This window comes from Pelobates fuscus, chromosome 4, assembly GCF_036172605.1.
Source record: "Pelobates fuscus isolate aPelFus1 chromosome 4, aPelFus1.pri, whole genome shotgun sequence".
Taxonomy (NCBI): Eukaryota; Metazoa; Chordata; class Amphibia; order Anura; family Pelobatidae; genus Pelobates; species Pelobates fuscus.
In genome coordinates this window covers 79080951-79369308 of record NC_086320.1, presented here as the reverse complement: position 1 = coordinate 79369308, position 288358 = coordinate 79080951, and the positions used below count along the sequence as shown (strand labels likewise).

The 288358-nt window shown below is 40.6% G+C and overlaps 1 protein-coding gene across 1 annotated transcript; it reads left to right on the top strand.

Moving 5' to 3' along the window:
* Positions 1 to 54407: 54407 nt before the first annotated feature.
* Positions 54408 to 267051, top strand: KCNB2 (potassium voltage-gated channel subfamily B member 2). The gene is made up of 3 exons (XM_063451328.1): positions 54408 to 55003; positions 75131 to 75825; positions 264132 to 267051. Exons 2-3 carry the CDS (start codon positions 75247 to 75249, stop codon positions 266256 to 266258), a joined length of 2706 nt encoding a protein of 901 aa, XP_063307398.1. The 5' UTR covers positions 54408 to 55003; positions 75131 to 75246; the 3' UTR covers positions 266259 to 267051.
* The last annotated feature ends 21307 nt before the right edge of the window (positions 267052 to 288358 follow it).

Here is a 288358-nt window from a genome sequence, read left to right as displayed (position 1 = left end):
TGATCCATCAGGCATCTAAGTTGAAACAAAGAAGCTACTTAATTGAAGAAAGGACCAACAAGTGGCTGTCCTAAATACCCGCATTGCTGTTCAGCTTGTTCCAAACAACTTTCCTACAATTCATAACTTGTTTTGTGTTTGTCTCCCAAGTTTGTCTCCACCAATGTTGGTGGCTTTGATATAGTAGTGAGCTTAGCACAACTAGCCGATGTATGCGTCTATTGTTAAGTCAATTTGAAAGATTAAAGACAAACATTGTATGTGCATGTTGCTCCCTGTTTGTGTTGACTGTCTTTTCAGCAGCACCACTATTAATAATGCATATTATTAATCATTATGATTTTGTATTTTTGCAATATGATCAATAAAATATAAATGAAAATACATTTTATATATAAATATGCTGCACGTATAAATGCATAAAGAACAACAAAAGCTAAGCGCTAATTTACAAACAATATGTAGGTAGGCAGCAACTTTGAAGAAGGGAATCCCTCCAACCCTGCTAATAGACAGGAAATAGTACAAAGACAGGTAAGGCTGCGCCAGTAGAGTTGGTAGTTAAAAATAAAGTCTCACTTTAACCAGAAATTTTAGCAAAAAAGACAAATCTAATATTATTCCTTCCTCCTTTTTCCCAAATGCCAGTGGTTTCCATAAATGTAAAAGATGTATCGTCTGTAAAAATACTGACGATCTATCCCACCAAAGACTATTTTATTCAAATCAAACATAACAAATCAAACATATCCTATTAAAGATTTTATCAGCTGTGATAGTAAATACGTAATTTATCTACTGGAGTGCCCCTGTGGCCTTGAGTATGTAGGCATGACGACAAGAAGCCTAAAGACCAGACTGAGTGAACACTGTAGAAATATCAGAAAGGGATACTTAAATAACTCAGTCTCAAAACACTTTTGTATACACAACAATGATACAAGATTACTCAAATTTATTGGTATTAAAAAATGCGTCACCCCCTGGGGAGGCGGTAACATCAAAAATATTTTAGGTAAAACAGAGATGGAATGGGTATTTAACCTAAAAACACTAACCCCCCAGGGTCTAAATGTAGACTTTGACTTTTATATAATTTTATGCATTTTTATTTATACCTTTACTTCTCTTCTTGACGTTACTATGTTTTATTACCACTAGGCTGTTTTTATTCATGTTATTATTGATATTTTTACTGTGTCCTATTGGATGTATTCATATATCTACAAATGAGCTTTATTGTGTGTATCCATACACTTGTATGTACACTGCCAAATGTTCAACCTAATCCCCCTCCCCTCTTTCCCATAACTCCTATTATCTGCAGGTTGTGGCTATATGCCGCCAACCATAATATGGCATCATTCCAGTATGAGGTTGCGGCTATATGCCGCCAACCACAACATGGCGTACTGCCATTTGTCCCCCCGAGCCGGCCGCACTTGCTCAGTATGTGGCCTGCATACATCATCAATTACACGCGATCAGCTTTACAAATACTGATTGCGTGTTCACCTCCCTCTTTCAGCCGACCGCACAGATTCTGTGTGCGGCCGGCTTGTTATAATTATGGGTGAACGTCAATCCGTCATCAAGCACTACATTACCCATAATACCTTGGGACAATTATGACTCACAGGTCACATGTCCCATTGATACTATTGAATTCAAAGTCATCCAATGCTCGTTTTGGATGAAAATTCAAGGATTTTACTATTACCATGACGTAAAGTCATGATTTTATTAATGACACGGAGGCGAGTATTATGCTGCACTCTTTCTTTATTTCCCTCAGCAGCAAAGAAAAAACTTTATAAATATAACAGTAGTAACATTAACAGTCTTAGGTGTATTCTTCCTAGTAACAGGAACAGCCAATCAGGAACAGCCAATCAGGTTCCACTTCTCCAGCATAATAGGCTCTGTCAGCCAATCCTGTTCCTCTTTATTTGCAGTCCCGAAGTAGTAAAGTGTCCAACCGAACATGAAACTGTACAGGAAGGAGTTTTCCCTTTCGATGTAGGGTAGATTAGGCTGTAAAAGAGGAGAAATATGGTAATACCTTAGCATCAAACTGGGTGTATGCATAATCATAGGTATTTGAGCTAGTGTTTGGTCAAAGTTGTCCAAGGGGATATTATTTAATCTGTACCTGCTGGTGAACGTATAGACAAAGACTATCATAGTGAAGACTCACCTGGTTGCAAGTATAACTGTAATTTAATAGTCTGTTAAAATGACTTACCGTAGGTCAACTTACCCAACTCCCGTCTACCTTTCCACCGTCGCCGGGTGGGAGGGAGGGATAATACTCGCCTCCGTGTCATTAATAAAATCATGACTTTACGTCATGGTAATAGTAAAATCCTTGAATTTTATTAAGACACGGAGGCTCCTATTATGCTGGTTTAAAGCTGAGAAACTACCGTTCCTGCGAAGTGTTGTATTGGTTTGAAGTAGAAATCATGGAAGGTGGTTTCTGAGGACCAGTCGGCCGCTTTCAAAATGTCTTCCAGGCGACAACCCATGGAAGAGGCCTTGGAAGCCATTGCTCCTCTTATGGAGTGAGGAGAAAATATGGAGGTGTCAATTCCTGCCGTAGTCATGATCCATTTGACCCAGCGGGCCAGGGTTGTGGTAGACACCGGTAGGTGTGGTCTTTGGAAAGAGATGAAGAGTTCATGTTTATTTGGGTCCCGCAACGTCATGGTGCGCATTTCGTAGAGTTGTAGGCATTTAACCGGGCATAAGAGAGGCTTGTCAGGAAAGGCTGGGTATGTCACTCTCTTTGTCGAGCTTTTTGTTCTCCGTGATATATCAAAAGTGACCCCTTCTGGCGTGTAGGACCGTGTGGTGATGTCTAACGCTCTAACATCTGAGACCCTTTTGCAGGATATGAGGCATAGCATGACCAGTTTTGCCGACAGTTGTTTCAACGATAGTGATGCATTATCCGGCCAAGATTCGAGGAAAAGGAGGATAGTGGAGACGTCCCATAGCACTGAATAGCGTGGTAGCGGGGGTCGTGCAAATCTGATGCCGCGTATGAGACGGCATACCAATGGGTGGCGTCCTATCGGTGCGCCATTGATGCCTTGGTGTGCGGCCGAAATGGCCGATCTGTAGAGGTTCACTGTACGGTATGCTTTGCCGTTTTCAAATAATGAAGTTAAGAACTGCAGGATCGAATTCAGAGGAGCCGATATGGGATCCAGGTTCCGTTCCATGCTCCAATTGTGCCATTTGCTCCAAGCAGATTTGTAAGCTTGTCTCGTGCCGGGTGCCCATGCGCTCTCGAGAAGTTGGAGAGTTGATTCCGAAACCCCTTCGATTGAGTAGGGTTCCCGGAAACCAGCCATGCCGTGAGATGCAGTAATTCCTGTTGAATCAGGGGGTGAGGGGACCCGTCCGGGTCTTGGAGAAGATAGTTGAAGTGTGGGAGCGTGCGGGGTATGTCTACCGCCATTTCCAACAGAGAAGGAAACCATGGTTGAGACGGCCATAATGGTGCCACGAGCACTGTCGTTCCCATCTGTTGCCGTAGGTGTATTAGGCATCGGGGGATCAACGCAAAGGGAGGAAACGCGTAGTTCCTTGTGTAGGACCAGTCTTGGGTAAATGCATCTGTTGCCAGTGCTTCTGGGTCTGGTTTCCAGCTGAAAAATCTGGGGAGTTGTTTGTTCAAACGGGAGGCGAACAAGTCCTTGTCCAGAGCGCCCCATAGGGATTGGATGTCTTGAAAGACCCTGGGATCCAATTGCCAGTCGCTGGAATCCCTGAGGTGTCTTGAGTACCAATCCGCCGTTGTATTGCAGAGGCCCGGGATGTACTCCGCTGTGACCGAGATGCCCTGTGCCAGGCAGAACTGCCAAAAGTCTCGTGCCAGATTCGCCAGGACCTTGGATTTCGTCCCGCCCAAGTGATTTATATAGCGAACTGCCGATATGTTGTCCATTTTCAATAAGATGGCACATCGGGCTTGAGTCGTTGAGAAACTGCGGATTGCAAAAGAACCGGCCAGGAGTTCTAGGCAATTGATGTGAAGCGTAGATTCCATTTCGGACCATCTGCCACCTGTAGAGATATTGCCACAGCGCGCACCCCAACCGTGCAAGCTCGCATCGGATTCTATTACTATGTCTGGTGTGGTGCCGAAAATGGCCCGGCCATTCCATGCTTCCATATGGGAGAGCCACCATCTGAGTTCTGTTTTTGCCTCTGTGTCCAGAGAGATCATGTCCGCGTATGAGGACCCGTCTCTCAGATGAGAGGCTTGTAGGCGCTGTAGCGCTCGATAGTGTAGAGGGCCCGGGAAGATGGCCTGGATGGAGGCCGCCAAGAGGCCAATCACTCTCGCCAATTGTTTTAGGGAGATCAGGGGAATCTTCAGAGTGCGTCTGATTTCCTTCTTTATGGTGGCCAATTTCGCAGTCGGCAAGTGTAGTGTCTGTAGAGTAGAGTCCACTACGAGGCCCAAGAACTCTATGCGTTGTGTAGGGGTCAGGATGGACTTTTTCCCATTGATAAGGAAGCCCAGGTTCTGCAAGAGATTCTGAGTCCACGTCAGATGGGTCTTGATAATGTGTTTGGATTGACCCATGATGAGGATGTCGTCTAAGTAGATTATTAGACGAACCCCTCGACTTCGAAGTAGAGCCACCACGGGTTTCAGGAGCTTTGTGAAACACCATGGGGCTGAGGATAGTCCGAATGGGAGGCAGGCGAATCTCCATTTTCTTCCTTGCCATATGAATTGGAGGAAGTTTTGGTGTTGACGTGCGATTGGTATAGTGAGGTAGGCGTCCTGTAGGTCTAACTTGACCATCCAGTCTGACGGTTGGAGGAGATCTCGGAGGCAGTGTATGCCTTCCATTTTGAAATGGTTGTAGGCAATAAAAGTGTTGAGCTGTTTCAAGTTTATCACTGGGCGGACGCCGCCGCCTTTCTTGGCAACTAAGAATAGGTTGCTCACATAGCCTGGGGTAGTCATAGGGATCTCTAAGATGGCTTGTTTGTGTGCCAATTCTGAGACCTCCTTGGAAACAAGGGAGGCGTCTTGTTGGGAGAATAACATTCCCCGTGGCGGGGAGATTTGTACTGAGAGTGACAGGAACTCTAAGGAATACCCTCGTACCGTGTTCAATACCCAGGCATCTGATGAAATGTGTGACCATACATGGAAAAAATGTCGGAGTCTGCCCCCCACTGCCCCTAGGGAAGAAGGAAGTAGGAGATGACTTACCATAAGGTCGTCTGCTTGGTCTGGTGCCACGTGATCCACGAGCAACCCATGGCCGCCCACGTTGTGGGAAGAAGGCCGGGGTGTTGCGGTGCTCCGTGAAGGAGGTTTGTCCAGTGTAGGAGCCTCGGTTCTGTCGGAATGAACCCCTGTTAACACGGCCGGACAGACGGCTCCTGGCTCTTCCGGCCCCACCAAAAACCTTAGGGTGGAAAACTCTGCGCATGTTTGATTGCGCCTTGTCTAGGGCAGTAAAAGTATGTACAAAGGAGCCAAGCTCCTTGACAAAATTGTCTCCGAACAGGAGACCACGGGCCTGGGTGCCCGGCTCGGTAATAGCCATATTTACCAATTTTGGCTCTATCTTTAATAAGATCGCCTTGCGACGCTCTGTGGCTATCGCACAGTTGGCATTGCCGATCAGGCAAATTACTCTTTGAATCCAACCACTTATGGCGGTACGATCTAAGTCTTGGTCGTTTTCGACCATATCAAAAATTTTGGTTGCTGGGCCCAATATATCCAGTAATTTATCCTGGCAATTGCGCAGGGAGAAATCAAGGCCCTTATTAGGCTTCCAGCCGGTCTTGCCCAGGAATTGGACGATTTTTGGGTCTACTGCAGGTGTTCTGCAGGCCTCGTCCGGGACGGTAGGGCGTGGGCATTCTGCCCGTAGCTTATTGCGTGTTGCCTTATTTAAAGGCTTGCGAGTCCTTGATGCAACGTATTTGGCCACATGGGCCGAAGGGGACCAGTCTGCTGACCTTGGATGACGTAGGTCATCGGGGTCGAACAGGGGTTCCCCATAGGGGTCAACTAATTTGTTTGCATCGTCTGGGACCTTAAGCTCCATGTCAAACGATTCAGATGGAGGTGTATTATGCTCTCTGAGGCCATGGTCCTCGACCATATCATCGGATTCGGGATCTGATGGATCCTCAGTATCCAAGCAGTTTTCCTCTTCAATCTCGCTGAGATCTGACTCAGAATCTAGTTGGGCTTTTGCCCGTTTCCATAACCTAGCCGATTTTGCCCGGCTAGTGGCTCTTTTGCGCGGTGGTATATTAGGCGCGCCATCTGTGACAGGTTTGTAGCTGTCCATCTGTGAGATTGAAGAGTGTTTGGTTTTTGCAGTGGCCTTACGGCCAGTGTGAGGTTGTGAAGGGACCACTACTGGCAAGGCCTGGGTAACGGTCGGCTGAGCCGATTTCTGTGCCTCAAGCAGAGCCTGTGTAAGAGTCTGCGAGAAAGATTCAGACATCAATCCCATGGCCGATGTGAGGGCCTTAGTCATAACATGAGACATAGTGTCGTCAATCAGAGACTGCATATCAGCAGTGGGAGCAAAATCAGCGGGGTTAGCCGCTCCAATCTCAGATACCCCTGTGGGTGTTGTAACACTCCCTGGTTTGGTGACAAGGGACCCAGAAGGGGTGGGTAAATCTTTCTCACCAGGCATGCTTAGTATGACACTGGTAGTACTAATAATATCTGAGCTTGAAACTAAAATGGGTTGATTAACCCAAAGGAAACAATATACCTTTAACAAAAAATGAATTACTCACATAAACTTTAAGTAATTGTCTGACCAAATTGAAGATTCACAGGTAATAAGTAGGAATAGCAAGGAGGGAGCAAAGAGCCGTCCGACCGCCACTACAGCTTTAACCCAACTCCGAGGTCCGGACGTTGGGGGTGGAGCTGTGTGTGAGCGCGGGAAGGCAAAGAAAATGGCCGCCGCAGGCGGCAGAAATGGAAAGAATAGGGAGATTTAGCCGGTAAGTTGTACTCGCGGCGAATGTGTTTTAAGTGTACACATTCCAGCGCCACGAGCAGGAAACCGTCATTTGAGCTCTTTGAGCTCCACGGATGGCGGCCGCTCACGGCGCCAGTAATGAAAGGGGGGCGCGAAGCGCCGAATGCGGTTCCAGCCGGCGTCCCCGAGCCGCTCGTTAAATTAGGCTCTGGGGACAGGCTGGACCGCGGAAAGGATTAGAGGCAAGAAAATATAGCAAAATTAGAATGAATCAATAAATGAATTCAAGTAACAGTAAAATACAATAACGGTATAATACTAATAGTAGTAATAATAATGAATAGTAATAATTAATAATAATTAATAATAGTAAAATGATAATAATAATGATATAACAATCCCACAGTTAAGGAGCTGAGGGATCAGGTATACTTAACTGAGGGAGCAGCAAAGAAAGAGGAACAGGATTGGCTGACAGAGCCTATTATGCTGGAGAAGTGGAACCTGATTGGCTGTTCCTGATTGGCTGTTCCTGTTACTAGGAAGAATACACCTAAGACTGTTAATGTTACTACTGTTATATTTATAAAGTTTTTTCTTTGCTGCTGAGGGAAATAAAGAAAGAGTGCAGCATAATAGGAGCCTCCATGTCTTAATAAAATTAGAGTTATATTACTATTTATTCCTGTACTATTTTAACTGTATGATTTTTATTCATGTTTGGCATTATTCTTAAATTCGATTTTTTTCATTGTCTAATTGAATTTTAGGCGCCAATTTTAATCACATTGTACTCTGATATAAACAATGTTTGCCAGGTTGTTATTTTTACTCCTTTTGAAGAAGCCACCTATGGTGAAAAGCCTGATGATTGCCCCCCTATTTTATCCTGCTATATTAGTGAGACTTTCTTTTTCACTACCAACTCTACTGGCGCAGCCTTACCTGTCTCTGTACATATAAATGCATGCCAACGTGTATAGAGTTATTTAAATCATGTGCTTTATATTTATCAGAATGTTAATTGCCCCTATGGTGTAACTTGATTCTAATTTGAATGAAGGCTAAGGACAGCCAACGTTCAACTTTACCATAGTAAAGGCTAAGAATTTTTTTTCCGAATAGTAGCCAATTAATATTCTGTTTGAGCGTTATCAGTTGTGTGGGCTACAATGCACACAAAAGCAATACAATGACCAATATATCTTAGATAAAACTCTATTTACATTTGCATATGTTATAAATAATAAAATGTAGAACTGATGTGTGTATCATTTTTTTTCCATTAATTATTATTTATCTTATCTCTTCCTTTTCGCTGGGTATTGGTACTCTTACATCCCTATCACTGCTCCTTAAATATTAAATTGTGTTAAATAATTGATATTATCGTAATAATAAATTCTTCAGTATTAGGATATTGGAGCATGTGATCTGTTCATTTCCTTTCATGGACTCGAATTCCTGTCCACACTCAATTACTGTCACACATGTGAAAGTCTTGTGAAGTATTATTGACTTCATAAAATATTGGGAATTCAAAGTAGAAAAGTCTGCACCAGTTTTGACAATAAAGCCAGACATGTTGAATTTTGCAATGTTCCATTTCAAGAATCACTGGATGCCCAAGTTGATTTAATAATTTCAGCCAACATGACCTGTTTTATAAAACCACTATACCCACTGCAGATTCTATTACCCCCTACACACACTACAGCCCCTCAATATGTATATGTGATGTGTGTCCCTGAAAACATGGTGGATATAGTTATCCTACCTATGACCCCTGGCTTGAACACACTACAGCCACTATCCCCCCCCTGCACCAACTACAGCCGCTGCCGCACCCATTACAGCCCGATCACTCCCCTGCACTCATAAAGCCTCTATCAATCCATGCAACCACTACAGCCTCTAACCCTCCCTTACACCCACTACAACCCCCATCCCTAACTTGCACCCATTACAGCCCCATCCCTAACTTGCACCCATTACAGCCCACATCCCTAACTTGCACCTGTGGCGGGACACTAAGCACCATGTCCACTGAATATTCATATGTTTGACCCTTGTATTTTGTGTTCCCAATGCTTATTCCCATGATTTTCCCTTATATTCAGTGTTTCCTCATGTAATTGTAATGAATTTGTGTGTTTTACCTGCTCCCCGTTCAGGAGAGCTCATATGTACGGGTTCCATTCGCTTCACAATCAGGGACCACCCGATACCTTATTTAGAATGTCTATTTAGAACGTTCACACCTCATAATGAGGTGTCAAAACAACAAACTGCTTCGTATAGCCGAACGCCCACCAGGGGAATCATTTGTTTTGTGAATGGGCCTGCTCGCATGTTCTCAGTTTCCCGTGTTGGGGATCGCCCTACCTGCTCCTTACAGAGCTATAATCACTGGTTACCCCCCTGCCTGAGAGCTACGAGGCTAGGCTCGTAGCTGCCCAAGAGAGCGCTCTCTCCGGTGCTACCTGAGTGGAGTCAGCCCCTGGAGAAGGGCTCCAGCGGCATCCCTGGAGCTGTGAGTCGGTTACACAGCCACAGGGGTCCCGCTGACCGCATGGAAGTCCGTGTCGACCAATGGGATAGGGCACGGCGATTCAAACTGGGTTCGCGCCATTCTCCGCACGAACGGGCGCTGATTGGTCGCTGTGGGGTGCAGGCAACCAATCAGAGAAGGAGCGCTCTTTCAAACGGGGTTTTGCACCCTTCCTCCTGATTTGGCGTCGAAACCCCTCTCCTCCCCGAGCACAGATTTGTGTAACTAAGTTTTGCGCCCTTTCGCCTGATTGGAAGGCAAAGCTCTTCTCCTACCTTCAAGCTGATTGGCGCAATTTGGTTTCACACCTTGCAGCTGATTGGTTGTAGCTTGGTTTAGGCGTGAAGTTTGAATTTGCCACTAAACCAAGCAACTTCATGGAACTTATTACGGGGATGTACAGAGCCTCGAGTCCCAGACTTAAGACAATGATTTCTCGGGCTCTGTACATCCGATCACCCCACTTTTTGCAGGGATCCCAGCTGGTTGGGGGTCTCACAGATCCCTTCCCTGGGCGCTGAGCCCCAAAGGTTATCCACCCTGTATGTAATTTGTTTAATGTGTGTGGCTGTCTACTGTAGGTATTTTCCAGAGCGGAAGATTGTGTTGTATGAAATGGAGACCCGCTGCGGGGGTCTGTACATAACAGCTGTGTGTTCCAAATAAAGTTCAGTGTTTTAATCTCCATAACTGTGTCTCGCCTGGTTACTGGAGGGAAGGAAAATTTAACCTCTGTTTCTGCTGTTCCAGCTTGCAGGGGATGCAATGGAGAAAGTCCTTGTAAGGACTAAAAGAGATAGTTCCTTCCATACGTTTCCCCTGGTCCAGCTATGAAGCAGCCCCACTGGTACCCAGCTGGGGTACAGAGAGCTCTGCTACAGCAACCATTACAGCCCCATCCCTAACTTGCACCCATTACAGCCCCATCCCTAACTTGCACCCATTACAGCCCCCATCCCTAACTTGCACCCATTACAGCCTCTATCCATCCCTTGCATTCACAACAACCCCTATCCCTCTCTTACACCCACAACAGCCCCTATATCTCCCTTGCACCCACTACAGCCCTTATCCTTCCCCTGCGACCATTACATACATGGTGTAAATTATTAGTGCACCCCAGTTTGTGAATTGGGTATCTTTTGTGACACCCACCCCCTTGTACTGTTTCTAGATTTGCCACTGCATGGGTGGTATGCAAGAGGTACAGGAAAGGTGCAGGGAACTCATGGGCATACCAGCAAAGGCAAAGGTCAGACACTCCTGGAAAAACATGCCCACATGCATATCAGGCTAACAGACATTTATGTCCTTTTATACTCCTCAGTGATGACTGAGCATTTCTAATGTGCTCAGTATGGGTTGGAAAATCCCGATATTGTTTGCCACAGTAAATGCTAATTTAATGACATGCTTCGGGACATAGAGTATTTGGTATTCCAGAAAACCGACTAAGGATTTTTATGGCAAGTGCCTTATTTTAGCAGTACCCTAATGGTAATTACCGCTACAAAGATATACAGCCCAGGGCATTTCAGATGGAGATCTTGTGCGTATTAAAAGATTAATAACTATTTCTGTTATTACATATTACATTACATTTTCACTATGCCATTTATAACCCTGTAGTATAAAGCAGAAAGAATTAAATCTTTTATTTAGGCACATCTCTCAAATTATGTACACATTTGAATGTAGTTCAGTTATTCGGGACTTTGTAAGGTAACTGGATACATAGATCTCAGATGCTTCCCTTGTATTGATACAAATAAAATACCAAACAAAATTAACAGATACTGCACTCACAAAAAAACAATCCCTACCAAAATCACTCAGAAAAAAAAGGTTTACTCTTTCATTTATTTTCTTTGTAAAATATATTTTACAAATTTGATTAAGAATTGAGGGGGGAGGGGCAAGCTTCTGAAATTTAAATTTGTATTGTTAAATTGCAATAAACCAAAAAAAAAAGTGTAGACTCTCAACAAAAGGAATTGCTATTGAAATGTAATACAAGTTACATCAGAAAGTCAGAAAAAAAGATTCCTTTCTGCAACTATTATAGTCATTTTCTATAATACAATAATAAAAAATATATTTTTCTCTCTTTGCATATTGTGATGAAAAAATTACACTCTAAATCATGTTCAATAAGTGTTACAAAAATCAAACAAAATTATATAAATTGCAATGCCACACCAATATTTTCTCCAAGCCAAGAGTCTTGCAAGAAAAGGCACATGTTTCCAAAAACTTTTCATTGTCTTAAAATACATTATTGGGTAATTTGATCAATTGAAATTCGCTGTTGCATATCCGTACTAGTATATAACATGTGCAGCACCTCTTATGTATATGAAGCAAGGCTGTAAAATAGCCAGTCCAGTCTTCAAACTGGAGAAAACGTTGTGATGTTTATTACACGATTTATATGTGCTCCTTAGTGAGCACTAAAGTATCCCTGAAGTTAGGCTCACCTATATAAATAATAAAAGAATAATACCCTGTATTCAAAAAAAGAGTAAAAAAAAAAAATCTAAGTGAAAAATAAACATTAAAACTGTCCCAATCCTTGAATATAATCATCAAAACAGTAATTGCAATGGAACACTCATCAAATGTTGTGTCTTTAAAGATTCTTCTCATATTTGACCATGGAGAGAATCCAAAGGAAATGATATCCTTGTGACATTTTAGTACATTGAATGTCTGCGTTCTGGCATCTCCTCACAGCTCTGTATTTGTGCTATCCTCACCCTTTTAACGACCCTGTACTGAGGAATATGCATTTCTGTGCATTGCATTTGATTTTTTAATTGGAGAGCCTAGTCCTCTTTACTTCAGGGATGCTATATGGCTCACTAAGTAGCATAAACAACTCTTTTGTAAAATGAACACTATAGGGTCAGGGACACACACCTATTCCTGACTCTACTGTGTGTAAGGATTACAGTTGATCCAGCACGCAGAAATGTGTCACACCTAGGACTAAGGGTAACGTATAACCGCTCCTTAGAATGACCGGACTTAACGTACCTAAGAATAGTCAATATACTAGCCGAGGTCAGGGACACAGAATGGGACACAGCGATAAGGGAAAGCCAATAATCAAGGATACCAGAAGTCAGGGAAGTAAAAATGAAGCCAAAGTCAATAACCAGAAACACACGATCAGGAACGCACTCTCGGATAACCATCTAAGGGGAACCACGACAGGGCAATGAGGAAAAGTAAAAATGTGTTTAAATAAGCCTCCTTCAGATCCGATTGGCCTTAACCGACCTTTGACCCCAGAACGTTTGTGCGCATCTTTTGCGTGATGTCACACGCACGTTGACGTCGTCATTACCCCGGGTGGATGTGGGGTATTTAAATTAGCGTGGATCCACAGCGGCCGGCGTCCATCAACATGTTGCAGGAGTCAGGTATACTGGCGCCGGGCTGCTGAGCGGCACTTCCGTTATTGTCAGGGAGGCAATTAATATCGCAGATATCACAAGGTGAGGAGGAATATGTGACACAGCGTTAAAAACACTACCTAGTCCCCTTGCTCCCCTAAATATAGTAAAATCTTACCTTTATTCCAGTCTGCAGGTGCTGGCTCTGAACTTAATTTACCTGCTTGGCTGACATCACCAGAAGTGGTTATCTCAGCCAATCACAATGCTTTCCCAAGCCACAAGCCAAACACAGCCCTGGCCAATAAGCATCTCCTTATAGAGATGCATAATCAATGCATCTCTATGAGGAAAGTCCAGTGTCTGCATGGAGAGGGTGGAGACACTGAATGGCATGCTGCACAGTGTGCAGCACTGCCCCAGGAAGCACCTCTAGTAGCTTTAACGTACTTGTAGTATACAGCGGCGGCCATAAGAAATAGGCCCATGACCGGCGTAGAGCCACCGCTCAATGTTGCGCTGTGACTCACATTTAAAAATTTCCTTATAACTGTTTTTTTTTCTCTTTCTCTTTTTTTACTGTTATTGCCACTGACATATAAGATAACCATTGATTATTGTAACCTACATCTCACTGCCACCAAACCCCGCGCAAGGCTTACAGAGTAGGCCACCATATATCCATCTGCATACCTTTGCATAAGGCCCTAAAGGCTAACGGATTTTTGTACATAGTTCTTCCCTTTCCTCACCCGCACCAACCTGCCCAGACTGGGCTGACTTCCCGCAACACTGATAACCACCACAATTACCCAAACTCCTCCAACCTAGACTACAACCAGAACGGTTGATATACACTGTATTGCAGCTATTTAAATATCATGCCCCTTAATCATGACCCAACAAGCGCAGGCTGGCACTCCAAGAGGCCAAGAAGCATGGAGCCCACGTGGCTTTCTTTCAAGAAACCCACTTTAAATGGGGTGCACAACCCAGGTTCGACTCCTCTTGGTTCCCAATAGCCTATCATACGTGCTTTCACAAAAAGAAGAGAGGTGTCTCAATACTGATCAATAGGAATGTTGTCTTTGAATTAATCCGTAAGATAGGTGACAAAAAAGGAAGATACCTTTTATTACAATGTCGCATCAATAATCAACCGTTTACCCTAATGAATGTTTATGGCCCTAATGAAAACCAACCAGTGTTTATGGCTAATGTTTTTTCTCTTCTGTCACTGTATAGCTTTGGGGAGGTAATTCTTGGAGGCGACACGAATTTCCTTCTTGATATCCACAAGGACTCATCCGCCGCAAAAACGGTAACCACAACAACGGTGAAAAAGAGGCACACTCAAACATCCGCCATTTGTCGCACACTACAGGCACATAACTTTGTAGATCCCTGGAGGATACACCACCCAGCTGAAATAGACTACACATGCTATACTGCCGCACATAATAGCTACTCTAGAATTGACAGATTTCTACTTAAGTCTGTGTCCCTGGAGAAAGTGGTCGATACGGAAATAGGTATCATTTCCTGGTCAGACCACGCCCCCATTATGATGACTATATCTGAACAATCCCCCATGGGTAGTAAAACCTCTTGGAGATTAAACAAATCTCTACTGAATGACCCTGACATAGTGTCCCACATTACAACGGACCTCCAAAATTACTTCGCTGACAATGTACGCCCTGACACATCCCCAGACTATCTCTGGCTTGCACACAAAGCGGTAATAAGGGGCAGCTTTATAAAGCATTCCAGTCAAGCCAAGAAAGCATGCCAGGCCACATACACAGAAATTATTACGGAAATAACTGCCTTAACCCACAGGAACAAACAATCACCATCACCTACAACACAGACTGCTCTACTACAAGCCCACACCAAACTACGAAACTTTGAATTGGCTAAAACCACATATCTACTACAAAAACATAAACACAAATATTTCGCCTCATAAAGACATTGCTGTTACATTTTGAAGCCGAATTCCCAAAAAGCACAGCCAGTTCTTTACAAATACCTATTAACAAGGTGATTTACTAATTCTGTTTACCTAATTTTGTTATTGTGGCGGAACCCACCTCGCCACTGGACATTGGAGGGGCCTGGCTGCCTGCCTCTTACCTGCTGACTATGGCCCCTGGAAAATTGGTACACTTAAAGATTTATATTTGGGCATATTGTACTGTATATTGCTGCTACTGGCCCTTTTAACAGCATCTATGGACACATTGGGACTTTTGGGACTACTGTCCCTTTAAGACTGTGAAGCATGTTCTAGTGTGCTGCCTGTAATATTGTATATGTATTCATGTGTTAAGTTTAGCCTGGGTGATATGTATGCAGCATTCAACTGATTGTTCGGTAGAATCACTCCATTCATTATATTGAGTGAAACTACCGAACAACCAGACCACCCAGGAATAAGTGTGCCTCCAATTACAGTTTGCAACAATGTTGCAAACGGGTAATTGGCAATCAGTGTAATGTAGTCTTTGTCCTCTGGGTGGCCGCCATTCGGGAAACAAACACGTGGCGGCGGCCATCTTAAACTACCGAACAGCGGTGTTTTGCCGTCGAGTGTCTGGAACTAAAATCGGACACTTGACTAGGCAAACACCGCTGAGACCTCCATACTTCCAGAAATTCGTATGGAAACTACCGAATGACCCACCGTTCGGTAGAAAGAACCCCACAAACAAGGGAATTCATTCAAACCCTCTCCAGGCTCTATAACACAGGCAATTCGTCTGTTTTCATTCCCTTGTTTGTGACCGACCGCAGGGCCAAAATGCATGGAACTGTTTTCGGATACTTTACCCATGCGGTCGGTCAAATCTTTGGAACCCCATATCTCACGAACCATTCATCCGAATTACTTGAATTTTGAGTATGTTGTCCCCCTGAATAAGGGCTATCCAGCGATGCTGGATTTAAAGGTGTACCTCCTGTTTTTGGGGTACATCCAGGAATTGGGGAAAAGTGTGTACTGTATAATTGGGTTAAGTGGTAATCTAAGGGGAGGAAATGTGTGGGAGGTGCATCCATGTGATTGGTCAATATCATCCTCCCCCTGGGAGTGTCCTGTATGTACCTGTTTGTGAATAAAAGCCAGGCTGGATGAGCCAGTCCAGAGTTCCTGTTTTACCCTCAAAGTGATGTGTCGTCTCATTATTGGGGGAAGGATTTATTGCATGCTGTTCCAGTTGACTGCTAGGAGTACAAGCCTATTCGTATGGTTCCTATTCAATGGTCTACAGCATTCATATGCTTGGGAGAATTTAAAAGGTTTCTCGGATTCGGTGATTGTGGTGTCTGCCAGAGTGCTTGGAGTCCTCAGGAAGCACTAGGAGCATCCATTAACGGAGGTACCAAGTCGGGGTGCCAGGCGATCCGTTACATTGGTGGCAGCGGTGGGATGGCGTCCTAGTGTGAGGTAAAGCAGCTCGGAGACACAGTTCATTTGGATTTACAAATTGAGGGCAACGCTAGCAGTCGTGCAGCGCCCCTGGGAGCAGACAAGTATGGAAGGTTCTGGCTCTGGAGATGATTGGCTGGCCGAGGTGAGGCAGCGAGTGGCCGAGTATGGGGATGATATACCCATGGAGACACGCCGGGTGATCTGGAACCAGGTCATGGCCGAGCGAAACACAAGGCTGGACCGAGAATTCCGGTTGGCAAAAGAGAGGAAGTATGCTCAGCAGCAGGAGCGTTACAGCAGCCGGGTAGAGGCTGCATCCGAGGAGGTTAGCCGTCTTTCCCTGAGGCGGCGGGAGGAACCCGAAGTGGGGGTCCTCATAGACTGGTCCTGTGAGGAACCACAACAGGCAGGTAGAGATGGGACCAAGGTCACTCCACCGGGATGCTGGGCAGCCGGCCCAGATCCCCAGCAGCAGCCAGAGTTGCCAGGTGGGGAAGCAGGTGGCCCTTACTCACAAATGTTGAGGGGCCTCACGGATTGGTCCTGGGAAGACCCACAGATGGCAGGTGGAGATGGGACTGCGGTCTCTCTACCGGCCCTACAGGGATGCTGGGCAGTCGGCCCAGATCCCCAGCGGCAGTGTGCGTTACAGGGAGCTGAAGGTGCCGTTCTTGCTCCCCAGCGGCAGTCTACGGTGCAGGGAGAGGAGCCTGTTATCCCCTCTCCCCAGCGGTTGAAGGTGTGTAAGGGAGAGGAGTTTGTTATTCCCTCTCCCCAGCGGCAGCACAGCTCACCAAGGGGAGACAGTAAGCCCCTCACCAGGGCAGATGGGACCGTGGTCTCTGCGCCCTGCCTACAGGGAGTACAGAGGGTCAGCCCTGCTCCCCAGCGGCTGAAAGTGTGTAAGGGAGAGGAGTTTGTTACCCCCTCTCCCCAGCGGCAGCTTAGCACACCAAGGGGAGACAGTAAGCCCCACACCAGCGCAGATGGGACCGTGGTCTCTGCGCCCAAGCTACAGGGAGCTGAGGGGGCCGTCCTCCCTCCCCAGCGGCAGTGTGATTTGTTGGGAATTGGGAGCCCAGTCTCCATTCCCCGGCAGCAGAGTGTCCAGCAGGGAAGAGAGAGCCCAGTCTCCTTTCCCCAGCAGCAGGACACTGTATTGGGAGTAGAGACAGTCGGTCTCCCTCCACAGAGTATAGAAGTATGTAGGGGAGAGGAGCTTGCTACCACCTCTCCCCAGCGGCGGATCAGTAAAGTGCAGGGAGAGGAGAGCAGCGTCCTCCCTCCCCAGCGGCAGCCTAACACACCAAGGGGAGACAGTAAGCCCCACACCAGCACAGATGGGACCGTGGTCTCTGTGCCCAAGCTACAGGGAACTGAAGGAGATGTCCTTGCTCCCCAGCGGCAGTCTACGGTTCAGGGAGAGGAGGTTGTTATTCCCTCTCCCCAGCGGCAGCACAGCTCACCAAGGGGAGACAGTAAGCCCCACAACAGCACAGATGGGACCGTGGTCTCTGTGCCCAAGTTACAGGGAGCTGAAGGAGCCGTCCTTGCTCCCCAGCGGCAGTCTACGGTTCAGGGAGAGGAGTTTGTCATCCCCTCTCCCCAGCGGCAGCTTAGCACACCAAGGGGAGACAGTAAACCCCACAACCGTGCAGATGGGACCGTAGTCTCTGCACCTACACCACTGGGGATAGGGACAGTCGGTCCTAGTCCACAACAGCCAGACAAAATATCGGAAGGGGAGACAGTCGTTTTTCCCCAACAACAGCTGTGTTCAACCAGGGGAGAGGACACCCTGGTTACTTTTTCCCCAAGCCTTGGACTTACAACTGGACACGAGTGGCAGGGGGCCATCTGGACAACTACCCCCTGTAAGGACAGCCAGCCGACTATCAGAGCCCCAGACCGACTGGAGGTCTGGAGTCTGGATAGTCTAAATGGGAAAGGGGAGAAATGTGGCGGAACCCACCTCGCCACTGGACATTGGAGGGGCCTGGCTGCCTGCCTCTTACCTGCTGACTATGGCCCCTGGAAAATTGGTACACTTAAAGATTTATATTTGGGCATATTGTACTGTATATTGCTGCTACTGGCCCTTTTAACAGCATCTATGGACACATTGGGACTTTTGGGACTACTGTCCCTTTAAGACTGTGAAGCATGTTCTAGTGTGCTGCCTGTAATATTGTATATGTATTCATGTGTTAAGTTTAGCCTGGGTGATATGTATGCAGCATTCAACTGATTGTTCGGTAGAATCACTCCATTCATTATATTGAGTGAAACTACCGAACAACCAGACCACCCAGGAATAAGTGTGCCTCCAATTACAGTTTGCAACAATGTTGCAAACGGGTAATTGGCAATCAGTGTAATGTAGTCTTTGTCCTCTGGGTGGCCGCCATTCGGGAAACAAACACGTGGCGGCGGCCATCTTAAACTACCGAACAGCGGTGTTTTGCCGTCGAGTGTCTGGAACTAAAATCGGACACTTGACTAGGCAAACACCGCTGAGACCTCCATACTTCCAGAAATTCGTATGGAAACTACCGAATGACCCACCGTTCGGTAGAAAGAACCCCACAAACAAGGGAATTCATTCAAACCCTCTCCAGGCTCTATAACACAGGCAATTCGTCTGTTTTCATTCCCTTGTTTGTGACCGACCGCAGGGCCAAAATGCATGGAACTGTTTTCGGATACTTTACCCATGCGGTCGGTCAAATCTTTGGAACCCCATATCTCACGAACCATTCATCCGAATTACTTGAATTTTGAGTATGTTGTCCCCCTGAATAAGGGCTATCCAGCGATGCTGGATTTAAAGGTGTACCTCCTGTTTTTGGGGTACATCCAGGAATTGGGGAAAAGTGTGTACTGTATAATTGGGTTAAGTGGTAATCTAAGGGGAGGAAATGTGTGGGAGGTGCATCCATGTGATTGGTCAATATCATCCTCCCCCTGGGAGTGTCCTGTATGTACCTGTTTGTGAATAAAAGCCAGGCTGGATGAGCCAGTCCAGAGTTCCTGTTTTACCCTCAAAGTGATGTGTCGTCTCATTATTGGGGGAAGGATTTATTGCATGCTGTTCCAGTTGACTGCTAGGAGTACAAGCCTATTCGTATGGTTCCTATTCAATGGTCTACAGCATTCATATGCTTGGGAGAATTTAAAAGGTTTCTCGGATTCGGTGATTGTGGTGTCTGCCAGAGTGCTTGGAGTCCTCAGGAAGCACTAGGAGCATCCATTAACGGAGGTACCAAGTCGGGGTGCCAGGCGATCCGTTACAGTTATATCTATGGTATGTAACAAATCTATGCTTTTTGCCCTCAATATTCCTCTTTGAGAAGCATTGGATTGAACTTTTAGAAGAGTCAGCCATGGGACAAATATAGAGCGGTTGCAGGGACTCAACCGTTTAGCACTGGAAAAATACGTAAGTAAAGTTTTTTACAATTTAGTGGGGGTCCGAAGCGTTCGCAATACAGACTTTAAACAAAAGGAATTACTATTAAATATAGTATAATTTACATCAGTAAGTAAAAAGAGATTCCTTTCAGTAATTATTATAGTCATTTTCTGTACTGTACTAACTGACATTCAGACCATTGACATCTGGTAACAATGAGCAGGCTGCTGCCGAACTGGTGATTAGCTGTGAAAAGAAAGCAGATGTGGTGACAGCTCAGTGCCAAATCAGGATTACATTGGTTACACTTATCTCCCCCTCCTTCCCAGTCTCACAGTTCTATTCAATGTAAGGAAGAGGTCTTATTATATTGTATTCATACTGACTCAACACCCTGCCGTCACACACACACAATTCAGATACAATGTGTTGAAATATATTTAAATCTGGATTTTAAATAAAGTTGTCTTTCAATCACAACTGATTGAAATCTTTTTTGTTGCTCTTTGTACGAGACGCACCAGTCACTGCCCTCGATGGTGTTTAAAATGGTAACCTTATGGCCTTTGTGCCGCTCCCTTCTCTTTTGGGAGATATTTTTAATTATTGTCGTAATGTGAAAAGCTGAATGAAAATCTGTGTAGATATTTTGTAAAGACAACATGGTTTAATTTCATAAGGACATCTACATGAAAATGACATTTTCTTTGGATGCAGTTTTGACCGAGAAAGAATTAAAGAACTCACTTGTGAGATATTTGTGAAGGTGGAATGTCTAAATAAAACTCTGATAAATGTTGTATGTTTCCCATATGATAATAATACTAGTAAATAGCAAAAGAAAACCTTTTCAGTCTTAATGTGTGGACAAATTTTTGATTTTCTAAATCGTATAATACAAGCAGTGCCGTAAGACCTTTACCAATCTATGACTCACCAAAGCAAAATCAATTCATAAGAACTAAATAACACTATGACCTAGAACAGGGGTAGAGAACATTCAGCACTCCAGATTTTGTAGACTACATCTTCCATAATGCTCTTACAGCCATAATGCTGGTTAAGCATCAAGGAAGGTGTAGACTACAAATCTGAAGTGTTGAAGATTCTGCCTACCCTTGACCTAGAACAACGTGCAAGATAGTGTGCTAGAGGCTCTACCATGAATAGACATAGCTTAATAGACACACTAGAACATCTCAACCATGACTGGAGCTGTGACAGATAACCCAGGCACATCGCTATCCATGTTGTTTTCCTTTATGTTTCCCCCAAAAGACTATTCTCAGTGCCCCTGGCTCCCATCACCTTTCCCTCCTGGCCAACCAACCAGAAGCTCCCCTTCCTTTGGCCATAACCAGAGTCCAGAAAGCCGCGAGGTCTATAGAGGGACTTAGCAACTCCTCTAAAACGCCATCCAGCCGTGGCTAACCCCATCTCGTCTTTAACTTTCCCCCACTACCCGAACAGCTAGAAGAGCGCTTTTTGGAGGTAAGGTGCCGTGAACTATTTGAAACAATTGCTTCCTTAGAGTCAGGGGAAGCACACCCTATTTCATCCACAGGAACTCCCGACATTTGACCGGCCAAAGCCCCATTTGTCCTGGAACTTTTTTGGGCATGGACTTTGGGCATGGCGGTTTGTCAATTCTTCATGGATCCTAATGCTATTTTGCCAACATGGGCACTCGGATAAGAGCTATCTGGGGATATATCAGGTGTTATGGTTCCTGTTGATTTTGTTATGTTTTTGGGGTGAATTTGTGTTGTTTTTTTCTTACATTGCATAGTGGACCAAAGCAGCACCCAGACCACTTAATCTTAAATAAGTGGTCTGAGTTTAGTTAATAATTAGTAGTGTTAGCTTAGTATATATACCATTTTTACAAAATTATATTTTCACTGCTCAGATAGTGCAGCCAATCAGGGAGCACTATCAGCATGCAAAACTTCTGCACACGATATAATCCCACCCCTGTGACACCATCTTTGTGGAGAGTTTAGGAGCAGAGAGTGAGCATAGTGTGAGAGCAGAGTGTGAGAGCAGAGAGTGAGCAGAGTGTGAGAGCAGAGAGAAAGCAACTGTGTGTGAACAAGCAAGTAAGATTGTTTGAGAGAGGAGAATGTGAGAAGGTTGTGGATTATTCGTTAGGGTTTCTTTTGTTTTATAAAATTCTTATTTAAATTAAATCACAGAAAACTAAAAAAAACACAAAATTAATCACTGTAGCAAAGTCATAGTGCAGCAGAGAGACACCCTGGCAATCAGGCTACCTGGCAACAGCTAAAAACACAAAATAAATCACTGCAGTAAAGTCACAGTGCAGCAGAGAGACACCCTGGCAATCAGGCTACCTGGCGTGCACAGTCACAAACGCTCTCACTCCACACCACCCCCTCTTCAAAAAAAGAAACAAAATGCAGAAAAAAAAAGGAAACTCTATATCTCTCCCTGGAACACACACTTAAAAGCAATGTGGCTCTCCAAATTTGCAACAAGGAAAGTACAATAAATATAATGTAATTTATCTCTCTCAGTCCCTTGTGCTTTCACAACTGGTCTGGTCACATGAATGCAAGTCAACACCCTAACATCCTGATTTATATACTATTCCACCTCAATGACTCTGTGTGCCTTTATTGGTCAAGTGTCAGTGACAAAATCCCCATTAATTGGCTGTTCTCTAACATCAATCACAAAAATTAGCTAATTTCATTGGACAGGGAATAGTGAAACCGGATTGGGAGCAAGCGTTACATTGCACAAAAGGAATTAGCTTATTGGTCAAGATTTCTGTCATCATTCACGTAATTTTCCCTTCCTCTCTCTTGTTTTCCCACTTTTCAGAAATCCGAATCACTTTGGCACTTCAGAGCTTCGGAATTTCAAAACTGCCTAACTTTGTCACTTCGGTGCTTCAGAACCTCAGCACTTTGGACATTCGTAAGCATCCAAATGTCCGAATGGCATGAAATTCGTCCGAATGTACATTCAGAATGAAATGAATTCACATGTGTAATTCCTAAACTACACTTCTTAAAGGGACTCTCCAGTACCAGAAAAACAATCAGTTTTCCTGGCACCGCAGGTCCCCTCTCACCTCCGACCACCCATCCCCCGGTAGCTGGGGGGGGTGAAAACCCCTTCAGGTCACTTACCTGAGACCCCGCCGATGTCCCTCGGCGGTGGTTTCTGCTCGCCACCGCTCCTCCCAGTGATTACATCGGCCGGTGGGCGAGACTGATCCTGCACGCCGGCTGAGGAAACCTAATGCACATGCGCGGCAATGCCACGCACATGCATTAGAGCTCTCCATAGGAAAGCATTGAAAATGCTTTTCAATACTTTCCTATGGGGAATTAAGCGACGCTGGAGTTCCTCACACAACATGAGGATGTCCAGCGGTGCTCTAGCACAGGTTTCCTGTGCTATGGACACGGAAGTGCCTTCTAGTGGCTGTCTAGTAGACAGCCACTAGAGGTGGAGTTAACCCTGCAAGGTAATTTATGAAAACTGCAATATTTACAGTTGCAGGGTTAAGGGTAGTGGGAGTTGGTACCCAGACCACTCCAATGGGCAGAAGTGGTCTGGGTGCCTGGAGTGTCCCTTTAATCTGTGTAAAGTCACCCAGAATCAAATATTGAGTTAAATGTTCTTCCATTTCACACATCTGAAATAACTTTGGACTGATACCCTTCGTATTGGTTTTCTCACCGTAAACTTACAGTGTTATCAAATATTTTCCCTTTAGACTGCAAGGTCACATGGAAGAGGCTTTAAATAGCACCCTGTATAAAAATGCTACAAATGTTAGACTGAAGTCCATGGACAAAGTTCTCTTCTCAGAATGTCTCATAATTTTTCCTGCCTCTGTGCTTTATAAAAAAAAGTTACATAAATTAGCACAATGAAGTTGTCATGGAATGCTAGCTTTATAGTATCATGGGAAATTAAGTCCACAGCAGCAGAAATGGTGGGGCCTCTGTTTTGTAAACCTTTGGAACCAGAGAGATCTTTTTCGCAATGAATCATGACCATATCTCCTGTAGTGCTGAATATAATAGAGGGAAACAGATCAAAAGAACAATGGACACTTCAATAATAGAATAAGACATAAACACATGGTCTGTGCATTTCAGCTCTACAGCAGACACCTAGCAGCACAAATGGTGAATTTACACTTGGCAAGACACATTTAATGGTAACGCTAATGTTTCTGCTTTAGAATTTAATTCTTGCAGATACTTAATGCATTTTTGGTCTAAATAGAGTATTTCATGGATATTTTTGCTGGAGTTTCTAAGAATTGTTGTTGAAATCGTTATCTGTACTTTTCCACTTAATATTCGTTTATCGATTTTCTTGGTTTTACTAATGGGTACAGAAGGATTTTCAACACATTGTTCCTCTATTTTAGGATCCTTAAAAGTTTTTGTCTCTACCACAAGAATGTTTATATTGCATAAGCTGTTAAAACATTCCTCACAAATATCGTTTGTACAAATATTTCACATCCACACAAATAACACTTTTACATTTCCAGAACTCTGATTACAGAAGATTTTTGCATTGAATAAATGCTAATAAATTGTTCAACTGGAGTTTTGCGTGTGACAATACAGAACTGGACGACAGATAACGTCAAACACATCAAGTCTGCTTAGTTTCATAATTATTTAAATATATTAGGCTAATGTGACACTGTGCACTTGACTACTAATAAAACGTGTCCAAAACTTATCATAGGTATCTATTACCTTTATCAGTAAAAAAAAATATAGTGTTTATACACCTTATGTGTTGTCTTCCCTCTAACGTTTGTTTGTAGTTTCTGAACATTTCCAAAGTTCCACCTACAAGGTAAATAAGGTGTATTATAAGGTATATGACATAGTTTTCTCCATCCATAGTCATAATACTTCCATTGGTGTTTTGCTTGTAATTAGGTTTGAAAGATAAGCTAAAGAAAAAAAGGAGAAAAACACCGTGCAACCATGAACCATGACAAGACATCCAGTAGTGTATATTCATATCCGTAGTATAACTTTACAATCTAGCAATATTCCATCCAAAGACAATACAGTATGCAAATATACCCGAGATTTACGTGATATTTTCACCTTCCATTAAATATTGCAATAGCGTTATTATATTTTTGGGTTCAAAAGTCTGAAAGTCTGTAACACTGCTGACATCATTATAAACCACAACAGGTCATGAGAAGTTCAGAAGAACCTAGAAACCCAAACCCAAACAAAACACAAAACCATTGCTCTTCAATCAAAAGCTCATTAAACACCTTTACAACTGTATGTGACTTATGCAGTAATTTTCCCTATTCTCATGTTACTCTTGTTCCCCAACTGAATGCTTAATATGTATCTCCCAAGTGTCCCTATGTAGCTGGGACAGTCCCTATTTTAGACCCAAATCCCTCTGCCCCTCTTTTCTCTCCTCTTTTCAAGGAGTTCCACATTGTTGGTGTGTATGAGTGTATGACAGAGCATAAGAAAAAAATGTTCTTTGTATTTGTTCTGCACTGTGCAAACAAATTTAATAACATGTTTCCTTTCAACTTGTCTCTCGTGTCTCTATAAATGGGATACCAGGAGACAAAAGGGCCAGGAAAGAGTATTGTGCATGTGTTTGAAGCCTGCTTGTGGAAATGCCTGTGTGTATAGTGAGCTGATTGGTGTGTGGTATTGTGTAATAAGGTCGGTTTTAGTCGTGTTGTGTCTGTGGTGTAACGTAATGCATGTGCGGCTAGGGGCTGTGGATAGTAAGTGTACAGGGGATGCAGTATGTGTGTGAGCGGTGCAGTGTTTGTGTGAGGGGTGCTGTAATGTATATATATATATATATATATATATATATATATATATATATGTGTGTGTGTGTGTTTGGAAGTATTGTGTGTGTATGTGTGTGTGTGTGTGAGTGGTGCAGTGTGTTGGGGGGGTTCTGTGTGCATGTGTGAGGGGTGCAGTGTGTGTGTGTGAGGGGTGCAGTGTGTATGTATGTGACGGGTGCAGTGTGTGTGAGAGTGAGCTGTGTGTGAGAGTGCTGTGGATGTGAGAGTGCTGTGTGTGTCAGGGTAATGTGTGTGAGGCATTGCATCCCCCCTCCCTTCTTACCTTTAGCCTAGGAGGGGGGCCATGCTGCTGCCATCCCTGGTGGTCCAAGTGGTGAGTGAACTCTAGCCTGTGGGGGTAGAGTTCACTCTCGCAAGATCAGGGGCGTTGCCATGGCAACACTCTGGATCTCGCAAGAGGACCCCGGCAGAGCTGCAAGATAGAACTCCTTCCCCAGCTGCATGCCTATGCAAGTGGGCCGGTGAGGGAGATCTTTGATCTACCCACCGGCCCGTCATGGACTACTGCAGGGCCAGTACTCAGATAGCGCGGGCCCTGCATGGACTGACCGGGGAGATGCTGTGACCTCCCCTTCTGGCCTCGGCCCATGGCCATCACGGCTCTCCGGTATGCTTAATATAGAGAATTTGTTGCGGTCACCGGCCCGCCGAGCCTCACGGTCGTGCCCGACTGGCACGACCGCACCGACTACACGAGCTTACCTGCTCGTCGGCGAGCCGGGAACCGCGCACGTAGTTCTTCCGGGCATCACGCCCGAATCCAATATGGCGCCGATCACGTGGTTGCGTCTATGGATAGCCCCGCCCCCGAGAATTATACTAACGTGTGCGTGACGTCACGACGTCAACGCACACGCACGTTCTGGGGTCAGAGGTCGCCCTCTGACCAATCATAGCTTAGTGAGGGGTATTTAAACCCCTAATTCACCCCAGTACTTTGCCATGTCGTGGTTTCAGTTTCCTGGTTTCCTGAAAGTGCTAATTCCGTGTTTCTGATTTCCTGGTATCCTGATCCTTGGCGTTTCCCTGGTTATTCTGATCCCTGGTTTCCCTGACTTGGCTTGTTTAATCGGTATTGAGTATTTTCTGGCTTCCTTGACCTCGGCTTTCCTTTTGACCATTCTCTGTCTCTAGCGTATTAGTCCGGCCATTCTAAGGTCCGGTTTACGCTCTATCCTGTTATTTTCCTTTTCTTACTTATGTATATGTTTACATAGTTTCTGCGTGCTGGACCACATTACGTGTCGTGACATTACGACATGGCCATGGATCCTGCAGAACTATGCAAACATATGATCGCCTGTGAAAATAGGGTGGAGGATATGGACCACAGGTTAGACCAATTTGCCCAGGCATTTCAGACCTTGCTCCAGAGGACTGCCTATTTAGAGGTCCCTCCTGTACCACCTGTGGTTCCGCCACCTGTAGTGGTTCCCGTACCACATAAACCACCGTCCATAACCTTGTCACCGCCCCCTCGTTATGGAGGTGATTCTAAGGAATTCAGAGGTTTTTTAAACCAAATTGAATACCACTTTGAGGCCTCCCCAGGTTCATTCCCAACAGATAGATCTAAAATAGGCTATCTGATGAACCAATTAACTGGAAAAGCCTTGACTTGGGCTAACCCCTTATGGGAAAGTGGTGACGCAGTAGCCCGTGATTACAGTACCTTTCTTACGGCCTTTAAGGCTACATTTGAACCTAAAGGCAGGGAGAAGAACGCTGCCAAAGCCCTTATGAGAATCAAGCAAGGCAGTCGTTCTGTAGCCGATTATGCAATAGAGTTCAGGACATTAGCGTCTGAGGTTGATTGGACCAATAGCGGTCTGGTGGCTGCTTTCTCTGAAGGTCTAGCTGAGAATATACAAGATGAGACTGCAGCTAGAGACCTTCCGGTTAATCTTAATGAGTTTATTGCCTACATGATAGACATTGATAACTGGCTCAGAGAGAGAGAGAAAAACAAACAACGTAACAGACGTTCTAATTTGTCCATAGCTCCTCGTTTCTCTAACCCAGTGGTGAGTAGCCAAACGCCTCTTCCAGAACCTGAACCCATGCAATTGGGTAGTGCTAAACTCACTGAGGCAGAGAGACAACACAGACGTAACGAGGGGTTATGTATGTATTGTGGCAAGAAGGGACATCTAAGATCGTCATGCCCGGTTCGGCCGGAAAACTTGCTCACCTAAGGCACGTACGGGGACCGACCTTAGGTGTGATGTATATGTCCCCTAAATTGACTAAGAACCGTTTCCTTGTCAAAGTAACCTTATCTTTCGAGAACACTACTGTTCAGTGTGAGGCTATGATTGACTCTGGGGCAGCAGAGAATTTCCTAGACAAAGAATTCTCTGCAAAACATCTCCTGCCCTTAAGACATAAAGAGAAACCTATAGCAGTCGAGGCCATTGATGGAAGGCCTCTTACCCAGCCTTTCATCACACACGAAACTCTGCCAATCACTGTTTCAGTGGGTATTCTCCACTCTGAAGAAATGACCTTTCAAATCATATCTTCACCTACAGTTCCGATAATACTCGGTTTCCCTTGGCTCCTGAAACACAATCCACGTTTGGATTGGATTGAAGGAGAGATTGTGAGTTGGGGTGAGAGATGCAAAGGTGTTTGCTTTAAGCAAATCCCACAACCTATTGGCACCATTAATGTTCCTGTTACACCTCCCTTGACCACACAAATTCCACAGCAGTATATGGATTTGAAAGATGTATTTAACCCCTTAAGGACCAAACTTCTGGATTAAAAGGGAATTATGACATGTCACACACGTCATGTGTCCTTAAGGGGTTAACAAGGTCCAGTCAGAAGGGTTACATCCTCATAGACCTTATGACTGTACTATAAACTTATTACCAGGGACTATGCCTCCCAAGGGAGGAGTCTATGCCTTGTCCCCCCAGGAAAATCTTTGTTTGGAGGAATATATTAAGGATGCTCTCAGAAAGGGTCATATCCGTAGGTCCTCCTCACCAGCCGGGGCTGGATTCTTCTTTGTCTCTAAAAAAGAAGGAGACCTACGCCCTTGTATTGATTATAGGGGTTTGAATAGGATTACCATAAAAAATGCCTACCCTATTCCCCTTATATCAGAGCTATTTGACAGATTGAAGGGAGCTCGAGTCTTTACCAAGCTCGATCTCTGAAGTGCATACAATCTAGTCAGGATTAAGGACGGTCACGAATGGAAGACCGCATTTAACACCAGAATGGGACATTACGAATACCTGGTTATGCCGTTTGGATTATGTAACGCTCCAGCGGTATTCCAGGATTTTATTAACGATGTCCTAAGAGAGTACCTTCACATGTTCGTTCTAGTGTATTTGGACGACATTCTCATCTATTCCCCAGACCTAGAGACACATCACGAACATGTGAGAATTGTACTGAAAACCCTGTTACAGAACGGCCTTTACTGTAAACTGGAGAAATGCCAGTTTGACCAAACGGAGATACAATTCCTTGGATACGTTATATCTCCGTCTGGTTTCCAGATGGATCCTCGCAAACTGGAGGCAGTCTTACAGTGGCCATTACCCAAGGGCCTTAAAGCTACTCAACGCTTTATAGGTTTTGCGAATTACTACCGCAAATTCATAAGGGGATTTTCCTCCGTGATTTCCCCTATAACCAATTTAACAAAAAAAGGAGCAAATTGTATATCTTGGCCCAAAGAAGCAAGAGAGGCATTTGAACGATTAAAATCTTTATTTTCCTCAGCACCTGTCCTGACCCATCCTGATCCATCCAAACCATTTATCCTAGAGGTGGATGCATCAGAGACAGGAGTTGGAGCCATTCTGTCTCAAAGAGAAAGTCCTGATACGCCTTTACATCCCTGTGGATTTTACTCTCGCAAACTCACACCTGCAGAGAAGAATTACGACATAGGGAATAGGGAACTTTTGGCCATTGTACTTGCCCTTAAGGAATGGAGGCATCTCTTGGAAGGTTCCAAAGAGCCACTTTTGATCTTTACTGATCATAAGAATTTGGCTTATATTGGGGACGCTAAGAGACTGTCCTCTCGTCAGGCTAGGTGGTCATTGTTCCTCTCCCGATTCAATTTCGTAATTACATACAGACCTGGTACTAAAAACACCAAGGCAGATGCACTTTCTCGGCAGTTTGAGACAGATGAAGTTCCGGAACAGGTGATATATCCTATTGTACCTCCTGAATGCCTCATTGCCACTACAGTTTCCGAAGTGTCTTCTCCACTCTTCTGTGCCATAATAGCAGATCAAACTCAGGCACCTGTGGGAAAACCTCCGGACAAACTGTATGTGTCACCTCAGTTTCGAAAGAAGGTACTAGATTTGTTCCATGACAACCTCACAGCGGGCCATCCTGGAGTCCATAAAACTCTCTCTGCCATCTCCAGGAGATTTTGGTGGCCTGCTCTTAGAAACGATATCAAAGATTATGTTGGGGCATGTCAAATATGTGCCGTTTCTAAAGTTCCTCCTAGGTCACCTCCTGGACTGTTACAACCACTGCCCATACCTAGTGCTCCATGGACCCACTTGGCCATGGATTTCATTGTGGATCTACCCAGTTCAAACGGGTTTAATACAGTCCTTATGTTTATTGATAGATTCACGAAGATGGCACATTTCGTCCCACTTAAAAAATTACCATCTGCTCAAGATCTAGTTCAAATATTCTTGAGAGAGATCTTTCGGTTGCACGGTGTACCCAAAAGCATAGTATCTGACAGAGGTACCCAGTTTGTTTCTAGGTTTTGGCGTTCCTTTTGCAAACAATTGGGCGTCGAACTCTCCTTTTCGTCAGCATATCACCCTCAAAGAAATGGAGCAGCAGAGAGGGCGAATCAGTCTTTAGAAGCCTATTTACGTTGCTTTATAAATGCCAATTAATCTAACTGGTATGAGCTCTTACCCATGGCTGAGTTCGCCAGAAACAACGCCACTCATGAATCTTCTAATCACAGTCCATTCTTTGTTAATCAGGGTTATCACCCCACTGTTTTTCCTTCTGCATTCTCAGACACAGAAATCCCCGCTTTGAACACCCGTTTAGAATCGATTCATGATACCTGGGATTCCGTCCATTCAGCTCTGCAAAAAGCCTCATTACGAGCAAAGGTCCAAGCTGACAAAAAACGGGGCGCTAATCCTGTCTATCTTCCAGGTGACAGGGTGTGGCTCTCCACAAGACATATCAAGCTTAAGGTCCCGTCCATGAAATTTGCCCCTCGGTACATTGGTCCCTTTCGAGTTACCCAACGTATTAATCCAGTGACCTATTCTTTGGCACTACCGGCTCATATGAGAATAGCGAATACTTTCCATGTGTCTCTGCTCAAGCCCCTTACTTGCAATCGCTACACCAGGGTATCCACTCCTCCTCCGCCCTTGGTAGTGGGTGATCAAGAAGAATACGAAGTCCGTTCTATCATGGACTCCAAATTATCCAGAGGTGTCTTGTCCTATCTCGTTGACTGGAAGGGTTATGGTCCCGAGGAACGTTGTTGGGTTCCTGCTGACCGGGTCCATGCGCCCCGTCTTATCCGGTCATTTCACAACCGCTTTCCTCTTAAGCCGGGTCCTTCCCGCCCGGTGCGCGGTCTTCGAGTGGGGGGTACTGTTGCGGTCACCGGCCCGCCGAGCCTCACGGTCGTGCCCGACCGGCACGACCGCACCGACTACACGAGCTTACCTGCTCGTCGGCGAGCCGGGAACCGCGCACGTAGTTCTTCCGGGCATCACGCCCGAATCCAATATGGCGCCGACCACGTGGTCGCGTCTATGGATAGCCCCGCCCCCGAGAATTATACTAACGTGTGCGTGACGTCACGACGTCAACGCACACGCACGTTCTGGGGTCAGAGGTCGCCCTCTGACCAATCATAGCTTAGAGAGGGGTATTTAAACCCCTAATTCACCCCAGTACTTTGCCATGTCGTGGTTTCAGTTTCCTGGTTTCCTGAAAGTGCTAATTCCGTGTTTCTGATTTCCTGGTATCCTGATCCTTGGCGTTTCCCTGGTTATTCTGATCTCTGGTTTCCCTGACTTGGCTTGTTTAATCGGTATTGAGTATTTTCTGGCTTCCTTGACCTCGGCTTTCCTTTTGACCATTCTCTGTCTCTAGCGTATTAGTCCGGCCATTCTAAGGTCCGGTTTACGCTCTATCCTGTTATTTTCCTTTTCTTACTTATGTATATGTTTACATAGTTTCTGCGTGCTGGACCACATTACTAGTCGTGACAGAATTATATAGACCATCTCTTGATTATACACAGTATAGCAGACATAAGGTACACTGTCAATATGTAGATAAAGTGACCCAATTCCTGCATGCATTTTATACAGTTAAATCAATTATTCAAGGAGGAAATATCTGTCCGAGTGTCCTCTACTTGGTCTCTAATGAAGAAAAACAGCACATAATTCAATCAGTAGGTTTTTATTGCAACCCCAAGCAATACGTGACCTGGCAACAATTTAACCATTCTGGGTCTTTTTCACACCTCACAATCAGGTTTATCTATAGTGTTAAAAATCACAAGTGTTGCAATCATTAACTATGATCTCATGTGTCCACTAGGGATCTTTTCGAACACTGTTCATAACTGTAACACTTGTGGTTTGTAATGTTATATATGTGTGTATAGGTGACTTAAGATTGACAAACACTTAAAGGGGTTCAAAGGTTGCAAGGTCACCATCTGGTGGTGCATCTAATAAAGACTTGAAATCATATTATAGGCTATCGACATTTTCGTTTTCCTTCTTTCTACAATGTATACAGAAATTAACCTTTGTACATTAAGGAAATCTGCCTCACAACTAACAGGAATAGAATTAACATATTCTGATAAAAAATATCCAACTACATCAACCACTACAGAGCATATTGGTGAAACCAATTAAGAGAAAGTTGGGAGATTCTCATGCTTTCTTCCTAATTCTATTGTCAATTAGCTGAAGCACACAGCTAGAACATTGTTACTGAAGATGGGATAGGACAATGAAAGTTCTATTATTCCATGCTTCTCATTTATTACAATGGTTGGTAAAATGTGCATAAAAAGCTCTGCACATAGATTGATACCGCGTAACATAAAATGATTAAATAATTGCATGAGATCATACAGAACACACCTTGTTTCGTAATTCTGATTTTAACCCCTTAAGGACACATGACATGTGTGACATGTCAGGATTCCCTTTTATTCCAGAAGTTTGGTCCTTAAGGGGTTAAAGAAACTGCCATAAGGCTGGAGAAAGACAATAATTTTAGATATTGTGTCCCCTATCAATAAGTTCTGAAAATGTAGATATATTGGATAGCGTTTTGGCAAAACAAATGATTAAATAAACCATGGTCCAGTTTTTTTTTTTTTTATTCTATTTGCACCAAGGGTACCACCATGCTAACATGAAAGTCAGACCCAAGTCTAACTATATATTTAAATCAATTTGAGTTTGTATGATCAGTAGCAAGCAGACGTGCAGATAAAATCACTCTCTCAATGTATTGTATCGAAACTGAAAACTTCTCTGTTTTTATGCAACTATCCGGATCAGGATCTCTGAGCAAAATCAGCAAGCATTATCTTTCATTACTTAATCTGATGTGTGACACGCAAGTCTAAAACACAATATTCTGATTTATACAGCATGCATAATTTGCATTATAACAGAGACTATGGTGTGAGTTCAGAGGGTTATTTAACTATTTGTCCGCTGGCTGCAAGCGCTGCAGACAGGAAAAAAGTTCAGATTTTCTTTACATGTGGGCCAAATATGAAGCATTTGGGATGATGATTTGAAACTTTGGGTCTGGATTTCAACAGTGTTTGGGCTGAAATCCTGACTAAATTCAGGGCCTGAATTGCAAACTCTGGACATTGTTGATTAGAGTGAACAAAGTCTGTATTTTGCAGTTCAAATAGCGCTGCATGCAATCAATCGGATGGTGTTGCCCAGTTTAGTACGACACCAATTGGATTCTAGTGAATAACCCTGCCAGTCTTTAACGACACACTTTCTCAATGGAGACTTTGCAAGGACTGACTGTGTGTAAAAGTAGGTAAAGATTCATCTTGCAGAAACCCTAATTTAGACCATGATAGTAGATTAAAAGCTAACAGGTCACGGTCAAAGTTTGCATGCAGCCGGATGAGCAAGATTAAAACAGCAGTACAACTCTATCTCTATGATGCAATTATCGAAGCCGCCAGCAGTCACATAGACTGTTAGAAAGAGACCTCCACTAGGTTCCAAATTGTAAGCAAGCAGAACGATACATCCCCAGTCCAAATGGCATAGGAAAAGTGGAATGTATTCTGCCAAAACGCTGACTTGGCAATTTTAACCAGATCACGTTAATCTCTAAGCTGTATGTAGTTTTCTTTTGTTCTTGGCTGTTTTCGTTATAATCAAAAAAATTTAATATTTTTATTGACATGGATTAATTTATATATATATATGTGTGATAGGTAGACAGACGGGCGGTCTGATAGAGAGATAGATACACAGACAGACAGACAGACATCAGAGATAGATATATAGATAGACAGACAGACAGAGTTAGATAGATAAATAGACAGACAGACAAATATATACATAAATAAAGTTGCATACTTTTAACTCACCCATTTTATCACAAGATATTTTCACTTCTACACTAAAAACAAACATACTGCCGTACTGTGACCCTCGAGTGATGTTTTCATTCAATTGGGAAAGCAGATCAGTACAGGCAGGGATGACAGGCTACTTATTATTTTATCAGCTCCAGGAAGAGCAATGCATCACTAGTGAGTCTGTGGAATTCTCTCTCGCTGAATACAGGGTTTTTCCCAATTCTCCCGTGTCGCAGAGTCTTGTCATTGTCCATTACATTAAAGACTTTTTGTGACCTACTGTGAAATAACTATCCTATTGCTCTGTATTTTGCATTGCAGTAGTATTAATACCGTATAAAAAGCCAGCCACTGCCGACAATCAGAGATTACGATTGAAAAAAATGGTGTGTAATTGGTGCACAAACAGCTAAATACAATCGTTAATATGTTGCAAACATTTCAAAGTGTCACATTCTGTACACACAGGATAAAGCACACGATTTGTGCACATTAAATCAAATCTAAAATAAACCCAACCTAAAATAAACGCAAATAAATTCACATAGGGTAAACCCTTAAAGGAAGCGTGATGTCAATGCTTGCCCCCCATCAGGAGGGAGTTTTACATCTTACTTAAAGGTACGCTCCAGACCCCTAAAGTACTTCAGCTTAATTAATGCTTTATGTGTGAATATATGAAACCAAGAGAGATACACTCTCCTGAACATGCACACATTGTAAGGGCGCTGCTGGGGCCAATTCACACAACATACAATACGAAACACCAGGGATTTTATATATAAATATACGGTATATGGTTTTGCAACCCTCACTGTTACTGGTGCTTTAAAAAAAAACAACAAAAAAAACTATTACATTCTGTCAGCATTGAAAGTGTTGTGGATCTTGTATGCTCTTTTTTTATTTTACACAAAGTACAGGTTTTAATAGAAATGGATACATTAATAAAGTAAGCTTCTTACACCCATGGCTGTCATTTGGCCATCCGGTCCTGTTACTTGCTGGTTTGTTTAACTCGGTGGAGCAAAACTCAAGAGACAGTCAACTGCCCAGAGAACCTGACATGCAAAGTCTTTTCATTGAGCTGCATTGGGAAGCCTGTGATTGGACACCCACAGAAAGTCTGGTCTGGGGGAGAAGAGGAGTGAATGCAAAGGCTTCGGACAAGAAGAATGAAAAAAATGCATGCATGTTTTGTTGTGGATCAGAATGTTGATCTTTGTTATATTCAGAGGAAACCCAAATTGTTGTTACAAGTGCACTCGGAGAAGCAAGAATTAGACACCAGACACCTGTTGGTATTCAAAATAAGCCTCTGACGTTTTTTATTCATCAGCTGGGTTTTATACATTAAAAAGTAAGTGCTTACGTGCAAATACTCTTAGAACAAAAATAGCAAGGGAATACAGATAAGACATAGGCATGAGCGCCATGTATACATAACAAATAAGTTTCTGGGTAAGAGAGAACAACAAGATTAGAGTAGAGACATCTTGGGTGGGGGCTCTCTGCTCCCGGGACTTAGACATATATGGTCTTAAGTGTTGTTCAAGCATCAAGCAATCAATCCTGATTCCAAGTTAGCCAATTTTAATATAGGATATCATTATATGACACCTATAAGCTTGAGCCTTGGAATCAAGATAAATTCTATCACAATCCCCTCTTTTGATCCAAGGGTCACCCAAATGTCCAAGGTATATCCAGGCCTGCTAGCCAAAGCCTGTGGGACTTTCATTTATTGCTTCACCACGGTTCCCTTGGACTGAGCGACCACCAGAATCAGCGGAGGAGAATTCCTTCATTTGTTAGGCGAGGTAACATCATAAAACCTTTCCGAGGTCGGAGCTGGAATGTAAGTTAAGGTACGACCAACAGTAGGTTTGCTTTTACATAGAGAGGTTAGTAGACATGAAAAAAATCTAAAGGTTAGAAAAATAGCCATAATGACAAATATAGCTAATAGCAAAAAATACAAAATTTTCTTAATTAGTAAAGTCAACCATGTTCCTAGCCCAAATGTCCAATCCCAATCCTCAAAGAAGCCGTTATCTTGTTTGATATCCTGTACTAAGTCATGTAAATCTTTTATATGTTTATGGATCATAGTGCCATGGTCAGATAGGTTAAAACAGCACATACCTTCAATAGCTTCACATCCTAAGTCACGTTTCATTAGTAAGTAGTCAATGGCTGCTCTATTCTCAAGGATTGCCTTCTTATTTGCCTGGTTGTCCATAAGTAGCTCTTCTAGGGCCTGTGAAGTGGCATTTAAACCTTTTGAAAGGGAACAGGCTACAGCATTAACTACTCGGGTATTATACAGTGCTAAGCCTGGGACTCCTACTCCTATTTCAAGTATATTTACTAAACAGTGATGTAATAGTTAAATGTATTTTTGTATATGCGTAGTGGTGTCACTTTAACATCCTACCTGCCACTTAGTAGCTTTTTGTTTCCTGTTTTCTACTAGTAGCCTATCCGTAGATCCAGCCTCGTAAAGATGTACGTTCCGTGGCCCTATGAATCAGTATGCACTATTTCTAGCACATAGTAGCACTCTAGAACTGCTTTGTTTTGTTTACATCTGACTATATCCATCTCCTGGTGGAATGACTAAATCTGAAACCAGGGGGAGATATGACTGAGTTTGGCACATCATCCTCTGGATTGTGTAGTTTTCTGTCAGTGTTGCATTTGCAAGTATTTGTCAGGTTGTTTGTATATTTTTGTTGTTTTTATTTTGTGTTTTTTGTATTCTCAGTCAGCACATTTTTATGTTTGCTCGATCAAGCATTTTCAATCCCCATACATGAATAATTCTAATGCTAGCACTCTCGAACTACTCTCTGAGACATCACAGTATGTCCCAAGTGCATGTCTTCACGTGTGAAACTAACCAAAAATAGAAGCAGTGTCTGGAGAGAAGTTTATGTAGCGTATTGCAGAGTGTATCAATAAAGAGAAGTCATAGATATACACAAAGACAAGCAATACGAGATGAAAAATATATCCTAACTACAAATGCTGGGTCTGTAAAGATAGTAAAAAAGTACATATGAGCTAGGATTCAACTCAACTACCCTAGCATTCATTATACTAAGGGTATTTTATTTCTACAAAATATAATCTAAATTACAATAAACCAAGAGAGTAAAGTGTAAAAGAAAATACAATAGACAGGAATGTCAGAAGGAAATAATATATAGTATCCTTAGGAGTTGAAGTGACTTGACATTTCAAAAAGAAGCAAGATAAATTAGAACTAGATTTAAGGCACAAGGGTATCCAAACAAAGTCCTTAAAAAGGCCTATTAAAGAGTACACAGCCATGGATAGACCGACATGCCTCCGTACCTCAAGACCCAAGTCCACCCATAATGTGATCAAATGTATAGCAACATATGTTCAATATAAGGACACAGTGAGACAAATATTTTCCATAAATTGGGCAATTCTTTTGCACGATAAAGATCTTGAGGACAACCTCATGGTAGACAGCCACTAGAATTTAACTTAGTGCTGCAATGTAAACGTTGCAGTTTCTCTGGAACTGCAATGATGAACATTGCAGCACTAAAGGCAATAGGGACGCTGTACCCAGGGCCGGCCTTAAGGGTGTGCGAGCTGTGCGGCCGCACAGGGCGCCATGGAGCAGGGGGCGCCGTGGATTTTAAAAAAAAAATAAAAAAAAATTTTTTTTTTTTTTTTTTTTTTTTACATTTGCAGCGGGGGCGGAGCTTACCGTGCGGCGGGGGCGGAGCTAAAAGCGCCGGAAAACTGCTGCAGGGGAAGCAGGAAGGAGTCCCTGCTTCCCCACCAAACAGTCACCAGGAGCTGCACTGCCTCCACAATGAACTCCACAGGTAACTGTGGGATTGTCAGGTGAGTGTGACTCTTTGCCTGTGTTTATTACTGTCTGTGTGTGTATGACTGTCTGCCTCTGTGTGTGTGTCTGTGTATGACTGTCTGCCTGTGTGTGTGTGTCTGTGTATGACTGTCTGCCTGTGTGTGTGTGTCTGTGTATGACTGTCTGCCTGTGTGTGTCTGTGTGTGTGTGTATGACTGTCTGCCTCTGTGTGTGTCTGTGTGTATTACTGTCTGCCTCTGTGTGTGTCTGTGTGTATTACTGTCTGTGTCTGTGTGTATGACTGACTGTCTGCCTGTGTGTGTCTGTGTGTGTGAGACTGTCTGCCTGTGTGTGTGTGTGTGTGTATCTGACTGTCTGCCACTGTGTGTGTGTGTCTGTGTGTATTACTGTCTGCCTCTGTGTGTGTGTGTCTGTGTGTATTACTGTCTGCCTCTGTGTGTGTGTGTCTGTGTGTATGACTGTCTGCCTCTGTGTGTATGACTGTCTACCTCTGTGTGTGTGATTGTGTGTATGACTGCCTCTGTGTGTATGGCTGTCTGCCTCTGTGTGTATGGCTGTCTGCCTCTGTGTGTATGGCTGTCTGCCTCTGTGTGTATGGCTGTCTGCCTCTGTGTGTATGGCTGTCTGCCTCTGTGTGTCTGTGTGTATGGCTGTCTGCCTGTGTGTGTCTGTGTGTATGACTGTCTGCGTGTTTGTCTGTGTGTATTACTGTCTGCCTCTGTGTGTGTCTGTGTGTATTACTGTCTGTGTCTGTGTGTATGACTGACTGTCTGCCTGTGTGTGTCTGTGTGTGTGTGTGTGAGACTGTCTGCCTTTGTGTGTCTGTGTGTGTGTGTGTATGACTGTCTGCCTGTGTGTGTGTGTGGATGTCTTCCTGTGTGTGTGTATGGCCGTCTGACTCTGTGTGTGTGTGTGTGTGTGTCACATACAACCAATACACGCATATCACACACTGTTAATACACCCATTACAAACATCACACATAGCATACATATCACACACAGTCATCACACCTACTATCACATACACAGACAACACAAACATTACAGCATACATGGATGACGGGGGGGAGAGGGGGGCGCTGTGAAGATTTTTCGCACAGGGCGTCAAAATGCCTAAGGCCGGCCCTGGCTGTACCCAGACCATTTCAATGAGCTGAAGTGGTCTGGGTGCCTACAGTGTCCCTTTAAGTATAGATGTCCCAATAAGGGAGTCACAGAGGACCAAGAGTGCATCTAAAATGTTGTTACTAAGTTACAGGTAACATTGGGTGCTAATAGTACATAGCATGTGTAAGTATTTAAAGCAAATTTTTAGGTATGTGAAATATAAGTTGAAGATCCTGGAATTACCAAATTTATCAAAAAAGTTCATCCAGTCAAAACATTCACATATATTGTTCCCGGTCTTGAATTAAGAGAAAACAAAACACACAATAGAAGATTACTTAGGTCTCAATTTAATAAGTTTTCCAAATGATTTAGTACTATTAGAAAAACGTTCCAACTTATTTACTCACAAGCATTCCCATAGATTTTAATTTGACTTCTGAAGATCACCTGGAAAGTGTTTCTAACAGTATGGGATCGTTTGGAAAACGTATTAAATTGAGGCTGTCGACATGCGCACAATGTCATTTGGCCAATCAAATGCTTCAAATGAGGGCTCTACGGCACATGGTGATGAGGAGTGTTCTGGCGACTGTGAAGAAATTGCCACTGCTATAGGTGAAATTTCATTTATTTTACTTTGAGCAGTTCTGTTAATAAATGAGACCCCAGAGAATAGCTTGCATTGGCCCTGTATACACAAATTGCTTAATTACATGCTTGCTATGGCAAACAGGCAAGCCTTACTTCATGCAGCTGCAACCCAATCAATAGCATATTTAGAGATGGTTAGTTATTGTTGTTCGAGAAAACATTTAAATTGGACATGTGACATGTGATCTAAGTGACTTTGACAGTGGTATAATTGTAAGTACCAGATGTACAGTTCCCAGCGTCTTAGTAACAGCTGACTTTCCCAGACTGTTAAATACTACAGTCTCTAGAGTGCATAAAGAATATGAAGATAGACAGCAATATATCCAGTGAGGAACTCTGCGGGAAAATCCACCTTATTTATGGAGACAATGGCCATACATGTTTCAGTTAGTAAAAATGGCCACAAACAAAATACTGTGGACATATACTGTAACTTTACTCAGAATATAAGTTCCAAGTTATTATTTTATATTAAAATGAATAGCACAAATCACTGGAAATTAAAAGTGCAATATAAGCGCCCTTTCTAAAGCCATCTCTGAAATAAACATAGATATTATAGATTTTCGCCCCTCTTCATTTGCATGCAAGAGAACCTAGGTTAACCAATTCCAAAGGAAAATAATATCCCTATGTAATATATATATACATTGTCTAGTATTGTCACATGACAAGGCAGCAATTTTGTCAATCATGGGTAAGAAATATTAAAATATTCCATTGCATGTGCAGTGGTGATGGTAATAACAAAAACAGTATAAATTTGTGCTGGATATAAAACTGGATTATAAACTTCATATAATTCTATAGCTGATGCTAGAAGACAGCAGTTGTTCAGAAAGCACCTCATGTGTAAAACATATCCAACAGACTAATCCCCTGCTTCCGCCATTAAGTATATTATTTGGTTTACTTAATTTTTTTGTGTATTTTTCTATATATATGATTTTTGTAACTATTCATTGGTGTTCATCATATTTGGATATACATTTTATTAATTTTGGGAATAATGGATTTTTTTTTTAATTCTTTATTTATTGGCAAGTGATAATATTACATATGCAGTCATCAGTTGAGCTACATATTGCCTGTTTCAATTACCAATAGAACATTTACAATCCACTTTTCCATATTGTATGTAATGTACAGTACATAGTGTTCTCCGTACCCTTCCATTAACAGTTTTATGTGCATTAAGATCATCATTGAAGTACTGTTTTTCTGAAATACACCATGCTAGTATAAGGTGTTTTATAAAATAAAAATTAACATGACTGATACAGTAAAAGAACTAAACCTGTGGCACCGGAAAATGTGCTGATATGACATCTCTGTGCTGTGCCCATTTTTAGTGCAAGTTGTTAAGTATGTGTTGGTCACACCAAGAAATTTTCCCATTGGTCCCATACTTTGTAGAAGGTTTTCAGGGAATTTCTCACTTGGGCCGTCAGTTTATCCATAAGGTGATTGTCCCTAATTTTGGCAATTACTAGCTCGAGTGGGGGCACTTCTGTATTAATCCACTTCTGTGCTAGTGCCCTACGAGCCACAAAGTAGATCATGTTTATGAGTTTCTGTTCTGCGTTGGTAAGGCCCTCTGTAGGCTTAGAGAGGAGACACGCCCAGGGATCCAAAGTGAAGCGCCTCTGCAATACCCAAGAGCATAGGTCCACCACCTTCCCCCAGAATTCATTTACCTTGGGGCAGGTCCACCACATGTAAAAATAGCTTCCCTTGTCTCCACACATACGCCAGCACGTGTCCGTGCGGCTCAGTCTCATGTGTTGTTGGCGGTTAAAATTTTAGCAAATTTTTTAATTTTTTAATTTTATTTATTTTTCAATTAAATGAAAATAAAGTAAACAACAATGACATACAATTGTCACAAGTAATCACATATATGGTATTAAAGTATGAGAACATCACCAAAAAAAGGATAATCGATATTTAGAGCATTACAAGACTAATGATGTTTGTTTATTTATATAAAAAAAGAACGGGGGGGGGGGGGAGGGAAGATGAACAATTGGAGAGTATAATGTATCCATATTTGGTTAGCAGATATTTTTAAGTACGAATTGATCAAGGAGATAGGTCTATAATTCAAAGCTATTGTCTGGTATCTGGTTTGGGGAGTAGGATGACATTCGCTAGGGCCATATCTGAGTCCAGTGTGCCCCCTTATAGGAAATTATTATAAAGGCTAGTTAGGTGTGGAACGAGGTCCTTCCTAAATTTCTTGTAGTGGCCTACGTCATACCCGTCTGGGCCTGGGGCCTTGTTGCTTTTCAGGACAGCAACCCCAGTACCTCAGCCTCATCCACCTTTACGGTTGGCAATGGCAAGGGTGTGTTAGCAAAGAAGGATCATAACTCCTCCGCATATGTAGGGTTTGTTCTGTCTTGCTGGAGAGTATGATTGTACAATTTTACTAGAAGCCTGTGAAAAGGCTTGAGGCTGGGGAGGATGAGCCCGCAGGGCTTAACTGGCGGCCCTCTTGTGGGACTTGAGGTGTGCACGAGGCGGCAAACAGGTCCGCAACAGTTAGTGCTGCTTCATCTCTCTCCCCCTGTTTTTTTCCGCTAGGATTTGGTGCTGGAACTTGAGGGGTACATAATTGTGGTATGCGAGCTTGGTTTTAGGTGTGGATGCTGCTGGCAAGAGCTCGATTGTATGCGGATTCTCGGGAGCTCTCAGATCATGCGGCCATTGAGGTCGACGGACAGATCACGCCCCTATAATGGATTTTTCTTTATTATGTAGGAATCCTTACATAAGTACTGGTTATATTTCTTTTATTCTCTATTTTTGTATTTTTTTTTGCCAGATAAAATTATATAGAGTCAGTTTTCACTGACTCACTTGTACTCAGCCTTTTTGTACTATTTGAGAATCTCAACCAGTGCTTCGTATCCATCATCTGGTAAAGACTCGGCTGCAGCAACAATCATCTACCTGTGTTTGAATATCAAGCTTCCATGGTTATACTGCATATTTATTGTTCTATAGATCAATATCATATTTAATACGCAAATACCTATGGATACATATTATGTGTTACTAGCATTATATGTAATAAAAATAAATAAACGTCCTAACAAAATCTCATTCTCACTTTGAACCACGCTGAGATAAAGTATGTAAATGAAAAATTTTAAATAAAATGTTCTCTCCTGCAGAGACAATTAAAGCTCCTGCTATGAAAGAAAAGGAAAAATGACATTTCCAAAATGACAGTGTCTCTATTAAGAAACAAAGAAAAAATGTTTAGATTTAGTTTTCATATATAAGACTCTACTCTTCTAGATTTTTCAGCTCCTTTCTTAACCCCTCAAAGAAGGAGGCAATTGTCCAATGTTTAACCAAAACAGAGAATTTGTCTTTCAGACAAATTTACTAATACTAAGTAAAAATTACTTAGTATTAGTAAATTTTGCCCTTACTCGCTATACCGCGAGTAGGGGTATGTCTATTAAACAGTGAGTAGCCTGTGGTCCACCCTCCTGAGCCCCCACCCGCATCCTAAAGTAAAAAAAAGTTCCTCCCCACCGGCCCCACCCCTGAGCATGGGGTGGGGGCCCTAAATAAAAATTGGGGGGGGACCTAATGTCCTCCCCCTGGCCCCCATCCCTGAGCAGTGGGTGGGGTCCCTAAGTACAAATTGGGGGGGGGACCTAATGTCCTCCCCCTGGCCCCCATTCCTGAGCGGTAGGTGGGGGCCCTAAACTAGAATAAGGGGGGGGGGACCTATTGTCCTCCTCCCTTGCCCCGACCCCTGAGCGGTGGGTGGGGGCCCTAAATACAAATTGGGGGGAGACCTAATGTCCTCCCCTCTGGCCCCCACCCCTGAGCGGTGGGTGGGGGCCCTATATACAAAAGTAACCAACCCTACCCACCAGATGTCTAGGGGTCTCCAAACCCTTAGTAACCCCCTCCCCCCAAAAATTAACCCCTACCTACCACCCTCACCCTAAAAATATTGGGGGGGGGGGACCTTTATTTGTAATATTAAAAATAAACTTACCATTTGATGTTTTCTTTCTTCTAAAATCTTTTTTTCAGCCCCAAAAAAGGGCAATAAAAATCCATAATAACCGCCGCAATAAAAACAAAAAAAACCTGAGCGCAAAAAAATAATAATCCATCTGATAAAGCCTTTACCCGCCCTGCAATTAGGCTCAGAGCACTCTGATTGGTGGGTTTAAGGCATCCAATCAGAGTGCTCTGACAGGTAAATGAAGAGACTGACAGGTTGGTTTGAAATCCACCAATCAGAGTGCACTGTGTCATTTTACACAGCGTGGGAAAGTTCTTTGGAATTTTCCCACGCTGTGTAATTTGACTCATAACTCTCTGATTGGTTACTTAATTCACCAATCAGAGAGTTATGAGTCAAATTATATATATAAAATTAGAACAAATATGAAAATAAAATGTTTAAAATGTTACAAAAAAATTTAAAATAAATTAATTTATCAGTTCTGCTTGTTAAATGCCAAGTTTTTTTTAAATTTCACTTGAAGAAGCCTAATAGGGCAAAACACTTTTATTATTTGATTTATATGATTTTATTATTTGTTTAAATAAAAGTAAGATTTTTAGACTAACTATTTGCTTTGGGGCAGTCTTTTATACTTTTATTTAGTTTTTATTTTACTTTATTTGTACCTGGCGCAACCTATTTCCCATACACATCAGGTCCATCGTCAAAAGTATCCTAGGTGGGGATTGTTCCACCTACGCTGTTACCATAGAGTGGTTTGTCTGCTCTCAAAATTATAAGTACATTTCATTTTACTATTACATTTTTGCAAATATGTCAAACACTATGGACCTTCTTTCTCTTTAATTGCATATAATCTACACTACAACTACCGTCTGAAGGATATCCTACAAGTGGGGAGTTTAAATACCACTGTAAGCTATTTTACTGGTATTATAGCTCTGAAAAATGTGAGTTGGAAATTTTTAGTTCTATGTTGTCTGTAGTCCATAGACTTACAATACTGCACTATTGGTCTCCTATTTTCTCTTTTGCATATGCCGTTGATGTGTGATACCATTCCGTAGACATCTTAGTCAACATTGGAAGACTTTTAAAACCTCAAAAGGACATTTTTATCTTTTATTTGGTACCTCTTTTTGATTACTTACTACAATCTTGAGTTTATTTTGGCGCTACCTGTATCCTTTGTTCTGTTTGTTCAATGCATCCTTTGACTTTAGCTGGTTATGTCGTTTATTCGTATCTCTCCTGTTTTTGACCTCTGCTTTCCTTCTATTCTACCGTTTACCCAACCATTCTAAGGCTTGGGTTACAGCTTGTCTATTTGTTGTGTTATAGGTTTGTAGGTATTGGTTTCCACACTGAGCTTGACAATTATGGCTTTAAGAATATTATGGGACATTTAGTCTAAAACATCTGGAGTGCTGAAGGTTCCTCACCCCTGGCCTATAAGGAGAAATAGTCCCTAATTTGTCTTATGATATTTATTTATTGCATTGGAACTTTAATAAAATTTCACCAGAGTCAGCATGAATATTTCATCAAGATTGTATTTTATGACAGACCTGCTTTAACATTATTCTTGCTACGCGTAATTACTTATACTAGATCACAAACAAATTGATTTTCGATGATTATTTCTTGCTTCTTCTTAAAGTGTAGAAAGGTTGGGAAACCCTTGAGGACTTTTGCACTAAACCGGATAATCTGGGATTAGCGGTAGGGGGAGACAGGTTGGGGGATTGTGGGGCGATTCACGGGGGCGGGGGCGGTATGTGAGACTACACTGGAACAACCTCACAATGTATTTCTGGGTGCTTTAGAGTGTTTCGTCAGTTTTCCCTTTTTTGTTTCCCTCTTCTTTCTCTTTCTCCTCTTGCTGCTAGCTGTTCCTGCTTTCTTTTACCTTCTCACAGTTTTCGTACATATTTGGGCACATGCCTCTCTACTGAACAACATTGGTTAATGAGGGAAATCTTCCCTAACATAATTATACCGCTGTGCTTACAGGAGTGTTACCTGGAACATTCATTTTTGAAAACCTATCTGCAGTTGCCAATGTCGGTGATCATCTCTACCTCCCTTAATATTGTTCTTTTTTTCTTATTATTTTTATCTACACAGTGTTCTCTGTAGTGTAATGTGATTACGAGTTCAGTAACTCCTTCTTTCATACGTATCCACTTGTCAATGTTGGAAGTTTTTCTTGAAAACCTCAAGATATACTTGCTATTGGAAAAATAAAATAAAGTATAGAAAGGATTATGAATGTTGTTTGAAAGGCAACAGACACCGACAATGATACAGTTCCCCTGTTCTAGGCTCTCTCCTGGGCCAAAGATGTCTGACACTGAACGTCTTAACTAAGAGGATATATTCTCGATCATGGGCTATAGCGGTAAAGGTTTAGGGAATATCTTTTCAATTTCAGGTTAGAAATGTGATTATGTCTTGCTTTACCTATACAAGTAAACAATACCAAAAATGGAGATAAATGTGAGCCTGCATCAGGCATACAAATAATGAAAGGGAGATGACAACCTGTCAGATCCCCGTCTCTGCTCAAGGGATGTTGGAAACAGAGGTTTGACAGTGAAGAGTCTTTGGATATAAAACTGTGGGTTGAAAAAGATAGAAGTGACCCCAGGCTGGCTGACTGCCTGCTGTGTCCTTAAGACATACAATAGCTGCAGAAGGGACGGTTTTCACTTTTAACAATTTTCAACACTGTTTTTTAATGCCGTGCCTCAAGTGCTATTTCTGTGTACAAAGAAGTTTACTTGAAATCTGAATATGAAATATTTAGCAGTGAAAAAGAACAGAAAATATATACCCATAGAATTGTTGCGTGTTCTTAGCTGATGAACAATCCTTGATTGTAAGCAATTACCAAATCATATAACATAAAGTGGACTGAAGCACCCTGAATGTTAAAATCAGTAAAACAAAAAAATGTAAATAAAAAAAATAAAAAGCAATACATAAATAAAAAATATTATAATAAAATTACCATAATTTTGAGCAAATAAAATATAGGTTCCCAAATTATTCACAAGAATAGATAAAAGCACTTATTACATTTTCCTGTGTGTTCTCCCGGATAACCATTGCCCTCTCAATAACTTACATTTTGCATTGTCATGTTTTAAAAAAATAAAACTTGGCTTAGAAATCCCCACTTATTATTTATTTTTTCGGTTTGTTCCCTTGATTTTTTTTTTTTACCTCTGCTAGGTTTGCAGTGTGACTTTCAGCATTCCAGCAGAACTGTAAATGGTGTCCCCATGCTATTGCATGTTGCATTTGTAATTCAATCTTTATGGATGCATTCTAGCAGTCTGTTGGAGGGGAAGACTCTGTGAAACAGTGTATACACTGCAGGCATTATTTGCAAGTACTCATCACTATCCCGCACAGCATAGATATTAGTACCATATAAGGACATTATGCTTAAATGCCAGCATTATTTGTATTTTCTGGTAGCATATTAAGAAAGGAATTTTAGCAATTTCATCAGATTGGGCAGCCCTGATGTAGATGGTTTGCAAAAGCAGGGTATTCAAGCATTTGTATTCCTCTTCTTTTATCATGCCTACTGTACGTTTCTCAGCTAATTTCTGATATGCTCATACTCTATATATTCTCAATATTGCAACAAGTAGGATACCATATAATCTCTAAAAAAAAAAAAAAAAAAAAAAGGTTTATTACTAAAGTGAGAATTTAAAATGAATTCAAAGTGAATTTCAAATTTAGGTCAAAATTGATGAGCTGTCAGCAATGTTTCCATTTGAGCGACTCTGTGAGCGGCGGCCGAGCGGACAGGAAGTGCTCACTGAGAGAGCACTTTCTGTCAGATGGGTACCACGTCCAACAGGTACAGGGGGATTGGTGGAAGAGAAATAGAGGGGCAGCAGGGGAAGAAGGGGGGAGAGAAATTGAGGGGTGGGGGAGAGAAAGATTGAGGGGCTGCAGTGGAGAGGGGAGAGGGAAATGGAGGGGGAGAGAAAAATCGAAGGGCTGCAGGGGTGAGGGGAGTGAGAAATGGAGGACTGCAGGGTAGGGGGGAGAGAGAAATGGAGGGGTAGCAGGGGAGGCGGGATAGAGAAATGGAGACGAAGGGATGAGAAATATTGAGGGGCTGCAGGGGAAGGCAGAGGTGGGGAGAGAGAAATTGAGGACTGCAGGGGAAGGCAGGGGGGTGATGAGACACATGGAGGGGCTGGGGAGGCCCCAGGGCAATTTTTGCACAGGGGCCCCGTGGTTTCTAGTTACGCCTCTGCCACCAGCATTACCTCTAGTTGTAAACACTCACCATAACGTATCATTAAACTCTTAAATATTTATGGTGCTGGCATGTGTATATAGTATGCTGGTTGATCCACTAAAGGTAAAAAATTATATTGGCATTTTTAAAACTGAGGGTAGAAACACCTCCCTGGCTGTCAATCAGACAGCCAGGGATGTTGCTTCCTCCTCTGTTAGCTCCACAAATCTAACAAAAGTGGTTGTGCTTTTTTTTTCTAAATTCACTACAGCTAATAGGAAAACCGCTTGCTTCTCAATGAGATGTATCTGATTTGAGTATTACCCAGGGGGAAATTGAAAGAATTAAAGAAAAAACATGCAGCAAACCTCCTATTTTGGGAGGGGTGTTAGGGGATATTTGCCCTATAGATCCCAAGTGTTTCTCTATAATAAGCATTTGATTGGACAAAGACCAACAAAGATGATCATTTGACAAAAGGCATAGAGTATTCTTTGAGGAAACAGTCCAGATGCTTTATTACAGGTACATTTAAAAAAAATGTTTTTTTTTACTTTTTCATTGTAGAAGGGAGGCCTAGTAATCAAACATAGTAAAGGAACACGATAAAGGGGGAAATAAATATATATTTTTTTAGCCTTAACCCTTTAACCCCTTAAGGACCAAACTTCTGGCATAAAAGGGAATAATGACATGTCACACATGTCATGTGTCCTTAAGGGGTTAAACCTCATTTAATGTAAGATGTGAGTTAATACATTCTATTCTATACTATAGTATAATTCTAGAAAAATAGCGGTTATGTCAATTTGTAGAGTTAATTTCTAAGTGTTTCATTTTAGTACCCTTTCTGGAAACTTTGCTAATTTAAACTATTTGTGTATTTTCCATTTATGGTAAGATAATACCATGACTTAATACCCTAATACACCTTACTAATGTTTATTCTTTAGTGGTATATATATATATATATATATATATTCTGTTTTAGGTGGAGAAACATTTTATGAGCATGCAGCTTTTTACAAAGTGTTACTTTATATACTGCACTTATAACAAAATAGGTCATTTTTAGAATTATTTTAAATTACACCTCTCCTAATGAATCAGAAAAGCCTACATTTGACATAAATAGATAACTCCCTTATAAAATTGTTCTCCTCATGCACAATTGACAACATAGTGACGCCTATGTCTCTAAATAAAATAAAATTACCAATTCTCCTGGTTTATTTAGATGTATTTTCCCCAATTGGATTTAACAATTTTCTGTTTTGAAATGATGAATTTATAGAATATCTCTCGCCTTTATGTTATGAAATATTCAAATATACTATATTGATATATTCTTATTAAATGCTATCTCTTTTTATTTCCCATGAGAAGTCACATATGTGCATTCCCTGTGGCAATCAGATGGTTAATAGCAATTCCACCTTCTTGTGAACCAATAAAATTTCACTATAAACAGCATCATCCAATATTAATACACGCAGCAGCTACAATAACAAATATAATCTAAAGAGATTGTGAGCGGGGTGCAGCTGATGTATTATGATGTGAGAACGGCTTTGGCAGCAATACATTTGGTGTAATTTAATTCTGTAAACTGAAAGAGATGTGTGCTGCTGTGTCTGATAAATGACTTCTGTACACATATATACTCCAGCTAGCCCTAAATCACTTCTGTACACATATACACGCTAGCTAGCACTGAATCACTTCTGTACCCATATACATGCCAGCTAGCACGGAATCACTTCTGTACACACATACACGCTAGCTAGCCCTGAATAGCTTCTGTACACATATACATGATAGCTAGCACTGAATCGCTTCTATACACACATACACGCTAGCTAGTACAGAATCACTTCTGTACACATATACACGCTAGCTAGCACTGAATCACTTCTGTATGCATATACACGCTAGCTAGCCCTGAATAGCTTCTGTACACATATACATGCTAGATAGCACGGAATCACTTCTGCACACATATACATGCTAGCTAGCACTGAATCACTTCTGTACATACATACACGCTAGCTAGCACGGAATATATATATATAAAACTCACCCAATAGACATCTTTGCGGCCCGTGCATGTTTAGTGTTCCAGTGTACTCTAGTGTAGAGTACATGCTTAGTGTTCCAAGCAGAGTAGAAACCTGATCTCCCCACATTGCAGGTGCCTACTCTGCTAAAATTTACCTGGCCGGAGGAGAGGAAGGGGATGCAGCGAGGGAGCTCAGCCTTCCTGCTCCTAACTGCTCCCTCACGTGTGCCGTCTGTAGTGGTGCCGGGCGCCGGAATATGACATCAATTTCTGGCACCCAGCATCACTAAACTGTGTGCGAGGGAGCAAGGAGGAGCAGGATGGCTGAGCTCCAGATAGAAGATCACAACTGGACCCCAGGGATATATACAATAATGTGTGTGTGTGCAAGAATGTGCAAATGTGTGAGTGTGTGTATATCAGAGTGTGTGTGTGTGTGCGTCTGTCAGAGTGAGTGTGTGTCTGTCTGTGTGTGTCTGTGAGTGTCTGTGTGTGTGTGTGTGTGTGTATGTCTGTCAGAGTGTGTGTGTGTCTGTCTGTCAGAGTGAGTGTGTGTCAGAGAGTGTGTGTGTCTGTCTGTCTGTGTGTCAGTGAGTGAGTGTGTGTCCGTCTGTCAGTGTGTGTGTCTGTATGTGTCAGTGAGTGTGTATGTCTGTGTCTGTGTCAGTGGGTGTGTGTGTGTGTGTGTCAGCGAGTGTGTCAGCGTGTGTGTGTGTGCCGGTCAGTGTTGCAATGGCCGCGTCTGGACAGTGGAGGACCTGGAGGTGAACGGAGGCACTCAACGCTACATCACATTCCAACGTGACGTTGATGTGCTCAACCTTCACAGGGTTTCAAGAAGTAGCGGGAGGATCAGATTTGACACAGGGTGCGGACTGCGCCATTTGGGGTATACCAGAGGCCAGACTCCGGAGTCGCATACTGGCAGTGGCAATGTGAGTAGAGTCTACTTGTTGGCTAGAGGGGGTGCTGGGATTTAGTATATAGGGAAGGGGACTGGCATTTAGTAGACGGGGGACTGGGATTTTGTACAGGGGGGACCTGTGGTTTAGGAGAGGAGGGGACTGGGATTTAGTAGAGGGGGGGGCTGGGATTTAGTAGAGGGGGGTGACTGGGATTTAGTATATGGGGGGACTGGGATTTAGAAGAGGGGGGCTGGGGTTTATAAGAGGGGGGAGCTGTGGTTTAGTAGAGGGGGGACTGGGATTTAGTAGAGGGGGGAGCTGTGGTTTAGTAGAGGGGGATGCTGGGATTTTTTTTATACTGTACTTTTCAAAATAAACATAACATTGGGTTTAAACCTGTAATTGGTTATTTTTTTTGCGGCCCACATAAACTAAAACATTGTTTATTTGGCCCTTGCTAGACTTTGAGTTTGACGTGCTTGGTGTACACTCAAATTTAAAGTGTTTCACCTCTGTACAGGTTTACTTTTTTCAATGGGGTATTAATCCACAGTTATTGAATAGCCAAAACCCAACTGTAATTAACATGGGCTATCTTTCAGAAGGTCATTTTGTATCCAACATGATCAGGCAATACATTACATGGATATTTTCCCTTCAAAATGGCAATTTCCACAGTCATCATCTACGTGGTCTACAAAGTCAGTGCAATGCGAACCTTAGCTGATCAGCCCCTAAGTGAAGTCCATTCCTGTGATTTTCCAGCCTGTGTTCACACTGATTATCACCACTGAGGCATCACTGAATCTCTTCCACTGACATCATCAAAGGGACCTGCAAATACACTGCCATTTTTATTTTCTTGAAAATCATTGGCAATCTCTCTCTCACAAACACACACACTTGGCTTGCTTTCTGAAAAGGAAGCTGTATCATCCAATGCAACTGACCTCTTTAGCCATATAAACATAGATATATAGATAGATAGATAGACAGACAGACAGACATAGATAGATAGATAGATAGATAGATAGATAGACAGCGATATATAGATAAATAGATAGATAGACAGACAGACATAGATAGATAGATAGATAGATAGATAGATAGATAGCTAGATAGATAGATAGATAGACAGACAGACAGACAGACAGACATAGATAGATAGATAGATAGATAGACAGACAGACATAGATAGATAGATAGATAGACAGCGATATATAGATAAATAGATAGATAGACAGACAGACATAGATAGATAGATAGATAGACAGACAGACATAGATAGATAGATAGACAGACAGACAAACAGACATAGATAGATAGATAGATAGATAGATAGATAGATAGATAGATAGACAGCGATATATAGATAAATAGATAGATAGACAGACAGACATAGATAGATAGATAGATAGATAGATAGATAGATAGACAGGCAGGCAGACAGACAGACAGACAGACATAGATAGATAGATAGACAGACATAGATAGATAGATAGATAGATAGATAGATAGATAGATAGACAGACATAGATAGATAGATAGATAGATAGATAGACAGACAGACAGATAGATAGATAGATAGATAGATAGATAGATAGATAGACAGACATACATAGATAAACAGACAGCCATATATAGATAGATAGATAGATAGAGATAGACAGACAGACAGACAGTCAGACAGACATAGATAGATAGATAGATAGATAGATAGATAGATAGATAGAGATAGACAGACAGACAGACAGTCAGACAGACATTGATAGATAGATAGAGATAGATAGACAGACAGTCAGACAGACATAGATAGATAGATAGAAAGATAGATAGATAGACAGACAGACAGACAGATAGGTAGATAGACAGGTAGATAGATAGATAGACAGAGAGATAGATAGATAGATAGGTAGATAGATAGATAGAAAGATAGATAGACAGACATATATAGATAGATGGATGGATGGATGGATAGATAGATAGACAGACTGACAGATAGGTAGATAGACAGGTAGATAGATAGAGATACAGATAGATAGATAGATAGATAGACAGACAGACAGACAGACAGACAGACAGACAGACAGACAGATAGATAGATAGATTGTCCTATTTATAGTTAAATCCCCCTCTCATAATATTGTAAAGCGCAACGGAATCTGTTGGCGCTATATAAATGGCAATAATAATAAATAGATAGATAGATAGATAGATAGAATCCTTAAAGGCTGTTTAATATTTTGCTATTATGTAGCACCTCACCCAGGCAGCTAGGTCACAGGGTTATTGAATTTCCTGGGGTAGTTGGAGAGTCTGTAAAATCAGAAGTCTGGGGCAATAGAGGCAGTGAATTGTTTGTCCATAGATGTTAAACATTGAGCTCTGTATTTTAGACAGCCCGGGGGCGGCTGCTGTGTTACTCTCCTTTTACATAAGTAAAGTGACAGCTCACAGGGGAATGTTCCTCTTATTCCTACCAGAAGCAGTCATCCTCCATGCCAGTATATGCTATCACTGAGCACTAACACGTCCTACACTGGGAACCATAACAACCAAGGCAGAGCAGGAAGCTATAAAAAGGCAAATATACCTTAACCCTTTCTGTGTCAGACAGAGCTCTCTGATTCTGCAGCACTGATGTTGTATAATGCTCTGCAGCTCACAGGGATTAGAGAGAACACAGATAGTGCTTTGTAAGTTACTGGACATGTTTTATTCTGGTACCTAGAAAGGGTAGAATCCTGCTGGCACCCTAGTTAAATCAATCCCCAGGAAGGATGCTGGAAAGGTGCAGGTGACAGAGTTGCAGGTGTGTAGTTCAGGTGTCACTCAGGAGCGTAGAACGTTCAGAGAGATACATTCATTCCAACTCAACTGCAACATTACTGCACTTACGCAATCTTACACAATCTAACCCTTGTCGTTTTGAATAATAAGAAGCTGTGAGAGACCCAGAATCCCTGATTTCTGCACTGAATGACTACCTGGACCTATTCACATACTAATGAATGCCCCCTGTGATTTTACCAGCATGATGGCTCATAATGTGTTAATATAAAATCTGTTTATAATCATGTCACAAGGAGCTGGCTGACAGCAGAGGGCTGCCCTTAGCACAGACAGCTGGGGAGTGAGTTGGGAGAGCTAAAAAAGCTGAAAGGGTTAAAGCTGTTCTCAGAATAGGATTCCCCTGACCCCCCTCCTCTTCCTCCCCTCCCTCTGCTTGTTCTCCTCGGGATTTCTCGGCTGGGGTGAAGAGCCCTTGCCGATCTGTTGCTGCTGTCCTTGGTGATGCAGAGCTCAATCCAATTAGCTTTCACCTCTAGAGCCTCTCTGAGCCAGCTTGTGGGAGATCCAGGCCGGTCTATCCCTTGTGCTTGGGAAGACAGAGAGAGTGTGTGTATGTGTGTGTGTGCATGTGTGATTGTGTGAATGTGTGACTGGAGAGAGCTGCAGATCACTGTCTCCAAGCGGTGCTGAAAACCTGCACAGTCCATTCACAGCAGCGGCACAGAAGACCCATCGCATGGCCAGGATCATGCACTCTGCACACAGAGCAACCTTCCCAGTGTAACTACTGCCAGTCCTATCACTGCTTCCTTCCATGGCCATCCAGACTCTTCCATATGTCAGCCCTAAGTCACAGCCCATTGCTCTCTAGTCTCTCTAGACTTGGACCTGTCCAGCATGGGACAGGACAGGGGCATGTGAAGTGTCTTCTGCATCTGACCATCTAGCAGGCAACATCCAACATCTGGGAACAAGATGAGCCTATCTACCCCCTGGATACAAGGCTTCTCTTTCACATCACTTTAAACCAGGTAAGTAGATCTTTCTTCTTCTTCTTCTTCTTCTGTTCTCCTGCCTGAGAGGTGATTCATAGCTGCTTATACTGGAATTAGTTCTTAAGGAGGTTGCTCACAATGGCCATATGGCTTGAGGTGGATTTATTTAAAGGGTATCAAATATTAACTAAGATACTGTACTCTCCTGTTGTTGGCGTGGGCACACCAACATGGTCTAAAAAAGTAAACAGAGGGTCGGGGGATGATGCTTCCTTCTAGTGTTCTATGGACTGTTTGCCTTCAGGGTACAGATGTGTCGGTTTGTATAAACACACACCCAACATAGATACACATGTACTTACCATGCTCTTACGCCACAGAAAAAAAAATAATGTTGTGATTTCGATGTATACGTATAGAATTGTACATATTATACACATGTATCTGTACATTGTGTACAAGTTTAATACATATATTGTATGTGTGTGTGTGTGTCTGTGTGTGTCACAGTATGCATAGGAAGGTTTTACAAATGAATTTATAATACATTTTATAAAGAGTTCTATATATATATATATATATATATATATATATATATATATATATATATATGATACTGATGTGATATAATTCTATAAATATTTATGTGTTGGTCTACAATTGTCACTTTAACTCTTCCAGAAGTACAGTAATTATTTGGCTATAACTATATCATATATATATCTAAATAAGAATATATATATATATATATATATATATATATATAAGAAAGACAAGGTGCTAGCATATGCTGTATGATTCATAGAAGGTTAAGATGTAACATATATGGGGAGATTTCATTTTAACATTCAGCACTTTTAATAACTGCATTCACATGTGTAAAATAATATATACAAGGACAGTTTCGATCAATGTTGTCACAGTGTAACCACAATCTACTATTTTATTATTGATGTGTATGTATTTGCTTGAATGTATGTATATCCATGTGTACAGATTTTAGTTGTTATAGTCGTAATCCAGGCAAATCAAGTTATGTAACGTTTAAGCTTCAAGAATCTTTTCCTGTGGTTATACAATAAAAGGTAATTTTTTTTCTCTCTCTATTCTCTGGTATGTTTAGCAGTAAATGGAGGGGTGGATCATATTCCATAGCTAATAATCAGTAATGAAGATCCAATACTAAATAGCAAGACATTAAAAAAGACTAAATGATAAAGGACGATTTCAAATCAATAATAATGCGATCTGGTACTGTTAAGGACCTGGCACGACTTGAAAGGAGAAAAAGATGCCAGCACAAAATGTACCGATCTATAAAAAGTTTTTACAACCTTGTTTCTTTATATAAGTTACTGTTACAGAGGTCATGGCTTATTGTTGAATAATAGCCCTATATTACTTAATCTATTGAAGGCCCATGATGTATATGGCAAAGCATCATATGTTTCAATGAGAATGTTGATGGTGTTGTGGTCATGTGCAGGTTGTGACCTTCACCCCAAGGTGGTTAATACAGTTGTATTGTTTTACCCATCATTTGCTTACTGTGATTGGCAGACATTCGCTGCATCAGGGAAAGGCAAAGTATTGCCCTATACATGCTCGCTTCCACCATTCCCACCGTAATCTTCCAACATTTAACTGTCAAAGCGTGGTGGTTGCTATGCTCCAAACAGCTGGAGGTCCAGAGGTTGCCCAGCATTGAACTGTACGGTGCTTTTATTTGTTATGTGGCTTAGAACCCTTAATAGAACATGTGTATGTAGATACATGTGTGGTAACAACTGTACAACCAATCTACGCAGATATGTTGTATTATATGTGTTCATGTCATGATATTTATTCTGGAACGGTATCTATATGATTGTCTGTGTTCCAGATTAGAACACTGGTAAACAGATAAGATATTTGCCATTGATTGCTAACAGTGTTTTTGTTTTCAGTTAGTGACATCAGTACTGTACACGTTGTCGCACTGTCTAAAGATGTATTGTTAATTTGATATGTTTTATTTTTTTGGAGGTGGAGTATTGTAAATTTCAATATCCACAGAGACGAAATGATCTTTGTGATTTTATAGGTATTGCATTATTTCAGTATTTTGATTACTTTTTAAATAGTGTATGTACAGTGGGGGGGGAGTATTTGATCCCCTGAGGATTTTAAATGTTTGCACACTGACAAAGAAGTTATCTGTCTATAATTTTAATGGTAGGTGTATTTTAACAGTGAGAGACAGAATAACAAAAAAACTAAACAAAAAAAAATCCAGAAATATGCATGTCAAAAAAGTTATAAATTGATTTGCATGTCAATGATTGAAATAAGTATTTGACCCTTCGACTAAGTACTTGGTGGCAAAACCCTTGTTGGCAATCACAGAGGTCTGACGTTTCTTGTAGTTGGCCACCAGGTTTGTGCACATCTCAGGAGGAATTTTGTCCCACTCCTATTTGCAGATCCTCTCCAAGTCATTAAGGTTTCGAGGCTGACGTTTGGCAACTCAAACCTTCAGCTTCCTCCACAGATTTTCTATAGGATTTAGATTTGGAAACTGGCTAGGCTGCTCCAGGACCTTAATGTGCTTCTTCTTGAGCCACTCCTTTGTTGCCTTGGTTGTGTGTTTTGGATCATTGGGTCATGCTGGAATAACCATCCACAACGCATCTTCAATGCCTGGCTGAGGGAAGAAGGTTCTCACCCAAGATTTGACAGTACATGGCCCGGTACATGCGGTACAGTTATCCTGTCCCTTTAGCAGAAAAACACCTCCAAAGCATAATGTTTCCAACTCCATGTTTTATGGTGGGGATGGTGTTCTTGGGGTCATAGGCAGCATTCCTCCTCCTCCAAACACGGCGAGTTGAGTTGATGCCAAAGAGCTTGATTTTTGTGTTATCTGAATACAACACTTTCACCCAGTACTCCTCTGAATAATTCAGATGTTCATTGGCAAACTTCAGACGGGCCTGTACATGTGCTTTCTTGAGCAGGTGACCTTGCGGGCGCTGCAGGATTTCAGTCCTTCACGGCGTAGTGTGTTACCAATTGTTTTCTTGGTGACTATGGTCCCAGCTGAGATCATTAACAACATCCTCCTGTGTAGTTCTGGGCTGATTCCTCACTGTTCTCATGATCATTGAAACTTCACGAGATGAGATCTTGCATGGAGCACCAGACCAAGGGAGACTGACAGTTATTTTGTGTTTCATCCATTTGCGAATAATCGCACCAACTGTTGTCACCTTCTCACCAATCTGCTTGGCAATGGTCTTGTAGCCCATTCCAGCCTTGTGTAGGTCTACAATCTTGTCCCTGACATCCTTGGACAGCTCTTTGGTCTTGGCCATGGTGGAGAGTTTGGAATCTGATTTATTGCTTCTCTGGACAGGTGTCTTTTATACAGGTAACGAGCTGAGATCAGGAGCACTCCCTTTAAGAGAGTGCTCCTAATCTCAACTCGTAACCTGTATAGAAGATACCTAGGAGCCAGAAATCTTGCTGATAGGGGATCAAATACTTATTTCACTCATTGACATGCAAATCAATGTATAATGTTTTTGACATGCTTTTTTTTGGATTGTACTTCTAAATAATTGATTGAATGTTCATTGTGAATATATTCGTCAGCTATTGGCGTCAAATGTGAGGTCAAACTATTTGACCGGCAAAAAATAGCTGAATATTTATAGATTTTCTGAAATCGTGAAATTTCTAGGTCAATTTTTCACAATTCTCAGTTTGGTGAATGAATAGGGTCATTGATGAGGAATTCTCATCTTTTAGGTTTAAAATAGCCCCGCTGGAAAATAGCTGAAGAATTTTCTCAGATCAGGTGTTTTTGGTAAATCTTTTTAAAAATCACCAATTTCTGGCAATTCAGTTTGTGAATAACTCTGACAGGTTTAAAAACGCAGAACTGTTGTTAATGTAAAACAGAATTTGCAAAACTCATATAAATCTAGCTGGATTAAAATAAGTATTTCGATTTTGCTGTTTCATCTTTAGCTTTGCAATCATTTTTTAAATGTATTACAGTTTACAGTATAGTGAATACACCTTTAACAAAGGTTACTCATATATTGACACCTTTATGCTATAAGGCATCTATTAGTCCATATGTACGTGCATATATAATTACAATTACATAATATGTGTTTTCTGGGGAAAAAAATGCCTGTATTGTTTCTCTTGATGATGCCAGTGGATTTTTATATAATCTTGAAATCAAAGCTGGACAAGTTGGAACCCGTTTGGCTACTATTTCTAGAAAAGGGTTAGATTTATGATAGGATGCTCATATTTTTGCTGTAATAGAGCCACATATTTGAATATTTATCAAAACAAGACTAGGACTTCAAAATAAAAATTATTTGAACACATTGATAGGAAAGTATTAAATGGTGCTATTAATAAAAGCACACTAAGCAACTCTGTAGCACCTTTTAGTGGACCTGTCCTACTCAAAAGAAGTGGGTAGGTATGTTTACCTTTAAAGTAAAAAACTTACTCTGTGCTGGTGAAACTATCTGCAAATGTATAGCTCAAAAAGTACACTTGGCCGAGAAACAATCGCTCCACTTCCAAGATTGTGGCTAGGTTTGGATGGGTTTCTCCAACCCCAAATTGCATCCAGAGCATCCTACAATTTTTTAACTTCATGCGCACACATGGATGGAGTTGTCGAATGCTGCTGTGTAAATTAAATGTAAATGTATTTCATATGCATTAACAGATTAAATAAAATTGTAGGAGAAGATGCTTCCATATAAAGAAGTACTATAACGTGGGAGGGTGGAAGACGCGTGGGTGCGACTTTACAAGGGTAATACCTAACCTGAAAGCGTCCTCTAGGGTAATTAGTAAAGACTAACATTAAGAGAAATTCAAGGAAGCTTGACACGTGTATGACACTGTCCTGAACAAGCAATAACTAAAAACATAACTATGAATTAATAAGAGATTACAAAGTGTCATATTGAGCTGATTAGGCTGAGCTTATCTGGTACCACAGTGTCACTATATTTCTGTATGTTGAACAAAACAAATATAATGTAAAGAGCATAGTCTTCTGAAAATGTTATTTTCGAACTACATTGTACACTACTAGGTAGAGGACAATGCCCTTATATCCTATCGGCATGTCTCTCGTATGCACAGTATTTTTAATGCAATGCGCATTATAAAAATAGTCAAAATGATGCAGTTATAAGAATCATTTATATCCTACATCTAATAGAAAAGTTATACTTGTTTTCCATTGGTTTATTTCTCTAGTGTCCTACTTATACAGTTACCAAAGAAAAAGGGTCCAGTAAGCTTAAGGAGACCAGAGATCGCTGTGATACGTGGGTGAGCAAGTATTTTGGACATTTAGAACTCTTAATCAGTTCTCTGCGTAGGGGTCACCTTGATTGACTAGCATATGCTGGGTTTACCAGCAAGAGTCAAGTTTGTTGCACTTCAGAAGAGATGGGTGTCCAAAACACAAATAAGCTGTCCTGTTCTGACTAAATATTATATTTTTCAATTTGTTTGGAAGCTGAATTCATGAGAAAGCTTGTGGACTCAGCTATAGCTGACAAATACAACTATAAATAATGGTCCTATTAATGGCCATGTTCTAACATCACAAAACCAGTAGCTGTCAGTGTGGTCAAATCAACATGCTTTAACAGAGGAAGAGCTACTCAATTTCCCCAGATTCATGTGGTGGTGTTGGAAAGATTAGATCCCGGGGGCCATAATGAAAGAATGTGGAACCTGGGTTACAATGAAGGGATGAGTTGCTGGGTGGGGCTTGGTTCTCAGGCTTATTAATTAAGCAATGGAATTGGGAGCTAAGAATAATATAAGGAGAATGCATGCTTGGAGAGATATGGATCGAAGGGTACTAGGAGCAAGAGGTACTAAGAAGGAGAGAATTTACAGAGAGGGAAAAGTGTGCTGAGATAAAAGGAGTGGATGCTGGGATCGATTACAAAGATGGTAAAATTATGAATGGAGTGGATGATGGGATCTGAGAGACCCCAGGATAAAAAATATATGGGATGAAACCAGCTCCTAATTTGATTACTATGTGTGTTTGGGAGGGAAGTGTGTCCTATTATGAAAGCAGGTGGTGATAAGAGGGAAGAGGTCCAAAGATGAAGTATGTACCCACAGATGCTCCAAAAATAGGTGGTTAATGATAGGAGTCATAAGGAAGGAAAAATAAGGAAACTTAGATGCACTAGGGATAAACCAAGGCTGACACATATTAACAGCTAATTATTATCAGAGGTTCTTATTATTAAAGAAACATAAGGCTGGAGATGCCACAATTTAGAATCACTCTAATAATTCATGAACTAAAACAGAAAATGTATTTTTCAACGCAATCCGGAATAGACATGTCTATGTCTATTTAGCTTGTCTCAATTTCAGATATCCATGGTGGTGTCTTGTTCAAGAAGGAGTCATTTTCTGTACTGCCCTACAGGCCTAATGCACACAATGGCCAAGTGCTAAAGAGACACAACCTTTTTTATGCATTTTATAGATAGTGCACTAAAAATACGGATGTTTCATTTAATTTAGAAACTGACAGAGATCTCCAGTGTTCTAAGACAGAATTATTAAACAAGTCTGTGTGTGGCGTCTCACGCAAATATACTGACTAGTTTCTATAAGGAATTTATCAGGGTTATTAACTAAACTGTCCCCTTCAAACTACGAATTGTTGAGAATTCACCACGAAATTGCAAATTTTACACCAATATTGTTGAAATTGAACATTGAAGTAAGCAATTACTCCATCGCAGCTATTTTTCCTTAAATGTGTTACTCCCTGGAGAAGAGTTTAAAGTGGTCTGACAGGAGAGATTTGAAAGGTGAAAGAATGAATAGTTGACCTTCAATTTAATATTTTTGGATACATTTTTAAAATTATTTAATATTTAAATATTGATAAAATATATAAATTAAATATATAAATATATATATATATATATATTTTATTTTAGATATATTCTTGATATTTTATTATTTAGAAAAAATCTTTTTAAAAATGCATCCAAAAATATTACATCATTTTAAAAGCTTATCCAAGAATATTGAATAGGGGGCCCTAGTTGGATAATGTTGATATATAAGAGGAGCTTTATTGAAAAACACTAATTGGGTAATTGGTTGTGTAAATGTCTGATTCTAGGAACAGTCAACGGGAAACTGCCAACAATACAGGGGTTTGTTAAAAAAGGGTTGCAGGAGACTTAATCAGATTATATAAAGCTGTTTTAAAATATAAATAGATATCATTTAATGACAGGTTACCGTTAATGTGACATTCTTTAATACTGCTTCTTGTGTATTTCTGCAAGGATGAAACCCTTGCCAAAAATTGATCTAGTGATAAAAATCCAGAAAGCTATATAAAGGAAGCTATTTTTCTTATCATAATACCTTCTTCTGGCAGCTCTGTTACACAATCGTACATTATGTGCTATAACCTTCAGACAGCATGTGGGATATAGGTGTGATTTTAGAGTCCTCCAGAGGAGTAATGTATTTTACCTGAATATAACCAGATATGCATTAATATAATTGGCACTAAATTTATTGATGGTATTATAATTATTCTCTTTAATCATTATCAGTGGCATCGACTGAATTGACCTCTTAAGTGTACCTCTTTTGATTAGACAGTCCCTCTTTGGTACCCAAATCCCTCAGCAAGTGCCACATGCACATTTACGCTTCCCTACAGGAAAGTATTGAATCAATGATTTTTCTAGGTCAGTTCACGGAAGCACCTGTAGTGGCTGTCATATATTGAAAAAAAAAATATCTTCTAGTATTTGTTAAGTGTTTACTGTGGTTAATTATGCAAAAAAAAAAAAAATAGGTAGAAACAAATGTACCTCCGCTGCAAGTGAATGCAAGTGAATGCTGCCATTTATAGACTCTAGAGGCGGATGTAACCCAAAAAATCTATTTTCTAATAAACTGCCATGTTTTATATTGGACAGGGCCACTGCACCCAGACCATTTCATTGAGATGAAGTGGTCTGGGCGACTATAGTGTCCCTTTAAATTCATGTAATTAGATCATGGAATGACCTAAAATGTCACAGATCAGCACTAATTCTATCCACTCATACCAAAATGAAATATTTCTTTTTTGGGATTTAAAACATTGGAAGGGCCATTTCTCCAAACTTGGAGTATTTGCACTTTAGATCCATCATTTCAGCGTACAATTCACTCCACCTCCACCAAAGATTACACAGCCTGGTATTCAGTGAAGATGTTGGCGGGGCGAATAACCCTACAGCTTTCTGAAGCACTACAATAATATCCCCTTTCTTGCCTACACATACTGTTTAACATTCTTCACAGATTCTTTTGAGTGGAGAGACATGTTTGGTTATGGTTGGATAAATTACTTAATACTGTTATATAGAAACATAGAATGTGACGGCAGATAAGAACCATTCGGCCCATCTAGTTGGCCAATTTTCTAAATATTTCAGTAGTCCCTGGCCTTATCTTATAGTTAGGATAGCCTTATGCCTACCTCACGCATGCTTAAACTGCCTCACTGTGTTAACCTCTACCACTTCAGCTGGAAGGCTACTCCATGCATCCACTACCCTCTCAGTAAAGAAATACTTCCTGATATTATTTATTTATTTTTAATTCTTTATTTTGTTTGTGCAAGTGAATAACAAGCATGTTTGCTCCGCCACAATAGCTGAAGCAAACTAGGTGGTACACAGAAAAAAAACTTTAAAAAAAAAACGTTGTTTAACGGCACATCCTAGCTAACGACTATGATGTTTGCATATAACTGTGGTGATGGCTAGATCAGTATGGTACCGTGTGTGGTAGTAAATACAAGATAAAAGAATAACGTTTTTAGAGATTTACAATACATGTGTGCTATTAGTATGGCTGACAACTAGTGCTACTCTTATAGATAAAAAAATAAACTTTTTAAGGACCAACTATACACGTGTGCTATAAGTATGGCTGACAGCAAGTGTAACTCTTATATGGTAGTGTCACAGAGTAAGCCATGGGTGTGTAAAAGGTGAGGTGTCTTAGCAATAGGGTGGCAGATTGCGAGATAAATGTTAGAAGGTTAGTAGACATTTGCTTAGTACTCCGTTGTGTAGCCTGGTGTTAGCTACCACTGGTGGGGGGGGGGGGGGGGGTGAACTGCCTTGTCCGTGTGATGTGTTCTACGTGTCCCCCAGGTGATGGTGTTGAGTGGGGGCCACTGTCCTGGCATCGTGGGAGGTCATGGGTGCAGGAGGGCTATGTGTGGCTAAGTGCTGTATGGCTGCAGGGGTGTCTCTGAGGGTGTGTGGGTACCTCAGTGGAAAAGGTGCGAACAAAAACAGATTAACAGTGAAATATGTTCAGTTCTCTGGCAACCCCAGGGTTGCAGTTGGAGTGGTTGGCATGGCTCTGCTGGCCCGCAAGGGGTATTCAGGCAGGGGCCGTCGTCTGTGTTGCGTAATTGGACCCCCTTGGAACAAATGTCTCTGAGGTTGCCGGGTTCCACTGGTGAGGGTTAGAAGTTGAGCTGGGTTGCTGCATCGGGTCTGCTTGAAGGCCCAGTGTTGAGAGGTGTGTCTTCGCTTCTTGCAGGTCTGCTATCAAGATTGTAGCTGCTCCATGGGTCACCTGGAGCTTGTGGGACGAGCGCCAACGGTAAGTGATGTTATGCGTGCGGAGCAGGGAAGTAAAAGGTCTAAGGGTTGCTCGCCAGGCCATGGTTCCCTTGGACAAGTCCGCATAAAAAGTGAGGGCCATGCCCTCAAAAGCATATGGTGTGTTGTCCTTAATGGCGGCCATGACAGCCATTTTATCTTGTCACTTCTGGAACCTGACAATTAGGTCCCTTGGTGCCGGTGCTGGGGCCGTTGCCGGTTTGGGGATTCTGAATACCCCTCTAAGCACAGTCCTTTAGCCTGCCTCGGTGGGAGTGTGGCAGTTCAGTGTCTGGTATTGAGTCTGCTATGCCCCTTATTTTAATATTTTGAGCACGGCGTGTGTCCTCCATTGCCGCCATCTTTTGGTCTAAGACCATGTGCTATTGTCGCAGTGACCTTATTTCTTGCTGCAACCCGGTTATTTGCTGCGTGTAGTTTCGGGTGTCCTGATCCAGGGAGACCATGCGGCCTGTCAGGCCCTGTATGTCCCTTCGTATGTCTGCCACGTCTGTCTGTATGTGTCGACGAAGTTCCACCAGCAGTTCTTGCATTACTGCCTTCGTGACCGGGGTTGAGTCCAGCTGCTGTTTGGGCTGCGGTGGCATCTGCTTAGTGGGTGAGCATGTTTCCTCGGGGTCCAATAGTTGTTCATCGGACTCCTCGAAGTAGTCAGTGTATGTGGCCATGTCAGGCTCCGGGGCACCATGTGCGCACCGCCACAGATCCCCAATGCTTTTTGTTTTTCCTGCCCATCTCTGCCAATCGTACCCAGTGAGTACGGCTTGGTTAAGTGAGTTGGGCTTGAATATTGTCGTTTTTATCAGTAGTTTGTGCTGGAAACTAACGGAGGTCGCAGTGAGTGCGACCAGTCGGTTCGGCTGTCAGCTACGCCACCCCTGATATTATTTTTAAACATTTGCCCCTCTAATTTAAGACTATGTCCTCTTGTTGTGGTAGTTTTTCTTCTTTTAAATATAGTCTCCTCCTTTACTGTTGATTCCCTTTATGTATTTAAATGTTTCTATCATATCCCCCCTGTCTCGTCTTTCCTCCAAGCTATACATGTTACGATCCTTTAACCTTTCCTTGTAATATATATATATATATATATAGTATTATAGTTTTACTGGTAGAGTTACCCTTTCCTCCCTCTGGTAGGTTATCTCTTCATACAACTTCCCCCAACTTGTTCAAAATATCGAAATGAGCATGTTTATCTGTGACCTTTTTGTACTGTGGTCCCGAATGGTTTTATTTATCTCCATATTAATCACAGATTTTGTTCTCAATAAAATGTTTGAGAAAAAAAAATATTGGAAGGTAGGCAAGAGATGGCAGATATCGCTTTCAAAATGGAGGACAGGGTAGGCTTTCAATGTTGGGAAGGCCAACATCTAAAGTCTACCCAAAATCTCAAGTCTACCCTGTCCTCCATTTCGGAAGCGATATCTGCCATCTCTTGCCTACCTACCAATTTTTTTTTCTCAAACATTTTATTGAGAACGAAATCAGTGAGGTCATTAAATTCTTGAAAAGTATTAGTTGAGATTTTTTTTTTGATTTTTTTTTTTTAAAACGAGAGTAAAAATTAACTGGTATTTTTAAATAACAGACATTTGTACAAATTCTATCTTTGTCTGCTATGCATCTTATTGCAGCCGAATCATAAAATGATAGAGAAAGTCAGCAATGACAAGTGCAGGGAGATAAAGAAAAAAACTGCGTACTTATCGGGTGCTTTGTGATTTCAATCAATCATAAAACACATGGGATTCCAGATATGTCATCGACAAGAAAATGGTCAAAATATTAAATATTTGCAGTAAAAGGCATACCAAAAAAGAGGAAGTAAGTATGCAGTAACTTTTACATAAATGCTCAAATTAATTTTTTTAAATTAAATTATGTATCATATGTTTTATTATTACTTTCCTTAGAAAGGTTTTCTAAAAAGCAAAGCATTTCCCCCCATGTCTTAAATGCAAGAATGCACTGGTTAACTCTTAATGTCTTTCTTGTCTATATATATAACACATCCCACAATCCCCAATGTGTTGCATACCTCCCAACATCAGCAGTTTTGAAATAAGGACACCTGTGGGAGGGGAGTATAGGGACAGGCCAGTGACGCTATTGTGTCACTGAATCTGCTCAAAAGAAGGCTGACCTTAATAGAAAGGGGTTAGACCAACCTAGAAAGGGGGCATGTCCATCCACATTACTGGCAGGTCAGCCTGGTTTGAATAAACACCAACTCCATCATTTTATCCAGCCCACTGACGGCAGGACATGCAGGGAGCCCTATTTCAGTGATCCCTGCAAAGTTCTATTGCCTTAAACATAGCATGGGTGCTTCTAATAAGGCGCTCCTGCTATGACTGTAGGGGAAAGTCCCTTGGTGTCCCCAAAAGCAAGACATGATGGGATTAAGGCTGGATGGGATGGGACCTGAAAATCATGGACTGTTCCCTTGAAATCGGGACAGTTGGGAGGCATGATGATGCCCATGAATGCACATATGCACTTTGAAAACATCATTCGAAAATTATGCTGGGAGCATGTTTCCACGCATGGCTGCATGGCTGTAAGATGGCGGCACTCACTTGTAGCAGAGGTAAATGTGTTTCTACCTATTTTCTTTGCACAACTAACCACAGCAAACACTTAAAAAAAGTACTAGAAGATATTTTATTTTTAATTACAAATAGTGAGTACATCCGAACAAGTAATTGTTTCTATGTGAAATAGTAGTCTCATACAGATATTAGTACAAATTATATAGTTTCTTTGTTATGTGTATTACTGCATAGAATGATAAAGAAAGTTAGTAATGACAACTGCATGGAGATAAAGAAAAAAACTGTATTCTAATCAAGAGCTCTGTGATTTCAATCAGACTAAAGATGGCATTCCAGATAGTTTAGCTACCAGAAAAAGTTTAAATGTATAAGAATTAACACGAAGTCCGTGTCTGCAGTTAAAGAGCAAAAAGAGGTGGCACGTTTACGATAACTTTTACATACATCGTCAAATGTGTTTCTTTAAATCAGACCATATATCTTCAGTTGTAATATTTCCGTGCTCCCCCCAACAGTCCCGATTTTGGCAGCACAGTTCCGATTTTCGGGTCCTGGGCCAGTATCCCAACTTTGTTCCCTGTGGTCCTGCATTTAAGGACACCGGAGAACTGTTCCCAAAAAGTGTAGCGCAAGCACCTAATTAGGCGTGATCGCACTACACTCAGTGCTCTAGGACCCTGAAGAGAGCACTGGAACAGTTCTCCCTTCAAGTTATCCCTCAGTGGACTAGTCATGCATTAACGCCAGGCAACCCTGCCAGTTAATTTACAGATCCACCCTCTTTGGCCGGAGCCAGTGACATGATCACACTACTGCCCTGCCCCTTTTATCCTCTCCCACCGGTGGTTCTCAGGATACCAGTGTTGGGGGGGTATATAACAAATAGGCAATGTGCACACTCGAATAATAGAAACATTAGAACTTACAGGGAACCATGGGAAAATTATGCAGGGAGTATGTTTCCACATGTGGATGCAGGCCTGTAAGATGGCGACACTCACTTGCAGCAGAGGTAACTTTGTTCTACCTATCTTCTTTGCACAACGAACCACAGTAAACACTTAAGAACAGTTTCATGAGATGCAAAATAAAATAAGAACTGCGACAAACAAAGTGGGAGTAGTTCATCTTCAAAGAATATCTGATTCATGGTCAGTGACGTTACAGGCAGTGCTATGGCGATTTCAATTGTAAGTAAACAAACCATGCTTTTATTAAACTGGATTGGATATTTCAATCTTCACTTTCTCCTGCCCACTCTTTATCTCTCTCCTTTTTTTCAATTTGCCTTTCGATAGTAAATTACAATGTTACCAAGGCCTGAGATATGCAATCTTGTGTGGGGAAAAACAGACACATGCATTTGTAGAGTAATTAATTCCATCATAGAAACATAATATGCCATCTATGGTTCTGCAGTTACTGGAAATAAAAAGACTGTCCCTTGTAAAATATCTCGAAATAGTTTCAGAACCTGTTTTTGTAAAAAAATTTAGTACTCCCATTGCTGGATGTTTTTGCAGCTGTATTAAGCGTTTGTTGTTTATTTCTGTCCATTCAAGAGCAGTTCAGCAGTCCAGTTTCAATCTGATCCTGATTTTATCTATATATTGTGTTTCCTGGGTAGAATTGGAAGTAGAAGTACAGTGGACGCTGTGATAAAAATATAAAATGAGAAGCAGAGAAACAATCAATGAGTTTTTGTGTCTTGTCAAGTGACAAAAAAAACTAAAGACATAAAAAACATTAGTATCTGCTGTAACCACCTCGTTATGGGGCATTAAGCTAAAGTGATTAGGGAGACAGGCGACTAATCCCTGTCCATTTGAAAAAGAACACATCATAAAATAAGCAAAATAAGAAGACCAATGGAACAAATACATTTGCTATTCCTCTATAGAAGGACATTGATAAGGCCGAGTCCCAGACGCATCAGGTCCTTGCTGATACCAGAGAAGCCTTCTGATGTTCAGCTGAATCCAATAGAACTGTGGATGGGCCTAAACCCACTGTAAAGGAATGTGAGGGTTGGAAAGGCACAACCTCAGAAAGGTTCCAAGTATAAGGAGCAGTTGGTCCAGGAGTGGCAGCCACAGGGTCTCTATGTAATTGCCGTCCCAGCCGAAGGACAATGTTCATCAAGTACAGTGTTCATCTCAGAGACATCTGAAATTTTGACAATGACCAGACACCAGGTGTTAGAAATGGAGTGTGTAGAGAATGCAGTAGTAGTAAGTGGTCTAAACAGAGGTCTCCCAAGTAAAGTCTACCTAGACAAATCTTGAAAGAAGGTCAGAATATTAATTACAAATATATGTCTGAGGTTGTGAAGGAGCTCATTAACCCCTTCTGGACGTTAGGGCGTAAAATGCCGTCCTTCCAAAGTTATTAGGGCAGCATAGCACAACCCTGTTGCCACTACAATCACTGTTACAATGTTATCCAATAAATTGTTATTTTGGCTGATACATTGCTCCCTGCCCCTCTCTTTTCTCACTTTGATCTGAAGCGAGACAGGTAGATAGATCACTGTTACAGTGTCCATTGCTGCACAACACACGTCTGTAAAAAAAATAAATAAAAAAAAGTAGATTTTTTAAAACTCTTTCAATGCTGATCACAGTGGGAATCCTGTGATCAATCTGATTAGAGTGATCAGGAGCTTGTTACTACTGATATATATTTTTGATGGTCTGCAAATTTTCGTAAAATAAATACATATACATTATAAATACATTTTCATATAACCTGCACATGGGGGTTACTGTTGTACTCTAGATACATTGCGGAACACAAATATGAGTGTTTTAGAGAAAAAAACATACAACGACAAAGATATCATCTGTGAAAGTGTGTTTTTTGTGTGAAAAATGCAAATTTCAAATATGAACACTGACTTTGGCCAGATTTTGTGACTACTAAAAAAGACTGGACATACCCCATTTTAAATAACCTGGGTTGTATACTTTTGCAAATGGTATGTCATGATGAGAGTAATTCTCATTCCTGGGCTGCCATACAGTCTTAAAGGCAACATGTTCACAGCAAACCAATCTAGCAAATTTCAATGTTAAAAACTAAAATGGGCAAGCCCTATATTTGACCATAACATTTTCCAAAACACCATAACACCTGTACATGGTTGCATCATTGTACTCATGGGACATCAGAGCAAATATGTGTGTTTTATTGCAGTAAAAGCTAACAGTATCATGACATTCACAGTTACATTGCCATGCAGAACTTGGTAAATAACAAAGTTTCTTAATTTCTAACACTTTTTTAGATCTTACTCATATTAAATTACATTTCATATTTAAATAATGGATGCGAAACAAAAGCTGTGTTTCTCCTGAAGAAAATGATATATAATAAGTGTGGGTGCATTGCATTTTATATGAAACTGCAAATTATAGTTGAACGGATATATAGTCAAATTCCAGGTTTTGTTTTGGTCTAGAACTTGAATATTTGCCTATATCCCTTGGTACATTGTAGTTCTTTATCCTTTTCCGATGACAAGTTGTTAAGGCCTCTTTAGTTCGGGATATCTTCCAATGTATCCAATGCTGGTTCCTTGGAAAAGACTTAAAGCGTGTTACCATGTTCTCTTGGCAAGTAAGCTCTGGGTGCTTTTGCAGCCCAGAGGAATAGATTACCAAAACCATGGAAACATGATGTTTTAGCAGTACCATGGCATCTTCCCCATGCCAGCAAGACTATGTTCCTCCAATTAACGGGGATAATTAACAATAAAAGTAGCAAGTACAGACTTACTTTCTTGGCTGTCACCTCCTCCCCTCGACATGACTTTTTTTACACTTATTTCAACTTCGCTTCTCCTCTGAGTAAACTCAATATCATTTGCTGGTTTGAGGAGATGTGTGTAATGCTAGAGGTTCACTTTATAGTCCTTGGCAGAAAAAAACATATTTGTAAGTATTTTTGTTTTATTTAGGGTAATAAGTATGTTTTTAATATTTTCTTTTTCCTATAATTTTGCTGTAATCTTTGTCAGGTTTGTAGTATTATCCAGGCCCTCCATGTCCTATCCAGCAAAAGAAATAGTGTCTTCCACACCGCTGAAATGAACCAGTCTAATTATTTCACGAATATAAATAAATGAATAGAACACAATGTCATATTACAAGCATGCAGTTAAAATTGCATTCATCTATTCCCACATGAGGATCTCCCACCAAAGGTTTATAGGATTTATTATGTTAGAAACCCACTTAGCCATTTTAGGACATGGTTTGGAAATGTCATCACAAGAAAGTTCAGAAGTAAACACAGTCTTCAAAAGACCATGATATGTGTTCTAGGCTGTAAAAAATAAAAGTTGTTTTTAGATTTTGTATAAGAGGCTGTCTGAGGTTGATCATGGACCACGGAAAAAGATAGCACATCATCGCTCAAAAAGAGTAATGGAATAACCAAGTACTTGTGAACAATAGATAAATAACCAAATGAAGGTTTGTTTCACTGCCCATTCAAGACGATGGAAAACTGTCAACTTTACAAATATCTTTTGCCGTTAGTTTGCAGTGTGTTTGGTATATTTTTAAACAACGAATAAGTGCCATTTATTTAATTTTGGGCAGCATGGGCAGACTTCTGGCACCAGTGAATTTTTGGATTACTTTCTCTTTCTTTGTTTTATTATCATAATGTTGTTCTAAGAACAAAAAAATATATATATGTTTATACATGCAAAACAAAACATCTAAAAATAAATAATATTTTAGAGATTAACTCAGGGAGAAAAAAGCTCTGTGTTGGAATAATTAGGGTGTTCTGTTTATTCTCCTTTAAACACCCTCCCTCCCAGCTTTATCTTTTTTTTAAATGTTTACTGGTATGTGTGAACCACTGACCGGTAAAGTGAATAACATTGATTACATTGTTACAATGGCCGTTGTCCAGGGGTGGGATATATAAGGCAGCATGTGAACATCTGGTTCTTGAATTTCATGTGTTGGAAGCAGGAAAAATGTCAAGCGAGAAGATCTGAGTGACTTTGACAAGGGCTAAATAGTGATAGATATACAACTGGGTAAGAGCATCTCCAAAATGGTAAGTAGGGTGTTCCTGGTATGCAGTGGTTATTACCTACCAAAAATGGTGCAAGGAAGGGCAACCGGTAAACCGATGTCAGGGTTATGGGTGCCCAAGACTCATTAGAGCATGTGGGGAGTGAAGGCGAGCCTGTCTGATCCGAACACACAGAAGAGCTTCTATGGCTCTAATTGCTGAAAAGCATAATGCTGGCCATGATAGTGCATCACAATGTGCTGCGTATGAGGCTGCTTATTCGCAGACCAGTCAGAGCACCCATGATGACCACTGTCCAACTCCCAAAAAATCATAACACATTGGAAAAAATGTTTGTAGCAAAAATCATAAATAATAAACTGCAAAAACTGCACTATTAATTTATCCCACAATAATAACGTACGCATTTGAAGAAATTATAACACATACCGAGGTCAATTTACTAGACCAGACACGAATTTCAATTGATGAAAATAATACTGCTTTAAAAACAATTGTAACCTAGCGTGATAAAGTAAAATATAATTACTTATTGCAGAAAAAAAAAACTTCCAGAAAAAATAATTACAGTGCAGACCCAGGCAAGTCTCACTCCTACAAAGCTTTTCTGGTCATTATGCACCTTGCTGGGCAAGACACACAGGGTGCATTGAGATGTACTGTGATTGATTAATAGTGAATAAATATAAATTTCTTTGCAAACTAAAGAACTCTTTATTTTATAATGTTCCATTCAATAGGCTGGAGGGTCTGGATTTTAGTTGTTTGTTTGTTTGTTTTTTTGTTGTTTTTTTAGGGATCACTTTTGAGATTTTAATTTTGTTATAGTTGCCTCAGATTGCGATGGGCTTTGTGACCATATTTTATTTGGCTAAATAGATGATTAAGAAAGATTTTAACAGATCAGTATGAAATGCATTCTCGTAACAGTATTTGTTTATTTATCAGCTTATATTACTTCGTCCCTAATACTATTTGTTTTGTTTTCACAGCATTGTGATGCACTCATGCACTACAATATTATAGCAAATAGGCCTAATTGGATTTTGGTCATAGAGAAGGACCGTTCTTTCTAGAGATGAACAGAGATGTTGAATTGTTGTTTATTTTTAGTCAATCTGCACTGTGCATTTATGCATGCCCGGAACTCAGTTTGTCTATACAAGCAGTAAATTAAGAAATTTATATGGAAACAGAATTAAAGCATGTAGACGTGGTTGTTGATTTATATGGCATTCGACTGGCTGCAATGCTTTTTGCTTTTTAGCTCTTGTTGGTTGTCCTATGTTGAAAGGAAAGTAGAAATGTGCTGGAATGTCAGATGTCGGTGTTTGACATATATTAGAAAAGAACATGGGCAACTACTATACATCATGCAAATACAATATATCCCCGTCAACAGAAACATTTTAGCACTTTTCTCAAGGTCACCACATGTGTGTCAGGTAACACAAAATATCTTTAATAGACTACCTTTAATAGACCTCTTTTGACATATACCCCTGACTGCACAGAAACATATTTAAAAATAACCATGTGATCCATTGACAAACAAAAATGGTTTGTTGTTAAATACATTTAATACGCACAGATCACATGGGCAGGTCTCCTACACAAACATACACATACATTACATAGACTGACAGTTTGAGACAATGAACGTGTCTGTGAGATCTATGGTGTGTGTATGTTCACATGAACTCAGCTGAGGTCAGTAAAAATATCTGTAATTATATGCTGAGTACAGCGTAACTGGGTAGGAAATTACAGCTGCTGCATTAACTGCCAACTCTACTCCCCATTGAAGTCCAATCAGCAGGGCTCCCAGCCACTTGGCGATCAGTGAAATTGTTGAATTGGAGTGCCACTGTCAAATGTTCGGAAGCAATGAACATTATTTTGGAACCCTGTAACACTCTCATACACTATGCACTTTTCTGTCAGGTTGACTTCTTCACTCATAGACATTGCGCATGAATGTGGATTTCTGTTATGCCCTCACTGTACATAGGACAGTTCCCCTAGTCTATCTTATCCCATCCAATAATATTGTTTCTTTTATTATTAAATGTTTAAGAAAGCAACAGACAAGTATTATAGAGTCATGACATTAAAAGAATGCTATAGGTTCAGGAATACAAATGTGTATTCCTGACCCTATAGTGTTAAAATCAACATTTAGGTTGTTGGCCACCTCTTTGCCCCCACCCAAAAGGTAATAAACTCACCTTTATTCCAGCGCCGTGCAGGTCTGCTGGCACTGGCCTGCACCCGATCCGCCTCCTTGGCTGAGATCAGCAGAATTCACAATCTCAGCCAATGCAATGTTTCCCATTGGATTGGCTGAGATATTGTCAATTCTGATGATCTCAGGAAAGGAGGTGGGGCAGCGTCAAATAAAATCTCAATAAATAAATAATATTAAAATAATATTAAATAATAATAATATTAAAAAATTTGTATTAGTTTGAGAAAAGTATGCTCATGACTTAAAAGTGTTTAAATTCCTTTTGACCAGAGATCTTCCATGAGGGAACAAGAAGGAAAAATGAATTAACTGGGCATGGTGTTTGAGTAGACATGTTTAGGGTGAGAATATTTATAATTGGTAGTGACAGACAGATACTAAAGTATCAGTGTGTAATTTTGTTGATAGTTGTTATCCACATGACTAGTAAAATACTGTCCTGACATGGAGGATAAAGCATGTTAAATGTACCTGTTCCAATATGTTTAATTCACTACTGGTCTATAATTTAGGACATGATTACAATTATAGTTTTGTGGGTAATGGCTAAATTCATATGTTATTTTTCTTGTTGCAGACTGAAGATTGGGCAGTGCCATACGGGAAGCTACTAGGATATCGTGACCTCCCATCTTTGCGTCTCATGCTCATTCTTTAAAAAAATTATTTGTAGGCAACTTTGTGTCAGACATCATGGCAGAAAAGGCTCTGCCTGGGCTCAATAGGAAGACCTCTAGGTCTACATTGTCCCTTCCACCGGAGCCTGTGGAAATAATTAGAAGCAAGGCGTGTTCAAGGAGAGTGAAAATCAACGTTGGAGGTTTAAATCATGAAGTTTTATGGAGGACTTTAGACAGGCTGCCAAGGACTCGATTAGGCAAACTCAGAGACTGCAATACTCACGACACTCTCCTTGAAGTATGTGATGACTATAATCTAAACGAGAATGAGTATTTTTTCGACAGGCACCCTGGTGCCTTCACCTCTATTTTAAATTTCTATAGGACAGGCAAGCTACACATGATGGAAGAGATGTGTGCTCTGTCATTTGGTCAGGAGCTTGAATACTGGGGGATTGATGAGATATATTTGGAGTCATGTTGCCAGGCCAGATATCATCAAAAGAAGGAACAAATGAACGAGGAACTGAGGAGAGAAGCTGAGACTCTAAGAGAAAGGGAAGGAGAAGAATTTGATAATACGTGCTGTCCTGAAAAAAGGAAAAAGCTCTGGGACTTACTGGAGAAACCAAATTCATCAGTAGCTGCAAAGGTAATGTGTACGATGATAATCTGTAACTATATCAAGTTCTTAATGACTATAAATTATCTTACTTTTCAAACATTTTGTAAAAATCACATGAAAATACTGCATTCTTTAAATGCATGTAAAAAAAAAAAAAGAAAAACAACCATAATGCAAATGGTAAATACCAAAGTGACTATTTATTTTCTCAATGATGTTATTGTATTTAAGGCCATGTGCATCATGTTCCTGAACGTTTTAATGAAAATGTCCTTTGCACAAAGAGCACTTCCTGCTTTACTTTACAAATATCACTAACATTGTTCTTACAGATATGCGCAAATATTTGCAATATTTAAATGCTATTTAAATACATTTAAACTGCATTAATAGATAAGTAAATTTAAAAATTAGGGTTTAACAACACCTTTTCAGTAGTATACAATAGGACCACTCACACAGGCAGTAATAAAAAAAAGGCAATTTATTGCCACATGAACACATGTTCTTATGCGTATGTGCCATTAAATTGCCCTTTTTGACTATTGCCAGTATGCTCAGTCCTATCTGGATACAACTGCGGAACAATGTGGCTATTTCTGGATTGTGGAGCACCAAAAAAGTAATGTTTCAATATGGAATGTGCTTTCATTTCCTGCTTGTTTCACAACATCTCCTTAGTTAATTTTGAACTTGTACTCTTTCTACTCAATGTATATCTCTCTGCATCTTGACAGCTCTCTACCATAGCCTGCTTGTTTTTTCAATAGTTTGAAAGATTCGTATTAAAGCCATTTGGAAAAGTTTATTTAAATGACCAGTCAAAAGCATTTCTATTTCCACTTTTTTTCAAGTTTTGTTTTAACACAAGCTCTAATGCATTGTCAGCAGGGCTCGAGTCCTGCAGGAACGCGTGGGAACAGCGTTCCTGCACTTTTTTCACAGGAGGAACGCCGTTCCCCCTGCAGGCACTCAGGGGGCGGCAAAAAATGCCGCCCCCAAATGCCCTGTGTTCCCCCTGTCATGGGGGGGGGCACCTGATTGCCCCCGGCGGGCGGCTCTCTCCCTGTCACACGCGGCGAGGGAGCTGTGTCCTCTCTGCTCCCTCTCGCCGCGCGCCGTTTTCTGATGCAGGGAGCCGGAATATGACGTCATATTCCGGCTCCCTGCATCAGAAGACGACCCACGCGGCGAGAGGGAGCAGAGAGGACACAGCTCCCTTGCCGCGTGTGACAGGGAGAGAGCCGCCCGCCGGGGGGGGGAATCAGGTGCCCCCCCCCCCCATGACAGGGAGAGAGCAGCCCGCCTCACTGCAGCCACTGGACCCCAGGGACCCATCCATGCCAGCTTTCCTAAAAGGTAGGGAGGCTGGGTGGGTGGGCAATGTTAATTTTAATAATTTGTATATGTATGTCTGTTAGTGTATGTCTGTTAGTCTATGTATGTGTGTGTCTGTTAGTGTATGTGTATGTATGTGTGTGTATGTCTGTTAGTGTATGTGTGTATGTCTGTTAGTGTATGTATGTGTGTGTGTGTATGTCAGTCTATGTATGTGTGTGTATGTCTGTTAGTTTATGTGTGTATGTATGTTAGTGTATGTATGTGTGTGTGTATGTCTGTTAGTCTATGTGTGTGTGTATGTTAGTTTATGTCTGTTAGTGTATGTGTGTGTTTGTGTCAGAGTGTGTGTGTATGAGTGTATTTACGTGTGTTAGCATATGTACGTGTGTGTGTATGAGTGTATGTGCTTCTGTTACTGTATGCATGTTTGCGTGTATGTGCTTCTGTTAGTGTATGCACGTGTGTGTGCGTATGAGTGTATGTGCTTCTGTTAGTGTATGTTTGTAAGTGTCTGTCAAATCGGTGAGAGTCTGTTTGTCATTTAGTGTGTGTGTGACTATTAGTGTGTGTCTGTCAGTGTGTTTGTGTGTGTCTCTCTGTCAATGAATGAGTGTGTGTCAGTGAATGTGTGTGCGTGTGTCAAATCAGGGACGTCTGTGTGTTTGTCACTGAGTGTGTGTGTTACTGTCAGTGTGTATGTGCCAGTGTGGGTGTCTGTCAGAGAGTGTGCTTAGAGGGACACTATAGGCACCCAGACAACTTCAGCTCATTGAAATGGTCTGGGTGCAGTGTCCCAGTCCCCTTAAACCTGCAAGTGTAATTATTGCAGTTTCTCAGAAACTGCAATAATTACCTTGAGGGGTAATTCCACCTCTAGTGGCTGTCTACCAGACAGCAACTAGAGGGACTTTCGGGTGGTTAGGTGACCAAAAGTCGCCTAACTGATGCTGGACGTCCTCAACCTGTGCATGAGGACATCCAGCATCTGCTAAATACCCATAGGATTTTAACCCCATCAGTGTCGAGTGGGGGAGGGGGGGCACTATAGGGAATTATAGTGCCAGGAAAACAGCTTTGTTTTCCTGGCACTATAGTATTTCTTTAAAAGGAGCAGGAAAAGGTGGAGTCTAAAGAGGATGGGGTGGGTTCTTAATCAGGAAGCGGTGCGCCCTTGACAGGAAGGGGTGGTAAATTTAGATTAGGGGGTGCTCAGGTATAGTCATGCCTAGGGCAGCACAAAATTAAAATACACCACTGTGTGAGTGTCTGAGTATGTGTGTCTGTGAGTGTCTGAGTGCATGTGTGTGTCTGTGAGTGTACGTGTGTGCACGCGTTTATATATGCATACGAGTGGGGGTTTTTTTTTTGGGGGGGGGGAGTTCCCACACTTTTTTCCCCAGGACTTGACCCCTGATTGTCAGACATGCATATTGATACACATTGCCGAGTACACACAAACTAACACACAAATGGACACTGCCAGACAAAGACATCTCAAAATACATAGTAAACATGTTCTTATTCATTCAGTTTGTTGTCCATTTTGTGCAGTCTAATAGTGAGCCGGCTCTGATTGAATCCCTATGTGGCATCCTGTGCACTGGGAATAAATGATAGTACATAACATCCGGCCAGTGCTGCAGCACAAGTGCAAATGGAGCCATCAGTGCTGTCAGGTTAAAGGGCCCACTGTAGGGAGAGCTTCAGTTAGGTCTATTTGAGGTGATATTTCTGTCACTCTAAGTGGGCCACTCACTGCAGCACTGCCTGCACCCTCCCTATTTGCAGCCCTCTAAGTATGCTAACCAACGTTGGCAAAACGGGGAGGGGGTGCGGCATATATGTGGAATTCACTACACTGGTTGCAAAAGTAATATGTCATCAAAGCAGGCATGCGCACAACAATGACTGTCAGCTCTGCAGGACAGCCAACAAGAAACATAGAATATGACGGCAGATAAAAACCATTCGGCCCATCTAGTCTGCCCAATTTTCTAAATACTTTCATTAGTCCCTGGCCTTATCTTATAGTTAGGATAGCCTTATGCCTATCCCACGCATGCTTAAACTCCTTCACTGTGTTAACCTCTACCACTTCAGCTGGAAGGCTATTCCATGCATCCACTACCCTCTCAGTAAAGTAATACTTCCTGATATTATTTTTAAACCTTTGTCCCTCTAATTTAAGACTATGTCCTCTTGTTGTGCTGTTTACAGAGCACTACTAAAGCACTATTGTATAGACGTTGTATTGTAGCGTCACACAACATTAGCACACTTAAAGGGAGACTGTCACGTCCAAGGATTATTAATATTATATTTATTTATTACTTCTATCTAACAAATATGTGTTTGTGTGATATATACAATAACATTACAGTAAACATAGAAATCAACGCAACTGTATTTATCTCTATGCTGGAGCCGACCCCCTCCATTTTGGCTCCATGTCAATCATTGTTACAAGTTCTGCACTGTAAATCAACATAAACTCAGCCATGATGACAGAACAAGGATACAAATTCAGGACTTTCCAGTCGAATTTAGGTCTGTAGGCAAATATGCTCCCATTTTTTACACGTGAAAAATAATCACCGTAGATTCAGACTAATCGATTTTTTTTTTTTTAAATGACCTTCTTAATATTTATTACAGGAACTAAATATAATACCAACTGGAAATAGATATAACACCAATTCGAATACCCTTTGGAATTAAAATACCCTTTGGTAACTGATATCGTGATCTAGCAAAAAAGCCATTTCACCAATGATACGTAGATACGATTAAACCAGCATGATACAACAAGATTTCTCATTTGCATGAATATATCATATTTAGACATATCGCATATGCCAGTTGCAGGTTTAATATGCTGTTTTTTATGACATTAAAATGGAGAACATGTAATATAAAAAAATAAGGCTTTGCTATTACCTCAAACATCCGTTTTTACCACCTGGCATTCTCTCAGATTTTGAATTTTATATCTCTATTATTTGGGTACGGAAGGAGCTGGACCTTAGTCATAAGGTCACTTAATACAATATCACTAAAATTCTACTGCATCACAATGCATAATAATGTATAAAGGTCAAGGTAGAATAGTATAATCATCACTATATAATATCCATAAAAATGGTAATTAAGCCATTAAACTGCCACATAGACTTAGACAATCCGGGGCGGGTGTCCACTGTGTGTGTGTTCGTCAGAAAAGACCCGATTTTAGGGTCCTTTCCCACTATCCTTTGTTTGTTCACTGGCTTCCTGCTAAACCTGTGCTACCTGCATTGTCTGCCCTCCATGGACTCGTCTGTATGATTGGCAGGTAGCCTGGCATACATTTATATGAGGCTGATCGACCAGTTCTTAGGGCAAACCTGGACCTATTCTGGTTGGTCCTGCTCCTTTAATAATATGACATGGGGAACTGAGACACCTCCTTTTAACCCTCCCACTGGCTTCCCAATTCATGGTACACCGATGCTGGGTTTAAAATGAATTGAAATTGCATTAAAAATTTAAGGCACAGTAGAAGAACTAAAAAAAAAATAGTTGACAGAATTTTTCCAGTTCAACTATTCAGTGAGAATTCAAAGTGAATTTACATTTTTTTCCCCAAACATAATTTTTATTGGAATTATGCAGCCCTGGAGAGGTCTTGGAAAAAAGGTGCAGCCCTGGAGAGGTCTTGGAGGCGAGGATCAGATGTAGGAGTACGGACAGAGGATATGCGTAGGTCTTTGGCAGAATGCAGGGGCCTCAACGGGACATACTTGTCTATTAGGGAGGATAGGTAGGTTAGAGCAGTATTATGTAAGGACTTGTGAGCAAGCACCAGAATTTTAAATTGAGCCTTATATCTAACTGGAAGCCAATGTGGGGCCTGCAGAGTGGGTTGTGGCAGGTGCGCTTAGACAGGAAAGTTTGCCTTGCCACCGCATTCATTATAGATTGCAGTGGTGCAATCTGGGAACGCGTGAGACCACTGAGAAGAGGATTGCAGTAGTCAAGGCGAAAAAGAACAATGGCATGGACCAGCACCTTAGTCGCGTCTGGTGTTAAATAGGGGCGGATGCGAGCTATATATATATTTTTTTTTTTTTTAATTCTTTAGAAGAGTTTGACAAACAAGCTTGCCATGCCACGACGGCAAATACACATATTTCAAAAGGCATACGACTGTGGCATGTAATGGTACTGCACATTTTTTTTTTAAAGTAATAAACAGGCTGATACATGTAATGTCAGATAATGAAAAGGCAATACGATTGACTGAAACATTCTATATAGGTTGACATTAACATAGTCAAGTAAAATAAATCAAGATAGGGTAACACGCTAAACTGTAGTTAATTCCTTCGCTGAGTAGCCGCTGGGTACTATTTTTGGTGCATGTGTATGCTAGATTAACAGATTGTACGTTAGTGGCTGGACCAGCACGCCCACAACCGCCGGGGCAGATCCACAGCAAGAGGGAGAATGGTAGCTAAATAGGCTGGTGTGACCATGGAAACGTGCGCGAGCTATATTTTTGAGATGGAAGTGGCAGGATTTGGTGATCGACTGGACATTAGGGGTGAAGGAGAGGTCAGAGTCAAAAAGAACACCTAGGCAGCGAGCCTGCGAGGTTGAGGTGATGGTGGCGCCGTTGACTTGGAGGTAGACAGACACGGGAGTAGCAACACTTGAGGGAGGAAACACCAGAAGTTCTGTTTTGGACAGGTTGAGTTTAATGAAGTGAGCAGTCATCCAGTGGCAAATCACGGAGAGGCAGTCAGAGACACGAGTCAAGATGGGCGGAGAGAGATCAGGAGAGGACAGGTAGATTTGCATGTCATCTGCATATACATGATAATGGAAGCCAAAGGAACTGATGAGTTTACCAAGGGAGGCAGTATAGATGGAGAACAGTAGGGGACCAAGGACAGAACCTTGGGGAACACCAAGAGAGAGGGGTTGGGGACAAGAGGTAGAGCCAGAGAAAGAAACAGTAAATACGCACTTTGTAGAGGTAGGAGTAGCATCAGGAGAGAGCAGTATCTCATAGACCGAGATGACAGAGAATGAGAAGAAGCTCTTTATGATCAACAGTGTCAAAGACAGCAAAAAGATCAAGGAGAATTAGGATAGAGTAATGACCGCAAGATTTAGCAGCGATTAAATCATTGGATACTTTGGTTACAGCTGTTTCAACAGAGTTACAAGCTCGGAATCCAGACTGAAGCGGGTCAAGCAGAGAGTTGGATTCGAGGAAGTTTGTAAATCTCGCATACACAACTCTTTTAAGGATCTTGGAGGCAAATGGCAGTAGCAATGTAGGGCAGCAGATGGATGGGGAGTTGGGGTCAAGGTTGGGCTTTTTCAGAATTGGCGTTATGGTTGCATGCTTGAAGGGTGAAGGAAATGTAAAGGGAGAGATTGAAAATGTTTGTGAGAGGAAGAGCAAGAGAGGGAGACAAAGTATGAATGAAATATGAGGGAATAGGATCGAGGGAACAGGTGGTGGGGCGGGAGGACCGGAGCAGAGCAGAAACCTCTTCCGTTGTAGTAGGTGCGAATGAGCATAGAACAGTGGAGTGAGTGTGGTTGGGTGATTGGAGAGATTAGAGGTAGTACAGAGATTGGTGAAGATGAGGTCAAGAGTGTTTCCTGCTGTATGAGTTGCTGAAGTAGACCACTGTGTGAGGCCAAAAGAGGAGGTTAAAGAGAGCAGATGGGAGGCATCAGGGCAGATGAGGCTGTTGATTTCGATGTTAAAGTCCCCAAGTATGAGGAAAGGAGTGCTAGAGGAGAGAAAGTGGGGTAGCCAGAATAAAAAAAAAAAAAAAATATATATATATATATATATATATATATATATTAATAATTGCACCTAATCTCGAACAGTCTGATATGCACAGTTTAGTTTAGCAAATTAAAAACGTCATTCAAAAGAAAAATCAGAAACTTAAATAAATCATTCAGGTCTCATCTCTCAAATACACAGCAGGAAATTATTAAAGGAAAAAGAACACAGCTCTATTGTACCAGTGTTCAAGAATGAAGTGGATTAAGGCCATCCATTATTTCAGCTGAGTACAATGCATGCAGTTTATGCTATGGTGTTTCATTACAGCTTGTAAAGTTGTGTCTAACAGAAATATTTGCACACTATGATTTTTTTATTTTTATTTTTATTTGATTTATTTTTTGTTTGTTTTTTAACCATGTGTTCCTTATTTTGTAAAGTATATATCCAATCCATTTTAAACAAATGCAGCTTATTCTCAAAAAGGAAGAAGCAATGGCTATCTGGTTGATTCAGTTGATGTAAAATCATCTCACTTTTCACTGCTGTTATGATAAGGATAAAAAATTTATGAGTCATCAAATTAGAAGGAAAAGGGGCCAAAGATAGCGAGGTCTTGAGTAAATGGAAAAGTGGCCATGTTTTAGGTCTGGAGATATTGCTGTACTTTGTTCTAAAACATTTTACAATGGAACAATCCCAGAGGCAAAGACACATATCTGCTTTCTCATAGTGGCATTTAACGCAAGTCGATTATCCCCTCCTCCCCATTTTAAATAACCTAAGGGGCATGTAATATACTTGATGTAGTATTTATAATGTCATCTCCTGATATGTCACATGGGGCAGCAGTTTAGTTAAATATGCGTGAAGTTTGAAAAAGATCATCAATGGTCAAGTCAAGAAAAATATGTAATCATCGAGACAGACCAGATTTATCTTTTCCCAAATGTGCAACATACCCGAATAAGAAATTAAGTCGAGAAATGTAGTATGAGGGAGAATAATAGATCATCTATAGGGTTTTGCTAATCATCTTCTACAAAATCCTAAATAACTGTTATCATGGGAATTTTAAATTTTAGATCAAAGTGAAAGCCTAGCTGACCCTGATAATGTTTGGCTATTTTGACCTTAAATTTGAAATTCACTTTGAATTCACATTTTAATAAATAACCCTGTTAGTATGTCTTTAATTTTATTTCTTTAATTTTCAATAATAAAAGCATTAACATCACATATTGATTAGGTTCCAAGAAATTCAAAAACACTAATTGCAGGAATTAGAGGTGATTTGGTGGCCTCTCTGTCTCTGCAAGCCTTGCCAAATTAGCAATTGGAAGGATACCAAATTTCCTCTTTTGATTTAACATGTAAAATGAAGGAGTTTATTCACTAAACAGAGTGTTTTGGTGTGTTGACTATCGACTTGTAAAAAAAAAAATAGTTGGCGATTTTTTATTTTATTTTAACTTAGAACAGAGTGCAGATTTATATAATGGAAATTCCTAGCTAAATAAAAAAAAAAAAAAAATATATATATATATATATATATATATATGTGCTTTTATTTGAAATTCCTGCCACTTTAAATCAGTGCGTGGGTAAATTTTGACCCTTAAAATTGGTAATTCACCCATTTCTAATCTCACTCTGTGACTGTCAAAGGAAATCAGCAGTGTGCTGTATATCTGATGATTCCACATTAGCAGCTGTTAGCTGTTCTGTGGAGATACAGTCCGCAGAAACTATGCTGTATAAATAAAAATAGCCTGTTTGCAAATACCACAATGAAGCTTTATTAGCTGGGCATTACGTGAAATCAAACGCAGTTGAAATGTATCCAGTAGACCTAAATGTAATGTGAGCATGACAGGATCACACACATGGCGTGGCCGTCCGTAAATTATATACATGTAGTGTCTGCAAACACATGATGCTTATGCAGTCTTTGACAATTATGAAATAGGAAAATATATTATAACATTGCAAAATAAAAATGCAAAACTTGGTATGGCAAGCGTAAATTAATCAAGAAAATATAACTTTTTAAAACTACCAAGGGGAAACTTTGTGGAGACAGAAGTATATGATTGGTACTAGAAAATAATGTATTAGAAAATGTAAAGAAGGGGTTAGAAATTAGGATTGGGACATAGAGGGTCAGGGTTAAAGTTAGGGAATTGGGAAAAGGATTGCTTTTAGGAGTTATGGCTAAGAAATCGGGAAATAGATTATGACCAGGAATTAGTGTTGGGTAGTAGAGAGGGAAAATAGGAAATCAGGAAATAGAGCACTGTTGTTTCACTGGAGGAAGGATCCAGTCTTTAAACAATTCATCAATGGGTTGCTATTATTATGTTATTATTTATATAGCTCCAACAAATTCCGCAGCGATTTTCCGTGGGTGGACGAACAGACATGTAGTTGTAACCAGACAAGTTGGACACACAGGAACAGAGGGGTTGAAGGCCCTGCTCAATGAGCTTACATGCTAAAGGGAGTGGGGCAAAGTGATACAAAAGGTAAGGATAGCATTAAACTAATGACAGTTGCAAGAGAGGAATCAGTTGGGAGTTAGATAGGTGGGAGCAGCATTATGTAGAGATTTGAAAGCAAGAACCAGAATTTTAAATTGAGCTCTATATCTTATAGGAAGCCAATGTAGGGACTGAAAGAAGGGTGAGGCGTGGGAGGTGCGGGCAAACAGGAAGATGAGCCTCGCTGCCGCATTCATTATGGACTGTAACAGTGCAAGTTAGGAGCATGTGGGATGGCACCTATAACATGATCTGTGTCTTGTGCCATGTCTCGGAATGACACTGGATCAACACAAATCCAAGCGAATGACGCAACACCTAAATTTGGCTAAATTAAGTATAACTAATCTCAATTTGATTTATTTCTGTAATAAGTACTCTCTTAAGTTGTCATCAGTTGTTGTAAAAAGAGACTAGAGAATAAAAATTAGAAAGTTTAGCAAACTATTTATCTTATTGCCAAACTCCCCACTGGTCAATATCATTAGTATTTATATATCATCAACATTTTTACTCTATAATTATATAACTGGGTTATGTAAAACAATTAATAAACAGACAAAGACAATGTTGACAGACAGAAGAGGTGAAGAAGGTCAGCCATTCTGAAACAAGCTCAAAGTCTAGAAAGCAAAGGTAAAGATGAAGAATAGCATGTCAGAGAGGAGGAGAGGCTGGTAGATATGATATCTCTGTCTAGTTCAGCTTGGGAAAAGTGGTGTGTGTGGAGAGATATGGGGGCCAAGGTTGTGAAAGGTTTGAAGAATGAGCAAGTGGTCAACGGTGTCAAAAGCAGCAGAGGTGTAGAGGAAAATTAAAAATGAGTAATGGACTTCATTCTACTGTGCCATTTTAGTAGAATGAAAGGAGTGTTAGAAAACATTAGAGAGAGATAGTACTGAGCAAGTTAGAAGAGTTTATAAAGGGTGCTCTAGAAGTGTAGAAGTAAAGGGGAGTTGGGATATTGGGATGACAGGATATTATATACAACAAAACGATAGCACTATGCACTAAAGACTAGTATGGTGGACAGTTGGACATTGCCACCAAATATAAAGATTCCATTTGTTTCCATGTTTACAACTGCATGACTTGGCTGGTTACTAGGAGTACATTTTCTAACAGTTTGTGGGGTCACATACCTGGACCAAACAGTTTTAAATATTCAAGTCAATTCACTTACGGTATGTAATGATTCATAGCTATAAAGAATATTTATTTTTATTTCCCGACCAGATGGCTCTTTGGTTCATTAGTCATTAATAAATATAAAGGCTGAATTTACTTTTCTATTAAGCTGTAATTAATAGAGTCTTGTGTTTAAACTAGTTGGATCAGAGTTGTATTTCTCAGCCAGGAGCTTGATAGATTATACTTGGTATCTGATTTTCTGTTCCTACCTTATTTTTCTAATGGATGTTTTCTGTTGCACGCTTTTCAAAAATATAGTCTGAACAGTGTTAAGCAAATATATATTTATATATCAGATTCAGAAAGAGGGACTGTGTGTTCTGGAACACGAACCATTTAAAGTCTGTTCTCACTGACAATGATTCCGATTTCTGGAGACACGAGAGAAAGGCCAATAAAAAGTTATATGCTTGTGACCTGCTTACACTGCTTGTAATTTTTTTCTCAATGCTATTTTGCCTAAACATGAGAGTTTTAACAGCGATCCGAGTATGGGAAGTCCTCGGTGCCAGCCTGGCATCTTGGGGCACATGTTTGTGGTGTGATACACTTCTTTTATTGTTATAAATATTAACCAATGACATGAATTGTGTAACAAAGGCACCTTTACTGGCACCTGCTTAACCACCCCCTCCCGTTCCAGGTAGATACATGTTAATGCTAAGAAAGACGAGTTTGAGATACAGGTTTCTGTACAGGAATTTTTTTTTTTATGAAGGCTATAACCTATCTTAACAAAATATAGCAATATTGGAATTGGGCCACCAAATCTAGCACAGAGGCTTTTATGACTACTAATGTTGTTCAAATGACTAATCCTGTTTTTGCTGCATAATGAGGTTTCAGAGCCAGTGCTGCTCTTTTGATCAACCTTTGCTAGTAGCAATTATTGTATAATTGCAATTTAACCAAAAGGACGAGAGATGCATAGCATTGACTTCCAAGAGAAGTGGCAGGGACATTTAAAAGTCAAGGTTGTTTGGGATATTTGATTAGGCATAGGACTATAGGATGTAAGGCTACGGTGCATGGTAATTAAGAGGGTATAAAATAAATAATATTATAAAAATTCAGGATGTAAATAGGCCACAGGCATGCTGGACAAACCAGTTGGGTCTCATCAACATTTCAATTCTGATGTAGTTCTTTTTTTAAAAAAGAATTCTGGGATAAAGCTCTAAAAAAAACATCATATTTATGTTTATTTGAGTACATTCCTAAACATAATAATGGAATATGTAAGATCATAATCCTAATCACCACGCTTCTAGATGGATAATGCAGCTCAAATTGACCTTCATTATTTTAACCCCTTAATGACCAAACTTCTGGAATAAAAGTGAATTCATGACATGTCACACATGTCATGTGTCCTTAAGGGGTCAAAGCATTATGTTGATCTAATGCTCAAAAATATTCAAAAGCTAATTTGAAAAATGCTCATACCGTAAGTTCCTGTATTTGATGTAAAAACCCTGAATTTACAGCTTCCTACAGTGAGCTCTGCCCAGACAAGGAAGTAGATTTCACCAGTTATCCTATCCTAGCCATCAGATTATTTTCAATGAAAAAAAATAAAATCTATTATAACAAAATGTGAATGAAACATCCAAGCTGATAGCAACTGTGACTTAGCGCTACCAACATTTCCGGTTCTGTGAATGTAGGGACCATAGACTGCTTTAAAAAGCTGTGGAGTCACTCAGAGTGGTGGGCACACACCATACAAGTGCCCTGTACAGCCGAAAAACAAAATAACTTCCTCGTGTCATATTTGTTATAGAGTGGGTGGGATTATAACTGAAGAATGTTTGCAAATCAGATTTTGCAAACAAAAGTACGGCAAGGAGATAGGAACACAGAACCATTTTTTTACCATTACCAAAATAAAAAAAGCAGCACATATAAGTTTGTAGTTTTGATATTAGGGTGTTCTGTTTATTTATTTTTGTTCACTTTTTTACTCCTCATCATTCTTCTTTCCCCATTATATTCTAGTTATTTGCTTATCCTATTTTTCTTCTTTATTTGCTCTTTTTGTTTGTTGATGCTTCCATGCATATATCCTCCCCTTTCCCACGCTGTTTCTACGTATACTTCCATTCTCATTCCTCTATTACCTATGGTTACATTTTAGGCTCGCCCCTTAACGTCTGCTCTCCTTTTTCCCTCTCCCTTTTATGTTTGTATCACTTCTCTTTTTCCTTTTCCTCTTTATATGCTCTCTTTAATCATGTGCTTCCTCTTCATGTTTGTCCTCCCTCAAGAGAGGTGTGAGATCCACCAGCACGAAGGTGAGACATAGACACACAAGAAAGTAGGGAAATGGGGAACGACACACAATGGGAGAATGGATAGAAAATAACACTTACGAGAGGGTGGAGATAGGGGGAGAGCGCACACAAACAAGGGTTGAAAAGGTGACATACAGCAAGAGAGGGTGAAGAAGTGAAGAGAGACCCTGCATTGACACATACAAACTTGCATCACCCAAAGATAGTCATTTTTGGTGGGTTGATCTTAATGGATTTCCACTGATATATTGACCCGTGTATTCTCCTAGATACGCAGATTTGGTTATGTAGTTATTTTGTACATAAATTAGATGATTCCTGTACACAATAATTTTTTAGAGCAACCTTTCCCATCGTTTAAGAGGCAGGCTCGTAACACAGTTCCTTTGCTACACCCACAATCATTTCATTCAAACACGGACACGCGGATCTAGCAAAACCTTATTTAAAAAATTCAGACCAATATTTCTTATCATCTCTGGAGGCCATGTTTATTGCCTTTAAACCATGTCTGGCAGGTATACATTTGTTAAATTTAGTCAATTTAATAGGTTACTTTGGGAGTTCTGGCACTGTCAGGGAAAGGAATGTATAATGTGTTGGCGTTCATAATAACAGGGATTCCTTCCTGTACTTGTGCAGGTAGCATTCCCAATGCTTGTGTAAAATACCTTCGCATTTATTATTGCAATGTAAATCGTTCTTTCTTGTTTGGAATCCTAGTGATATGAAATGGGTTTGCCAGTATTGTAATGAGGATGAAGATGTTGGTCTACTGTGCTTCCCTTCCACCCACATAAACCCTGCTCAAAGCAAATTCATTTTTTGGATCGCATACTGTTTCTGTAAAATGTCTGCATACTCCACTGCGCAGTCAAACAGATGACAGGAACGTATTATCAGTACTGACTTACTAAGTGGCTGTTGACTATTTTTCAAGTACCGACTTTTCAGTAGCATAAGAGAATGTTAACAGTTATGTATGAGGACCGGCAATCTCCTCCAATTTGTGTTAAGATTACAACTCACATCAACATCAGATCACTACTGCAACCTACAGTACATTGTTACTAATATGACAAGTGAATAAATGATGCAGGTTTAAAGTAGAATAGCCAAAGCAGGCACAGTAGCCACAATCTGGGTAAAATGACAACATTATAATGAATAATGTTTAAAGGAACACTTTAACATACTGGGCATGTTTAGAATTCACTACCTTCCGCCAGTCAGTGCTTCTCATTGAAAAACACTGAATCCACTCAGAGCATGAAGACTTTGAATTATTGAAATTCTTCACGAGGAAGTGCCTCAATTGGCTGTCAGATTGACCTCAAGTAGAGGTATTCTGACTGACAAATATAAACATTGCCATTTCTCCCAAACAGTAATGCTTACATATGTTTGACTGCAGATCAGCATCTATGCACCACAAGCACTGCATTAAAATGTAATTCAATTGTTGAGTTTTTTATGATTTTGGCTAGTGCTTCTAGAATTGGATATAATATATGAGCTTTTGCTGCAACCTCCCACTGACAAACCTACAGGAAACACAAGACCTTCAGAATAACAAAGTCATTCTTGGCGTTCCAGGCGATGAGCAGAATTTCTTTATATATGTTTCATTTTTTTAATGAGTAAAGTAGATCATTTTTTCATTTTATTTTGACCAATAAAATATCCTACTTTTCATGAGACAATGCCCGAACTATGTTTATTTTTTTTTGCCTAAGTCATTCCATTAGTGTGGCTGACGTTGACTGCAATTCTCTTGGTACCCAGCCAGCTGCTAAGGTTTGTAGAACATCATCGGAGTCAGCGTGCAGCAGGTGGAATGTTCGTTGGGATTCCCAATATTATTTTTAAATGTAGAAAGAGTGCTTTACATATATTTGGATTGTAAATGGACTAAAGAATAAACATCGTACCGTGTTGTTCTTACTCCCAATGAAAATGGATTGGCAACAGAACAGATTCTTAGCATAGACATCATCTTTTATTTGTCGGGAAAGCGAAAACATCATTCAGATAAATGATAGCAGTAATGATCAGTGTATACTTTAAACAAGTGCATTGTATAAAATCAGATAATGGGGAGGGTTTATCAATTTGTCATTAGTGCTAATATATACACTATTATACAAACAGAAAGACATATGAGCAGCACCTGGTAATGATCAAATTTATTACTATTATGTGATTCTAATAAAGAATGTCTCTTTGCTGTTTAATAGCAAGGATGCCATGGGATGGTAGCTTACATATTATTGTTAAGGATGTAAACTGAAATCTTGACTTTTTTAGTTGTACAAATCTTAATAAGCTTTACAAAATAGACTTGAGGTAACAGGGGCAATAAGTAGGCAAAGAGCCAAAAATCTTAAGCATTTTGTGTGCTTGCAAGTTGTCAAACACAAATTCAATGCATTAAATAGAATGGTTCTGCTCCCACCCGAATTGCCCTTTTAACAACTGTTTCATGTGCTAGTGTTTGCCTACACATGTTACTTAATAACATCATATCACATTCATTACATTTTACTAGAAAAAAAAAATCCCCAACAAATATATTTATTTGTTTCCTTATCCTTCATTGATACATGGTGATTTGCAAAGGTATCACAAAAAGTACAAATTTGGGGCGAACCTGCCTGTACGCAGTTCTGTCGTTTTCTTTCTGGATGCTATGTTACAGTTAACAATAGCATCTATGGTTCTTCTTAGAACATGACTTGTACCAAGCCCAAGTATCATGTAACTATTGATTTAGTTATTTTAAAATTCTTGAAATATCCTGACACAGTATCCTCCAAGAATCGTTGATCTTCCTGGCTCTGGAAACCTGCCACTATAGCTGCCCTAATGTTGAGTCATCATTTGATCTTGTCTACATGACACCAGTCACATAGATGTGGATATGTCTGTGCGCAGTTAAACATAGAAAGTCCTTTTACAGAAGCTATAGCTAGATCATTAGATATTGTTCTGCTTTTGAAAACTAGAGCATATTTTGTTATCAAGTGAAAATGAATGGTGGAATAAAAAAAAACGACATTTAAACTAAAGCATTGTGGGCATTATAACAACTAGATTACATTACAAATGCACACATTAGAATATTTTAATATATGCAACACTATATCAAAAGTACGTTTCATATTTACAATATCTCCAAGGTCTTCAATGATGAACAAAGGGGATACATATGCACACGCAGTTTGTATTGTACATGTATACCATACAGCAGACTGTCAGTGAAAAATGTACATCTTTAAAGGGACACTATAGGCACCCAGACCACTTCAGCTCACTGAAGTGATCTAGGTACACTGTCCCAGGTCTCTTAAACCTGAAAAGAAACTGCAATAATGACCTTTCAGGGTTGACTCCAGGGACATCGGTGCTGGACCCAGGTAAATGACAGAAGGGGTTTTAAATCCCTTTTGCACCACGGGTGGGGCGCAAAGGAAGGGGGAAGCTATAGTGCCAGCAAATCAAGTTTGTTTTCCTGGCACTGTTTCCCTTAAGGTCTCTTGGATTATGAGGAAAGGGTAGGTTCATGGGCCTAAGAACAGACAAAAATCTGGGGTGAACAGAAAACGTGAGCTACCCCCATATTCTCCCACTAAAAATTACCACCTGTACGATATATGATATATTTGCTAAATCCAAAATAAATTATAAAAGAAAAAAAAATTAAAAAAATGTCAGCCAAATTGACTGATTTGTAAATATTCTTCAATTACGTTCTTTTTCAATTTTGACAATTTAAGTCTCTTTTTGCCATTTGGCTTCCACTGCACCACAGTTCATTGTTTAGTAAACACATGTTTCCTGTTAGAATGAGTGCATGTGCTTGTGTATTCTGTAGTGTAATTACTTGTGAGAGCAGGGGTGTGTCAATATAGTGATATATTTGTGTTCTGAGCTAGTAAGTGAATTCATGTCTACATCATTGTATATGAGGTTTTTGTATGTTGTTGTGTTTCAGCAGTGTATAGCGTGAGTGAGAATGCATGTGTATATTTTTGGGTAGTAACATTGGCTGCTCCCTCGTGGTCTGTGTGTGGCACCCATTCATTTGTTGAGGAGGAGTTTCTGTCTCAGGGCTGCCATGCAATGGCTGGTGGCCATAGGTTGTTGCCGCCTACTGAAAAATCTCCTGATAAGGCAAGGGAACTCAGAGATCAATGTGTGTACAGTTGTGGCTACTTGTGAAGTAAAGGTAGCTAGTTATATTCCCCGGCAGTCTGCATGTTACTGCATGTATGCCGTGGCTGTCAAACTTAACTAAGGTATAGTTATACCTGACAAGTCTCTTCCCCCACGAGATTTTCTAGGGGTGATATGTTACCCCTTATCCCACTTCTTACTCTCACCGGTAGGTGAAAAGTCCATCAATATTTTCATTTTGTATGTGTTTGTATAACTAACTCTTTCAGTCCTAGACGATTGAGGGTTGGCATTGGCTTGTGTTGCCCTGGTACTCCCTATAAGTGCCAGGATATAAGGAATCAAACAATTCCAGAAATATTTAACATTTTACCTGTAGTTCCCTGGGTGTCAGCTAAGAAGTTAAACTGGCAAACTGTAGTGGTTATGGTGTTTTAAAAAAAGTATTCATTTATTATAAGCCAGACAGCAAACAGCTCTGACATCACTCTAAATCAAAGGTTTAATAATTATGGCTGAAGTAGCTCTTTAAACTTAATGGGCCTTAGCAACATGAGAAAATGGTAAAATGGAAACCTTGTAGATCCTGCCTTTGGATTATATTTTTATAAGAGCTGGAGGGAGATCTAATTCGTAAACAAATTTTAAAACAAGAGCCCCTTAGCCATTATGTGTTCTGTCTTTGGGCAATAACCACTTTTTGCTCACTGTACAAGTTGTCCCCTGAGAAATAAAATGGTCAGGATTGTCTGTACTGGTACAGTTTTTATGAACAGATTATTATTTTCATTCTATAATTGTTAATATTACGTGGATTATTCTTGCCTCTATATTCTAGAGTGAGTGAATGGTTATAGTTTGTTTTGTTTTGCAGTATTATTTACCCTTCCTTTAAAACCAAAATATCTATCTGCAGAACATTATGTATTGTCTCCTTCACAACATACATATTGATCGCACGACTCATATTGAATCTTTATGAAATCATAAGTCATGGTGCTAAAAATAACCCTGCTATAAGCATGCCGGTCACGTAGAGCCCATACAGCTAAGAATTTTATACAGTACTGAAGATGACCCGTGTCATTTTATGAAAGAGTCTACAGATGTGTTTAGAGAAATAGAAATATATATATACATATATATTTAAATTGCATTTAATTTAATAGTATAATTGCTGTTTTGTATTTACAATAAATGTCAAATGTGTGTAGTGATGTACATGTATCTAACTCTACATATCTGCAAGTTACAATAGATATTGTATCTGCAAATTGTATCTGCAAGTTACAATAATAATAATAATTATTATTATTATTAATATTATTATTATTATTATTGTACATATAGTACCAACATTGGTACCATAAAATTGGTATAGATACAAAATGATAAATTATAACATTCAAAGTAAGGAAATAATAAGAGACTGTCCCTCACTTCCAATCTAAAGGATACACTTTCAATTAGGAGAATGCAAATGTGTTTCTTTTATATTTATGATATTTATGAAAATGAATCATGTTTTATGGCTGGATTTGCATCACTTTTACCATTGAAAGTTGAGCTTACCTCAGGGAAAGCACAAAGCTTGCAGGACTAGACAAATATGATACCTGGGTCCTGATATACTGAGGGCTCTGGGAAATCCCAAACACCGGGCACATTCAAGAGTGTTATAGAACAGGGTTGCCCAGTATTTCTAAATTGCTTTGCTCCCCCAATTTCGGAGTCCTGAGGTGATGTGAGTCTGTATAGGGCTTATTGGCTATGAGGTTATGTTTGTTAGTGTAGCCCAGTCATGTCCCTCTGCGTTTTGTCCTACCTGATTTGAAAGGGATGTAGAGGCTTAAAGCGGCACTGTCATGCCGAATCCCGTTTTTTTTTTAACCCCCCTCCCGCCTCCACTACATCCAATCGACCCCCTAGTCACCCCCAAATGCCCCTAAGCCAGACAGACGAATGAATGAATAGAAAAAATCAGATGAACAAACTAACACTGTGTATCAGTGTTAGTTTGTTCGTTCAGTTTATTACAAGGAGGGAGCTACCGGCGTGCAGCTCCCTCCTTGTAATATGTAAAGACAGAAGCGGCAGGGAGCAGTGCTCCTCGCCACTTCCTAAGCCCCCCATGTCCCCCCTCACTCTATGGGGGTCAATATGACCCCCATAATAGGACAAGGGAGATTAAAATCTCCCCAATACCCCTACTCGCTATACCGCGAGTAGGGGCATGTCCACTAAACAGTGAGCAGCCTGTGGTAATAAGGGGGGGACCTACTGTCCCCCCCCCCGGCCCCCACCCCTGCGCGGTGGGTGGGGGCCCTAATAAAACAATAAGGGGGGGGACCTACTGTCCCCCCCCCCCGGCCCCAACCCCTGCGCGGTGGGTGGGGGCCCTAATAAAACAATAAGGGGGGGGGACCTACTGTCCTCCCCCCCGGCCCCCACCCCTGCGCGGTGGGTGGGGGCCCTAATAAAAACAATAAGGGGGGGGACCTATTGTCCTCCCCCCCTGGCCCCCACCCCTGCGCGGTGGGTGGGGGCCTTAATAAAACAATAAGGGGGGGGACCTATTGTCCTCCCCCCCTGGCCCCCACCCCTGCGCGGTGGGTGTGGGCCCTAATAAAACAATAAGGGGGGGGGACCTATTGTCCTCCCCCCCTGGCCCCCACCCCTGCGCGGTGGGTGGGGGCCCTAATAAAACAATAAGGGGGGGGACCTACTGTCCTCCCCCCGGCCCCCACCCCTGAGCGGTGGGTGGGGGCCCTAATAAAACAATAAGGGGGGGGACCTACTGTCCTCCCCCCCGGCCCCCACCCCTGAGCGGTGGGTGGGGGCCCTAATAAAACAATAAGGGGGGGGGACCTATTGTCCTCCCCCCCTGGCCCCCACCCCTGCGCGGTGGGTGGGGGCCCTAATAAAACAATAAGGGGGGGGACCTACTGTCCTCCCCCCGGCCCCCACCCCTGAGCGGTGGGTGGGGGCCCTAATAAAACAATAAGGGGGGGGACCTACTGTCCTCCCCCCCGGCCCCCACCCCTGAGCGGTGGGTGGGGGCCCTAATAAAACAATAAGGGGGGGGGACCTACTGTCCTCCCCCCCTGGCCCCCACCCTTGCGCGGTGGGTGGGGGCCCTAAATGACCCCCCCCCATCAAGGTGACTAGGGGTCCCAAGCCCCTAGTCACCCCCCACCCAAAACATTCTATCCCCTACCTACCCCCCTCACCCTAAAAATAGTGAGGGGGGAATAAAATAACTAACCTGTAAAAAAAAAAAAAATTAAACTTACCATTTGACGTCTTCTTTTTTCTAAATTCTTCTTACTTCAGCCCCCCAAAAGGCCAAATAAAAATCCATAAACCCGTCGCACTTTAAAAAAAAAAAAAAAAAAAAACGAGCGCAAACAAAAATTAATCCATCTTCACCCATGGAGGGCACGCCGCGTACTGAGCTCCGCAGGGCGGGTCAAGGCTTATAAAGCCTTGCCCCGCCCTGCAATTAGGCTTAGAACACAATGATTGGTTGGTTTAAGCCAATCAGAGTGCTCTGTGTCATTTTACACAGCGTGGGAAAATTCAAAAGAACTTTCCCACCTGTGTAAAATGACAGATCACTGTGATTGGATGGTTTTCAAGCCATCCAATCACAGTGCTCTGTGTCATTTTACAAGCGTGGGAAAATTCCAAAGAACTTTCCCACGCTTGTAAAATGACACAGAGCAGTGTGATTGGATGGATTTCAAGCCATCCAATCACAGTGCTCTGTGTCATTTTACACAGCGTGGGAAAATTGAACTTTCCCACGCTGTGTAAAATGACACAGAGCACTGTGATTGGATGGTTTGAAATCCATCCAATCACAGTGCTCTGTGTCATTTTACAAGCCTTGACCCTTTATAAGCCTTGACCCGCCCTGCGGAGCTCAGTACGCGGCGTGCCCTCCATGGGTGAAGATGGATTAATTTTTGTTTGCGCTCGGTTTTTTTTTTTTTTTTTTTTTTAAAGTGCGACGGGTTTATGGATTTTTATTTGGCCTTTTGGGGGGCTGAAGTAAGAAGAATTTAGAAAAAAGAAGACGTCAAATGGCAAGTTTAATTTTTTTTTTTTTACAGGTTAGTTATTTTATTCCCCCCTCACTATTTTTAGGGTGAGGGGGGTAGGTAGGGGATAGAATGTTTTGGGTGGGGGGTGACTAGGGGCTTGGGACCCCTAGTCACCTTGATGGGGGGGGGGTTCATTTAGGGCCCCCACCCACCGCGCAGGGGTGGGGGCTAGGGGGGGAGGACTGTAGGTCCCCCCCCTTATTGTTTTATTAGGGCCCCCACCCACCGCTCAGGGGTGGGGGCCGGGGGGGAGGACAGTAGGTCCCCCCCCCCCTTATTGTTTTTATTAGGGCCCCCACCCACCACGCAGGGGTGGGGGCCAGGGGGGGGAGGACAATAGGTCCCCCCCCTTATTGTTTTATTAGGGCCCCCACCCACCGCTCAGGGGTGGGGGCCGGGGGGGAGGACAGTAGGTCCCCCCCCTTATTGTTTTTATTAGGGCCCCCACCCACCGCGCAGGGGTGGGGGCCGGGGGGGAGGACAGTAGGTCCCCCCCCCTTATTGTTTTATTAGGGCCCCCACCCACCGCGCAGGGGTTGGGGCCGGGGGGGGGACAGTAGGTCCCCCCCCTTATTGTTTTTATTAGGGCCCCCACCCACCACGCAGGGGTGGGGGCCAGGGGGGGGAGGACAATAGGTCCCCCCCCCTTATTGTTTTATTAGGGCCCCCACCCACCGCTCAGGGGTGGGGGCCGGGGGGGAGGACAGTAGGTCCCCCCCCTTATTGTTTTTATTAGGGCCCCCACCCACCACGCAGGGGTGGGGGCCAGGGGGGGGAGGACAATAGGTCCCCCCCCCTTATTGTTTTATTAGGGCCCCCACCCACCGCTCAGGGGTGGGGGCCGGGGGGGAGGACAGTAGGTCCCCCCCCTTATTGTTTTTATTAGGGCCCCCACCCACCGCGCAGGGGTGGGGGCCGGGGGGGAGGACAGTAGGTCCCCCCCCCTTATTGTTTTATTAGGGCCCCCACCCACCACGCAGGGGTTGGGGCCGGGGGGGGGGACAGTAGGTCCCCCCCCTTATTGTTTTTATTAGGGCCCCCACCCACCACGCAGGGGTGGGGGCCAGGGGGGGGAGGACAATAGGTCCCCCCCCCTTATTGTTTTATTAGGGCCCCCACCCACCGCTCAGGGGTGGGGGCCGGGGGGAGGACAGTAGGTCCCCCCCCCTTATTGTTTTTATTAGGGCCCCCACCCACCGCGCAGGGGTGGGGGCCGGGGGGGAGGACAGTAGGTCCCCCCCCCTTATTGTTTTATTAGGGCCCCCACCCACCGCGCAGGGGTGGGGGCTGGGGGGGGGGACAGTAGGTCCCCCCCCCAATCTTTAACCCCCGCGCAGGGGAGGGGGGGTGTTTATTGTTTTTTTTTGTTTGTTTTTTGTTTTTTACAGTGAGCAGCCACAGGCTGCTCACTGCTTACTAGACATGCCCCTACTCGCGGTATAGCGAGTAGGGGCATATTATTTACTAATACTAAGTAATCTTTACTTAGTATTAGTAGATTTGGCTGAAAGACCAATTTAGGTCTTTCAGCCTTTTAGTAGATAGCTCCCTGATACCGTGGGAATTAGGGAGTTATCTACTAAGCGGCTGCAAGATGCAGCCACAGCAATGAATAGGATCGGAGTTTCATTCATTAGAATGAAATTCCGATCCGAACAAAGTACCGAATTGCATCCTAACACCAATGGAGAAACTCTTCTCATTCTGTTAGGATGCAATTCGGCAGTTTTGCCGGCGTTCTGTCTAAGTGACAGGACGTTTGGCAATACTGACAGGAAGCATTGTGGGAACAGGGAGGAAAGCTAGGGATCATGGGAAAATTGCTCTGACCAGCGGAAATGAAGCACACTTTGCTCCTCCGCTGGTCAGAGCTGGTCAAGCGGAGGAATCCCATAAGACAAAGAGTCCCTACTTTGTCTTATGGTTTTAAAGAAAACTAAAGGAGACAGGAAGAAAAGAAGAACAGATCCTGAGAGAGGGGTAGAAGAGGAAGAGATTGAGGAAAGGTAAGTTCGGCATGACAGTGCCGCTTTAACAATGACATGTCATGTCAGGAATCTCTGTGAAAATCCAAGAAGTTCTCTAGTGTTATGTAACAACTGGAACAGCTATCATATCATTGAGAAAAAAATATTGCCTTCCAGATTAGTAAAAAAAAAAAAAGGTTTTAATTAGTATGTGTTCTATAGGTATTGAAGAGGAGCAGTTGCCTCACTGGTAACTTAAGACCACGGGTGGAGTAGTGTCAAACGATGCCAAACGATGAATAAGCCTTACTTATAACAGAAACCCCAGGCACTTCCTCAAGTTCTTCAGAAGTAACATGACCGTCTGCTTAGGGAGTGCATTATGAATGTGTTTGCTCTTGAGCATTCCTTACGCCAACAGAATGCTTTTCATAGAGAAGCATTTAATCCAGTACTCAGTGAGAGGACCACTAAGGGGGGAGAAGGGGAAATGAGAGGACCACCAAGGGGGGAATGGAGAGGACCACTAGGAGTCGGGGAGAGCACTAAGGCACAGGAAGGGGAGTGGAACACTGAGGGACAGGAAGGAGAGGGGAGAGGCCACCAAGGGTTAGGGGTAGGGGCAGGGGAGAACTCTAAGGATGGAGGGGTAGAAGATATCACTAAGGAACAGGGGAGATCATTAAGGGTGGACGGGTGGGGAGAGCACTAATGGACTGGAGGGGAGGGAGTATCACTAAGGGACAGGGGGCCAAGGGAGAGCACTAAGGATCAAGAGGGGAGGAGAGAGCACTAAGGGACAGGAGGGGAGAACACTGAGGGACAGGAGGGGAGGTGAGATCACTAATTGATAGGAAGGGAGAGCACTATAAAAAAAAGAGAGCTGCTCCCCTCTCAGCCCCAATCATACCCCACAAACCCTCTCTTTTACACTACACACATACACAATGCATCCTTACACATACACAGAAACACACAATGCATCCCTACACACACATAAACATACAATGCATCCCTACTCACACACAGACACACCGAAACACACAATGCATCCCTTACCCACACACACACACACTGCTTCTCTTACACACACAGAAACAAAATGCATATCTTACATACACTCAATGCACCCCTTACAGACACACTGCATTAAATTACATACACAGAAACACACCTTGCATTCCTTACACACACACACCCAGAAACACACAATGCATTCCTTACACACAAACACACACTGCATCCCCTATACACACTCTACATCCCTTACACAAATTGGTATCCCTATACACTACATTCCATAAGAACACACACACATCACATCCTCTACAATAACCCATAAAACATCCCCTAAACACATACACTCCACTCCCTGTGAGCAATGTCATGGGTGGGCCATGTAGGTGGACTTATGGGTCAGCCTTGTAGGCATACTCACGGTCAGACCCTGGGGGCCCAGGCCTTGAGCTGTGTAAGGGGCCTCAAAAAATTGAGCTGCTTCCTGTTTTTAATTGTTGTGAGCACTATTACAAACAGTCTCCAGAGAGCCTCTTCTACACCAGACCTGAGGAGCCAGACTGCAGCCTGAGCCCATCATCATCATCTTATCCTCATCTGGTGATAAGTAGGCAATCCAATATATTATTAGTGGCACTAAAATCTAATTTACCTCACATTAAAGGGCAACTATAGTCACCGGAACCACTACAACTTAATGTAGTGCTTCTGGTGTCTATAGGCTGTCCCTGCAGGTTTTTTAATGTAAACACACTGCCTTTTTTAGATAAAATACACTTTGTGCAGAACTGGCGTTGGCCCATATGGCAGATGATATGTGTGGGGCATTGTGATGTCACATGGTGGGCAGAGCATATGAGAGGGCGGCAAAAATCCTTGCACCGGCCCTGTTTCTACATGTATTTTAGTATTTGTTATGTGAACATTGAAGAATGGGTCACTGTTCTATTTTTACAACTGAAGAATTGGTCACCTTGCTAGTGACATTTACATTATTTGGTTCTTTTTTTTTTTTTTTTTGAAGAATTAGAAACACTGAGCTAGAGGAAGATTATATAGCATTTGTCTTTTGACTGTTGACTAAAGTGTCACATTTGCCCTGGGAGTCTATTCAGTAGACATTGAGGTGTGTTGAGTTGACAACTGACTTGCAAAAAGAATGCCGAAGTAGCTTAGTTGAAACAACTGCACAACGTATATGGAGGTTGATACTTTTTCTTAGAGTCATTTGGTCCTAAATTTTGCAGGTCACTTGTCAGCTCATTTCAATTTGCAGTTCAGTGAGCAGACCCCTGGTAAAATTTGGTTTGCAAAAATTATACTACTCAATAGTACAAACTGTTTTTAGAAATGTTCTAATGCTTCTACAGTTCACATCAATGTTAAATACAAAATACTTTCTTCTCGTGCTACTATTTGCATATTATTTTACTTACAGCACATACATCAGCCTTTATATAGGCAAAAAACCCTGTTCACTATTTCAGTTAAAATAGATCGTTCTTATAATTGGTAATTGTAAGTTATTTTAATGAACCCAATAATTAGAGGATATGTTATGGCCATTCAGCCAAAAAGAGCTAATTATTTTTGCCCAACGAACTTTAAAAATTGTTTGGATCACAATGTTATAAAATAGCACAACAGATCAGCTTCTTATGGACAAAGAGGGTGTTACTTACAAAGCAGAGAGTTGTTCTAAGTTGACAAAAAAAAATACAAATTTAAAGGGACACTATAGGCACCCAGACCACTTCAGCTCATTGGAGTGGTCTCAGTGCAGTGACCCTGTCCCCCTAACCCTGCAGTGTTAATTATTGCAGCTTCTGAAAAACATTGCAGGGTTAAGACTGCCTCTAGTGGCTGTCAATCAGACAGCTACTATAGGCACTTCCTGCTTGCTAGGTGACTGTTGGTCGCCTAACTTTCGCTGGACGTCCTCACTCTCTGCATGAGGACATCAAGCGTTAGTAAAATCCCCATAGGAAAGCATTGAAACAATGGGTGGCAGGCGAAGAGCTGAAGGAGATTGTTGTGTAATTACAGTAAGGGTTTTTTATCCCTTACAGTCCAGGGGTGGGTGCGAGCGAGGGGGAAACCAGAGGGAGCTATAATGTTTTCAAGCTGGAGAAAAAGATCTTTAATAAGTTGTGCGAGATTTCTTTTGACGGTATTTACAGCTTTATATTTTGCAAGTAGTTGTCAAAACTGTAACTCTATGTTTAGCTAATACTCTTATATAGTAAAATTATTTCCAAATGCCATTTTTGGACGTTAATACATTTAAATTTAATAAATGTATCCAAATATGAGCCCCAGAGCTATTTTGAATGATTCTGACCAAACATTCTACTGCAAATTTAGCCTTTAGTAAAAATCGTTTTTGTTGGTGTATGATTTACACAAAATAAAGATTGGTGCTTGATGTAATTTAGTTTCATTGCTGCAAGCAAAGATCTTGGGAATAGACAATTCAGATGTTTCTTATATAATGGGAAAAAATAAGCATTCTTTATTATTTTCATGTCGTTATGTTAGTTGCTTTATGTTCCACCAATGAATCCAGACTCATGCTTTTCTAGAACTTTGTTGGATTTATCCTGTGGGGTAACATGTAACTCTTTAAACATATTAACTCTTTTGATATCTGTTTGAAGCAAACTGAAATAGGCCTGTAATGTAGCCAAACTACTATAGCTCATTGCAGTGGTTTTAGTGCAAAAATTCTGTATCCAACTGTTTTGAGCTGTTATTCAGGTAATGAGCAGGTGGATTTCAACTGTTAACTTCCAGCTTTTAGTTGCAATGATGTAGAGGGATAGTACAGATGCATGTATGTCTATTAGGGGGAGTTTGTGAGCTTCTTCCTTATGTACATACCTGGGAATTGTGTAACTGCTCATACCTAGGTCTTCCCATGGAGGAAGGAAGAAAATGGTCTTAAGCAAAAAGAACACATATTTACTGTGAACATGGCAAAGGCAAATAATGAGAGGTCAAAACATGCCATAAAGTGTTTCTTATATAGGCAATTTGCGGGTGCTACAGGATAGAGTGAATGGAGGTAAGTCCCATTTCCCCATTTGGAGATTATGCTGTCCAGAAATGCTCTAAATTATATATTAATTTTGGCCCCTTAAAGTGGCACTAAAAGCACCCAGACCACTTTGTCTTAAGAAATTTGGTCTGGATGCATCAGCCCTGTCCTTTTAACCTTCAATGCAAAACATTTTGTAGAAATAGCTATATTTACATTGAAGGGTTGAAACAGTCAGACTAGGCTAATCAATCAAATGCTGCTCATAGAGAACATTTGATTGAAGATCTGCAGCATTTTGCAGCGCATGCACACCTTGTCCCCAGGGTTAATCTATAAGAACCGTTGGCTTGGAGAAGATCATGGAAAATGTTAGCAGGCATGCTGACAAAGATGTAGGCAAAGCAGATGGCTGCAGCAGAGGTGAAGTAAGAAAAATATTATTAAACGTAACTTTTTCTCAGAAAATTGTGATGGACAGTAGTCGCAACAATAGTAGGGAACTTATAGTCCAGAAAAAAATATTTTTAGGGGGACTATACAGTAGGTTCCCTGTAAGAGCAAAATGTATGCTGAGATAAATATTCAGGACAAGCATTTTAGCTTGTAAAATAGGTTTGAAACCCGAGGCTGTATAATTCATAACACATATTATATTAACTAAGCACTATGTTTATTTGTCAGCACAAGTCTAAAATAGACCTCCGTGTCTTCCTACTCTCATTCATATATGGTTGATAGCTATCCTTGTTTTCGTGTGTGTATAATATATGTTTTATAGTTGTCTCATGGGATAATTATTTGAAGCTACCCTAAAACACAACAATATTTACTGATTTCATGTGTTTTCCTACTAAATATATCAGAATGTGGCATGAAAAACAATAACCTCTTGTATTGCATTTCTTTTTTGTAGAAGTCTTTTTTTTTGTTGTTGTTGAGTAGATGATTCAAAAGAGCTTTTTGACTTTGTTGTATCATCATTAATCTGACTGGATGGATTCAGTAGATGTTGCCACTCATTAACCCAGGGCTATGTTCATTATAAGGCCATTATTTTGTCAGGAGTACTATTTTGGCTGCCGGACTTGGCAGTTGAGCGCACGTATATGTCTTAAAGTGCTGCCTTTTCTTTCATTAAAATTTATGTTGAAATAATTTGGTACCGGTGGGAATTTATGTTTCATAGCTCTTACTTGACTAGAGCTATACTAAAATTGCGGAAGACAAAAGAAAATGTATTTGATAATAGAAAGTTTAACATGCGTATGCAATAAACAAAAACACACACATTTTGTTTTCCGCATTGCCAAAAGCATAATGCCGTGAAAACATTTTGTAGACACTGTATCATTGCCTCCATCACAGTTAGTGATAAGCAGGGTTGGGGTAGACGGATGTTCCCATTTATCTAGAGAGGACCATTGATCTTTCTATGGTTCCTGTTGCAGAGTAGGGTAAGAGATTGCAAATATTTTTTAGTAATGTAAACCTCAATCCCAGTGTAGCTTAAAATGTATGCACCTCTTTACTCAGATTAATTGTTGGGCACTCAAGACCAGAGTGGCTGCCCTTCTAATTACATGGCTCTGTGAATGCGTAAATTGTGTTACTCCATCCTTCATTTTTGCTTGGTGTCAACCATTTTATTTTAGGTAAATGAGATTTAGTGTTCCATATTTTCAGATTGTGTTATTTGCTTAATTTCCACATTTATTAATAAAGGATATTTTAAGCCAGTAGACAGTAGGTGAAAATTTAAGATTCCGAAGATAGCATTATAATGCATCATTTACATTGTAACCACAACCATATTGTACTTAAGGCAAAACCTGGTGCACATTGATGACAGCCAAAGAATCAATCATCACTTTAAATTTTCTCTATAGTGAATCCAACGTGAGAAAACTGTTCAGGTACACCCACTCGGACCACGTAGTTCAGATTAAAAATACCACAGTCAGCTCAGGTTTAGCAATGGTACTGTGATTGGAATTTCCTTGACTTCTTATTGAGTAAAAATACATCACAGCCCAATGGATGGAACCCATGGTAATAAGTACTTTTTGGCAGCTGAAGAATTAGAAGTCCAGAGTTTTGTTTGTGAGTGCCTGGTGTGGGATGTTACCCCTTAAGGATTAATAGTCTGAAATATCCCAGGTTCAGCTCATTTTGAAAGTTTGCATATTTGCTAATTGTTTCTAAACAACGTCTTGCTCAAGAACATACTTGAACCATCAGTTGTTTATTTTGTGACAAATTGAAAACATAGTTTTGCAGTTGAGTGACGTCTGGTGTTGTCTGGTGGACGCATGAAATAGCCTTACAGCTGAGGTAGTCGAGGTTAACACAGTGAGGGATTAAGCATGCGTGGGATAGGAATAAGGCTATCCTACACTTAAGATAAGGCCAGGGACTAATTAAAAGTATTTAGAAAAATTGGGCAGGTTAGATGAGCCGAATGGTTCTTAAATGCCGTCACATTCTATGTTTCTATGTTTCTATGTCTATAGCCATAGTCTTAGAGTATGAATATTGAGATCATGAATTTTGTGATAATGTAATTATATTATATTGCATAAAATGATGTTTGTTTTAAGTGCGTGACCACAGGTAATTCTGACTTGCATAATGCACTGTTTGTTTTGCATTGTATTTTTTTCCGTTCCTTTCTTTCAAATAGGGTTATTCACTGAACAAGGAATTGTGTATCTTGTTTAGCCTAACATTTTAAATCTTATGGTCAGCTGCCAGTTTAGTAAATGATAACGTACGTTAAGCCTTTTTATATTGGATTGGAGAGACACAGCCAGTGGCACACAGGGACTACAACCAATTCAATGAAGTGGTTAGAGTGCCCCAGTGGGACTTTAGATATCTGCTAGTGCAAGCCGACTGGTGATTGCAGGTGGTGAGGGGCAATCCTCAATGTACGCATTACAGCAATTAGAGGGAGTGATCTTAGATCAATTCCTCCCAGCACTTGTGAACAGGAATCCCCACTGGAGTAGAGCAGCCAGCAGCAACTATCACAGCTCCTGCCCTTGATCTCTACCTTGCCAGCTCAGTCCCCACTGGACCCCAGGCAAGACCCCTACACTACTAGATATTTACAGAGCTGCAGAAGAAGCCTGCCCTAAATACAAATGATTAAAATAGCCCACACTCAGTTCCCACAAACACAACACCACTGACAGTCCACATACAGGCACACAGCCTAACAAGCAGCCTCTCACATGCAATACCAAAAGCAGCCCCACACATACACACACCACCAAACACACAATGTGACGTATCATCGACACACACCTTTACATAAGCAGCCACCATACACAGCCCGCATTCATAGGTATCATACACACCACTAACTACTCATTAACATATACTGTACAGCCCACATATGCACTAATGCTACAAAGCAACTGCAGCAGCCATAAATAACACAAGCAGAATAAGGCAGCATAACACCTCAATTTAAATAAATAGGACCAGAATGCCAAGAGACATCAAAATCTTCTTTTGACATAGTACTGAAAGTTTGCCTACCCCTGGCCTACAGTATCCATTAAATTGTGTGTTGTTATCCCTTAGTAAACAACCACACAACAACAGATAGACTATTTGGAGACAATAGCTAAAATAAAGTGAGAAACACAGCCACCTCTGTATCTCCTCCAAAAAACGTACCCTGAAAAATATATAACACAAAGCAGTGGCACTGAATCTACTAGTAACTAGTGACTAAAACTTGATGCTGGTGATACAATAAGATATTACCATAATTTGCCATATATAAGACATTCTATTTTTTTGTGTCTAAAATTGGGGGTCGTCTTACACATGGAATGTCACTGCAGTGGTTAAAAATAAACACTTGTGCACAGGGTCTAAGTTAAGATGGCACTGCCGTACTTCAGTGTGCCACGGCCCACACACATACCTGGCCTCCCTCCCACCGATCCAGTTCTGAATGCTGTGGCTAGGAGGAAGAGGTCCCTATATGCGTGGGAGCTGCAGCAGACATCAGCACTTACCACCAATTGAGCTCCAGAGACATGCCACACCATAAATGGAACAGCCATATTAAGGCTTGCTCCACCTCAGGCAGGTCTTGCATTCTGATTTATAGGGGAGGAAATGAGGATCAGGGAGCAGAGGGATTACTACTGTGATGTCCCAGCATGCCCTCACACCACCTGCTGTATTGTGGGAGCTGTGGTCTCCCAGCATGAACTATGGAGCTATTAACTTCACAGAGTACTGTAGCTCAGGGGAGGCATGAGAATTAGAAGTGCATTGTTCTCCTCAGAAGTCACCTCCAAAATATCAAAGTATAAACATATTTGATGTTTAAAATTTTTATTTCTTAATTTTGGGCTAAAAAAATAGGGGTTGTCTTATACACGGAAAGATACGGTATATAAAAACTAAAAATGTGAAAATGATTCAGAAATTTGTTAAAAGATGTTACTTTATTACTAATATAATCTTTTAGGTACCTTTGTGTTCTATATTATCCCCAAGCATACCGCTAATTGATGAAAATAAAGATTATGACTCCAAGATTGTACAGACCAACAGGTTACTCTACTGACAGCCAGCAATCCCAAATTGTACACATTATGTGTTTTGGGATACAGCTGTACATAACATCTGGAACACACTGTGTACCTGGCGTTGCATACATTTCATGTATCTATAAAGTCTTCATGGAACCATTAGTTCCCCACACCTGCTGGGCAAATATTTGTTTTCAGTGACCGATGCATACAGGTAAAATAGTAGATTTGTGTTCTGCCAGTGCATTTGTTACTCTTTATTGTGCTCTATGACCAAGACTGAACCATACAAAAGCCTTTTAATTGGGGATTTGATGTTCTCAGCACATAGTCGTTCAGTGCACAGACAAGCATAATAACTCAGCAAAGTGTGTTTTTGTGGAGACAGTAATCAGACCTTTGTTATCATTAGCTAGAATGAGGAGCCCTTTAAAGTGTTATGTTTATTCTACAAATTGCCTTCATTAGTGAAAGGATCTCTGTGTAGAGAAATATTATTTGTTTACTTCAGCTGTGCCAATGCCAGAGATGTCCACTTTACCAGGAGACAGCCCTGGATAGAATCCACATATATTATCCTTCAGTGTCCTCCTACTGCAAGTTAGATGTGGGAAATAAACGAAATATCTGCTTATAGCTATTACATGCATGCGCAGGTAATTAACATGATGCATAATCGGTGCTCGACTCACCAAAGTCTCTAATTGGGATAATCTAAATACATATTTATAGTGTGTGATTAAATGTTGGTTTTAACTATGAGGAAGTGTTGGTTCTCTTCGTGTAAGTGACAAAAATATATATTTTCGTTTGTTTTTGGTGTTTTCAAGCAGCTAAAATTTGCACTGCAGCCCTTAAATTAAAGCATTGGGGAGAAGGAACAGATAATGACGGAGAGGGCCTTATCCATTATCAACTGTCTTTTATACTATCTACTAGATCTTACACGAAACGATGTACTATATCTGGCAAGAAAAAAAAAAGATATAGCGTGTTTCATTGCATTTTCATCATAAAAATAGAATGTCACTTACATAGAAATTATAACCAATATATAAATTAGATGTCATTGCCTGCCTAATCTAAAACATCTAGCACTACCTGTATTTAGAAATATGTGTGCATTAAATAAATGGTTTATCAATATAGCTGTATGCAATACACATCATTAATTTTTAAATAACATAATGTAAGTGAAAATCCCTTTAAATGTATTAACTGTGTTCTGAAAACTATAGGCATATATTTGTGTATATGTAGAAAACACACAGTGGTCACTTGAGACTTTCAGTTCCTGTGTTATTCAGTAGGTAATGGCAGTTCGATTATTATAAAAGGCTTTTTTACTTCATAATTCGTTTTAAAGAAAAGCACAGAGGATCTGCTAATGGGGCACGTTACAACAGTTTTATTATTTCTGCTGTTTGTAGTATTTTTCTTAAAAGAAGGAGTGATGGGACTCTTAATCACTGGGATTTATTCCGAGGTCTCATATTAAAAGCTATTTTACCGTTCTAACAGTGTATAGGAAATGCAGAAACTGCTGCTGTTTAAATGTTTAAACCTCAGGGTTAATGCAATATTTAATTTTTCCGAGGATGGTAAAATGGAAATCGTTCGTTTGGGTAATACTTACAGCATGTGTGTGAAGATGAGAAACAATCTTCATGTATATTACTGGAAAAGGACTTTGAAATGATTTACGTACACATAGATACATGTGAATGCCTATATGTGCATGTACAATGGCATTAATGCTACTCTGTAACCAAAAATAAAATATATCTAATATCTACTACTTTATAGCTCCATGTGTCTGAATCTCTCTTTTTTTCCCCTGAGCAGTCTAGTTTTCATGAAGTAGATACGAAAGAGTAGGAACTACTTTTTCTTATGTATATCAGTCAAGTTGACAAAACTTGCCAATGGGCAGAGCTATAAAGCAAGGTTCTGTTTCAGTTGCCAATCAGATTTACTCACAATCCATCAGTCAGTACACTGAATCCTACACAAGGGAAAACAGCAGACATCACAATATGGCGTCCTCCAGATATTGAGATCTGGCACAAGGAAGGAAATATATAAATAGGGCATGTGGCATGTGGCAAGTGGCAGAGTATACTCATTAGATACAGGGAGCATGAGGAAATAAAAAAAAACTAATGGAAACATAGATGGCAGAGCCACTTTAAGTTTAATAAAAATCGCCACACTCCAACCTCTTATGATGTGGAGCCAATGGTTGAAGATGGTTAGCGAGGAGGACTGTGGGAAAACACTTTTACAACTAAATATTGCCAGAGTGTATTGAATCCTTCCTAATGCAATTTCCGTGGCTGCTGGAGTCGGCATTAAGCATGTTGTTGGCTTGAATGTCTTTCTTACAAATGAGGTAAAGGAGCAAAGCTAGAGAATATATAACAACATGGAAATAATGAATATTAAATAAAATGCATTTATTTTATTTTTTTATGTATTGATTAAAAAATGGGGAGTTTGTGTCACCTTGGGTGTTGAGCTAACAAATTCCTGCCCTTGATATGATTAAGCAAAACTCAATGTTTAATTAAAACAATGTATTGTCAGGCTACCAAATCAATATGACCTTTGTTAAATACTTTCTAAGCGGTAATTTACGTTGTATCAAAATCTTTGGAGAGCAACAAACATCTTACATAAATAGAACAATTAGTGTTCTAGGTTTGTACAGACATCATCGCTCCGGAACTTTATGCTTGCCCTAGAATATTTAGTTCAAATTTGATGCACAGCCAGCCAATATCTTAATACAATAAGTACAAGCTTACAAATCAATAGGGCGTCCTGAGTATGAATGCCTTGTAGGTTAGAAAAAGTATCTTTTTTCCAAATGTCTGAATATGACATTGACTTTAAGATGCAATGGTAAATTTACTAGATTTACAATTATGTTGTTGAAAATGGACAAGGGGAAACGGAGTAATTAGTTTTATATATATATATATTTGTGTACGGCACATTCCGAGGACGTAAGGAAAACAGGGTTTAAAAATAAGTAGTTCCTTAATAGCAAGTCAGTTGAGGTGTGCCGAAACTGACGTAAGGTTAGGCCTGTAAAAGAGGGCCCACCTAGGAATATGATAAAATTGAGGGTGCGGTGGGAGGGGCACTTCCGAGATCGTCGAAGACAGGTAAGCAGGGGCTCACTGAGTTTAAATAGGGAATTTAAGTGCCTCCCACAATTACAGGCCAAGCCTTCTATATATCTTCCACAAGAGAAATAAAGGAAGACTCCGAAAATATATAGCACTCCAATTAACGTGCATAGAGTGTGTCCACTTTTATTTTAAATGCAAGCAGATTTCAATAGAACTCAACTATTTTATAAATGAACCCTGATTCACCTCTCTGGCAGTCAATTAGACAGCCAGGAGGAGTTTCGTCATGCTAGTCCTGCTAAACTCAAAAGCAGGTACATGGGCAGAGCACCTGTGTTTGAAGGACTTACAACTCATTGAGAAGTCTGTGATTGGACACTTGATGGAATGCTCCATAAGGCTTTTCAATGAGAAGTCTGTGATTGGCTAAGAAGGGGGAATGGTTTGTAGTTGCTGCAGGCACTAGATCTGCAGCAATTGTGAGTCAATCATTCATATAGCTAGCCCCAAAGAAAATGTACAAAAAAAATTACATGCCTGTTTTCTTTGAGGTATAGAGGTATAGGAAGTACATTTTTTTAATGGAGTGTTCATTTAACAGGACTCCCCAACAATAATATTCAATATGACAGGATTTCAATGAGCTCAAGTGGTCTTGGTGCCTATAGTGGTCCTTTAAAGCTTGAGGGAGTCCCACCATTTCTTATTATATTGTTACTGTCTCCACTAATTAATACTATATTACCACCTCTGAAGGACAGGATACTTGTAACACTTTTTTATACTGTACATAGGGACATTTGATATAGATTATCTTGACAGGAGGAGATTAATTAATTACCAGGTACACTTTTCTGTAACTAATTTTTTTCTTCATGTTTTTTTGACAAATGAAAAATAAAAAAAAATACCCTTTTTGAAATTATGGGAATTATGCAACCAATTCAGATACTTTAGTGTGATTAGTTATTATCTGATCTTTTTTTATGAAGTCTGTTTGACAGCTATCAGCTTTCGAAAAACATGGTCATACTGTAGGCTTCGTGGGCATCACCAGAACGCTAGTTCCACTCCAGCCACATATGCCATTACTAAAATATTGGGTAATAAAGCTTCTATATTAGAACACAAACTGGAGTGAGATTGCTTTTATCTGAGTTATGTTGTAGTAAATTGTCACATAAAGTCAAGTAACTCCCAGTCTGGAAAAAGTAGAACGGATATACGAGCAGATGGTGTAAAACAAAACAAACAAAATAAATAAATAAAAATGTGGCGATAAATGTAAAAAGTTGTTTTCATTTTCATTGTATTCATTTGTTTTAATAGGATACAATTACAGAGTTCTATTCGTATTCAGCCATACAGAAAGTGGAGAGAAAATTACAGATCTTTCTGGGGTGCAATGACTGAAAGGAAAGCCCATTTATTTCTTTTTTAGTTAGGCAATTAATCTAGTAAATGTGCACATAACCAAAAAGGTGGCAAATAGCCCAACTTCAATGTTTATTAAAGTCATATAATGCACTTGCTTTCAAAGGAAATTGTTTTTTTTGTTTGTTTTTTTTTAAAGTACACAATTTATAAATGCGTGTCTTTATGGAAACAATTCCAAGCTAAGCAAACAATGGTACAGTACTTTAATGGATGACCTATGCATGTTTTCATGCATACCTCCAAAACATTCCTGTTTAGAAGTGGGTGTCCCTATTTTAACTCCAATCCATCTTTCTAAATGTTCTTTCTATCACAATGTGTTCCATTTGTAAGACACAAAAATACATTAATGTGTTTGAAACTACAATTAAAGTGTGGGGTTTATTCTAAATTACCTCTTCCTTTTTGTACATAGTTCTCAGTTGGTCATGAAATCACCTAAATGTTTTATAATACACTATAAGCGTGTGTCCACACCTCTAAAGCTAAGGTGCCCTCTAGACATACACAATTCTGCTTTCAAAACTATGCTGCTCCATCACCCACTATGGCAGGAATTACCGTGTGTCTCCTTTTCTATTACTGAAAAAAGCACTGCGGAGGTCTGGGAGGCTACAAGAAGGATCAGTGCTAAAAGATCAAAAACAGACATACCAAAGGCAGGAAAAACTGAAGGGGGTGGGTGAGGGTTGGGGGCCCTCCCTCTAAACACCTGAGACAATAATCAAGAAAAATATAAACTACGCAGAGGGTCAATAACAGGCAGTGCCTAATAAAGAAAGAAATATCACACTTATGAAGATGTCTGGATTAAAAATATACAGTCCACTTTTTTATCAGATGGTCAGTGCACAAATGCTCACTCACATGTGAAGGAGCTTCAAACAAGCTCTAGTAATAATGAAGTGTGTCAATATAATTCCAACGTGTGGATATGTGTGTCAGTTGGGTATGTCCAATGATTCCAGTGACTATGCAAAATAGAAGGATATACATTTCAATAGTGCAATATTGTAATTATTGGTAAACACTGTGCAAACGGTAACAAAAAACAGACTCACAAGTGCGGAGCTGTCACTTGGAGCTCACAGTAACAAAGCATAAGGCATATATATATAGGTTCTATATTTTTGGAATGACTGTGACACCTATATCCCAGGGCGGGATTGAATGATAAAAAAATGGACTTTTTTTTTTTAATCCACTTTGTTAGACAGCTCCCCAAGTGTGATATTTCTTTCTTTATTAGGCGCAACCTTTTTTTTAGTGTCTTTTTTTCCTGATTCTTCTGTATTAAAATAAGTCCTACCCTTAATCATACATATCTCATAGTTTAACTGGTGAGTGAGTTAGCTTAGTTTGTCAATATGTTTGTCTTCATTGATAGTGGAATTATAAGAGCACTATTAGGAGTGCCCCTTAGGATTAATAACTTCCACTCACTAGCCAGGGATATTGAATAGATATCACTATTTCTGGGTACACTCAGGTTTCCACTTTGATCAGAACAAGCCATCAGAAGGAAATGTCTTCAAAATCTCTTGCACACATTCCTGCATGTCCATGTATATGCATAAGAAGCAACCTTTTCCAATGCATACTCAATGTTTTTGATCTTTTGTCAACACTATTCCACAGCTGTCTCAGTTTTACAAAAGGCAGGGCTATGCATTAAATGGTATTTGTGTGAAGATGAAAAAAACTCAAACTACGCAGTTGAAGAAAAGCAAAAACATATTTATTGATTCATGATAGAAAAGAAGCTACAAGCAACTGGAGTATCTGGAGGAAGCTATATCAACATCTGATGCCTGTCATGCTTAACAACAAAAGAAAACGTCTGATTTTGATTCCCTTCCCTCCTTGCTTCCCCTGTTATTCACAGGTCTTTTTCTATGACAAATCAATAAAAGAATGTCACTTCTCGTCTGCCGGCCTCGACCCATGGCCATCTTGGCCTGGCCAGTCCGAGCCTGCTCACTGTTAAAACTTCAGCACATTAAACACAGGATCTAATTTTTGTCCTTCTTCTCAGAAAACCTGCACTCCTGGCAAGACGTGCAAATTCTCCCAAGCATACTAGTTTGTAGCTGCTCATAGAGATCCATTGTGAAAATGTGGAATAGTTGTCTCATTTATTGTTAAATTCCCCCATTTATACCATTGTAAAGCACTGCAAAATAAATTGGTGCTACAGAAATGTCAATAATAATAATAATATCAATGCATCTTTATGAGGAGCATTTGGAATCTTAAAGTTGAGAAGGAGGACGCTGAAGATCAGTCCTGCAAATATTGAAGGTACCATAATAGGAAGCATATCTAGTGCTTGTATGAGTGACAGCCATTAGAGGTGTTTTGGGGGGAAAAGCAAGCACTGCCATTTCATAGTAAAGTCAGTGATTACAGAAGAGAGGGAGCTCTTTGCACTAAAACCACCAAGTTAAGCTCAATAGTCCTGGTCCTTGGAGGGTCCAATTAAATCACATCCATTGTTATTCCTGGCCCTGGGCATGATGGGACCATAATGTTAAAATGACCCATGTAGCATGCATGTTTTATTATAATCTTCTTCTGACAAAGTAACAGTTATAAAAAAATGAACATATTTCTAGTTTACTTCAGTTGCTTGGGTTAAGGCTTTTGTTAAGACACTCACCGCTTAAATAGATGAAACCGCCGTTTAGCCGATAATCCCCCTTCACAGAAATCCAGGCTCTGCACCGCCGACCGCCAAACTCCCGAACCGAGTGTAAGGGAATGCGGTAACTCACGAACATAAAATCAGCCGAACTCCTTTCACGGCTAAAACAGACAAAACAAATCCTTCCAAGTAGCAATCCCCCCAAACACGAGACCAAGCTCCGTCTTGAGGGTAAAACAGGAATCTGTTTAATGAGGGCTACCTGCCCGGTATTTATACAGGTCTCCCACCTGGTGGACACTCCCCTAGGGGACCAGATGGAAGACTGGGACAAATATTGGACAGTAGCCAATCGCAGTGGCTCAGGTTTAAGCACTCCCCTTTACATGCATAAATCCCTCCTCTCTATCCTGGAGATAATTGGGAAGAAACCTAATTATCTCCAGGGATAGAGGCAAATCGCCATTTTAAATTACAACTGTAAGAACACATAAAAATATATAAGTATACAAATACCGAATGCATGTGCTTCGTGTAACGTATCCCCAGATAGCCTGGATCTGAGTGCATATTTCTACCGAATAGCGCTTAGATCCAATGCGCATAGTTCAATCGCCATGGAGTCAAAGTCTTTCATATGTCTTTCGGTATACGATTGACTCCATGGGATGGCTATCTGGGCTAAGTCCATGCGTACGTTCCAAACTCCCGAACGGACCGGTGTTCGTATGCCTCGACGAAAACGAAGGACGATCGGTAGTTTCAGTGGTGTTCGGCAGATAAAGTGTCCGTTTATAGTTGCATAGAATCCTTGCCGAACACCGCTGGTCTTTCACGTGTTTAAAATGGCCGCCGCCTCGTGGTCTGCATACGAACGACGACCACCCGGTATACGGATAGAATGGAGAGGTCTCTTCGGTTAACCACAACGTTCTAATTGGGGCCAAGAGGTTAACCAGCAGCACACTTCTCTCCTGGGTGCCCGTCCGTTCGGTAGTTTCAATCGGTATTTCCTGGAACAAACGAACAGGGGCATACGGACAGGCAAATAAACGAAAAAGGGGCAAACAGACGAACCAGCAATCTCAGTCTATACAGATGGATCTGTCACAGCTTTTTTAGAACTCCACTCATGGCGTGGAATCTATTTATCTCATTATGCAAATATATTTTGGAGCAGACTTCAGACCAGCCTCCTCAAGACAACAAACACCCACCTTCTGAGGTAGGGTACATTTATTTTAGTTTATATTTCTGTCCGGAGCTTATTCATTCAAATTATCGCTGTTTTTGTTTGGAATCATCATTTTGCTCAATTCTCCACAGATATGAATGAATGCACTAATAAAATAGTTTTCTAATCTACAGAAGCTCCACCTAGGTGTAGCCTCCCAAATAAACAATCACCTGGTTTAGAATTATGATTAACATTCCAAATCCCAACTGAAATTGGGCCAGAAGTGTTCATCCATCATTCTGTCTATATTTCACATTAACTCCAGCTTATGAATTGAGTCTTATAACCAAGATCAATATTTCATTCATTAAAAAAAAAGTTACATTCTCCATTTTAATACCCTCACAATCCATAATATTATAATTATGTTGTAAGATTATAATTATAGCTGCTGGTAGTATTCTTTTATTTATAACATGCTAAGATATTATACAGCACTATACAGTAGGTAAGGTATTACTTATGGTATAACATCTATTCAGCTATAGTCTTAGAAGGTAGAACATGTAGTGCACCCTGACTATAATATTGATAGTGTAATTGTGCTCTACTTATACATGATCATGTACACACAGCGGGGGGGAGGGGGGGGGGGACACATTCTCAGCAGAATGTATGTAATTGTTTAGTACAAATAACCTTTAGTTTACCTGTAATCTGCACAATTGGAGACAGCATATCAAAGCCCCGTAGGTGAGAATGTGCTTTGCAAAAGATAGGAGGTGTGTAGTAGTTGCTGTGATAACAGCAGGAGGATTATTTGGATTGGATTTTGGGAGGGAACATCTGTCCTGTGGTTAGTAATTAAATTGGCAGCATAAGGAGTCTAATGCCTTTAGAATGTGTTGATATTTTAGCTGCTGTATGAATTACATTAACTAGCTTTGCATCTCTGCTCAAATTTTTTAAACTTTACTTGATATTTTTACAGCTTAAGGAGACCATAATCTTCTAGTTTAAGGAGCAACAGGAAAGAACGTTGTTCAGACAAGAAAACATGACCCTGCACATTAAGGATATAAAACAAAAATAAAAAGTGACACTTGTAATTAAACACATTTTTAATCCTAACCAAAACTACCTCAAAGGAACAACATAGGCATTAAAACACCTTCACGTTAATGAAGCAGTTTTCTGTATAGGTCATGACCCTGCAGTCTAACTGCTCAATTATCTGCCATTTAAGAGTTTAATCACTTTTTTTATGCAGCCATAGTCACACCTCCTAGAATGTGACTTACACTGCCTTCCTAAACACTTCCTGTAAAAAGAGATCTAATGTTTAAACTTCCTTTATTGCACAGTCTTTTTAACCCCTTTGTGACCAGACCTGTTTTCCATTATCTTACTGTTAAAGGGAATCTCCAGTGCCAGGAAAACAATCCGTTTTCCTGGCACTGCAGGATTCCTCTCCCTCCCACCCCCCAATCCCCAGTTGCTGAAGGGGTAAAAAACCCTTCAGTGACTTACCTGAGGCAGCGACATGTCCCACGTCGCTGCCTGCTCCTCCCCCGCCGCTCCACCTTCTGCCTACGTCGGCCGGTGGGTGAGACTGATTCCGCCCACCGGCCGAGGAGACCTAATGCGCATGCGCGGCAATGCCACGCATGCGCATTAGCGCACCCCATAGGAAAGCATTGAAAGCGATTTTCAATGCTTTCCTATGGGGAATTGAGCGACGCTGGAGGTCCTCACACAGCGTGAGGACGTCCAGCGACGCTCTAGCACAGAAAACCTGTGCTATAGAGCAGGAAGTTCCCTCTAGTGGCTGTCTAATAGACAGCCACTAGGGGAGGACTTAACCCTGCAAGGTAATTATTGCAGTTTTAAAAAAAATGCAATCATTACACTTGCAGGGTTAAAGGTAGTGGGAGTTGGCACCCAGACCACTCCAATGGGCAGAAGTGGTATGGGTGCCTACAGTGTCCCTTTAAGGACCAGGGCTCTTTTTAAATTTCTGCGGTGTTTGTGTTTAGCTGTAACTTTTCTCTTACTCATTTACTGTACCCACACATATTATATACCGTTTTTCTCACCATTAAATGATCTTTCTAAAGATATCATTATTATCATCATCATATGATATAATTTACTATAGATTAAAATAACACTATTTTTCGAACTTCGACCCCAAAATCTGTTACGCATCTACAACCACCAAAAAACACCCATGCTAAATTTCTACATTTTGTCCTGAGTTTAGAAATACGCAATGTTAACATGTTCTTAGTTTTTTTGGAAAGTTATAGGGCAATAAATACAAGTAGCACTTTGCTATTTACAAACCATTATTTTTTCAAAATTAGCACAAGTTACGTTGTAACAGTGATATCTGTCAGGAATCCCTGCATAACCCTTCACATGTACATATTTTTTAAAAGAAGACAACCTAAGGTATTAAACTTGGGGTATTTTGACTCTTTTCATGCAACCATTTTACCACCAATCTATGCCAAATTAAAAAATAAAAATAATAATTGGTGATTTTTTTGACACACATAGCAATTTAAAAATATATATACGGAGAACTGTAAGGGTTACTGCCAAAGGACACCCCAATATGTGTTCAGCAACATCTCCTAAGTACAGTGATAACCCCCCATGTATAGTTGTGTCGGGTTCTCTGGGGGCTAAAAGACCAACTTTGAATTTTCACAGCTGGTCATCATGCACCCATGTCCTATTTAGGACATTTTTGAAGCCGGTCAATGTAATTTAACCCCATCAAACCATATATTATTGAAATGTAGACACCCTAGGGTATTTCAAAGGGTGGTATTTTAACACTTTCCATGCACTAATTCTACCCCCAGTCTTTGTCAAACTTTTTGGTAGTCATTTTTTTGTGTTATTTTTCTCTCACATTGTACTTTAGGCATTGATTCTCAGTTCCTGTTATGTGTTACTGACAAAGAACACCTCGATATGTGTTCAGCAATATCTCCCGAGTACAACAGTGCTCCCAATGTACAGGTGTTATGAGCTTTTGCAAACTTACAGGGGTCAAATATAGGGCTTTCCCCTTTTCCATGTTTGCACATTGAAATTTGCCAGATTGGTTTGCTGGGCCTATGTTGCCTTTGAGACTGTATAGCAGCCCAGGAATTAAAATTAACCCCATCATACCATTTGTAAAAGTAGACAACCCAAGGTATTCAAAATGGGGTATGTCCAGTCTTTTGTAGTAGCCACTTAGTCAAAACTGCACTTTTACTGTTGATTTCATTGTTGTGATAAGTTTTTCTGTTTCAAACACGTATATGTGTGTTCAGCGAAGTCTCACGAGTATAACAATACCCTCCATGCACAGTTTTTGAATAGACTTGTATGTCTTGTGAACCCATTGAACAGCATTGCAGAAAATGGTGGCACTCTATAAATAATAGTAATGATATATAAATAGATTCATTCCCCTCCTGTCTCTAACTGAATGTCTGCCTACTTCTTTAAATGCAATAATTTTAAAACTAAACCTATTTATAGTACAACCATCCATTTACCCCTCCAGTTTACTCATTTGCCCCCCCCACCCCCTTCCACTCCTCACATCCTGTCTGACTCCAAATTAGGCTTACTGCATATTAACCCCTTCACTACCAAGCCATTTGATAGAACACAAATACCTAAAGATTCTGAACGCTATAAGACAGTTTTACTTTATACAGATAGACCATCACTATGTGCTTAGTGCCGTCACTGTTTTATCAGCTTTTTTTTTTTTCTTTTATTTGTTGGCCCCGGAGCATAAATACATTACTGAGTTGTTTGTAGAATGATGTCAGATTGCTAATTAGAGTATTAGATTCATTGCTACTCATTAGAACTAATTTTATAGCTTGTCAAAGCAGAGATTCTCACAAATCCATGATATTTAACTTTTCAGATCTAGCAATGTGTCTTATATGCTCACAATACTACAGTGTTTTAATAACCAATGAAAACAGAAAATCGATACGTGAAATAATCTTTATTATTACATCAACTATTGATCTGTCTTAGAATAAAACACTTGTCTAGTAAAGCACAAGGTATAGTGTCTTCAATCACCTGGTAACTACCTGAATGCATTTTTGTAAAATTTACTGAAGGTCAAGTGATTTATGGAAGTCTTCAGAATGTCTACATTATTTCCCCCAATACATGCTTCAGTGTTATGTATATTGTACATTACATGATTTAAAACATGAAAACCTTTTTTATTGAATTGTGTTCCTGTTTTGATGTCAGATTTTGTATCTTGCTGTTTCAGCTAGTGTGGAATAAAACCCATAGACAAGCAGACATTAACAAATGCACATTGGCACACACAGACACACATGCATGGTCACATATAGACAAACTCTAACACACACTTACAATGCGTTTGTTTGTGTTCTTGTGCAGTAGTCAATGCTGTTTGTTAGAATAGCGCTTTGGTATTTTAACCCTCTGCGGTGTCAGGGTTGAAATGTAAGGACAAGTTTGTTTGTTATACTGTCCCCTCTGAAACTAATCTCGCTCATGCCCATGACTGCTGTCTAGATGTAACCACCAACCCGTTGCCCGCGTTCCCAATGACACACCAGAGACCGAATTAAGTTGGGTAAGGGCAACGGCCACAGCTTTATTTATCTTTACATGCCAGCAACAAAACCATACTGTCAGCTGTTAGGGTGATTGCCCAACAGACAGATCTATCCCACACAAACCATCAGTCCAATGCAGCCTGCCTCCACCATCAGCTCCCAGCAGGCTGCGACTCCCCAAGCCTCCTCGGCAACTTCTTCACTTCTGCCTGCGCTGGCCAGGACTCCCGTGTGCTGTGACAAAACAAGAGAAAGAGAAACCAACAACAAGCACCGGAAACAAAACCCAAAATTCCTTCAGTAACCACATGTCCTAGGGGCGGGAAAGTCAGGATCCCTGCACTTTCAAGAGCTGACTGGTAAGTCCCCTCCCCTAACTGTCCTTATAACTGTCTTACCCTTTGGCCACTTTGTATCCATCTACACCCCTCCCCTCTGCTTCTCCTTCAAGACTTCTTAGCCTAGCATCAGTCATGTCCCCCCTTCCTTGTCAGTCCAGGGAGGTGTCTTTCCCTATTTAGCGTGAATCAGTGCTCTAGGTTAGCTCACGAGATTACAGAGGATTGATTCCATAGAAAGGTGAGTATTGTGAAAAAATTATACGTGACAAAAGAAGCGGAGCTCCGCCTTTTATCATGATTTGTCAAGGGTAGAAAAATACATAAGACAAAGTAGTCCCAACGTTGTCTTTTGTTTTCAAAGAGAATTAGATCAGAAATAAAGCAAAGAAGAAGTGATTCAGAAAGTGGAAGAGAAGAGGAAACAATTGGAGAAAGGTACGTTTGGGGTGACAGAAATAGGTAACTTGGGGATTTTTCACTGGGACTTTGCACCATTCAAAGTTTCACTGGTAATCAGAGGATGTTCCTGGCAGTTAGAGAAGATGGTAAGCCATAAAATAGTATAGGATGTTAGACTTTGCATGCATTGTTAAGGAGCATAGCTCTATTACCTTGCATTAAGTGGTTACTGTGTTAAGATTGCTTTGAATGGTAATAACAAAGCAGAATTATAAAATGTATTCGCCCCGGCCAGTGTTTCACACATCGCTTCCAGTCATACAGAGATCATTCCTGATCCACAATGACTTGGCCTACAGGTTCATAGAAGAGCTCTTCATCTGAGCTGCAGAACCAATACTCATTTTTTCTAGCAGGTATAACAAATACAAAACGTTTTACTGTAGTTAGAAAACAAAACTAGTCTAGGCACATACTATTAATTGACTGACAAACAAATGCATTTAGAGTTATTAAATTTTAATGATACGTTACTGTGCTAAATGCAACCCCCCTCCCGCCCCCCTATTCTTGTAATATATTTGTATACAAACTCTATGATGTCACCTGCAGCAATTAATTTCATCATGCACAACATCTGTGGCTCGTACAATAAATTACCACTTGGCTGTCAATGTATAGTATAGATCCTTATATGACCTTGAAGAGCCTGCCCCTGTCAGTTTTAAGGTGCAATTTTACTTTTAAAACAACACTTAAAAATATCGTTTATCAAATAGAATGAGTAATTCCTTAAGTGTTTAAGTGAAACAGACAAAATGGCTTAAATGTATTCTAGGTCTAAGGTTCAATGTAATATTCCTTAGAACAAAATGGTACGGTATATGAAAAATAGCTATCAGCAATAAAAAAAAAATTTCTATTAGCAAACACAGCATTATCCAATGAGATTTTCGGATCGGTGCTTATTGTGATTGCACATGTTGTTTTTTTTTTTTTTCTAGACAGAGTTGATATAGTAGACACGTGGCAAGCCTAATATGTTAAGTAAATTCTGGCAGTTTACACTCTTAAATTGGAACTATACCTGATGAAATTCTCGTGCAAGCCAATATCGCAATAAAGCGTTATAAAACCCTTCGATCACTTACCTGGGTCCAGCGCTGATGTCTCTCGGCGCTAGCTTGGGTCTGCCTTTGCTCCTTCCCCACTGAAGTCAGCCTCCAGAGGTGGAGTTAACCCTGAAAGGTAATTATTGCAGTTTCTTAAAAACTGCAATAATTACCTTTACAGGGTTAAGGGACCGGGGACAATGCACCCAGACCACTTCAATAAGCTGACTATAGTGTTACTTTAAATTAACTCCAGGAGTGCACAGTACAGATGGCAATACAGAATGAATGCACATACAGTATTTCTGAGCAAATGCCTGAATGAGCAAGAGAGTGCCTGTAGGGTCATGGAATGTCAGCCTCACCTTCACCCTGGCCAGTAAAGTGCCCCAGAGGTAAGTAGGATTTTTATTTCAATGTATCTGCTCACATTAATACACCTTTCGCAGCTAAAAAAAAGTTTAAAGTTTGGCGTTAAGACTAAATGAATGCAAACCCAAGATCACATGGCTGAGTTTGACTGTTCTCATCTGCATAGATGATAAGCGAAAGGAATGAATGTTACATTTTTACATTTATACAAGATACTAGCTAAACAAAAATGTCCTTTCCATAGATGGCCTATTATGCCTCAGTATGTCTGCCTTGAATACTGTGCAACTACATTAGATGCTTAGGAAGCTGCAGTAGTTGAGACAGGGGAGAATAAGGACATTCATTAGAATCTTCCGAAAATGTAACTAGAAGAAGGCCTGGTAGCTTTAGGCCTTAAACAAAAAAATAATAATGAAAAAAACAAAACAAAATAAAATAAATATATATATATATATATGTATTATGTGTCATGTAAAACATTAAACATGTTTTAATGAGTGCCTTTCTCTATTATCAAATGCCCAGAAGAAATTCTAAATTAATTTAACCGTTAGAATTAACCATAACAGCGCAACATATTGAATTTCCTATAGCCATCTGAGCTTTATTATTGGAAAATGACCTTGGTGGTCAAGTGATTAGCAATATTAAAATACGTGCACTGTAACTGAAGGTCGCTCTGTCGCTATCATAATAAATTATTTGCCCGTTTTAAAATTCACATCCTCTGTGTATTTTTTTTTTCTCCATTCAGGTATTGTAAAAAAACAAAACTAAATAACCTGGAGAAACATTAGTATATAAAACATTAATTATAGATGACATGCCAAGCACAGTGTAACCTACATCTGTGATAATTGCAAGTCATTTATATAATGCACCTAAGCCATTGTTTAATCGGTATATAGTCTCGTAAAACCTTCCTGTGCAACAATAAAATGTTTGCTGAGCATTTAAAAGAATATGTTGTTGTAAACCCTAACTACGAGATGGAACTCTGGATGAAATTGCAGGTTCCTCAGTCATCCCAATGTCCCGTGATGCTAGAAGCCATACCCTAAAAGAATATTTGTCATGAGGTTTGGTTTTTTTTCCAAGCATTGGAATGTTTCAGTAATGTTTTAACATGTTTAGATTTTTTAATAGGGTATTTTGGCCTATTTTAATAAGCCATTTGCTTATCTGACAATCTCACTTCCTACTCCATATTTCTCCTATTTTTGTTGGATAAACCAGCCATCTAACCGTTGAATGTCTATGTCAACGCCCTCTGCTGGATATATTGCAGACTATTTGAAGCATCTCTTCCTCCTGAACAGTTCTTTTCCTCTCTCGCTTCCCATTTTATAGGTTGCCTTTCTCTCCTCACAACATGGTTTTTGCCAGCCACAGGTTTTTGCCAGCCTGGTAGCTGATCAGTGTTAATCTGGCATCTCCCCGTGATCCATGGCAACAAAAAGTGCTAATAAAGAGAATGTTCTCATCTCGTCATTGCGGCTGTTTTATTGCTCATTGTTTACTAGTTGTATAGCCTAACTGCAATCTAGTAAGGTAATTTATGTTTGTTTTTCATATTTTCCATGATTTTATAAATTATTTAGAATATGAAAAAGTAATAGAAGCTAATCAGCTTCCGCACAGTTATGGTGCAATGTGTAGATTAGGTTCACTAGATGGGGTTCAAAACTTTTTTGCCTGGTTAAAAGTTAAAAAACTTACCAACGGCCAAACCTTAAGTCCCCTCAGGGACCAAAACTCGCTAGCCTTAACGGGACACTATAGGCACCAAAACAACTTTAGCTTCATAAAAGAGGTTTTGGTGTGTAGCTCATGCACCTGTAGTCTCACTGATCAATATCCCTACAATACACTTTACCACTACCCCAATCCTGATCCCTAGCACTTACATATTGTTACTACTGCAATGATAACCATGACACCTAACCCAAACTGTAATACTTATACTTACACCTACATACCTCCCAACTCTCCCAAATCCAGTAGAACCTTTCCAGGTTTGGGGCTCTTGTCTTGCTATCCCTATTTTCTTTACTGGTGTACCCAAAACTGACCCCAACCAGCACAGTGGAAAGCATACATCGAAATGTTTACCCTGTATAAACTTTTAGCAAAGTCTGTTCATTGTTCTGTTCTGAACTATTTTTCACAGCATTGTATGACATACAGCATTAATATATATTTTGCTTCAACCATTTTTTCTAAATCGAATTAGGTTCTCAGCTATCTCTTTTATAAATGACGAACTATTCATCAAAATAGTGCAAAATATATTGCTCAGATAAAAGGAACACTACCAAACATGCATTCCTGACCCTTTAGTGTTAAAACCACCATCTGATGTGCATGTTTCAAAACAACTTTAAATCTACACAAGTATGTTAGCTCCACCATTTGCATGTTTCAAAACGAGACCGCACTTTAAATCTACACAAGTATGTTAGCTCCACCATTTGCATGTTTCAAAACGAGACCGCACTTTAAATCTACACAAGTATGTTAGCTCCTCCCCTCATGACTCACTAAGCTTCTTAGGGCATCTTAAAAGCATTTAAATTTGCAGCACTCTCAATGTAATTAATTGTATTTATATGCATTTATTCTTTTAGATTTGTCAACATGATTGGTTATTTTCATGTGTTTGTTGTAAAATTACTTGTGTTTCCTCTGCACAGAATAATCCCTTTCCCCCCAGCTAAAAATATGACATGTAATTACTTCAATACAACCTTTTCCAGTTCCTATAATAATATGCTAGCAAAATTGTTCCTTTTTCTTATCTGCATCGTGGACTAGAGGGGTGAAAACGTCTTTGTGACGTCAACTAAAAAATATGATTCACATGTCTGAATTGCCCATTCAGATTCGTAATAAACATACTGTTTTTTGGATTCCATTTCTAACACAGATGGAATAAAGTCAAATGTAATTGTTCATTGAATATTAGCCAGAAAATATATATTTAGTTCTCATCAAAACCTTATTTCATTTATTCAATTTGCTACGAAAGGCGGTATTTAGGACTAACCTTCACGCCCTATTCACCAATATCCCTTTTTTTGTTATATTTCTCTGTAGTGAGGACAGCAATACCCTGGTATAGTTTTAGCATTGTTCTTATTCAAGCTAAATATACCTGCTCTACTTCCATAGAAAGAAAATATAATTTAGAGAAGCACTGAACTTGTCTCCGGTCGTCCACGGAACAATACATTATTTGTAATAAATAGAGCAAAGTGACAGTAGCCTATAAGGATGAAACGCCTTATACTATTCAGCCTCTGTTGGGCCAGGATTCCGTCACTTTGAGGGATTGACCAACTTTGTGACCTAGCTTCCATATTCTTTATTCTATTGTAAATATTATATGATTGAAAATGGAGCAATGCCCAAAAAAAGTAAAGTGGCAATCATGCATACTTAATCTTTGTATAAAACACTTTGGAGGTTATCTCTAAACTGGTGACCTTACTGATTTGCCAATGAAACTGCAAATTTTAAGTTACACAAGTCAAATATGGACTAGTCTATTTAATACGCAACGCCCATTTCTTCTTAACACAATTTTATTCTCTATAATAGCACTTGATCATAGTAAACACAAGGGACACATTTGCCTTGCATAGAGGAAAACACAGATTATTTCTATATGAGATCATTACACTGTAGTAAGTACCGGGGAATGTAAGAATGATTTAATGTGTTTTTACTAATCCAGTTCTTTTTTTGCCTTGTAAACTTTTGAAAGGTAAATTCTCGGCTGATTTCAAATGTTGAAAGATGTAAAATATACAAGTGACTTGCTCCCACGCAGCAGTATAATGGGTACTTAGGCTAGAAGATGCAGGACTGCATCACTGATGCTGATTTCAAGATGTCCTTGAGGTTGCTAGGTGATAGGTAATAATGAATAGGGATACCTTACATAAACCTAGAAAATGTTGCTACCTGCCAGAGATCTATTCTAGATAATAGCCATTGAGCACACAGAATTGACTTTTGTGATATTGGATGGAAATAAATCAGTGGCTTGTTTATTTTTAGGAAATAGCAACTTATGTGCATGTGACCAAAATGAATGTATATAAAAGTATAAGTCGTTTGTGAAAACGCGCCTTTTATTTAAAAATGTGTGCTCAATTCTGCTGTTTGCCAAGACTTTCCTACATTCCATGTGCCAATAAAACTGAGTGGTTTCTGTATCACAAGAAGGCAGAATTCTACGCAATGAAATAAGCATTAAACTCCACTTGTTTGTAGGGATTTGCGTCATCTAGGGTTCTAAGGCATGTATACCTGTTCTGAATGGATTTTTCCAGACTGCAGAATTGAGACTTAGCTTTACATCAGAACTTACAGTACAACACATAGAATTGTAATATATTTTAATCTTTATATAGTAAGAGCCACAAAAGAAAAAGACACCAACCTATGTTATACATCAGTAACATAATTATACCAAAATACCAATAAACAAATATAATCATACCTGCTATCTTTGGGAGGTATGAAATCATTATGGGTGGGTGGGACTTAAATCACTGGCACAACCTATAATAGGTAGGACCACCAAGGAAGGGGGCATGCCTGCCCACTGAAGAGGCATGTCAGCCTGGGGTCAAGCACTCCAAGTTGGATGACAGCCTCTTTGGGTGGTGAAGCACTCTCTCATGATCCAAGTACCCCCCTACACAGTCTAATGATGCGCTCTTATTGTACTACCCGAGAACTATTCCCTGGTGTCCCGAGATGTAGAACACTAGGGAACAAAATTGGGATAGCGGAACAGGACCCCAAAATCGGGACTTTCAAGCAGAAAGCAGGACATTTTGTAGCCCTGAATATAATTGTAAATCTCTTATGGTAATTTAAAGTATAGTAAACCATTCTTGCTTCATGCTATTTAAAGAAAATAATAATAAAAAAATAAAAAAGAAAGAAAATTGTTATAAGCATGCATCCTATATTTTCATCTTAAACTCAGCCAGGTAAACAACAGCTAGCAGACAGCGCCATATGCCAGTGAAGCTAATGTTTGCTGTGTTTAGGAAATTCGGCACTTTTAAATCACACCATCCTTGTATATCATCCTGTGTTGTCATGGTCCAAAAAAAATATATAACAGCAACTTGAGAACCTTTATTCTGAGCTGCAGTGTTACAAAAACCTATGATGTAGAAAAGTTCTACCTAAGATCAGAAAATATGTTGTCATGATGTCATAATCATGGAGTGAGCAAAGCCATCAATGTTTCTGTTTACCAAGGAAAACTGCTAAATAAACAGATTGTCTAAAGATAAAGCTTAATAAACAAACAAGCAAACATTGCTTACCTTGCCACTGAACAGTGGCATTGTGTAATTTTTAATAAGGTATCATATTTTGCAGTCTGAACAGTATTGCTCTGCACAGCATGCTAATACAGAAATCTGTAACACCTTTAAATTGTAAATGTTTATAGCTGTAAACATGGATAAGTAGAATGTTTCCAAATTATAGGACCCCCTCCCAGCCAAGCACAGCAGCAGCACAAGGGCGCATCATTTACTCACTTCCGCCCCTTGCCCTGTAAGTGGGGACAAGTGGGCGGGAGAATAAGAGGAAATGGGGCTGGAAAAAAGCGTTGGCTGCCGGGCGCAGTAAAGGTGATAGGATCGAAGAGCAAAGTGCAATGAAGGTAAGAGAGAATGCACAGTGTGTTTCATATAATGTGTGTCAGTATGTTTCAGTCAGTATGTTTGTGTGTGTGTGTGTGTGCGCATGTATAGGTCTGTGTGTGTGTGTGTGTATGTGTGTGTGTGTGTATGTATAGGTCTCTGTGTGTGTATGTATGGGTCTGTGTGTGTGTGTGTATGTGTGTATGGGCCTATGTGTGTCTGCATGGGTCAGTGTGTGTGTGTATGGGTCAGCATGTGTCTGCATGGGTCAGTGTCTGTGTGTGTGTGTGTATGGGTCAGTGTGTGTCTTTATGAGTCAGTGTGTGTATGTGTGTATGTATCGATCTGTGTATGTATGGGTCAGCGTGTGTGTGTGTGTATGGGTCAGTGTAGGTAAGTCTGCATGAGTGGGTGGAACAAATGGGGCGGCAAAACATTTTTCACGTAGGGCGGGAAAAATACCTGCACTGGCCCTGCCTCTAAGTCTCCCATAGTTTGACATGTTGGAGTACCTGTTGTCCTGACCTCACTGCTCCTGTCCCTGATCTAAGCTTGTTTGAACAGGGCCTACGTTCTGTGCTTTTAGGTCCAACTTGTTTTATTGAAAATGGTTGTTAGTCCACCTATTGTTCCATGGCTGGAGGCTACACATATCTTCCTCGGAGATCCCAGTCTTACACTAAGTTTCTTAATGCTCTATTTCTCAGTAAGATAGCAAGCAAGTGGGGCAGTCCATTTGAGATAGTCTCCGTGATGTCTTATTTTCCACTATGTCCTGCCTATGTTTAAGGCCACAAAAAAAAAACACTTGACCGACTTAAAAACCTGACTTCCTACATGGTTAAGAAAATAAAGCAGGCAAGAAGAATCACAAGTTTAAATAGAGAAAGTTAATTTATGTGGTTTCATTTTTTTGAACCACAATAAACAGCAAAAAATAAGATGATGGCAAGTCACTGATGGCTGACATTTTTCATGCTTATCACAATTTACTCTTTAGAGAATAAGGTTTTTAACCCATTGAGAAAAAATCTTGTCCGTCTGCTGCCATAATTTTTAATATCATTTTAAAAAAACAACATTATAAAAATGTATATAAATATATGAACAGCGAAGCACTAAATTATTATCACATTGCACGGATTGTTGAGTTTAAGATTAAGCAGTAGTTAATTCCCATTTCATACAACTCTTTTCATTCCCAAAATCTAAATTAATAGACTTGCAAAATTAGCCCGAGGCTACTTTCTAATAACTTATCAAAATTCTCATTAAATTTTAAAGCAAAAAATGCAAGCTGTTCATAGCATCACAGTAGATTAACTCCAGGCTACTGTCTTGTCATGCAATTCCAAAGCATCTCGGTTAGATAGTTGGTATAAACCTCACTAGCACTTAGTCTAGCGTACATCGGATGTGGAATAAGAAGACATAGTGGGTATAAATCAACAACTTTGGAGTTAAGTGATTTTTATTCTAAGAAGAAAAAAGTAATTTGTTACATTTTACATAATCAAATCTCCATAGTTTCAGGTTGTTACATTTAATTAGCTAGTAATTATGCATTGCGTTTAAAGTGTGAAGTTACACCTATGAGGTGCTTTCTGTACTAGATTAAGGGCATGTAAGGACTTTTCAAAGCATCTCTTCGTAACATTGTCAACATATATGGGAGGGCTTGCGGGGTGGCACCACAAGCATAGAAGGGCTGGCAAAGGAGTTTGTGAGCTGCAGCCTCAAACTGCTCTTTTGAAATTTAATATAGCAGAAGCTATGTTGGGATGTCTGTTTGCACAGTTCTACGGTACTGGCCAATGAGCAAACCAGGCAAATGCCTGGTGACCAGTGATAGCTATGGACTGAAGCTGGCAGGGTAGATCAAAATGGCTCTCTCTGAATGTCAACCCAGAAGGGAAGCCAGCTCGTTTTAATGTAGAGCGGCCTATGAAGCTTGTGGCCTGCACCTGTGGGTGCAGTCTGTATGACTTGAATTAGAGCGTTGCCGTGGGCTACCAGAGCAATGCTTTGATACTATGTTATGCACCATCTTGAGTAAGCAGTCTACCTCTTTAAGGCAGCCACCATCTTGAGACAGTCTACTTCCTCTAGGTGCAGAGCACATTCCTTGTCCACTGGACCACCAAGGATCAGGATTACTTTCCCGCCTAGCTCAATGTAAGGCAGAGGAAGGAGGGATTAAGCAATTTTGTTAAATTTAATATACATATATATTTTCCACTTCCTGCACAGACTTCAGCCTCTACACCCCTTTTAATTATTCACATACAACAGCCCTTATGACCACCATGCATACACTACAGATCTTATCCCACCAACACACACTGCAGCCCCAGTCCTTCCCACATACTACTGCCCATATACTGCCCACAACAGTCCCATGTCCCCGTGCACTCACACAACAGCCCCCAACACTACGATCCATATCACATGGGCGCATACATGCAGACTACAGCCCTTATTCCCCACACACTACAGACATTATCTCACATATGCACAGACGCTACAGGCCCTACCCCCATGCACACACACATTACAGCCTCTACACCCTCCCTCACACTACAATCCCTGTCTCCCCACGCAAACCTTACATTCCCTATCTCCCCACACACATACTACAGGCACTCTGCCCCCACATACTATGGCATTTATCTCCCCCCACACACACATTGCATTTACAATCTCACACATCACTATACAAGCAGTGTCCCCCATACACGCAAGTCCACAAGCAGCATCCCCCTGCACGCCTCTCCACACATACAACACACCTGTAACCTAGCCTACATTTAACACCAGAAGCAGCCTCCCTCCCACACACATAACCACTTAAGAAACCTTCTAAGTGCTTCCTATATTCAAAAATGGTTCATAATCTTTGCCTGGAAATTACAGACCTGTGAGCTTAACTTCTGTAGCTATGAAAGTATAGAAAGAGATATTAATGGATAATTTTCAGGAATTCATTGGGAAGAACAGTCTGTGAGAAACAAAGTCTCTGTCTCTTAGGCATGCAAAGATTTCAGTGAATGTTTGTGTAGGACATATTGATGGAGGTAACAAGAAATCTATGATGACACACCTTGAAGCCCCAACAGGCTCGATCTGTCAAATATATAGATAGATAGATAGATAGACAGATAGATAGATAAACTCCAGTGTCCCGCACTTAATGTTCCGGTCTTGTACTTGTCTTGGTGCTACCTCAGCCGTTAGGTATATGTTCAAGAAGAGTGCATTTGAAGAACTTTGTAAGAATCAAAAATGTGCTTTTTATTTTGCAATCACAATAAGTGTCGACTTTTCAATCCCCCGGGGACCTGATAAGGGGGGGGGGGGGGGGGGGGATGAAACGTTGACACTGTTATTTTGATTGCAAAATAAAAGCACATTTTTGATTCTTACAAAGTCCTTCGAGTATACTCTTCTTGACCATTTATATATATATATATATACAAAGGCTACTTTTTTGTACTTGCCACCTGGGCAAGGTTGACTATTTTGATAAAAATTTAAAAAAAAAAATACTTTGAATTCTTCAAACTTTTTTGAATAACACTGCAGTGGTTCTCCAGCAAAACGTAAAAATTATTTATATACCCACCGAAGGGAACTTTGTAATTCATATGTTTACTGAATGACAGAGTCCCTTTAACTCTAAAAGCGTATTAATGGGAACACACTATCTATAGTTGTATCTCTTCTCTACTACAACATGCTTTCTTTTACTTTAAATCTTCTCAAGAACGGGGAAAATGTTGATTTTCCCATCGGAAACACCATTCTTTGCGTGACTGTCAGATGAATTAGATCTCTCAAAGGATAAGGGCTTTGGCAGTCGTTGCTTACAACTGTTAGAGAAATGCAAAAAGGAATATGGTATCTTCACAAATAAATACACAGTTCTGTTGTCGTTTTTAACATAGGAAACAGACAGGAGCCAAACATATCATAGACGTAAATGTTTTGCAGTGCACAAGAATAGACATAGCCACTTCTATAAATAGCAGGCAGTGACAGTGCAGAGTTGCAATTGTTAGACATGTGAATGACAGTAAATGAATGAAGTCTGCAAAAAGCATTTTTTTCCCCATAATGTCCCAACTGCTGACATTTCAGATGACTTAATGTTATGCCTTCCAGTTTTATTGATGCTTTCAATCAGCCGCATCACTACTCAACATCATATTTTAATTATATTTTGTTTACATAGCACCATTCAATTCAGCACTTGATTTTTTTATTTTTTTTTTAGTAAAGGGAATAGCGATGCTTAGTTTGATAGACAGAAGCTGACACAGTAGGCTATGAGAGCATTGTCAGCAGGCTAATCATTTAAAGAGGGCAGACAAGACACAAGGTGCACATAGGAATATATAAGTAACTTAACGGGTCATGAAATGCACCCAGACCACGTTATATCAATTAAAGGGACATTATAGGCACCAAGACCACTTTATCTCATTGAAGTGGTCTGGTGCAGTGTCCCTGTTCCTTTAACCCTGCAGCTGTAATATGGCCGTTTTAGAGAAATTGCTGTTTCCCTTGCAGGGTTAAGACTGCTTCTAGTGGCTGTCTGCCAGAGTTTCACTCCAGCATCTTCTAAATGCCCATTTGAGGCAAATCTTACCTGTCTGGTTAACTGAAGGAGTAACATGTGTGGTTAGACATGGTAAAAGTAGAGAACAGTAAGGTGTACAGACAGCTCAAGTAGCAAGTCAGAGAAATCCCAACCAAGTAACAGCCCATAATTAATGCCTACACCTGGGGAATGCCAATGCAGGTAGCTGATAGTAAGAATTAATAAGTATAGAAATGATAACCAAAGAAAACCAAATGAGAGCATATCACTGCAACATCAGCTGAGATATATCATGTAGCTTATCCTGGCGGTCAGCCTATCCCCTTCATAGAGAATTTACAGTCCCACACAACATGTATCATGGGGCACTGAACTGGAGATGTCAGCTGCTTATCTAGTACTCGCAGTAGCTTCCCTGCCGACACACCTTCTCTCTGCTTATCTCCCATGCTTAACTTGGAGCTGCACATCTGTAGAGTACACCGGCTCTCCGCTTGTCTTGTGGAGCATCGACACAGCCTCCGCAGCTTCCACCTCCTCTGCCACCTCAGGACATTAGGTAAGGCCACAGGGCAGCTCTTAGTATGACTGGAAAACGTAGGGGTCTTCACTGATTCAGGTAGTGATTGCGTGGTCTGTAGCTTCCTCCAGAATGTGGCAAATAGCACATCCAGACGCTAGAGAGTGGTTGATGATTCACCACCATGTGGAAGGATGGAATCAGCGTCCGCCATTTTAGCGGTATCTTGGTCGGTAGTGGCAGCATCCACAATACTGTGACAACTCTTTGTGAGATTATGGGAGCCATCAAGGTGGGAACAGGGATAACCCCCACCTGTCCAAAGGGGGGGTCAGCTTGGAGCCATGAACATGCTCAGAGATTCGTTGGCGCTGGTTCGGGAGAGCGGCCGCCTCTCCTTCCCATAGCCCAGCTATGCCTTGATTACGCTCTGCGTCTAGACTGGTTTAGAAGACTGCGGATCATGTTCCCAGACTGGTCTGTCAGTTTGGAAGTCAAATAGTAAGTGATATGCTTGTAGATTATTGTAGATTATTACTGATTCAGCCCAAGAGTTCAGATTATACAGCGTGTCTCGGGGAGCTCTCTAAAGACAAGTCTAGACGCCATGATGGCCAGGCCCCGCCCCCCATCATTTTGTTTTTGATCAGGTGGGTGACCTGGTGTATGTGTGTCGTTTACTTGGGGAAGAGATGGCAGCAGGATGCACCATGGGAAGAGGGCAGGCCAGCGACGGGCAAAGTTTTGCTGGGAAACCCTGGGTCCTGGCATTCATGGGGATGTTACTTTGACAAGTACCACCTACCTAGAGATTTTTGCAGACCACATACATCTATGTAGGCCCCACCTCACAACATGCAGGACTTTTAGGATCTGCTGCTGATGCTTGGTGCCAGATTCAGAGGTCTTGTAGAGTCCATGCCTGGATGCATCAAAGCTGTTCTGCAATATTAGGCAGGTGGTTTTAATGTTGTGGATGATCAGTGTAAATGTAAACTTTCTCTCTAAAAAAAAAATGCACTTATATATATATATATATATATATATAGACGAGAAAGGAGACAGGAGCACTCACTTGGATTTTCAAAAAAATGTATTTCAATAAATCACCTCCACATCAACGTTTCGACCCTTCAGGGTCTTTATCAAGATAAAAAAACGTTTTATCTTGATAAAGACCCTGAAGGGTCGAAACGTTGATGTGGAGGTGATTTATTGAAATACATTTTTTTGAAAATCCAAGTGAGTGCTCCTGTCTCCTTTCTCGTCTATATATTGCTGGGAAGCACCCGGGTTAAGTCGCATTGTAAATATTGGAGGTTGAGTGCCAGAGTCTGGACAGTTTTGTATATATATATATATATATATATATATACCCTCCAATTTTTAGATAGGGGACAGAGGCAAGGTTGGCCAGGGATCCTCAATCAGTCACTCAATCAAAATACAACTATATTATAATCAATATATTCAATATATTATAATCAAAATACAACTATTATGTGCTAATAAGTAGTGGTATAATTTGCAAGTAAATACAGCAGCTGTGTAACACTCAGTGGACCTCACAAACAAATCCACAAACAGAATAAGCCCCAAAAAAAGAAATAACTTAAAGTTTAGGTGATCTACCACACCACCTAAAACGGATAAGTGATAGTGCAGCACTTAGATAATTGACAGACTTACCCCTTATAGATACAGGGGGTTGAATTCCATGTACATGAAATAAAATAAAAATAAAAACAAAATAGTGAAGTATTGTAGATGTATAGATAGTTGTCTTCACAGTAAATGTATGTAACATTAATAGAGACAGAATAGAAATCTGGGTGCAATCAATATTTTCAGGTGAGAAACCACAAAACACAGAAAATTGCTCACCTGGTTGAGAGCCTATTATATAATGGGCTCAACATTTCAAGTTTGGTGTCATTTTGGAGGGTGACACTCCCTCCTTACGAACCAGGAAAACCAGGATGATTCAAAGAATGGACAGCAAGGTGACATAAAAGGGTTTATTTCTCCAATATAAAACTAATAAAAAACAATATAATCACAAAGATTAAAATCAAATAAAAGTTTATTCCTTTTCCTTGTCCTCTCCTCTCCAAGACGCATTTCGCCGATAGGGCTTTTTCACTCAATCAACCCACACAAATTTTTTAAACTATTTAACTAAATTTTTAACTAATTTTTAACTATTTAACACAGACAGGATGGGCCAGGGAACTCGAAGCACCGCTTGGTGAGATAGTTCAGTATCACTTTAAATGGTATATCTCTTTAAATGCATGAATCATAATGGATGCTAGAGCAATCAGTTTTTCAGGTTAGTTCTGTAAGATTTGGATCTAAAAATATATTAAGTAATTGAAACTATGACCTGTATAACAAAAGTAAGGAAACATATAATCATATGCCCTTCATTGTTTAAGAAATCCTTAATCACAACCCTACTTTATTTAAAAGGCAATTCAGCTTTGCTTGTACATTAGAATCTAGTAAAGTTGACTGATGTGGATACTTCCAAAGTCAATGTCTTTACCAGCAGTGCGACTCTCATCTCATAAGGATGTGACATAAAGTACTTTTATGATTTCTTTAAATATGCCAAGCTTAAAAAATATCTATTCCATCTCAGTGACTGTTGCGCTGTCACTTTTAATACATTTTTAGCTTACATCTTCCTCCTCCACAGATAAATCTTGAATAATATTTTGCAGACATACAACTAATAATTCTTTTTGACAGGACATCTGTGCCTCGCATTTGTTAGCAAGCATCTCCGTGAGACTAAGTTTTCTATTCTTTGTTAACCGAAATAAAATTTAAAAAAATGAATATTCTAGAACACATTATGTAACCTATAATTACAGTTAATGTGATGTGAGATTAGGAATATGACAAGTATTAGATTGTAGAAGGTACAGACAATTAAATTGGAAAAAAAAAAAAAACACTCTGGATTAACCCCTTAAGGACCAAACTTCTGGAATAAAAGGGAATCATGACATGTCACACATGTCATGTGTCCTTAAGGGGTTAAATTAATTTCATTTTTCTTTTAATCGAAACTAACATCAAAGTATCTACCACTCATATAGTGAATATTTCCTTAATACATATTTCAATTAATAGTTAATTCTGTTTGGTATATTAATAACATACCACATATATTTCAGTCCAGTGGCAGAACTAATTTAGGCAGGGCCCTGTTGCAAGAAAGGTTTTTGCCCCCATCGCAAAAATATTGGGTAGATTCCCATCTCTGATACATCTCCCACGATGCTTTGCCAGCTGCGGATCTACTATTTGCCCATCTTTGCATTAGTGCACTTGTGCGTACTGTGTTTGAATGCCGGCTGTGTTTGTATGTAGTGTTGCTGTTTGAATGAAGGTGTGTATTTGTGTGGTTTTGGTGTTTTAATGCAGGATTGTGTTTGTGTACAATGTTGGCATTTTAATACAGAGTGTGTTTGTATGTAGTGTTGGTGTTTGTTTGAAACAGTGTGTTTTTGTATGTAGTGTTGGCGTTTTGTTATTGGGTATGTTTGTATGTACTGGTGGTGTTTGATTGGATTTAGTGTTGGCGTTTGATTGGAGGGGTGTGTTTGTATGTAGTATTGATGTTTGAAAGTGAATAATAGAATGTATGCCCATATACACATTTGCGGCCACACACACAGTGACACAAATACACATTAACGCACAGAAATACACACTGACACATCCCTATACCCACAATGAAATAAAGACTGCCAATGAAAGAAACCACCAGGTGTGTCCAGATTTTTCCATTCACTACTATTTCATTGGACATTGGTCCACCCTGATTGAAGCAACTGAAGTGTGCAATATTCTCTTAAACATCAGTACAAACATATACCCACACTGACACACAAGTTGGAATTTACATATTCTTAGTCATCCCCCTGCTACCATTTGTTTTGGGTGCAGAAGGGTGACTTCCTAGGCTGCCTGAGGATGATGGTAATCTGAGGCTGTCTGCAGTGCTTTCCCTCCATTCATCTCTGTGCAGTCTGTAAGTTAGGAGGACATGACAGCATTGGCTACAACAGAAGTAGTTCTGCCACTGTATCAGTCTGTTGTAGGTTTATTTTTTTTAACAGAAATGGGAAATTTCTGAGTATTTATGTTAACATTTTAATATTGTGGGCTTATAAATTACATAATTATAGTGCAATTGCACTGTCAAAAATATTTTAAGAAAATAAAATAAATTGAAAAAATCTTATATTGATGTCAAACTGTCTCTTAAAAAAAATAGGACAAAACGTAAAAATGATCTTAGCTAGCTATAAAGAATTTATTTGGAATTACAAGCCCTATATTTAAGTAATGGCTTCTTTTGTAAAACTTTTATTGTACGTCCCTGTCAGTAGTAGTGGAGACGGCAAATTGCAATCATCTAAAATGATTTGGCTTCTTGCACTCCTTGCACCTTAGCAAATAGGAGATTTCATCTAAGGCAAAGAAAAGGTGTTTTTTACAGTAAGAGCAATACGGATATGGAATTCTCTGCCTGAAGAGGTGGTTTTGTCAGAGTCTATACAGATGTTTAAACTGCAATTGAATAAATACTTCCAAAAACCTAACATACAGGGATATAATTTCTAATTAGTGGGGTAATAGCTTCTTGATCCAAGGAGACATCTGACTGCTATTTTGGGGTCAAGAAGAAATTTTTTCCTAGTTTGTTGCAAAATTGGAAGCACTTCAGACTGGGTTTTTTTGCCTTCTTTTGGATCAACAGCAACAACATATGTGAGGAAGGCTGAACTTGATGGACTAAAGTCTCCTTTCAGCTATGTAACTATGTAACTACATCACACTGCAGTAATTATGGTGTTGGGAGTGTTCCTAAAATGAAAATAAAGAAAATAACATATTTTGTTTTGTTTTGTTTTCTGGTAGTTTGTATGAACTTTGGAGAATAACTGTAAATATATGACAGTTAGATTTATATTTGCTGTGTCAAATAAAACGAACAAACAAAAAAACCTATATTTGTGCTATTTCTTTAACAGCTTGTTCCATAAAATAATAAATTGAAAGGAATAAAAACAGTAATAAAATAGATCAGGCTAGGTCTGTTTGCTTGTAATTTCCCCCAAGGAACAATAAACGGGCTTCAATCTTACTTTTAGACTTTAACACAGGGTGAAAACAAATACTACTTATCTCTTATACCTTTTATTTTAAGCATTTGCTGAACTTTGCTATGTATATCCCTAACTAGAACCGGCACCTGTTACTAGTTTTTCTTTAGTGCACTGTGAAACATATATATCAGAAATAAACATAATCATGGATTTGTTTTTAGTGGAGATTTGCTCAAGGCAAATGAAGTCTGTTTTAAATATGAATCCCAGGTGTTGGCCCACCTGCTCACATAATGAATTCTCTTGAAGCCACGTATTATCAACATCATTCTTCTAACGTCACATAGCTTCACTTGCACAGCTGAGTATGAATGACCTATATTCAATAACTTTAGTTTCTAAACGAGTCTTGTAAAATGTATACTAAGAGGGACTCTCCAGACCCTTTAAGAATTTTGGATTGCTGAAGATATTTCCATTTGAAGAGTGTGTCTTCCTTTTATAAATTAAATGTATAAATTAAATTCACAAATTTTATAAATTAATCTTTTTACATCCCCTGCTGTCAGACATGTTCTGTTCTTCCCTGGTTTCTTAGCTCAGTGGAGCTAAACTTAAGAGGAAGCAATTGCCCAGAGCACCTGCCCAGCAAAGACCTCCTATTGAGCTGCAATGAGAAGTCTGTGATTGGACAGGCGCATAAAGTCTGGGCTGGGTTAGAAGGGGAGAGCTTGCAAAGTCTTCAGATAAGAGATCTGCAGATTTTCACGTTGTTTTTTTTTCACAAATGCATAACTAAATTCATGTATGCTTCCGTTGGAGGTATATCTACTAAAAATGTATTTTTATTTTTTATTTGGAGTATCCCTTTAAAGTATCTCCCTACAAGATGCATAGGTAACACAGCACAACACAGCAATGTTTTTGTCTGTAGAGAATATGATCCAGGGTTACCTAAATATTTTTATCAATGTAAATTAACAGCAATATTATAAGGTTACATACACAGCATGCACACTGGGAAAAGTATTAGTTTTGTTCCGTATGCAGTTATTGTAGTGTTACAGTAACACAGGGTATACAATTAATACATTACTGTCAAAAAGGTAAGTGTGAAATGTTAAGCTCCATTTAAGGGAAGCTGAAATGGCCCAGCATAAACAGCTCAACATCATTACAGAGGCAGTCATCATGGTCATCATGGTGCCATTTCAAATAATGCTCTTAAGATTAGGCTTATTGTACAAAGGTATGTTTGGGGCCCAATGTTTTGGAAATAAAGCAGAAAGACTGACCTTTGTATGGACAAACTCAGACATGGGCCCTCAGCCTCTCCATATACATTTTCACTGAAATCTTCTCGTGTGCGTTGTTTTAGTTTTCATCATTTGTGATTCGGGTGCACCTACATACTCATGCACTTACCTTGAGAAGAGGGTTTTATCTGTAGCCCAAACAAAAAGCTATTAAACCTGCAAACGTCATGCAAAACCTGGCAAGTCCCCCATTTATTGCATCAAATATATCCATTCCACTAACCATTGATGGCTCTTTGAGCCACCAATAAGCCTTATCTTTCCATTTTGTCTGAATATCTGAACTCACTATTAGTATGCAACAACGGATAAGTGAAGTATACCTCAGCTTTACTCAATATCTGTAACATTTACTTATAACGTATATGTATGATATACGTGTGTTAAGATATATATATATATATATAGAACAAACACAAACTTAAAATGTACTACAAATCTTTTTGTTATATATATATATATGTATATATAATGATTTTATAGTACATTTTAAGCTTGCGTTTTCTTGCGTGCTTGTTAAACATTTAATGGACGTGTTTTTAAAACTCTCCAACTGCATATCAATTAAAAAAAACATGAAACTTTAGAAAGGAAAAACAGGGCAACCATGGATGCCTGTATTCTGTCTGTGTACAATTTCAAATTAGCGCAGTCCAAATGTTGACATTGAGATGACCACATGTTTACAGGACCAACCCAGCACGAGTTTGTGTTTATAGACAGCACACCTACTGTACACTGTGTGCTCTGCATGTCACTATACCCTGAAATCCATGGCTACAGCATGAATATGATATTGTGAGTGGCACTCAAATGACTGCTCAGAAATGCTAGTAAATTGTTTTCCCATGCACAGTATCCCTTGAAAACTGAGATATTCTCCGGCAAGACTAGCTTGTGTTCCATGTTCCAGTTTTACTGTCTCTTAAGCATGCAGCACGATGTAACAATTTTAAAACTCTCATACTTTGCATCTCATGAACTTAGATCACAGGTGCTGTCTCGGGTGAATTAAGTCAGTTCCTGGGAAGTGATAAATAAAGACAAGAACAGAGCAATTAGGTCAGGCGGATCTATAAATCATTTACAGCATGTATTTCTTATTTAACAAATGATTAGGGCTATATAACTATCTCTTCCCCTTAAACAGTGGCTTAACAAATGTGAAGAGGGCCCCGGTTCAAGAACTTGTTTGGGCCACCATTATTTGTTTGGCCCCCCCATCGCAAGAATGGCCAATAGGTAAATCCCCGTCTGTCATACAAACCCCACAATGCTTTGCCAGTTGGGGATCTAGCATTTGCCCATCCTTGCAGGTTTGTATTTTTCACTGAGCAGTGTTTGTGTATTTGAATGTGATAATTTTTTTATGGAATATGTGTGTGAATGTTGGGGGGTTGTTTGTATGTAGTGTTGACATTTGAATGCTGGCATTTGTGTGTAGTGTTGTTGTTTTTTTTAATGCAGGGCTGTGTTTATGCATAATGTTGCTGTTTTAATAGAGAGGCATGTTTGGACGCAGTGTTGATGTTTGAATGCAGGGGTGTATTTGCATGGAGTGTTAGGGGAGGCTGAGATGTATGCACATGTAAATACATGTGTATAAGTTTAATTTGTTAGAAATTTAAGATATTTTTCGTTTTCTACAAGCAGGGAAAGCAATTTTCAGTCACCCTTTGTAATCTATACTATAGCTTTCACAGCAGCCTACTACTCAGATGTGACTTAGGAAAGTGAAAACAAGATTGTACAATATTCAATAACTACATGTTTGTGGAGTTGGTGAAAATGCTGTGTATGTTCAGGGATGAGTGTAAAACAAAACAGAGGAATCTCTATATCTTCTCTATTACCATGCCAACAAAGGGTTTACAAAGAAAATAATGGGCTACTTTGACACCCAAAATCCTTTCTTTGTTAATTTAGTGACTTCATAATTGCATACGGTCAGACTATTTGAGATGTGAATGGTGTATCACAGCAAGGCTGGTGCAAGGATTTTTTCCGTCCTAGGCAAAAAAAATGTTGCTGTCCCATTTGCTCCACCCAGTCATGCAGACTGACATACACTGACCCAAGCACACTGACGCACACACACTGACCCATGCAGACTGACGCAAATGCACTGACCCACGCAGACTGACGCACACTCACTGACACACACAGACTGATCAACTGAGTGCCTGGTAACATGGCCGGCAGCACGATTTGTAGAATTCTTAAAACATAGAGGGGTGGCCAAACGAGTAGAGCAGGAAAGCTCCTGCCGATGCCCCCCTTTAAGCAGCGCCCTAGGCAGCCGCCTAGTTGGCCTATAGGACACGCCGGCCCTGTATCACAGACCTCCAGGACATTTTGATGATTATTGGACAATATGGCATTGGCCAGCCTGAATCAACAGTCTTAAATCAATATGAAACACAATTTAAAAAAAACTAAATAAAATGTTTTCCTGTTTTTTTTTTTTTTTTATATATAAACAGAATCAAGTCTAGTGCAGTTGCATATCTCGGGGGAAACCTTGGATTTTAAAATATTGTAATTTTTCAAGGCTGAGGCTCTGCCATAAGTATCTTTGGTCTAATGCAATAGATGACTGCTAAAGCTTAAATAAAATGTATTCTCCCGAAAATGTATTTCCCAGAAACTATACTCAGGAGTAAATGCCCTTTTATTCTATGCTCATAAGCATTCAATCAGCAATCATAATTCAGAATAGATGCATGCACAGATTAATATTTTCTAAGGCAATCATGGTTAAACACAGACACTGTGACTAAAGCGGATTGCAATTCCCAAAAATCATAGTCATCAAAACATTATATTGATAGGTAATTTGTTATACAATATTCTATTATAGACTTATTTTTCAACTTGGAAGTTTCTATCATTATTTGGCATGTGCCCCAGATTAGCATGCCCCTTTTAGGCTACCATGCATTATCAGACATGCACATTGTAACACTGGAAAGCACCTACATTGTCAATTTCATATCTTATAAAATACTGAAAGCTATGTTGCAATTTCAGCTACACTTTGACTGTGTTTTCCTGAATTTTAGCACAGCTGCTAAAACTTGAGGATTTGCTAATATAACTGCAGTATTTTTTTCTGAATAGATGAAGACATTATATTGTTCACAGCACTGCAGTAACAAAAGACATGATATGCATATTGTACACTTTTCTAAATATCTCCCAACTGCCATCGATCCAGCATAACAATTTTTGGTCATGGTTATGAGTGTTTATAACTGTAGTGATTTGTAAACATGACTCTAGCTGTAGGCCAGCCCCCTGGCTAAATACAGCAGAGAAGGAATGCACACTTCCTGCTTTGCTTTGTTAGTTTTTTCTAACTTGAGAATGCAGCATCCAGATGCTTCTGGTACAAGTACCAGATCTCAAGTAATGATCTCTCTCTCCTTCCTGAATAGTTTGAGTCACAGCTGCAAGCGAGAGTGGTTAGTGGCTCCGCCAATCACTTCACACAAAGTATGAACGTTGAAGCATATTTTTATGGTTATTTTTGTATTAATATTTGCTATAATGTTTTTTTTCTATGTATTATCGGAATAATGCATTAAGAATGAAGAGGCAATTTGTTTGGACAATAGTTTCTCTTAACGGGTGATAAACAAAATACGGCAGTGTATGCTTACTCTTTAGTGATGTCTTATATTTCTGCACCTTTCTTCAATCTGAACAGTGCTCAGAACAGTGCTTCCTTTGTCTGACCACCATCTGCTAACATTTAACATCTGCATACCCCATACCAAAATTTTACCACCATCAACTCTCCAACCTTGCAGAAACCTCAAGTCCCTCGATCTCCAGCACTTCTCCACCAAACTCCAAACACTCCTTTTACCCATCTCAAATCTCAACTGCCCTAACTCTGCAACCACACTCTACAACTCCACTCTCTCCTCTCAACTTGACATCATGGCACCTCCTACAGTTAAACGCAGCAAGCACCCCCAATTACAACCCTGGCACACCAAGCTGACCCGTTACCTCCAAAAATGTTCCAGAACTGCTGAATGCTGCTGGAGAAAGTCTCACTTTGCATCTGACTTTGTCCACTATAAATTTATGCTGCGCTCCTACACTCTGGCTCTTTCCTCTGCAAAAGTAAACTACTTCAACACCCTCATAAGCACACTGTCCCATCAACCCAAACACCTGTTTCACACTTTTGATGCCCTTCTTCGCCCTGTGACTCCCCCTCCTTCCACCACCTTGTCCGCCACAAACTTTGCATCTCATTTCACTGATAAGATCTCTACAATCAGGAACGAGATCTCTAATCTCTCTCCTATCCCTATCAATACAACACCCAACCCCACTCCCCCTGCCATCCTATGCTCATTTGCACCTGCTACAGCACAAGAGGTTTCTGCTCTGCTCCTGTCCTCCCGCCCCACCATCTGCTCCCTCAATCCTATTCCCTTGCATCTCATCCGCACTTTGTCTCCCTCTCTTGCTCTACCTCTCGCTAACATCTTCAATCTCTCCCTTTCCTCTGGCACATTTCCCTCACCCTTCAAGCATGCAACTGTAACCCCGATTCTGAAAAAGCCCAACCTTGATCCCAACTCCCCATCCAACTACCGCCCTATCTTGCTACTGCCATTTGCCTCCAAGATCCTCGAGAGAGTTGTGTACACCAGATTGACAGACTTTCTCGAATCCAACTCTCTGCTTGACCCCCTTCAGTCTGGATTCCGCGCTGGTCACTCTGTTGAAACTGCTGTGACCAAAGTATCCAACGACTTAATTGCTGCTAAATCTCGCGGCCAATACTCTATCCTAATCCTCCTTGATCTTTCTGCCGCCTTTGACACTGTTGATCATCAACAGCTTCTTCACATTCTCCGTAACTTTGGTCTACGGGATACTGCTTTATCCTGGTGCTCCTCCTATCTCTCTCAGCACTCTTTCAGTGTTTCTTTCTCTGACACTGCCTCTTCTCCCCAACCCCTCTCTGTCGGCGTCCCCCAAGGTTCTGTCCTCGGCCCCCTACTGTTCTCTATCTATACTGCCTCCCTTGGTAAACTCATCAGCTCCTTTGGCTTCCAATATCATTTATATGCAGATGACACACAAATCTACCTGTCCTCCCCTGATCTCTCTCCACCCACCTTGACTCGTGTTTCTGACTGCCTCTCTGCTATTTCCAACTGGATGGCTGCTCACTTCCTTAAACTCAACCTGTCCAAAACAGAACTTCTAGTTTTTCCTCCCTCAAGTGCTGCTACTCCTGTGTCTGTCTCCATCCAAGTCAACGGCGCTACTATCACTTCTACCTCGCAAGCTCGCTGCCTAGGGGTTCTTCTTGATTCTGACCTCTCTTTTACTCGCTTCCAACTCAAGAACATAGCGCGCATCCGCCCATATCTAACGCCGGACGCAGCGAAGGTACTGGTTCATGCTGTTGTTCTCTCTCGCCTTGACTATTGCAATCCCCTTCTCACCGGTCTTACATGTTCCCAGCTTGCACTGCTGCAATTTATAATGAATGCGGCTGCAAGGCTTATTTTCCTGTCTGGTCGCACCTCCCACGCCTCCACGCTCTGTCAGTCCCTGCATTGGCTTCCAGTTAGATATAGGGCCCAATTCAAAATTCTGGCGCTTGCTTACAAATCCCTACATAATGCTGCTCCAATATACCTATCCTCCCTCATACACAAGTGTGTCCCGTCGAGACCCCTGCGCTCAGCCCAAGACCTACGCCTATCCTCTGCCCGGATCCCCACCTCTGATGCTCGCCTTCAAGACTTCTCCAGGGCTGCACCTCTTCTGTGGAACTCCCTTCTGGTGCATTGGGCCAGAAGTAAAGATCTGTAATGTATTCCAGGGTTATACTGCTGTAATACGCTAATTTTCATACGATACATGTATATTTTAATTCATATGAAATTCACCAGTTATGTTTGAGCTTATTTGACAGCTCATATAATAGGCGTATAGATTATAAATTAGATTTCTCTAGTAAAAGCCGTGTCTTGTCTTCATTGCATTTTTCATTGGTTTTTACTATTTTATGAGCTCCCTAGGAGGTTCCAACAAGTTCAATCTTGTTTATTCTTTGGAAAATGAGTTCCTCTGAAAATGTCTGAGAACAAGTTACTGTGAATACTGCAAGAGTGTTTAGGGAATACATTGTATATATTGTGTAATAATTGAGGGAAAACAGTCATCATATGTTTGTATTATTATTTAAAATAAAATATTGCACGTATCGTATGCTAATTTGTATTATTTTGTAATGAATAAATGCATAAATAAATATCATGAATAATCCTTGATAGATAGGAGTTGCTATCTCTATCTCTCTGGATCGAAGTACCACTTATCTGCTAAGACTAGGTCTGTAACTATCCCAGAGTGCATTCAAGATATCTGTGCCAGAGTGCATTCAAGATACCTGTCCCAAAGGGCATTCAAGATACCTGGGCCACAGTGCATTTCAGATACCTGAGCCAGAGTGCATTTCAGATACCTGTGCCTTGAACTTGAAAAGGCATGCTTGTGATTAAATAGAATTTAACCCCCCTCTCTCCCCCTCCCCCCATTAAGCTGGATTCACTGGAAAGAGGTATTTATAGGCTGTAATATATTTTTATTTAAATAATATTAATTAAAAAAGGAGACAGTTTTCCTTTCAATGACACAATGGTTCTTATTTGCTTGTGAAAAATTATATAATAAAATCTCTAGTTATCAATTAAACATTAGCTATGTGTACTTTTTTTTTGTAACTTGCAGTAAATTTTATTTTGGAATTCACATTGCATTGTTCACAGCCAGACCATCCCATTCAAGTTTGTATGTAAGTAATACCCGGGTGCACATGGCAGGGTACAGCATTCTTTGTAGATGACTGAGTGTGAGCACACTGAGGATCTTGGGCCATTAATGTTGCCCTAAACACGGACATACAGTAGAGATAAGTGTGTGTTTTCAGGGGCAGTGTGTGTATGGGAGTACATTGTGTGTATTGTGGGCTGTGTGTGTATGGGGTAGTGGGTGTAAGGGAGGCAGTGTGTTTTTTGGGGCTGTGTGTGTAAGGGGTGGAGTGTGTGTATTGGGGCTGTGTGTGTATTGGGGGCAGTGTGTAGGTGAGGCAGTATGTGTAAGAGGGGCAGTGTGTGTATTGGGGGCAGTGTGTAGGTGAGGCAGTATGTGTAAGGGGTGCAGTGTGTGTATTGGGGGCAGTGTGTGTATAGGAGGCAATTGAATGAATGCATCTCGATGAGGAACGTTCAGCGTCTGAACGCAGAGGGTGGAGATCCTAAATGTCGTCAATCTGGTGAATACAGCCAAGGAGGTGGAGTGGGGGCGGGGCCATGATGAGACGCATGCGGTGCTGGAATAAAGGTGAGTAACTCATCTTTTACTCCTCTAACAGGGGGGTCGGTCACCTAAACATTGCTTTATAACTAGAGTGTTTGTATGCCTGACACTATAGCGTTCCTTTAAAGTTGAAGAGAGATAGGGTAAAAAAAGAAAATGTGTGTAAACTTTGTTGATAAACATAGATGTGGGAAATATTTGGAAGTAAAAAAATACAGACTAGAGATTGTAAGGAAATAGTGGTAAGACTTGGGAAGGAACAGTTGTATATATTTCCATGGGGTGGATGGGTAAAGCATTGGCCAATTGTACATAGCGAAAACAAGAATAAACAGGAATATGTTGGGATCCAGTGGAAATAGTTACTGGGAAAGGAAATTTTAGGAAAGGAGAAAAGATGAAAGATACAAAGTTTAAAATATAGTCAGGAAAACAGAAAAAAAATCTAATTTTACATCATACAAATATAGAAACAGACGGGGAAAAGAGAATGAAAAGTCTGCAAGAAATAAAAGGAAAAGGGAAACTGGGATCTGTGTCAAATCACAAGTAGAAACAAACATGTTACACAGCAGAAAACTGAATTAAAAACACCAAACGACACTGCTACCACTTTAAATCAAAACTCCAATAACCGTTAATCAAATAAAATCACAAGCGCCATCTTGATGAGATCTAATGTAAAGAAATTACATTTCAAAAACAGTAGGAAAACAGCCCTGAATGAAAAAATGTTTTATGTTAGCAAGTAACTGTTCTGGTTGTAAAATTGACTATATATTTTCTGTTTGTTTGTTTGTTTTACGGGGATAGATTTGTTGATTCGATGGATCCAATGCACACTCCACATGGTATTCGTAAATTGCATGCCAAGTTTGGGCATTTTTACTGTACTATCAGCCTTGAGAAAGTCACAATAGACAAAAGCAGATGGTTTCAGGGGAGGATGGCTGGCCCCTAAAATAAAGCAAAAAAAGAATGTTATACATCGTGTAAAGAATTGCAATGTTAAGAGTTTTTCGAAAATGGTAGTGGTTTATCTTTGAAAATAAATTGACCATATCTCTGCCAAGTAGTTCACAAACACAATGACTCATATCTGAATCTCCTTTCAGCACCTCTCGTGGCACCACTGATAATGCTCTACTTTATTTTCGGCTGCAAACAGTACGTGCGCACAAACAAGAGCCTTCCACGTTACACTTATAGCATTCATTATTTCAGGTTGTCATGGTATTTGCTTTGTTCTCTCCCTCTAACCCCCTCCTATTGTGTTGCCTGTTTCAATAGGACGTTTTATTTTGTGGGTTACAGTGAGGATGACATTCAGTACGATTCACCCTAGAAAGAAAGGCATTTAGAAATGTCATCTTTTGCTATTTTTAGCAACCAAGTATCATGATGAACAATGGCTCGCCACATTTAAATACAACAAATATGTTGTTGCCTCTGGAGGTATTGCTGGACATCTTATACTGATACTTTCTTTATTTGTATGTAAAGAATACCCAAGCCACATGTTACTGAACAGTGAAAATAACAATTGTGCAGCTTAACCTTTGAAGGAAAGAGGGGAATTTATGACCCCTGTGAGCTTCAGTGGATTAAAAAAAATAGCAATTTAGGCTATAATAACAACAACAACAAATAATTCTGATTTTTGTTATTGTATGTTCTATTAGAATCAGCCAAGCTTTTTTCCTGTCAACTATTTTGTTTATACCAAAAATCATAGTTAAAGGGACACTCCACTGCCCAAATACAAAATAAAAAAATCAAAAAAAAATCACTGTTTGTAGATATACCTTCAATGAAAACATGCACGCATTTAATTGTGCATTTTAACGCTGGAGTTATATCTAAAAACAGCTTGCATAACATGCATTTCTCTTGTCTGCTGCCTTTGCAAGCCCCCTACTAACCTCACCCAGACTTTTCGTGGCTGTCCAATTACATGCTTTCCAATGCAGCTCAATAAGAAATCTTTGCAAGGAATGTGCTCTGGGCATTGCTGACTCTTGAGTTTAGTTCCACTGAGCTGAACAAATCAGGAAGTAACAGGATCTGTTGTCTGCTTGCCAGCAAGGGTGTTGTGTCCAGGATAGTCAATAAAAGTGTTAATTTCTATTGAAATCTGAACTTGTTGCAAAAGGAAAAAATAAGAACATATTCCTCACAAAAAAACAACAACAATATATTTATATATATATTTAAACTGTGGATATTGAATTGTCTAATATCCTAGATACTTGTATTAGATACTAGATATATGACAGTATGACAAACAAAACCTCCACTTAAGTATGCTGCTAATATAAAACACATGCTTATTAAGGCAAGGAATGTATTGTACTTATAGTAGACAGAGCGGGCAGGTATACCTTGGATGTTAGCAGCAGTTGCTAACAGCTAACACAACCACCTCTCTCTCCCTTTTAACAGACGATATGAAAGCAGGATACAAGAAAAGAAAGATGGGAGGTGTGGGGACCTTCGATTCTTTTTTTTTTTATTCTTTTTTTTTTTTGTCGTGCAAGAAATAACATCGCTGAGCTTGCAATGCCCCAACAGCACGTGCAAGTACAAGAAATAACATAGCATAACAGTTGGTCAGCATTGTGAGGAAACTGCACATTTTAGAGGTACATGGGTAGAGTGTGAAGACATTTTGCAGGAATATATTTGAGTAAATGACATAAGTTTAGCTTATAATGTCGTGGGTTAACAGGCTAGACATGCATGTGAGCGCTAATCCTCTAGCATAGGTGTTAACAGATTTGCCTCACAGGCCCCCAGGACAGCGATCCATCAATCGGCATCAGGGGTATAATATATCTCAAGGGAGCTGTATTTATCCATAACTCTAAATCATAGGGAAAAATTATATCGAACTTAGTTATCGGTTAAAGAGCATAAAAGGGAGAGACTTTGTGAAAGTGTCAGGGGGATAGTGAGCATGTCAGCCAGGCTCACAGTTCCAGGTCATCCCATTCCCCTCCGAGGAAGATCTTGGTTGAGTTTCTGTGGTGCTGTCGTCCGATAGCAGGGCCCAGTTGATGGCTGTGGGAGCCTCAGAGTGGTGCAGAGATGTGGATGCTGCTCCAATGTTTGAGCTGCTCTGGATATTGCAGGGTGGGGTCTCCACTTCTCGTGCTGGGCCTTTATCAAGTTACTCCTTGTACCCTGGATCTTGCGGCGGTTCCAGCGCCTCCGCAGCCGTCGGGTCCGCCCCAGTCTCGGCATGGGATGCTTTCGCGTTGGCGTTTTCAAGTGCCGCGGGGAAGCCTGGGTTGGTTGGGCTTGTGGCTCCCATGTGGCTTCAGCTTGCTGGCGCTCCCTGATCTTTCGCTCCAGCCGTCTCCAGAAAGAAGAGAAAATTGCATCTTGTTTCTCCTCCAGCTCACGATGGATGTCGCTGGGGTCCAGGAGCCACGTGCTTGCCGCCATGTTAGGTGAGTCACCAGAGGTTTTAACATCACTGCTGGCCTCCGCTCCCCTGGTAGCCTCCGAGGCATGGTCCGGGATCACCCCCGCCGGTCCAAGGGGGGGTAACGGGGCTCTTGCGTGGGTATTGTTGCTTTGGTGCACTGCCAGCTCGGGAGATCGGCCGCCTCTCCCGTCTTGAGTACACCAGGCCGCATGTGCCACATCGAGGTGGGTAAGTGCCCAAGAAGTCGCTGATTGTGGCACTATATGACGTTTAGGTCAGTGGGCAATACCCTTCAATCTGTGTGTACCAGCTGAGCCAAATTGAGTTGCAGAGAGGCAATTACTACAAGATAGTTGCGGAGCTTGTGCAAAAAGCGTCTCTCCGCCATGATAGTCAGGCCCCGCCCCGGGACCTTCTATTCTATGTTATCATATGTAGCACTATTAGATGACCAATTGGGAGCTTCCATGTGTATAAATGAACGCCCCTAAAGAAGTGGTAAGGGGCAAAGTAACAACCTCTTCCAATGCACCGTGTTCTGTCTCCTAGCTCCTCGATTCCTAATTACATCTATCTTTGTAAGTGTAACTATTAGCAGGCAGTACTAAATTGGGAGGAACCCGCACTTCCATGGTGTGCTCTCTCAAAGTGTAATACTGCCGGAGGAACGATATACCAAAGACACAATGATAAAACTGTTAAAATTGTTGCATTACATTTGGAATTTCCTGTTAAATCCTATTACCTTCACATTAAAATTGCAAAGTATTAATTGTTCTGCTGGGTTGCTTGTGATTATTATTATTATTATTATTATTATTATCATTTAGTGCCAACTTATTCTGCAGAGCTTTACAATATTATAAAGGGGGAAATTGAACAATAAATTAGAAAGGAACAATAGGTTGATGAGGAACATGCTCAAACAAGATTACAATGTAGAGAAGGTGGGGTATAAAAACACAGTAGGAAGAGCATCAAGGGGGAAAAATCCAAGTGACGTGGTGGGAAAGAAGCAGAACTGGAGGGTGAGAGTGGTGTGTGGCCCTTCAAGAGAGAGCAAGGGACAGGTTTGTGAAATAGAAGTTACTCTGGGAAGTCACAAGCTTTTGATTAAGAGATGAGTTTTGAGGAACTTCTTAAATGATTGAAGACTAGGGAAGAGTCTGATGGGGGTAGGAAGGCTGTTCCAGAGAAAAGGAACCATCTGCGAGAAGTCTTTATCAGTAAGGTTGTGAGCCACAGACAGGAGAAAATCACCAGCAGAGCCTTGAGACCTAGAAGTGACATACCTACAATTTAGTGAAGAAATGTAACAGGGGACAGAATTGTTTAGAGCTTTATAGGTAAGGGTTAGTATTTTGCATTGACTCCTATAGTGTACAGGAAGCCAATGTAAGGATTGAAAGAGAGGCAAGATGTAAGATGAGCAACAGGAGAGAAAGATCAACCTAGCAGCAGCGTTCATTACAGACTGAGGTGAAGCAGTGCGATTTCTTGGGAGACCAATTAGGAGAGAATTACAGTAATCAATGCGGGATATGACTAGAGGATGAACAAGCTCCTTGGCAGCATCTTGCGTAAGTAAGGGGCAAGCTTACGAGGACAGACTGATACCAGAGAGCAAAAGAGGAAGATCAGTATTATGAGGAGGAAAAATAAGAAGCTCAGTTTTTTTGAGAGGTAGAGTTCAGAAAGCAGGGAGACACCTAATCAGAGATGGAAAAAAGGCAACCAGTGATGCGTTCTAGGATAGTTTGGGAGAGAACAAGGGAGAAGAGATATATATGGGTGTCATTGGCGTGCAGGTGGTAGTGGAATCCAAAGGAATTAATACGATTGCCACGGGAGGCAGTATCAAGAGAAATCAAATGAGTACCAAGAACAGAGCCTTGTGGGGACTCCAACTAAGACAAAATGAGGGGTGGAGGTGTTATTAGAAAAGGAGACACTGAATGAACATTGGGAGAGATTGGAAGAGAACCACGAGAGGACAGTGTCACAGAGACTGAGAGATTAAAGAGTTTGGAGAAGAAGAACATGATCAAGTGTCAAAGACAGCAGAGAGGTCAAGAAGAATTAGTATAGAGTAGTGGCCTTTGGATTAAGCCACAATTAGATCATTAGCTACACCAAAGGTCCACACCAATCATCCTAGTAACAGATTCCAAGATGTGAGCATAATAGAGATAAAAAAAATCTTATATCTTACTCCTCTATTATAATATAAAATATAAACGTGGCTCCAGAGAATGGAGAACCAGCCCCAAGATAGTGTTACCGGATCTTTAATGCAGTTCTAGATTCTGTTATAATGCTAACGTATCCATGATACCGTTCTGGGTCCTGAGTGTAGGATAGATTTTCCCGATCCTTGATGCAGTTCCAAGTCCTCAGTGCAGTATAGTGTTACATGATCCTTAATGCGGTTCTGAGTCAGGATGAAGGAGCATAAGATACAAAACATTGGGAGTCCTTGTTGGCATTTCATACCTTATGTCACTGTCTAGTATAATATATGTAAGTAATAACCAAAATGTGATCACAAAATACCAAATTTTTTCCATCCTATAAAACTACAATTATTTCATGTAATGTTCATGTTAAAAAATAAGACACTGTTTATTTGTGAATTCCCCACACAATCAACATTTACTAGTGTTCATTGGAATACTGAAACAGATAGACCTCATTATTCAGATCAGGTTTCTAAATTTAATTCTTGCATAGTCCAAAAGGTCAGGTAAATATTTTCTGGTAGAAACACTCTGGCTGTCCTAGTCTTCTCTTTAGATACTTTGCTATGCAGAGTCTACATTATAAATACTATTTATTTGATGTTACCTATTGTAATTCATTGTGTCCTGAGAAAAGCTGTACTTCTCACTTAATTGGCATTATTGAAAAGTTTGTATTTTTTTTTAATCTGTTCAATTCATTAATGGATGCTGCGTTTAGAATCTGCTGCGCTGATTGTGACCTATGTCACACGTACGTCAGATTGATTGAGGGCATATAATTTGGCTGAGCGCTCTGTGAGCTTTTGTAGATATTAAGTTAATTTCATTATCCATTATACTGAATACAATGCCTGCTATCATACAGTATGTACCATGTTTACTAATTGACAATCCCTTTTATACATTTGAAGTTCTTAAAAAAAATTTTAAAAAAAATGTGCTGTACGTATTTATTATTCATTTAAAGCCAGTTCTGGATGGGATGCTTTTTTTATAATTAACTTTTTTTTTATCAGATTTTGGATATTTGAAATTGTTATCCTGGAAAATTAACTCTTTCCTGTCTCATCTGACAGTTACTTGGCTATCCGAAACCTCTGAACAGAATTAACAACCAGTGTTTAAAATGACTTAAATTGTATTGTCCTTTGTGTTACTGTTCAACTCCACACACTCAAATGAGAAAGTAATCTCATCAGAAGTGTGGTAATTTCATAAGTTCTAACAATTTACTGAGTAAATTGTTCTATAGATACAGGAATTACAGATAAGTAAACATTTAACTATAATGCATGACATTACTCCAATTTGACTTTACAATCTTTAAATTCTGGGGGCAAAGATCCTTCCTAAACTGCATATCCTGTTTATTTAACCCCTTTAATGTTGAAGGGTTTTTTTTCTATACCAAATGAACAATTCTCATATGTTTTGCAATTTCTGTGTTCATACTATTCCTCTGTCTCAAGTAGTGCACCTTGAAAATGATATACTGCTTTAAAGACTTTCGTGTCATACCATATGTACATCATAGCAAATGATAGGCTGCTTTAATTAATTCCATGTCCTACGATATTGACAGCATAGCATATCCATCAGGACACTATAACCACCAAGGAACCTCCATAATTGCAGTGTCCTGTTGCAGTTGCTATGGCAGTGAATTGGAAATTGAGCAATAGAGTAAAATACTAAGCGGTGGTCGGTATTAGTGGCAACAGATGTGAGTAACATACAGACATTAAAAAAAGGAAACTAAAGAAACCTGGTGGTATTTTAGTCACAAAGATTCAGTGGCTTTTGACATTAATGATACTTAAAGGGACACTATAGTCACCAGAGTAAATACAGCTTATTGAATTTGTTCTGGTGAGTAGAATCATTACCTTCAGACTTTTTGCTGTAAACACTGTCTTTTCAGAGAAAATGCAGTGTTTACATTACAGCCTAGTGATAACTCCACTGGCCACTCCTTAGATGGATGTTAGAGATCCTTCCTGGGTCATGGCTGCCTAAAATGCATCCAAACATTCAGTATCTCCTCCCTCTGCATGCAGACACTGAACTTTCCTCATAGAGATTCGTTGATTCAATTCATCTATATGAGGAGATGCTGATTGGCCAGGGTTGTGTTTGAATTGTGCTGGCTCTGCCCCTGATCTACCTCCTTGTCAGTCTCAGCCAATCCTATGGAGAAGCATTGTGATTGGATCAGGCCACCACTTCTGATGATGTCAGCAGACAGCTTGTTTTTCTGAGGCAAACAGCATACAGAGCTACAGCTTCAGGCTTAAATTACAAGTAAGATTTTGCTATATTTTTAGAGGCATGAGGGGCCCAGGGGGGCTAGATGGTGGTTTTAACACTATAGGGTCAGGAATACATGTTTGTTTTCCTGACCCTATAATGCTCCTTTAACAGTTGCTTTCTAGTGACAAGTATGGATATGAGCTCAATGTTAGGCAACATAAAATTAAACATTTTAATATAAAATTCTTACCATGTGGCATGGTCCTTTTTATATGGTAATAGCTGCATCGTTAAAACTCATATGAACCACATGAGTGCATTGCGTTTAACATGTAGCTTGCTTGTTACATGACTCTCATAGCTAACACTCTGCCTCTAAATAGATTACATTAGAATTGAATATAGTATGTATGAAGTAGCACCTAAGGCAATAATTTGTTAGTAACGGTTATTTTTCTTTAGTAGCTTGAAGGGCAAACAAATCTGTAACATTTTCATTTCAAAGGAGATAACATTGCTCCTTGCTACCCTATTAGATAGATTCATCAACTTGTTTAAAATAATCCAGGCACTAGAGTAACATAGAGGCTTATTGCAATAAAGGTACACTTTCCAAACATTTTTTGCTAAAGTCAATCTACATTAGAAAAGTGTTTTTGTGTTTCGTTCTGATAGATGTGCAAATTCTGCTATTAAGGCAATGCTTTTGCATTGAACAAAATACATCTAAAAGCTTACAGTCATTATCTTTAAAAGGAAAACAAACAATGTGTTGTACACCATTAAGGTTCAAAGAAATTCACTATTATTATTATTAACAGCATCTTTAACCCATATTATTGTGTGATACTTAAAACATAAGTGCATGTTTCATATAAAGTATACGATGAATCATAAACTATATAGGTGACTTTTTCTGGTAGGTAAAACTATTAAATCAAGCATGTATGTGGCTGCATGATCACATACAGTTAATACAGCTCCTTGACTCAAAACAGGCATATATATTACAAAAGGCATTGCAAGTGTAAAACATGTTGCAAGCCCCTTCCCCCACCTCTCACATCTTTCATTTGATGATATACACCCCTGTACTTTTAAATATACTGATGTTTTAAGAAGTCAATGGAAATTGTCTCAATTTATTAAACATTGTATATAAATATACACTTTATAAATTAATTGTTGCTAAACACTTATTTGAACATTACCTGATAACATAAAGGGGTAATCAAAACACCATAACAACTATGCTCTTTGCATAAGACTTAGTGTCCAGTTTACATCTTCCTAGTTATTTATATTGGAATCCAAAAATATTATAATCCCACGCTATTTCCTAAATAAATCATATAGTTGTTAGTAACTGCTAAGAATTGAACTGCTGTCAAGTAATGAAATAAATATCCCAGAAACCCCTGCTTTGGGAAGATTGTGCTGGTAAGAACTGACTGGCCAGTGCTACTTTGTAATAAGGACCGAACTCACTTCAGGTAACAGCAAATCCTGAGAATTTCATGCAAAAGCAGTTATTCTAAAAGTATATTTTTATTTTATGTTGCTTATTTAAAATTTTCATGTATTATCTAAACAATACATTTAAGTTGAGCTTTCAACCTATCGCCGTACTTTAAAAAATAAGGCTATCAAAAAAAAATTAGTTTGAGTTGTCGTCTTAAATCAATGTCGAGAAAAGAGTTGATTGAAATATTGATTTACTCATAATTCTTTGTATCTTCACTATAGCAATTCATTTTACTGACCTTTGTAAATTGGTTTGTTCCTGTGAGGCAAATGCTATAACTTCCATATCGTGTATGGATAGCAGTAGAAGACGATTCCATTTAATAAACAATGCAATCATTTCCCATTATTTATCTCAGTATTGTATATCTCTAAATCACTTGTTTTTGTTTCTGTGTTTTTTACTCATTAAATCTCATTTTATTTGTAACAAAAATAATCTCAAGTAAAATAGCAATTGAATTTTACAGTTAAAGGGAGCCTAAAGTCCTGAAAACAACTATTGTTTTTTGGGGGACTATAAATTCCCATTGATTGGTCTGATCACTGCCCACCCCCTTTAATGTAAGAAAGTGAAGTTAATTAAATATTACTTACCTTGTCTTCAGTGATGAGATACCTCTGCCCCACCTGTGTCGTCATCAGCATGCCTGCTGAAACATCCATGTTCTCGCCCAATCCAATGCTTCTCACAGAGAAGCATTGGGGATGAGTTACATGTGCGTGGAAAAACCCAGCGCTCCTCCAGTCTATAAGCAGCATTTATCTACAAGCAGCATTTGATTGAAGAACCGTTGTAATAGTTTCTGGAGTTATAAACACCTCTAGTGGCTGTGAGTAGACAACCACTAGAAATGTCTTTAACCTTTCAAGGTAAACAAAATGACAAAGCTTTACATTGAAGGGTTCAAACAAGGGTTCAAATGGCCAATGCACCCAGACCGATTAAGCAAGTGTTGTAGGTGCATTTAGTGGTCCTTTAATAAAAGGGGCATTCTAAGAACCAAAACAGCTTCAGATTAAGGAAGTGGATTGGTGTATAGATCATGACCCTACAGTCTCACTGCTCAATTCCTTACCATTTTGGAGTTAAATCACATTCTGTTGTTCACACTGCCTGCATTAAAAAATATATATATATTTCATTTTCAATGAACAATGTAACATGTCCTTTATTTGAGATTACCCAAATCCAAAAAAGGAAAAGGGAGGAGTTAATAGAAAAGGTGCCATAATGCAAAAAAAAAAAAAAAATCTTGAACAATATAGGTGAAACAAGGTTATAGAAAAGGGAATCACTCTGAAATGTGATATTGGAGAGAGGGGATTAGGATATAATGAATAGATGAGCATGGAAATTAATCAAAGGTAGACATTATAATGGGACTGGAGAGGGGTAAATAAATCTGGAAGTCTTGTAAACCTCAGACGAATACAGTGGCTGATCCATAGTCTGTCGATGAGTGACACAGTATGATAAAGTGGTGGAACCAAATGTATGTTAGGAATTATTAGGCTGGATAAAGTAATATGGACAAATTAGGGACAAAATCCAGATATAAGGGTTTAAGTTGTGCAGTAGGGTGACATTTAGTTAAGGGTGTGGTGTAGGTATGCCTGGAGAAACGCTTGTTGGAGTAAAATTGGGAGAGAAAATATAATAGTGGTTGGATACAAATTCAGGACTGGAGTAGTACTTGGGAGATGAAGGGAGGGAAGACCTGTGTGAAATAAGGAGAAATATGTCTGGTGTAATACATAAGGATAGGGAGACAAAGGAAAATACTACTCTATGTCTTTGGATCGTTGACAGAGTTTGGATTTGGCTGTGAAATATAATATGAGTAGAGTTGGGTAAAGAATATGCCTCTAGTAAGAATGTGAAGAGGAAACTAAATTAGAGCAGTGTTTGAAGAAATAGAATAGTTGAAATAGCTACTATAACATAGATTTTGATATTGCATGATTGTGTCCAGTGCATGGTTTAACATCAGTAATTCTAGTGTACTTTCTCCACAATCCAAATTTATTTAGATTTTTTTTTACTAAAAATAGTAAATCCTAAGTTTTAAACAAAAAATCAGTAATGCTTGCATGCAAATCCTGTATAAAATGTAGGATTTGCATATTTATGTAACACCAAATTTTAGTAAGATTAAATCTGAACAAAACTGGTCAGAGGCAAATCTTCTAAATAATTTCATTATTTTTTGTAGGGGAACCGACATAAGCCTGTGGGTAGCAAAAACAGCCATCAATAAAAAAAAATGTAAAACATTTTTAATATAAAATAAGTAAATAAATAATATTAATGCAGTAATCTAAATATGTATATTTTATTTGTTTTGGAGTATATCAGACACCTCTGTCAATTAGCCTTTTCTCCTATATGGTTAGCTGTTTAAATTGATACAAATGACAGCATTTTGTAAAGACAGCTTCCATTTAAATTGACAATTGTGTTCTCCCAAATTAGAAACATAGAAACATAGAAACATAGAATGTGACGGCAGATAAGAACCATTCGGCCCATCTAGTCTGCCCATTTTTCTAAATACTTTCATTAGTCCCTGGCCTTATCTTATAATTAGGATAGCCTTATGCCTATCCCACGCATGCTTAAACTAAACTTAAACAAATTTGGTCCAAATGTATTGTACAATTTTGTTTGATCAGTATTTGCAGACAGATAGCTGATAGGTATGATGGTGTCCTTGTTACTATGGCAACACATTGCTCACATACCCCAAAGGCCAGCCCTGAGTAAGTGACATCACTATGTGGTGATTAAAGTTGAGTTTCATGGTAAGACTGCCTATGTGATATTAGCAATAATAATGTGACGTCTTAGCGTAAAGAATACATATTGCATCTGCATAGGGAGTGCAATTGTGAAGAAATTAATGGAATACATGCCAACGTACAAAGATTAATTCTTTGATTTCTGATTCTCTACTGTCTTTTGAGAATAGTAACCCAGAGTCTGGGGGGAAAAAAAGATTTATGGGTGCGGTTTGTGAGGAGAGTCAGACGTGTCTGTAAGTAGATGTAATGTCGCACATATATTGGAAAAAAAATCACTTGTGATTTGTGTTAGAATTGTGTATCTGCAGCATTCAGTCAAAGGAAGATAAATCTGTCTGCATTGATAGAGGAGAGAACATTGAGAGAGTGCATCTACAATTCTATTTCGCAAAGTGCAGATGTGGAGATATACCTGTGAGAGGCATCCATAGTTTTGCCATAAGCAGGGTAACAACCACCACTACAGCAGAAGTAGAGAAGTGTCCAGCCAGTAAGCAAGTAAGGAAATTCAACTGCTAGCAATAAGCCAAATACTTACATTTCTGCATTTTACTGCAAGTGACAAGTTACCTCTAGGAGTTTAATTATGCTATGGATTATTAACTGGTGAACATTTTGAAGAAGTACACTGCCAACTCATTTTGGACGTTTCTAGGTATATATATATATATATGAAAATGGTCTGCATTTAGAATGTACATATTAAAACACATTTATCAGTTAACATGCTATAAGTTGTATATTCCCATGGCAATGAATTCTTCTTGTTCAAAACTTACACATGCAGTGTGATACATCTTCAACGTTAACAGGAAGCATTTGGTCTATTTAATGTTGGTTTAAATAATGGAGAGGCTCCAACGAGAATGCATTAGAATGTACTCGTATTCTAATTTGGCATGGCATTAATGTGTTTTTATAGAGTACGTAAAAATTCAATTTTACCCAGCATTGCATATCCTGCAAATTATGTTTGTTTGTTTTTTTAAATATGGAATTAGGACAATCTCTGACAGTTCCATAGTATGTAAGGAAAGCAGGATATTTGTCTAATGAGATATGGACTGCTAGGAATGTGCACCTAATGGGGATTTCTTACTAATGGCTGCAATACTTCTTTTTTAATTGCTACATTTATTATGTTTTCCTGTAAAGAGTATGATTCATGGGTGGTCTCTCTTGTCAGAGACTCACGTAATCGACCCCTTAAACGCTGAGCAGGTCCAAATTTCTGGCAGTTCTAGCTGTGTGTGAGATAAATGTTGCAGCACATATAATAATATTTCAGAATTTTAACCCTTTTGTGAAAAGTGTTATACAGATACATGTACTTCTTGACCAGTCTCTTGCTGCAACTCATCTCTACTCCTGAGACGACAGTCTCCCACGTTGCATGTGCAGGCACACCCAGGAGGATGGACTGAGGGGAAGACTTGTACAGCACAGAGAGGGAGTCTTGCCGCCATTGGTCGTCTGCTGCCAGCATTCTGTGTGTGCTGATGGCGGATACAATCTTTGCACAGATTTAACATTAGCCAGTTTGATAATCCTGCTGCCGGATGTGGAGTTACTCCTCCAGGAGCAAATTTAATAATCATATTCCTAATGCTACAGGGTTCCTTTAATGTTGCGACAATGAGTATAATTCCCACAATGCCTTGCTCTTTTTATTTATATATATATACAGTGGCGGCTCTAGACTTGGCGAGGCCTTAGGCGAGACTCATACATGAGGCCCCCCACTAACACCATTATTGAAAAAAATAGCAGTTGATTTGTGTGTATAAGAAGCTGTAGATATATTGAAGAGGGAGCTTGCAGCACTGGATATAGAGAGCTAGTCTATGTATACATTGTTGCATTGTCTACCTCTGTGTGCCTGAGAATGTGTGTCTGGCAGGGAGTATCCTTGTATATGTATGTATGTTTCTCTGAGCATGTGTATGTTTGTGTACTGCCTGTGGCCTTTGGCACTGAGTTTATGGCGGAGCTATTTTATGACAGTGTGTATAATTATTGCCTTCAGGGGGAGACGGGGTGAGTAAAGGGGTAACTGTGGCAGGGTGAGTGTAAAAGAGCAGGAGGGTGCCAAAGTGTATGGAGGTGGGTGCCAGAGTGTTGAGGGTTGACAGTGAGAATGAAGGGAGGTGCCCGTGTGTGCGGAGGGAGAGACCGTGTGTATGGAGGGGTGTCAGTGTGCCTAGAGAGTGGTGGCAGAGTATGTGGGGGAAATGACATAGTGTGAGGGGTGGTGACAGTGTGAGAGGGTTACATTAGTAAAGGGGTGTGACAGAGTGAGAGGGGTTGACAGAGTGAGAGGGAGGGTGACATAGTGAAGGTGGGTAACAGAGTAAGAGGGGGGTGTCAGAGTAAGAGGGTGGGTGACAGAATAAGAGGGTGGGTGACTTAGTGTGAGGGGGTGAAAGTGTGAGGTGGGGTGACAGTGTGTGGGGAGCGACAGGGTGAGGTGACAGAGTACGGGTGGGTGACAGTGTGGGGGGGTCACAGGGAGACCTAGTGTGAGAGGGAGGGTGACATTGTGTAGGGGGGTGAGAGTGGGAAGGGGTGGCATTATGTGAGAGGTGAGAGACCTAGTGTGTGAGAGGGAGACCTACTGTGAGAGGGGGGAGACCTAGTGTGAGAGGGTGGGTGACATTGTGTAGGGGGTAACAGAGTAAGAGGGGGTGATATTACTGTGAGAGGGGGGTGACAGAGTGTGATGGGGTGACAGAGTGTGAGAGGGTGACAGAGTGTGAGGGGCTGACAGAATGTGAGGTGGGGTGACATAGTGTTAAGGGCTGACAGTGTGAGGTGGGGTGACTGTGTGGTGGGGTGACAGTGTGTGGTGGGGTGACATAATGTGAGGTGGGGTGACATAATGTGAGGTGGGGTGACATAATGTGAGGTGGGGTGACATAATGTGAGGTGGGGTGACAGTGTTAGGGGCTGACAATTTGAGGTGGAGTGACATGGTGAGAGGGGATGACATAGTGTTAGGGGCTGACAATGTGAGGTGGGGTGACAGGCTGAGAGGGGGTGACATATTGTTTGGGGAGTGGCAGGGTGAGGTGACAGAGTAAAGGGGGTGATATAGGGTGGGGGGGTCACAGGGTGGGTGACAGAGTAAGAGGTGGGGTGACAGGGTGAGGGGGGTGACAGGTGGGGTGAGAAGGGGTGACAGGGAGGTAACAGGGTGAGGGGGTGACAAGGTGAGAGCGGGTGAGAGGGAGGTGACAGGTGGGGTGGCATGTTGAGAATGGGTGAGGAAGGTGACAGGTGGGGTGGCAGGGTGAGAGGGTGTGACAGGTGGGGTGACAGATGGGTTTGCTGGGTGATAGGTGGGGTGGCAGGGTGAGAGGGGTGACAGGTGGGGTGACAGAGTGAGGGAGGCGACAGGGTGAGGGGGGTGACAGGTGGGGTGGTTGCAGGGTGAGGGGTGTGACAGGGTGAGGGGGGTGACAGGTGGGGTGGTTGCAGGGTGAGGGGTGTGACAGGGTGAGGGGGGTGACAGGTGGGGTGGTAGGGTGAGGTGGGGTGACAGGATGAGGTGACAGCATAAGGGGGGTGACAGTGGGGGGTCACAGGGTGGGTGACAGAGTAAGAGAGGGTGACATGGTGAGAGGAGGTGACAGTGGGGTGGCATGGTGAGAGGGGGTGACAGGGGGTGGCAGGGTGAGGGGGTGACAAAGTGAGGGGGTGGCAGGGTGAGGGGGGTGACAAAGTGAGGGGGTGACAGGTGGGGTGGCAGGGGGAGGGAGGTGACAGTGTGAGGTGGTGTGACTGGGTTAGGAGGGTGGCAGGTAGGGTGGCTGGGTGGGGAGAGTGACAGGTGGGGTGGCTGAGTGAGGGGGGTGACAGGTGGGGTGGCTGGGTGACAGATGGGGTGACTGGGTGAGGGGGGTGGCAGATGTTGCAACAGGGTGAGGGGGTGGCAGGGTGGGGTGACAGGGTGAGGGGGTGATAGGTGGGGTGGCTGAGTGAGGGGGTGGCAGGGTTACAGATGGGGTGACTGGGTGAGGGGGTCGCAGATGGGGTGACAGGGTGAGGGGGTGGCAGATGGGGCGACAGGTGGGGTGGTTGCAGGGTCAGTGGTGTGACAGGGTTAGGAGGGTGGCAGGTAGGGTGGCTGGGTGGGGAGAGTGACAGGTGGGGTGGCTGAGTGAGGGGGGTGACAGGTGGGGTGGCTGGGTGACAGATGGGGTGACTGGGTGAGGGGGGTGGCAGATGTTGCAACAGGGTGAGGGGGTGGCAGGGTGGGGTGACAGGGTGAGGGGGTGATAGGTGGGGTGGCTGAGTGAGGGGGTGGCAGGGTTACAGATGGGGTGACTGGGTGAGGGGGTGGCAGATGGGGTGACAGGTGGGGTGGTTGCAGGGTGAGTGGTGTGACAGGGTGAGGGGGGGTGACAGGTGGGGTGGTAGGGTGAGGGGGGGTGACCGGGTGAGGTGACAGCGGGGGGGTCACAGGGTGGGTGACAGAGTAAGAGGGGGTGACATGGTGAGAGGAGGTAACAGGGGTTTGGCATGGTGAGAGGAGGTAACAGGTGGGGTGGCAGTGTGAGGGGGGTGACACAGTGAGAGGGTGACAGGTGGGTGGCAGGGGGAGGGAGGTGACAGTGTGAGGTGGTGTGACTTATTTAGGAGGGTGACAGGTGGGGTGGCTGGGTGGGGAGAGTGACAAGTGGGGTGGCTGAGTGAGGGGGTGACAGGTGGGGTGGCTGAGTGAGGGGGGGTGACAGGTGGGGTGTCTGGGTGACAGATGGGGTGACTGGGTGAGGGATGTGGCAGATGGGGCGACAGGGTGAAGGGGTGGCAGATGGGGTGACAGGGTGAGAGGGTGATGGGGGGTGACAGGTGGGGTGGCTGGGTTACAGATGGGGTGACTGGGTGAGGGGGTGGCAGATGGGGTGACAGGGTGAGGGGGGTGACAGGTGGGGTGGCAGGGTGACAGGGTGAGGGGGTGGCAGATGGGGTAACAGGGTGAGGGGGTGACAGATGGGGTGACTGGGTGAGGGTGGTGGCAGGGTGGCAAATGGGGTGACAGGGTGAGGGGGGTGACAGGTGGGGTGGCATGGTGACAGATGGGGTGACTGGGTGAGGGGGTGGCAGGGTGGGGTGACAGGGTGACAAATGGGGTGACTGGTGGGGTGGCAGGGTGACAGATGGGGTGACTGGGTGAGGGGGTGGCAGGGTGGGGTGACAGGGTGACAAATGGGGTGACTGGTGGGGTGGCAGGGTGACAGATGGGGTGATGGGGTGACTGGGTGGCAGATGGGGTGACAGGGTGACAGATGGGGTGACAGATGGGGTGACAGGGTGAGGGGTGGCAGATGGGGTGACAGGTGGGGTGGCAGGGTGAGGGGGTGGCAGGGTGGCAGATGGGGTGACAGGGTGAGGGGGGCAACAGATAGGGTGACAGGTGGGGAGGCATGGTGACAGATGGGGTGACTGGGTGAGGGGTGGCAGGATGAGGGGGGGTGACAGATGGGGTGACTGGGTGAGGGGGGTGACAGGTGGGGTGACAGATGGGGTGACTGAGTGAGGGGGGTGACAGGGTGAGGGGGTGGCAGATGGGGTGACAGGGTGGGTGGCAGGGTGACAGGTGGGCTGGCAGGTACCTTTTTCCCTGGTGGTCCAGTGGTGTCAGACTCCCTGGTGGTCCAGTGGTGGCAGTCAAACTCCCTGGTGGTCCAGTGGGCTCTGCGATCTGCAGCTCTGCCGGATGCAGAGCTGCAGACCACATGGTGAAGTGTCTCGCGATCTTCAGTCAGAGCGTTGCCATGGTAACCCGCGGCAACGCTCTGATTGGCTAGAGATCGCGAGACACTTCAGTCTGCAGCTCACACCCGGCGGAGCTGCAGACTGAAGTCCCGGGCAGACTGACAGGAGGGGCCTCGCACCCGGCGGCATACAGGGGAAGCCGCCGGGCCCCCTCCTGTGTCGGGTCCTCAAGGACCCGACATGTCAGTCTGCCCTATGGCGGTTTAGGCGGCCGCGAGGCCCCACACAGCGCGAGGCCTTAGGCGGCCGCCTAAACCGCCTAATTAGAGAGCCGCCTCTGTATATATATATATGTTGAAGGGACATCGCTAGCTGGAAATGACCCTGCTTTTGTTTCTTTTATTCAATATACAAGTTATTCAACAAAAACAGACATGTAGTGGTACAGTCAGTGAAAGGTTGGTCTCTTTATATGATGTCTTTGAGTAACAGAAATGGTAAAGGGACTCATTGCACCATAGTCTATCTGTTCACTTTAAGAAGCTGGATATATGTAGCAGAAGTGTATTCCTCCAAATGATTAATTAGCAGTGATGAATACAATTATACAGCATCACGTTTTCCCTTTTTCCATAAACAATGCTGTTGCAGCACTCAAAAGAAGATATGTTTGTTGAGTAAATGTTTCATTGTTGAAATCAGAAACCGCCCTACTCTTCCTTACAGGGGCGGGCTGGGCCGGGGGGCAGGGAGGCAATTGCCCCCCAGGCCGCCCGAAATTCTTTTAGGACCGGCCGCGGCGGGCCGGCCCTTTAATAAATGCTGCAGCCGCCGAGCGCTCTGTAAAGAGCGCTCAGACGGCTGCAGCTGGTTTTCCCTCCCTCCCCTCCCCTCCCCTGTAGGTGGCCGAGCTGCACTCCGGTCCGCAGTCCCGGCCGGAGTGATGGGAAGGTGCACACTGAGCACCTTCCTATCACTCCGGCCGGGACCGCGGACTGGAGTGCAGCTCGGCCACCTACAGGGGAGGGGGTAAGAAGAAGGGGGGGGGAGTAAAAAGAGGGGAGGGGGTGGGGGGAGTAAAAAGAGGGGAGGGGGGGTGGGGGGGAGTAAAAAGAGGGGAGAGAGTAAGAAGAGGGGAGGGGGGGAGAGTAAGAAGAGGGGAGTGGGGGAGAGTAAGAAGAGGGGAGGGGGGGAGAGTAAGAAGAGGGGAGGGGGGAGAGTAAGAAGAGGGGAGGGGGGAGAGTAAGAATTGGGGGGGGAGAGTAAGAAGAGGGGAGGGGGGAGAGTAAGAAGAGGGGAAGGGGGAGAGTAAGAAGAGGGGAGGGGGGAGTGTAAGAAGAGGGGGGAGAGTAAGAAGAAGGGGGGAGTAAGAAGAGGGGAGGGGGGAGTAAGAAAAGGGGAGGGGGGAGTAAGAGGGGAGGGGGGAGTAAGAAGAGGGAAGAGAGGGAGTAAGAAGAGGGAAGAGAGGGAGTAAGAAGAGGGGAGGGGGGATAATAAGAGGGGGGAGTAAGAAGAAGGGGGAAGTAAGAAGGAGGGGAGATAAGAAAAAGAGGGGGGTAAGAAGAAGAAGGGGGGAGTGAGAACAAGAGTGGGGAGTAATTAGAAGAAGGGGGTAAGAAGAAGAGGGGGTAAGAAGAAGAGGGGGGTAAGAAGAAGAAGGGGGAGTAAGAAGAAGAGGGGGGAGTAAGAAGAAGAGGGAGAGTGAGAAGAAGAGGGGGGAGTAAGAAGAAGAGGGGGGAGTAAGAAGAAGAAGGGGGTAAGAAGAAGGGGGTAAGAAGAAGAAGAAGGGGTAAGAAGAAGAAGGAGGGGGTAAGAAGAAGAAGGAGGGGGTAAGAAAAGAAGAAGAAGGGGGGTAAGAAGAAGGGGGCAGTAATAAGAAGAAGGGGGTAAGAAGAACAAGGGGGGGAGTAAGAAGAACACAGGGAGGAGGGGGGTAAGAAGAACACAGGGGGGTTAGAACACACAGAGGGAGGAGTGAGAAGAACACAGGGAGGGTGGAGGGGGGATGAGAAGAGCACAGGGAGGGTGGGTGAGTGTGAGAAGAGACCGCTAGGGGAGGGTGGGGGAGAGGAGAGACCACTAAGGGGCAGGGGAGAGCTCTAAGGGACAGAAGGGACAGCTCTATAGGACAGGGGGCAAGACAGGGAGCTCTTTAACACTACGCGCACGCACACACACACACACACAATGCATCCCTATACATACACAGAAACACACAATGCATCCATTACACACACACACACAATGCAACCCTTACACACAAAGACAATGCATCATTTGCACACATACACAGAAACATACAATGCAAACCCTTACACACACATGCAAACACACACTGTTTTTCTTACATACACTCAGAAACACAATGCATCTCTTACACTCAATGCACACACATACAGACACACACACACCTTGCATCCCTTATGCATACAAACACAGATTCACACAATGCATCCCTCACACACAACCAGAAACACATAATACATCCCTCATACACAAATACACACTGCTTCCACTACGCACAAACACACTGCATCACCTGCACAAACTGGTATCCCTATACACTACATACCATAAGCACACATATTAGATAACACATAACACATCCCCTACACACTCCACTCCCTGTGAGCGAGCTCATGGGTGGGTGGAACATATAAGTGGACTTATGAGTGGGCCTTATGGGCATACTCACCGTCAGGCACTGGGGCCCAGACCTTGAGCTGTGTAAGAGGCCCCCAAAAAATGGAGCTGCTTCCAATTTTCCCAGAACGTTGAATTTTGTGACCACAGTTGCAAACAGCCTCCAGAGGTCCTGTTCTACACCAGACCAGTGGAGCCAAACTGCAGCCCATCATCATCCTCATCTAATTGTAAGTAGGCAATCTAGTATATTATTAGTGACACTAATCTATAATTTACCTCACATTAAAGGGACACTATAGCTTAATGAAGTGGTTCTGGTGTCTATAGCTGGTCCCTGCAGGCTTTTTAATGTAAACACACACTGTGTGCAGCACTGGCATTAGTTCATATGGCAGATCATATGGGTGGGGCATTGTGATGTCACATGGGGGGGCGGCAAATTTATATTTTGTCTAGGGCGGCAAAAATCCTTGCACTGGCTCTGATCCTGGGCAGGTGCACCAGTCTACTGGTGACCCACAGGAGGGGAGTGCACTGATTGCACTGCACTCTCCTCCTGCCAAGACCCGTCTTGACCGCAGTGCAAGTGCCCTCTGCCCCTAATTTACAGTGGCTCACACTCACAACAAGCAGTGCCTGGAGCCCTTTGCAGAGACGGAAACAAAGAGGTTCTGCGGCAGCTGGACGTCCTGCAAGCATTACACTAAACAGCTGTTCCCCATGCAGCCACAGGTGGCGTTGTGCTGGGAGACTGTGATTACTCTTCACTTCCTCCCAGCCTACAGAGCAGCGCATGGGGGAGAGAGGAGGAGGCATGATTTAATCTTGAATAAATCCTCTAAGCAAACCTTTATAAATTTGGGGGGATCAGCTCTGTTTCCACAGTTTATTGGTGTTTACTCTCATCTCTGTATTAATATTGAGGGATGTCTAAGTAGTAACATCAATGTGTGTCAGCAGGGCCAGCCGTTGGGGTTGGCAAGCTGTGCGGTCCCGCAGGGTGCCATGACAACAGAGGCGCCCGGCGGCCAACACAGCTCACAAGTTGGGTACACCAGCATATTTAATTTAAACGATTCGCTGGTGGTCCACTGGTGCGCACCAGCAGTAGGTGCAGTCAGATCATATCCTCTCGCTCGTGGTTCCGGCGCTCAGTTAGTGAGTCAGAGCACAGGCTCAGAGATTCTCAGCCTGTGCTCTGACAACATTGAAAGTCAATGACAATGGGGGCCAGGATCAAAAAGGAGGGCATAGACCACCCCGACCTTGACCATACTCCTAGCTCTGGGAGGGGAATGGGGAAATGGGTGAAAGGCCATCCCGATGGCTATATACCTATACGCTCACACGTATTGGAACTCAGTACATCACAACCGACCCCTTACACAACGCGGGTAGACTGGTCGTCTGGTTCTAAATACTGCCCATGTTCCTCCATAATACGCACGGCCACCTGATTCCTTATGAGAGTGCAGTAGACCAATTCAATGTCATCAGAACGCATCTCTAGGTAGATGACTCTGTACCCACTACCTGACTCCTAGCTATTGAGCAAAGTTACTATATATGTGCATCACGCTACCCTACTACTCACGTTCATTGAGTCATATGTTCCAGAATGCTATTTAATACAACATTTATTACATCTGCATAACTTCTTTCTGTATCTTTTCTATAAAAATAAAAAAATTCTATTTCCTTAAATTCATTAACACTTTAGTATTTTCTGTCATAGAAAGACTTGAAATTCCATGTCAACGTAGTGGTTTATTAATAAAACAGTCAATAGCATAATAGGTAAAAAAAAAAATTATGAATTATGAATTAACAAGGTATTTATTAAAGTGTAAATTGTTGTGAATTTCTAATTTTACACCTTCAGAGCCTGAAATTTAAAGGGACACTACTGTATAGGCTCCCAGACCTCATCATCTCACTTCAATGGTCTGGGTGCCATGTCTTCCTCATTTTAGCCTTGCAAGCGAAAACATTGCCATCTTGCAAAAACGGCAATGTACACATTGCAGGGTTTAAATGCCTCTCATGGCTGTCACACTAACAATTACTAGAGGTGCTTCCTCTAAAGTAGCCGAGGGAAAGCTGGGTATTTCAATCAGATGGTCTCATAGTGACCATTGATGATGATCAATGAGATATCGATGATCTCAGCCAAGGAGAGATGCCAGCTGGAGGGAGACCAGGGCAGCCATACAATGACTCACTCTTTGAGCACTCACATGGCAGAGGGGACACTACCATAGCTAGGTTAAAATGTAGCATTAGGAATACACATCTACATTCTTTAGTAAACAACCCTGTTAAAGTAACTTTTCCTACTTGTGCCATTAGACCTATGGACAGGACAAGAAGACAGTCATATTTACCAATCTAACAAAGGATAAGCGTTCCTTAACAAATACATCATAGTTTCTTTTTTATGCAACAAGAGATGCAGCATTTCAATCCTATGTGGATATTGAATCCATCCTAGCGTTCAATGGAATAAAATGATTTATCCTACCAGCAGATATAGATTCCTCTAGATAGGGCAGCAATCATTTTCATTAATAATTCGTAATAAGAATATCTATAAAGAGATAGAACAAAATCAATACACAGGCAACAGACTGTTAGGGAAACAGTGATTTATCAAAACCTTTATTCCTGCCTAATAGTTGAAGAGACAGTCCAAATCTTTAATCTGAAATAGTTTTGTTTTTTTTAGTAACTTTGGACTTCTTCTTCCTCGAGGTAAGGTTTATGGTCAATTACTTGAAAGGTCAGCTACGTCAAGAAATGGTATGTCTTTTGAAAGTGTGCTGGCACAGGTAAATCCTATTCATTTGTCTTCATACGGAATTTTATTTGGTGAAACAGTTTTTGATTTGTTTGCACTTTCTCTTGAACCTGGTTGGGCATTTCATCAGATATATGAAGATTGAGGTTTTACAGAACAAGCACCCTTTAATTCCTTAACCTTTTCCAGGCTAAAGTATTTCTAGTTAATGGCCAAATTTCCCATGTTGCCATTATGCGCTTGTTCTATATGACTATTTTTAGTCCTTATTTAATACACGCAGCATTGATTAGAAAGAGAGTTGTATCTTTGAGGGTTCTACTAAAGAAGTGAGCTTCAGTCTATTTCCTGGTAACAGAAGGTTGTCAGCAACTATATATATTGTTCTGTTCAATAGATAGTGTCTTATCAGGGCTGCCATCAGAAATTTTGGGGCCCCTGACAAAGCACAAGGTCTGGGCCCCCCCCCCCGACCCCTCCCTCCCGGGCCCGCCCATGCCCTACCTAGTCCGCTGACAATGATGCGGGACTGAATGTGGTGTGTATAGTGTAAGTGAATTAGAATGTGTGTAATGGATGTAGTGTTTGTGTGTATTAGATACTGTTTGTGCAGTGAATGCAGAGTGTGTTAGTGTAGCAGATGCAGTGTGTATAGTGAACGCAGAGTGTGTTTGAGTAGTGGATGTAGTGTGTGTACAGTGATGTAGTGTGTGTTTGTGTAGTGGATGTAGTGTTTGTATGTACTAGATGAAATGTGTTTAGTGGATGCAGTGTCTGTAGTTGATGTAGTGTGTGTATTAGACGCAGTGTCTGTGTATAGTGAATGCAGAGTGTTTCAATTTGTGGTGGATGTAGTGTGTGTACTGTGAATACAGGATGTTTGTGTAGTGGATGCTGTGTGTCGTATAGTGAATCCAGTGTGTGCATAGTTTAGTGAATGCAGAGTGTGTGCATAGTTTAGTGAATGCAGAGTGTGTGTTAGTGTGTAATGAATGCAGAGTGTGTGTTAGTGTGTAGTGAATGCAGAGTGTGTCAGTGTAATGAATGTAGTGTGTGTGTTAGTGCAGCGAATGCAGAGTGTTTGTAAATGTGTAGTGAATGCAGAGTGTGTGTTAATGTGTAGTGAATGCAGAGGGTGTGTTAGTGTGTAGCGGATGCAGAGTGTGTGTTAGTGTAGTGAATGCAGAGTGTTAATGTGTAGTGAATGCAGAGGGTGTGTTAGTGTGTAGCGGATGCAGAGTGTGTGTTAGTGTAGTGAATGCAGAGTGTTAATGTGTAGTGAATGCAGAGAGTGTTTGAGTAGTGGATGTAGTGTGTGTACAGTGATGTAGTGTGTGTTTGTGTAGTGGATGTAGTGTTTGTATGTACTAGATGAAATGTGTTTAGTGGATGCAGTGTCTGTAGTGGATGTAGTGTGTGTATTAGACACAGTGTCTGTGTATAGTGAATGCAGAATGTTTCAATTTGTGGTGGATGTAGTGTGTGTACTGTGAATACAGGATGTTTGTGTAGTGGATGCTGTGTGTACAGGTGATGCAGAGTGTATGTTAGTGTAGTGAATGCAGAGTGTGTGTCAGTATAGTGAATCCAGAGTGTGTGCATAGTTTAGTGAATGCAGAGTGTGTGTTAGTGTGTAATAAATGCAGAGTGTGTGTTAGGGTGTAGTGAATGCAGAGTGTGTCAGTGTAATGAATGTAGTGTGTGTGTAAATTTGTAGTGAATGCAGAGTGTGTGCTAATGTGTAGTGAATGCAGAGTGTGTGTTAATGTGTAGTGAATGCAGAGAGTGTCTTAGTGTAGTGAATGCAGAGAGTGTGTTAGTGTAGTGAATGCAGAGAGTGTGTTAGTGTAGTGAATGCAGAGAGTGTGTTAATGTGTAGTGAATGCAGAGAGTGTGTTAATGTGTAGTGAATGCAGAGAGTGTCTTAGTGTAGTGAATGCAGAGTGTGTTAGTGTAGTGAATGCAGAGAGTGTGTTAATGTGTAGTGAATGCAGAGAGTGTGTTAATGTGTAGTGAATGCAGAGAGTGCCTTAGTGTAGTGAATGCAGAGTGTGTTAGTGTAGTGAATGCAGAGAGTGTGTTAATGTGTAGTGAATGCAGAGAGTGTGTTAATGTGTAGTGAATGCAGAGAGTGTGTTAGTGTGTAGCGGATGCAGAGTCTGTGTTAGTGTAGTGAATGCAGAGAGTGTGTTAGTGTGTAGCGGATGCACAGTGTGTGTTAGTGTAGTGAATGCAGAGTGTGTTAGTGTGTAGCGGATGCAGAGTGTGTGTTAGTGTAGTGAATGCAGAGTGTGGTAATGTGTAGCGAATGCAGAGTGTGTGTCAGTATAGTGGATGCAGTGAGTGTGTTAGTGTGTAGTGTATGCAGAGTGCATGTTGTATTAGTGAATGCAGTGTGTGTATTGTATTAGTGTATGCACTGTGTGTGTTAGTGTATGCAGTGTGTGTTGTATTAGTGTATGCAGTGTGTGTGTTTGTGTATGCAGTGTGTGTTGTGTCAGTGTATGCAGAGTGTGTTGTGTTAGTGTATGCAGTGTGTGTTGTGTTAGTGTATGCAGTGTGTTGTGTTAGTGTATGCAGTGTGTTGTGTCAGTGTATGCAGAGTGTGTGTTGTGTCAGTGTATGCAGTGTGTGTGTGTGTTGTGTTAGTGTATGCGGTGTGTGTGTTGTGTTAGTGTATGCGGTGTGTGTGTTGTGTCAGTGTATGCGGTGTGTGTGTTGTGTCAGTGTATGCGGTGTGTGTGTTGTGTTAGTGTATGCGGTGTGTGTGTTGTGTCAGTGTATGCAGAGTGTGTGTTGTGTTAGTGTATGCGGTGAGTGTGTTGTGTCAATGTATGCAAAGTGTGGGTTGTGTAAGTGTATGCAGTGTGTGTTGTGTCAGTGCATGCAGAGTGTGTTGTGTCAGTGTATGCAGAGTGTGTGTTGTGTTAGTGTATGCAGTGTGTGTTGTGTTGGTATATGCAGTGTGTGTGTTGTGTCAGTGTATGTAGTGTGTGTTGTTAGTGTATGTAGTGTGTGTGTGTGTTGTGTCAGTGTATGCAGTGTGTGTGTGTGTGTGTTGTGTCAGTGTATGTAGTGTGTGTGTTGTGTCAGTGTATGCAGTGTGTGTGTTTTGTCAGTGTATGTAGTGTGTGTGTGTAAATTTGCGATGAGGAGGGGGAGGGGGGGTCATTTTAACATTATTTAAAAAAAATAAATAAAAAAAAATAATTAAATTGTTTCTCCCCCTCCCTGCTTACCTGTGTCTAGGGAGGGGGGAGATTCCATCCCCGGTGGTCCGGTGGCATGGTGGGGCCCCCCGGCTCCCTGTTACCGCAGAGGGGGCCCAGGTCTCCAGCTTCTCCTCTTCTCTCCTCCAATAACTCTCGCGAGACCCGCGGAGCGTTGCCATGGCAACCGGGTCTCGCGAGAGTTATTAGCAGGGAGGAGAAGAGAAGAGGCTGGAGGCCTGGGCCCCCTCTGCGGTAACAGGGAGCCGGGGGCCCGCGGCTGCACACATAGATCGCGATATTCGCGATCTATGTGTGCAGAGAGGGAAAGTGGGGCCCAGGACTGCCAGAGCAGTCCGGGCCCCCCAGGGCCGCCGGGCCCGTGACAACTGTCACGGTTGTCACCCCCTGATGGCGGCCCTGTGTCTTATAGATAAAAAAAAAAATGGATTTTCACTAGTTTGTACGTAATCACTTTGTCTAATTGGTTTCTAATGTTTCCACCTTTTTGGTATATTATTCTAGCTGAGAGTGAAATCCCATACTTATAGGATAAGTATCTTTTGCATATCTGGCAATATCGTTTTGAAGGTAGGTTCCTACATCGTGGGATAAAATCCATCTGTTTTTTTATCCTTTTTAATGTTCTTTTACATGATTTGGATAACCTTTTTTTTTTATTACGAAAACCATTTGTTGGTTGTTGTTGGTCTCAAATGTCGTTTCTGTAACTTTCCTTTTATTTTTGTATTACAAAGCATAGCATATATCTGCTCTATAGAAATTACAATTAATGTGACATTGCTATCCAAAACCTCCTCAAATTTATGCTTTCCTGTGGTCACCTCCAAAGGCTCATAGAAAGCTGCAAACTTACATATTAAAGACAATAAAGGGAATTGGAGGCCCTCCTGGAACAATATGGCCATATGGTGGAATTGAATCTCCATACTTGTTTGCTGGAATAGGTGATTTTAAGTAGCCTCGTAACATTTAAAACTGTATTTTTGTTTGTGAGCTGTTCCTTAATCTGCATTTTGTACAAATGTTGGTCTTTGCAGCAGCACTAAGACGGAGAAATGCATGTTCCAGGTGTGCCCCCAATTCTCTTTTTTTCTGAAATAAAGCAACGCGACACAGAGTTGGGAGTTCTGTGACAAATAGTGAAGAGTTCTGATTTGCTTGTTAGATTACTGTGAGTAGTGTGTAGAGCTGAGGCCATTAACACCCTCCAGCATTGGCAAATTCACTACATACCCAACACTCTTATTAAAGAATGATGTAATGGGGCAGGCATTGCTTTCATAACACTTTGTTTACTAAACTGGAGAATTATGGAGAATATACAAGGAACTGCCCAATTTAGTCCAAAAAAGCCAGATTGGAAATATTCTTCTAATTTTACAGTCTCTATGACCAAAAATTGTCTATCCATGCTCAGTTCTCACTTTACTGAATAAGCCCTGAATTTCAGTATAATTCCATCACAGGTCTTGCTGTATATTTATATATTTAAAACTTGTTTTCCAACTGTCCCTAATTTGGCAGAGTATGAATTCTGAAACATCGTCAACAAACTAACTCTGTAAAAACCTGCTTTTCTTGAACTTCCAATTTTATCTGCATAGCTGTCACAAGGAATTAGAGATAGGAGGAAGGTAGAATTAATTATTAACGTGTTTCCTTCTCTCATTATGAAGATGGGGGCTTCCTCAAAACACAAGATAATTCTAGCATGCAGCTTAACCATAGCAGCACACTGATCTGGCAACTTATTCACCAACATTTCAGAAGGCGCAATGGTTCTTCTTCAGGACTCACAGACCACGACTGAAACTGCAAGACTGACGTACAGCAATGCATTGCCTTTAGAATAAAGCACAGTCTCTATACTAGGAATACCCTTATAAAGCAGATGTCTATCGAACTAGCAACCCCTGGGCTGCCACCACTGTGTCCTTGATACCATGTTATTTTCCTTTTAACACAGGAAAGAGGTTTTAGTGCTAGACCTTACAGTCTAGTTTGTATCTTCATACCTCAAAGCAGAATTCTATGTTCAGATGCAGCATAGCTGCTGCAAACCCCCCGTTGACATTTACCATAATACCCAGAGATGCATTAGTCATTTGAAGAGCAGCTAAACACTATTTCAAAGACACAATTTGAAATCTAATTTATGTTCGCAAATGCCCGTTCGAGTTTCCACTAAGGAAGCACAGTGCATAATGGGGGGTTTCCGTAGAACAGTATGGCTGTTTTTTCAGACGCTGACTACTTGTAGCTGTCTTTTGATTTAATGATTTTTCTCTGTAATTTCTAAACAAATGCATAATGTATCTGTGTGATCTCCTTCTCCCACTGTGTTTAAAATGAATTCTATGTAGCTGAAAAACTAACAGCTTTTATTTAGGAAATGCAGTTAGTTATTTCAAGATACAAGTCTAGAAAAAGAGGGCATCTATTGAAATTGTTTGTAAATATGGAATAAAGTGTTACACTTTGTATCCAGTCTTATTATTTATTCCTTATCCATTCTTGACATAGAAATCGTGATTTAAAAAAAAGGTATTTTTTTAATGTCTATTATTGCTTAATATGATTTTTACTGTTTAACGCAAAATTGTCTGCTAAGTGCTAAAGGCTATTATTAAGATACATTAACATCAATATACATTAACTTCTGGGTACAGGACACTCTAAACACCATGGACGTGCGCAAACCGTAAAGCAGCCAGATTACCAGTTACTGAACATGCTGACTGGGAGATCAAAAGATCTAAAGATCTCCCTGACTAGCCCTGGGCTCCTTTATTGTGGCAAAAAAATGTGGCTTGTTGTCCACTCCTCGCATGCATGCAGATCATTTTAACCCCTTAAGGACACGTGACATGTGTGACATGTCATGATTCCCTTTTATTCCAGAAGTTTGGTTCTTAAGGGGTTAATTGCTGCTTCATGGTTCCAAATCAGAAAAAGCACTTACAGTGATCTGCACCAGTTGGAGGTGCAGACTACATATCACTCACAGGTACTCACACAGCTGCATATATCACTCATAGCTACACAAAGCCAAAACACACACATCACACATAGCCATCCACAAAACACGTCACCCCACCCCTACACGACACACCCAGTTACCCCACAAACACGCAGCCTTTTAATAAATTATATAACATTAAAAATAACATGTGGAAATAGCTCCTAGATACACACCCTTATGAAATGTGCAGTACATGCCTATGCCATTCATCATTAGCACTCTACTATATTGCATTGGATATATTCCTAAAGGGTATGGGTACAGATGAACAAATCCTGATAATGTGATGACACTGAAAACCCCACCACTCATCTTGTGACATCATAATCAGGAAGTTACACCTATTTCCAAGCATTTGTACAGCACCTATTGTAGGCTCTGAGCAACAGTACATTACATCATTTGGTCACAGCACTAATATAGAACTGCTCACTTGGTTTGGAGCCTTTTAGAAACTGGTTCCAAGTTGTATGGATTGGTATTTATGTGAGGGTAGGCAATGCCCTCTGCAGGAACCCAAATGAAGAATCAGTTCTATATTAGATCTTAATATCTATCGTTGATATAGCTAATACCACACCCAGATGTTTCTGTTTAATTTCCCTTTTCTACATATCCCATTGGGGAATGGCTTATTCATTAATCCGTTGAAAAGAGGTTGTGTATGCCACCTAAAGGCACAAAAGCTTTTGAGTTTAGAGCCTACACCCTGAAAGTCTCTAATATATGTGAGTTCATTTTCACTCACTTTAATAAATATAATCTCAATTGTATCACAATAATGCACTATAAATTTTATATTATTTACAATTATTTATTTGTGAGGGGTACGACCCTATCTTTTATTTTAGCGCTGCACTCACACTATGTTTTTAGGGGGAATATCACCTAAATGCGCTGTCTTGGCGTCATACTTGATTCTGGCCTCACCTTTGAGCCTCACATCCAGCATGTTGCCAAATCCTGTAGATTCCATCTTAGAAACATAGCCCACATCCGCCCCTTTCTTACACAAGATGCTACCAAGGAGCTTGTCCATGCTTGTCCATGCTCTAGTAATTTCCCGCATGGATTATTGTAACCCTCTCCTGATTTTGTTAGTGAACTAGATAGCTAATTTGCATATCAAATTAAACTTTATCCCAAGGCAATGTGAATGTGAAAGAGGGGTGTAATGTCAAATAAATGTTATAATAAAGTTTTGGATATTTATTTTATTTTGTAATATTTTTGCATTTCACTTGTCATGTTCCCTCAATTCATGGTTTAGTGAATAAAACCAGTATTTTCTGTAATGTTCCCAAAATATAGAAATCATAGAGAGATAGAAAGGACGTAATTGTTATTCTTTTTAAATATGCATGAAATAGACTACAGACACTCCTCACTTACCGACCGGGTTCCGTTCCTACGACCCGGTCGTAGAACGAATTGGTCGGTAAGTGAGGAGTTAATGGATTCCCTGCTTTGCTGCGTTCTTCTATGTTCGGGGAAATGTCCCTGAACATAGACGAACGCAATAGAGCAGAGAATTGCTCTAATCTATGTTCGGGTAAATTTCCCTGAACATAGATTAGAGGGATTCCCTGCTCTGCTGCGTTTGTCTATGTTCGGGGAAAGTTCCCCGAACATAGATTAAGGGATTCCCTGCTCTGGTGCGCATGTCTGTGTTGAAGGGACATTGCCCTAAACATAGAAGAACGCAGCAGAGCAAGGAATCCCTCTAATTCCCACGACGGCTCGCACTTACCACCCCGCGAGAGAGCTGGTCGTAAGTGCGAACCGTCGTAAAACAGGTAGGTCGCAAAACGAGGACCACCTGTATTCTAAGCAGGACTATTCAATAAGTCTGAATTGTCAGCAAAATAAGTACATTTCAAAGTTTTGGCCAGAGTGGTCGATTTGGAAATCCTCCAAATTAACTATATTTCCAACTCAGCCATTTTGCTCTTAAATTTGAACATCACAGTTTATGTTTAGTGAATAAACCCGCTTTGGTTTTTCCTGTGTGTTCCTTGTAGAAAAAAACAATGAGTCCTAATCTCTGATGATCAATCTATTGTGGTATACAATCACCTTTCCTGTAATGCTTTACTAAGCTTTACGCGCATTGTAGTCCACAATAACTAGTGCCAAATAGTAGTCATTACTTGTATAGTGTATTATTATTGCAAAATATATATACTGTTAACTATAACGTTACAGCATTTTGGCATGTTTCTGTTACGGTGGCCTATACTGGGCTACTAGAGTTTAACTGCATGCAGTATTTTTAGAAGCCTGGAGATATGGTTGCTAAGCTCGTATCCATAGATACAATAAGTTCCATCCTATACTCCGAAGCTGGATTGGCCAATATCTTAGGTAGCAATTAGCAAACAGAATGCATAGGGTAAACATGGTGAAATGGGCTGTGGTGATGTTTGCTAAAACATAGATAAAAGCATTGGATCGTTCAAAGTACTGAAAAACACCTGGCTCTTCACCAAATGTTTTTTTGTTTTTTATCATTACATCTCTGGGGGATTTCCTTTTGCGAGAAAAATAAATCAACATTCTGTCAGTTCAGTTAGAAAAATAACGTTAAAAAAAAATGAAGCAGGCACAGAGGGTTTTCAAAAATATTTACAGTGAAATAGTCATTATTCTGTGTAATGAAGGATGTGCCCAGTGAATGAGGAAAATATTTTAATTTAATACATTAGCTTAAAGATTTATTTCCTTGCAATGCCCCAGATTAGGAAGGGGAGATGTATCACTGTGTAATAAGCCAGAGAAGTCCAATCATGCTGAATAATAAAACGTAACTTTTACTCCAAGTAGCTAGAAACAATCTAAAATTTAACATATTACAAAATGTATACATTTTGTGGTGACAGAGACTGTTAACCGTAAATTGAAATGGGATAAAATAGAATAACAATCAGTATCACTGCTTGTTGTAGAAAACTTAAAAGCTAACAACATTGATATTATAATAGTATTGAACTTAAATATAAGCAACTAACAAACAGATTACAGTAGTTGCAAAATGACAAATGATAGAATAGTATAGTACAATTTAAAGGGATACTATAGTGCCAGCAATACAAAGCTGTATTCCTGGCACTATTGCTCCCCGTGCCTCCCCGCCTCCCTCGTGCCCCACCTTCCTTGTAGATAAAGGGTTAAAAACCTGATCTTAGCGCTGATGTTCCTCAGCGCTGGGTAGAAGCTCTGCCCCCTCCGACATCCTGCGACGAGTGGACTAATGCCGCCGGCGCATTAGACCTCCCCGTAGGAAAGCATCAAATCAATGCTTTCCTTTGGGAAAAGATCTGACGCTGGAGGTCCTCATGCAGAGTGAGGACGTCCAGTGTCAGATACCGGACCAGACAGCCATTGTGGGCAGACATAGAGCTGCAATGTAAACATTGCAGTCATTGCAGCACTAAGTGCAAAAGGGAATGTGCACCCAGACCACTTCAATGAGTTGAAGTGGTCTGGGTGCCCACAGTGTCCTTTTAACAATTTCCATCAATGCCTGCTACAGAGCACTTAAAGGTAGAATTATTGATTTCATAACTATCTGTATTATTAAACTTGATTATTAGTATTTAACAAATAGACAAAAGTAGTTGCAAAATAAATATTAAGTTTACAAATTTAGAGTCAGATAGAAATAGAGTTGGATATAGCTTTAGGGTTAATGCGATAGAGATTTCTCACCCTTCACTAGGAGAGAGCCCTGACGTACTTTTCACCAGCAAGCAGCTCTTCAAGATCGTTAAATGACGAATGAATATGACTAATATTAGTAAGCCTCTCTTCTTTAAAGTGGCTTAGTTAATTCTATATTTTTCCGCCCCAGCCTTTCTTATCGTCCTCTAGCATCCCTAACCCACCAAAGGCTCGCTGATGACCTTGGGACCTACTGCTACTTACTATTCTTTATGTCCTGCCAGTCCTGCTGGGTGTTAATGCACAGTGCTACCATGTTGGTAAATCCACCATGGCAAAGCACCAGAAGTTGCATCCTCTGCCCTGTGAATGTAAAATCACGTGCTAGTTCATCGAGATCCCGTAAGCATCGTCACTGGAAGAAGGTTACTCACCGCTGGAAGGACATAAGAGCTGGCAGTCAATGACAAAGTTGACAATGATGCAGAGCTTGATTAAAGCTCTACTTTTTGACAACTTTTGTCAACCTGCATTTTCTACATAAGGAAAAGTAGGTCTTAATTTTCTTTATGTATAACTTTAGAAAACAATATAATTGCAGAGAAAAACAAACAAACTAGGGAAAAACAGTGGGGCACTACAAGTTAAAAAGAAAAGTGACGGTTATGGGGTTCTGCTTTAAAGGGACACTATAGGCACCAAGACCACTTCAGCTCAGCGCTTCAGCAAGTGACATTGGCGCTGGAATCAGGTAAGTGACTGAATGGGTTTTTCACCCCTTCTGCACCATGTAGTGGGGGCACGACAGAGAGGGGGGCACTAAAGAGAGCGGTTGTGCCAGGAAAACAAGGAACTATAGTTTCCCTTTAAGTCTTCCAGTGTTCCAAGAAGTTAGACAGAGCTTCTTCTGGAAATGTTTCTGTTTACTTACTTTCCCAGATGAGAATATCTCTCGAATACAATACGGATTGCTTGAAATCAATCTAAACAAGAACCGTGCTAGCGGCATCCCAGATTATTATCTGCTTGTTCTAATTTATAAGGATAAGTCGGCAGATGTGTTGTCACCGAGATCTTCTTTACCCTCACTTTCATATTAATCTTGTATGGGCATTTTACTTGGATGGACACCAAGCTATCAATCACTGTAAAAAGAAACAGCTGCTAATAAAACACAAAGAGATACTTAGAACACACTTTCCTCTTTAATTAAGTGGATGAACAAGATGTTCTAATTAGGTATTTAGAATTCATCCTTAATCAGAAGTTGTTGCTACAAGGTAACAAACACTGAGCCATTGAAGTGTTTTATGTGCAAGATGACAGCTTTATGGTGCTGGAGACTTCATGTTGTTTGGGAACTTAATGCAGAAATTCTTAAAGTCATCCAAAATAACTTTATAGTAATAAAATGAGTATTTATTTTCCTCCCTTTGCAAGCCTAGTTGGCATGTTTAAGTAATTTCTGTTTATTGACTCTGCAGCAATGTGGTCAGTTTTATGATGGACTGCGTTGAAGGTTCAGATGTTAGATGCCTAATAAGTCACACATAATACTCTAGAACAGGCTTCCCCAAACTCCGGCCCTCCAGATGTTGCTGAACTACAACTCCCATGATTCGATGAATTAAATAGATAGACTGAGAATCATGGGAGTTGTAGTTCAGCAACATCTGGAGGGCCGGAGCTTGGGGAAGCCTGCTAGAACCTCTTATTTAGGCATCAGTTGTGCAAAGTGTACATACTGGTATAGAGAATGTCAGGAATGCTTGCAAGGTTTTTGAGGTTTTACATAGTATCAGTAATTCACATATCTGGGAACTGCAATTTCCTGACCTACCATACCCATTAGTGTTATTCACTAATGTGAGAATGCAAAGTGAATTATGTTTGAATTTTCAAATTAGGTCTTTTAAAATGATTTTTAAAATGCTCGTGGGAAGTTCTGCCAGCTTTCTTTATAATGCAATAATTTGCACTGATCCAACGTTTTAAACACAAAATTATCTAAGCAATTGGAACATTTTGAAGAGGACAGATGACCTTGTAAGTGGTACCATTTGTAAACAGAGGTGACATACAGTGAAATCTCACATCTATCTGGGTTATTTATGTTTAAGCTTTAACCCCAAAGTATTGAATCCAGCACTGGTTAGCTCTGCCCTTCTGCTTCCACTTTTCTCACAGGCTTAAATCAATAAGGCTCGGACAGGCCACTGACTGGCTTAAAGAAAAGTAACTTTTTCCCTAAATATACTGCTATACTTTTTATCGTAATTGTTTCATGGCCAACTCATGCCTCTCATCCATTCACATTTTGGCAGAACAGACACGATATTAGAGTCCAATATTGCTGTCCTGTGTTAGTCCCCTGGTGTCCAGCTTTTGGGGACACCAGGGAACTGTCCCCAACATTCATAGGACTCGCGCATCATTAGAACTACTTGCACTTTGTGTAGGACACTAGGACACCTGCAGGAAGCACTGAATCAGGGACTTCCCTCAGTGGGCCAGTTAATTTGATTGGCAGTAATGTGGGTGGATACGCCTCGTTTCTTGTTGGATCCGCCCCTTTATGTGCAGATTTGCTCCTTTTGGGTGGAGCCTTGTGACACAATGTTGTCACTGGACCACCTTTTTTACTCCCCTCCCAATAGCATTCTGATTATGGGACTGCTGATGTTGGGAGGTATGCCAGTCTGGTCCAATGCAGTTCTTGTATTTCAGTTGTGTTTTATTTTGGATTTCAACTCCTTAAGGACCGCGGATGTACTAGGTACATCCGACAGAAAACGGTCCTTACTAGGTACGTCCGCGGCAAATATGAGCCGTTCTATGCAATTACCTATAGACTGTAAGCTTGTTTCTGTAAGTTTTCTTGTCATTGTCCGATTTATAGTTAAATTCCCCCTCTCATAATATTGTAAAGCACTACGGAATCTGTTAGCGCTATATAAATGGCAATAATATTAATAATAATAACTTACCCGATCGCCGTCGTTCCCCCGCAGGCTATAGGTGTTGCCCCTGGTCTGGGGGGACTGCCTGACAGCCCAGACAGTCCCCTCTCTGCAAATTAGGCCCCCACGGGCCATGTGATCGCTCTGAAAAACTTATCACAGAGATGATATTGTCAGTGAATGTGACATTTTTTGCATTTTTCACACACAAACAGCACTTTCACTCATGATATCATTGCTGTGATACATTTTACTGTTTTGAAACACTAATATTTGTGTCCAGAGAAGTCTCCAGAGTATAGCAGTAACCCCCATGTACAGGTTTTATAGTGTATTTGAAAGTTACAGGTTCAAATATAAGGCTTGATTTTCAGATTTTTCACATTGAAATTTGCCAGATTGGTTATGTTGCCTTGGAGAGCGTAAAGTAGCCCAGTTATGAGAATTACCCACATGATGGCACACCATTTGCAAAAGAAGACAAGCCAAGGTATTGCAAATGGGGTATGTATAGTCTTTTTTAGTTTAAGTAGCCACTTAGTCACAAAACACTGACCAAAGTTAGTGTTCATAATAGTTTTTTTGCATTTTTAACACACAAACATATATAAATGCTAACTTTGTCCAGTGTTTGTGACTAAGTGGCTACTAAAAAAAGACTGGACATACCCCATATTGAATAGCCTGGGTTGTCTACGTTAAAAAAATATGTACATGTGAGGTGTGATTCAGAGATTTATGACAGATAACAGTGTTACAATGTCACTGCTGATACATTTTAAAAATATATATTTTGAAACAGCAATGTCCTACTTGTACTTATAGCCCTATAACTTGCACACAAAAAAGAACATGTTAACATTGGGTATTTCTAAACTCAGCATAAAATTTAGAAACTATTTAGCATGCGTGTGTTTTGGCGGTTGTAGATACGTAACAGATTTTGGGGGTCAAAGTTGGAAAAAGTGTGTTTTTTAAATGTTTTCATCATATTTTATAATTTTTTTATAGTAAATTATATGGTATGATTAAAATAATGGTTTCTTTAGAATGACAATTTAATGGCGAGAAAACTGTATATAATATGTGTGGGTACAGTAAACGAGTAAGAGGAAGATTACAGCTAAACACAAACATTGCAGAAATGTAAAAAGAGCCCTGGTCCTTAACGGTAAGAAAATTGAAAAACAGTCTGGTCACTAAAGGGCTATATGAGAATATAAAAGGGAATGTTATCTAAATACTTCTTGATCATCGTTTTAATTATTTACTTGTTTACAACTAAATTCTCACTAGTCCCAGCAATCCAATTAATTCCAAGCTAATGGTCATTCTCAGTACACACTGTATGAATGTGCAACAACTGCTAGAGTGCTATGCTTCCTGAAATAAAGCTACCAGGATTCAATTACTTTGGTAGTTAAGAAAGTGGCAGAAACAGAACAGCAAAATGTACAGGGTCAATCACAGAGTCATAGGGACAAACTGTGCTTCATTCTATAACTATATACCTTTTTTACAGCTCCACCTTCTGTCGAGTCTGCCAAACACACCCATTTTATATGATAAATGCTATAGCCACTCCAGTGGACTCTATACTCATTTTGTGCCATTCTATATAAATATTATAAAGGATATAACCATTTACCTGTAATAATGACTCCTCACTGCATATAAAGACAATATATAAAAAATAATTAAATACAAATTAATGTAAGTTTAAAAGAGGTGCCAGAACTCTCTGCTGGTATCTACTTGCAAAAAAATCCTTTGTTTTTGTAATTATGATAAGATTATTATATACACAAATAACCTGCTCTTTAGTATTTGTACTCATTTATTACTTTAACATATGCTTTGTTGTTTGTGAGAAACATATTGGTAATTTAGATGAAGAGGAAGACTTCAGAAAGCATTACAAAACTTGTTTTGCACAAAGAAGAGGCGTATTTCAAAGTCACAATTTGTAGTGTGATATTTTTATTGATTGAAGGTTAGAAATGGCTGACGAGGCTTAATGGTTATACCATCCTTTGGGAAGCAGCGTTGACTACAGTGATGGTATAAAAGTTTAATGAACAGTGGTTTGCTAGCTCTGACACATCAGTACATTAGGAGGGCTCGTTTTAAATAAAATTATCACAACATTAAGAGTTGCCTTTTAAATCTTGAGGCAATTTGCATTTTAATGCTGTTCTTGGTGAGAAAATTGTAATTTTAAACCTTCTTGGTTCATGTTATATGTGTCGCAGAGTGTTATATCTTTTAGGAAAGGTATCCACATATTTACTAGCTGATAACATACTACAATTCCCACAATTCTCTGCCAGCTGTCCCTAGTGTAGTCCATGTGAACCTGTTGGCTACAAGGCATCAGTATTTATACATAACCCACAATGTGTCTCGGTAGAGGCTGGATACACCTCTACTAGAGACACATTGTGGGTTATGTATAATTACCAATAAAGTTGTTAACTTTATGAATGATCTATTTGCTCATATGTTTTCTTTAAAGGATCACTATAGGGTCAGGAACATAAACATGTATTCCTGACCCTATAGTGTTAAAAACACCATCTAGCCCCCCTGGATCCCTCATGCCTCCATAAATATAGCAAAATCTTACTGTATTCAAGCCTGAAGCTGTAACTCTGCATGCTGTTTGACTCAGAAAATCAAGCAGTCTGCTGACATCCTCAGAAGTGGTAGCCTGATCCAATCACAGTGCTTCCCCATAGGACTGGATGAGACTGACAAAGAATCAGATATGGGGCAGAGCCAGCATGATTCAAACACAGCCCTGGCCAATCAGCATATCCTCATAGAGATTAATTGAATCACTGAATCTCTATGAGGGAGGAGATACTGAATGTCTGGATGCATTTTAGGCAGCCATGACCCAGGAAGGATCTCTAACAGCTATCTGAGGAGTGGCCAGTAAAGTTATTACTAGGCTGTAATGTAAACACTGCATTTTCTCTGAAAAGACAATGTTTACAGCAAAATGCCTGAAGGTAATGATTCTACTCACCAGAACAAATTCAATAAGCTGTATTTACTCTGGTGACTATAGTGTCCCTTTAATGGTATGTATAAAGATGTTCAAATATGGTTTTTTTACTTGCAAAAATGAAAAAAACTATACATTTTATTTTCACATTGAAACTTTTCACTCATGTATTACAACTTTTCGCACAGTGTAGAAAATGTCAGATAAGTAGGGGAAAAGAGCACCATAAAGTAAAGATGTTCAGTTTTGCTCTTATTTCTATACAAATGTTGAAAATAAAATCTTCAATAATTAATATTTAACATCTTTGGGGTTATTTTTTGCGCAGTTTACGTTTTTTTTACATGCTAGTATAAGCTGGGCCGGACTGGGAAAAAAATTCGGCCTTGGCATTTTTAATTACAGCGGCCCACTGAAAAGGGGGTGGGGCCAGATAGGGTGTGTTTTGTCATCCCCAATGACAAGCACGCCCCATCTCAAAGTGAGCATGTTGGTTCAATGCTCTTCCAGGGCAGACCATGCACAGAGCTCTGCTGAAAAGCTCTAGCATGAGAAAAAGGCCCTGTATTTGTTCTGCACAGCGCAAACAAATTTTATAATAATTGCTTGAAACTTGTCTCTGGTGTCTCCATAAATGGGATACCATGAGACAAAAGTGCCAGGAAAGAGTATTGTGCATGTGTTTGGAGCCTGTTTATGTGATTGTGTGTGTGTAGAGTGAGCTGATTGTGGTGTGGTTTTGTGTTAATAGGTTGGTTTCAGTCATGTTGTGTTTGTGATGTAATGTATGTGTGTATAGGGGATGTAGCGAGTGAGTGCATACGGGCTGTAGTGTGTGTGTGTGTGTATGGATGATGTAGTGTGTGTAGGGGTTGTAGAGAGTGTGTTCAGGGAATGTAGTATGTGCTCGCTTACAAGGAATCTGGTGTGTGCATACGGGATTCAGAGTGTTTATGTCAGAAATGTAGTATGTGTGTAGGTGGTGCAGTGTGTATGTGTGTAGGGGTTCTAGTATGTGTTTTAAGGACCCAGAGTGTGTATTGAAGATCTAGTGTGTGTGTGTGTGTGTGTGTGTAGAGGATTCAGAGTGTACATAGTTGGGTAAGGGACCTAGTGTGTGTCTGAAATGTAATGTGTTTAGGGGTGCAGAATGTGTGTGAAGGGTTCTGTAATATATATTCATATATGTTTGGAGGTATTGTGTGTGTGTGTGTGTGTGTGTGTGTAGTGCAGTGTGTTTGGAGGCTGCTGTGTATATGTGTGAGGTATGCAGTGTGTGTGTGTGAGGGTGCTGTGTGTGAGTTGTGCAGTGTGTGAGGGTGCTGTGTGTGAGTTGTGCAGTGTGTGAGGATGCTGTGTGAGAAGTGTGCAGTGCAGTGTGTGTGTGTGTTTGTGCTGTGGGTGTGAGGGTGCTTTGTGTGTGAGGTGTGCAGTGTGTGTGTGAGTTGTGCAGTGTGTGTGAGGGTGCTGTGTGTGAGGTATGCAGTGTGAGTGAGGGTGCTGTGTGGGTGAGGGTGCTGTGTGAGGGTGATGTGTGCGTGTGCGTGTGTGTGGAGGGATTGTGTGTTGGGGGGAAGGCATTGATTGGATGAATTTAGCATTAACACTTTTAGTACCACTATCTATCTACTCAGCACACTCCCCACTCTTCGGTTATCAAAACTGTATAAAAGTTTCGGTTTTTACTTAATTGAATAAAATTGTTGCTTTTTTGCTTTTCCTAAGCAGCTGCAGTAAATTTACTGCTAACCAATGGGTTTCTCCCTTTAGAGAGGGAAAACATTTAGACAGATAATATGTCCTATTCAAATCTCAAATTGAGTTCAATGTAATGCTACACTTTTGTGCAAATATATAGACATACTTTATTCTGTATATAGTAGCTGGTGTTTACTTTATTCAGCAAATACGTCCAACATTACTGAATACTGAAAACATATCTAATAATTATGGATATTACATTAGAGCTGAAATCATTGAAGTAAATCTTGGTTTGAAATACAGCCTCAAGATTTGGAGTTCACATTTTTGTAATAATGCTTGATGACGTCACCCCTGCTCATTCCTCTTCTGTAGAATCCTCAACAGATGAACCAATTATAAGTAGAAGCAAGGAGTGTAGCACTGTCTTCAAGGAGCCAAGATGGCAGTGTTCTGGTCAAAACACATTTGAGAGAGGAAAATCTCTCTAGAGAGTAGGTGACAATGGAAATGTAGCTAAATTCAGCTTCACAAAAAGGCTGAAGCTAGGTGCTATGCTGCAGGATAGCAACGCCTGAAATTCGTGAAATGTGGAATCAAAATCTGAGTCTTATTGTCACTTCAAGACATTTATGTGCAATTATACATTTGCTTCTAATTCACATTCATAGGAGCGCTAAATGTAATTGTGCAATCTAGTCTTATAAAAAGCCTTACATTAAGGAACCCCTTCAAGCAATGTAACCGCTACGAACTGGTTAGCCCAGCACTCTCAGTCAATAACCGTCATCCTAGTTGGACAAAACTGATACCAAAAATGACATAGGTTAAATTCCACATTATGAATGTAGCTGAGAAGAGAATGCTTTATGAGAGCTTGGTTGTACAAATAGTTGTACAACGTTCTAGACACCATGTCTGTATACTATTGGCAACAAAGCCACTGCATTGAAAATTAGTGGCTATATTGCTAAGCGTTACCCTTTAAATATAAAAACCTAATATCAGTCATCAAACATCAATAATCTTTTACTTTGAATGTGAATTTAATCTGTGTCAATCACTCCTACAGTATCTTGTTTAAAAAAAAAACTAAAAAAAAAAAACTGAAAAAAAAAACATGGCTCTCGGTGTAATGAAACCATTACGTCTCTGTATCATTAAACACAAGATAAAACATTCCAATAAGTTGCATGAAGTATTTTGTAACACATATAATAGAAATGACGGGGGGGGGGGGGAGGAATGCAAAACGGTATTGTTTAACATACCGAGTGATGATATTTAAACAGCAACTCTTAAGCTATTTATGAGGAAGTATGCAAAGCATTGTGTTAATCTTCTTACCGCTCACATGGCCAGATGTTCCAAGGACTGTGGCAGAGCAGAGGTCATAGTTAGCATGCATCCTCAAGGCTTCTCAGCAAGGGCCCTTTATTCCTTGTGATGGATCAAACCTGATAGGAGATTACAGCTTCACTCTGGCAATATTTAATTTCTTTGAGGTAACAGAGCCAGGGAACGCATCGTTGACTTAACAAAAAAAAAAGTATTTGCTAGAGTCAAAAACCAGACGGCTGTTAAACAAAGTTCCATCTCGAATCATTTTAGCTGCAGTACAGGACATAAACATTTAACAAAGGGGAGGAAACGAATGTAATGCAAAGTGCATAAGTATCAAATTAAAGGGCACTTTAAAAAAATTATCAGACGATTGAATTTATTAAAGTGTGTGCATATAGGCTCAGATCGGCTACTGGGTAAATCAGGCAAATATCTGGTTTGCCGAAATTGGCATGGGCTGCGTGACAGCTTGGAGAATCAGAGTCAATCTCCTTGACTATTAAAAAAAATATGGACTCCACCATAGAACCTAAAAGGTTAATAATCCTCACACCTACATCCATCAGTCAATGGAAGAAAAAAACAAACTTTTATTCAAATTATTTTAAAACATATAGGCAGCCTATTGCAATGAGAGCTTGAGTAACCCATGATTAGTTACTGATGTCTTTGGTGACCACCAAGTTTCCAGCACCGAAGAGTAGAGGGCACGTACCATTAATGAAAGAGTTAAAAGGGCAGATTTCCTGGTTGAATAGGTATAGTCTGAAGGTAAATTGTAACATTCTTATTAAATCAGACAATGGAAATGCTGTTAGAAATGGAAAGGTTTGCAAGGTGAATGGGAAGGCAAACCATGGCCATAACTTAAATCTACTATCTCTAAACTTTAAGAGCTGCGGAATTTAATAATAATAAACTCCCTCACCCTAATTTTCCTAACCCACATTCCTGAATTATGAAGGTTAATAGAGGGTTGCCATTTGTTTTTAAAATATTCTTCTTTCTCAGTCTGGCACAATTTGGATGTATATTGTTTTAAATATGCTATACTACACTACATGGCCAAAGATATTTGGATACCCCTTCTAATGATTGATCTGTTTGGCGCCCTGGCTCGTCTCTATCACACACCCTTTGGAAGAATTGGAATGATGACTGCTGGTCAAGCCTAGCTGACCAGCATTGTTTCCTAACTTCAAAAATATTTCTATGTTAAAATGGAAGACAATCCTCACAACAATAGTCTTACATTTAGTGGACAGCCTATCCAGGAGAGTGGAGACTGTTATAACAGATATAGGAGACCAAGTCCATAGTGATGCTCGTGATTTTGGCAAGAATTGATTGATAAGAACACAATACTCTACAGTTACAGAAATAAAGGATTCGGAATTAAACATCAATAATGTCCAAAAACATATTTTAAATTATACTCGGCATGAAGAATTTTAAACACCTAATTTGTTATAGGAATATATATATATTTTTTAATCTACATTTTTTATCAGTTAAAAAATAAAATCTCAAAATTCTGAAACATTTTTTAGGAAGATTGCAAAAATTATATAGTACATGTAGTTATTTGTGCATATTACACATCATCTTGCTTCAGGTAAATATTAATATATAATACTGATGAATTTGGGTCACACTTTCTCTGTTAGTGTTTTTAAAGGAACACTATAGTGTGAGGAATGTTATATGTCTAACCATATAGTGTCCCTTTGCCATCTCCTATTGCCCTCCCCCACGCAGCAGTTAAAGGGTTAAAAACCATCTAAACCATTCCAGTGCCGAAGTACCTCGGCGCAGGCTCTATCTCTTCCTCCTCTAATGTCTGGGGCAAGGGGGAACCCAATGCACATGCTCAGTGAGCCACTAGAAGCCACTACAAATCACTAGAAGCAGGTTTAACCCTGCAATTCTCTAAAACTGCAATGTATTAGATTGCAGAGTTATGGCGCCTGGGACAGAGCACACAGAATACTTAAATGAGATGAAGTGGCCTGGGTGCCTATAATGTCCCTTTAATCACATTTCTTCCTTTCCTGATTAATAACCGAGAGCTCGTCTCTAAAATGATCGTCTAAATGTATATATCTGATTCACCAAACAGTGTTTTGTTTGAGGGTATAAAATGAAGCAGCATAATCAATGGCTCCAAACATATTATTAATCAAATTCTAAGATGGATATCCCGTCACTCTCAGATCTGCAGACACTAATGGTACGTCACAGTAAGTGTCAAACATTATCAATCTGCTCTGTAAAATCAAATAAAATTTAAAATTGTTTACATAAAGGTACCAAGTGTTGCTGATCTCTGCAAAAAAATTTAAGGTTTCAATCATTCCCGGCGTCTTTCTTTATTTTTTGGTCTTGTCGTACTTTATTTTCTGGCCAGGTGTCTATTTTTTCCAGGCGCTCCAAATTGTTGTTGTATGTGGATATATAACAGTGCTATAAAACAGAGAGTAACTTGTCTTGAAATTACAGGAAATGTGCACAGAAATTGCTGTGTGTAAATTAGATACTTATATCTTGTTCTGAATAACATTTGTAATCATTAGATTATAATATTACCTGAAATGTTTGTGAGAGTCCAGCCTCGAACCAAACCTCCGAGCACATCCCTTAAAGGGACACTATAGACACCAGAACAAATACAGGTTATTATACTCAGGCCTTTTCAGAGAAATTGCAGTGTTTTTTACGTTACAGCATAGGGATACCTCCTCGGCCACTCCTCAGATGGCTAGTAGAGGTGTTTCCTGGGGCCGTGCTGCCCACTGTCTGCATGGAGACCCTGAACTTTCCTAATAGAGATGCACTGATTCAATGCATCTCTATGAGTAGATGCTGATTGGTGAGGACTGTGTTTAGCTTTTGCTGGATTTGCCCCTGATCTGCCTCCTTGACAATCTCCGCCAATGCAATGATTTCCTTTTGGAAAACATTGGGATTGGCTGAGATAACCATTTCTGATTATGTCAACCAAGGAGGCAGATCAGGGGCAGCGCCACCAGCAGCAGACTGGAATAAAGGTAAGATTTCACTATATTTAGGGGAATAAGTGGGGGCAGGGGGACTAGATAATGTTTTAACACTATAGGGTTCGGAATACATGTTTGTGTTTCTGACCCTATAGTGTTCTTTTAAATAAAAATCTATTTTCTTTTTTTTTTTTTTTATAATTTGGAGTGTTGGAAGAAATGAGATTTGTGTAATTCTCAAACCTCTTTTGATCAGGACCCCAATTGTATACATGGTCCTAGCTTGAAAAGTAAAGTCCGCTCCATGAACCATGCTGTACATATTCTTCAAAAAAGCTTGATAAAACAATTCTAGGTGTTCATTACACTCAGGAAAGCAGTACTGCTAAACAGTTTATTGTTAAATGGTCGCATGGGCATAGAAAATGAGATCAGAAGCAATGGCATCCCATTGTATAGGGACCCAGATTACTGAGAACCAACCACACAGTTACCATTAAATACGATTTGTATCCTGCTGCTGTTCTATCCATTGGATCCACAGAACTATTTTCAGAATGTGATTAAGACGATGATGACAAAATGCATTACCACAACCCCCTACATTTTGAAATCAGTTTTAATAAAGATATAAAAGCATCTTTCTATGGCATCAGGCAATACGCAATTAAAAATGTATTAATAATTCATAAATCAGTTAGAGACCCATTAGACAGGCAACCCCTCCAGCGGTATTGCTAAACACTGACAAATTTAAACAGAACCTAGCTTTTAGAACAGATGGCTTTCGTGTTCGCTGTAGTGAATCATGATTGCAGATATTAGTGTGTTAAATCATGTTAAAAACTAGGTCAAGATAATGTTTTACATTTTTCTCAGTCATAACAAAAAAAAGTTAAATTGCAGATAATCAACTCGGAGAGAATTAAAAACTCATTTTTGTTTTAATTACTTTATTTACCTTTGCATTATAAACAGGTAGCCATAAAATGCCTGCCATAGCCAAAACAACAAAATGGAAAAAACAAATCATTTTTTGAGAAAGAAAAATCTCCATAGAGATTTTTGAACATATATTTCATGTGTGCCTCTACCATTAATAACTCAAATAGTGATTAGACTAATGCTGTCACAAAAAAAGCACACACAGAAAAAATCCCTGGAAATGCTACTATACTACGGTACTAAAGCTTTCACCAAAAAGACGCTCACAGAAAATATCCAGATTTATCTAATAACCCATTGTACAGCGCTGCGGAATTATTTGGCGCTTTCTAAATAATAATAATAATAATCATTTAACCCCTTAAGGACGGCGGGCGTGCTACGCCGTCCTTGGGGACCCGGCTCTAAACGCCGATGGGCAGCATAGTACGTCCTCACCATCCTTCCCACTTACCTGCTCGCTGGTGGTGATCCCTCAGGGTTCAAATTAGTTTTTTTGCATTTTTCACACACAAACAAATATTACCGCTAACTTTGGCCAGTGTTTGTGCCTAAGTGGCTACTAAAATGAACTGGACATACCCCGTTTGCAATACCTTGGGTTGTCTACATTTGCAAATGGTATGCCATCATGGGGGTATTTCTCATTCCTGGGCTACCATATGGTCTCAAAGGCAACGTAACCAATCTGGCGAATTTCAATGTGAAAAAAATGAAAAATGTAACACGCTATATTTGACTCTGCAACTTCCCAAAACACCATAAAACCTGTACATAGGGGGTACTGTTTTACACGTGAGACATCGCTGAATACAAATATGTGTATTTCATTGCATTAAAAGCTAGTATTATGACATTCACAGTTAAAATGTCATGCAGAACTAAAACAAAATATATTAAATTATGTTTCATAGCTAAATATTTGATGTTAAATGAAAGCCCTGTTTCCCCTGAATAAAATTATATATAATAAGTGTGGTTGTACTTAATATAAAAAAAAAAAAAGGGGGGTGAATTACGGTTGAACAGACATATAGTCAAATTCCAAGTTTTGTTTACGTTTTATTTTGATCCGAACGTGTACATTTGGCTCAGTCCTTAAGGGGTTAAAAAAATTCTAGAATGTGAAATGCTCACTGTCAATTGTTAACATGGTGTTTTTAATTGTTTTGTAAATTGAAAAAATACATTAAAGTTTGTATCAATAATTTATGTCATAAAAGGCTTCTAGGTTGACTTGTACCATAAGTCGCATGCATTTGTTTCTTTTTTATAGTGTTATATTGTAAGGAATTGTTATAATCTGATGTAAACATATATTGAAACAGTATCCACTACAACACTACATGGGGAAAAAACACACTAAAAAGTCCACTAATTACAGTTGTAGTAAATAGAAAAACAAATTGAGAAATGTTGTCAAAAATATCTCATCTCTAAAGATTCTCCAACTCCACTATAGTCACTTTTTTTTTTTTACCTAAATAGTGTGTGCAATTTCTTTGTCTAATTCAGAAGCACTCGGTGTTTAATAAATAAACCCCTAAATACTTTCTTTTCATTTGTTCCTGCTTTAAAACTGTTCTTCAAATGCTAATGTAAAAAAAAAAAAAAAAAGACATGTATTTGTTAATGCCTCTATTAGATGTATTAGCACACGCAGCCGCTATTTTCCTCTCCAGTATGTTTTATAAATTGGAGACAGATGGAGTCTCCCAGCTAGAAATTGTTGCAAACTAGTTGAAAATGTTTCGCCATATAGCAAATGCGCTAAATCCCAGTAATTCTCAATTTAGTAAATATCCCTGTATACAAATGAAAGAATGCAATGTAATGGCGGGTGCAGTTGCATACATCCTACCATTTCAAATTGTGTTAGGGGGAGTGTCTGCTGCAAAGATATAGATTTTTAGATGGATTTGCGACCTACTGAGCTATTTATACACCTGGGTAAGTCATTTGGACCAAGAATCATTTATTTTGCATAATCAAACACATTCACATCTCTGAACAAATGTACAGGGTTAAAAACACGAGCAGGGAAAGTATATACAGAGGAATGAAAAGAGGAAGGAAGGCTGCTTTTTCACAGGAGCCGTAATAAAATCGTTTTTAATATAAAAGAGAAACTATAATAAAAAGAAAAAGACATTTTAAGAGCACATTGAGATTATTTTTTTTTTTTTTTATGTTTTTCCTTTTTTTGCATTATGCATTTATGTTTCCTAGAGATTTGTGGCTGCCCATCTGGCTGATGTGGAAATCCTTTGTGTATTACAAATTACTTTATATTAAGGTATGTAATTTTCGACAAATCTTATGGCAAATCTGTTGCTATGACAGCCAATGCCTGATGAAAAAGAAATTGTAGCAATGGACGGCTATATTTTTTTCAGTCTGCTTTTTCGTTTTTACTTAAAATACAAGAAATCAATATTAAAGCTGCACATGTCAACGCCGTCGCCAGGTTACATCCCTGCTTACAAGGTGTGCCCAGGGGGAAAGAAGGAGAGGATATACATTTTGCCTTTCAGTCTTATGTTTATGGTAGAAGAATAGGTGAAGAGATGCATTGTGTTTGTACTTTTGTTTAAGCACTAGTCTATAAAATCTCATACGGTCCAAGGAAAAATACTATGAGGCTGCGCAATCGTCCGTAGATCATGCATATTTTCAATAAGGTGCCTTGGACAGCCATTGCAAGTGGTGGCTGATTGGAAATGGCAAGAAACAGGTAGCAGAAGCAGATTAAAGGGTTACTCCAACCACCAAGACTACTTTAATGATTTGTAGTGGTCATGGTGATAGAAGTCAGTATGGTCATACTAAGATATTTTTAGCTGTGTACTGGAGGCTATTTGCACCCCAAGCACATGTGACATTGGCAGCACAAAACTCTGTTCCGGGCTTCTTAATGTCAATTCTGTGCCTAAAATACGTCTATTGCGTGCTGACAACAGATGTAGAAATCTTCCCCTTGCAGGCGCTCTACTCTCCTAGCCTCTCTGCATTCCCTCCCACCTCCTTACATTCCACTTTTTCCTCCTCTCCACTTCCTCCCACTGCCTCCCTCCCTTCGCCGGTCCAGAGTGTGTACATGCTTTCAAAGCTGGCAAATTGGCCCAACTATGAGAAGCCTATAATTGGATCGCACAAGGTGGAATGGAAGAGTAGTGCCAGGATCTTCACCCGGCGCTGAATACCAGGTTACTTTTTCACAAAAAATATTGCATACTTCACTTCAATGAGGTTTTCATAAAAAATCTTATATGTAAAAAATATCTAAATTGAGAGTGCTGCTTTAAAAAAAATCACCCAAGTGGAGCATATTTAACATATTTAAATTTCCTGTTTGCAACTTCAGAGTTTCGTGTATCTCTACACACAGTCACATAACCTGCTGATTTTAGTTGTGACAAGTGTTTATCGATTAGATATCAATTAAGATATTATGGAAAATCTCTCAAATATGACTTTGATATGTACCGGTATATTGAATATAGCAAATCTATCTTAACAGCAACTATCTACCACTAGTCTTGGCACCACTCAGACAATAAGCCCTAAACTCTTACACTGCATTACCACTAAACATTAACCCCTACACTACACTACATTATTACTAAGCATTAGCCAATGCTATACACTCTGCCAACCACTAACCTCTACACTACAATAATACTAAAACTACCACTACACTACCTGAACACTTTCATGAACACTAACACTAACCTAACATTTCATGTTAAATAAAAGATACATGACGGCAAAGAGTGTATTTTGGAATGTGATGCATTCTTGGGGTTTATTACGATGTCTCCAGAAACCCTCAATTACAATTAAAGTTCACCTTTGCATATCCTTCCTCTTCATTTCATGCACTCTGTCTCTCTCTATCCTTCTTTGTACTCTATCTATCTATATATCTATCTATTTAAGTATCTATCTATCTATCTATCTATCTATATATATATATCTATCTATGTATCTATCTATATATCTATCTTTCTATCTCTCTCTCTGTCTATCTATCTATGTATCTATATATTTATCTATCTATCTATCTATCTTTCTATCTATCTATCTCTCTATCTAAGTATCTATATATCTATATATCTATCTATCTATCTATCTTTCTATATCTATCTATCTATCTATCTATCTAAGTATCTATATATCTATATATCTATCTATCTATCTATCTATCTTTCTATATCTATCTATCTATCTATCTAAGTATCTATATATCTATCCATCTCTCTATCTAAGTATCTATATATCTATCTATCTATATCTATCTATCTATATATTTAAGTATCTATATATCTATCTATCTCTCTATCTAAGTATCTATATATCTATCTATATATCTATCTATCTATCTATCTATCTATCTATATCTATCTATCTATCTATCTATATATCTAAGTATCTATATATCTATATATCTAGCTATATATCTATCTAAGTATCTATATATCTATCTATCTATATATCTATCTAAGTATCTATATATCTATCTATATATCTATCTAAGTATCTATCTATCTATCTAAGTATCTATATATCTATCTATCTCTCTATCTAAGTATCTATCTATCTATCTCTCTATCTATCTCTCTAGCTAAGTATCTATCTATCTATCTAACTATATATCTCTCTGTATGTCTGTTTCCAAATATGAAACACTCTGTCTAGTTTATCACATTCAATATAGTATCTTTCATTCTCGGTGTACAGAACTATTATTCTGACAGATCTTATGTATACTTTGTTGTGTTGTTTACATTGATGTAAGCTAGCTCGAATAATGCCTGCCAGGTCCATTTCCTTTATAATGGATGACATTGTAATGTTATAAATCTCGTGCTCTGCTTCTGTAGCCGAAGTACTTGTTGGCATTCACTTGTAACTGCACTGCATGATAGCTCAGTGCCAAGTTCTTCCTGCCTTGATATTACCTAATTACCTCCCAAATCAATCACTGCTCTATATAGCAGGAATCTTATTCAGCCAAAACCCACTCAGACTTCCTTTAGATATACATATATAATGTCAGAGCATGGTCAGTGGTGGGCAGATTAGCCGATAGACTCATTATTTTGCTGTTAAAATTATGTGAGTTTCTCAATTTTATTTACTAGACTTCATAGTAAATTCCGTCTCACGCTTGTATTGTGTGCAGTTTCATATGAATTCCAGAAGATGCAGCTGTATTGTTCACTGTAAAGGGGGCATTAAGCTGTGTTAAGTGTTCAATAAGTCCTTTTGAAAAGCACTTTGCATAAAATATTAGCAATATTACTGTAATCCATCATCAACATAGTACAGAGGGCATGTATTATAGGTACGCCATTAAAAAATCCAATCATTTATATGTTTATTTTCAATTGAGTTTGGAGATATTTCAAATTATGAAGTAGAGTGACAGGGACTAAAAAATAAAAAACAAAAAACAAAGCCTAGAATTCACAGCATATGGTGATTAAATGCAACATGAGTCACTGAATAAAGTCAACTGGGAATAAGGGCTAGAGAAAGATACATAAATGCGTCAGCAAATGACGCAATGGGGAAGCCTGTCTCTCTGAGGCATCCCTGGTCCCATCGCGTTTCACAAAGACATAGCAGCAGGAAGTGTCAATGGACAAAAAAAAACAAAAAAACCTGTGCTCTAAGTTGAGTAGACTTTCACCCATGGTTTTATGTTCAGTAAGCCCCCACAGAAAGCCCATATGGGGGCTGATATTTGTAAATAAAACCTCTAAGAGTTATGTTAGTTTGCAGTCAGACTTTCAATGTTTGTGAGATCCTAAATATTTAATTTACTTGTGTAAAAATGTAATTGCTGGAAATATGGCCATAATGGTTGTATGGTTACCAGCCACCCAGGTATGTGCTTGCACTAACCCCTATAAATGACATTGTATAGCAGCAAATATGCTCAATTAAATGTCTGCTGTAAAATGACACCAAATTAATAACCCCAGTAAGTCCTGGTGATTTAGATAGTTTGAGAGATAATGGTGAAAATCCCAGGTTAGAATTGTATATGTCTTCTAAGTATTGATTATAATATCCAGCTATTGCTATTGTGATAATGCTCTGCAAATATGCATCCCTTGTGGAATGGTAGGCTTTGATTAAAAGTAATGTTATAATGACATGGAAGTAGAGTTTAAAAATAATGTCTTAAGATCAGAGACATTTGAACACCTGAAAGGCTGTAGGGCAAGTGCCATTTATGATAGGAAAATGGAAAATTAGACAGTATCTAAATTAGTGTAAATCGGGCATGTGTAAGGGGGTCTGCAAATAAGAAACTCAACTGGCCAATAAATGAGGAAAAACGTGTTTTTCAGCTTGTTAAAGTGATGATGAACAGCACATCACTAAAAAGTTACCACCCTAACAAAAGTAAATGGATCTGACAGACAAGAACAAATCAAGATTGGCCCCAGCAGCAGTTGGTATCGGAATTACCACTGTGAGGTAAATCACATCACAAGTCCAAAACAACTAGAGAAATTAAATATCTTAAGTCCTTCAATACTTTCTTCAAATTGACAGAGAATAGCAGTATAATATAACTGCTAGACGAAGGGAAGAACGCTGAAGTCACAAATAATTGTATTGACAAACGGAGAATGAGATTCGGGGAGGTACGTACCCATTCTACCTGTACTGTATTGTCAAAAACTCAAGCAAACATAACTTTAAAAGATCTACTTAGCTTAAAAGCCCATATACCTCCTTAAAACTGACAATTTGAAATGGATGTGAGAGGCCGCATCGTAGGAGCACCATTTGAAGGTGGAGACATGGTGACAGACATGTTTGTAGCCATTTGCTAGCTCATTGTATAAATAGAATTAAGAGTACAAAAAGAATAGATAGAATTAAGAGTACAAAAAGGCAGGATTCTGAAGGACATTGGATAGCTGGAAGTACAGAGATCAGTACAACAACAACAACAGACACTAGCTGTAGACTTTTCGGCACCTGTGATGCAGCCTTTTATAATCGAACCCAGATTTATTTATTGCTGTCTTGTCTTGTCTTTGATACTTTTTAGCAACCTTTTTTATTTTTGTTTCTATTTTTAAATTGCCTTCTTTTTTTCCCTACATTCTTATAGACGGGGCCATCCAAGTGGCACTGACTGTACGTGTTTCTCTCGTTAAATTTGTATCTTTCACTATGTGATTAAATATGTTTCCAGAATTCAGGTGATCATATCAATTTCCACTTAAGAGCAAAAGTGCTTCTGACACTAATTATTGCCTCCTTGGAAACTGTTCATCAAGACAAATGAGAGGCTGCCAATGCCATGAGTAATTCCTGAACCATTACGTTGTTGATGTGTTTTAAACACCAACAGGAATAGAATATTCACCTTGCATTTAGCATGAGAATACGCAATGCAAATTTAGATTGAAAAGGGAAAACATGAAGAAATCTGTTTTGATTTCCAATCGCAAACAATTTGTATTTATTTATTTTTATATCATTCAAGCAAACCATTTTATTATCTTCATATTAATAACCAACATAGAATGGCTGCAAAGATGAAATTCAAATGTATGAAACCAGCGTTAATTTGGGTTAGCTGTATTAGCAATGAAAGAAAAGTTGTATTTTCAGGCCATTATGTTACTCTGTTTGTGATTAAAATCTTTCTTTCTTTTTTTTTTTTTGACTGTTAACAGACCATGAAAGGATGTAAGAGCTAAAAGGAACTACACTCAGGAGCCAGATTTAACATAAAAGCAATCTACATAAAAATGCAATCCTTTCAACTCTCGTTTTTTTTTCCAATTCTGTTGTTGTAGGGAAATTGAACTCGGTGAACATTTGTGAGAGAAAGGAAAAAAAAATTCTTTTTTTTTTTTTTTTTTTTTTAATTCATAAAGTTCATCAGTACACCTGGCATATAAAAATAAAATGATAGACAGTTTCATCCATATATTTTACTAGCTAAATTGCTGGCAATTGCATACATTACATTAATAGTAATATTTAAATTGAAACATATTTCAGTATGCTGGTTGGCGGAACTAATGTAGATAGGGCCCTGGTGCAAGAGATGTTTTTTGGCCCACCTTTAGCGCAAGGATGGCTAAAAGGTAGATTCTAAACTATCATACAACTCCCAGAATTCTTTGCCAACTGAAACATAGAAACATAGAATGTGACGGCAGATAAGAACCATTCGGCCCATCTAGTCTGCCCAGTTTTCTAAATACTTTCATTAGTCCCTGGCCTTATCTGGAGATCTGCCATTTTCCCATCCTTGTAGGGTTGTTTTGTGAGCAGTGTATGTGTGTTTGAATGTAAGCATTTTTCTGCATGCAGTATGTGTGTTTTTGAAAGTAGTATTGAATTTATATGTAAGGTTGGCATTTGAAAATAGTTGTGTGTGTGTATGTAGTGTTTGCATTTGCATGCTGTTGTGCATTGGTGTGAAATTTTGGCATTTTAATGCGTAGTGTTGGCATTTGAATGCAGAGGTGTATTTGTGTATTGTGTTGGTGTTTGAATACCTGGATGTATTGACATATACACATACACTGCCACACACAGATACACAAATATACTGACATAAATACATATACACACTGACACAAACACATAAGGACACAGAAATGCTTACATACTGATACACATAGAGATACACATCCATACTGACACAAACACACAGCTACACACACATACTGACACAGATACACACATTGACAAACGTACATACACACTGACACACATTGGCACACAGATACACACACATACTGACACAGATACACAAATAGATACATATATACATACACCCCGACAGATACATACTCATTGACCCATACACACACACACACACAGAAGCACACACTCCACTCAGTGACCCATCTACACACACACACACACACACACAGTGACCCATACACACACACTCAGTGACCAATACACACACAGTGACCCACACACACACTCAGTGATCCCTACACACAAACATTCAGTGACCCCCCCCACACACAGTGACCCACACACACACACACTTAGTGACCCACACACAAACATTCAGTGACCCACACACAGACTCAGTGACCCAGACACTCAGTGACCCATACACACATATTCAGTGACTCAGACACTCAGTGACCCATACATACACACAGTTTCGCGTAACTCTCTATTTAAACTGGGAGGAAGTGATCAGCTGTCACTTCCTCCTAGCTGGCACATGTGAATGGGGCCCAGTTGCGCTCTTAAAGGGCCACAGGGCTCCTGTTCAGCGAGACCCACCGGTGCATGGGCCAGCCGTTGCGCCCCCTGAGCATGTGGGCCCCAGTGAACTTGCACCGATGGGAGTTCCGCCACTGCATTGAGGGGTTTTGGAGACATTATAATAAACCCCAAGAATGCATTACATTCCAAAATACATGCCATACCATCATGTATCTTTAATTAAACATGAAATGTTAGGTCAGTGTTAGTGTTCATGAAAGTGTTGAGGTAGTGTACTGGTTAATAATTAGTTTTAGTATTATTCTAGTGTAGAGGTTAGTGGTTGGCAGAGTGCATAGCATTGGCTAATGCTTAGTAATAATGTAGTGTAGTGTAGGGGTTAATGTTTAGTGGTAATGTAGTGTAAGAGTTTAGGGCTTATTGTCTGAGTGGTGCCAAGACTAGTGGTAGATAGTCGCTGTTAAGATAGATTTGCTATATTCAACTGTTAAACTCTGTATTATTAATCAGTCTCCTGTGAAGTTATCATTGGTGATGACTTATGTCCAATCAGATACTCCTGGGAGCATTGGGACAGATGGCGCATGTCAATCGCTGTGGCATGGCAATCGCTGTGATCCGCTAACAAAGCTCTTTACAGTGAAGCTCACTGTAGAAGCTGTGACACCTAGGGATTCACAACAAATGGAAGTGCTTCCAATGTTAATTAGTATTTTTTTATTGCTTTTCATTTACTGCTTTTGTGTATTTTTTAATAGTATTAAGATTTTAATGGTTTATATTGTAATAGTATCGCTTTAAAGCGACATAAATACTAAACCAGTTGTTATGTTGCTAATAGTTTCTGGGCAACCTCCACTATTCTTTTGTCAAAGTGTTTTTGAACTATTTTACGAAAAATAAAGTGTTTCTCCCTGGCACCCAAAGATCTCCAAATTATCCCCTACTAAGACATGGTTCTGTTTAACCTGGAAACTGATGACAGCCTGTAATGGGGGCAGGTTGGACCTGCTCTAGTTGATGATGCTTACAGTAGCCCTTTAAGTTTTATATTGCAAAGTTAGTAACTTCAATCTGAATTGTACCAAATTAAAACCTGTTTTACAAAATGTTCTCAGGTGGACTTTTTTAGCATACATTTTACCATTCAGATTTTCATTTGTTACATTTCAGAAAATAGCGAATAGTGAACTACCTTGTGGTTAAAAAACAAGAGCTACTCCACCGTAGCTTCACAGCTTGAAGTCATTTTGACAATACATGATTACATTTTTTTATTATTATTCTGTTAGTAAATATCTCTTTAAGTATAGAACATTAGATTGCTTCTAAGATAAACATTTTGAGATTCTTCTAAATGTCTTTTACATTTTGGCATTTTCCTGCTCAGTTGCATGTTCTCAGACAAATTAAACTCTTGCTCGTTTACCACTGACCCATCGAATACAGTAGATAAATGTGGAACTTAGTTGAAGATGACAAAAAAAAGTTGAAATGACAGTCAATCAACTGCTAGACATTAGATCTGTAAATAGAGACCATTATGAATGTGCTCTCCATCCTAGATCATTAAGAATTCAGCGCATGGCAATTTCCATGAATAATTTTGTGTGATCCAACTGCCTGAGTACCGTTCCATAATGGTTTTCTTACATCCTTTCATATGCCATTAATAACAATGAATTTAATCATGAACAAAGTATTCAGTGCATGCAAGCGTACATTAATACATGTGTAATGACCTGCGCTTTTTATTATTATTACTTAATAATATCCTTTATTTCACCCTCAAATGGGAGAACTAAAAATAAGTTACACACCAGACATTCTTGACGCACAAACCTAACAAAAAGGCATGTGGGTGGCATGTGTTGCCAGAGTAGCAAATGTCTAGCATAGAATTAATATTTCTGCAATGTATTATTAAATCAGCAATTTTTCTACCTCTCAGTCATTGTCTAATTTCTGCCACTGTATGTCCCATTATATATAAATAATGTCTCTGATTAATGGAAGTAATGTATAGATAAAGATAATATTAACCATTCCAAATATCAGCTCAGAACATTAATTTTCTCATTACCTTCCTTAGAACACTGGTTGAATGGGTTTTTAGAAAAACAAAAAATAAAGCACATATCTGGGAACATGCGTTTTGCCTTTGTTTACGTATTCGACATGTTCCTCCAGCAGATGTATTGGCTATTTATTTTGTATGGTAGGTCCAAAAGGAGAATAGGTTTGTTTTGGAAAAGGAGGTTGTCCATTGAAAAGTTTAAGATTTATCAGTGTTTAGGCAAAACAGACAGGGCATAGGCAGAGCTACAACTGGAATCCTAGTAATTATCCTTCAAATTGAATACTCTTGAAAAGAAGGGGTAAATTCCAATTTATGGTGGGTCTCACAATTTCAAACTCTAGGCTAATAACCAGATCTTAAAGTCCCTTACAACTGCAACGCCCAGCTCTTGCAATGAAGAGGGTAGTAGCCCACACTGTGGCCCTCCTTTTAAATTACCTCTAATTTAGAACATATTCACAGTGAAGTTAGGGGACCAATACATAATCAACTCACCTGTAATTAACGTTTTTTTGCCCATATACATGTAAAAGGGAGATAGATGAACTTACCCCCTTTGCACATTAGATATGTAAAAAAGAAGAACTTCTCGGTACAACATGGAAAAAAAATGATCTACAATAAAAAACAGAACAAAAAGAAAAAAACATAGTGATATTGCACACACAATTGTATAATTAAGGGCGAATGAAAATCATTCACAAACCAATGTTTGATTGTATGCACCTTCCCATACTGAGAAGACATCATTTATTTGATGTGCCTACAATTTTAAGTTTCTGTGTTTTGTCATTGACCTGCTTTCTGGAATCCCTTGACTTTGGCTAGCTACTCTTTTACTCTGTCTTTCGTGAAGCCCGGCCACCTCTAAGGACCCGTAACATCCTGTGCTATTTTCTGTGTGTTTTATACACTACGTGTTTTGGTTACATTTACCTGACAATTTCGTACTTGAATTTATTTTGATATATTTAAAAATGCAAAGCTACAAATTGTTCTGGAATAGCCTACCACACAGTGCAAATTCCAAAGTCGCTGTTGCATGTATGGTGTTCTTGTGCAACCAGAACATCTCACCAGCATGGTAGGCAGAATATCCCAGATGTGCATTAAGGTAAGTGAACTAATTTACCTTTCCTTGACACCCAGTACCTGCTTCAATGGCTTGTACTGCAATTAATACAAAACAGTTATTAACAGGAAATTCACTCATCCCACTCATCCCAATGCCATACGTTTATGAACACATCAAAATAGTTTATTAAAGGAACACTATAGGGTCAGGAACATAAACATGTACTCCTGACCCTCTTAAAAGTATAAAAAAACTCACCTTATTTCCAGCGTCATGTGGGTCTGCCTGCACTGACCCCGCCCCCTAGGTGACATCATCAGAATTGCTGATATTTAGCCAATTCAATGCTTTACCATGGGGAAAGCATTGGATTGGCTAAAACCGACGAGGGGTGGGGCCAAACATAGTTTTGGCCAATCAGCACCTTCTCATAGAAATGCATTGAACCAATGCATCTAGGAAGCACCTCCAGTGGCCATCTGAGGAGTGGCCAATTGGAGGTGTCACTAGGGGCAATGTAAACACTGCCTTTTCTCTGAAAAGGTAGTGTTTGCATGAAAATGCCTGCATATAAGGGTTATACTCACCAGAACAACTATATTAAGCTGTAGTTGTTCTGGTGACTACAGTGTCCCTTTAAATATTGTTTATTTTCTTCAAATATAAGTTTTTTTAGGACTGCACACCCCCCTCTGCCCACTACCTCCACTGCATTTAAAATTCTGCTGCAAATATAGTTTACATCAACTTCTTTTCTGTTTCTACTTAGCAAGTCTCTATGATAGCTTGCAACATCTTTGCAACAAGATATCTTCTCTACCTTTGATCTTCAAAGCCTTCAAGCATGCTGCAATCCTTACATCTCAGGATTTAATCTCAAATATTGTTTTAAATCTCCTCTCTGCATCCTTGAAAGTATGTTATTTTCACTCAGAGAAGGAAAGATGGTGATTGGTTTATAAATATTCGGAAATATTCTGCAGACAGTAAACAAGTGAAGAACGTGGCACAGCAAACAGACTTATTAACTAAACTGGGAATTGTGCAAAATGGGCAAGTGTTTTTTAAATCGTAGGCCAAAATAAGGAACAAATCTCCAGATCTTTTATTTGTTATTTTAGGCTACAATTTGATCTCACACAATTCTCCACAATTCCTCTGAATTACCCAATGTAAAGCATCTTTTTGATATTTTTGGTTTGTCTTCTTTTATAGTGAGGCAGATTTGTCTTGTTAATATTTCTTTAGGAACCCCCCTTACAAAATATATGTATATATATATATTTATGTATGTTTATAATATACAAGATCCAGCGCAGTTACAAGTTGCTGTTTAGTGGATGAGTGAGTATGCTAGGTCTTGTGTATTGTATAAACTGGCCCTAGCAGATCCCCATTTATTCATGTTCAGGTGAGTGCAGCCCACTATATATATTTTTTTACATACATATATATACCAAACTCTGAGACATCAGGGCAAAGTGAAACGTAGGGCATCTGATAAGTCTTGATTATAGTAAAGAAACAAACAGAAAAGTACAGAAAATATTGAAAACTAAAATGTATCTTACAAGCATATAGATGAGGAACCTCTAGGCTCAGTTCTGTGAACTTGTCAGGAGCTTTGGGTGGTGTCAGGGATCTTCATGGACACTCTGACTGGTCAGCGGCGACCCATCCCCATACGCAGCAAACTGCAATGCACTGTGTGTTCTGACACCTATCTATCATGGGCCACATTTAGGTTTTTCAGCACTCTGAGTTACAGTAGCTGTTCTGTGTGATCGGATATGACAAGCTAGTCTTTGCTTCCCCGTGTATCACTGAGCCTTGTGTGACCATGACCCTGACGCTGCTTCACCGGTTGTCCTTGCACCACTTTAGGTAGATACTAACCAATGAATACCGGGAACATCAAACAAGACTTGGAGATGCTCTGACCCATTTGTCTAGCCATCTCTATATGACCCTTGTCAATGTCACTCAACACATGAAACTGACTGATCACTTAATGCCTAATATATCCCACCACTTAACAGGTGCCATTGTAACAATTTAATAAATATTATTTACTTAATGTTGTGGCTGATCAGTGTATGGAGGCTTCGGTTCTTTGCATAGTATGAGGTGGTGGGGATAAAGGAAGACAAAGGGGTTGTATTGTATATGTAAACTATCCCCTATTAGTAATACCCTCCAGTATTGCCTTTACATGGCTTGAGCATGTTTTAGGCCTATACATGACTATATTTATCTATGCTGTATTTTTTATATACACCATCAGCTTGTAAAATATATATACATTATTTTTTATTTAAATCTGATAGTTTATTCAGTCGTTATTCTATATACAATTTTGATTTTGATCCATCTTTCACTTTTTCTGCTTAATGGTCTGAGTCAGTCAAATATCACCCAAATAATTAGCAACTTGCATGCTGTGTAACAATGATCCAGTGTGGGGGGAAGGGACATTACAATCTATTTTTAAAATTAAAATGAAAAGCATGCTATTAAGTAATTAATCCTAAATCTAGGATTACATTTTAATTTAGTGCACAAGGCCCTGGTCATCATCTGCATCCACAAAGCTATAACCTTAATTTATTCGTAATCCGTGTGCATTTATAGATCAATATATTGGGTATGGTTTATACTACGGATCATAAAATGTTGTTAAATAAACTGATCAACCACAACATTAATACCATGGACAGGTGAAGTGAATAACATTGATTATATTGCTACAATGTAATCTGTCCAGGAGTGGGATATATTAGGCAGCAAGTGTACAGTCAGTGCTTGAATTTTATGGGTTGGAAGCAGGAAAAATCGGCAACCAAAACGATCTGAGTGATTTTTTACAAGGGCCATATAGTGATGGCTAGACAAATAGGTCAGAATATCTCCAAAACATCTCTTGTGGGGTGTTCCAGGTATGCAGTGGTTAGTACTCACCAAAAGTGGTGCAAAGAAGGACAACCGGTGAACCAGCATCCGGGTCATGGTCGCCCAAGGTTCATTAATATACATGGCGAACGAAAGCTAGCTGTGTCCAATGACACAGAACAGGTGGTTTTAAGGTTGTAGCTGATCAATGTATATACATTATTGTAATATATTATTCACACGCATGAAACTCCCAAGTGGTCTTGAATCCATTAAATATTATTTTCAAGAGTTCCTCCAAGCCAAGCATCATAAGCATGAGCTCCTTTGCGCTTAAAACGTGCTCCTCTGTAACTGTTTCCTTAATTTTGTTACTTATACCTTCAGTAGTTTGCCAAATTCTGCAGATATAACCCCCCTCCCTTTAAAAATGTTGCAGGGAGTAATGATACTTCCCTTGCCAATTATGCTCTTGTGTAGAATGGAAGTTCAACATTATAGAACATGCTTCTAACTTAGAGGCTGCCTTTTATATTCCTGTGTCTAAAAGTAACTTAATTACATGAAAAGCAAGAATGACGCTACTTGCCAAGTTAATAAAAGATGTAATGCACAGTAGCTTTATTCTGTCTCTTCTTAAATGAAACATATGGTTTATAAGATATGCTCAGCTCTCCCATTTAGAACAATAGAATGGCCATGGTTTATTTTTATTATAAATCTCATTCTTATTGGCACTATAAAATATTGTCACATTAAAAAAAATCACAGGAATATGAGAAAAGACAGAATTACAGCATGGCAAAGCAATAGAAAGTTTAACCCCTTAAGGACCAAACTTCTGGAATAAAAGGGAATCATGACATGTCTCACACGTCATGTATTGATGTAGGTAGTAACATACATAAATCTAAGGACTGTAAGAACAAGTACAGTTAAATGGATGAGGTTAAAAAACAAAGAATGAAAGAAAGGACAAAAAGCAGGAGAGGTAGAGAACTAGGCAGGCTCCTCATAAATGCCAGATTCTCATGGTAACAGTATTCATTAGATGGGTAAACTTTCTTATATCATTATCAGAGTTTATGAGTTTAGCCACTTTTTCAAACTGTTTATTTTTATAAGTTCTAATTACTACCCATCCATATTTTCCTGAAGCCATTCTACTATACTGATTCTGCTAAGAGAAGCATTTTAGTGCAACCACTTTGCTTTATTTAGATTTTCATCTACCTGTCCAATTTTTATAGATTATGCATACCGTAAACGCGTTTCATACTATTAAACACTATTCTCATATTCGAATATATACATATTGATTCAAGTGTAAGATTACATCATACACTAACTTTAATAGTTTAACCGTTTGAGTATTAGATGTAAAATCGCAAAGGGTTAATATAGATTTGTTTGCTTTGCAAGCCCAGCAGACAATTAAAATGCTGGAAAATCCAGGAATATGTTATCCTTGCACTCACAGATGGTAGCAACACAATAGCATAAACAGTTAAGGCATCCCATTAGGAATTCCGCTGTAAATCCACAGATGTGATCTTTAGTATAAACCCACAAGGTAAAATGAAATGTATTAAGCCACAGAAAAGCAATGTTTAAGATTATCTTATTTATAGAATTTTAAACACAGCTGCAATATTTTATTTTCTATATGGACTTAAGCAAGAGCAAGCAATATTTAATATTAAAGATTTGTTTGATGATCAGATTAGAAAGCTAAATAAAAATAATTGCAATGTTTAAAGATCTGCCGTCCGGAGAGATAAGCGTTGTCTCCTGGTTCTAGACAAATCGAGTATTCTAAACTGTGCATTTAGAACCAAATGCTTGGTACAGGTTCCGAGCAGCAAGTGGCTGTTCTTTTAAAATACAAAAGGAAGCATTTTCATTCAGTACTTTGAAGCATTTGTCGATTACCTCTTGTATTTCACGAAAAGAGGTCATGTGCGCAAAGCTTTATATCAGGCACAGAAATAAAGTAACAGCAGATGGAAAAGTCTATCTAAAATAGATTGAAACCGTGTCTGAAAAGAGCTTTAGATGTTATTTGGAAATAACAGAGACAAGCAAGAAAACAATGTGCTCTTTATCATCAATGACTTTAGAAAATGTCAACTCCTTTGTTGATGACCCCTTAGATGATGTCTCCAACATCTCCTGCTGGATGACTTTTCTTAATGTGATAGAGTCAGATGTCACTTCACTGTTGCAGGGAGACAGGAAGTCCAAGATGTCACCACAAGGTCCAAAGTACACAAAGATGACAATGCATTTTTATTTTATTTTTTTAATTCTTTATTTTTGAAGTACAAGGATTTATCATGTACATGTCAACATATAGGTAAGCTTCAATCACGCGAGATAACAACATACAGCATAAATCAAGCTAATATCCATTTGCACTTTTTGGTTTTGTTATTAGAAGAGATCCATAGCTCAGGTCTAACAGATGAAACAGGGAGAGGGGAAAAAATATTGAAGAGTTAGACTGTAGGAATTGCAAGAGGGAAACACCTCTGGATGATACACAATTAATGAATGCAGAAGGCTAGTGTGAGCTCAGTAACAAAAGTAAATAAAATAGGTATGTCTGACAATTATGCACTGTGAAATCGACTATAAATCAGTCTAGCTGCAGATAGGGTCTGTGAGTCACTCCGCCGATGCCAGTAGAGGGAGAGTTCTGGTCTCTGTCACAGCTTGCCATTCCGAGTTGTGCCCAGGCACTTAGACAGTATCGGACCTTCCACCTCATGTACACTTCTTGGTCCACAGCCGCGTTGTGTGTCCTCTGGCCGCAGCATCTCTATTGGCTCCGCCGCAGCAGCCACCTGCATTTTCTCCTCCAGAGTTCTCTTCCCTTGAGGTAAGATCCCTCGCTTGAAGCATGGCCACACAGATGACCGAGTGGGTAATCGTTGGGTGGGTCTTTTGTCTTGTCTGCCTCTCCAATGTGGGAGCAGTGGATGGTCTCCATCGCTTGACTGCCAGGAGGGAGGGGGGTTTGGATTCTTGTTCCACCGCTCGCCCTCTCCCATCTGCTCATTTTCAGCTCGCACCCCTCTGTCTCTCAGTTTCCACATGAGCGGACAGAATAGCTTATCCAGTCGCTCCTCGAGTGTCCCCTGTAAGCCTCGTGCTGTAGGGTCAGGTGAGACTCCCGCCATTTTGTTTTCAGTTTCAGCGCTGGCACGGGCTTCAGGAGCCGGTGAGGTGCTTGCTACCTCTTAGAGCTTAGAGGTATAGGTGACATGGCAGGAATAACCCTGCAAAGATTGGAGCAAAATTGAAGTTTGTATGTGCAGAATTCCGCTTTGAAACAATGCACTTACAGAATTTAACCACTCTGCTGCTGGAGGTGTAACTACATCTTTAGCAACATCATTGGGGTGTCATCAGACAGCTTAGAACCATGAGCGGCGGGTGGGGGCCCTAAGTAACAAAGGGGGGGACCTATTGTCCCCCCCAGCCCCATCCTTGAGCAGCAGGTGGGGGCCCTAAGTAACAAAAGGGGGGACCTATTGTCCCCCCCCCATGGCCCCAACCCATGAGCGGTGGGTGGGGACCCTAATTAAATAAATAATGGGGGGACCTAATGTCCTCACCCAGGTCCCCACCCATGAGCGGTGGGTGGGGACCCTAATTAAACAAGCCCCTAGGCACTCCCCCCAATAAAAATACTCTACTTACCCCCTCACCCTAATAATAGTGAGGGGGTGGGGCCAATAAACTAACACCTGGAAAATAAAATGTCATACTTACCATTAGATGTATTCTTTTAATTTATTTATTCAGCCCAAAAAAAGGCCAATTAAAATTCCATAATTGTCCCGTCGCAACTGTTAAAATAAAAAAAGAACTGGAGAGAAAAAAAACGCACCAAAAAAAAAAAACAACGGAAAAAATAATCCATGTTCTCCCAGGGTGGGCTCCGCATAGAATGAGCTTTGCAGCGCGGGGGAAGCGTTATATAGGCTACCCATGCCCTGCAATTTGACTCAGAGCACTCTGATTGCCTGATTCCAAGCCATCCAATCAAAGTGCTCTGACAGGTAAATGAAGAGACTGACAGGTAAGTCTCTACATTTACCTGTCAAAGCACTCTGATTGGTTGACTTGAAATCCAACCAATCAGAGTTCTCTGAGTCATTTTACACAGCGTGGGAGCGTGGGAAAGTTCTTTGGAGTTTTCCCACGCTGTGTAAAATGACTCAGAGCACTCTGATTGGTTGGATTCCAAGCCAACCAATCAGAGTGCTGTGACAGGTTAATGTAGAGACTTACCTGTCAGTCAAATTGCAGTGCATGGGAAGGATCTATAAGCCTTTCCCTGCTCTGCGGAGCTCAGTCTGCACGGTGCCCTCGCTGGGTAAAGATGGATTTTCTTTTTGGCGTCTGTTTTTTTTTTTTATTATTATTAATTTAATTAAGGCCCCAACCCGACGGTCATGGGTGGAGGCCTAGGGGGTCACTATGTCCCCCGTTTATATTAATAGCCCCCACCCACAGGTTTCAGTTGGGGGTGCGGGTGGGCACTATGGGAAAATGGGGGGACCAAATGTTCTCCCTGTAAAGTGAGAGCAAGGTCCCTGGATATAAATCAGTATCTTATATAGAAGTGATAGAGGGCTACGGTAAGAGTATGTGTAACCAATAGTTATAGCAAAAACAATAACAATGTTGCAATATAAAAAGGTAGCTATTTAGATCAGTAACACAGTCTTGTAGGGCTATTCCTATTAGGTCTATTCCTAATAGGAATAGCCCTACAAGGCTGTGTTACTGATCTAAATTGAATATATCAACCTTGAATAGATTCTACTGATGATGCATTAGCCCAGTGAGCTATCTCACCAACTATTTTAAGCATATGTTGGGCTATAAAATGTAGGATTCTGGACACCTCAACATTAATGCAGCATAAGAAAACTCCTGGCACTCCAGTTGTGGGTACCAGTGCCCATTGAGAGTGTGGTAGTGGCAGAGGATGTCTCTCCTGCTTTAATGTGCAAAACTATGTTATATGAAATAGTACTGGGCTTTAGGGATCACTCACTTATCTCAGAGCTTGCAGTCTTGCCCGAAGGAAGTCTACAGACTTAATTAGGAACTGTACATAGACAGAGCTGCTGGTGGCATTCTAAAGGCTGTAGCTAAGGATAAGAGTTAAGTGAGAAGAAAGCCATCAGCTAATGTGACATATGGTGCTAGAAACATGTTATCCCTTTAACTAAGTTTAAAATAAAGCAGAATCTAAATATGTTGGTTCTATGTCTACATACAAATGCAGTATACATTTGATATTGCTTGTGAGAAGCAATAAACAATCGATATCATTCTTTATTAGTTGTCTTGTTATTTCATTTGCCTTCTAGTGTTTATAAAAAGTGAATTTGTATGTGTTTTATTCACTGTGATGTACGAATAACTAGTGGGTGTCTAAAACTCTAGCTTGACATAGGAGAAAGCCCTATCACTGCCTAATCTAAGCATTGTCAAGTATCAATTTGACTTCTATGGATTATGGTATCAAAGCACTGCTCTAATATAATGTTACTACAGTTTTCCCCCGAAAATAAGACATCCCTGAAAAAAAGCCCTAGTTGAGATCGTCGCTAGTTCGCTAATTCGCTAATCTATGTATGAGGAATTTTCCCTGAACATAGATTCGCAGGATTCCATGCCTTAGTGAACTGATCTATGATCGGGAGAATTCCCCCGAACGTAGATTTGCTTTCTTGCACATGCTTGTTACTGTTTTCTCCCGAAAATTAAGACATCCCCACCCCAAAAAAGCCTTAGTGTTTTTGGAGCAAAAATTAATATAAGTCCCGGTCTTATTTCAGGGAAAAACAGTAATAACAGCATTCAAATGTAATGTGTCATTAATAAAATGACACATTATACGAGTACCACTTATGCATTTGCAAACAAGCCAAGGAATTCAGAAATATTACGAATGAAGAAATTTATTCTAAATGCTTCACATGTAACCTCCATATATTAAAGGGCTGCTACTTTAGCTGACTCATTGTAAGCCAAGTACACGATACGGTACATAGTATTCAAAGTACCTGGAACAGGGTATTTCTATGAGACCAGTAGAGTTTATTTGACTGAAAACTCATTCAATAAGATATGTTGATTGATCATCAGTCAGACCATCATTTGCTGCATTATAGTATAGAAACTAAAATACAACTGAAGAGATTCTAAATTTGGAAACTTTTAAGATATTCAGTCTCAGAGTCGAACCATAAATACACCACAGTCTCTCAAGTAATGTATTCTCAATTTCTTCTGCTACTGTGTACCTCCTTGAGTGCCCTTCATCAAATTCTCTTCTAAATGGAACAAAGATCTTCAAATAGATCTTGATTCTATGTTGACGTGGATTTTTGTGAGCGGATATAAACACATTTCCAATAAAGAGGGATTTATTACGTTTTACATTTACTAACCTGTTTAACAAAATCATTGATCTTGACAAACAATGAAATAGATCTTAATTTATGCAGAAGCTTTCTGATAATTATTAATTCACTAATCAAAACAGATAAAAAAAAAATAACAAGGTAAATATGCTATTCAGGAAAATCATCAAATAAAAAAAATTGTGGTAGTTTGAAATAAAAAATTGTACACTAAATCCGGATAAGGTGTTTCGACGTGAGGCTTTCCCAGGACCCTGATAAACTAGTGGTGACACCCGTTGATATATGTGATCCCAAGGTATCACCGTTTGTCTTTAAAATGAATACTCAGAATACTTGCTTGGTAGCTGAAATAGTCACTGAATCACTGTTTGTTCACTGAAAGTGTTGCTACGCTGTATCTTGTTTAGGCAGAAAGCAATAGCAGATATCAGTAATTTTGGCACCGTTGCTGCAGGAAACATGATTATCTGAGACTGGTACAAAACATTAAGGCATACCTCCAAGCATATCAAATAAATAGCCAAAAAATGATAGCTCTTTTTAAATGAATGAGTAGCAACAAGGGGTTAGGACTATACATTTAGTAGAATAAATAACGAGTCTGGGTTATTTTATTTGCATAAATTGGTTTAAAAGCACATTTACCTTCAATAAAACAGATTTACAAAAAAAAAAAGCACATTTACAATATAAATTACTATGTACTTTGTTTTTGCAACAAAATGGTTTTGTTGGTTTGTATTATATTCTTAAAAATAAAAACAATGTATTAACCCCTTAACGCCGTTACGACGTACCATGCCGTCCTGCATTAAATGGGCTTTAAAGCCATTACGACGGCATGGTAGATCGTAACGGCTTAAGCCCCCAGGAGATGAGTTGTACTCACCTCCGCCGCGATCCTCTTCTGGGGGCCTGCCTGACAGCCCAGGCAGCCCCCCTCCGGCAAATGAGGCCCCCGGGGGCCATGTGATCGCTCTCAAAGAGCGATCACATGGCCCCCTATAGCTGGCTATGGATCTGCCAGCAGGGGCACTGTCTAAAATATCAGACAGTCCCCCTGCTGGTGGGAAGAATAAAAAAATAAAAATAAACATGTTTAAAAATAAATTAAATATATTTTTATATATATATATAATATGTATATATATTATAGAATTTTAATATATATGCATTTATAGGTATTTAAATTCTACGTGTATACTAATGTAATCTTTTATGTCATTATATGTATTTATCTATATATATATATTTGCGATTATTTGTATTTTATATATAGATAGTGTGGCAAATCTAGCCACTTCTGGACTATATGCAGTATAGGTTGTCCGTAGGCTGACTGTATGATGTGTTCCGTTAAATGTGTATGTATTGTGCTATGGCCGTTCGCACGCTGGCAGCCGTACGCTGCCAGCGTACCAGCATTCATACGACGAAAACACGGCTATCCTGGCCATTCGCCGTACGAATACGGGCTCCCCAGGTCGACCACACACTCCCAAGTCGTGTGGTACCAAGTAACCGATTGCAACATTGTTGCAATCGGTAATTAAGGGCTCTCCTAGGTGGCCGTCGATCCACTACCGACCATGCGGCGGTCGGCCATCTTGGATCCTTTGTCTCTGCAGCGGTGTTCGGTCGTCGAGAGCCTGGACTTGAAAACGGCTACTCGATGATCCGAGCCCCGCTGGGTTTCCAGAGCGTTCGGGAGTTCCGCGTTCGGTACATTATATGTCCCGTACTTATTCGGTACTTTTAAACCAACTTTCATGTTTAAATGTATTATGTGCGGCGTTCGGTCAATTCAGCTGGGATCAGAGCGGTATTCTCACAAAGTGTGCGCTCCGACCCCAGCTATCTACCGAACGTTCGATTATTCCAAAGTACCGAATATTATGTGAATTATGGATTTTAGAGTCAATTGTCGGTTTTGCTACACGAGGGGATAATCCACTTAATCGTCCATTTTAGTGGGAGTATCCCTCTCGTGTCGCAATGCCTGTTGGGAAAGTCACAATGCATGTTGGGAGAAATCCCCTGGATGATCTGTGTGGAAATCCCTTGCATGGGGAACTGTATAAATACGCTGCTTGTGAATAAACCGAGTTAGTTGACTCCCAAACTGTGTTTCGTCCGGTTATTGGGAGGATTGGGAATATTGCCTTGCTTCCTACTCTGACTGTGGATTTCCTGAAGATACCAACGGATGTCGTGGACGGTTATACCGCATACCGTTACAATTGGTGGCAAGCGACGGGATCCGAACCTTACAGCCGAAAAAGCAGCGTTCGTGTAAACTGGAACTACCGAACAAGGAAAGCAAGGGCAATTCGTATGGAGATTGACTACACCATACTGAAACGACAGACTTTAAAAGAGCTACTGGAAGCCAGGGGCAAGATAGCCAGCAACAAATCTAAGGCTGTGCTGATCGCTGAACTAATGGAGGGAGACAGAGCCCGCAGCGCTACACCTCCACCAGCCAAGGAAGAGACCCCATTCCAAAAAGAGCTACGAACCAGGTTGGAGTTTCTGCCGCAACCAGTATCGTTGGAAATGCTGACCGTGATGATATCGGATGTACAGGACTATCTGCTGGCAACCAACCCACCAGCAACCCCACCTAGGGCAGAGTCTGTTACTGCCTCCACCTATGGACAAATAAAGCCCAAAGTCCCACATCACGCCTTTAAAGCGTTTTGTGAAGAAAAGGACGAAATCGATGGGTACTTACAGGATTTTGAGCGGCTGTGCGATTTGCACGATCTGGAACCCGCAGTATGGGTACCGCTGCTGGCCGGTAAATTATCGGGTAGGGCAGCTGAAGCCTACCGTGCTGTACCTCGAGAGGACAGCAAAGATTACCCTAAAGTAAAGAGGGCGATCTTGGAGAGGTATGCTATTACCCCAGAAGCATACCGGCGCAAGTTCAGGGGCTTGCGCAAACCGGAGAAAGATTCTCACGCAGAGTGGGCACACAAGCTGGATCAAGCATCGCAAGGATGGATACAGGCCAGCAACGCCACTAATATGGAGGAGTTACGACAGCTTATGCTACTGGAGCAGTTTTTTAATGGCTTGTCCCCAGACGCACAAGAATGGGTGAGAGACCGTAAACCCCTCACCCTACCCGAAGCCGCTAGATTGGCGGATCAGCATTTTGATGCCCGGAGGCATCACGGATCACAGAATAAGGCCCTCCCTCGGATTACCGGGCCACCCCATAATTTTACTCCTACCGGCCCCACCGTACCCCTGCACAGGCCAGCACTGAATACTCCACCACCCCCCTCCCGATACAACGGCCGGGCTAACATTCAGTGTCACACCTGCAAGCAGTGGGGACACATTTCTCGGGAGTGCACCCAAAACCGGAGCCGGCAGGCTTGGAATCAGGTGCGACAAAATTTGGCACCAAGGGCTGCTGCACACCATTACCAGGTAGCCCCCGTCACCCAAGAATTGCTGAGCGCTCAAGTTGAGGAGCCGCTAGGGGTGCTCCACGAAGTAATGTCGGTCCGAGCCACCGACAACCGACAACATCATCGGCAGCTAGTAACCCTAGAGGGCAAGGAGGTACAAGGGCTCAGGGATTCGGGAGCCACTTTGACTTTGGTTGCACCACATTTGGTCCCGGGCTCAACCCACACTGGCGGGTCAGTGGCAGTACGGGTGGCCGGGGGAGCAGTATACCGGCTACCGACTGCCAAAGTACACTTGGATTGGGGTGTGGGAGAGGGGACTGTGGAAGTAGGGCTTATGCAAAATTTACCTGCAGATGTTGTGCTGGGGAATGACTTAGGCCAAATGACTTCCGCTTTTATTCCCCAGACTCCCTATCAGGAGGCACACCCCGTAACCACCCGGCAACAGGCTCGCACCACGGCTACACCGATACACTCTGAGGCTCAGGTAAGAGACCATGCTCCCCAACCGACCCCCATGTCCTGGGATACCCCGACTACCTTTGCGACCGAAGTCCAGACCGATCCCACCCTCCAAGTATATAGGGACCGGGCACAAACAGACCAAACCGGGCTAGAGGGGGAGCGGTACATCTGGGAGAAGGAGTTGTTATACCGTGTCACGACTAAAGATGTGGGGGGGTCTGTCACCCTGACTAACAAGCAGCTAGTGGTACCGCAAAAGTATAGACAGGAGCTGCTTAGAATTGCTCATGACATTCCCTTGTCAGGACACCTAGGGATGACCCGTACCCGGTACCGCTTAACGCATGCCTTCTTCTGGCCCGGCATCTCGCAGGATGTGCGCCAGTATTGCACCTCTTGCGACGTATGTCAGAGAGTAGGTAAACGAGGGGATCGCCACAAGGCCAAGCTATGTCCCCTACCCATTATCGCAGAGCCCTTCAGCCGCGTAGCGGTAGATATCGTAGGGCCCCTGCCAAAACCCAGTCCCTCTGGCAAAAGGTACATTCTGACTGTAGTGGATTACGCCACCAGGTACCCCGAAGCTGTGGCCCTCACTAATATACATGCCGAGACCGTAGCGGAGGCATTAATGAAAGTGTTTTCCCGGGTAGGGTTCCCCCAAGAGATAATCTCGGACCGAGGTACCCAGTTTACGGCCGAAGTTACTCAACATATGTGGAAGGTATGTGGCATTAAGCCAATAGTTAATTCCGCCTACCACCCCCAGTCCAATGGGTTATGTGAGAGGTTCAACGGGACACTGAAGCAGATGCTTCGGACGTTCGGGGAGACCCACAAAGACTGGGAGAGGTTTCTACCTCACCTACTCTTTGCTTATAGAGAGGTTCCCCAGGAGTCGACCGGATTCTCCCCGTTTGAATTACTATTTGGGAGGAGGGTGCGGGGACCCTTGAACTTAATTAGGGAACATTGGGAGGGAGAGAGTACTACCAACGAGACCCCTATCATATCATACGTCCTGGAATTCAGGGACCGTCTGGAGGCGCTCACTCAGGCTGTACACACCAACCTCCAGGCGGCCCAGCAACGACAGCGACGCTGGTACGATAGAGGAGCCCGAGACCGCAGCTTTCAGGTGGGACAGAAGGTTTTAATTTTAAAACCTGTCCGCACAGACAAGCTGCAGGCCATCTGGCAAGGCCCATACCAGGTAGTGGAGCAGCGATGCGACACTACCTATGTGATCGGCCCCTGCTCAGGGGTAGGGAAGAGACGCATGCTCCACGTGAACCTGCTCAAACCCTACCATGAGAGGATCGAGGATGTGACGGCCATCTGCGCCTCCTCCTTAGAGGATCAGGAGAACCTACCCTTACCTGACCTACTAGAACCCGAGGCACCGATAGAGCCCTCCCAGGGAGTTCAGCTGGGGGAGCGGCTAAGCGCCCATGAGCGTGCCCAGGTACAAGCGCTGATCGAAGCCAAAGGGGCTACCTTCTCCAATTTACCTGGTTACACTCCGCTAGCCACTCACCGAGTAGACACCCTGGGACAGCTACCTATGAGACAGGCTCCATATAGGGTTCCGGAATCCGTCCGTACCCATATGAAAGCCGAGCTAGATGAGATGTTACAGCTAGGGGTTATCGAACCCTCCGATAGCCCCTGGGCATCGCCGGTAGTCCTAGTACCGAAAAAGGATGGCACCACTCGGTTCTGTGTCGACTACCGGAGGCTAAATGACAAAACGGTGTCTGATGCCTACCCGATGCCCCGGATAGACGAGCTGTTAGATAAGATGGCACGGGGCCAGTATCTCACTACCATTGATTTGTGTAAGGGATACTGGCAAATTCCACTAGCCGATGACGCCGTCCCCAAGTCGGCGTTTGTCACTCCGTTTGGCCTGTACCATTTCAAGGTCATGCCCTTCGGAATGAAAAACGCTCCGGCTACCTTTCAGCGGATGGTAGATCGGCTACTGGACGGGTTCCAAGAGTATGCCTGTGCCTATCTAGATGACATAGCCATCTTTAGCCAGACCTGGGAGGACCACCTACACCACATAGGGGCGATCCTAGATCGTATTGGGGAGGCTGGGTTAACGTTAAAGCCTAGCAAGTGCCACATAGGTATGGCTGAGGTGCAGTATCTGGGACACCGAGTAGGGTGTGGGCAGCAGAGACCCGAGCCAGCCAAGATTGAGGCCGTAGCAAAGTGGCCTACCCCCAGGACTAAGACTCAGGTGCTGGCGTTTTTAGGGACGGCCGGCTACTACCGGAAGTTTGTTCCAGACTATAGCACCCTGGCCAAACCCCTGACGGACTTGACTAAAAAGAACCTTCCCCGACAGGTTGTCTGGGCCCCAGAGTGTGAGCAGGCATTCCAGCAACTCAAAACGGCTCTAACTAATGCCCCTGTGTTGACTGCTCCTGATCCAACTAAAAGATTTCTTGTTCACACAGACGCTTCAATGTTTGGATTGGGAGCAGTACTGAGCCAAGTGGGAGCCGATGGCGGAGAACACCCCGTAGCTTACCTAAGCCGCAAGTTACTACCGCGTGAAGTGAGCTACGCTGCCATCGAGAAAGAATGCCTGGCCGTGGTGTGGGCCCTCAAAAAGTTACAGCCATATTTGTACGGACAACCTTTTTCCTTACTCACAGATCACAACCCGTTAGTGTGGCTGAACCGTGTATCTGGGGACAATGCCCGGCTGCTGCGCTGGAGTTTGGCGCTGCAGCCCTTTGACTTTACCATTCACTATCGGCCCGGAAAACAAAACGGTAACGCTGACGGGTTATCCAGACAGACTGAACTCGAAAAGTGATCTGTGAGTACTCTCCCGGACATCCCCAAGCCGATCCGTTGGGATCAGACTGTGTATGCCGGCTTGGTTCTGGGGGAGCATTGTGGCAAATCTAGCCACTTCTGGACTATATGCAGTATAGGTTGTCCGTAGGCTGACTGTATGATGTGTTCCGTTAAATGTGTATGTATTGTGCTATGGCCGTTCGCACGCTGGCAGCCGTACGCTGCCAGCGTACCAGCATTCATACGACGAAAACACGGCTATCCTGGCCATTCGCCGTACGAATACGGGCTCCCCAGGTCGACCACACACTCCCAAGTCGTGTGGTACCAAGTAACCGATTGCAACATTGTTGCAATCGGTAATTAAGGGCTCTCCTAGGTGGCCGTCGATCCACTACCGACCATGCGGCGGTCGGCCATCTTGGATCCTTTGTCTCTGCAGCGGTGTTCGGTCGTCGAGAGCCTGGACTTGAAAACGGCTACTCGATGATCCGAGCCCCGCTGGGTTTCCAGAGCGTTCGGGAGTTCCGCGTTCGGTACATTATATGTCCCGTACTTATTCGGTACTTTTAAACCAACTTTCATGTTTAAATGTATTATGTGCGGCGTTCGGTCAATTCAGCTGGGATCAGAGCGGTATTCTCACAAAGTGTGCGCTCCGACCCCAGCTATCTACCGAACGTTCGATTATTCCAAAGTACCGAATATTATGTGAATTATGGATTTTAGAGTCAATTGTCGGTTTTGCTACACGAGGGGATAATCCACTTAATCGTCCATTTTAGTGGGAGTATCCCTCTCGTGTCGCAATGCCTGTTGGGAAAGTCACAATGCATGTTGGGAGAAATCCCCTGGATGATCTGTGTGGAAACCCCTTGCATGGGGAACTGTATAAATACGCTGCTTGTGAATAAACCGAGTTAGTTGACTCCCAAACTGTGTTTCGTCCGGTTATTGGGAGGATTGGGAATATTGCCTTGCTTCCTACTCTGACTGTGGATTTCCTGAAGATACCAACGGATGTCGTGGACGGTTATACCGCATACCGTTACAGATAGATATATATAGAATGTCATTCTAAGTGTATTTTGTTACCTATATATATATTAATAACAAAATACAGTTAGAATGAAATTACATATGCATATGTAATTTATATAAAATTTTGTTTCAATATTTTATTTATTTATTTTATTATTTTATTTATTATTTTAATTATACGTATTTATATATACTATATATATGTACATCTATTATATATATATACATATTATATATATGTAACGTCATTCTAAGTGTATTTTAATATTAATATATATACTTATATTAGTATTAAAATACACTTTTTATGACGTTACATATATATAATATGTATATATATTATATATATAATATATATACATATTATATATATGTAACGTCATAAATACTTATATTAGTATTAAAATACACTTTTTATGACGTTACATATATATAATATGTACATATATTATATATATAATATATATACATATTATATATATATGTAACGTCATAAAAAGTGTATTTTAATACTAATATAAGTATATATATTAATATTAAAATACACTTAGAATGACGTTACATATATATAATATGTATATATATTATATATATAATAGATGTACATATATATAGTATATATAAATACGTATAATTAAAATAATAAATAAATAAAATAATAAAATAAATAAATAAAATATTGAAACAAAATTTTATATAAATTATATATGCATATGTAATTTCATTCTAACTGTATTTTGTTATTAATATATATATATAGGTAACAAAATACACTAAGAATGACATTCTATATATATATATATATCTATCTATATATAAAATACAAATAACCGCAAATATATATATAGATAAATACATATAATTACATAAAAGATTACATTAGTATACACGTAGAATTTAAATACCTATAAATGCATATATATTAAAATTCGACGTGTATATTTAAATAATCTTTTAACGTAATTATGTGATTTGATTAATTAAAATTTGATTGACATGCCTGACAACACAGGGAGAAAGTGCATAGAATTTAATTCGCAAGCACTATATTTTACCCTTTAATTCTCCAAGACACCATAAAACCTGTACATAGGGGGTACTGTTTTACTCGGGAGACTTCGCTGAACTCAAATATTAGTGTTTCAAACTGGTAAATTGTATTACAACGATGAAGTAAAAGTGAAGTTTTTCGCATTTTTTACAAGCGAACGGCACTTTTATGGTCTATATTATTGTTGTAATATGTTTTACTGTTTTAAAACACTAATATTTGTGTTTAGTGAAGTCTCCTGAGAATAACAGTACCCCCCATGTACAGGTTTTATGGTGTTTTGGAAAGTTAGAGAGTCACATATAAGGCTTGCATTTCATCTTTTTCACATTGAAATTTGCCAGATTGGTTATGTTGCCTTTGAGAGCGTATGGTAGCCCAGGAATGAGAATTACCCCCATGATGGCATACCATTCGCAAAAGTAGACAACCCGAGGTATTGCACGTGGGGTATGTTCAGTCTTTCTTAGTAGCCACTTAGTCACAGACACTGGGCAAATATTTGTTTTTGCTTTTTTCACACAAAAACAAATATGAACGCTAACTTTGGCCAGTGTTTGTGACTAAGTGGCTACTAAAAAAGACTAAACATACCCCACTTTCAATACCTTGGCTTGTCTACTTTTTCAAATGCTATGCCATTATGGGGGTAATTCTCATTGCTGGGCTACCACACCGTCTCAAAGGTAACATTACTAATCTGGAAAATTTCAATTTGAAAATGGAACGTTCTATATTTGACCCTGTAACAAAAACAACATAAAACCTGTTAATGGGGGGTACTGTTGTACTCGTGAGACATCACTGATTACAAATATGTGCATTTTTTTGCAGTACAGTGTTATGACATTCACAGTTAAAATGTCAGACGGAAATGCAAATTTAAAAAGAAAATTATTTTCTCACATTTTTTTTTATTTTATTCATAATAAATTATGTTCCATATATGAATAGTTAAGGATAGATTAAAGCCCTGTTTCTCCTGAACAAAATGATATATAATAAGTGTGGGTGCATATAATTTGAAAGAGGGGAACTACGGGTGAACAGACATATAGCGCAAATTCCAGTTTTTGTTTACGTTTTGTTTTGATCAGAACGTGCACTATTGACTCCGTCCTGAAGGGGTTAACCGTCATGTCTTTAAACACAAAACAAATAATCATATAAACTTCATTATTTACAAGCAAAACGTCTGGCCTTTAATAAGCAGGTAAGCAGGTTGGCTACACATAATTTAGCCCCATGTTATGCCTCCATAGCCGAGCAATTTAAGGGAAACTTGTCCAACCCACAAACCATAGGCAGGTGAACTGTTAATTTCCAATTAATAAAACCATGAAAGAAATATTATTGTTAGTTTAGGAAATAAAGAAAATGCAAGGGGGAGGGGGGGAAGTAGGTGGGGGGGGGGGTGTTAACCTCTTCTTAACTCCTTGGTCCCTGTCAGGGGAATCTGCACAGATGGGGCTCTCTCTCCTCCTTCGAGTGTATAATTAACGAGAAATTACTGCGCCAGATGTATGTCACTGACATTCTGTTTATATGAAATTACTGGTTTCGTCATGTCCTCTCCTTCTGATTGTATGGACTAATGGTAACCTCCATTCTGCTCTATGTTCACTTTAAACTCAAAATCAATAAAATATAATTCAAATATAAAAACAAATAAATATATATATATCAAAGATCAAGCACTCTCTAGGAATTTGTGAAAAAAAATATTTACCAAACAAACATCAACATTTCGACTCTTCTGGGTCTCCATCTTTTTCATTATCTTGATAAAGATACAGGACGGTCAAAAAATTCCCGGAGAGTGCACTTTTGGTGATCTTGAAGCAACTTTAAGATGCTTGAAAACACTTTCAAGTTTGATGTTTAAAGTGACTCTTTATCAGGATACTAGTCTACACCAGGACTCTAGTCCAGTGGGAACTATCATATGTGCAGAGTGAAACTTCTTAGTGTGAAGGGAGATCACTACAAACAGTACATGTGTGAAGATAGTTGGGATAGTGTAGGAAGAAACCCCTTTTACTTATAACAACTTACCCAGAATAATTTGACGCAAGATATAAATGGTGACAAACAGGCCACAGCTTTATTTAAAACAATACCATTATTAACATAACACCTTAACATGACATTCATTAACCGCAACTTCCATTACCAGATCCTTGCCAACCATTTAACGTAACTTGGGAGCTTGCCTCCCCCCTTGTCCATATACCACAATTGGCCTTCCAACTGGCCTTCCAATACCATCCATGCTAACCACTGGCTTTTGCTCACTGGGCACGTCCTTCACCATGACTTAACCATACCATCCATGCTAACCACTGGCTTTGGCTCAGTGGGCCCATCCTTCATCATAACTTCATCCCGAGGCTAGGGGAGGGATGAGTCCAGAACCATTTCCACTGGACCGCTGGTCTAACCCTGACTGGCAAGGACCTTCATCCACCTGCTGTGACAAGAAAACACAATTAGCACAACACAGAACTCCATCACAGAACATAACAAAGGGAGGGTGGGTGGGTGGGAAGCTGTTCCCAAGCCAGATAATTAAGATGGCTGAGGGTAACAGAAAATGGCTCCCTCTATATATATAAGGCCACTCCCCTTAACTTAGGCCTCCCCCTTTCCTACAGGACCTCCTTTCTTTGAAATTATTACACTCCCCCCCCACTCATACATGTCTCTGCTCCCAGCTAGCCCTTTGGTCTGCCTCCTCAGGGTCTGGAGCATTCATACAGAGCATTGGGGATTTTAAAATGGAATGCTCCCTTCACATGAGGCTGCCATCATTTTGACAGACTGACTATGATGTAGGTGGCATTTCCAGCCAGCCATAGCTTCCAGTGAATTAGGGGTGACTAAAATATTGTCTGTGTGTGTTGAATATGTGTACTGCTGTGTGAATTGATTTTAAATGTTTTTATTTTGGTGTTTTTTTGTGTTTTGCTTTGTTAATATATTTGTTTCTATATTTATATAAAGCCCAAAGATAATGGGGTTTACTGATGTATGTTTTCACAATTAGAGTACATGTGTCAAGACAACATACTTGTATACTCATTTTGGCACTTGAAAAGCAATATTCAGTGTGGAGACAGATGATTAAGACCAGGATGATGTGAGTTACTTAACAGATGGGAGAGGGTTTGGAACCTAAGGAGTTACCATATTTGTTTTTTAGGACTTGACCTCTGGTCTACACTAATCCATTTATTGTAACTGTGCTTGAGGAAATATCCCATTAATGTCTAAATGGCTGACCAGATACTGTGTGGCAAAATGGCTGACACACATAATTAATTGTACCTTCCATTGTTAAACAAATATACAATTGACACAAACATGTTCTTAAAATGTATCTTAGTATAGATACTCTTAGGAAGGATATTCCTGCTCAGGAGAGCTTATACTGTAAGGAGATCAGGGAATTAACTTGAAACACCAGGGAAATGAGCTGGAAAGTTAATAAGATGCACAAAGCTGGATGATTATAACATTGTTTTCTACAGATATTACTATGTATTGTACATTGCATCCAGTCCAAGCAATGTGCTCACATTCCATCAGTAAATGAGCCTCCATAGTTTTGTAATGAGATCTCAATATTTCCAGGTGATTACATGCTTCCGGCGGTATTATAGGTGATTAGGAGATATATTTTCAATGACGTTTACCCAGCATCACACTACAAGGTTCATTCAGCTCTAAGAATAGCTACTTAAGCCACATGTGTTTGAGCATCAGCTGTAAATTAAACATCAACAGCTTTCTATTGCCAGACAAATGTGTGATTTAATGCAGGGGTTATGAAGCAGTCATCATCTGACCATATACTGTAGCATGTAATGGTTTTGTCAGGAGATGCAGTACTTCATATGGATGGGAACGTTTTTAATCTTATTTATGTTTTTTTATTTATTTTTTTAAGTGAAAAAATAATAGCTTTTTGCATTTTACATAAGTATGTTCTACATCAGTGGCTGGTTGCCTAAAATTAAATTGAGCCATTTTTGATGGTATTTGTTCTCTTAAGTTAGCCTCTCAAATTTCTGTTTCATGTAGTTCAATTTATTTGTTATTTGGATATAGCTTAGTATTCATTTGATAATGGCCTTATTTTATACATTTCTTCTTATTTACTTGGTTCCACACCAAAAATGTTCTGCTTACGAGGCAGGCCTGCCTAACCGCTTAACTTCTGGTAAAAATATACCTCCTTACCAGGTGTTCTTCCTCCCTCATGCCTGGGACCACCCTCCTTGTACATCCTTGGAGGAGGAATGGTTAGAATGTTAGGTGAAGTGAATACATAAGTTCGTTTCTACCTCTTAGTGGCCCTATCATGGGGGAACGATGGGTGTCCCATTGTATAATAACATTACATTTAAAGGGACACTATAGTCACCAAAACAACTTTAGCTTAAAGGGACACTCCAGGCACCCAGACCACTTCTGCTCATTGGAGTGGTCTGGGTGCCAACTCCCACTACTCCTAACCCTGTAAGTGTAATTATTGCAGTTTTTTAAAAACTGCAATAATTACCTTGCAGGGTTAACTCCACCTCTAGTGGCTGTCTACTAGACAGCCACTAAAGGTCTCTTCCTGGTCCATAGCACAGGAAACCTGTGCTAGAGCGTCGCTGGACGTCCTCACGCTGTGTGAGGACCTCCAGCGTCGCTCAAATTCCCATAGGAAAGCATTGAAAATAGTTTTCAATGCTTTCCTATGGAGAGACCTAATGCACATGCGGGGAATTGCCGCGCATGCGCATTAGGTCTCCTCGGCCGGTGGGCGGGATCAGTCTCGCCCGCCGGCCGACGGAGCCAGAAGGAGGAGCAGCGCGGAGGAGGAGACAGCAGCAAGGGACATCGCCGCTGCCACAGGTAAGTGACTGAAGGGGTTTTCATCCCTTCAGTAACTGAGGATTGGTGGGTGGGAGGGAGAGGGACCATCCAGTGCCAGGAAAACAGATTGTTTTCCTGGCACTGGAGTTTCCCTTTAATGGAGCAGATTTGGTGTATAGATCATGAACCTTCAGTATCGCTGCTCAATTCTCTGCCATTTAAGAGTTACATAACTGGGATTATGCAGCCCTAGTCATACCTCCCTGCATGTGACTTATACTGCCTTCCTAAACATTTCCTGTAAAGAGTCATCTAATGTTTACATTTCCTTTTTTTGAAAATTCTGTTTGCTAGAATTTTTTTTATCTTGTGCTCTGATAATAGCTTGCTCCCCGCAGGAGCCTCCTGTATGTAATTAAAGTTCAATTTACAGAGCAGGAAATAAAAACTTTTAAAGTAAGTTACATTTGATTGAATATGAAACCATTTTGTTTCCATGCTGGCTGTGTAAGTCACAGCCAGGGGAGGTGGAGATAGGGCAGCATAAACAGAAACAAAAGTGATTTAACTCTTAAATGGCAGTGAATTGAGCAGCAAGACTGCAGGTACATGATCTATACAGCAAATCTGCTCCATTAAAGGGAATCTCCAGTGCCAGGAAAACAATCTGTTTTCCTGGCACTGGAGGGTCCCTCTCCCTCCCACCCACCAATCCCCAGTTACTGAAGGGGTAAAAACCCCTTCAGTCACTTACCTGAGGCAGAGGCGATGTCCCTCGTCGCTGCCTCCTCCTCTGCGCCGCTCCTCCCTGTGCTTCCGTTGGCCGGTGGGCAAGACTGATCCCGCCCACCAGCCGAGGAGACCTAATGCGCATGCGCGGCAATGCCGCGCATGCGCATTACGTCTCCCCATAGGAAAGCATTGAAAACGAATTTCAATGCTTTCCTATGGGGATTTGAGCGACGCTGGAGGTCCTCACACAGCGTGAGGACGTCCAGCGACGCTCTAGCACAGGTTTCCTGTGCTATGGACCAGGAAGAGACCTTTAGTGGCTGTCTAGTAGACAGCCACTAGAGGTGGAGTTAACCCTGCAAGGTAATTATTGCAGTTTTTAAAAAACTGCAATAATTACACTTACAGGGTTAGGAGTAGTGGGAGTTGGCACCCAGACCACTCCAATGGGCAGAAGTGGTCTGGGTGCCTGGAGTGTCCCTTTAAGCTAAAGTTGCTTTGATGACTATAGAGTACCTTTAAGTCCAATTTTTTTGAGCACCATAAACGGAGTAGAGAAAGCAATTTTCAAGTGCAACCTTTATATCTAAGTTATTTTCTTTGCAACTTCATGCTGATACTTTCTCATACTCCCAAAATGATTTTTTAGTTTCACTACGTTCTATTCTGTACTTCCGGATGAAAAATACTTACACATATATGAACTGTGCAAACTGCATTTAAATTTCAGGAAAGCATTTATTTCATCACAGTTTCTTGCATTAGACCGAATATATCTCCAACTACTTTCTTCTACAAGTCCATAAATGATAGCTGGAAGGTTGTTTTTTTTTTTTTTTTTTGTAGGGCCCCAGTACCTGCTGAAGTCTAACGCAATAACAAATCAGTGAACATTATTTACTTGTAGAGGAAGATCAAAGAGAATGGCAGATGGCAGTTAAGGGTAATTTTAATAGGATTTCTATATATAGCTAGCATGCGAAGCATCACTTACTCATTCGTTATGCATGGAAAGAACCCATCCATAGCATTTCAACACTATTGCTCTTAGACCGGTTAGATAACAGTCTAATAAAAAAAAAGTATGCACCCCTATTTATAGCTTGTCAAGCGGAGGAATAAATATATGCTAATGTGATGGAGATTTGCATAGAGGAACTATTCAAATTTTGCATTACTCATGAATGTTCTTAACAGGGAGAAGTGTACAATATGGCAGCTTTACAAATGTATGCAAGGTCAGTTCTCTTAACCCCTTAGTGACGGAAGCTTTCTGAAATGCCATGAGTTTGTGCCGAAAGCTTTTTTTTGCTTTGTGTTTGTTCCACTGGGTTCTTCCAGTTTTGCATTTGTGGCATCTATACATATTATATATGATTTAAAGGGACACTATAGGCACCCAGACCACTTCAGCTCATTCAAGTAGTCTGGGTGAAGTGCCCCAGTTTTTCAATAAATTGCAATAATTACCTGTCAGGGATAACTCCAGTTTACTTTCGGGTGGTTAGGCCACTTTTGTTCACCTAACTGACTCTGGACATCCTCACACTATGCATGAGGACATCCAGCGTCACCCAAAACCCCATAGGGAAGTATTATACAGTTTTTTCCTATGGGGTAAGTCCTAATGCGAGCTGCCATCGCCATGAATGCGAGTTAGGCAGAGCCTGAACCAGCGCAGATGGACATTGGCACTGGAATCAGGTAAGTGACAGAAAGGGTTTTTATCTCCTTCTGCACCAGAGGGGGAGGGGGGCAGTGGGGGAGGGGAGCGATATAGGGAGCTACAGTGCCAGGAAAACAACTTTGTTTTCCTGGCACTATACTTGCCCTTTAATAAGGATAGATAGGGTTTTTGTCTGATACACTATATGTATTCATGACACAATCTATGAATAAAATATTAAATCAGAAAAAAAAACATAGCTAACCCTTATTGACCCTAACCCTAGCTAAACCTAACTAACCCTACTTAACACTAACAATAAGAATGAGCTGTTTAGTAGATTGGCTATAAGATACAGAGATCACATTGCCTTAATTGAATGCTAAGGCAAATTATTACAGTGATTGACAGCCTGGGGCCATCAGTCCTGGACTGTTGCATCACAAAGGTTGCCAGCAGCCATCCGTCACAATTACTGGACTGCTGTAGCCAGTATCAGCTATCAATCATGGCTCAGGACTTTTCTGATTGGCTCTCACAGCTCTCCTATGGTATATGGCAGGTGTAGGCAACCTTCGGCTCTACAGATGTTTTGGACTACATCTCCCATAATGCTTTTACAGCCATATTGCTGGCAAAGCATCAAGGGAGATGTAGTCCACAACATCTGTAGAGCCGAAGGTTGCCTACCCCTGGTATATGGCATCCTTTGCAGACTATTACTGGATATAAACTTGTAACGTTAATAATTAAGGTTTAGACGTATTAATAATTTTTAATTACTATTGAGTGGTCTGTGGTCATGGTTTATTGAAACAAGTAAGATTTTTTTTCATTTGAAGAGTGGAAAAAAAATATTGGAAGAAAAAAAAAATATTGGAATAAGTTCCCATGAGATCAGCATCCACCATTAACAGAATAGTCACTTATTATTATTCTTTGATCACAAGCCACTCTGTGGCCCAGCTACAAGTTGTCCAGACTTTTTATTATTTTATATTTAGAATCCATTTTTCTAAAGCATGTCAGAAGCAGTTTAATGCTTGTATTTTACATATCTTGAGGATGTACACATAACTCTTACGAAGATGAATCTCTAGGCTCTGCTTTTTTGAGTTTACTTAAAAAACTGGGTAAAAATCTGGGGGAAAAAATGTCATTTTGAGAGATTCACAAGTGGAGTTTTAATTACTTTTCTTTTGCCCACAAGTTGGGAGAGTTTATAAAATCCCTTATATATAGTATTTCAATATTACTGCAACAAGAAAACAACAACATTACCATCTTGAAAGGTAAGTTGTATTTAGTGAATCCCGAATTTATTTATTTTTAAGACCGAGCAAACTGTATTTCAGGTATAGCTGCCAACCAACCTCTGCTTTTAGGCAATTGGATCCAGGACTTCAAACTAAGATCAAAAGGCAGGGAATCGTGACTGAATTATATTTCTGGTGGTACCTACTCAATTAGCATCTTATACAGAACTCTGAGGATGAATCTAAGATTATAAATAAAAATCGGTCTGGATTCTACTCAATTCTCTTTGATTCCTGGACTATGAAATGTTTTTCAACCTAATTTAAATGCAGTCTCTGCATGTGTTTTATTTACTTAGCAATCAAATTGTTGACGTGTAGAAATCCTCCTGTTACATACAAAGATATATGAATACAGTAGTTCTAAAACATGGTTTTTTTTTTCCACACATATGAAACTTATGCCAACATTTGCTGTCACAGAGCTGCCATCATAGTGATTTGAAGAAAAGCCGATGAATATTAAAGTGCTTGCTCCAACTTTTTCATTTTTTTATTAAAGGAATTCAGTTGCACATATTTGTACAATTTTAATTATATATATTGTTCAAGCATCAATATCAAAATACTTTACAGCCGTCCTTCTCACAGATTTATAAAAACATTAATGTTTCCAAGATTATTAATACTTTGTTTTTTCAAATAAATGGAAATAGAATTTAGAACTCCACACTGATGTATTTAGCTCTTTCCATGAACTAATTGCCTCCATCTTATCTCATTGTCAATCAATCAATCATTGTTATATACTCTGATCTTTGCACATCACAGTCACCATAAAGAGACAGAGAGAGAGAGAGGAGAGAGAAAAAGAGAAATGGAAACAGTATTTCTGTTTCTCCTTTAATGTAATATTTGACAAAATCGAGCTGGATCGCGATATAAGGACTAAATCATAACTATACATTTAAAAGAAAATTGAGCATCGCATGTAAAAAAAAACATTAACACAAGTCAATATTTTATTTAATGGCTTCAAATATGGTATTCTTTAGCTCTATAGAGTATTAAGATAACAGTTGTATTTTTTTTTTATCCACCAAAAGAAATATTTTCCTTAAATGCCATTTCCTTCAGTTCTTCCGCTGACATCCCTGTGACAGTGGCCCTCATTAGTGTACATTCAGACGAAGTAGGCCAGCACATGAAAGTAAAGTCTGCTTTAAGTACCACAGTGGAGCTATTTCAGCCTAGAGCAGCCTCAATTTTAAGAATAAATATAGTGTCAGCCTAAAATGAAAGGTCTCGGAAGAGCTATAATTAGGAAGATAACTACACAAGTTCTGAACAAAGCTACACTAATGTTATTCTTACATTAAAAAAAAAAATCACATTGTGTTTAACATTACAGAACAAGTACCAATTGTATTGTTTGCTTGTGAATGCTATTGTGTTGCTCATTAAAACTAACAGAAAGAATACAACTGTGTAGCATGCAATAGAGTTAACTTCTAAGTGAATCAAGTTTTAAGTTATTTGTGTTTGGCTCTCTGGCACTGAGAAAGCGTTGCCTGGGAATCCCAGGTGTTTGAGAATGACAACATCTTTTGTGCAAATGTTATCCATCATTCACCTACAAGTGATCCTAATAGCATCTATCCAAACTAAAAGCTGGACTCTTAATGCTGGACTCTGGGTGGTAAATCTGTATCACATCTTTTGTTGCATGTGGGCTACTTCTGCTGTGCTAGGCCAAGTGGAATCAACAAATTGTACAGTGGACTGAAAAACCTAGAGAGCACTCCAAGCACCATAAGCACTTTATTGCACTGTAGTGGTCAGGAGTGCTCCTATAGTAAGTAGTCAAACCATTTTAGAACGGTTTAGAACTGGAGGTTCACCTGGCACAGCTCTATGCATTCACTACTTCAGTCGGGCAGCCAGCAGCTCCTATGCCCTTTAAGTCATTTGGAGAAACATTGTTTCCACTTCATTCAAGTACATCTCTGGTGTGAATGCATACTTCAAGATCACCCAGTTTGTCAGCCTCCTACACTTGCAGGAGTTGTACTATAAGAGCACTGTATTTTTGTGTGCTCAAACACAGCTCCTGCAAGTGACAGAAAGTGACTTGCATGGTATGTACAGACAGTATGGTTCAAGAGAAGTGATGCTTCCCAATCTTCATGGAGTTGGGCTGGACAAAGGCAGATATTTTGCTAAAAAGGAAGAAACGGTGAGTATTTAAGTGGCAAAATTTCAGTGACTGCTTCAGATCACCATAACAGCTCCAGTAAAATGTGATGGTGCTTGGAGCATCCCTCTGCTGATACCATACATTTGGTGATGATGCCCCAGTGCTGGATCTGTGGAACAGAGCACTCCTGATATGCTTGTTTCATTTTACATGAGAGGTAATGTATTAACTAAACGAGGACTAGTTTTAAACAGAGTTTAGGATGTAAATTATTGAGAGTGAATAAGAGGTCTACAAAAAATCTAAAAACCTAATTAAAAAAATGAATACCAAAAGTAAGACAAACCCCATAAATAAAATGTGCTTGCCCATTATTCTTTATTATTGCATCCCATCGGTGAAAGATCTATCGTGTTAAAAACATTATTTCTGATCATCTTCTTTTAAGGTGACAGGTACCACCATACAGTCAAAAAAGTTTATATTCTGCAGTATTTTTAGAATATTGTAAGCTAGGACTTTAGAGATATGTTAATATGGGTTGATTTATAAGTAATTAATAATAAACCGTGTATATACTTTAACCTAATTAAAATGTCCACAGCAGCTTTTATTTTATTTTTAATTTTTTCTAAAATGACGCAGACCTTAAATTTACCAATAGCATATTTATTTTGTGATTTGTTTTAGGATTCTAATCACATGTTAACTGACATATCCATGCTGATACTGGTTAAAATGGCATAATGTCATACCTGCTATATTTCTTACAAGATTTATATCAGTGACTCCAGGTCTGAATGACACTTGTACATTAATTCCCAGGCATGAAGGCTAATTTTATACTATGGAAGAGTATTTTTTAGCACTTTATATAAAGTGCTACTTCCAAATTTTGCAGTTCTGCCATTTTGGGATTGTTTCTACAGAGCCTCCCCCATGTGACCACATTATTATTATTTTCTCACTCCAAAGTAAGAGGCAACTGTCTGGGTCACAGTGTTGACATTGTTATGACATGAATTCAGCAGTTTAACTTTTAATGAAACGTTTAAGAGGACACTTATCCTTCATTGAGACAAAGTGCCTGGGTGCCATGTACCCCTCGATTTAACCTTGATACTAAAATATTAACATTCTGCAGAACGGCAATATTAATATTCCATGGTTTAAATGCTCTAATAGCTATCACTCAGACTAGAGGTGCTTCTAATGCATCTAATAAATCTCTGCTAACTCAGAGAGACCTTCTGATTGGCACAATGCAAAGTTTTGTATTTCCCACGAGAAAGCACTGGATTCGCTGAGATCATCGCTCTCAGTGATCTCAGCCAAGGAGGTGGAGCTTCCCCGCGCAGACTGACTCTGCAAGGGAGAAAAGGTGGGGGCTAGGGACCTAGATGCCTACCATGGAACTAAAGCATTAGGTGTACACATTTATATTCCTACTGCTATAGTGTTCCTTTAATGACAACTCAGTTTTAACCTTACGTTGTCTTGTAAAAAGTACTTTTCACTTTATACTAAACAGTGTTATTTGAAATTATATTTATAATGTTAGGTCTAAAAATACAGCAGACATAGTAATTCCATCTGTTTGCTGCCAAGTAGCTATCAAGATAATTCATTACTAAAAATACTCTGTAACCTGCTCCAGATTTCAGTAGAGCTTGTCATCCATTACTACAATGTAATACAGCTAGTTGCAAAAATGATTAAATTCCCAGGAGATTTATGTACAGCACAGGAAATCCCTCCAACCGCTATTAAAATGTCATGGAACTATTTTCAGTGACAGACCATTCTGACCAGATAGATGAGGCTCCACTACACTCAATCTTGCTTACCGTACAGTAAACTACATCAGAACGAGCATGGTCCAGCCTCACACGCCTTGTCGAGATCATGGATTGTAAATTCAGTATTAATGGTTATCTGTCAAATTACAGTTTTTATAGTTAAAATTTTGATGAGTCCAGTAGTGCTATAACGTAACATATCGAGTGTTATTTTAAGGCAGGCCTTGCATGGCATTACTAAGTTCTATCATGTAAAAGTGTAACCGGCTCTCAAAAAGTATTAATAATGCCTTAAAGGAACACTCCACATCCCAAAAGCACTTTAGCTTGCTGAATTGCTTTATGGGTGAGGAGTACCCTGGTTTAACCCCAGTTTATAAAAATGTTGATTTATTTAAAAAACCAGCAGCTTTATAAATTAACTAAGGAACTCCCCCTGACTGTCAATCAAATAGCCAAGAAGGAATCCTTCCAACTTCCGTTAGCTCTCCTGAGCTAACGGAAGTGGCAGGCATGCTCTACTTGAATGTACCTGCCTCCCCCTCCCTCACAAAGCTCAGACCAGCTCCAGACATGTGCGTGAGTGATCAGTGACCAGAAAATTCACAGAAAACCATAAAGAATCCCCGTCTGTTATGAGTAGTAAATGTATAAGTAATACAAACATGCTTTGGCTTCTTTAACCCCTTAAGGACACATGACATGTGTAACATGTCATGATTCCCTTTTATTCCAAAAGTTTGGTCCTTAAGGGGTTAAATAAAGTACAAAAATAAAAATGAGATGTTAACAAAAGTTAACCAATAATTGCTACTTTTTTTTTTATTCAGCCCTAGTAGCAATAATGAATTAAAAAGGAAGTTGTTAGTGAATTTTTATAATTGCACGTATATGAATACAAACTAGAGCTATATTAAAAAGCTGTCTAGTTTGAAAACATAGCACCATGTTCTGTTAAAATGCTTTTTCTGGCAAATGATATCGTGTACATCTGTCTTCAATTATAGTCAATATATAATTTTTTTATGAGACAAATAGCACACATTGATCAAAATTAATGATCATTAATTTTAACATATGTCTAAGATGTAATGCTCTATTTTCTGAATATGTTTGTACAATTAACAACTTAATGTCCCAGATATCTCTGGCCATTGGGAAGGTGAAATTTGAATGTAGTTTATTGATGTACAAGCCCAGCTGAATCCTGGGGGCATCTCTTGTCTAATACTACTTATCTTATCCCACAATTCCACCTGCATTTTTTTTTTTGAAATTTGAAGTTTATTGAGTTTTGGTAACATAAAATGAGGGTTGGATGGGGGAAAGGGTACAGAAGAAAAAAGGATTGGGGTAGGGATGGGGGGGGGGGGGATTCAAAGCGAGCAATTACCATACAAATCTTTATGCATTTTACGTACATTCATCAAGCATTGCAGAGGGATATGTGGTGTTGTGGCCCTATCTACTTAATAGTGCTGTGGTGCGTTTCGGTATTGGCCTGTTGTAATCGTCCACCGTGTATGGGTGGTATAATTCAATTGTTGTCTTCGTGGTGAACCTTTCTACGGCCTATCCTGGGTCTTGTGCCCTTGGTTGGTCTGATTTGCTACTCCTCCAGTTGGACCACAGATCCCACGTTTCCTTGTATTTTTGTGAGTTTGGGTGCAGTGAGCTATATTGCGTTTCATAAATTAGTTGTCTATCTATATCTTGAACTAGGTGGTGTATGGGCGGGGTAGTTGTGGACTTCCAGGATTTCGCTATTAGCTTTTGTGCTGTCAGCAGGATATGGTACATTAGTTTCCTCGCAGCAGATGGAACACTATTGGGTATGTCTAGTAATAGAAATATCCGGGGGTCGAGGTCTACTGTGGTTTTTGTGGTATGTGCTATCATTCGTTGTATGTTTTCCCAGAATCTCTTCAGTTCTGGGCATCTCCACCAAATGTGTAACACAGACCCAACATCTTTTGTGCATCTCCAGCATGTCGGGGGTGTTTGGGGGAATATCTTATGTAATCGGGTAGGTACCATATACCACCTGTACACTGTTTTTTGGTATTGGTCTATAAGTTGAGCTGATTTAACTAGTTTTTTTACGGAGACCAACGTACGCTTCCATTGATCTTCCGTGATGTTAGTGTGGAGGTCTGAGGCCCATTGTTGTGCCTGTGTGGAACTGTGGAACGGTTGGTGTGGGAGTATGGTTTTGTAGCAATCAGATAGAGGTTTAAAATTGGGTGGGATCGTTCCGGAGATCCCTATTTTTTCCCATGTTGACAATCCACTTGTTGAGTCTGATTTGTTTGTCTGTTCTTTGTGATAGCTATTAAGTAGGGATTGGAGTTGTATGTGTGAGTACTGCATTGTATGCGGTGCCTCATAGAGAGAGCAAAGTTTCGGGAAGGACATTAGTGTGCCTGCTGCATGTATGTGGGCTAGGTGAGTGACGCCTATAGTTTTCCAGGGTGTTGTATGGAATGTGTGGATGCCGTGAACGATAGCATCTATTGGAGTTGCCATGGATAGTGGGTGATTAGTCTCAAAGTGCGTTCTATGGGTTTCCCATGTTTGTAGTGCCAGGCTAATCTGTGCGGGTATGTTTGGGATGGTTGGTCTAGCGTGTTTTGGTAGCCACAACAGGTTTTGAACCCGGAAGGGGGTTATTGCTAGGTTCTCCATATCTAACCATTGGGGTCTGTTCACTGTTAAAAGGTGCGGTAGCAAGGAGGCCAGTACTGCAGCTTGATAGTAAGATTTGACGTGGGGGAACGCCATCCCTCCGCTTCTCGCGGGGGCCATCAATATCTTTTGTGAGATCCTCGCTTTTCCCATACCCCAAGTGAATTGTAGCAATTTCGTTTGAATGCTTTTGAAGTACGAATTTGGTGTTCTCAGGGGGAGGTTCCTAAAGAGATACTGGAGTTTCGGCAGAATGGACATTTTTATCGCTATTATGCGTTCTGTCCAGGACAAGTATAATTGGCCCCAGCTCTTCAGTATTTCCGTACACTCATTCCATACTCTAGTGTAGTTAGAGGGGAACATATCGTTTGGGTTTTTAGTGAATGTTAGGCCTAGGTATTTTAGATTCCCAGTGCGCCATTCAAAAGAATATTTTTGTTGTAGTCGCGTTAGTGCCTGCGGCTCTAATCGGATTCCCAGTGCTTGTGTCTTCGTTGTGTTAAGGGAGTAGTAGGACATCGTCCCATATTCTGTGATAAGGCTCATAATGTTAGGTAGGGATTTTTCGGGGTTTGTTATATAGAGTAGTATATCATCTGCAAATGCGCTAATTTTTATTTGGTTCCCGTGCCATTTGATCCCATCTATGTCTTGGTGGTTTCTAATCGCTACGAGTAGTGGTTCTAAGGCCAACACATATAGCAGAGGGGATAAGGGGCACCCCTGTCTCGTGCCATTCGTTATCTTGAAAGTTTGTGACAGGAACCCCGCTTGTAGTACTTGAGCTGTGGGTTGGGCATATAAGGCAAATATCTGATCGACAAGTTTCTGTGGGAACCCAAATTTTCCCAGCACCTGGTTGAGGAAAGGCCAGCCCAGGCGGTCGAAGGCTTTTTCAGCATCCAGTGCTAGTAGGAGGCCGCCTGGGCCTGATCCTCTCATTTTCTCTAATACTAGGGATAGTTTGCGGGTATTGTCCATCCCCTGCCTCCCCAGGACAAACCCGGTCTGGTCGTCGTGGATTAGAGTCGGGAGGATTTTGCTCATTCTGGTCGCTAAAATTTTAGCATATATCTTGGCATCCGAATTTAGTAGTGATATGGGTCTGAAGTTTTTGCATTGGTCTGGGGTTTTTCCCGGTTTGGGTAAGGTCACAATTGTGGCTAGGAGCATTTCTGGAGGGAGTTTTCCTGAGTTTGTCGCTGCCTGAAACACCTGTACCAGCTTTGGGCCAAGTATGTCAGCAATTTTTTTATAATACAGGTTAGATAGCCCGTCTGCTCCCGGGGATTTCCCTGTTGGTAGTTGTTTTATGGTAAGTAGGACCTCATCTAAGGTGATCGGTTCTAGGAGTTCAGTAATTTGGGGCTGTTGGATTTGTGGGAGGGGAATTTTTGCTAGGTATTCGCGTATTAAGGTTTCGTTTGGTGGTTTGGTATTGGGTTGGTCTTGTAAGTTGTAGAGCGTTGAATAGTACTTCGCAAATTCCTGAGAGATTTCTAGAGGGTTTTGTATTTTCTTGCCATCTGTGGTATTTAAGTGTGCTATTCTGGCTGATGCTTGTCTCGCTCTTAAGCGGTTTGCTAGGTATTTAGTGGCCTTCCCACTATGGTGGTATGCTGTTGCTTTAAGCCTGTGTAGGTAGTAGGCAGTTTTGGTGGCGTTGATTTCTGTTAGTCGATGTGTCAGATTCTGAACCTGTTGGGCTAGTGTTGGTGAGGGGCTCAGTTTGTTTTGTGTGGTCGCTATAGCTAGTTGTTTCTGGCATTCTAACTGTGTCATTTGTCTATTCTTATTTAGGTAGGAGGCCCGTTTAATAAAGAGGCCTCGGACAACTGCCTTGTGCGCTGACCACACAGTTTGTTCAGATACTTCTCCATTGGAGTTGTGTTGGAAGTAGTCGGACAGTTCTTTTTTAGTCTGGAGTAGGAAATTCTGATCGTATAAGAGCGATTCATTTAACCTCCATGTCCCTCTCCCTTTAAATTGAAATGAGTCGAATAGTTCTAAGTACACCGGGCTGTGGTCCGACCAGGTTATATCCCCTATGGTGCAGGTTGAAACTTGGGCTAATGTTGGTTGGTCTACGTAGAATGTATCTATGCGGGTATAGGTATTATGTACTTTGGAGTGGAAGGAGTAATCTCGTTCCCCCGGGTGTAGTGTTCTCCAGCTGTCATATAGGTTATGGAGCATAAGTCTTTTTGTTAATGTTTTACATACAGATACCATCTGTTTCTTTCTTGCCCCCCTGTGTTGTGCTGTCGTGTCTTCTTCGGGAGATGCGATGAAATTAAAGTCTCCGCAGAGAATCAGGCCGCCTAGTTTGTGTTGCTCAATCTTGTGTAATAAGCGTCTGAGAAATGTTACTGCGCCTGTGTTAGGGAAGTATGCGGAGACCAAGGTGTATTGGGTGTTGTTAAAAAGGCCTATCAGGATGATGTATCTGCCCTGGGGGTCTATAAATTTATCCTGTTCTACAAATGCCACATTTTTGTGGATTAGGATAGAGGACCCTTTGGTTTTATTCGTCGATATCGCGTGGTATTGATTTGGGAATAGTTTCGTGTACAGTTCCGGGGTTTTTGCGGCACTAAAATGTGTTTCCTGTATACAGGCTATGTCTGATCCTTTGTTTTTGAGTTCCTGCAGTAGTAGCCTTCTCTTGTCCGGGGTGTTCAGCCCCTTAACATTATAGGTCACGATTTTCATGATTTATATGCGGATTATTACAGTGTGCTATGATTATGTGCTCAAAGACCAGTTGTGTTAGTAATGTATGGTTAATACCCCTATCCATAAATAAAACGCTGTGTATCTGCTTAGTAACCTGAGTTTGCGGGCAGTTTTTTGCTTGCCTGAAGGAGGGTGGGGTGGGGATGAGGAGGGGAAACAAAACTAACAGTGGGTGGTGTGCCCATTTCGGCGCCCAAATCCGGGGCCTTTTCCCGCGGCCTATCAAGTAGGCGCGGTTGGTGGGGGGGGTGCAGGTGAAAATGCCTAACATGTCGGTCATTCACCTGGAAACCTTAGAGCAATTACATTTGTAAATACATAAACCTTTTAGAACATAAACTAGCAAAACATAAATTTCGTCCATGCCACACACAACTTTAAGTGTTGAAAACAATTAAACCTCAATGGTGGAAAAGATTTTCGCCGTCTACACCAATTTTCAGGGTTGTGTTCTGGTTGGTATTGGGCAGAGTCAGAGTCTAACCAGCATGAGTTGCTGCTATATTGCCAGTTCACAAAAATTGGTGCCATGTAGGATCGAGGCATATATGGCGTCGTCTAGCGGTATAAAGTGTGTAAACTTTCAGTCATGTGTGTAACCTTTGGTACTAAGTTTGTGGTGTGTATGGTACATAGTTACGTATATCCAAGCTGGCTCACTGGGGCGTCCACTCCGGCGACATTCTCGGAACCTTGCTGGATGGAACAGATGGCGTGGTAGGTAGAGGTATTCCCCATTCTTTCAGCTTTTGTAATCCTTGCGCCAACTCTGTGATTGAGTGAATTGAGTCCTGGTGTGAGATCAGGAGTTTGGCTGGGTATCCCCATCTGTAGTTTATGTTCTGTTCTCTTAAGACGGTGGTGATGGGCGTTAGCGATTTCCTAAAATGGAGCGTTTCCGCCGACAGGTCCGCAAAGATTTTAATTGTTTTATATTCTTCTGGCATGCCTGCATTTCTGCTAGCCCTCATAATTTTTTCCTTGGCGTGAAAGAAGTGTATCCTGGCTATTACATCTCTTGTTGCTGTTGGTGGCAGATGCTTTGGTCTGCGTAGTCTGTGTGCTCTGTCGATGATCAATTGGTCCGGGTGTATTTCAGGCGTGAGGGCCTGGAACATTTCGGAGAGGTAGTTGTGAAGGTCTGCATTCTGTATAGATTCTGGAACTCCCCGGAATCTGAGGTTGTTTCTCCTGGACCTGTCCTCAATATCTGCCAACTTTAGTCTCTGCGCCCCCAGGATATCATCCATTTCCTGGATCTTGTCTGCCAGACTATTATGTGCCACTGCGTATTCATCCATTTTGTTTTCGATCTGTGCTGTGCGGGTGCCTATCTCCTGTACCTCTTTACGGAGTTCCGATGCCAGTTCTTGAAGCTGCATTTTCATGATTTGCTGTATATTATCTGTGACTTCTGCCATTAGTGCGCGGATGCCTCCTAGTGTCAGCGGTAAGTCCTCTGCCGTGCGAGGAGATGTTGTCCGCGGTGAGAGGGAGTTTTCCCGCTTCTCCTGGTCGCCGCCATCTTGCGCTGGCTCCAGGCTCTCTCTTAGTTTGGAGGCCGCGGTTTTTGTTAGGAAGAAAGAAGCTCGTTCAGACTTCCCAGCTTTGGTTTTTTGTCTCTGGGACATGGTAGCCTCTTTTCTCGTGTTGCTTGCAGGTTTTTTGCTCAGTATTCCGGTTATTTTTAGCTCTTTTGGTCTCGTCTCGGCGGAGCTGCTCTTACATGCGTCCGACCAGCTCCAGCGTCAGGCCACGCCCCCTTCCACCTGCATTTTACAGGGAAACACAGAGAGGTTAAGGCATGGAACCTCCCCATGTATTAGGCTGAAGGCCTATATTTTACGTTTAGTCCTATTACAACTGCTATAAATTGACAGAATGCTAGCTCGGCTTACTCATTTGGATACACTATAGACACTCTTCTAAACAAGAAAAACAAAATAGAAACGAAGAGACGTCCGTACTGAACCAAATATTGGCATATCCAATTCATCTGTCCTAGATAAAAATAGCTTTTTAAAAGTGGGGAAATAGTTTCACATGGATTGCACTGGCCTTGAAGATTACAGATATGTATTGAGCATTCAGTGGCACTAAAAGCATCCAAGGATGCATGCTTTTACAAATAATATTAATACATGAATAAAATAATCTAAAAATAATGTCCATGCTGCGACCAATCTATATTTTGTCACTGATGACTCATCACTTTGTCAGTCTTCTATTTAAGGGTCAATCCATCGCATTTAGCATGAGTTTTCATTCCCTTGACTCGAAGCCATCGTATTCTTATTTCTCAATCTTAAACATTCCCCTAATTTATTACTTTATTACAATCCGGTTAATTTTAAAAAAGAAAACACAGAGTTTCTCATATTCTTCATTCTGACATGCAACAAAAATAACACAAAATCTCTTCATCATAAACATATCATTGTATTTATTACGGCAAGATGTAGATGCACTGCTTCATAATTTTCTAAAAGTAGAACAGTTGCCATAGTAACCAATTTTCTCTGTGAAGTGTAATTAATAAGGAAGTAGGAAAGTACATTATATACATACATATTCTGCTGCCTTCAAGAAATGAAAAAGTTGCAGTTACATGTTAGATCTAATCTTAACCCTTATAAGTGCCAGATGGATACACAACTCTTCTTCTAAAAGATATGTTGTAAATCCTACCAGCACCCACACAAGGCTTACCATTTAAACAAAAAAAGAAAACTACTCAGTTGTGGCATCTCATCATTTAGATGACCAAAAGCCGTACACAAAATATATATGTTAAAAGGACACTATAGTCACCAGAACAACTACAGCTTAATGTAGTTGTTTTGGTGAGTATAGGCCAGGGATAGGCAACCTTCAGCACTCCAGATGTTGTGGACTACATCCCCCGTAATGCTCTTACATCTGTAATGCTGGTAAAGCATCATGGGAGGTGTAGTCCAAAACATCTGGAGTGCCGAAGGTTGCCTATGCCTGGTATAGGCAGTCCCTTTCAGGCATTTTCATGTAAACACAGTCTTTTCACTTCCTGTCAGACCGGGTAGGGGAACACGAGCTCCTCTACCACGGTCTGCCTGCTTGGCCATGCACATCCCCTCCTGCCAGTCACTCTGTAATTGCGCCGTGCGGCCCGGTATCCCAGTGGGCCAGTCCGGCCCTGCTTGAACACTACAACAAATTTTGAAGAATATTACCACTTTTTACAATTTTCATTTGAGATAACGTACAAATGTTTTTATATAGATAGAGTGATCCAGGAGCTTGGAAATAGAATAGAATATAGTAATAGATAATCAGACAAATACTGTAATATCAATTAAAATATCCACATAAATACAAAATATAAAACAGCGGCTAAAAAACTCTTAAAGGATAAAAAGAGTACTCGAAAAATCAAGCCTTAGTCCTGTATAGCAGCAATAGATGGAAGTTTAAATCAGAAGTCCAGATAATAAATAAATCAGTCCAGGCATATAAGCAGATAAGTATTGCACAAAGTATAATAAATATGTATCATAAAACGCCTATGATCTGCCAGGAAATAAATAGCAGAATCAACTTAAGGTGTTTATGAATCACTCTACTTTCATATAAAAGGAGGAGGAAAGATAAAAATTAAAACCAAAATGGCATAAAAACTGACTAGTTAGTATCAGGAACTAACAGCCTAATTGATAATCTTACAGTCTGAGAAATCTAGGATGGCTGCCAAGAAACTGCAACTGTAGTATCAGAAATAGATATACAAATTAAATCATATCGATACTAAAAGTTGAATCCGTGTGACACAAAGATAACTTGTAGAAAATTATGGTTTAAAAAGAAAAAATTACTTTATTGTGAAAAATCCGTATTAGTAGTAAAGACATAAAAATAATGCATTAATAGTTTGCTATCAAACTGTTCCAAGATGGGAGAAAGTAAAAAGACCGAATAACCTGTACAGTCCCTCTGGATGGCTTTGGATGATGATATTCTCCTTCCAGATGAATATTGCAGCAGGATGGCGTCCGCGCTCTTTGTTAGGTCACCTTAGGGCTGAGTCTCCAGGGTGATGTCAGGCAACAGTTGTAGAATATCGAGCCCAACTTTCTCCAACAGTTCTCTCCGTGTAGGTTACAGCGTTACGCGTTTCATAGGGTACTGTCCTATTTTGTCAGAGGCATAACCTTATCGTGTTCCATATCGTCATTGTCCTATTCCCTCTTACCTAGTCTCTGATATAAACACTTTTCTGGCTATCAGGACGCACTATCACTATAAATGTTTTTATATCGTTTTTGTTAGATCTTACTTTACTTTATGTGTGTGTGCATTTGTGTGTATTCTTGTTTTTACAAAATCATATTGGTAATGAAACAGACATCTTGTCTTTCCCAAAATGTTAACAGCTGTATCAATTTTCTTTTTTTTACTTTTTATTTGGGCATGTGAAATAGCTATTACTTCACCTTTGAGTATTAAATAATGCATAACTCAAAGTCCAAATACTGTTCTGCCATCAGCACATATCTATTTATAGTCATACAGTTAGTCAGTGTGTGTTTGCTCTGTAGTTAATAAAACTATTCTCATAGGAATATGTGAATCTCATTACTCATGTTAACAAGAAAGGAATCAAGGCTAATTTTTTTTTTTTTTTAAATGGGAAAAATACTTTTATACAATGCTAAAAAAAAGTAACATCTATACAGTGACATAATTTATATTTTAATAAATGACAACTTCAGTTCCTTCTACCTTCAAAAATCTTAATGACAGGACAAAACCTAATATAGTCTACAAATTATATTTGTACCTCTCTTTATAAACACAACTTTAGTTTAAAAGGGCTCTATAGTCACCAGAACCACTACAGCTTAATGTAGTGGTTCTGGTCTCTATTGGATTTTCCTGCAGGTATTTCAGAGAAAAGGCCGTGTTTACATTGCACAATTGCCTCCCTATGCTTCCTATGGGAAAGCATTTTGATTGGCTGAGATCATTAAGATTGATGATCTCAGTCAGAGGCAGAGAAAGGCTGTTTTAGCCGCAATGAGGCCGGCGCAGCGTGGGAGAAAATGTGAGTGAAATCACCTTTTCAGCTCGTCCCGAGTGGGCCGGTCACCTAAACAGCCACACCAGCACTAAGTTATCAGGAATACATGTTTATATCCCTGTCACTATAGTGTTCCTTTAAAATAAAGGCCATCGCATTTGTTAATATGATGAGCTACCAGAATTGCTAGTGAATGTATAGCTTAAACACATTTAAATAGCATATGGTCTATGCCCTCTACTACCAGTTACAGAACTCTGACAATCCAGTGAAAAGACAAAGCAGGTGAATTTTCCTATGTGTTATTCTTCTCTCCATCCCAGCAACTGCAGAACAGGCACATGCAGTTATAGAACCAACACCAGTTAGTCATAAACTTGCTTTTGTGTCCAATCATTCCATTCAAATTGTTCAAAAATGTGAAATGTAAGTAATAATGATTTATTTAAATGGGATCCAGGTATTAATAATCAGATTTATTTTTCTGAACAGAAATTCCCTAATCGTTTTTTGTTTTTTTTCTTTGTTTCTGAGCATGGATTTCTGCAGCATTATTTTGTTAGCAATTTTTTTGTTTGTTTTCACAAATCTTTATTAACCCCTTAAGGACACATGACATGTCTGACACGTCATGATTCCATTTTATTCCAGAAGTTTGGTCCTTAAGGGGTTAAATAATTAATTATAGCCAGCATATTAACCCCTTAAGGACCAAGCTTCTGGAATAAAAGGGAATCATGGCATGTCACACATGTCATGTGTCCTTAAGGGGTTAAACAAAAGGCAGCTGTAAATATCGCTATTTTCCAAGTTATTGCTACAACAAACCTAAAATAGTGAATGAGCTATACAACAGTGAGAACTGCATAGTAAAAGGAAAACAGGGTGTAAGACATTATTATTTGCCTATATAATATGCCTATATTTAGCATATATAAACCTCTGTGTATTGTATTAAGGATATAATAATGGAGACCTAATTGCATTTACTATTGTGTAACAAAGACAATAGGGATACCTAGAATGCAACATTTCTCATCATTCATCCAGATATAACAATACAATGATAGGCTTGCTTACGCATTAGAGCAGTGTCGGCTTATTGTTTGGCACTTCATTGGTTGTGGATTACATTACCTATGATGAAGAGCCAGCACTGTGGATGGCCTTGTAATTAACTTAAAATCTAATTAAAAATTACTGATTAGTAGGAGTCTGCAAAGACAATAGAGATCACAGAGTGGCCATAAAAATGGATCAAGGCACCCTATTTCTATGTATACTGGGTTACCATTGCCTTGGTAACTGTTACCATGACAGCCAGAAGTATAGCAGATACACTATATTTTGTTGTTATAAGTAGTGGTGTTACTATAGTCCAATGGGAAAATACCTGGTTTTGTGCACCAGAATTAAAAATGCATGAAGGCTTAGGAAGACCACCTGAACAATAACACATTTATTAAATACAATTAAAAAACATGTTAAAACATACACAAATTGGGGGGTGCAGGCAATTCTACCAATGATAGCAGAGCCTGTGAAACCACATTCTATTTTTCATTAATCTAATTGTACTGTATGTGCATAATTACAGGTATCAGCAGACTACAAATTTCAGTAAGGGCAACACTTGGTCTCAGTGGTCTAATTTACAATTCCATTTTAGAAAATGGACGCCCAAACACAATTGCTGTTTGTAAAATTAAAATTTCCCCTGTGAAAAACACATGCACTGCATGTTACCATCAACACCTGCAGCAATTCCGCAAGCCCACCATTAACATACAGTTGAGTGACGTGTCATTTCTGACATTTACTTTGAAGGATCTAATTTGTAACTGCTGGTAGAACCTTGGAGCCTTTGAATATTTCTTTTTACTGTAGAAACTGCCACTACGCACCACTACTCCTTTGGGTGTTTAATTAACATTAAATCCTGCTTAAGGACTGGCGCAGAATATTTTGGTGTGTTTATTTTTTATTTTTTTTGAAACAAAGTAATAATAGTTATGACAGAATAAACTATCTAAGCCTTATTTTGTGTATGTAATTCCCCGGGCTGTCTGATCTTGCTGTAGTAAAAAGATATAATAACAGTATGCCTATTTGTGTTTAATAAAACATGTGTGATTTTGCCTTGTGAGACGTGTGATACCAATCATGCATTAATAACTGTTGTTATTTATGTTCTAAACACAAAAGTAGCTTTTCCTTCTTTTTATTGAGTCTCAAACAATTCTTTACACTGGGCCCATGTGAGAATAATTTGATACAGGGCCCAGTGGTGTATCCTGGTTTTGTGCTGCCCTAGGCAGGACAAAACTCAGACCCCCCCCCCCCCCGCCACCGACCCCCCTCCTCGCCACACCACCCCCTCCCCCGCCTTCCAAATACACACATTCACTGACAGATACACATACACTAGCTAACAGACACACACTCACTCACTAACAGACACACACTAACAGACACTCACAGACACACAGACACACTAACATACACACACAGACCCACACTCACACACACACTAACAGACACACTAAACAACACACTAACAGACACAGACACACACACACACTAACATACACTCACACTAACAGACAAACCACTAACAGACACACACTCACTCACTAACAGACACACACTAACAGACAAACACACACTCACAGACACACACACTAACAGACATACAGACACACACTCACACTAACATACACACACTGACACACACTCACACTAACAGACACACACACACTCACACACACTAACAGACACACTAAACGACACACTAACAGACACAGACACACACTCACACTAACATACAAACCACTAACATACACACACACTCACGCTAACAGACAAACCACTAACATACACACACACTCACACTCACATTAACAGACACACACTAAGATACATACAGACACACACACTCACTAACATACACACACATTAACATACACACACTTTTTCTTTAAAAATTCAACCCCCCAGCCTCCTTACCTTTGGGAATGCTGGGGGGGGTCTCCTTTTCCCCGAGGGTCCAGTGGCTGCTGGTCAGTCGGGCGGGCGGCGCTGGCAAGGGAGCACTTCCCCTGAGCTCTCTGCTCAGCTCCCTTGCGTGCCGCCTGCAGAGTGATACCGGGAGCCGGAAGATGACGTCATCTTCCGGCTCCCGGTATCACTCTGCAGGCGGCGCGTGAGGGAACTGAGCAGAGAGCTCAGGGGAAGTGCTCCCTCGCCAGCGCCGCCCGATCAGCAGCCCGCCCGGATTGTCAGTTAGCCGCAAGGCTAACAAGGTGTTTGCCTGGGCATTTGGGGGTGGCGTTTTTTGCCGCCCCCTGGAAAATGCCGCCCAAGGCAAATGCCTTGTTTGCCTCGCGGCTAATACGTCCGTGACAGGGCCCATACTAACAACGATACTTGTAGCCTCTTCTGCTATAACGTTTAACTGTCACAAAATTATTAATTAATTTGAAGAAAAATTATATTACAAAAACAAAAAATTAAAATGGTGAGAGATTTTCGTTCAGGATATAATGAATGTGTACAATGTAAGAAAATATATGTTGACTTGGTGTTGTCCTTAGAAGTGCTTTATGATCATAGGAGTTCTCCGGTGAAGAAGGTAAAATAGGTAGAAGCTGGACTATCATCTCTATTAGAGGCTATTAGCAGAGCAGGAGATGAATTCTAAATGAAACAGAATGTGCAATAAAGGCACTTTAAAACCCCTTAAGGACCACGCTTCTGGAATGAAAGGGAATCATGACATGTCACACATGTCATGTGTCCTTAAGGGGTTAAACATCTGTCTGTTCAGGAAATGTGTAGGAAGACTGTGTAAGTTACATGTAGGGAGGTGTGATTAGGGCTGTATAAACAAAGTGATTTAACAGTTTGGCAAATAATTGAGCAGTTAGACTGCAAGGGCATGATTTATACTTTTGATCTATACACCAAAACACCCAAGCTAAAGTTGTTTTGGTGCCTATAGTTCTGATGCAGCTGCTTTACACTGGGATAAGTGGCATCAGAATGATTAGTTAAAGGAACTTTTCAAGCTCGATAATCACTACAGCACTTTTCAATGATTATATTGCCAAGAATGCCCTGGAGACAGTGCTGGCGCTAGCATAAGGCGGCACAGGCGGCTGCCTTAGGGCACGCCAGCCCAGGGGCGCAAATGTCTGGGTTACCGGCAGGAGGGAAGCACGCTGAGCTCCTCTCCTGACGGTTATTTTTGTAGCTTGGCCGAGCGCCAGTAGCTCGGCTGCCTGGCACCAGAGCAGGGTGGCAAGCAAGGGAGCTCCGTTTACATCTGCTCTCTTCCTGTATAATTTCCTTGTGCGCCCCACAGTGGTGGCTGGGAGCCGAAATGTGATGTTACATTACGGCTCTCAGGACCTGTACAGGGCACGTGAGGGAGTTATACAGGAAGAGAGCAGATGTACATCAATGCTGCACTAACCACCACACAATACTGCCCCGTCCCCTAATTCTGTTCCTATCCCCCCAACCATAGCCCCAGTCCCCCACAATACTGTTCCTATCCAACCCCACCACAGCCCCAGTCTCCAACAATACTGGCTGTACCCCCCCCACTAAGCCCCAATCCTCCACAATACTGTTCCCATCTCCTCACTAATGCCCCAATCCCCTAAAATACTGCCCCATACCTACCACACTAAAGATCAATCCTCCACAATACAGCCCCTGTCCCCATCAGAATAAAGCCCCAATCCCCACACAATACTGTCTCTATTCCCCAAAACTACCCCTTTCTCCCCCGCTAAAGCCCCTGTTCTACACAATACTGCCCCTATTCCCCCCACTAAAGCCCTATTATACAGCGCTACAGAATTTGTTGGCGCTATATAAATAATAATAATAATAAAGTCCTTATCCCACACAATTCTGCTTTATACCCCACAGTAAAGCAAAGTGACACTGAAAGGAGCTGGTGGGGAAGTAAGAGACACAAGGGCATGTAAGACATTCAAGAGGGAATATGAAACACTAAAGGGGGTAAGCAATTCAAAAGAGGGGTTTACGAGGCACACAGGTGAAGATACTTTTTTTCTGGGTGGGGCGGCAAAATGCATCTTTGCCTGAGTAGCCAAAAATCCTTGCACCGGCCCTGCTTGGCGACCTTTTAGAGCTGGGGTGGCCAAACAGCCGTTCTATAGATCATGAATCGGTAGCAGTGCCTAAATAGCAGCAAGATATATACAGAACATCCTGGCATTATCCTGAGGCCAGGACATTTAGTATGTATCACATGTATAGCCTCTCTCATCCTGCTAGTTTGCTGAGGGGCAGAAGAATAGAAGGAGGTCGAACCATTGACAGCCACAAGAAGAGGAGGTCACTATATTGATATTTGAGTAGAAGGTGCTGAGACTCGTAACAATAGTGAAAGACATGTGCAGACTGCTAATGAACACACGTCCTGCTTCTCCCTCTGAATTTGGTAACCCTGTTGTAAGCAGTAATTGACAGTTACAGAATTCTGGTAGGGTCTGAATTTTCTTAATGACGAGCACACTGTAAGTTTAGTGTGTGCTTTTGGGGGATGTTTTTAATGCACATCACTTCACATGTGCTTTACCCCTTCAACTATACAACAATATTTATTCTGATCTACTTTAACATCCCATGCTCCCCCAATAACTCTCACTGTCCTGCCACTGCCCACTCCATCTCAACGCCCACTATCCTACCACTGCCCACTCCATCTCAACGCCTACTAATCTGACACTGCCCACTCCATCTCAATGCCCACTACCCTACAACTGCCCACTCCATCTCAACACCTACTAATCTGCCACTGCCCACTCCATCTCAATGCTCACTACCCTGCCACTCCCCACTCCATCTCAACACCTACTAATCTGCCACTGCCCACTCCATCTCAACGCTCACTACCCTGCCACTGCCCACTCCATCTCAACACCTACTAATCTGCCACTGCCCACTCCATCTCAATAGCCACTATCCTGCCACTGCCCACTCCATCTCAACGCCCACTATCCTACCACTGCCCACTCCATCTCAACGCCTACTAATCTGACACTGCCCACTCCATCTCAACACCCACTACCCTACAACTGCCCACTCCATCTCAACACCTACTAATCTGCCACTGCCCACTCCATCTCAACGCTCACTACCCTGCCACTGCCCACTCCATCTCAACACCTACTAATCTGCCACTGCCCACTCCATCTCAACGCTCACTACCCTGCCACTGCCCACTCCATCTCAACACCTACTAATCTGCCACTGCCCACTCCATCTCAATAGCCACTATCCTGCCACTGCCCACTCCATCTCAATGCCTACTAATCTGACGCTGCCCACTCCATCTCAACGCCCACTATCATACCACTGCCCACTCCATCTCAACGCCCACTACCCTGCCACTGCCCACTCCATCTCAACACCTACTAATCTGCCACTGCCCACTCCATCTCAATGCCTACTACCCTGCCACTGCCTACTCCATCTCAACACCTACTAATCTGCCACTGCCCACTCCATCTCAATAGCCACTATCCTGCCACTGCCCACTCCATCTCAACGCCTACTCATTTGACACTGCCCACTCCATCTCCACACCTACTAATCTGACACTGCCCACTCCATCTCAATAGCCACTATACTGCCACTGCCCACTCCATCTCAACGCCTACTAATCTGACACTGCCCACTCCATCTCAACGCCACCACTATCCTGCCACTGCCCACTCCATCTCAACGCCTACTAATCTGACACTGTCCACTCCATCTAAACGCCTACTAATCTGACACTGCCCATTCCATCTCAACGCCTACTATCCTGCCACTGCCCACTCCATCTCAACACCCACTATCCTGCCACTGCCCACTCCATCTCAACTCTTACTAATCTGATACTGCCCACTCCAGACTAACTCCCATTATCCTGCCGCAGCCCACTCCATCCCAACTCGTACTAATCTGACACTGCCATCTCCACTCCAACTTCCTTAAATCTCCCTTTACTTATTCTCATGCCACTACCAACTCCACTCCAACACACACTATCCAGCCAACCCCCATGATTTATTATTCCCTGCCAGTGTCCCAACTGCCACTACCCAGTCTCTCTTTCCAAAGCCACTGTCCACAGCTAATCCTACTCCTATCCACATCCTTAGGACAGTAGATTCCTCCTAGTATGTAACTCCCATTGCCTAGAATAAACACGGACCAACACCAAAAGTTATTAATTGCCAACTAGCAAGTAAATAGCAACACATTCAAGGTCACACACTAACATGTGGCACAACAGTTTCCCTGCATTATCTCCATTTCCCACAGTGTGGGGATGAACGTATGTACGTGTGTACGTGTGTGTGTGTGTGTGTATGGGGGAGTGTGGGTATAACTGCATGTATGTAAGTATGTATGGGGGAGTGTGGGTACATATGTATGTGTGGAATCATGTTTGTATTACTGGGGGGGGACTTGGGAGATTTAAATTAAGGAATTTTGGGGTAGAGGGCATATGGTATGCGAAATATATTGGTGCTTTATAAATGTCACTAATAACCTTAATATATAATAAATTCATACAGTGGGGGCCAGTTACATTAAAAGGCTACCACTGATAGTATAAATAACACCGTATCTACCCCAGCATCTTGGGTCATTACTGCAATGCTAATGTGGTGGTACATCATGTTAGCCTGGTCCCAAAAAAAGTAGATCCAGTGTCGCTAAACTTTGGCCACCCCTGTCTTATAGACAATTTAATACTGGTTTGACAACTTACTTGGATTCCACAAGTAGCTTCTATTAGATTAACTAAGCTAAGCCCTGCTGGGCTAACTCATTGGCTGACATTGCTAGCTGAGCCATTTGAACTATTCAGAAAAGGGAAAAAAATTGAAGAAAATAAAATTCACATGTCACCCGTAAACAATGCTTCCCCAGTGACATCACAGAGTGGGGGTGAGCAAATAGCTATTCATCTATTTGTTTTATAAAATACCAAGAAGAATAAGTAATTATGGTGTCTAAATAATTTTCTACCTATAATGTGTAGCTCGACTGCTGGCTGGGGTCAGTTAGACGTCAGGTTACAAAGTGTGAATGAAAAAAAAAAGGACATAAACTATTATTATTTATGTCCATTAATAAACTAATTAATTATACTAAATGTTTATTAGAATTGCTTAAGAAAGAAGAGCCCTAAGATAAGGCGGTCCATAGTCTTACTTTATACTTAGGGTTATCATATCCACCATGTTTTCTGGAAAAAATTTAATTTTGTCATATTTATGAAAACGCATGAATAGTGTTGCCATGCAGTATGTATAATGCATATTCTGCAGGATTCTTCATTGCATAATTACTTAATCTTATACACCTTCTTCTGAATTCTACATACTACAGGGCATCCCTTTTCGTGTGCTACCCGTCAATATGTATACGTGATATGTGTCCCTGAAAACATGGTGGATATGGTAACCCTAAATATACTTACATTTAAAACAGAAGACAAAGAAACTTTAAATATTGGTTATTATGTTGTCGATATCTACTGAATTGCCATCTTTGAAATATAGAGATGGGCAATTATATTTATAATAGAAAAGCTTATTTATTTATTATATATAAAATGAACTGCAAGTTTATCAGGTTATAGTCCAGCCCTTTCTTGTGATCACAGTCTGGTTCCTCTAGAGACCTTTACTGCTTACTAGGCATCAGTAACTCAGCAGGTCCCTGGTGTCCATAGAAGAGTGAGCATTGCATTTATTTAATATAGAACTAGATTTATGAGAGACCATATTGATATGATGGCAGACATCATTACTGGTCTTTCAGAGGTTCATTTTAGAGGAAAATGTACCTTTGTGATAGGCTATTGTCTACAAGGTTTGCATTTAATAACTCACGCATTACCATGCAATTCATATTCAAATCATCGAGTAAGGACGTCTCTTTTAGAACTGCACAAACTTTCCACATGATTATGGGAGATGAGGGATACCTACTGCCGAGAGACATGGGCGTCAGTCCCATGACTTAGACAATATGCTTACAATTCCTATTTAAAACAATGGAGAATAAGCCTTGAAATCTGAGACAAAACGTAAAAGGTACTGTACAGATAAACCATGCAGAGAGATGACTTAGATTACAATATTTCCTGCATTAAAAGTATTTTGTATCAAAATATAGAAAAAGACAGTTTTATAAGCAGTGGAAACTACATCATTTTTCATATTTCACAAATCTGTATTTGGGTACAATTGAAATATTAAAAGGGATTCTATAGTGCCAGGAAAACAAACCCGTTTTCCTGGCACTATTGGCTCCTGCAGTGCCTCCCTCCCACCTGCCTTCCCTCCCACGACACTGAATGGGTTAAAACCCCTTCAGTCACTTACCTGAATCCAGCACTGATGTCCCTTGGCGCTGGGTCAGGCTCCGCCCATGCTCCTCCCCTGCAGACGTCAGCCAGCTGGGGAGACCTAATGTGCATGCGCGGCAATGGCCGCTCTCGCATTACGATTTCCCCATAGGAAAGCATTTTTCAATGCTTTCCTACAGGTAAAAATCTGATGCTGGAGGTCCTCATGCAGAGAGTGAAGGTCCGTTTCGATTTTGGAAGTCCCTCTAGTGACTGTCTGGTAGACAGCCACCAGAGGAAGAGTTAACCCTCAGAGGTCATTATTGCAGTTTCTCAGAAACTGCAATAATTACCACAGTAGGGTTAAGGGACATGGGACATGTCAATGAGCTGAAGTGGTCTGGGTGCTATTGGTGTCCCTTTAATTTAAAAAAAAAACCAGCAACATAAACGTCAATCACTCTTCTAAGGCTGTTCTATAATACTGTAATAGCATTATTAATATTTAGAGCACGTCATAACGGCCCATTAAACAGTACAGTTTAGTGCGTATCGTAAATTCATTACCTGGATCTAGCCATCATGCTACAAGTCTTTGCACAGCTCCCTCTGGTTTTCTGTTAAAATATTTGAAGTGGTTTTACAACAAATGGAGCTCTTTTTGCTCCCATATCCTACCTCCATTGCTCTCTGAATATAATTGCCATCTAAGGTCAGATGGATTTGAGTTGGATAATGCGGATATTTAATTTGCGTAATAGTGCAGATGCAGAGAGGGTGGGCCATTGTTTTGGTCCAAAATGACCTTTATAAAACCAAGATATGAAATGAGCTCTTTTGGACCAAAAAGTTTCCCTTCTCTACTTCCAAAGAGAATAAATCATTTAAATGTGCGTAATACCAATTTACTAACTGAATATATATTTGGAAATGTTTGCTAGGTGTGTTTATTATTATTATTATTATGTTACTATTTATATAGCGCCGACAAATTCCATAGTGCTTTACAATGGGTGGACCAAGAAATATGTAATTATAACCAGACAAGTTGGACACACAGGAACAGAGGGGTTGAGGGCCCTGCTCAATGATGCTTACATGCTAGAGGGAGTAGGGTAAAGTGACACAAAAGGTAAGGGAAGTATTAGGGAAATAGATTGGTAGAATGGTATTCAGTGAAGACTTAGTGTGGGGTTTGGAGCCATTAACAGTGTAATTGATATGCTTTTGTGAAAAAGTGAGTTTTTAATGATTTTGGAGCCTCTAACACCTCATTCATTATAGACTGCAATAGTGCAAGTTGGGAGTACGTAAGACCACTAAGAAGCGGATTGCAGTAGTCAAGGCGAGAGAAGACAGTGGCATGGACCAGCATCTTAGCTGCATCTGGCGTTAAGTAGGAGCAGATGCGCACAATGTTTTTAAGATGGAAGCGGCAGATTTGGCAATCGAATGGACATGAGGGGTGAAGGAGAGGTCGGAGTCAAAGAGAACACCTAGGCAGCGAGCTTGCGTCGTGGAGCTGATGGTAGCACCATTAACGTGGAGGGTGACAGAAACGGGGGTAGCAACACTTGAGGGAGGAAAGACCAGAAGTTCTGTTTTGGACAACTTGAGTTTAAAGAAGTGGGCAGCCATCCAGTTAGAAATAGCAGAATAGCAGAGAGGCAGTCAGAGACACTAGTCAAGAGGGGCTTGGAGAGAGAAATAAGGGGAGGACAGATAGATTTGCATGACATCCGCATAGAAGTGATATTGGAAGCCAAGGAGAACATGAGTTTACCAAGGTTGTCAGTATAGATCGAGAACAGTAGGAGACCAAGGACTGAACCTTGGGGGAAAGCAACAGATAGAGGTTGGGAGGAAGAGGAAGAGGCAGAGCCAGAGAAAGAGACATTAAACGAGCGCTGGATGAGGTAGGAGGAGCACCAGGAGAGAGCAATATCTCGTGGACCGGGATTACGAAGGATGAGAAGAAGCGGTTTATGATCAACAGTATCAAAAGCAGCAGAAAGGTTAAAGAGAATTAGGATAGAGTAGTGACCATGAGATTTTGCAGTGAGTAGATCGTTTGATACTTTGGTCAGAGCCGTTTCCACAGAGTGCTGACCGCGGAAACTGGACTGAAGTGGGTCAAGCAGAGAAATGGACTCGAAGAAGTCTGTCAATCTCACATACACAAGTTTTTCAAGGATCTTGGACGCAAAAGGCATTAGCAAGATAGGGCGGTAGTTGGATGGGGAGTTAGGGTCAAGGTTGGGCTTTTTTAGACTCAGGGTTACAGTTGCATGTTTGAAGGGTAATGGGAATATGCCAGAGGAGATGGAGAGATTAAGAATTTTAGTGAGAGGCAAAGCAGGAGAAGGAGGCAGAGTATGGATGAGATTTGAGGGAATAGGATAAAGGTAACAGGTGGTGTGGCGGGAGGACCCGAGCAGATCAGAAACCTCTTCCGCTGTAGCTGGTGTGAATGCATATAGAACAGCAGAGGGAGTGAGGGGAAATATTGTAAGGGGAAGGTAAGCGATGAGATATCTCTTCCCTGATTGTAGAGATCTTGTCAGTGAAGTAAGTTGCAAAGTTTGTGGCGGTTAAGTCTGTAGGAGGAGGAGCAACAGGACGAACCTTGGGAGCATCTCGAAGGTGGGTCAAGTGTGCAGGACAATAACATGTTTAGAGAAGTGCAGTCACCTTCTCCTGCTTCCCTACAGCATCCCTGAAACATTTACAGGGTTACTATTAAAGTGAGAACTACAAAGTGAACGTCACATAAAAGGCCAGAGTAAACAAAGCATAGCTAATTTAAACAAAGCATAGCTAATTTAGAGAATTTTTCCAGTTTGGCTATTTTTACTTTAAGTTAAATATTCACTTTAAATTTAATATTGTGAATTCAGGACTTTGTGAAATCAAAAGCTCTGTCCACTGTCTATAATGAGTGTCACTAATATAAATAATAGTGAAAATATATGACGAACAAATAATTTAGCAGAACTGAAAAATAGAAAATCAACAATTTCAACTCTCACCAAAATATTGTCATATGTGCTAATGGATACAGGTTGTTTTGGTTAATAACAGAGATAGATTCATTCACCACTTTTGCAGCCAGAAGCACAATTCCCTGGGGTTTTGTATTTAATACATTCTAGATTTATTTTCCAGATCTTTAGGGGTATTTAATATAATCCGGAAAGGTTGCTTACAGCCTCTGCTTCATCATCTATTGATTCATCTCTAAATGTTTTATGAAAAAATGTTTTGTCTTCAAGACCAGCATTACAACAACAAAACCTTGCAATTTATACCGACAATGGCGAATTGACCAGGATTTATATCCTTTTATTTGAACTAAAACATCACTATTTAATGAAGATACTATTTCAACAAAAAGCCCTATTATGCTTACTGTGCTTAGTGAAGGTGTAACAGAGACACCTACTGGTGAGCACAGGAATTACTTTTTTTTTAAGTTTCCCCTAACAATGAAACCATTGCTTTTATTTTATTTATTTAAGTCCTACATTTATAAACAATGAAATGCCATCTATGAAAATAATTATTAGTTTTTTTTTGGGTTTTTTTTAATTACCAATCAAATTTGCATCCAGCAACTCCACATGAGCAGTACAATTTATTATCCAATATATATTATGTAATATGCCTATGGAAAACAGTATGTTAATAATCCTGAATAAGGGTATACAAATATAAAAAAATTAAAGGAACACTATAGTCACCTAAATTACTTTGGCTAAATAAAGCAGTTTTAGAGTATAGATCATTCCCCTGCAATTTCACTGCTCAATTCACTGTCATTTAGGAGATAAATCACTTTGTTTCTGTCTATGCAGCCCTAGCCACACCTCCCCTGGCTATGATTGACAGAGCCTGCATGAAAAAAAAAAATGGTTTCACTTTCAAACCGATGTAATTTACCTTAAATAATTGTATCTCAATCTCTAAATTGAACTTTAATCACATACAGGAGGCTCTTGCAGGGTCTAGAAGTTATTAACATAGCAGGGGATAAGAAAATCTTAATTAAACAGAACTTGCAATAAAGAAAGCCTAAATAGGGCTCTCTTTACAGGAAGTGTTTGTGGAAGGCTGTGCAAGTCACATGCAGGGAGGTGTGACTAGGGTTCATAAACAAAGGGGATTAACTCCTAAATGGCAGAGGATTGAGCAGTGAGGCTGCAGGGGCATGCTCTATACACCAAAACTGCTTCATTAAGCTAAAGTTGTTCAGGTGACTATAGTGTCCCTTTTAATCTTTGACATCAGTGAAACAAATCAAGTTGGTCCAATTTAACATCTATGTGTAGTGTTTCTATGTGTAGTGTTTCTGATATACAAATAGTCAAGCATCCTCCAGACTTCATGGCTTCACTGACTTAACCAACTCTTACTGATATGCCGTCAATGCTTGCACGCGCAAGCAGTAGATCTGTATGCACATAACATACACCTACTGCATTCTCTGCTGAATGTGTTCAGCCATGAACCCAAGCTGTACTGTGCCACTCCCAGTGTCATAGTTTGACTCTCAGCGTGCAAGAGACTGCAATAATGCAATGTATATAAATTATTTGGGTAAAAATGGTCATAGTTCGGGTAAAAATGGGATACAAAAAGGTCATAGCCAAAATAATTTGGGTAAAAATTGTCAGATATCACTTGGTTAAAGAGTGGGGCTGTTTTTGAAAGAAAAAGTTTACTTATTCCAAAAGAAAAATAATGATAATGAGTAATGTGTTTAAAAACTCGACATAACTAGTAGAATTTAAAATTTCACACATTCTATGTACTAAGACTATATTTTCACTCACAGAGCGAGTGTAAATTTTGAGCCCTGTAACTAATGTAAAAAAAAAATAACAATAACAATAAAACGATTATTTAAAGTTTCGTTGCTGTTCTGGAATACCTGAAAAATAATTACTTGACATCTACCCATATTTGCAATAGAGCATTTAATTGCAAAAACAAATCTTCAAATGACAAAACATAATTTTACCAATGCATGTACATTCAAATGTACATAATACTGGGTTCATAATGAGTTAAAAATATAATTGTTACATACTGTCAGGATTACAATTGATCCAACACACAGTATTAGTATCACACTTAGGAATAATGATAATGTCTAACCGGACCTTAGAATGGCCGCACTTAACGTATAAGAGAATAGTCAAAATACTAGCCGGGGTCAGGAACACAGAACGAAACACAGTTGCAAGGAATAGCCAATAGTCAGGGAGACCAGAAATCAGGAAAGTCAGAACGAAGCCAAAATCAAATACCAAAGACACACAATCAGGAACACACTCTCTAAATAACCAGCAAAGGAAAACCACGACAGGGCAATGAGTAGAAGAAATTAGTACATTTAAGTATCCCTCTTGTGAATCTGATTGGCCGTAACCGGCCCATGACCCCAAAACATGCACGCTCATCCTCTACATGACACCACATACACGTCAACGTCACCACCATCGTGAACAGATGTGGGCTACATAACAGTGTGGATCCGCAGCGGCCGGCGTCCACTCCTCTTATGGCCTAGGACAGGCGTGCAGCACTTCTCCTATTCCTGGAAAGTTGATTATTGTTGTGCATAGTATATGGAGAGGATGAAAACGTTTCTCATCCTTAGAAGAAGAAGAGAAACACAGTGTATAATCTTCATTTGCCTTCTGTGCCATGGCTGTGCCTGGACTGAATTGGATGTGTCATATGATAAATGTTACCTATGCATTTCGAAGTAAACAGAACATCACATAAAAAAAGGGTTACTCCAAGCATCATTACCACGAAAGCCCGCTGGTGGTTATGATGTCAGGGGTACCCTACACTGGTTCCATGTCAATGGGAGAAATTGTTTGCCCTCTTACCTGGCAGGCTACAAGTTTCCATACTGCTGTGGCAACGCGTTTCCAGCTTCTGCAGAGCTGCAGAAGCTGGAAGCATGTGGCCACAAAACAACTTCATTGAGGTTAGTTCCTATACATTAAAACGTATGAGACTTCTCATCCTGGTGGCCTTATATATAAACAGTATGCTTTTGTAACAATATTCTATTACAATTAATATATTTGTAGGTATGCTATATTAGGTAATTCTTCCACTTCAGGTTCATTTTGAGAGTCACAGCTGCATAGTTTTGTTTTATTTCATAATACAACCTGACTCTTTGAAAAATACTCATGTATTTATAATATTTCTTAGCCTAATCATGTTTGCAGCTATTGTTCCACGTTACGTATCCTGCTGGCTTTATTGATCTAGCATTTATATATTAGTTTATTACCACTGATTTACTAATCTTCTCAGCATGCAGGAGACTGCAATAATGCAAGGTATATAATATAATTAGCCGTACAACTAACACATGCTTGGAATATAAGGCTTGTTGAGCAAATGTTTAGCAAAAGAACATAAGTTAATTCCCTTTTGGCGTTGCCCATGGTGAATGTCATAATAACTTATGTGAAGAGAAAGCATTCATTACTTTGACATTAGTATTTGATATAGACAAGCAGAGACAAACATACACGCACACACAAACAGTTGTGTAACACAGGATCCTAGATTAGTGTACTTTTCTCTGGACTCTGATATCAATCAATTCATTGGAAGGAATATTATGCAATAGTTGCCGATGTAATGATTGTGAGTGAAACAGAGTTACAGATTAATAATATTTGAAGACAGAGTAATAGTAGCAGTATCTAAACCTGTCTTCTAAAGAGATACTAGTGAAAATGTTATATAAGAGACACTCTAGCTGGATTAAACACCCTGTTTTATTGCATTAAATAGACAAGTAAACAACAAAATCTATATTTTAATTTAAAATAATAAAAAATGTATACATCAAGGTGTGATTGTCCAGTCTTTAGGGTTTACCCTGAGGCGCAGTTACAATGAATTAGGATTGCTGATTTTATTGTCCATGCTTTGTGTTTTATCCCAGGCATCTAATGTAGCTCCTGTGTTCACTGTCGTTAAGTTGTATAGGTTCTCCCAGCTAATTGACTTTAAATTGTGTGTTTTATTCTTACTATATGTCCATAGATTTCTCCTCAACTTGTTTTTTTACTGTTACAGAATACGGCGAGATCTTCATACTACTAATCACTGTTGTTTCATTTTAATACAAACAAACCCATTTTCATACTCAATTAGTAAAAAAAAAACAAAAAACATTGACACATTATATGTCTAATATGCAGATTAATAGACTTTTTTAAAATTTTGTTTTTCAGATTTTGGCGATTATATCGATCCTATTCATTGTCCTCTCGACGATTGCATTATCCCTTAACACACTGCCGGATTTGCAAGAAACCGATGAGTTTGGACAGCCCAATGACAACCCACAACTGGCACATGTTGAAGCTGTATGCATTGCCTGGTTTACAATGGAATACCTTCTGCGCTTCCTTTCTTCACCTAACAAGTGGAAATTTTTCAAAGGGCCCTTGAACATAATCGATTTGCTGGCCATTTTACCATATTATGTTACAATTTTCCTCACAGAATCAAATAAGAGTGTACTTCAGTTCCAAAATGTCCGACGAGTGGTACAGATATTCCGGATTATGAGGATACTACGTATTCTGAAACTTGCCAGACATTCAACTGGGCTCCAGTCTTTAGGGTTTACCCTGAGGCGCAGTTATAATGAATTAGGATTGCTGATTTTATTTTTGGCAATGGGGATAATGATTTTCTCCAGTTTGGTATTTTTTGCTGAAAAGGATGAGGATGCCACAAAGTTTACTAGTATACCAGCATCGTTTTGGTGGGCAACCATAACTATGACCACAGTTGGCTATGGGGACATTTATCCAAAGACGTTACTAGGTAAAATTGTAGGGGGTCTTTGTTGCATTGCTGGCGTGCTAGTAATAGCACTACCTATACCAATCATAGTAAATAACTTTTCAGAGTTTTACAAGGAACAGAAAAGACAAGAAAAAGCAATAAAACGGAGAGAGGCACTTGAACGAGCAAAAAGAAATGGAAGCATAGTGTCCATGAATCTAAAAGACGCATTTGCTCGTAGCATGGAGCTGATCGATATTGTTGTAGATAAGTCAGCAGACAATTCTAATAAACTAGAGAAAGCAAGTGATAATCATTTATCCCCAAACCGATGGAAATGGAACAGGAGAACATTATCTGAAACAAGTTCAAACAAATCATTCGACAATAAATATCAGGAGGTTAGTCAAAATGACTCTCAAGAACAGTTGAACAATTCATCTTCTAGTCCACAACACCTGAGTGCACAAAAACTTGAAGCTCTATATAATGAAATAACAAAAGCTCAATCCCATCCCAACGTTAATTCTTCCTACAATGAACAGTCTATAGTCCCTCCAGCATATGAGGAGGAAATAGAGATGGAAGAGGTTTCTGCAAAAAGAAACCAGCTTTCAGTAACACAACGCGATGTTATAACAGACATGAGAAGTGTTTCCAGTATTGACAGCTTTGCAAGTTGTGCAACTGATTTCACGGAAACTGAGAGGTCTCCTCTCACCCCATTTCCTGGTAGTAACCTGGAAATCCGATTACCTTCATACATGGTGCCTCAGGAAGGAAATCATGAGGTCAAAGTCTCACACTTTCCGCAACGTTCCAAATACCCAGGGTTTGCTCCCAAAGATGTCACTTTTGAATATAAGCTATCTGACACATCTCTCAAAAATGACAATCCGAACCCTAAAATATTACTCCAAGATCAAATTGACAATGAGTCAGGAATCAACCAAAGTTCTCTAAAATTGAATAACCCCCTTAAAGCTCGATCGATGAAAGTTAACTTCAGGGAATTAAAAGGTATTGGTCCACAAACCCCAGCAAATATTACAAGCTCATTGCCAGTAAATGCTGTTGAGCATCCATTATATAGCCATCTTAAACTAAGCACAGTTTTTCTACAAGATTACCCTTCACAGGAACAGCCATCAAAGCCACAAACTGAATCACTTAGCGGCTTAACAGGGTCCAACCAGGAGTCTCCTTCCCCTAATCCAAAACTTTATGCACTCTCTTCAAAAAAGACAAGCAGTTTTACGGAAATAGACACCGAAGACGAAGATTTTATGCAGATTTGCAGTGCAAAAAACAGTACTCAGGAGGGCATCAAAGCAAACTGCATTGAAGAAAGGAACGAGGGAAGTCACGTAACAACAGAGAGAGATGTGCCCTCTCCGCAAAAAAACAGTCAAAACTGTACTCAGGGCATTTACCTAGCAGGAGAGGATAATAAGCAGGCCAACGTTCAAGAAGAAAGCACGGTGGAAAACCACCTATTTGTTCCAGAAATCCATTCAGATGCTGGTGAAACGGGTTATTGTCAAACACGTGAGACCAGCATGTGACTAACAGAAAAAGCAATAAAGACTTTTTTTCTTAAAAGCACTAAGGTTGGTAATGCCTGTGAACTAAAAAAAAGAAAAGCCTCAAAGACATCCGTAAACTATTCATTTTGCATGGCATGAAGGATTGTTTAGTTTAAATAGTTCAGGAACTTACCTTTTGTAACAATACATATAATGACTCAACAGCAGTGGTGTAATAAAGAACACTCAACTAAGAGCCAGTGTGCGGAGAAAGCTGACGTTTTTGATCCATTAATCTACATTTGCAAATATGTTTTAGAACGTTAAGCAATGTAGAGAATGCAGAAGAAAGGATACATATCAATGCATGCATTAAGAAAGATGGGAATGAGATGCTTTGAACTCTAAGAAGGCCTGTATATGTACATATGTTAGTTAGAAGAAAGAATTTAGGTATAAAAAGTATATATAAATATATAAAGGAAACAAGATAATCAGGGCCCAGGTACTTCCTTCGCAGTATACTGTTTGGAGGATCTGTACAGACTTATGTTGCAAAATTGCAACCTTCGGTATGAGCCTATCCAGTGGTGTAGAGGTCTATGTTCCGTTGCCCTGGTTTGCCAATGGACAATAGGCCACGGCAGCACTGGAGAGGATATGCCACTTAAGTATCTGTTTTTTCTGTTCGTAAGTTTTTCTTATATTTAAAGAAAAGTCAGCAACCTGTGGCTCTCCTGCTGTTGTTGGAGACAGTTGAAGAGGATGACGGGGTAACAACAATGTCCGGAGAGTCACATTATACCCACTCCTAATTTAAATGAAGAGATTATTTTTTGTGCTAAAAAAAAAAAGAAGAAGAAGAACACTGCATATTTTGCTGTGCATAAAGATTGTTTTTGCATTTCTTATTTAAAAAATAAAAATAAAGTTAAAAAAAAAAAAAAATAGGCAAGATTTAACAACCAGAAATACAAGTGTGAAGACTGATGTTTCATGTGTAAAACTTGCCAAAATGTTATCAATAATAATGCTCCACTGTTAAATACAAAGTACAGTTATTGATCGCCACGTAAATAGTGCCAATTGCCATGAAATATCACACTTTGCTTAATACATGTTCAATGTCACAGTTTGTATTATTTCCATATTGATTGTATGTTAATCTTATAGGAAGTCACTGATTAAGAAATCCTAGTGACATCTAAGCACATCTGTCCACACAAATCACTGTTAGTTAATAATTGTCATCATTCGAACTTGGCACGTACAGCATCTTTACATTATTTTTTTTTTGCATTTAGCTCTTGTTCAGTTGCCATCTGTTTAGTTTTGAGTAATGGTTTCTCTTCTACATGTTATCACTTTAGTTATATTGTTGAGATTCCATGTAACGTACGGGTATGCAAAATTGCTCATTTGGAGCAAGAACATGGAAATCTGTAGAACAGGTTGATTACAAATGGTATATTTGTGATTAAATATCCAAGAACAATATTTTTTTCTGCTTTCTGGTTTTACGTTACTAGATAGGATCTGTGTTTGATTGTTTCCTTGCGTTTAATTCTAAAAGACATGCTTGGATTACCAAGGTAAAAACAAAATTCGAACTTGATGGGGGGAAAAGTTATTAAGTAGTCAATTTCTAATGGTTTTCATCGGGGATAAAGAGATCAATACATCTATTATAACCAAGTGCTACTTGGGGGAAGATGTCACGTCTAAACATTTGTTATGAAGGAACACAACTGCAGATTTCGTATAGTTGAATATTTATTATAAAAAGTAAAAGGTATTGACTTTAATTCCAATTTACAGGTACTGTAGTTTTAAGTAATAAACGATAACTGAAGTCCACAATTATAAGCACTGTAGCTTTAAGTAGTAAATGATAACTGAAGTCCACAATTACAGGCACTGTAGCTTTAAGTAGTAAATGATAACTGAAGTCCACAATTACAGGCACTGTAGCTTTAAGGAGTAAACGATAGTAAATTGCAGACACTGAATCAATAAAGAGTCTCTTAGTAGAATCAACGGTTTAGGTGATAAGCAGTCACAATAGCTGTTCCATAGACTTTAACCGAAGCAAGACAGATGCAGCTAACTGAGATAAAGTATGAGTTGAAGTTAGCTGTAACGGTTTTGTATTATCGAAGGATTTTGGAGACAGGAAATAACAGCTTGAGATGCAATGCTTATCACAGAGGTTTTACTTAGCTTCCGGCACATAGAACACTGGTTCCCGAGATCTCCTCAGAGGCGTATGAAGAGTGTTTAATCTTTAGTCGTGGATGAGGAGAGGTGAAGGGAACTTTGCAGAGTCTTTCAGTCCGGTCTGGTAGCAGAGGCTTTCACAACGAAGTTGTAGCCGGGTTGTGAGTAAGGAACGTAGTTCAATAATCCAGCCTAGATCAGCTGGTGCAGTCAGATTAAATAGGCAGACCGTGTCATAAAGGGGTGTGGCTAGGCTCCGTGGAACCAGGAAGTAAGAGGATACCATAGTTAAGGCATGACAGTACCCCCTCTTTAATGAGCAACCTCTGGGTGCTATTGACTTGGTTTAGAAGGGTAACGCTTGTGAAATTTGGAAATCAATTTGTCAGCATGAACGACAGAGGAGTTTTCCCATGTATCTTCATCAATTCCATATCCTTTCCATCTGATGAGGTATTGTAAGGAGCCACGATGGATCCTTGAATCCAGTATACTTTGAATTACGTATTCTTCTTCACCCTGGACCAATATGGGATCAGGAGAAGTAGTGACATTTCTTTGGAAAGGGTCAGGATGATGAGGCTTCAACAAGGACAATTGATTGGATCTTTGGCATACAGAACAAGATTTGACATAAGATTCGATAGTTTGGTCTTGACGAGGCCACCAACAGTATCTTTTAGACAATTCAAGGGTCCTTTTCATACCTGGATGACCTGCCAGAGGAGAATCATGAATAAATTCAAGTACTTTAATTCTGAAAGAGGGAGGTACATAAATCCGGTCTTTAAAATAGTAGAGACCGTTTTTCTTGGATAATTTCATTGATTTAGGAAGTTCAAGAGCATCTTCACTGAGACCTTTAATGTCATCAATAAGAGAAGATAAGATTCCAATGACTTTAGGCAAAGGAGGTTCTTGAGGAGTTTTGTGTTGAGAAAGGACAGCTCCAATTGCAAATTCCGAAGCATCCGTTTCAAGGACATAAGGATATGAAGGATTTGGAAGTTGAAGGATAGGAGCTGTTGTAAACTTTCTCTTTAATTCACCAATGACTGTAGGAGGAGGAGACTTCAGTTCGGTGTCAGAACAACATGAGGTTTTAGCTGGTTCTTTCGTAGACTGAAGAATTGGAATTTGCTGTAAACATGTTTCTTTACAATAATGTGAGTTAAAGGTGAGAGAGAAAGGAAACCATGAGATTTGAGGGTTGTGGTTCCTTAACCAGTTGATCCCTAATATAATAGGAAAAAATGGTGATGAGATAACATCAAATATAAGACTTTCCGTATGAGTATGATTGATGGTTACTTTTAGAGGGACGGATTCATGAAGTATTGGTCCCGATGAGATGAGGGACCCGTCAATCACTTTAACAGGTACAGAAGTTCTTTTACGAACACAAGGAATTTTATTCTTTGTTACAAAGGCTGAGTCGATGAATACTCCATTTGCACCGGAATCGATAACAGCCTTGGTTATGATTCTTTTATTCTCCCACTGTAATACAAGAACGATAGGGGACATTTGAGTATTTGCTGTAGAGGGAAGTACGCTTAGGATGGAAGAGGCATGTGACTGCCTTCTGCCTTTTATCCGTTTTAATGAAGGACAATCAGAGACTAAATGAACTTGAGAGGCACAATACATGCAGAGGTTTAACATACGTCTTCGATTTTTCTCTTCAGGAGTGAGGGGACTTCTTATTATCCCTATTTCCATAGGTTCGCTTGGTATGGAATTCTTATCTGGAGCTTTTGAGGGAGTGAAAGGTTTGCGGTCTTTTGAATGTGAAAGGGCTTTTTCGGCCTTTCTTTCTCTTAATCTTCTGTCAATGCTGATTTATAGGCGAATTAGAGCGTTCAAATTAGTAGGGAGTTCTGTTCTAGATAATTCATCTTTTACAGCTTCCGATAAACCAATTCGAAACTGGTTGCGCAATGTGATGTCATTCCATTGCGTTTCTATAGCCCATCTTTTGAATTCAGCAATGTAATCTTCAACGGGTCTATTTCTTTGCTGTAGTGTTCTGATTGTTAAATCAGCTGTAGCTTGTTTGTTAGGATCTTCATAGAGAAGTGACATGGCTTCAAAAAATTCATCTAGTGAATCTAAAATGGGGTCATTGTTTTCCAGAAAGGAATGAGCCCATGACATAGGTTCACCTCTTAGAAAGGAAATAACCGAACAAACTTTAGTTCTTTCTGTAGGATAGGATCTAGGTTTCAAAGCAATTAAAAGTTTGCAAGAGTTGAGGAACTCCCTGTATCTGGAACGATCTCCATAGAACTTTTCAGGGTTACACACAGCAGGATCACTAGCCGAGTGCAGAGTAGTATGAGGAGTATGAGTTTGTAAATCTCTGATATAAGTGAGAAGTCTTTCATTAGTAACTTGCAGGTCTTGCACACTTTGGGCTAGTGCATTAACTCTTTGATTCAGCGTAGTTATAGTAGAATCGAAATCTGCTGGATCCATTACAATGGCTGGATTATTCTGTCACGTCTAAACATTTGTTATGAAGGAACACAACTGCAGATTTCGTATAGTTGAATATTTATTATAAAAAGTAAAAGGTATTGACTTTAATTCCAATTTACAGGTACTGTAGTTTTAAGTAATAAACGATAACTGAAGTCCACAATTATAAGCACTGTAGCTTTAAGTAGTAAATGATAACTGAAGTCCACAATTACAGGCACTGTAGCTTTAAGTAGTAAATGATAACTGAAGTCCACAATTACAGGCACTGTAGCTTTAAGGAGTAAACGATAGTAAATTGCAGACACTGAATCAATAAAGAGTCTCTTAGTAGAATCAACGGTTTAGGTGATAAGCAGTCACAATAGCTGTTCCATAGACTTTAACCGAAGCAAGACAGATGCAGCTAACTGAGATAAAGTATGAGTTGAAGTTAGCTGTAACGGTTTTGTATTATCGAAGGATTTTGGAGACAGGAAATAACAGCTTGAGATGCAATGCTTATCACAGAGGTTTTACTTAGCTTCCGGCACATAGAACACTGGTTCCCGAGATCTCCTCAGAGGCGTATGAAGAGTGTTTAATCTTTAGTCGTGGATGAGGAGAGGTGAAGGGAACTTTGCAGAGTCTTTCAGTCCGGTCTGGTAGCAGAGGCTTTCACAACGAAGTTGTAGCCGGGTTGTGAGTAAGGAACGTAGTTCAATAATCCAGCCTAGATCAGCTGGTGCAGTCAGATTAAATAGGCAGACCGTGTCATAAAGGGGTGTGGCTAGGCTCCGTGGAACCAGGAAGTAAGAGGATACCATAGTTAAGGCATGACAGAAGATTGCATATTTTCCGAAATCTCTCATGTTTTTCCATGAAGGTTAGATTGTGCAGTAGTTGGAATACAAGTTAAAATGTCTTTCTTTATGCTTCTAATACTACCATCCCTGACACCTCTCTCCAACTGGATACGACACTGTTGCTGTATTTGTATAACAATCTGACTACACAGTAGAAGAAAAACAAGCTCTGCACATTTCATGTAAGCTGATAAACATTACCGGATTGATATGCATATATCTGAATTTCTGAATATATTAATTTATGGCTCTATATGTGTGAAGAAAAAAATAATAATTTAATATACATAACGAGGAGGCAATAAAATAGCATAAGTGTCGAGAATAGCATTAAAAATAATAAAATTAAAAAAAACAGGAAAATTCATTTTAAATTATAATTAGAATACCATTTTAAATAAAAAAATTTTAACAAATTTACAAATAAAGAAAATAACATAACATTTATTTTATTTCTCTCAAAAAAAAAGTCTCAATACTATAATGTCCTTGAAGGGATATTTTAGTCGACAACAAAATGTATGTGAATGTTTCATCATTATTCTATGTATGCTAAATTTTGTATCGCTTTTGAAAAAAAATATTTGCAAAATTAACTTGTTCCTTTAAGTGGGTGTAGTCTCTCTTATCCTAATCTATAGTGTTGAATAATACAGTTGCACATGTCATGAGAAAACTCAAAGCGTTCTGAGAATTCTTTAATTCAGCTAACAGGCATCATAAAAGAAAATCCGATAATGGTGCTACATATCCCAGAACCCCTGCTCTGAGCAGAACGTACGCTGTGCTCAGAGAGCTTTGAAATCTGCCACTCAGTCCATTCACATTGTGAGCCTTTTAGTGCAGAGTTAATATTGTGTAAAACAATAGCTAGAGTTCTACTTTCACAAATAAATTAGCAGTCAACTTCACATGGAAAATTAATAAACTACTTTCCTTCAATTACAATTCTGCATGTTCCAACAGTATTGGTTAAGGTGCTAATGTGTTTCTTGTCTAAACTCAAGTCTCAATTTTATCATCCCTCATTCCATATAATATTGGCCATTGATTTGACTTATCTGGGTTAAATATGTCCAACAATTCAGACCAAAATTAAAGGATCTTCTGGTCGAGCTACTTCCTGGAGTGAGCAAAACTCAAGGCTGTTAATATAGTGTCCATGAGTTGGCACAAAAGAAGGACATTTTAAAGTGAGTATTCTTTGTATCTTTTATTATTTGGGATTGGGTGTTTTTATATTTTACACTTTAATACATTTGTATACAATTTCTGTGTAATGCATTACAAAATGGGTTAATTCCAGGCTTAAAAGGGCAATATATTATTCCTACTTAGTAGACATACTACAAAACTGATAATGCAAAATTTACTTTGCATTTTTTTTCTGTGGTGGTAACATGTTTTAGATCTGTGACCACTATAAAATCCTTTGGCATACTAAGATTTTTTTTTTTTTTTTACTTTCTGTTGTCTAGTAAAAAATACTTTGAACCATAGAACTTTTAACATTTATTAAACTAATCCTTGAATATAGTTATAGCTTTGCCAAAAATGTATGTTATAATCAAAGTGGACATTTTTCCCTATTATATTTATCTGATGATAATGTGAGCTATACTTTATTTTAAATGCAAATGTGAAATTATCTTGTATGTCACATTTTGCTTTACCCTTATTTCTCAACTAAATCTTCCTACATGTTTAATTGCTTTATCCACATAGGACCCAACATAGTTACAAAGGCTGAAAAGAGACATGTGTCCATCAAGTTCAGCCTTCATTACAATTGTTTTTTGCTGTTGATACAAAAGAAGGCAAAAAAAAACTAGTTTTAAGCACTTCTAATTTTGCAACAAACTAGGAGAAAATTCCCTCTTGACCACAGAATGGCAGTCAGAGTTATCCTTGGATCAAGAAGCTAATACCCTACATTGAAAAATAATATGCTTGAATATTCTGTTTAGCATCTAGTTGCTGTTTAAAAATTTGTACGGGCTCTGATAAAACCACTTCTTCAGGCAGAGAATTTCATATCCTTATTGTTCTTACAGTAAAAAAAACAAAAACTTTCTTTTGTCTTAGACTAAATCTTCTTTCTTCCAGTCTAAACGCATGACCTTGTGCCCAAAAGTCCAATTTGTGAATAGATTTCCACACAATGGTTTGTATTGACCCCGGATATTTTTATCATATCCCCTCTGAGGCAACGTTTTTCCAAACTAAGGAGGTTTAAATTTGTTAACCTTTCTTCATAGTTAAAATGTTCCATTCCTTTTATTAATTCTTTCTAGTGCCATAATATCCTTCTTTAGAACAGGTGCCCAAAATTGCACAGCATATTCAGCGATTTATAAAGAGGCAAAATGATATTCTAATCCCGAGAATTAATGCCCTTTTTCATGCATGACAATACCTTACTGGACTTAGCCACTGCTGATTGATATTGCACATTGTTGCATAGTTTGTTGTCTTTTCGTGTGTTGTTATCCCTAATTTGCTTCCATTAAGGGTATACAATGCTTGTGCATTCTTTACACCAAAGTGCATAACTTTGCATTTTTCTACATTAAATTTCATCTGCCATTTGAGTACCCAGTCCCCCAGTCTATTTAAATCCCTCTGCAGCAAAGTAATATCTTGCTCACATTGTATTACTTTACAAAGTTTCGTGTCATCTGCAAACATTGAAACACGACTTTCAATGCTTTTTTCAAGATCATTTATAAACATGTTAAATAGAAGGGGTCCCAGAACAGAACCCTGAGTGACACCACTTGCCACCTCTGTCCAGCTTGAAAATGTACCATTAATGACAACTCTCTGTGTTCTATTTTTAAGCCAATGTTCTACCCAAGAACAAGCATTTTCATCTAGACCGATTTCCTTGATACAGTTCCACACAATAGATTAGTGTTCAAACCCAAATGCCTTGGCAAAATCCAAATAGATCACGTCCACTGCAACACCCTGATCTAAACTTCTACTTATTTCTCAACTATTTTACTCCTCAATTTTTTCCCCAACTTTAGCAATAAAGAAACTTTTTAAATGGATATGCCAGTTTTATAGAAGGTTAATTGTAAAAATACATAGGGTTAGTTAAATGAAATATATATGTATATATACACTGCGTGCAGAATTATTAGGCAAATGAGTATTTTGACCACATCATCCTCTTTATGCATGTTGTCTTACTCCAAGCTGTATAGGCTCGAAAGCCTACTACTAATTAAGCATATTAGGTGATGTGCATCTCTGTAATGAGAAGGGGTGTGGTCTAATGACATCAACACCCTATATCAGGTGTGCATAATTATTAGGCAACCTCCTTTCCTTTGGCAAAATGGGTCAAAAGAAGGACTTGACAGGCTCAGAAAAGTTAAAAATAGTGAGATATCTTGCAGAGGGATGCAGCACTCTTAAAATTGCAAAGCTTCTGAAGCGTGATCATCGAACAATCAAGCGTTTCATTCAAAATAGTCAACAGGGTCGCAAGAAGCGTGTGGAGAAACCAAGGCGCAAAATAACTGCCCATGAACTGAGAAAAGTCAAGCGTGCAGCTGCCAAGATGCCACTTGCCACCAGTTTGGCTATATTTCAGAGCTGCAACATCACTGGAGTGCCCGAAAGCACAAGGTGTGCAATACTCAGAGACATGGCCAAGGTAAGAAAGGCTGAAAGACGACCACCACTGAACAAGACACACAAGCTGAAACGTCAAGACTGGGCCAAGAAATATCTCAAGACTGATTTTTCTAAGGTTTTATGGACTGATGAAATGAGAGTGAGTCTTTATGGGCCAGATGGATGGATTGGTAAAGGGCAGAGAGCTCCAGTCCGACTCAGACGCCAGCAAGGTGGAGGTGGAGTACTGGTTTGGGCTGGTATCATCAAAGATGAGCTTGTGGGGCCTTTTCGGGTTGAGGATGGAGTCAAGCTCAACTCCCAGTTTCTGGAAGACACCTTCTTCAAGCAGTGGTACAGAAAGAAGTCTGCATCCTTCAAGAAAAACTTGATTTTCATGCAGGACAATGCTCCATCACATGCGTCCAAGTACTCCACAGCGTGGCTGGCAAGAAAGGGTATAAAAGAAGTAAATCTAATGACATGGCCTCCTTGTTCACCTGATCTGAACCCCATTGAGAACCTGTGGTCCATCATCAAATGTGAGATTTACAAGGAGGGAAAACAGTACACCTCTATGAACAGTGTCTGGGAGGCTGTGGTTGCTGCTGCACGCAATGTTGATGGTGAATAGATCAAAACACTGACAGAATCCATGGATGGCAGGCTTTTGAGTGTCCTTGCAAAGAAAGGGGGCTATATTGGTCACTGATTTGTTTTTGTTATGTTTTTGAATGTCAGAAATGTATATTTGTGAATGTTGAGATGTTATATTGGTTTCACTGGTAAAAATAAATAATTGAAATGGGTATATATTTGTTTTTTGTTAAGTTGCCTAATAATTATGCACAGTAATAGTCACCTGCACACACAGATATCCCCCTAAAATAGCTATAACTAAAAACAAACTAAAAACTACTTCCAAAAATATTCAGCTTTGATATTAATGAGTTTTTTGGGTTCATTGAGAACATGGTTGTTGTTCAATAATAAAATTAATCCTCAAATATACAACTTGCCTAATAATTCTGCACTCCCTGTATACACTGCTCAAAAAAATAAAGGGAACACTTAAACAACACAATGTAACTCCAAGTCAATCACACTTCTGTGAAATCAAACTGTCCACTTTGGAAACAATACTGAGTGACAATCAATTTTACATGCTGTTGTGCATAAGAGATACAGGTGGAAATTATAGGCAATTAGCAAGACACCCCCAATAAAGGAGTGGTTCTGCAGGTGGTGACCACAGACCACTTCTCAGTTCCTATGCTTCCTGGCTGATGTTTTGGTCACTTTTGAATGCTGGCGGTTCTTTCACTCTAGTGGTAGCATGAGACGGAGTCTACAACCCACACAAGTGGCTCAGGTAGCACAGCTCATCCAGGATGGCACATCAATGCGAGCTGTGGCAAGAAGGTTTGCTGTGTCTGTCAGCGTAGTGTCCAGAGCATGGAGGCGCTACCAGGAGACAGGCCAGTACATCAGGAGATGCGGAGGATGCCGTAGGAGGGGAACAACCCAGCAGCAGGACCGTTACCTCCGCCTTTGTGCAAGAAGGAACAGGAGGAGCACTGCCAGCGCCCTGCAAAAGGGCCTCCAGCAGGCCACAAATGTGCACATGTCTGCTCAAACAGTCAGAAACAGACTCCATGAGGGTGGTATGAGGGCCCGACGTCCACAGGTGGGGGTTGTGCTTACAGCCCAACACCATGCAGGACGTTTGGCATTTGCCAGAGAACACCAAGATTGGCAAATTCGCCACTGACGCCCTGTGCTCTTCACAGATGGAAGCAGGTTCACACTGAGCACATGTGACAGACGTAACAGAGACTGGAGACGCCGTGGAGAACGTTCTGCTGCCTGCAACATCCTCCAGCATGACCGATTTGGCAGTGGATAAGTAATGGTGTGGGGTGGCATTTCTTTGGGGGGGCCGCACAGCCCTCCATGTGCTCGCAAGAGGTAGCCTGACTGCCATTAGGTACCGAGACCCCTTGTGAGACCATATGCTGGTGCGTTTGGCCCTGGGTTCCTCATAATGCAAGACAATGCTAGACCTCATGTGGCTGGAGTGTGTCAGCAGTTCCTGCAAGACAAAGGCATTGATGCTATGGACTGTCCCGCCCGTTCCCCAGACCTGAATCCAATTGAGCACATCTGGGACATCATGTCTCGCTCCATCCACCAACGTCACATTGCACCACAGACTGTTCAGGAGTTGGCAGATGCTTTAGTCCAGGTCTGGGAGGAGATCCCTCAGGAGACCATCCACCACCTCATCAGGAGTATGCACAGGCATTGTAGGGAGGTCATACAGGCACGTGGAGGCCACACACACTACTGAGCCTCATTTTGACTTTTTTTTAAGGACATTACATCAAAGTTGGATCAGCCTGTAGTGTGTTTTTCCACTTTAATTTTGAGTGTGACTCCAAATCCAGACCTCCGTGGGTTGAAAAATTTGATTTCCATTTTTTCATTTGTGTGTGATTTTGTTGTCAGCACATTCAACTATATAAAGAACAAAGTATTTCAGAAGAATATTTAATTCATTCAGATCTAGGATGTGTTATTTTTGTGTTCCCTTTATTTTTTTGAGCAGTGTGTATATATATATATATATATATATATATATATATATATATATATATAGACAAAAAAGGAGACAGGAGCACTCACTTGGATTAATCTAATCCAAGTGAGTGCTCCTGTCTCCTTTTTTTGTCTATTTAATTGCTGGGAAGCACCCGGGTCAAGTTACTGGTTGTGAATATTGGAGGTTGAGTGCCAGAGGTTGGACATTTATATATATATATATATATATATATATATATATATATATATATATACAGTGTGTGCCATAATGCAGAGTAGGATGTGACAGGTAAATAGCTTACTTGTTAACAGTTACATTTTTTAGTTGCAATTACATGTTATAACTGAGTCTTGGGAGAATCATCATGGGTAATTTCACAAAGGAACAAGTAGTAAAAAAATAGTGGAATTTTATGTTCAAAACTGAGACAGTTGTTCGGAGAGCGGATAATTTCAAGAAATTCCCAGATTAATTGGTCACCAGGTTCACCCGACCTTTCCGCTCCTGATTACTTCCTGTGGGGATATCTGAAGGAGCGGACATGGGTGTCTTCAGGGGGGAAGGAGGGGCACTGGCCCCCCACCCCCTGGATTTTTCAATTTGTGCTGGTATTTTTCTTTTGAGATTGAGAGAACACTGCAATACCGGTGCCGGCCAGTAGGTGGCACTGTGTGTGGAGAGAAGCAGGGATATCTTTCTGCTGACTGAATCCACGGGGGAGCAGCACAGAGTGCAGTCAGCAACTCCCAGACTGCAGAGACAGCCTACAGATTTGGTAAGTGTAGGATGGGGGGACAGCCTAAAGATTAGGTAAGTGAGGGATGGGGGGCAGTCTACAGATCAGGTAAGTAAGGGATGGGGGGCAGCCTACAGATGAGGTAAGTGAGGGATGGGGGGCAGCATACAGGAAGGGTCAGCAAGGAGCAAGAAGGTAAAGTAGCAAAATGAGCAGAAAGGAGAAAGAACAAAAATGAGCTGGAAGGGACAGAAGGAGCAGAAAGGAATAGAAATAAGCAGGAAGGGGCAGCAAGGAGCATAATGGCGCACGGAGGGTCTGGAAGGGGCAGAAATTAGCAGGAAGGGTCTGCAAGGAGCAGAAACAGTCAGCGAGGAGCAGGAATGGTCTGCATGGAGAAGGAAGGGTCAGCAAGGAGCAGGAAGAGACAGAAGGAGCACAAATGTAAAGGAGCAGAAAGAATCAGACAGAGCACAAAGGTAAAGGAGGAGAAGGAGCAGAAAGCGCCAGCAAAGAGCTGGAAAGGGCAGCAAGGAGCAGAAAGGGGCAGCAAGGAGCAGAAGGAGCAGAAGAAGCACAAAGGTAAAGTAGGAGAAGTAGCAGAAAGGAACAGAAATGAGCAGTAATGGTCAGCAATGAGCAGGATGGGTCAGCAAGGAGAAGGAAGGGACTGTAATGAGCAGAAAGAGTCATCAAGGAGCAGGAAGGGGCAGCAAAAAGCAGGAAGGGGCAGCAAGGAGCAGTAAAGGTCTGCAAGGAGCAGAAAGAGTCAGCAAGGGGCAGGAAGGGACAGAAGGAGCACAAATGTAAAGGAGCAGAACGAATTAGAAGGAGCACAAAGGTGAAGTAGGAGACGGAGTAGAAAGGGGCAGCAACGAGCTTTAAGGGGCAGAAGGAGCACAAAGGTAAAATAGGAGAAGGAGCAGAAAGGAATAGAAATGAGCAGGAAGGGTCAGCAAAGAGCCGGAAGGGTCAGCAAGGAGCCGGAAGGGTCAGCAAGGAGCAAGGAGCAGGAAGGGGCTGCAAGAAGCAGGAAGGGGCTGCAAGGAGAAGGAAGGGTCTGCAAAGAGCAAAAAGGGGCAGGAAGGGACAGAAGGAGCACAAATGTAAAGGAGCAGAAAGAATCAGAAGGAGCACAAAGGTAAAGTAGAAGAAGGAGCAGAAATGAGCTGGAAAGGGCAGCAAGGAGTAGAAAGGAACAGCAAGGAGTGCAAAGATAAAGTAGGAAAAGGAGCAGAAAGGAATATAAATGAGCAGGAAGGGTCAGCAAGGAGCAGGAAGATAAAGGAGCAGAAAAAATCAGAAGGAGCACAAAGGTAAAGTAGGAAAATTAGCAGAAAGGAACATCAAGTAGCAGAAAGGGCAGCAAGGAGCAGGAAGGTAAAGTAGGAGAAGGAATAGAAATGAGCTGGAAGGGGCAGCAAGGAGCAGAAAGGGATCAGAAAGAGAAAGGAGCAGAAGGGCGCAAAAGAAGCAGAAAGTAGCTGAAAGGTAAAGGAGCAGAAGAAACCAAGGAGGAGAGAAGACAGTATCAGAATAATAATAAGAAAAGGAGATTGGAGCAAGAAGGACAACTGAAGGGATCCCTCCACTTTATTTTGGACACCACATCATAAGGCTTTGGTACCTGGGACTGGCAGGGAAACTTTGGACCTTCTTATCTCCCTGTAACGAGTATATACCCCTACACGCAGGATCCAGCCAAACAGAAGACAGCACAGAGGAGAGATACATCTACCGGACCTTAGAGTGGCCGGACTCAACGTAATAGGAGAAGACAGAGTCAGGAACGATCCGAGGTCAAGGGCACAAAGAGACAGCGTAAACGAAAACTAGCCGGGGTCTGGTACACAGGAATCAGCAAGCCGGCAAACAGTACAGACAAGGATAAAGCGAAAACGAAGTCAGAATACAAAGCCAAGGTCAAATACGGAGAAACACAACTGAACACAACAAGCACTAAAGGGAACTGTAGCAGAAACCACGATAGGGCAAGGAACTAAGGGAAAAGGGTGAGTATAAGTAGCCTTCAAACTAATGTGATTGGCTCCTGTCACTTCCACACCCCCAACAGGTAAGTGTATGGGGTGATTGGCATGACAGGAGCCAATGGGAGCAATTTAGGCTCCCACTGTCTCTTTAAGAGCGCGCCCGAGACTCGCAGCGCGCTCTTAGCTGCAGGCGGGACACGTGACCGCATCTCGCGGTCACTGCCCGTCTTCCTGTTAGGAGAGTCGGATGAGCCGCGCGCGGCTCGTGCAGCCGCAGGACCGCGCGCCTTGAAGAGAGGACCGCGGCCGGCCCACGGATAAGGTAAGTACCGCTACAGTACCCCCCCCTGAGGACACGCCCTCCGGGCGGGCAGGACCAGGCCTGGCAGGAAAACGCGAATGGAAAGAACGTACAAGGCGGGGAGCATGAACAGCATCCGCAGAAATCCAACTGCGCTCCTCAGGCCCATAACCCTTCCAATGTACCAAGTACTGAAGCCGACCCCTAAGGAAACGAGAGTCAATAACAGCAGACACTTCGAACTCCTCATGACCCTCCACAGAGACATGGGGGGGGAGGGGGAGTATGCCGGGTATAGCGGTTGCGTACGTAAGGCTTCAACAACGAGGTGTGAAATACATTAGTTATACGCAGATTCTTAGGCAGACCCAAGGCATAAGAAACGGGATTAACCTTACGTATAATGCGATAAGGACCAATGAAGCGGGGAGCCAATTTCATAGAAGGCACCCGGAGGCGAATATTCCGTGTGGAAAGCAAAACCCTGTCCCCCACAACATAGGAAGGAGCCGCTCTGCGATGCTTGTCAGCCTGAGCCTTCTGGCGGGCAGCAGAGTCCACCAAAGAACGCTGAACCTGCTCCCAAGTATTACGCAAACCAGCCAAATGCTCATCCAGAACTGGCATGCCCTGTGAGGAGAATGCAGCCGGAAGAACCACGGGATGCTGGCCATAGACAACGTAAAAAGGGCTTTTGCCGGAAGAATCATGAGTGGCGTTATTCCGAGCAAATTCAGCCCAAGGAAGCAGGTCAGACCAATTGTCCTGATGGTGAGACACAAAACAACGGAGGTACTGCTCCAGAGACTGGTTGGCACGTTCAGCAGCTCCATTAGACTGGGGATGGTAAGCGGAAGAAAATGAGAGAGAAATACCCATCTCCGAACAAAAGGCTTTCCAGAACCTGGAAATAAATTGGCTACCCCTATCGGATACAATAGATAAGGGAATACCATGTAATCGAAACACTTCTCTAGCGAAGATAAGAGCCAGTTCCTTGGAAGTGGGCAACTTGTGAAGAGACACAAAGTGAGCCATTTTGGAAAACCGATCTACTATCATTAGGATGACTGTGTTACCATTCGAAGGGGGTAATTCAACAATAAAATCCATTGATAGATTAGACCAAGGTCTCTCGGGAACGGGTAACGGATGCAACAGCCCACAAGGAACTCTACGAGAGGATTTCATACATGCACAAGTAGTACAAGCACTTATATAGTCAGTAACATCCTTACGTAAGGTATCCCACCAGAAATACCGAGAAACGTCTGACACCGTTTTGGAAATACCAGGATGTCCAGCAGTCTTAGTATCGTGATACAGTGACAGAATATCCCGTCTCTCGGGAACGTCAACGAACAATTTATCATTAGGCCTCTCGCTAGGTGCCATGCTTTGTTTCGCTTGTATGGCCTGCAAGAGGGACGAGGAAATAGACAATATAGTAGTTGCTATTATCCTGTCTGGGGGAATGACAGGAGTGACATCAATCTCCTGTTTATCAATAGTCTCGAATTGTCTGGACAGAGCGTCCGCTTTAGTGTTCCGATCACCTGGCCTATAGGTGATTATATAATTAAAATGAGACAAGAACAGTGACCACCTAGCCTGCCTTGAAGACAATCTTTTAGCTTCGCTAAGGTAGGATAGGTTCTTATGATCCGTAAATATGAGGATAGGATCCTTAGTGCCCTCTAACAAATGTCTCCATTCTTTGAGTGCTAAAATGATAGCAAGGAGTTCGCGATTACCCACATCATAATTCCTTTCTGCTTTGGACATTTGTTTAGAAAAGAAGCCACAAGGATGCAATGGCTTGTCAGGAGACTCTCTTTGGGATAAGACAGCACCTACCCCTATATCGGAAGCATCAACCTCAAGTATATATGGCAATGAGGGGACAGGATGCTGTAAAATAGGTGCAGAGGCGAACGTAGTCTTAAGAAAGTCAAAAGCCTGAAGTGCCTCGGTAGACCAGGCACGTGTATTGCCATCCTTTTTAGTCATACGAGTAATAGGTGCTACGATAGACGAAAAACCTTTGATAAAACGTCTATAATAATTAGAGAAACCCAGAAAACGCTGGATGGCTTTCAGACCTTGCAGCAGAGGCCATTCTATGACCGCAACGAGCTTCTGGGGATCCATCCGAAAACCCTTAGCGGAAATCAAATACCCTAAAAACTGGACCTCGGATTGGTCGAATAGACATTTTTCTAGTTTGCAATAAAGACCATTAGCAAGAAGGGTCTTCAGAACTGTCGTAACATGTCTGTGATGAGTGTGTAAGTCTTTAGAATATATTAAAATGTCATCCAAGTACACAATAGCAAATGAGTGAATAAAGTCCCTTAAGACATCATTAATAAATTCTTGGAATACTGCTGGGGCATTGCAAAGCCCAAATGGCATGACGGTATACTCATAATGACCTGACCTAGTGTTAAAGGCTGTCTTCCATTCGTGGTCCTTTTTTATACGTATCAAATTGTATGCTCCTCTAAGATCTAATTTGGTGAATACCGTAGCATGTTTGAGCCTGTCAAACAATTCTGTTATTAATGGTATAGGGTAAGCATTTTTGATGGTGATTTTATTAAGACATCTATAATCAATGCAAGGTCTTAAATCACCTTCTTTCTTTGATACAAAGAAGAACCCCGCTCCAGCCGGAGAAGAGGATCTCCTAATAAATCCCTTGTCTAATGATTCTTTAATGTACTCCTCCATGACACGGTTTTCTTGAACCGATAGAGGGTACACCCTGCCCTTGGGAGGTATAGTGCCAGGCAACAAGTCAATAGCACAATCGTAGGGTCTGTGAGGCGGTAATTTGTCAGCCTCTCTTTTATCAAAGACAGTCTTTAAAGATAAATACTGAGAGGGTATAGCCGTAGACAAAGGAGGAATGGTAGGAACATTAATAGAATTCACAGGCGTGACTTCAATAGTACATGACTCATGGCAGGCTTCACTCCATGATTTTATCTGCCCTGTCTCCCAGTCAAAAATGGGATTGTGGGCACGTAACCATGGATACCCTAACACCAACTGTGAAGAGGGAGAGGTGATGACCTGGAAACGAATGGTTTCATAGTGTAGAACCCCTGTGTACATGTGTAGCGGTGCAGTCTCGTGAGTAACAACTGGAGATATCAATGGTCTACCACCTATGGCCTCAACGGCCAAGGGTATCTCCTTCTCCCTGATGGGAATATTGTTTTTCTTTACAAAACCAGAGTCTATAAAATTCTCAGCTGCCCCAGAGTCAACCAGGGCGTATATATTTTCAACTATACAACTCTCTCCCATATGTAAAGAAACAGGGAGAAGCAGTCGGTTAGGAGGCAATGTAGGAGACTTAGAAATCACACCCAAGGCCAGTCCCCTATAAGGTCTTAGGTGCGAGAGTTTTCCGGGAGCAAAGGACACTCCTTTACCATATGGTCTCTCCTACCACAATATAGGCAGAGTCCCTCCCTTCTCCTATGTAATTTTTCATTATCAGAGAGTTTGGCAACCCCTAATTGCATGGGTTCCTCTTCAGATACTTTTACACTCTCCGGTGTATTAACTCTGGGGTGAATAGGTGTAACAAAACGTCTATTCCTGTTCTTGGTATAGAGCCTGTCACGAATCCTATTATCTATATCGATGAGGTAGTCAATAAGGTCCTCTAAGGCAACAGGAAGCTCCTTAGCTGCTACCTCATCCAATATAGAGTCTGATAAGCCTTCCATGAAGGCAGTAGTTAACCCATTGTTGGTCCAATCGACCTGTGAGGCAAGGGTACGAAACTGTATAGCGTAATCAGCCACAGACCTAGAACCCTGTTTAACCCTCATTAATGCTCTCGCGGCATTCTTAGACCTTTTCATAGTATCAAAAGTTCTGCGAAAAGCTGTAAGGAAACTGTGAAAGTCATGCACCATAGGTCCATTAGCCTCCCAAATAGGGTTTGCCCATTCAAGTGCTTTGTCGGTAAGTTGGTGCATAAAGAACCCAACTTTAGACCTCTCTGTGGGAAATGAACGTGGATACATCTCAAAATGAAACTCTATTTGGTTAATGAACCCTCTGCATGTCTTAGAATCCCCTCCATACCTAGGAGGAGGCGTTAAATGGGCCGTAGCATTAGGCACAGTCGATACTTCAGGAAGCACGGGTGTAGGAGGGTTAGGTGCGGTTGCTGGAATGGTTCTAGCTAAGAGCGTCTGGAGAGCCTGAGCTATCTGATCCATACGGTGATCCTGCTCTACAAATCTAGCCTCATGGGATGCCATCTGTTGAGCTAAATGTGCGGGGTCCATGGCCCTATCGTAATGTAACGAGTATATACCCCTACACGCAGGATCCAGCCAAACAGAAGACAGCACAGAGGAGAGATACGTCTACCGGACCTTAGAGTGGCCGGACTCGACGTAATAGGAGAAGACAGAGTCAGGAACGATCCGAGGTCAAGGGCACAAAGAGACAGCGTAAACGAAAACTAGCCGGGGTCTGATACACAGGAATCAGCAAGCCGGCAAACAGTACAGACAAGGATAAAGCGAAAATGAAGTCAGAATACAAAGCCAAGGTCAAATACGGAGAAACACAACTGAACACAACAAGCACTAAAGGGAACTGTAGCAGAAACCACGATAGGGCAAGGAACTAAGGGAAAAGGGTGAGTATAAGTAGCCTTCAAACTAATGTGATTGGCTCCTGTCACTTCCACACCCCCAACAGGTAAGTGTATGGGGTGATTGGCATGACAGGAGCCAATGGGAGCCTTTTTGCAATTTAGGCTCCCACTGTCTCTTTATGAGCGCGCCCGAGACTCGCGGCGCGCTCTTAGCTGCAGGCGGGACACGTGACCGCATCTCGCGGTCACTGCCCGTCTCCCTGTTAGGAGAGTCGGATGAGCCGCGCGCGGTTCGTGCAGCCGCAGGACCGCGCGCGGCTTGAAGAGAGGACCGCGGCCGGCCCCCGGATAAGGTAAGTACCGCTACACTCCCCAGGTAAAAAACAAAATCTCAGTGTTAATGTGTCTTTAATCTACTGAGTGTCAGGAAGCACAGAGTGCCGCTGGTAGGGGTGCCGCTGATTGGCTAGAGTGGTCAGCTGGCACTCTAAGCCAATCAGTAGCTCCCATTCATAAAAAAAGTTAAACATTTTTATGAACAGGGAACTAGTGATTGGTTTAGAGCGTCAGCTGACTCTAGCCAATCAGTGGCACCCATGCCGGACGCCAATCTGCACTTCCTGACACTCCGTTTCAGAAGCCGAATACCATTGAGGGACCAGTAGATCTGGAGCTGGAGGAAGTCTTTAGGGTTAAACCATTTGAGAGCGGTTTAACCCCTTAAAAGAAAGAGAGCACCCAGGGGCCTCCTGGCATCATAGCATTTTCATTTAGATGAAGTTGTTATGGTGGCCAGAATGTTCCTTTAATTTGATTAAAGGAACACTATAGTGTCAGGAATACATACGTGTATTCCTGACACCATAGTTGTGAAAATGCTATTCCCCCTCGCTTTATGTGATAATGACTATGCCCCTCCCCTTCATGGCACTGTCACAAATGGACCAAGCACAGATGTCATTACAATTATGTAGCCCTGCAAAGTATCTGTCTTCTCCAATTACTTAAAAAGGTTCTACTTCGCACTGCACTCATCTTATGCAATAACAAAGTGCACAGTAGGTACCCATAATAATACTCCTGTAGAAAAAAAAAAGGACCATGGTAAAAAAGCTTCTGCTTTTTTCTACCCGGTCTGACAGGAAGCAGTTTGGCTCTCCCTGTGAACATTCCCTGTCAGAACAATTAGGGGATACAGAAGTTCCTCTACCGTGGTCCATTGCTCAGCCATGCTACATGATGTGACCGGCAGGAGGGGAAGGGAGTGCTGTGAGCGCCCCTCCCACCGATCACCAGCAGATAGTGCCCCCGGACTGGTGCTCTTTAGGGGGGCTGCCTAACTTACTTGTTAACAGTTACAGTTACATTTTTTAGTTGCAACTTGCAAGTACATGTTATAACTGAGTCTTGGGAGAATCATCATGGGTAATTTCACAAAGGAACAAGTAGTTAAAAATAGTGGAATTTTATGTTCAAAACTGAGACAGCTGTTCGGAGAGCGGATCATTTCAAGAAATTCCCAGATTAATTGGTCACAAGGTTCACCCGGCCTTTCCGCTCCTGATTACTTTCTATGGGGATATCTATCGGTCGCACCAGCTCCGTATATTCTGTATAAAAAGCTAGTTTACTGCTGCCACTGCAGAAATGGAAGTTGCTGAAACATGAAAGGTTTATTTCATGTCCACAGAGCAGTCAGATATCCACTCATTATTTGAATCTATATATAAGGAGACAAATTCACAGACATAAACTGAAAGAGATGCGAGAGAGTGACACACACATGTAAACATAAAAACACAAACAGCAGAAAGATAGGCAGACACATGGAAAAGCATACAGACAGTTTATTAGATTAGCAGATTACAGTTGTGATATGTATTCCGCACTCAGTGGCAGCTTTATTGCCTAAAAACAATTGTGATGACATCCAAAGGCAGTTTAAGATGTAATTCAGTGCTACGCCATATAAAATCACAATAGTACTTTTATATGCCAAAACAAACTGGATAGAATTTTTAAGGTGATGTGCGAAAGATTTTGTATTTTATTTTATGGAGCTTCATCTTAAAGGAACACTGCAATCACTATAACCACTTCAGCGTGCTGTAATATTTATGGTATTAAGCAGGCCCTGGTTCCCTCCCAATGTTATTGCGTCAAATTCATATTTTCACCTTAAAGGAACTTTCAAAACTTCTAAAGTACTTCAGCTCTTTCTTACTTTGTAAAAGTTCCAACTTCAAGAGACGCAGAATACGGGAGAACAAACTCAAGATGGAGGGCCAGGAACCCATATTTGCTACTGTCCCGTCTAATCCAGAACTGTTGGGTGGTATAAAACAGCAACGTGAAATTAACAACACGTTAAACATTAGTAAGTAGCTTGTTAGCTTTACTACCAACGTTAAAATGCTTTCTGGCACTTTTGAGTTACTGGCTAAATACAACATTTGGAGGGGTCGGGAGGTATAATTGTATTTATTGCTATTACAACATTCTGTGGCAGATATAGACTAACAGGTGAATAACTGGGTAGATGGTCCCCAGCAACTGCATTATATTTCACACATCACCAAAAGCTTGTCATATTTAACTGAATATCAGCAATTTAAAAACAGTATTTTGATTCTTTTTTCTGTATTAAAAAAATGATACAAGATAAGAATTTGGGAAATCAGAATTACCTGGCTCTATGGACTGGTAACA

Bases quoted from the DNA above. Each gene is read 5' to 3' on its own strand.
- KCNB2 (XM_063451328.1), top strand. From the start codon at position 75,247: ATGGCAGAAAAGGCTCTGCCTGGGCTCAATAGGAAGACCTCTAGGTCT. The intron at 75,826-264,131 runs GTAATGTGTACG...TTTGTTTTTCAG, and splicing joins ATTCATCAGTAGCTGCAAAG to ATTTTGGCGATTATATCGAT.